The following is a 247,717-nucleotide window of genomic DNA, read 5'->3' as shown; positions in this document are numbered from 1 at the left end:
CTTGGAGAGTGGGGAGGATTGTACCAATGATTCGCTCAGCAGTCCGGACTACCCTCCGTAGTCTTCTGAGGTCAGATTTGGTAGCTGAGCTGAACCAGACAGTTATTGAAGTGCAGAGGATGGATTCAATGATGGCAGAGTAGAACTGCTTCAGTAAGTCCTGTGGCAGGTTGAACTTCCTCAGCTGGTGAAGAAAGTAAAACCTCTGCTGGGCCTTTCTGACAATGGAGTCTATGTGAATGTCCCACTTCAGGTCCTCGGAGATGGTGGTGCCCAGGAATCTGAATGACTCCACTGCAGTCACAGTGCCATTCATGATGGTGAGTGGGGGGAGAGCAGGGGGGTTTCTCCTGAAGTCCACAATCATCTCCACAGTTTTGAGCGTATTAAGCTCCAGGTTGTTAAGACTGCACCAGACAGCCAGCTCCTTAACCTCCTGTCTGTAAGCAGACTCGTCACCGTCCTGAATGAGGCCAATCAGTGTGGTGTCGTCTGCAAACTTCAGGAGCTTGACAGAGGGGTCTTTAGATGTGCAGTCGTTGGTGTAGAGGGAGAAGAGCAGTGGGGAGAGAACGCAGCCCTGAGGAGCTCCAGTGCTGATGGTACGAGTGCTGGATGTGAATTTACCAAGCTTTACTAACTGCTGTCTGTCTGTCAGGAAGCTGTTGATCCACTGGCAGACGGAGGTGGGGACGGAGAGCTGAGTTAGTTTATTTTGAAGGGTTTCCGTGATGATGGTGTTAAAAGTGGAGCTGAAGTCCACAAACAGGATCCTCACATAAGTCCCTGGTCTGTCCAGATGCTTCAGGATGAAGTGCAGTCCCATGTTGACTGCATCATCCACAGACCTGTTTGCTCTGTAGGCAAACTGCAGGGGGTCCAGTAAGGGACCAGTGATGTCCCTCAGATAAGCAAAAACCAGTCTTTAAAATGATTTCATGGCTACAGACGTTAGGGCCACAGGTCTGCAGTCATTAAGTCCAGTAATTTTGGATTTCTTTGGGACGGGGATGACGGTGGAGCGTTTGAAGCATGAGGGGACTTCACACAGCTCCAGTGATCTGTTGAAGATCTGTGTGAAGATGGGGGCCAGCTGGTCAGCACAGATTTTCAGACAGGCTGGTGTCACACCGTCTGGGCCTGGTGCTTTCCTTCTTTTGTTCTTCCTGAAGACTTGGCACACATCTTCTTCGCTGATTTGAATTGTAGGTGTGGGGGAGAGGAGGATTGCTGGAGGTGTTAATGGTTGTGTGGAGAGGTGTTCAGGGCGGGTGTAGGGTGATTTTTCAAAATGACAATAAAACTCGTTCAAGTAGTCTGCCGGGTGTTGATTCTCCAGAGTGCTGGGGGATGGTGATTTGTAACTGGTGATATCCTTCATTCCATTCCACACTGAAGCAGGATCACTGGAAGAAAATTTTTTCCTTAGCTTGTCAGAATAATTCCTCTTTGCCACTTTGATCTCCTTTTCCAGTGTGTATTTGGCCTGTTTGTACAAGACTTTATCCCCCTATCTGTAAGCATCTTCTTTGGCCTGACGGAGCTGTCTGAGTTTTGTAGTGAACCATGGTTTGTCGTTGTTGTAGATTAGATGAGTCCTGTTAGGAATGCACATATCCTCACAGAAACTGATATAAGATGTTACAGTCTCTGTGAGCTCGTCCAGATCGATGGCTGCGGCTTCAAAAACAGACCAATCAGTGAGAGAGAAACGTTATCAAGCTTTGATAACTTACCAGTCAGAAGCAGCCTTTAAAAAATAATTTCATATGAAATTGACTATTGTGTCATCTTTTGATTACTGACAAGTAGTGATTGTTTTATTATCAGTGGTGTTAACAATATTGGACTGATAATTACATATCTGTCAGTCTGACTAACCTATAATCCTGAACACTATATGTAGATTTATTTATTTTTTATATGATTTATATACATTTTATATACATACTATTAAATATACAATTTATTTATAAATATGATAGTCATGATAGTTTCCATTACCAGTTGTCATGGAAGCCTAAGTACTGTTATAAGCTCATCACTGCTTACAAAATCACAGGAAACAAGATTATCAAATCGAAAGAGATGTGCGAATGGGCAAATTTATTTTCATCTCGCTCAGCTACGCTCTTCCTTCCTCATAAACTCTTATCCTCTCAGTATAGTTTCTCTCATTTCAGTGTGTGGACGTGGTAACAGCTTGTGAGGAAGGGAGTGATTTGAAGCAGGAGGGGAATCACTGTTTCCGCTTTTTGCAGCAGTTCTCTCAGTGAGCGCACATGAGTATACATCACTCTAACCACAAACAAACAGCTGGTTTCCATAGTAACTTGCTCTTGCATCCTAGCAACCGAAATAAACACCAAGAGGTAGATATTATTGTATGATAACATAAGGTGCACTTTTGATAGAGCTCTTTCTGGTGGAATAAAATGTTGGGATTTTTTGGTTAAGGATGTTTAAATTAAGTCATTAAGTCAAGTGTTTTTTTCTTTTTAAAGAAACAAGCAAAAATTTAGTAATGATGTTTATTATCAATGTACAAAGAAAAGAACCCAAAATTAGGGTACTTTTATCTTGACAAATCTCTCTTTGACATGGGTGACATATGGCTTGCATTAAAGAACAATATAATTATTATTTTTTTAAATACTGTTAACATTTCTCTGAAAGTCTGTTTTTAAAAGTTTCTAGTCTTCTCCGGACCAGCATCCACTTGAGATACTTGTAGTGCTTGATGACGTAAAATAACAATAGTTACGCAACCAAGAGGCCGGACATGGATCAATTAGAATAGTTTAACTGGATTTTTACTGGTATCTATATTTGCACCTCTATAGTTTTCTTTAAGACATTTTATAGGAGGTAAAAGATGCTTTAATCCTTACTAGGTATATTGACTTAACTTTCAGGTTACATGCCCTCACTATAAATAGGTTACACAACTTTTTAGGTTTAACCTGTTAGGGTTTGTGAGCTAGTCTTTCCTCTCACAAGCTATTCATAGTAGCAGCACATAGGCTACTGATATTTCCTGCATGACATTCATTTTCAGCATGCAATACAACAATAATAGGCCTATATCCAGAAACTTTAATACATTTAAACTGCTATAACTTTTTTTTTATAAATTTACTTTTATAACTATTTTTTACTTCTACAATAACCTGTGATGGTTCACCTTTAAAAAGATACCAATCTTAAGTCTGTGCTCTGAAGTATTCAAGTTTTATAACAATTTTAGCCGGAAAAGGCATTTTTATGTCTATGCTCAAAAACTGTGACTTACAGTTAAAAGGCAGTTTTGTTTTCACAAACTTTGAAATTAAAAAGTTGTTAAACTCATCAAGACACTGACACTAGGAGACACTTCAGGACTTGAGAAGCTCTGAAATACAACAAAGGAATTTGCTGTTATTTGTGTGTATTTCAGTTGCTTTTGAATAGTTGCCTATGCGGGTCAAATTGACCCACGAACATCACAAATGTATAATAATTTCTGTTTGTACATTTCACAACACATCAGTGTGTTGAAACTGTGTATGTGTGTTCATGACCCTAAATGAGAAAAAGTAACAACATTTCAAGAAAAACAACATGAGTTAAATAGTATTTCAGATAGAAAAAAGAAACGATAGCTAATTTTTACCATCTTTGGCTGACAAAATATTTTTATGTATTGAAATGAGTGGGAAAAGGTAATTTTTTGCTTCATAGGATAGTGAAAAATTTAAATAACAAAATATAACTAAGAAATGTTATAATTTAGGGTCTGTAGAGTTGCCTTAGAGCATTAAAACAGGCGGGTCAAATTGACCCGGGAACAGTACGAACATAACAAAAAATGTTTTTGGACATATCAAAACACATCAGCATGTTGAAACTTTGCATGCATGTTCATGACCTTAAATGAGAAAAAGTCACAAAATTTAAAAAAACAACATAGGTTTAGTAGTATTTCAGATAGATTAAATACAGAAATAATATAAAATTTTTACCACTTTGGCTGACAAAATATTTTTTCTGTATTGAAATGAGTGGGGAAAAGCTACTTTTTTTTGCTTCATAGGATAGTAAAAAACTAAAATAACAAAATATAACAAGATATGTTATTATTTTGGGTCTGTAGAGTTGCCTTAGAACATTAAAATAGGCGGGTCAAATTGACCCGGGAACAGTAACACATTTTTTTTTGGACATGTCAAAACACATCAGCGTGTTGAAACTTAGCATGCATGTTTATGGCCCTAAATGAGGAAAAGTCACAAGATTTCAAGAAAAAAAAACATAAGTTAACTGATATTTCCAGCAACTCAAAAATGAAAATGGGCCAAATTGCCCAGGAACAGTAGCCTACATGAGGGTTAAATTGGTCAGGTCAGATTTCTTGTTATCCTATAGTATACTGGGATGGAATGTAAAAGGTAGTGATTAATTTTTTCTTTATTTTTAGTTAATTCAGTTAGCTAAGTTTAGTCAATAAAACAGTAAAAGACACTATAAATACTGAATACACTCTCTGGGTCTTTTTCTTTGGCGGTGACTGAATTCAGTAACTGTATGAATGAGAAAGTATATTCATGCTCAGAAATTCTTGTGAGGAGCATTTGAAGAAAGAGCAGAAGAAAGTGAGGGAGAGAGAGAGAGAACATATTACCTAATTTGGCATGCAATGGGCGGATTGGGGGGGTGGGTGGGGGTGGTTAAGGGTATCCCTCATAAACTTGGGTTAAAGTGTTCTAACTGATGAAAAGTCAGTTCCAAGACCGCGCCTACTTGTTTCAGACTGAGCTCGACGAAAGAAAGATAACGGGACAAGCCGGTAAGAAACAGGCAGAGGATTCATATTTTCATCTTTTTGAAAGCAGACGCGACTAGCATCTAGCACCGTTATATTTACCTTTGAATACTAACACACGTTCTTTATATAACTAGATTGTTTTAATTGCGTTCTGGATTCTGATAGCCTAGCGATACATTTTTGATCTAATTAGTTCAAACTTTCCCTATGGCATAGTGTGTATCCGACCAATCTGACAGATAAAATTAAATAAAGTGTAAAATATTTATATTATATTTGCACCCGTCACTTGTTGCGCTTGTGTAAAAATTATATATTGTGTCTGGAATAATGACGGAGACAGAAATCTAAGAATTTACTGAAGACATTTAGAACTTTTTTTTTTTTATATGCGTTCTTTTTATTATTTTAAAGTCAACTTTATACTGTATTATGGGTGCGGCACGTGGAGAGGCACGCCCACCACAGCAGCCAGGATGATGAGCCCTGTGATGTCATTTTCACGTTCTGTTTTAGCTCTTTTACTCAGTCGATCAGTTCATTTGATACAAATTGTTTACATTTCTCGCTTCCATCATACATTAAGCAAATGTTATTTTATGTTTTCCATTTAAGCTCAGTTTCTTTTTCAATTCTGGTCTTTTACATAAGACCAAAGTTAAAAAAATAAAGGGTACCTTTCTTTATTTTTAGTGCACCGGGTAAAACGGTTTCACAGAGGTTGTTTTTTTTTCTGCACAGAAAAGTGACTGCACTGTATCCAGATTAAGGGAGAAAATCGAGTTATGTCTCATGTCTCAGACATCCGCGTGACCTCCTCTATAACTCTGTCTCCAGCTTCCAACCTCATGTCATGTCCTGTTTTCTCATACATGTTTACTTGGGTCTATTTTCAGATTTTGTCCCTTGACACAGGTAACTTCTGTTGCATAAGGAGAAGATGAGTAATCGTATAGCATTGAATTCAGCAACATTTCATCTCATGTTAAATAGCTGTGAGTGGATGACAAAAGTAAGGAGTTTCCTTCCACTGTTAGTATTCTGTTTCTTTAGTAGCCTAACCAATTCTGAACGGGAATGAAAGAAGTATAAAAAGAGGAAAGCTTTGAAAGGAGGGCGTGGGGTAGATCAGCAAGTGAGGAAAGAGAGGTTTGGGGAATACAGTGTGGAAAACACCAGGCACATCCCTCTCTTTTTGCAGTTTGATGGGATGCAGCACATCTGGAATAGATCAGCAAGTTGGAAAATCTGACACTCGGCAGAGAAAGGGTGTAAGAGAGGTAGAGCAGGGAAAAAAATGGGGGAGTGAGGGATAAATGACTCACATCTATACTATTCCCGTCTGTGTTTAAAATGGCTCATCGTGAGGTGAAAGGACGCGCCTTTTCAAACCCCTTGGCTGTCTGTCCATATGTGGCTTTGAATTCATCTGCCTGGCATCTTGCTTCTTTTGCCATTTCTTTAATGTTTTTTGTCCCTATTTCCTAACCATGTTCTTTTCCATCTACTTAACCCAAAAATGTAAACACGCATGCCTCCATTGTTTACTTGAACCTCTCCAACAAGATGAAGGAGGTATGCCTGGCTGTTACAGAACTGCGTAGGAGGGCTGGGAGAGGGTCTCAATGCTCCAATTGTTAGCCTATCTGGCTCCTCCCACAGAGGTTGATGACAGATGGACTGTAGGGTTGAGTAAAGGTCTAGCTTGTGCCATATTTGTCTAAATAGCTCGAATACATTACAGAGATAATTTCACAGACTCCCAGTCTGGAATCCCGAAAGACACTCAGAGACGTTTTGTTATAGAGTACCAATTTATTCAGTATACGACCATTTTGATTTGTATGACTGTATGGCTTATTATTCTACAAGTTTTAGTTGAACATTGTGAGGAATTTTAACTACCAAAGTGACCAAAATAAAATTATTGTCATCACAGATTAACTTCTGTATATTACTCAGTAAACAACCTCATTCTGCCTTGATATTAAAGTGACCGGTTACCCAAAAATGACACATCTGTCATCATTTACTCAAACTCATTTTGTTGCAAACCTGCATAATACATGCACGCATGACTTTTATAATCTGAGGAGATTTTAAAACACTAGATGTTATAAACTTGTAAATGATTACAGAAAAAACTGGACATAAACAATCGAGGATCACACACTAGACTTTCAGTTTGTTCTGAGGACTCACATAGAAATATGTGCCAGGTTGCTAGGAGATGCACAACAAATGAAAACAATACGTGTTCTAAAATCAGCTCAAAATATCAAACGTGTTTGGTGTTCGCCAGCCGGATAGAATCATAATCTGAAGCAAAAAAAAAAAAAGAGTATGTGCCCATTATACAATTAAAAAAATAAATAGATCATATATACTGTATATATATATATATTTTTTTCTTTCTTTCTTTTTTGAATATTTTTGAGCCAATGTTAGAACATTTCAGCTAAAATTGGCACAATTTATGAAACATGTTTTGTATCCTCTGCCCTGATGGAATCAAAGTCTGAAGCTAAAAAGTCTGAAGCGTGCACTTCATACCCGATGTGATTTTCTGCAAAATCTAACAAATCTGTCTGCCCAAAATCTGCAAACTGGCTGTGACTTTTGTCAATTAGTGTCAACATGTCCAGACTACAAATCAGGGCAAAAGTTGAGTAGTATATTCCAGGTTTAATTTTTTTCCTTCATTTTGTTTTGTTGTCAATGCAAGTCAATGGGGTCCAAAACATCATTGCATGGAAAAAACACAAACACATACAGATATTTGCCAAAAAAATAATTGTGTTCCAAAGAAGAAAGTAACATACAGGTTTGCAACAACAAGAGTCTGAATAGTGACAGAATTGTCGTTTTTGGGTCAACTATTCCTTTAATATGTGAAAAATTTATGAGATGGTTGATTTATATAAGTGTAAACAATTCTTTCTTACCACTGACTGATTACCTTTTCTTCATTTACTCCTAGACAACCAAGAAGCCCCCGAATAGAAGTGGACATCTATACCTGTTACTCACAGCTGACATTAATTGCTCTGTAAATCTTCTTTTGTGAGCCCATCATGCCGGTGGTGTTGCGTTCCTCGCCTCTCCTGTGGGCCCGTGTGGCTGCCATGGTTTTTGCCTGCGTAGCGTTCAGCGTAGCTCTTTATGGAGCGAGTCTAACCCACGGCACAGGTGACTGGTGCGTGTTCTGCTGGAGTTTTAGTTTTGTTGGAACTCTTCTGATAGTCTTAGTGGAAATGTTTGGCCTGCAGACTCGCGCCCTGGTCTCATGGAAGAACTTTCCGATCACGTTCGCCTGCTACGCCTCCCTCCTCTGCCTCTCCGCCTCGATCATATTCCCCCTGTACTTCCTGAAGGGCTACGCTGGTCGCAACGAGATGATCAACTGCCGCATCGTGTCTACCGTATTTTCTTGCCTCGCCACCATCGCGTACTTAAGCGAGGTGAGTCTGAGTAAGGCTCGTCCAGGAGAAGTAGCTGGCTACATGGCCACAGCGCCAGGGCTGCTAAAGGTGTGTGAGACCTTCGTTGCCTGCATCATATTCGTCTTCATCAGCGAGCCAGTATCGTATAACCAGAATGCAGCAACCAATTGGTGCCTGGCCGTGTACTGCATCTGCTTCATCTTTTCGGCTGCCATTATTGTGATGTGTGTAGGAGAGTGCACAGGTTGCCTGCCCTTCTCCTTCGCCCGCTTCCTGTCCACATACGCCCTCCTGGCTGTGGCCTTGTATTTGTCTGCCACCATCATCTGGCCCATTTATAAGTTTGACAATAAGCATGGAGGCCAGAGCCACAGACCCAACAGCTGTGGCTCCAGTATCGGCTTGTGTCCATGGGACAAGCTGCTAGCCATCTCGGTCCTCAGCGCTCTCAACTTCATTCTTTATCTGGCTGATCTCATCTACTCAGCCAGGCTGGTGTTTGTTACTGTTTAAGGGGTTTACCGGGAATTAAAAGACAGAATAATACAAGAGGAAGGCAAAACAATTGAAGGCAGAAAGAGGGAAGTGGGTTGGAGAGTAGCGATGTTGAAATGATAGGTCATAAACTATATTCACTGTTAGCTATATTTTTGTCATGCCTGTTTAGCAATCATGTGTACAAAATGTCTTTGAAAAGTTTACACAAGTGTAAAATGTAACAAATGGACAAAATTAATTACATATGTTAAAAGGATTCAATAAAAAAGAATATTTCTATATACACTACCGCTCAAATGTTTGGAGTCAGTAAGAATTTTTAGGTTTTTAAAAGAAGTCTTAGGGTGAAAACAGTAATATTGTATCATTAAAATAACTGTTAAATAACTGTTTGCTATTTTAATATATTTTTTAAAATGTACCATTTATTTCTGTGATGGCAAAGCTGAAATTTCAGCATCTATTACTCCAGTGTCACATGATCCTTCAGAAACCATTCTAATATGCTGATTTGGTGCTCAAGAAACTATTAATTAAAAATATTCATGTTGCCTAATATTTTTGTGGAAACCATGATACTTTTTCAGGATTTATTTGAAATAGAAATCTTTTGTGACAATGTAAAAGTGTTTGCTGTCAGTTTTTATCAATGTAACACATCCTTGCAGAATAAAAGTAGTAACCATTAAAAGTATTAAAAAAGTCAAACTGCCCCCAAACATTTGAACAGTAGTATATAAAAGTATATAATTGCCTTAATTTGTTTAACATAAGTTTGACAAAAATGCTTTTTTCTGTTCTTATTATGTACGTTTCACATATTATTTTACTTTTTTTTCTTTTTTTTTTTGCACATTGTGTGTTATGTTGCTTTGCATGAAGGATTCTGGTACTAGCTACTATAACTTTGTGAGTAATTTGAGTGAATGTCAAACTTTCAATCAACACAGTAACACCCTTCAGTTCATTCAGGAAATCAGCATCATTAAAACTGTTGCACTTAATATGTGTGATATAATACTTGATATGTATCAGTACATAACACTGCTGTTTGGTGCATATAGGTCAAACCATTTATATGGTGGACTGAATAGTACAAAATTAATTCTTAAAATCTACCTTCTGTCACATAAGACATGCTGACGATGAAGGGAAATATAAATGTATATTTGGACATATCATGAAACTTTGAAGATATTGAATATATTGTTATTCTTATATACGCATTGTACTGGATTTATATTTACAGGATATTATTGCTGTATGTGTGCACATGAATTTGCCAAGTATATGCAAATTCTTTAGATGTAAAAATAATTTGCATATAAAAACCGTTACTGCTCTCTTGTACACCAGCAGTATCAGTTACACAAACACCTCACGATAAGAAAGAAAATGAAATGTTGTTTGCTGTGCTGTAAGTCTCTGGGATCTGCATGTGCCTGTCACAGACTGTTACACAGTACTCAATGCTTGAATGAGAATGTTTTCATTGTGTTATCAAAGAGCAACAGAGCATTTGTGGCACTGTGTTTCTCTCTCTGTAAGTGCCTCTGTGCTAAGAGGAGAACAGCACACACCGCAGTGTTGTGTGAATGTGTAATCTAGCTCTGAATAAAGCCATGAAAAAGAAACAAGCGTGATATCTGCGCATCTGCATTTACTATTGTATATGGTCATTCAGACTTACCATTTACTCATTCCTTGTTTAAAGTTACGCCTGTGTGAAACAATACAGACTCTCTGTCCTTGAACTATTGAATCACATTCTAGGACATTCACATACACTATATGCACTCACCCAGGGGAACATTTAATTGCTCAGAAGTCTTTCAAAGCTCAGGGGGCTTGGATGAATTGTTGAATAATGCTTCATTTCTGAGTCACCTTTGCCAAATAAGTTTCTCCTAAAATTAAATAGGAAAAATAATAATCAAACAACTGCTTATGTACAAAAAGTGTATAGAATACTACATTGACGTATCGACAATTGCTGTCTATTTTTTCGGAAATCAATCTCATAATTCTCAGTAAAAACATATGGAAGAATTTTTAAAATACAAACAGACACAAACACGGCCATGCACATCTCCAACCAACACCCAACAAATGATGTTTCAGGTTTCTAAATGAATATGGGTATTTGACCGTATCATTTAACTGAATGATTCAATGACTCACACATAAAGACCACTTATAAAGTCACTTATTTTGTTCGTGAATGAAGTAGCTACTATATTTTGAATGAACGGATTCAATGAATGAAAGATCCATAAAGACAGTGGCTGCCAAAACAGCACAACAGTAAGTGACAAAAGAAATAAGTCTGAATTTACAGTACTTGTAAAAGAGTAGGCAAAAAGTATTTGGATGACCTACTTCCGGCGTGATTATGAAGTGTGCATACGATGGACACTTTACTATACAATGAGTTCACAGGAGAGGATTTATGAATGGCAGTGACATGATGCCACTGATGCTGTAAGGTCAAGTGACAATGACAACATGGTGAATGCAGTACGTCCAGATTATATTTACCACATTACCATTGCCTCTTATCCTGCAATGACTTTACAGGCAATGTTTGCACATGAAGGCACCTCATGAAACTGATATCGGATATGCTTCTGAGGCAGCGTAACAGTTTAATGATCTACATCAAAACAGAATGAGCTTTGGTGAATATTGATAACTAAAACTGATGTATCGCTAGAAATAGGTCAGAAAAATTGGTCAGAAACACACACAAACTGACCACCAAACGCAACACTCAGACGCCATCTTTATTTTTTGCTCAACCATCACGGAATGGGATGCACAGGATTGTGGGATATCAAAGGCAGCATAGAACACATCTCTTCCATCTTTATTTGACTCTCTAACTCTAGCTAACAAAACAAAAAAACTAACTCTAGCTCTCTCTATTCTAACTCTATTCATAAAAAACAAACAAAACAAAAAAACTAACACTAGCTTTTCAAATCTTTTTGTATTCTAATTGTTTTCTAACACTAGCTTGCTCTATTCTTTTTCTATTATATCCGTTTTCTTTTTATTTATTATAATAAAAAAAAAAGCTATTTTGAATGAATCACTTCAGTGAATGATTCAACGACTCACTTAAAATGTCACATGGCACCACCCCGAGAGTCACTGAAATAAAAACATCTAGAGCAGGTGTTCTCAAACTTTTTGACTCCAAGCTCTTTTAACCAATGAATTTACATGACTTTTACAATCATTCATTATTTATAAAGATTAGGAATTTTTGAAAGTATATTTGAGTTTTGTACCCACTAATATATAGCTTTAAATAACTAGAAAAAAAGTGAATTATTTATTTTAAAAATGCCCATAGCATTTTAAGATTTCATTCTTTTACATGACTTTTCCAGGTCTAGACATCAAGGTTTTCAAGACCATAAGAATTTTGGTTCTACAAAGAAAAAAGGTTGTTGAATTAAAGTTTTGGTGTCCATCTAGTGTGGCAATTTGAGGAACCCTAATGGTGTTTCAAGTATCTTCATTTTATATAGATATTGTTTAGCTTACTTTTTATTCAGTGCAACAGACAGGTACATTTACCTATCTGTCATCTAAATAGGAAGAACTGAAGGGTGGGGCCCAGGAACATCCGTGCAAAACTGGGAACTGCTTCTCAGTGAACGAACCATTATCATTTCACACATTTTGCTACAACAGAAAACAACTAAATGGAAGGGCTGCTGGATTCAGAAGAGTTTTGCTGTTCTATTTGCCTGGATTTGCTTAAAGATCCAGTGGCCATTCCATGTGGGCACAGCTACTGCATGGAATGCATTAATGATTATTGGGGAAAAAATGATCATTTGGGGGTCTTCAGCTGTCCTCAGTGCGGACAGACGTTTAGCCCTAGGCCTGTTTTGAACAGAAATACCATATTGGCAGATATGGTGGACAAGCTGAAGAAACTGGAACTCCTGGGCAGCTCTCACATTTACGACAACTGCATGCAAGGTGATATCACCTGTGATTTCTGTACAAGTATCAAACAAAAAGCTGTGAAGAGTTGTTTGGTTTGTTTGGCATCTTACTGTCAAAACCACCTTCAAGCACACTACAAGTCTCCTGCCTTGAAGAAACACAAGTTGATCGAAGCCTCCGTGAACCTGCAGGAGAAGATCTGTCCTCATCACAACAAATATTTGGAGATGTATTGTCGAACTGATCAACAATGCATATGTCTTTTGTGTGTGATGGACGACCATAAAGGTCACGATACAGTACCAGCAGCTGTGGAAAGCACAAAGAAACAGGTAAAAAAAAACAAAAAAAACATCTTTCCTTGTTTTGCTTTGCATCATTTAAGAGGTTTTATTCAATAAGAACTTTTTCATGGTACTTAACTTCTATGGAAGATGCAGTAAATTATAGTATTCTCAGAATCCTCCAAAGTCATTTTCCACTGAGGCAAAGCACATTTTCCAAAGTGCACTCTATGAACAGCTTTCATTGTACAGAAAATTTCATGCAACAGAGTAATTGGGAAAAAATGTGAGAGAAAGGAGGCATTGAATTGATGTGATGAGGATGACGCTTGAGTTTCCAACCAAAAATAATAAAGTATCTGTAAATAAGTAACATTGTAACGCTAGAATAATATTACAAAACAGTTTCCTGCTTCACATTCAAATTTCAACCTGCGTACACAAAAGAAAGTTCAGGAGAGCTTCCTTTTTCTGAAATACGTGATAGAAATCTTTCACCATCAACCAATCAGAGAGAGGCTTGGTCTGTTCGCTTTGACTGTGTGGTCAGGTACTTTAAATAGTCTGGTAGATATCCTCATATATGAAGTGTATAAACTCATTTGTTAGTGACAAAGGTTATTCTTATGTAACTCATAAAAATAAACAGTGGAGTAGAATATAGGGCTATCCTGAGCAATGTAATGCAGTGTGTCTATTTTGTGACATTAATCACATTATATTAATTCTACACAGAATGACTGTAGTTTTATTGTGTTTCTTCACAGAAAGAACTAGGCATGACACACCAGAAATACAAGCTCAAAATCCATGCTAAAGAGAAGGACCTACTGGAGCTTAAACAGGCTGTAGATGCCCTGAAAGTAAGAAATTTCCAGAATGAACTTCTGAACTTAATGAAATGAATGAAACAAAACAAGCAACAAAAAAACAATAAAAAATAATTAACCTGAAAACCATCAATTAATGATTTATTTTGTATTAACGTATTAAATGATTAATAAATAATTAATATTATTATGATGTAATTTACTGGGGGGGTTTTTGCCCTAAAAGAGCTCTGCACAGACTGCTATGGAAAATGGTGAACAGATCTTCACTGAGTTGATGCAATCTATTGAAAGGAGGAGGTGTAAATTCAGAGATCTGATCAGAGATCAAGAGAGAGCTGCGGAGAGCATGTTACAGACACTGGAGCAAGAAATCACAGAGCTCAAACAAAGAGATCATGAGCTTGAGATGCTTATGAAGTCTGAAGATCATGTTCATGTTCTTCAGGTAAGCCTGATCCCAATGCTGACTGTGAAAAATATAGCCCAAAAATGCTCAGAATGAGTCATTTGACAAATTGTTGTCTCTCTCTTTACAGAACTGTCATTCCTTCTCTTCTGGCCTTCCTGACTCACCCTTCACAATAGCTACACTCTCAGATTTTGGCAAGGTGAACGATGCAGTATCTGCTCTAAAGAAGAAGCTTGAAGATGTCTTTAAAGGGGAATGGCTCAGGATCTATCAAGCAGGTGAAGAGAAACACCATAAGCTGATCTTTCCACCTTAGCAGTTTCTCTTTAGGTGATTTGCAGATTGTTGTGTAATTCTGCCTTTTTGTTAAATCATTTCCTTGTGATGTACACATGCTTTCCATTTTCTCTCCAGCAAGATCAATGAAGATCCTTCATTGCACAGTGCCCAAAATTAGATCAGAGTTCCTGTACCGTAAGTCAGTCTTCTGCACTAATGCAAAGTGCTATTGACTTTACAATGTTGGATTCTGTTTAAACATGGATTTCTTATTAAAAAAACAAACAATGTTGTTCCAATATCCAAAAAGAAGCGATCACAACCATGCTGATATTCAGATCAACACTGGAATTATGAATGTGATGGCTGTTGTTTTTACTGTTAAAGTTATATTAAAATAAGAAGTTAAGAAACTTTTATTTTAGACCCAGTTACTTCTGTGTTCCAAATGAACCTTTTTTTAAATGATTTGGTTGAGTGAATGATTAAATGATTCACTCATGATGACAGCATCATCAAATCAATCGATAAAGACGGTCACTTGTCAACACGTGTAACAATAACCTGCAGAAAAAGTCACAAACTGTTATATAATATTACAGTTCAAAAGTTTTTAAAAGGAGTCTCTTATTCTCACCATGCAGGACTGCATTTGTTTGATAAAAAATACAGTAAAACAGAAATATTGTGAAATATTATTACAATTTAAAGGAACTGTTGTATTTTAATACCTTTTAGAATGTAGTTTATTCCTGGGATGACAAAACAAAATTTTCAGCAGCCATTATTTGAGTCTTCAGTGTCACATGATCCGTCAGAAATTATTCTAATATTCTGATTTGATGCTCAAGAATTTTTTTTTTGATTATTACTAGTGATGAAAACAGTTACGTGCTTAATTTTTTTATGTAACAATGTCTTTACTGTCAATTTTGATCAAAATGCATCCCTGCTGAGTGCTGAATGACAGTATAAACTTCCAAAATATAATCAAAAAAATAAATCTTACTGACCCCAAAGTTTTGAATGTTAATGTAGATGTTCTTCAAGTTCTCAGCTAATATGTATTTATTTAATTATGGCTCAAGATGAATATGATACACCATGAATTTACATCCTTGATCTCTTATCCTCTATCCATTACTCAGATTCCTGCCTGCTGCAACTAAATCCTTTAACAGCCCACAGTGACCTTAGTTTGTCCAAGCGGAACAGAGAAGTGGCCGTTCGGAGCCGAGTGCAATCCTGTCCCAACCACCCGGAGCGCTTTGATTACTGGTGCCAGGTGCTGGGCACGGAGGGCCTGACAGGCTGCAGCTACTGGGAGGTGGAATGGAGTGGGATGGGAGTAAACATTGCAGTCGCATACAAAAACATTGCCAGGAAAGGGGAAAGCAGTGAAGCTCACTTTGGTCACAATGACAAATCCTGGAGTTTGTTCTGCTCAAGGAAAGGTTATGCTTTCTGGCACAGCGGGATTGTCAGTAAGATCTCAGAGCCTGGCTCGTCAAAGATAGGCATTTATCTGGATCATAGGGCCGGGACACTAGCGTTTTACAGCATTGATGACTCAATGACCCTCCTCCACAGAGTTCACACCACATTCACACAGCCGCTATACCCTGGCTTTGAGTTTTCATGCTATGATGCCTCAATCAAGTTGTGTCAGTTGGAGTAAGGGAAAAAGGGTAGGCCCATTTGGCATTGGTAATTAAAGATATAAGATATAAAATATACAATACAGTAAAGAAATAAGAATAAAGAAATACAGTAATATTTGTAAAATTATAGTGGGTTTGCACTAAGTTTTTGTTAATATTTTGAATTAGATTTTATTTTATATTATCTGCTTTTCATATTAATTTTAGCTAAAGTTTTAGTAACTTTGTTGTGTGTTTTTGTCATTTTTATTAGTTTTTGTTGTTTTTTGGTCTACATAGTTTTTACATTTTTTTTATTTCAGTTGAAGTTTTAGTACATCAAGTTAAAGTAATTGAAAATACGAAATGCATATATATATATCCACTGATAAATTGAAAATCTCAAATCATATAGTGATTTTCAACAATCCTGACACATTTATATCTTTGATAATCTTTTTCCATTTAAACTACTGTACACACAGTCAATTGCTGTTATTTCTGTCTGTGGAATGTCTCTTGAGGTTAATATTGTGTGAATGCCCTTTACACTTTCATTCTCTGTCAGCTCTTAAAAAAAATACTGTAACAATCCAAATAAAATACATTGTTTACCGTTATATTTGCCTTTAAGAGACAACCTCATTCTTCACGTCCTGGAGTCTTTCCTTTGGTATTTGATGACATCTAAAGTAGTTTGTAACAGTATGCAAGTATGCAAATAAACGGTGAGGACAAAATAAAAGAAAGAGCAACCTCTGGTGGCTAAAAGAGTTAAAACCAGGCCTTCAGAGGTAAAGCAACAATAAAACTACTAAACAAATATGTACTGTCAGAACATATTGCTCTAGTTGTTTTGTTGTTGCTTTTCCTCTGAAGGTGCAATGCAGTATCAGATGATCAGAAATAAAAACAAACTATGAGCTAAACGGTTTAAAAATGACTGTAATACATTAACTAATCATTTTTGTGGTAGAGTGCCAAAATAAGTGGACTACAGAGAAAGGCACTGATAAGAGTCTAGATGAAGGACTTTGTGAATGAACAGTTTTTTTTATAAATATTATGTGTTCATAGCATATATGTAACATACTAGTTTATCTAAGCTCACGAGGGCACTGATAGACTGCATAAATGATGTCTGGGATAACCATGTGAGACTAACTTTTTTTTTGGAACAGATCCATACATAGGCCTACCAATGTGGTTTCAAACCATGTTACACTACCAGCACCAGTTTCAGGCTTAAAATATGCTGCTATTTGGCAGTGCATCAAGATGCAGACCTGCTTATTTTGGAAACAACACAACATTCCCACAAGACATATTTTCACATAGTTCCAGAGGTGATTCAGATTAATTATACTGATTTATAACTGAGATGAAACCATTTGCTTGTAAGATACAACTTGGGGTTATTAAATCCAGATTTTTTTTAAAGGTCCGGTTCCATTGAATGCCGCCTTATATTTTTGCTAAATCTTTTGTTAATCTAAATCAAGCTCATTTTAGTCCAGCTCTCATTTGAGCAGTCCCATGTCTGAACGCTTCACACAGGCATGGCGCCAGAATTGTTTCTCTACCGGGGCTAAAGGGAGGCTTGACCAATATGTGGGGGTGCTAAGAAAATAATCCATATTCATAAAAAAAGTTTTTTTTTAAATAAAAGCAGTTATGGTTTAACAGAAGCATTACCGCGGGAAGTAGGGGTGCTATAGCCCAAAAAAAATGGGGGCTGGATGTGCAGTGTTAAAAATAAATAAACTAAAATTTTGTAACAGAAAATAAATAAAACTTTTTATTAATTTGTATATTCATTAAAATTAATAGAAAAATTAAGCCTAAGCATATAAGCAACAGTAAAACATGACTTAAGTTGTGAAAGTAGGTCGTTTCAACTTAAACTGACTTAGGAAGTCGTTTGTTGCCATGACTTTTTTAATCATATTATTACCTGTAACATGTCTGTGCCGTACCCAAATCAAGAATTAAGGACCATTAAGCCATTGCAAAGATAGAGAAAGATCGAGAGCGTCTATTTACATCAGCAGCAAGCATTCTCGCATCTGCAGCGCTTATTTTGATCTTTAACGTTAGATCTTTCCCATTCTTGGAACAAAATTAATGCTTAAGGTTGATTCAGTATTACTCTTAATGAAAATATTAATAAAATAAATACCACACACAACATCAGCAATAGCCTACTACAATGACAAAGTAGCTTATTAAACATAAAAATTGTATTAACTGAACGAATAAGACATACCCGCTTTGTAACAAATAAAAGGTTTTTGGATTTTCCCCTCAAACGTATGCTTTTGGCTCATTATTATTAATAACAACAGTAATAATGGTCACACTTTATATTAGGTGGCCTTAACTACTATGTACTTCATCAAAAAATAAGTACAATGTTGCATCAGTTGTGTCATTCAGCGTGATTCCGCCTATCCCGGCTTCACTACTGCTATCTTTGGCTTGTCCTACGACGAGCTTGGTTGCCTTTGATTAGGCTGTTCTCGCGGGACACTAAAAATAGAGCTGAAATACGGGACTGTCCCAGGAAAAACGGGACATCTTGTCACCTTATTGGGGGGGCTAAACCGGGGCTATCCAAAATTCGAACGGGTCTATTTAAACTACTTAAACACTGTGTACAAAGGACATGTTGAGTGATCCCACAAACAGATATCAAGTCAAAAATGAAGTCAGTTTCTCAGATAAAACAAGGAATGAGGAAGCATGCAGTTTTAGATTACCTGTTCATTAAATGACCAATTACCTCAATAAATGCACATATTAGTGGATCAAAACATAGAAATAATATAATGATAATTTATTTTGCATACAGATTAAAAACATTAGTTCCATTCAAATATGCAGTCAGGAAGCAGTAACAGTTACATACTTACAACTGTATGCCTGCCTTCTGTTTTACCACAGATTCACCACTTATGTAGCACAGTCTTTATTATTATTGCCATATTTTAGCAATATACCATAATTCAAATCAAAATTATACATAAAATGTTGATATGAAATTCACTATACACTGATTATGACTGGACTATTACTGAGAGGATGTTGTCATCCAGGTCGACTATCCATGTGTGACCCCATCTGAAAGGATCTTATATCCTCTCCAATGAATTCAGTCACTGTGGGAATGAGAAATTGTGGTAGAAATAATTTAATTGATGGATACAGTAAGTAAGACTCTAGTTAAAGGAATAGCTCACACAAAAAATTTAATTCTTAAGCAAATCTCACAATGAAAATCCATTTTCATAACACACATTGTAATGTTGAGATGCCTGAATACACTTGTAGCATTTAACAATTTTATTTGTTATTTCTTAGACAAAATAATTATATATATATTATTACATAATTATTTGATATTATTATACAACCAGTCAAAGGTTTGAGTCAGTAAGATTTTTTATGTTTTTGAAGAAGTCTCTCATGCGCACCAACGTTGCATTTGATCAAAAATACAGTAAAACTGTAATATACTAAATTATTATTATAATTTAAAATAACTTATTCTCTGATGAATATATATATATATATTTTATAAAAAGAAATGTAATTTTCTTTAAAAAAAATTTGAATCGATTTTAGTGTTTTATTTTTTTTATTTTGTTAGACAAACTAGTCCAGAATTTTAATATGAGCAATTTATTGGTTTTTGGCCATAACATGAAAATAATTATTGGCTTATCATTCAGAATTTTAATGTTGGTGCATCTCTAGTATGACATATACAGTCAATCATACCCACCTTCCTCTAGTGTGATATGCTGCATGGGTGTGGGGCCCGAGAAGTCCATGGGTCCCTCCAGCTTCAGATCAGGGCCTGTGTCTCTTTCAGAGGGACGCATCTGGTGCTCCCAGCTCTCATATTGGCCATACGGAGGTGGGCACAGGTCCTGATAGTGGCTAGTGTTTGACGGAGGCGAGGAGCACATCTCTTGGGGGCAAGGACAGTGTGGATATGGGGAGTGAGAGAGCGGAGGAAGGGGCGAGGTGGAGATCGGACTGCTTGCAGGGAATGGGCTCAGAGAGCAAGAGTGTGAGGGAGAAGGTGATGAGGAAAGATAGGGAGAGTCGAGCCACGGAGAGGGAGACGGGGAGGGGGAAAGAGGTTGTGAGGCTCTTGGGTACATGGGAGGAAGAAGCTCTGTGAAGCCCAGCTCCAGGCTCTCAAAGCTGGGATGCCTTTCCGTCAGGGCACCTTGACCTCCACCGTCCTCGGAAAGCTCTGGTTTGCGATAGTAGTCCTCCTGGTAGCCATGCGAGGAGTAAGAGTACTCATTGGGATATGGAGGCAGGTGGAAAGACATGCTTCTGTCATCTGTGGATAGGTCTGACCTCATGTCGACAGTGCTGCCGCTCCCCATGGGGCAAAGAGTCACCCCTTCCAGGGGCAAGATGGAGGGACGGGACAGCAGTGGATCTTCTTTAAACATGACTAGAAAATGGAAGATGCATGACTTAACATCACAGATGTACCATGACATGAAAATAATCATATTGTATACATTAAATATGAAATGTGACAAGATATATTACCTAACATAATTTGAAATAGAAATCTTGTGTAATATTATACATCTTTACTTTCACTTTTCATCAATTTAATATATCCTTAAAGAATAAAAAATAATTTATCAAAAGACACAAGAGAAAAAAAAATGGTAAAACTGCTCTTCTGTGATTATATTTGGAACATTTTATTGGAGATCAAAGCAGCATATAATGCTTGGGCTAAAAGTGCCTTTAAATTATGAAAGAGAATCTGTTCTTTATTACACACAACATGCAAAAGACATATTTTGCATTTCTTGTGAACAGCACAGATAAATACCATGTGAAGAGGGATTCTCCCACATAAAGCACAGCTAATCGCTGTCTGTGTAAGACTCACTGGGCAGATATTTAAAGCAGTGCGTGCTGCTCCTCTTCCTCTTCCCATTGGACACATACAGGCAGACAGATACTGGGCGATTCAGTGAAAGATCGTTATAGGCTGGCACTCGTACACACAGCAAATTCTGTACCATAAGAAAATACAGACATAATTAGTTCATTTATTTTCAATTTACACAGTGTAAATGAAAACAGTGAACGTTTTTATAGATACGGTTTATGGTTAATTTACATCATTGCTTTTGTCCCTGTCCACATGTGCCTCCTCCTCCCACTGGACTTTGCCATCTAGAAAAAATAAGTAATAAATACAACATACAACACTGATTCTGTGATATAATGTCAGCTCCTTCCTTTGCACTAAATTTTTCCAAAATTGTTTAATGTTTTTGAAAGAAGTCTCTTATGCTCACCAAGGCTGCATTTATTTGATAAACAAAATACAGTAAATACACACAAAACACTTTAATATTGTGAAATATTATACAATTTCTTGAAATGGCATTTTTCCACTTTAATATATTTTAAAATGTACAGTAATTTATTCACGTGATGGTAAAGGTGAATTTACTCCAGTCTTCAATGTCACATGATCCTTCAGAAATTATTCTAATATGCTGATTTTGCACTCAAGAAACATTTCTTAATATTATCAGTGTTGAAAACAGATGCACTACTTAATTTTTGTGAAAATCATAATTTTATTTTTTACAGACTCCTTGAAGAATAGAAAGTTCAAAAGAACAACGTTTCTGGTATTGTGCATTAATGTAGGCCTACTACAATACCTGATTCTCTCTCCATAAAGAAAACTCTGGAGTTGGGTAGAAAGTTGGTCCCACCTAGAAGTAGTTCCTCGCCTCCCTCTGTTGAACAGGAAGTAAGACTGATAGACTCCACTACAGGAAGCTCCTGTGCAGAGCGCTGTGCTGCAGGCAGAAATTTAAGCTTAAGTTTAAGTGAAGATCACAAGTGTATAGGATAAAAATAAAACAAATTACACATGGGAGCTGCAGTTAAACAGGCATAATTGTGATTTGCAAACACTCACAGCATTCAATGGGTAAAGAGGCCACCTGCAGGGCTAAGACTCGTCCTGGAGGGACGATGGGTGGAGACAGAGGAAGGTGTGTGCGGAACACCAAACGCACTCGAGTGTTCTTTCTCCCTACATCTGTCTCTCCTTTCCGGAGTTCAATGTCAGAGTTCCTCAGCTTTAGAATACCTGCACAGTCAATGCTGAGAGGGAGACACAGGAATTCATGTATGATCACTTACTGAAGTGTCTATGCCATACAATCAGGGCTCAGGAGTCTTACAGGGCAGTCATGTTGTTCTCTGGGTTGAGTGGGATGTCCAGAAGTTTAGTACCAGCCTGGATGCTCTCCTGACTAGCTGTGCCTACCATCTTCCCTGTTACTCTGTGTGGAGAGAAGTGTTTCTCGTGTGAAGCCACGGATGTACCAAAAACACTTTTGTTTAATACCTTGAAATGTCATGCAAGAGTTTTACCTGTGTATTTGATAAAAAGGATGAGGACGTATTGATCTGTCATCGGCAGTTCCTACAAACACCTGTAAGGAGAGCGGCTGCCTTTCAGTGTAACCCACCAGCTGGACAACAGAGAGAAAAGAGCAAAAAATGAACATCAATTCAATCAGTTAAAGAAATGATTTTACTTTAAGTAATTTCAGTGTTTTCTCATTTATCTTTTTAAACAGTGGCTGTTTCCAAATATGTGAAAGTCTGCAGAGATCATGCTTTTTCTACTGATTTATTTATTTGACTTTTTCATTTATTGTTTATTTTACTACAGAACAACAAACAATCTAAAATTCAAATTCAGAAATACAAGTAATACAGCAAATTTTGTGCTATAACTAGTAAAGATGAAGAGATGATCAATTCACGTGGCACTTGAACTGAGGCACTACAGCGATCGGTCATGACACATTAACGGGCCACAAAACGGTATTTATTGTTTGAATTTCTTACAAAATGACAAAATTTGAAAGCTGAGACTTTGTTTCATAACAAAAGTAACTTGCTCTATCTTGTCCGTTCGGCACGTTGTAAGTTTTTTCTTTGCTCCGCAATGTATTTTCCACTGTGTGAGAACATGAGAGCGCCATGGCTTGTCAGACATAGCAACAGTAACTAAAGGGGGCAGGTCTTTTTGAAGGGTCAATTATGAAGTTATAGCACCTACTGTACAGGACTGTACATTATAGCTTATGAGTGTCACCTTCACTACTGGATGGCCTCCAGGTGATGCCTTTACTGCTCCTCGACTTCCTTCAGTTTCATAATGAGCGCGATGGTGTGGTCTGGGCTGTACCTCTATGCGCAGTTCATACTGGTCAAACTGTGAAGGCAGTGGCCAGTCAAGTGGCGGCAGTGCATTAGATCTGGAGCAGGATTAAGGAAGCAGAGACAATGTAAGGTAAGAGGTCAAAGATCAATATTATTCAGATTTCTATCATAATCTAAAACTAAAATAGTTTAGTATGCAAAACAGCATGCTTCATTCCATGATTAGTGTTTCAAACTGTAGTATGCTACATTTTTATCATATAATCTCAGAATAATGCTTGTTTATTTCAGAAAATCGTGTGTGTGTATCATCTTGGAAATTTTTATAATCCATTTATATAAATACAAATACACACACACACACACACACACACACACATACAGTGAAAAAAAATAATTGATCCCCTGCTGATTTTTGTATGTTTGCCCACAGACAAAGAAATGATCAGTCTATAATTTTAATGCTAGGTTTATTTTAACAGTGAGGCCATGGTGGAGAGTTTGGAATCTGATTGATTGATTGCTTCTGTGGACAGGTTGTCTTTTATGCAGGTAACAAACTGAGATTAGGACCACTCCCTCCCGTGCTCCTAATCTCAGCTCCTTACCTGTATAAATGACACCTGGGAGACAGAAATCTTGCTTGAAATACTTATTTCTCATTAAAATGCAAATCAATTTATAACTTTTTTTAAATGCGTTTTTCTGGATTTTTTGTTTTTATTCTGTCTCTCACTGATCAAATAAACCTACCATTAAAATTATAGACTGATTTTTTCTTTGTCAGTGGGCAAACGTAGAATATCAGCAGGGGATCAAATAATTTTTGTCCCCCACTGCATGCATGCATGCATATATATATATATATATATATATATATATATATATATATATATATATATATATATATATATATATATATATATGTATGTGTGTGTGTGTGTGTGTGTGTGTGTAAAGCTTACATATATTTAAAGTTTAAATTTACTTTAATTAATTAAATATGTAATGTTATAATCTAGTCATACTGCTGAAATTTTTGCATTCTTTTGCGCATACTATTTTCATGCTGTTTTAATTGTTAGGCATTATTCAGTGCATCATTTACATTATGAAATAAGAAGTTGTGTGCAAACCTAAAGAGAGGACTGTGAGCGCTGGCCCTGGTTCTGCCCCAGCCCAGAGCAGGAGGCACAGACAGGTAGTCCATCCCTATTGTGGGGGGCTCCCTTCTCAGCTGAGAAACCTCTGGGAGGGGGCAGGGAGAGGTCTGAATGGGTGTCAGCTCTGGTTCGATGTCTCTTGATGACATCTGGATTGTGCACACCGATAAACACAACAAGATGGCAATATGACAGAATATGAATGAATTCTTCATTTAGGGATACAAACTCATTATGGGTGAAAAAGGTGACAAAGACATGCCCCATAAATAAAATAAATACATAAATAAATATATATATCTCGTTATACCATTTTCTCAATCAAAGCAAGAACAGAACCCCCAAATTTTCATATACAAATCTAGGCGTCCTGAGACTCTAAATATCACACGTTCATAGCTAGCAATACTGGATATGAGTTCGAAGAGGGCGTAACAGATTTCCAATGTCTCAGAATGACTCTACATCCAGACACCATAGGTAGACGGCACCATTGCCTTTGTTGCCGGGAGAGGCATGCATCTTCTGGTAAAATACCCAACATACAGAGAGCAGGGTTCTTGTGTAGTGTTAGGCTAAAAATTTTATTAACAAATTGTACAATCTTTTCCCACAGTTCTTTAACCTTATCACATTCATACAACATATGAACCATACCAGTATCAGTATTACACCTCTAGTACAGGTCATCATCTCTTAAGTTAAGTCTAGCCATCCTTGCTTTTTCGTGAATACCATATCTCTTAGTTATAGATTAAATACAGATTAAACATCGTTTTCTCAATCAGCATAATAACATTTACTATAAGCAACTGTAAAGTCTAACCCAAAACTTCCAACATGTACCCAATGTCTAAAGCAAAAAAAAGGTAAAGTCTAAAGCAAAAAAAAGGTAAAAGTCAAACCAACAAATAGCAAAAGAAAAACTACAAGACATAACACCCTTCCCCCTCCAACCCTTCCCAATATTAGAAGGCTGCATCCCTTTAACCCACTGCTCCCAGTATGTTGACTTACTCCTCTTGTTAACTCTGTTAACGATTAATTCTCCTGTGGATGTCTCCCGATTTAGAAATTACACATGTATAACAATGAACTTAGAAAGCATAACTGAAATGAGTAGAGGATATTCAAAAGCATAACGTTATACAGTTCAGAATACACTCACTGTCATGACTTAACCATATAGCCTTTAGCAATAGGCCAGAGGAAGATGACAAATTCCTTGAATCACAAAAATATAGCGTAAGAGTACCTCAGATATATTCTGTCCAAGTTACCAGCAAACTGCAGGCAGACCAAACTAAAACTGAAACGGCCTGAAGGACTCCCAGAACCCAAGCAGATTGACATGAACATTCCTTCAATTGGTTGCGATAATCCTTATGTGATTGTTGTCTAAAAGTTACACAACTGAAAACCTCTTGACACTTATACTACAGCAAGGGTCACTTTTCCTTCTGAGCAAGCACCTGTTTCTCATAAAAGCAATTTGCGTCGTCCAGAGAAGCTTAATTATTTTTAACTTTACAGTTGTGCAGTAAAATTCACTTAAAAATTCACTTTTCATTCATGGAAATGACAAAAAAATGTGCCAAAAAGCCTTGTGAAAAACAAATAATTCTGAGATGACAATTTCACGAAATTACCATTATATCCAGTAGATGGTAGCAGAGGATCACTCAATTGCTTAGTTGCCATTTCCTCTCCCTAGTTTTTAGGACTAGATTTTCAATTTATTATAAAATGATGACTATAACAAATTTGTGTACTGTACTGTACTAAAGTAGTATAGCAAGTACAATTAAATAATAATACATTAAATATTTTGCAGTATTTTTAGATTTAATTTAAAAACTAAAATTTTTTGCCTTAAAAAGGACTCATCAAAAAAAGTGTTTTAACTGTAGAAGCTGCTAAATATATTCGGCCAACACAGACTTGTTGCTGTTGTAGTTTTGTTACTCTGAATTTACTCTGCATCACTTAATGCACAGCTCTATTTTTGACATCGGTTTGTCAGATAGATCATTCCACCCAGGGCAGTTATCACTGTCAATCATAGCAATGACTGACGGAACAATTTAGCGGATTCACTCACGAATGTCACTCTTGAAACAGTATACATAGACGTTCGGTCCTTGACTTAGACAAACAAAACTTTCCTTCAAATTGTCAATGGATTATGTAGAGATTCTAGAGAAAAAGAGCAACTGACCGAGCTTACACGAAAACTCCTGATAAATCAATGACTAACTACACAATCAATCTCTTATTTATACCGTGTGTATGCGTTTTTGCTCTCTCTGATTATATTAGGTAGATCTGCAAGCATGTAGAACTCTGTAAACTCTGATTCTTCTGATTAACCTACAGAAAACACCTCTGACTGGCCATTGCTTTCAACAGAGATGCCTGTGGTTGGCTATAATACTCAACGCCAAAAACACTTTCTCACTGGATCTACACAAATCTCATAGGTGACCCATTTTGATCTCAAAAAGGTGAGTTTTCACCAAAAGGTAAGAAGTTTGCATCTATGTCCATTTGATTACCAAGAATGGACCATCAGTGAGTTTAACTGCCATATTTCAAAAGGATCACCTGTTCCAGAGAGGTCTTCCTAGTCTTCTGTGGGATGTTGAGCTCACAGCTCGCTGGAGCCTGAGACTGAGCCGAGGTTTCTCCCGTGTCCGGGAGGGAGGAGAGATCCTCGGAGTAGCTGCTTCTGCGGGAGGTGCTAGGGGAGCCCAGTGGGGAGTTCCTGCGCTTTTTGCCCCCAGGAGACGTAGGGCGTGAGGAGGGCGATAGGCAGAAGTGGGCAGCAGCTTCACTGAGCTCGTCTTCCTCCACCAGGAGAGAATCACAGCTGGAAGCTGGACTCAGCCATCCACGAGATGAGGAACTGGAAGCAGGGCTGGGGCTGGGACTGAGGGAACCTGCCCCTGTCATGACATCACGGTAAGAGTCCAGCAGGGGCAGGTATAGACGTTCCCTGTCCCAGCCACCCCCGCCGTCCCAGTAACTTCCCCCTGCTGGACCTGAGTCATCTTCAGGGGAGATAGTGGTGATCTGGATGCTGGGGCACTCAAGCACTCTAGACTCTGATACCTGGAACAGAAAAAGAAGAGGGTGTGATATCACTAGGTGCATTTACATGGAGCATTGCAATCGGTTTAAAAGTCCAATCCGAATGAAAATGCTCCATGTAAACACCTCAATCGGAATAAAAATGCTCAAACCAAATGAAATTGTAATCAGTTTGAGAGGGGTGGGATAAACCTTTCTACAAACCAAACAAAATTTAAATTCTGCCATATATAAACGCGCTAAACCGATTACTTTGCTGCATTCTGGAATTTGGGGACACCGACACTACAGTAGAGACTGGAAAATAGTGGAGGTAGAACTGAAAATTTTAATTATACAGTTAAAAAAAACACATTAGAATGGAGAAAGCTTGCTGTGCAATGAACTGCCATATCTGCTCTCATGACTGGAGTGGAAAACGGATCTGAAATGAAGCGCAATTTTCAGCTTGGAAACAACAGTATAGCTCAATGAAAATAAACAACTTGATTAAATTTTGACATTTATTTATTTATTACAGATTCATAATTTCCAATCTGCTTGAATTTCAGTGCTCACACCATGAATGTACGATTAAACGCTTGGAAATGTTATTTGTGATACAGCTCATTGCAATCACTCTCCGTTTTCATAAATCAACGCTCCTTTAAGTTCAGCAACTCTTGGTAAGAAATTATTTATTTGTTCTATTTAAGTACAGTAAAACTTTTTAGTATCACAATACAATTCATTTCAGAGCTGCATTACAGAGGGTCGTACTGTTATTTTATCCCTCAATGCTTTAACATTAAGAAATTATGGCTATATGATGAGTGTTGATCAACTGGCTGAGATCAAGCTATATTGTGTTTATTATTTTATCTGATAGATATATATGTGCAACATAGTTATTAGAAACTGCAATAGAGAAATCAATCTGGTTCTGTGTGTGGTACGATAGAAGATAGCTGTATAATTCCTATGAATGTGTATGTGTTCTGGCCACATGACTGAGCGCTCGAATGAACACAAGGGATTCAAATATTAGTCTGTTTATTCTAAGCGCAAGCAGCTATTAAAAATATTAACACAAAACGCAGGCGTTTTTTCCTCTGGTGATTTGTAGGCTATTTGTTGTCCTTCAGATTAGATGACGTCTCATGTAAATAGTCCACCGAATCTTTTAATCGGAATGACAAAAAAGCGTACGTTTCCTGGCTACTGTGGGCTAAAAAAGAAAATAATTGTGAAATGACTGAACTATTACAGCAGCACTGCAACACAACTAACGAATCTAAAGCATGACTGAAACATGCAGCAGTGTTTTTAAGAATTAAAAATTCTTGTCAGACAGTTCTTTTTACTGAATCAAAAAAAAGAAAAAAAGCAGCACAACCAGTGTAATCTGAATGCTGATGATATGACTCTTATGAATTTTTATTAAATCAAACATATAAATCTTACAACTACCTGTACATTTTTTATCAGTATAGTTACTGACTGGTGATTCATATGCAGTTTTAATTATTTTTCTACTATTATAGAATTTATTAATATTTTTAATTAGCTTTTATTTTTAATTCTAATTTTAGTTTAAGTTTGAATCATTCTGTTATATGCTTTTGTCATTTTCATTAGTTTCAATTTTTCTATAAAATTATTTAGCTTTTTTATTTATTTATTTATTTTTTAAGTTTAGGTACTTCCTCTAATGTTTATATTTTTTTATTTCAGCTTTATTTAAATTAATGTGAACGTAAACGTTTTAATTTTAGTTAACAATACTGTTCATTGGACAATGTGTAGTGTAATATTAGTTAAATATCAGACTTTTAGACAGAAGGTTATATAGAATTGAGAATATTAACTTGCTCACATGCCATTATGCCATTTTTTATTTTATTAATAAATATTCAAGTTTCAGATTTATTCCAGGAATACATGGCCTCTCGGCCCATAGTTACACAAAATCATAATAACATGGCAGATAATCTTTTCTTCATTCCATGGTATATATACAATGCCAATCTCCATGCATACCCCGAATCACAAACATAAATATTCATGATTACGGGATTGCATTTATGCTGTCTCTAAAACGTGAGCATCAATAAAAAAGTCACACATCTTTAGCAAGAACTGTTTTAAATGTACTCATTATTTTAATAAATAAAAAATAATAACTAAAAAACTAAATCAAGAACTAAAAGAACTGGAATTGTTCTGAGGGATCAAAAGAAAGACTGGAATTTTTTAATGATTCAACACTCTATTCGAGACCCTGTTTACTTCTGTATTTTTGAGTGAAACAAGACATTCAAAGAGAAAGGACTCTATCTTATCCTTCACAATGAGATTACAAAGACAATCATGTTTTTCTTTGGAATAATTTACAGATTTACTATATAGCCAAAAACACGTATTAAATAAAATATGGTCGTTTTGGTTTGATTTTGGTTGACTTTAAATGCTACAGGGTACTTAAATTTAATTGAACTCTAACATTTATTTGCAGCCCTATTGTGCCAAAACAAAATATGCACAACAGCTCATGGCAACCGATTCTGTTCACAATAAACATTACTGGGCAACAAAAATGAACTCCTGAAATTAAAACCAGACCTCTGGATTTATCTCACCATAATTAATCACAATGTGTAGCATGATCTTTGTATCAGGATGTTCTAGAAATCAACAATTTAAGCAAATGTGCCTCCCACCTGTATTGATCTTGCTGGCAGACTCTCATAAGTCCCAATGAACTCCCTGACTAATGCCCGTCTGGGGGGTGGGGAATGCATCCCAGCCCTGTGACCGGCTGACGGTGGGATACCCACGGGTTGGCCAGCCAGTGCGGAAGTCAAGTGGGTATCTGTGACAAAAAAAAAAAAAAAAAGATTACTGTACATGGCAAATCACAAGCTTTCCAATCTGTAAGCATATGCATATGGAATAAACAATTGCTGAAACATGAGACACCAGGCCTCTCATTGGAAAATCATAACAAACACAGGGAAGCCTTTGTGGAGACGTCATTTATTATTTCCACAAGTACACACAGACTTGTTTACCTCCGAAAACATCCACACGGTTTTCCAAATGGGGTGATTTCTGAAATCTCAATTCTCAAATCTACAATCAGCCACACCAAAACATTAGCATAGCAATGACAGTTTCCACAAAAACGCTAGGTTCTGTAGTTAATGTTTCTACAAAAACTCTAAACACATTAACAAAATTACAGTAACTTTATTAAAGGTTTATTCTTATTTGATTAACTTTTTTCATGAGGATTTTTGAGCTCATGCATTTGCTTCACATCCCTTCTTGCTCTAATACCAAATATACACATTTTAATAAAAAACATAATTCTGAATATTATCATTTTAATTACAATAATATCTGAACCCAACATATATTCATAAAACATAATTAATGTTGTTAATTATTAATTTAATTAAAACAGAAAGTTAATAAATTTCTTACAATGGGTTAATACATTTCTTAAAAAACAAAATTTGGCTGATAGAATATTCGAGATATTATAAAAGCTACTTTAAAATCAGCGTTTCACGGGAAAAGCCATGTTTGCAGTCACCGCTCTATTGTTGTGGTAAAGGAGCAAGGTATATGTTTAAAGGGCAATTCTAAAGTAGTTCAGGACCTACATATTAAGTTTGTTGATATGATAAAGGGCACAAGTAAGTAAATAATTAAGTATGGCAACACTTAAGAACATAGTAAACATCTGAAGAAGCACTTGTCATAAAAGGCAGCAAAGTGATGCAGTGTGGACAGAAACCTGAAGTGCATGTTTCTACAACTTCACACCAAAATGAAGGCGGAGGTTGGGTGTACAACAGAATGTGTGCCAGGAGGGGAAAACAGGGTAGAGAAAAGGAGGGAATATTGGAGGGAGGTATCCAAATGCATGCTCAGTAAACAGAAATTGAGGGTTCGGGTCCAGATGGCAGCTGTTAACTCTGCTCACACGCACAGATGATTAAAAACACATTGCACTGTGCTCCACACTTACCCATAAACACACGCACACTTCAGCGGATAAAACTTAGTTACATGGGCAGTGAGTCAGACTACATGAACATGTAAGCATTCTTTAGAGACATTAAAAATTGTGCCTATTTAGACATTCAAAGTCTCCTAAAATATGCACAGTGTACTGCCTATGGGCCAAAATACAAATAAGAAGGATGTCCAAGATGAGGTAAAAGTGAAATATTTTAAAAAGCAAGCTCAAAACACAAGATCAACTTCGTTGAATTCATATCAGTTTCATATATTTTTAAAAACATTTATACAAAAATCTAATAACTACAAAAATGCAAAATGGTGTAACTATCATCAGGCAAAAAATACTCAAATATTTTATTTCTACCTTGAATAAACTAGTGTCCACAACTTACTATTTTAATAATAATAATAAAAATTGACCCATGAATATAAAGATATCCTTAAGATTTCTCAGAAATCGTTCATTATTATTAAATGTGCATTATTAAATTAAAATGTGTGATTTTTAACTAAACTTAATGACCTGGATTGGATACACCATGAATGTGCTTTCTGTTTATGTTTTTTAGTCACGTGACAACAAAATGGCTTCAATTGCTGATTTGAAAGATAAGTTTTTTGTGTTAATAATATTTTAAAGCAAAATTGCTTAACTGCACACTTTAAAGAAGTATTAATAATGTGCCAAAATCTGCCAACTTAAAATTAGAAAAATATCAGAAATTAGCCTACTTTTAAACCAGAAACTTAAGTTGCTTTTTGTCTGAACCACATTTCTTTGTAATTATTTTGGAGAAGAAAAAACACGTTATTGTCACGTCGTTGACCCATTTACATTTCTTAGATACTTTTAATATATATTTATAATGTGCATATTCTGTAGGATTCTGATATAGTTAATGAAACGCTAATTATTTATCCAAAGCTACTTGTTATAAATACAGCGCCCTAAAGCAAACGGACTGACTGCTCGAGGGGACAACAGTGATCATTTATATGTTACGCTTCGCGGCTTTTAGACCCAGAACATCGGTTACCAGCCCAGACCTACGAGCACCATCCCAGTATGCATAGCTTCGCCACTCTTTCCACCTTCCCTCCGACCGCTCATACCGGCTGGCTCACGGTGCGTCTGGCCGCTGTCGGTGTCTTCTGGGCCGCAGCGGGTCTGTCGCGGCGGATCCTCCTCGAACACGAGCTTGAACTCGAACTCTCCCTCCTCCCATCCCGAGCCCGGCGCGGCCCCCATCTCTCACTCCGAGAAAAGTACGACCGAGACCGGCTACAGATATATCACTGACCCTCTCTCACGTCTCAACTTCGGCTCTGTTTAAAACTCATGGGAGTCATACAGCTTTTCCAGAATGTCACTTTGCACGATCCGCGTTCCTTCGTGCGCCTTCCTTTTATTACACTTAAGAATTAAAAGTTATCCTCAAGCTGAAGTAAGTTATCACATTTGCATGGATCATTTTCTTATCTCCGCATCGCTCTCGCAGTTTCTCAGCCTCTCATCTCTTTCTTGAACTTTTTTTCTTCCCAGTAGATTCGCTTGCGATTTCCGTGACAGTCGGTTATTATAACTTCATCTCACGAACTTCCATCGTTCACAACCGGCCATGTTCACAGCCTCAAGTCCCACATGCGTTCACGTTAAAAAAAACAAATATCCGTTGAATATACATCCATACCCTAACTCCTCCACCGCCATAGAACAAAAAAGTTATATCAAGTTCTTTTTCGTTCTTTACCCTTAATTGCCTTTGGGCGGGTTCTTCAGTACCGTTACTCTCTCCCTATTGGCTATCTGACCTGTCAATCAACAGACCCCCTCTTTCTTAGCTTTACATGCCCGCTTTTGCTGCAAAGTGTGTTGATTGGCCAGTGAGCACAACTACATATTTTAGAGTGAAGTATAACTTTATGATACCCACAAGAATCTATTCCAACACATTTTTTTAAAGCAGAAACACTTTCTCTTCTGTCCAATAGAAAATTCCCTGGACAGGCACCAGTGAAAGCCTTGTCTGGCAAACAGATTCTGAGAAAAACATATTTCATTCGTTTTCCACATGTTTAACACAGTGGCTATTTTTGTTTCAGACAAGACACTGATGCTGAAGGCTGATCCATCCGTGACGCCATAACGACAGTCATTCCCTCTCTCTCTTCCCATCATACTTTCCTCACTTTGTCCCTCCCCTTCCTTCTCCCCCAACTCTTTATCCCAGTTCTCCCTTCTTTCCCTCCCCCTGTAAGATCTGTTTCTCATTATCCTCTGTAGTCTGCACTCTGTCTGAGACGGGAGATGAAAAACTTAAATAAACATGCTCTGTCTCTGCCTCTTTCTCCTGCTCTCTGCCAATTCTCACAATAATTATCTTTTGTCTTATTTTAAAGCTCATCTCGTGTTTGATGCTTGGAAGTGTGCTTTCCATGGCATCTGTTGCTTGATAAAGTTGATTCACAAAGCCATCCGACTGGCATTTATCTGTGCTGGAATTACATTCCCATTTAATTTAGAGATGTGAATAGCCATAATTCTGGAAGAGAATAGAACACATAAAGAATATGAACCTTTTTGACATTGGATCTTATGGTCTTAAGAACAGGGCTTGATTATGAGGCGGCACATTTCATCAAGTTATAAAAATATCAGAGTTTTGCATGAGCTTCTCATCAGCAGCAATCTGTGCTGTCTTTATATACGCTAGACCAAAAGCACATTTATGGGAGAATGTTGTCATCCTGTGGACAACAAAGATAGCTAGTATGTTTAGTTCCCACACAGCCTCCAACCGCGTCACAATGACATGCAAATCTGAGTTACTTTAAACTTCATGCAAAGCAATGATTAAGCTTCTCACTTTGGTGCTCCAGTGAACCCAGTCATGAGAGTTTGGAGAAGCTTGTGTTACTCATGGGAAACAGGTCACTGAATAATGACCCAGAGGTCAGAAATAAGGAAGTGGTTTTTCTCGCTAAGTTTTCTTCTCCCTCTCTCTTCCATATATAAGTAGTTTCCCATTAGGAGCATGGTTAGAATGTGTAATATTTTTAATACTGGACACTGATAGACAATGTTTTCACAGCAATGCCATGTAAGAATTATTCTGCATTTCCCAAAGAAGTGGACAGTTTTTAAGGTATGAAGAACATTTTAACCTTATAAAGCCTACACTCATTTCTAAAGCCTCTTAGTATCATGATTAATGCTTGTTGTACACAATCTTTAACATGCCTTCTGTCGCGATTGATAGTTCATGCATTTTTAGAAAGTAAAAGGCCTTTTAGTAAAATTCTAAAAATATCCTACACGTCTTTTTGCTGTGAAATCTTTACTGATTTTTGTGAAGAAACAGTAAGAAGAACTTTTATATTGTTAGTAACATTTCATTATATATGTATCTTATTTTTCTTGTTAAAATGTGAGAATCAAATTATTCATCGAGCATATTTTGAGGAACATTTATTTGTACCTCTCAGTAATAATTGTATTGCATGTTTGGATCTTTTAGCCCCCACAAATAAAACTACAGAACTTTGATCACAAAACTAAGCGTTTAAAAATAATCTACTAAAACATATTATTGGGACATATAGAGGCCTCTGAATAAAAAGTGATTTTTTCACTTAAGCTTCATATTCATCTACATGAGCAATACAATTTTGATGTATCAAATATGACATTTAACAAAAATATGCAAAAGTAAACATTTTTAAACCATTTTTCTGACTATTATTTCATATTTCAATCTTTGCAGAGTTAATAATTTAAAGAAAATTTTTAAAGCGATGGAACATGGATGGAGCCTGTCATGAATCAGGTCCATGGACTTCCATTTGCTCGCCACCAGAGGTCACCCGCTCACCACATGGACTCTTGTACTACATTACTGTTGCACATTGCTTGTGTACCTGGATTATCTCTCTGCCTAGCCCCTTTGGATATTGTTCACCTATTGATGACCCACGCATGCTTTTGGTATACTCTTGTGTCTTGCCCTCAACATGTTTGTCTACTGATGTTTGATCCTGCCTGTGTTTTATCACATTTCTAATAAAGTCTGCAAATGCCTCACGTCTCGTCGGCTCCATTACAGGAGCCATAATGGCAATAAAAAAATATATATTTTAAGCGTGTAAAGCTGCTGAAAGTGCCATATAACACAATTTCTTGGATGAACCTGACTCTTGTGTCTGCCCTTCTATTTAAAACTCTTCTGAGAACCAAGAGAATACAAATAAATGTGGCTTCAGAAGACGTGGAATAATGAAGATGAGTGGTATGAACCAGTTTTATGATACTTTTATCCTTAATTTAAGAGCCTAACAGTACCCATACTGAAAAAAAAAAAAAGACATTCTTCAAAGTTTCTCCTGCTGTGTTCCACAGAGGAAAGAAAGTCATTGTGGAACACGATGGTGAGTAAATGAATAGAATATTCAACTATTCCTTACATAAACACAAAAAGTTGTATAGTACTCTATGATAAAGATCAGATAAGTTGGTAAGAGCAGGTAGAAGAAACGTGGGTTGGTACAGAGCTGTAGAACTACACCTCACCCCGTATTCTCCTTGCATGCTGTAGCCTGCAGGTTTGAAAAAATAACCTACTTTCATTAATGGAAAAAGACATGGAGAAATTGGTGTGTTGAAATATTAGGGAGGAGGAAGGATGGGGGTGGAGTAAATATGAACATGAACATGAATCTAGTAGTTTAGTGACAGAAAGAAGTAGTTGGACATGTATTAGTGTGCTTGATTGCTTTAGTATATGCAATTGAGATTTTCTGTGAGATCGCAGAAAAACAAGAACTTACAAAATTTTAAGAAACTATTTTCAAGTTTATCTGAGACAGTGGAAAGAAAAAGAGAGAGCAACTCAGAGACGACACAACCTAACCAGCTCCATCTGGTCACTTCAGGGGGAACACAGTTCAGCCATTCGGATCTAATCAAGTGTATTGGTGAGTTACAAGAAACACTCCTTGATTTTGTTCTCTTTCATTATTTCCCAGTTGTCTAATTTTAATAAACCCATGCTTACAGAAATGCATGACAGTCTTTCCACTTATTTCTCATAATCAGCCCATCTTTTCATCTCCCACTCTCTGTGACCACTCTCTGTTTATGCAACTGTGTCCAGTTTCTCAATTTCAAACATCTTTGAGGCTCTGAGGTTGGAATTGTGTGTAATCAGGGATGACTTTTGTGACAGCATTGCAGACTGGACAATCTTATCTTCTTGCACTATACTGATTACAATACTGTTCACTATGGTTCAGTTTGCAACTACCATACTTATATGTGTTTATTTAAATTCCTTGCTTTATTTGTGTTCTTTTAACTTGACTTTAATGTTTAATCTTTAATATGGTCTTTTTCTTGACAATTGCTGTGATAAAATAAACCGATAGGGACCAATTCTCATTATTAATTAGTTGCTTATTAGCATGCCTATTATCAACATATTGGCTGTTTATTAGCACTTATAAAGTACAAATTCTGCATGACCATATTCTAGATCCCTAATCCTACCCAATACCTAAGCTTAACAACTACATTACTAACTATTTAAAAGCAGGAGTTCAGCGAGGCAAAAGTCCTAGTTAATGGTTTGTTAATGGCGAGAAATGGACTTTAAAATAAAGTGTGAATAATCTTAATTAAATTTGAAGTAAAATTAGTTTCTTTCCAGATGAAGGTGAGTGTGAGGATGTGATCAGTGATATTACAACAGCAGTGGCATTCCTAGTAGTTGAGCTCAAGATCACTCAGCAAGTTGTAGCACGTTTTTTTTTTTTGTTTCTTTTTTGTTTTTTCACTGATGGCAGATTACTGGTGAAATATTTACATGGTTGCTGAGAGCCCATCCTCGATACTGGCTCACACTTTATTTGCCTCTGAAGGAAATATTATAAAAGGAAAGTTCACTGTAAAAATGATTTTTCAAAGTTGTCATATTGGAGCATGTTTTACAAGAAAATTATATTTCAGTCTTCATTTCAGTATTTTGACAAAATTTCATGTTTAATTTAATGTGTTACTCATCGTTTCTTTGTAATTATTTGTGATCAGTTTCCCTATTTTTTTTTTTACTATCAATTTCCCTATTTTCTCTATTTACTTTCAGTGAAAAGTTAATCCTACAGCAGTTTTTGATTCAGTATATAAAAAAATGAACAAGTGACATGACTTTCCTACTGAAAAAATTCAATGAAATTAAATAATGAATTAATTTATTTTATCCATCCATCCATCCATTCGGGGTTAGGGATATAAAAGGGATATAAAAATAATTTTTACATCAGCTTCAAATAACGTTGCTTTCTGATTCCACCAGTTTTTCTGACGCCTTCCTGATGGAATCCAATAATGGGACCAGCTCCTCTGAGAACTTGACGAGCAGTAACAGCATTGTGAGTAACAATATCTCTGTAACCTTTGGGGCCCTCATCCTCAGCATCGTCTTCCTCCTGGGTGTTCCTGGCAACCTCTTCATTATCTGGAGCATCCTGGCACGTGCCCGTAAACGCTCCATCACTACCCTGCTCATCCTCAACCTGGCTTGTGCAGATGGTTGTCTGATGTGTCTGACGATTTTCTTTATAATATACCTAGCCAAACAGAACTGGATATTTGGAACTGTCATGTGCAAGCTGCTTTTTTACTTGTGCAATACAAACATGTATGCTTCTATTATGATCATTACGCTGATGAGTCTACACAGACTAGTGGCAGTGATGTGGCCCACATACTTGACTGCCTGCACTCGTAGACGGACAGTGTTACTTGTGCTCGGGGGCCTGTGGATTGTCGTATTTCTTTTGGCACTTCCTGCTTTAATATTCAGACAAACAGTGAAGCATTACAATGGGAAGGAACGCACTGTGTGTGCAACTCATCACGATTATCAACCGCACGTGAGTGTCTTTGCTCCACTAATACTTGAGAGTAACACTACTCACCATTATTATACTTCATACCTCTCATATCATACCACAGACTTGCCCTATAATCCAGCTTTAAAAAAAAAAAAAAAAACTATTTAGGTATTTTAAAATGTATATATTTTTTTATTAACCATTTCAATTCCAATTTCCTAAATGTAATTATTATTTTTATTAATAGCATATTGTTTTATTAAAGAATATACAGTTTTATCGCTTACACTTAATATATTGGCAGCCCCAGTTTCTGTTTTTAAAAATAAATACTTAAGTAATAATTATAGCTTATATAAGGGGACTTTGAATATCGTGTTGGACAACTGGGGGCCTTTAAGTCAAAAAGGCTGAGATCCACTAATATAAACACAATTGGCACCAACTTGTGTTCAGTTATCAATTATATTGAAAACGGCCTCAGAGGACTTCATTATTAATATTATTGTACTACAAGGATGTCCAATCTCAGTCCTGGAGGGCCACTGTCCTGCAGAGTTGAAACTCTGTCCTAAACTCTGCGGGACAGTGGCCATCCAGGAGCGGGATTGGACATCCCTGCTGTGCTATAATATTCAATAGTAGGCTATTACTACAACAATATAAACCCCTTTGGGAGATCAAACTGTTTATTTCTGATAATGAACAGCTGACTGTGCTTATCCCTTACACAATTCCATAATTCAGACATAATTGTCTTTTATGAACAGGTAGTAGTTCAATACACACTTGAAACAGTGGTGGGCTTCCTGGTGCCATGTGTGATCATAGTCAGCAGTTATGCGTGTATTCTTCGCCGCCTCAGACAGACCATGTTCAAGAGAATGATACGAAGTGAGAAACTTATTCAAGCCATTATTGTGACGTTCTGCATTTTTTGGCTTCCTTACCACTGTATTAATATAGTGCAAGTAAGTCGTTTTTATTTCAATCTCTCTTTGGTAATCTTTTTCCAAATCTTCCTAAGCAAAATGTATGAATTATTGTTTGTCTTCTGACCAGGTGGCAGCAGCTCTTACATCAGACAAATCACTCAAAGAGAAGTGAGTTAAAGATTTCAAAGCATTGTCCACAGATTTCACCACAGATGTCAACAGAACCAAAGTGACCATCTTCTCTGTCTATCCCCAGACTGGATAACATCTGGCAGCCCAGCCGTGCTGTTACATCCGCTCTGGCTTTTATCAGTAGTTGTGCCAATCCTGTCCTCTACGCCTTTGCTGGACGCTCCTACATCAAAGCTGATGGCCTGGCATTCATGGCCAGACTCTTTGAAGGCACAGTCCTGGACTATGGTGCACGAAGCCGTCAGAACAGAGATGTCATCAAGCTCTAAACCTCATTGGAGTGCAGACACAAAAATTAATATTGGACAATTGGATACTTTTGCATCAGTTTTTATATTGTGACTGACACTGTAGGAAATAAACAACAGGTCAACAATTTCCTCTAAAGGGAAAGCAGCCAAAAACCTAAGTGTTTTTAAATTGGATTTAACTCCATAAATTAGCTATATGCAGCATTTTCATTTTAAATCAGCCTTCAAGTTTATAAACTGCTGACACAGAATTACCCCCATTTAAAGACTGCATTGCTGTTGTACATTCATTGGAATAACCGTGCCAAATCTGCACTTATGTTCTGTGTATATATATAAAATCTTTGCATTACCACTTGTATAAAGTTGTAAGAAGACTGTGTAAATACTTAACATACCAGTGTATACACTTACAGGACTGGAATTAAGTCATTAGCAAATGATCACAGGTATTTTTAGGGTCACACTTTTGGAAGTGCACTCATGTGCAGGAATCAAACCTGTGGGCTCTCTTGTTGGAAATGTTTTAAACAATTCAATGTGTGCATAAGGCTAATAAAGTACTTTAATCAAACGAAAGGATTTAACACCAATCTCTTTTATAGCCAATTTTAAAAGGCATTGCTAGTACACAATCTACGCCATGAATCAGCCATGTATTTTAAAATGAGAATTTATTGCAGCAGTTTCAAATTACATCACTGACAGTATATTGCTAGCATCTGTCAGAGTTCCAAGATGGACAGCAAACATGGACATACACCATACTACAAGTTACAATTATATACTCTAGTTTTCAGTAAAATAATTCGGTTTTATCTCCAGTAAAACAAAAGGTCAGTGAAGTTCATTCAAATCCATAGACGTCAGTCTGGTCACATGAAATAAATACCTAAATAAAGGAAAATGGGATTAATGCAGTACAAATACATTAAATAAGGGAAGGTGTTACTGCCTTTACAGTACAAATTAACTTGGTATCAGAATGAAACAAAGCCTACCTTATTCAACATTTCTGCTTTCAGTCACCAAGGTACCTGCAGAATATTAGTGAAGATGTTAGAACAAACATGCTAATCTGGGGGTCGTTTTCACCTCCCAGCACTTTATTAAATCAGAATGTTGTTAATAATCACTGGTTATCAGAAACACGGACTATTATGCAACTCATCACTTAAGCAAGAGACATTCGCTTGCATGAGATCTGCACTCACCTCAAATCCATAAATGCAGGTCCCTGTAAAGATTAAAGAAATATCGCATATTACAAAAAATTCCGATGGAAAAACCCTAGCTTTATTCCTTTGAAACGCACGAAGCCTACCTTATTCAGCACTTCAATGCTTTCAAAAGTTGAGGTTCCTGCAAAACATTAATGAACATGTTACAACGTTTAGAGTAAACTGGGGTCATTTTTCACCCATGAGCACTTTATTAAATCAGAGCATGTTAATAATCACTGGTTATCAGAAACACGGACTATCATGCAACTCATCACCTCGGGAGGGAGACATATGCTCGCACGAGGCACGCGAGATTTGAACTCACCTCATGTCCATAAACGCGGGTTCCTGTAAACAAACAGAAATGCTGCATATTAGAAAGAATTCCGAGTGAAACCAAAACCTCTCATCGCTGCATTCCGCAACTTTAACCAGTCAGTGCAGTAGGTTTGCAAACATGAGATTCAGGTGAAACTGCCACTACAACCAATTCGGCCACCAACAAAACTTTCACACATTAGCTTTCAGCATTCCTGTGAAATATGAATAAAAGGATGAACTTACGGAGTACAATCCAATGGGTCCATCACATCGATATGATAGAAAAGGAGGCGTTTTCCCCAAGTTATTTATATTTTACAAACAGCCAAAAAAACAAAAAACAGCAGCAGGCTAAATGCTTAACTTTACAATACATGTAGGCTAAAACGATATAAATGGGCAATTAAATTAGTGTTTAAATATTACCAAATTAAAAAAGGGCATTCAAACCCAATATTTTTGAGAGCTACACACAAATGTTCCTACTTCATTGAACGTCACCAGCAGAAAAAGGATGTTACTCTTGCAAGCAAGTATAGGTCTCTGCAGCAAAGTAATGGGAGTTACCAGATCGCAAGAGGCCGTATTTATCTCCTAATCAACCACGTGTTTCTACAGGAAAAAAGCGCTTCCGGTCGCGGCACCCCACCCCCACAAATTATTATTAACTGGATCAAAGTGAACTCATTAAATTCAGTCAGACATGACCTGACTTATGTGTGGAAAAGCTTTGATTAACTCTCATATTGTATTAACTGCCAACAGATCTAGAATGGCGCATTTAATAGGCATTATGAATGCCCAATTACAATAGTTGTCTTAAAGAGTATTATTACAAAAAGTGTATGTTAATAGAGTGTACCTGATTTATCATGTTATATTTGTAGTATTATATTACTAATTGCAACGTTTTAGCATTGATGCATTTAAACAGTCAAGCACAATAATGCTGATAGTAGTTGAAAGAAAGTAACCTGCTGCCCTTATCAACATGGCTGCGGTTGCGGTCCAGTTTGAGTCGATCACGTGGTAAACATACGACGCTCTCATTGGTTTAACCTTCGAAGGCAGAGAGATGTGGATTTCTGCAACGGACTGTACTTTTGAAGCACGATGAGAGTTGTAATAGGTATATCACTTATATCCATTTTTGCATGAAAGCGTAAGAAAATAGCTCATTTTGAGTGGTCGTGTGTCACACTGGAGCCTCTTGTGATATAAACATAGCTGTTATATTAAAATATGTAGTAAATGTATTAAAATATCCTGTCACCTTATTTGAACGCATGAGATTTTGTTCTTATAACATGGGTGGCTTTATTGATCAGTTACAGTATAAATGAGAGTTTAATTTAGCCTGAGGTGATCTGTTTCGTAAGTGCTTTAACAGCGCCTGCGCGTCTACACGTGCACGGGATGCTTGCAAACATAATAATTATGTAAAAATGGCATGATTTGATCCAAATTGCTGTACAGTATGGGAGAAGACATCTACACTCCATATTCTAGTTGCTATACTGTAAATACAGTAGGATAATTTTGTTCCCCTATACCACACTGGCTCTATTTGATTGTAACATTAATAAAGCTTTATTTCTATTTATTTTTTTACGTTTTCACTCTCATCAGGCGGAGGATCAGGGTTTGTGGGTCGTGAGCTGACACGTTTGTTGAAAAGCAAAGGTCATGAAATCACACTCATATCCAGGCAGCCTGGCCCAGGAAAAATAACATGGGTATGGTTTAACTTACATTTAAGATATGCACTAAAGTCGACTTTTAGTTAGTTAATCTATATTTAATTTTAAGTTCAAGCCGAAGGAATACCTTGATATTATTATTATTATTTAGTCGTTTAGCAGACACTTTTATCCAAAGCGACTTACAAATGAGGACAACAGAAGCAATCAATTGTAGTATTAAAACAACTAAAAACAGATCCAAAACTACAAGCTAAAACTTTATAAATACTACCTATACACATTTTAAAAATAAAGAAATTAAATAATGACAAATGCATACAACAAAATTTTAAAACTTAACATTTAAATGAAAAATAAAGCTAAAAACAATTGAAAATATTAAAGAACAAAAGGTATGAGTATAATAATGATTCTAACATAACACTAAGCCAAACACACACACAAAACTATATGTGTATACTGTATGTACAACCACACACACATACATACATATATATACATACACATTTATAAATTAAATATATATATATATATATATATATATATATATATATATCATTTCATTTCTATTTAGTTTGTTGAAGTATTAAAATAACTCAAATCAAACTAAAACTTAATAAAAGACCTATACAGACATAATAAATTCTGACATTAACTAAAATTAAAATAGATAACAAATACAAATCACAACAGTATAGTTTATCAGTAATCCTAAGAAATAACACTACCAAACACACATGCTAAAAACAACAACTTACTTACACACAGTAAGAAATGGTTATAAAAACTCAAACAGAAGTGAAACAAGTAGTAGAAAAGAGGCGATACTTATATCCTTTGAGGACTTCACACGACCGCTGCCGCGGTAAACTAAGCTTTTTTTTTATACCCATCTAACAAAATACTAATTGAACTTAGCTGGACACACTTTCCTTATTTTTTCACAACAAATGGCCAAGCAAGAGCAGACACTGACAAGATACGAGAGACAGAATGTCTACAATTTACAAGATTACAATGTTATTCAGTATTATAGCAATAATAATTAATTGCTTTGTAATGCCCAGCTCTGGAGTCATTCATGTGTAATGTTATCATACCTCTTAAAGGTAAAGTTAAATCTAAATGTTGCATTTTGGTAAGTTTGACTGAAGTTTACCTGTCCTAACAGGCTGATGTAGAGTCAGGAGGCCTCCCGCCATGTGAGGGTGCTGTCAATCTAGCAGGGGAGAATATTATGAATCCTTTAAGATGGTAAGGATTTTCTTCATAGTGACAATGTATCAAAATAATGAGTTCTTCTTTTTAATATGGTTATGTTAATATAATTTTAATGTTTTCTCTAGGTGGAATGAAAGTTACAAAAAGGATCTGGTCTCCAGCCGAGTAAACACGACCAGAGTTCTTGCCCAAGCTATTGCTGCTTCACCTACTCCACCTCATTCATGGGTGCTTGTTACAGGTGTAGGTAAATAACAGGTGTTTTATAGCAAGCTAGACATAATATTATAGATATTTTGTTTTAAATAATGAATAATAAACACATTTGTCTCCATCTATGTTCTTGTCTCCTCCATGCTGATTTGATCAGTTAAAGGAAAAAAGTCAATTATACAGAATAATGTTTTATGTCTACAGTTATTTTTAAAAATTAAATTTTTTAAGGTAGACATTTCATGCAGCTTTTCTCTGATTTTGTCAGCGTGTTATAAACCTAGTCTTCAAACCGAGTACACTGAGGAGAGTGAATGGACACCATTTGACTTCCTGTCTAGTTTGGTGAAAGAGTGGGAGGCGGCAGGGCAACTACCTGAAAACAGCGCTAAGAAAACCAGACAAGTGATCATCAGACCAGGTGAATCTTCTAAACAAATGTCTCACCAGAGTGCTAGATCTCACCTGCAATGTTACAAAATAAAATTTGTTAAAGTAGAGTAATACATTTTTTTTGTAATATTTCACAATGTTACTGTTTTTACTGTATTTTTGATCAAATAAATGCAGCCTTTGTGAGCATAAGAGACTCAAAAACAGAAATAAATCTAGCAAACCTTTGTTACAGTAGTGTAATTATGTACTTTCTTCCACTCACCCTCAGGTGCAGTGTTAGGGCGTGATGGTGGTGCCATGAAACAGATGTTGATTCCCTTCTGGCTTGGCCTGGGTGGGACGCTTGGCTCAGGACGACAGCCCTTCCCTTGGATCCATGTGTCAGACCTTGCTGGCATCATCACCCATGCCTTGGAGCCCAAAGAAGAGCCATCCACAGAGCCAGATGTATTTAATGGAGTTGCACCTGCACTGAATACCAATTTTGAATTCACTAAGGAATTGGGCAGGACTCTAAAAAGACCTACTATCTTCCCTGTGCCTGGCTTTTTCTTAGATGCCTTCCTTGGTTCTGAGAGAGCTATCATCCTCACACAAGGCCAGAAAGTGGTGCCCAAGAAAACTCTTGAATCTGGCTTTGAGTTTCAATACGCAGATCTGACCTCTGCTTTAAAAGAAATTGTTGGATATTAGTAATCAGTCAAAACAGAGAAGAGGCCTGAGGAGATTATGATCTTTTTAAACAGACAAGTGCAATATATTTCTTATAATATATCATTTTAAATTTAAATTAAGCATATAAAAAATAAAGCTTGCTTGTACTTGCTTGATTTAATGTAGATACGAAATACAGATTGTTCTCAGCTGCTTTGTCTGTCCCCCTTAATAAATAATCATATCTGTCTGTGTGCAAAATGAGCACTTCATTTGTAATTAAATGTTTATATGAAAATTATTGAGTCCAGCTGTGGTATTTGTGGTATATTCCATCATTATATAATCACAGCAGATGTTATGTGATTTTGAGTGGCTATATTTGGCTCATCAGTCTGATCCATGGGGTCATCCTCTACATGGAACATTTACATATTTTTCTTCAAACACTACTTTTAGAAGAAATGCACATCAACACATGATAAAATCTACATATGGACACAATTCACTTACACCAACTGTTTAACCAACAGCGCTCTCTCCACCCTCAATACCACGACTGAGGTGCCTTTGAGCAAGGCATAAATGGCTGCCCACTGCTCCGGGTGTGTGTTCACTGCTGTAGTTGTGCACTTTGGATGGGATAAAGGCAGAGCACGAATTCCGAGTATGGGTCACCATACTTGGCCGTATGTCACGTCACTTTCACTTTAATGTTAGATATACTCAATAAGCTTGTTAAGTCATGCATCACATTACTGACTTCTGTAAAACTATAGAAATATAAGGATAATAAAAACGTGCTAACCTCAAAATGATTTATATTTATATATAGCACAAAAGTAAAACTTGGAACTGGTAGTGGACAGTTTTACTATACAAAATCCTGCACATATAGGCCTATGAAAATGCTCAAAATACTACTGGGAGTCTGGGACATTGACTTTTCTGATGGTGTTGTATAGTATACTCCATGTAAAAGTAGTATTGAAAACTTTAAAAACTTTTATAATTATTATGCATGGAACTATTAAGACAAAGGATTTGAAATAAAACTAGCAAAGGCAAGGGTACAACTTCTCTTATTTTTAGTTTATTCCATGAGGTGTATGTATTATTTTATATCATTTTAAAAAATGCAAGAAAATTGGTTTTGCAAAGAGTCCGTTTCTGCTTGTTTCAATAGTATTTTCTTAATAAAATAGATAATTTCATTATGTAATGTTTTTATATTCCAAAATATAATTCTGAAAACATACAGCTTTCCCTTTGAATTTATATACATTATGTGTTTATTATTATTATTATTGCTGAAATCAAGAACATACAAAATATGCATGATGTATGTTTAGAATAAAAGGTTCAATGATAGGTCATGCATCAACTACCCAATCACTGCGAAGTCATTTACATAAACACTACCCTTAACATTCGGCTTGAGAATAGCGTGCAATATTTGAACTAAAAACCAAACAATTTTCTGGGAAACGAAGCTGACCTGAATTGTTTTACAAATATACGTTTTATAAATGTTTTATCTTTCGCCGCCCTATTTGCCTCACCGTCATTGTAACGAGTCGCACAGTCGCGAGGGTAAATATAGAGGCACAATTTACGTCATACTACGGAGCGGTAGGAAGCTTACTGTAGAGGTCACGTGCTGAGTGCTCGTCACTCCACCAATTACCTCGGGGAAGGTCTGAGACAAGAGCCAATAGCTGTCCTCGCAGGACATCATCTGAACAGATGAGCGAGCGCACAGAAACGTGGGTCAAGGCGTGGTGTTCTCGCACAAGACGTTGATTCCTGCGTAGTTTCAGCAGTTCAACCGATGCGATCCCCGCAGACTTGGAAACACTCGCGGCTGGCGAATGAGTTCAATGTGTGAGCTAGTACAAGGTACTAGAACCCAATTCAGACTACTCTCCCTCCGCTCTTTTGCGTTACTATCTTTAGTAAATAATATTGATATATGACAGTGATAGATATACCCGTTGCGCGTCTTTTAAACATAAAACCACATGGCATCTTGTACATTCGGCTGCCTAGTAAATACATGTTTATTCACTATGTATATGTATGTATATGTATGTATATGTATGTGACAAATAAAATTTGAATTTGAATTTTTGATATTATCAAAACCAACAACAAATTAGATACTTGATTACTGGTTACAGTCATGTATGGTCGCATGCTCATGTGGTCGTCGGCAATACAACTTCAAAATAAATCCGTCTAGAAACAAGCTCAATGCTCAGTTCGTTCCCAGATAAAAGGTCCGCGCCAGTCAGTGCACCGAAGTAGAGATCTTAAATCTTAGGTAGGTGCTGAAAAACATTTAAATCATGTGATTATTTACATTTTAATGTATATTATGTTGTAACATTTCTCTGAAGTTGTTTTGACGCTATATCCATGTTTATGGGATGATGTAGATAGAAACTCAAATGAAATGAGTCACTATGTATTCCATCACCGTGTTTATGTAATACTCAACGTTACGTAAACCATCGGTACGGGAAACGTTTCCTCTCATTTCAGCTGTTTTATGGAAAGCATGCGACGAACAAGGAGTTGCCTGGGCAAGTCTGTGGCAGATTCAGGGAGTGAAGCTACAGAGGCGAAGACAAGTATGAATTCACTTTCACTGAACATGCCAAAACAGCTCAAAGTTTCATGAGCAGCATTTAAAGTATGTTAGTCAAGCACTGAAAACTGACCACACAATTGCTTTTTCAAGTAAATATGTGTAAATCCACAGCCACACCAATTTGATCGTATTTAATCTCTAAATCACTTTGATGTGTGACACTGTTTTAGTTTTAGATGTTCATATTTCACATAATGATCACTGAATATTTTATTCTTTTTAGTTTGGCAGTGGAAGGGGGACGATGGTGACTGGGAACCGTATCCCCCAGAGGTGTGTGTCCAGCTGGATACAGCAAAGCAGGCCGGTGAAAAGACAATGTCACTGGCGAACGGACCTGGTTATGTAGTGGATCTTGTCAAAATGACTCAGTCTAATACTGTCACCAAGTATAAACGAAAAATACGCCTTCAGAAAGTGAAGTCAGGTATGTCTGTGTCTGATGTTGCATCAGTATCTGTCACAAAATCTAATAGCTGCATATTTGTTGCATTGCAGAAGATGCAAATGAAGGGAATGCTTTGAATGGCAAAAATGGAGCTGCAGATGTTGTTCAGGTTAAACAAGAGGAAGAGGAGCAACCGATTTCCAAGAAGAGACGCAAAGAAGGGAGGAGTCAGAGAGGGAACAAAGCCAAGCCCGTTGTAAAAGAGGAGAGTGAAGGTGATGCTTCTTTGCTAGATGAACTTCCTTTGACTTTTCTTTTTGTCTGATATTACCAATCCCTCCTAGTTTTCAACCCCTCTATTTCAATCACCAGATTGAGACCACGTTCCACAATCCATTCAATTCCCATTGGACAAAAATGTTCCTGTCCTACATTTGTTTAATAAATACATTGGTTGAATATCTTTCACTCTCAAATGCATCACATTACTGGAGCATCACACTGCTCCGGGTGTGTGTTCACGGTGTGTGTGTTCACTGCTGTGTGTGTTCACTGCTGTGTGTGTGCACGTTGGATGGGTTAAATGCAGAGCACGAATTCCGAGTATGGGTCACCATACTTGGCAGTATGTCACTTCACTTCATTATATTACATAAGATTGACTTTAACTGTTGTTTTGTTTTTTCCCTCGTGTTCTGAAGAAGAGGTTGTGAAGACGGTCATTATGAAAGGAAAAGCCCCGGTTGATCCGGAATGCATGGCTAAAATTGGAAAGGTAATTAACTTAAATGCATTATAGATTCATGTCAAGTGAAATTACTGTACAGTATTTTACTATTGTGTAATCACATATAAAAACTTTGAAAACATCCCTGTTCTTCTAAATATAGACTTTGCATACTTTAATGCATTCTTCTCATTAGATTTCTTTTCTTTGGTTATTCACAGGCCCACATCTACAGCGAGGGGGCTGATGTATATGATGTAATGCTGAATCAGGTAATTATTGAAGATATTACCTTACTGTTCAAAAGTTTGGGGTCGGTAAGATTTTCTTTGTGTAATCTCTTATGCTTACCAAGGTTGCATTTATTTGATCAAAAATAAAAACAGTAATATTGTGAAATATAATTTAAAAGTAATTATCTTCTGATAGCAAAACTAAATTTTGATCACATTCACGTGATCCTTCAGAAATCATTCTAATATGCTGATTTGGTGCTTAAGAAACATTTCTTATTAGTAACAATGTTGAGAACAGTTGCTTAATATTTTGTATAGAAAATAGAAAGTTCAAAAGAATAGTGTTTATTTGATATAGAAATCTGAAAATGAAACTTAAACTGTAAATTCTGATCAGTGTAATGCATCCTTGCTAAATAAAAGTCTTTCTTTCTTTGAATAAAAATGTCTTTCTTTCAAAAAAACAAAACTAAAACATATTGACCCTAAATTTAAAACAATTGACCCTAGTATTTTTATGTATAATCATTTTTATTTCTAACTGTTCTAAATTCATTTTAAATGAATTTTTATATAATTTCTGGTTTTATTGTTGTGATTTTTATTTTTTATTTTTAATGATTATTTTACTTCTTTTTATGTGAAGCACTTTGAATTACCATTGTGTATGAAATGTGCTATATAAATAAACTTGCCTTGCCTATATGAAAACAATGTGCAGCATATGACATTGTGTGATATCCCTTTCTTCTGCTTTTAACTGTTACAGACTAATCTTCAGTTCAACAACAATAAATATTACCTGATTCAGCTTCTTCAGGATGACAATGGGAAAGCCTACAGTGTTTGGATGAGGTGGGGACGGGGTATGTACTGAAACCAGGCTGGACTTTATTATCATTTACATTTACATTTAGTTATTAACAGACGCTTTTATCCAAAGCGACTTACAGATGAGGACAATGGAAGCAATCAAAATCAACAAGAGAGCAATGATATGCAAGTGCTGTCTCAGTTAGCTTAACGCAGTACACGTAGCAAGTTTTTTTTTTGTTTTCTTTAAATTAAATAAAAAGAAAACCGGTAGAATAGAAAAAGAATAGAGCAAGCTAGTGTTAGAGGCCTTTTTTGCTTTTGTTAATTGAATAATAAATAAAAAGAAAACGAATAGAATACAAAAAGATTAGAAAAGCTAGTGTTAGTTTTTTTGTTTTTTTATAGAATAGAATTAGAATAGAGAGAGCTAGAGTTTGAGGGTCAAATAAAGATGGATGAGATGTGTTTTTAGCCGATTCTTGAAGATGCTCGGATCGAGTTGGGCAGGTCATCCCACCAGGAGGGAACATTTCATTTAAAGTCTGTGAAAGTGATTTTGTGCCTCTTTGGGATGAACAATAAAGCAATGTTCACTTGCAGAACGCAAGCTTCTAGAGGGCACAGAAGTCTGAAGTAGTGTATTTAGGTAAAGGGGTGCAGAGCCAGTGCTGGTTTTGTAGGGAAATATTAATGCCTTGAATGTTATGTGAGCATATTGGTAGCCAGTGCAAATTGTTAAACAGAGGTGCATTCTTTTTGGCTAATTAAAAATGAATTTTGCCTCCACGTTCTGGATTAATCGTAAAGGTTTGATAGAACTGGCTGGAAGACCTGCCAAGAGAGTATTGCAATGGTCCAGCCTGGACAGAACAAGAGCTTGAACAAGGAGTTGTGAAGCATGTTCCCGAAAGAAAGGGCCTGATCTTGATCTTATCATGACTCATTATCATCCATGTTCTTGTTGTTTTTTTCTCTTCAGTGGGTAAAGTAGGACAGAACAGCTTGGTTAACTGTGGGGGCCATCTTGCTCAGGCCAAAGACACCTTCAAAAAGAAGTAATGTTTTTTTAAATTAGTTATTTACTTTATAAGATATAAGAAAGATTTTGCTTATAATCTGCTTGTATACAGATTCTTTGACAAGACCAAGAATGAGTGGGAGCATCGAGCAAATTTTGAGAAGGTTGCAGGAAAATATGACATGGTATTTGTAGACTACAACACTGAAGACAAGGTAAAAAGACCTCAATACCACATGATCCATTGCTCTGCATTACATTTGTTTCATTCCTCATTATAGCTATACAGGTGCATCTAAATAAATTAGAATGTCATGGAAAAGTTAATTTATTTCAGTAATTCAACTCAAATTGTGAAACTCGTGTAGTAAATAAATTCAATGCACACATACTGAAGTAGTTTAAGTCCTTGGTTGTTTTAATTGTGATGATTTAGGCTCACATTTAACAAAAACCCACCAATTCACTCATCTCAACAAATTATAATACTTCATAAGACCAATAAAAAAAAACATTTTTAGTGAAAATGAGAAGTTGGCCTTCTGGAAAGTATGTTCATTCACTGTATATGTACTCAATACTTGGTAGGGGCTCCTTTTGCTTTAATTACTGCCTCAATTCGGCGTGGCATAGAGGCAATCAGCCTGTGGCACTGCTCAGGTGGTATGGAAACCCAGGTTGCTTTGATAGCGTCCTTCAGGTCATCTGCATTGTTGGCTCTGGTGTCTCTCATCTTCCTCTTGACAATACCCCATAGATTCTCTGGGGTTCAGGTCAGGCGAGTTTGCTGGCCAATCAAGCACAGTAACACCATGGTCATTGAACCAGATTTTGGTACCTTTGGCAGTGTGGGCAGGTGCTGCTGGAAAATGAAATCAGCATCTCCATAAAGCTTGTCAGCAGAAGGAAGCATGAAGTGCTCTAAAATTTCCTGGTAGATGGCTGCATTGACTGTGGACTTTAGAAAACAAAGTGGACCAACACCAGCAGATGACATGGCAGCCCAAATCATCACTGACTTTGGAAACTTCACACTGGACTTCAAGCAACATGGATTCTGTGCCTCTCCACTCTTCCTCCAGACTCTGGGACCTTGATTTCCAAATGAAATGCAAAATTTACTTTCATCTGAAAAGAGGACTTTGGACCACTGAGCAACAGTCCAGTTCTTTTCTCCACAGCCCAGGTAAGACGCTTCTGACGATGTCGCTGGTTCAGAAGTGGCTTGGCAGCCCTTTTCCTGAAGATGTCTGAGCGTGGTGACTCTTGATGCACTGACTCCAGCTTCAGTCCACTCCTTGTGAAGCTCTCTCAAGTGTTTGAATCAGCTTTGCTTGACAGTATTCTCAAGCTTGCGGTCATCCCTGTTGCTTGTGCACCTTTTCCTACCCAAATTCTTCCTTCCAGTCAACTTTGCATTTAATATGCTTTGATACAGCACTCTGTGAACAGCCACACCTTCCAGTAATGACCTTCTGTGACTTACCCTCTTTGTGGAGGGCGTCAATGTTCGTCTTCTGGATCATTGTCAAGTCAGCAGTCTTCCCCATTATTGTGGTTTCAAAGAACAAGAGATACCCGGAATTTATACTGTAGGGATGGTCATTCATTGAAACTCAAATGTAAATATTCTGTTTTGAGATACTGATTTTTGACTTTCATGAGCTGTAAGCTCTAATCATCAAAATTAAAACAAAAAACTTTTGACATTTTTTACTTTACATGCAACGAATCTAAAATATATGAAAGTTTCACTTTTTGAAATAACTTACAAGAAAAAAATGAACTTTTTCACGACATTCTAATTTATTGAGATGCACCTGTACATAGACCTCTCATCAGGAGAAGGACAAGGCTGTGGTATCCTCTCCTCCTGAAATAAAGCCCTGCCAACTGAACAGCAAGGTCCAGTCTCTCCTAGAGCTTATATGTGACCTCAAAGCCATGGAAGAGTGTGTGCTAGAAATGAAGTTTGACATCAAAAAAGCTCCACTCGGTGAGTGTGTGTGCATTTGCGAACCAAACCGATGGAATGAATCTTGGATATTTTTAGTGACGATGAATGTATTCAAGCTAAACAACACAAACATTTTTATATGATAAAATTGCAAATGAAAACCATTAAATTATTTTATTTTTGCTAAAGGAAAACTAACAACAGAGCAAATTCGAGCCGGCTATGCCTCTTTGAAGAGGATTGAGGAGTGTTTAAAGAAAAAGAAGAGTAATAAGGAACTCTTGGATGCATGCAACCAGTTTTACACTCGTATCCCCCATGACTTTGGGTAAGTTACACTACCATTCAAAGGCTTGGGGTCAATTAAATGAAATAATTAATACTTTTATTTAGCAAGGATACATCAAGTGATCAAAAGTGACTGTAGAGACTTTATAATATTAAAAAGTTTTCAAATAAATCCTGTTCTTTTGAAGACTGGAGAAATGGCTGCTAAAACTTCAGCTTTTTCATCACAGAAATAAATGACATATTAAAGTATATAAAAATAGAAAACATTTATTTTAAATTGTCATAATATTATTGTTTTTTGATCAAATAAATGCAAACTTGTCAATCGAGAGACCTTTTTCAAAAACACACACACACAAATCTTCCTAACATTACATTTTTTTTTAACAATAGTGTTGCTAATATGGCTTAATGACTCAGATTTTATATTCACTATGTATATGTGTGTTTATGTTTGTTGTTCCTGACTGCTTGATGTTCATTCAGGTTGCGGACACCCCATATAATACGCACAGAGGATGAGCTAAAGGAGAAAATTGCTTTGCTTGAGGTGCGACATTGTAATTGCTGCTTAATATTGCTGATGTTGAATGGCTAGAATTGATTGACAGTTTGTATTTCACTGCATTTTCATAGAGTTCTGTTTATAGTCATGTTTTTTGTCTTTTAGGCTTTAAGTGACATCCAGATAGCAGTGAAAATGGTTCAGTCTATTGTTCAGAACGATGAGCATCCTTTGGACGGACAGTATCGTTCTCTACAATGTCGACTTCAGCCACTAGATTCTAACAGCAATGAATACAAGGTACAATATGGGACTTCTTTTGCTCTTTTATGGCTGAAGTACAATATAATATTAATAGTAGAATTTTGGAAGATGGATGTTAAAAACCTAACTAGTCTGTTTAAATATGCAGTTTTAGACACAAACTGTCTGTCTTTGTGAAGGTTATAGAGAAATATCTTCAGTCCACTCATGCACCCACCCACATTGACTACACAATGATCATTCTGGACGTCTTTGCTGTGGAGAGAGAAGGCGAGAAGGACAACTTCTGCTCAGATATGGAAAACAAGTAGCAAACCACCTTCCTAAGTTATTCTTTATCACTTATGTAATGCTCTATGTAAAGGAACTCCCTTAAATTCTGGTCTAGTGTGTGCCTCATCTGATTTCACGGAATTACAGCAATCGTATTTCATATGGTACAAGTTGTTTTTGTTATTGTGGATGCTAGAATGCTCCTGTGGCATGGTTCCCGTCTGTCGAACTGGGTGGGGATCCTGAGTCAGGGGCTGCGAGTGGCCCCTCCAGAGGCTCCAGTGACAGGATACATGGTGAGACGCAGAGATATACTGAATCAGACAAATAATATCAATATAATATTGGCTGCCACCATTACTAAATTCTTTGTAAAAGCAATGGACTACAGCTATTCAAACCAATATAATATTTTAACTTTTCCTCCCCCTCAAGTTTGGTAAGGGGATCTACTTTGCAGACATGTCATCTAAAAGTGCCAATTACTGCTTTGCCAATCAGAAGAACAAACAAGGACTCTTGTTGCTGAGTGAGGTTGGTTTTTTGTATCTAAACATCAAAAGATCTGCTCCCACTTCCAGAATATTTTTGTGGAAACTGATACTTTTTTCAGGATACTTTGATGAACAGAAAGTTGGATATATAGAAAAGGACAGCATTTATTTAGGGAGTATATTTGAGTAAAAACTGCTACTGTGATGTAACTCTTATTTTTAAAGATATAAATGCTAAACTGATTACAAGCTACTGATTACAGGAAAAAGTCATTTCAATATTGTGTTCACAGGTTGCCCTTGGGAATAGTAATGAACTTTTGGATGCAGATTACAGTGCTGACCAACTGCCTTCTGGGAAACATAGCTCAAAAGGCCTGGGGCAAACTGCGCCTGACCCAAACAACTATGTTGCATTGTGAGATTGCGTTTCGATTTTCTTTTTAAGTGCTGTAAGTCATAAGTGCTGTACTGAAGAATTTTTTCCTCATTCTCTCTCAGGGATGGTGTGACTGTACCCATGGGGCCCTCTGTGAAGACCGGGGTGGGCCAGAAGGGAGGTTACACCCTCCTTTATAACGAGTACATTGTTTATAACCCTGCTCAGATAAAGATGAAGTATCTCCTTCGAGTTCAGTTTAACTTTTCTTCACTGTGGTGAGGCAGTCAGGATTCTTTATATTTAGAACAGTTTTACAAGTGAAGGACCTACACTATAGTTATACAGTATGTAGCTCATGTGTTCATGAATTTAAATAGACTTAAACATATTCTGTAAACGTCTGTTGTAACTTCAATAGCTATCTGAAGTTGATGAGTGATTGCCGTTGACATAAATGGAATATTGCACTTATTAATCAAAATAAAATAAAATATTACATTTTCTACTGTAATACTGTGTTATATATGATTTGGTTTACGTTTTTCTCCAAATCTGTGAAATACAAACAACAGAATCTATTAGTTTGGTAGAATGTATATGACTTTATTACACTGAAGCATGTAAATGAATAGCAGTACATCAAAATTAATACAAGGGGGAATGAGTGTAAGATGAAAAACATGATAAATTCAATATTTACATGATGACTATAGAAATACACCTTTATAAAAAGTCATGTTTTGTGTAAGAGTATATTAATGGTCCTCATGAGTATTGAGACTATTTCTGTGTAAATCGATATTTACTATGTAAATATCACTTTCAGTTTAATTTGCATATGAATGGTTGCATGAGAACTGCATGGTTATATTATATACAGTGGATATAAGAAGTTTACACACCCCTGTTAAAATGCCAGGTTTCTGTGGTGTAAAAAATGAGACCAAGATAAATCATTTCAGAACTTTTTCCACCTTATATGTAAACTATAACTGTACAACTCAATTAAAAATAAACTGAAATCTTTTAGGAAAGGGAGAGTAAAAATAAGAAACTAAAATAATGTGATTACAGAAGTGTGCACACCCTCTTATAACTAAGGATGGCTGTGTTCAGAATTAAGAAATCGCATTCAAACTCATGTTAAATAGGAGTCAGTACACACCAGCCATCATTTAAAATGCCTCTGATTAAACCCAACTAAAGTTTAGCTCTTCTAGTAGGTATTGTGTGTTGTTTGTTTTATTTATTTATATAGCACAATTTAAACAACACAAGGTTGACCAATGTGCTGTACAGTAACAACTAATAAAAAGAGGACCATATCACAGAAAGACAAATAGGACAAAAAGAAAAAAAAAAAAAAAAAGAAATATTATAAAAAAATTTAGAGAAATATCAAAATGATATCCACATAAATGAACAGCATTTATTTGGGGGATATATGAGTAAAAAACTGCTGATAATAATTATTATAAAAGCTAGAAATTATTAAAAGCTACACATTGGAGTAGTTCGAACCAAAGCATTTGATTTAGAAAATAAGTGGATTACAGTGAAGCAAATGTCTTCAATTTGTTGCCTGTACATTTACACATCAAAATGCACCATTTAATGTGGAAAAACTGGGACTTGATCCAATTAATATAGCATCAGATGTTATCACTGTGTCTGTAGAGTTCACTTAATAGATGTTAGATTAACAAGTAAACAGATCTAGAATGTTTTTGTTTCACACAGGCTGAGGTTGGTATTATTCTCTGACTACAAGGTAATGTGTAGACATGTAACCATATCTACATTATTGTAAACACTTGGCAGTGTTCAGAAAGGTTCACATCATGTCTAAATGAGACAGAGCGGGTTTTACAAGCCTGTCTCGACCTTACTGCTGATGATCTGGACGAGCTCACAGAGACTGTAACAGCTTATATCAGTTTCTGTGAGGATATGTGCATTCCTACCAGGACTCATCTAACTTATAACAATGACAAACCGTGGTTCACTGCAAAACTCAGACAGCTCCATCAGGCCAAAGAAGATGCTTACAGGAATGGGGACAGAGTTTAATAAACAGGCCAAATACACACTGGAAAAGGAGATCAGAGTGGCAAAGAGGAATTATTCCGATAAGCTAAGGATCCAATTCTCTTCCAGTGACACGGCTTCAGTGTGGAAAGGTCTGAAAGACATCACCAATTACAAGACACCATCCCCCAGCACTGTGGAGAATCAACAACTGGCAGACGATCTGAATGAGTTCTCCTGCAGGTTTGAAAAAACACCAATCACACCTCCTGCAACCCCCCTCTCCCCCACACCTAAACTGCAGATAAGAGAAGATGACGTGTGCCAGGTCTTCAAAAAGAACAAGAGAGGGAAGGCACCAGGACCAGATGGTGTGACACCAGCCTGTCTGAAATCCTGTGCTGACCAGCTGGTCCCCATCTTCACACAGATCTTCAACAGATCACTGGAGCTGTGTGAAGTCCCCTCATGCTTCAAATGCTCCACAATAATCCCCGTCCCAAAGAAACCCAAGATAACAGGACTTAACGACTACAGACCTGTGGCTCTAACATCTGTGGCCATGAAGTCATTTGAAAAACTGGTTTTGGCTTATCTGAAGGACATCACTGGACCCTTACTGGACCCCCTGCAGTTTGCAGAGCAAACAGGTCTGTGGATGATGCAGTCAACATGGGACTGCATTACACACTGCAACACCTAGATACACCAGGGACTTATGTGAGGATCCTGATTGTGGACTTCAGCTCAGCCTTTAACACTATCATTCCAAACCTCCTCCTGCCCAAACTAACTCAGCTCTCTGTCCCCACCTCAGTCTGTCAGTGGATCAACAGCTTCCTGATAGACAGGCAGCAGTTAGTAAAGCTTGGTAAATTCTCATCCAGCACCCGCACCATCAGCACTGGAGCTCCTCAGGGCTGCGTTCTCTCCCCACTGCTCTTCTCCCTCTACTCACCAACGACTGCACATCTAAAGACCCCTCTGTCAAGCTCCTGAAGTTTGCAGATGACACCACACTGATTGGCCTCATTCAGGACGGTGACGAGTCTGCTTACAGACAGGAGGTTAAGGAGCTGGCTGTCTGGTGCAGTCTCAACAACCTGGAGCTCAACACGCTCAAAACTGTGGAGATGATTGTGGACTTCAGGAGAAACCCCCCTGCTCTCCCCCCACTCACCATCATGAACAGCACTGTAACAACAGTGGAGTCATTCAGATTCCTGGGCACCACCATCTCTCAGGACCTGAAGTGGGACATTCACATAGACTCCATTGTCAGAAAGGCCCAGCAGAGGTTGTACTTTCTTCGCCTGCTGAGGAAGTTCAACCTGCTACAGGACTTGCTGAAACAGTTCTACTCCGCCATCATTGAATCCGTCCTCTGCACTTCAATAACTGTCTGGTTCAGCTCAGCTACCAAATCTGACCTCAGAAGACTACGGAGGGTAGTCCGGACTGCTGAGCGAATCATTGGTACAATCCTCCCCACTCTCCAAGAACTGTACTTATCCAGAGTGAGCAAAAGGGCTGGCAAAATCACTCTGGACCCCTCACATCCAGCACACTCTCTCTTTGAACTGTTACTGTCTGGTCGACGTTACAGAGCTCTGAGCACCAGAACGACCAGACACAGGAACAGTTTCTTCCCTCAGGCAATCCATCTCATGAACATTTGAACTCTTAACAATAAACATGAAACACACAACACTATCATACTTTTTATTTTATTTTACACACATTCTTATTACATTTCAAATTTGCACCTAACATACCTGTACATACTGAATTGTCTATTTTGTATATTGTGTTTGTGCTATTTGGCACATTGTCCATGTTTGTATATTTGTACATTTTATTTAAATTTTTAATTTAAATGTTTTATTATCTGTGCCCTGTCCTGTTGCTGTCATTCTGTCGCACTGTGGAGCTACTGTCACTAAAACAAATTCCTCGTATGTGCAAACATACCTGGCAATAAAGCTCATTCTGAAATGTATTCCTGCAGGACTGTTTGAATGACACATGAATCCAACACCCAGAAAAAAATGTTGGTCTAGAAAAACTGGTTGAAGTACAGCTTTAAAGACGATGTAGTTTACTTTAAGGTTAATTAAAGGCATAATTCTCCCTAAAGGAATGTCATTTCAAACTTGTATGCTGTTTCTTTTTTTTAAGGTGAACTCACACAAAAAAAGACTTTTGAAGCGAAGTGTTCACGAGGCCTATTGTAGGATATAATCAAACTACACCATCTGTTTTTCAAGATCTCCATTCAAAAGTAAAGTTAATCTGCTAAAGGGCTATTTAAAGTGTGAAATGCACCTAAATAGAGACAGTTTATATGTTACTTGGACATTCTTTAATCGAGCCACAATACAATGTAACTTTGAATGGCCTTACTTCCCTTTCTTACCTTGAAATATCAGTTTCAAAATAATTCTGATGGTACACTGACTTCTAATAATTCAAATGGCTTCTCTTTCTTTCCCTCATTCCAATGTTGTTTTTTGAGCCAGCAAAAATTCAGCAAGGAAGTACTTGTAAAAATTCAAGTCTATAACTACCACAGCGAATTGCACTCGCTTAAATGTATTGGGCTTCAAAGTAACAAAAATCACAAAACTACATACTGTTGCTTTAATGAAACACTTGTCCAGGTATTACAGAATTAGTTGTTTTAATGCAGGTCTTGTCTATACAACAACGTTGTACTATGACCATACCTGTCGAGGTCCAAAAGGACAAAAACACTGAAACAATTTTATGTTGGTATATGCTGAAAATCTTATTTTCTCCTGTTCCTCTTTGTTGTCCTATTTAGAGCTTGACATACATGATCACAATGAACTGTAAGTGTCATTGAATTGAAAGTTATTGTGTTAAGATTCTTTAGAATATTTCTTTTGTGTTCACTGGAAGAAATAAACGCAGAGATTTTGAATGACACGAGGAAGGCTACACCCTCTACTACAATGAAGATTATTATTACCCTGCCCAGCCACTTCTTCTTAGTTCCATATCTTTTTAAACTTTATTATTTTGCATATTTATGTGGCATTATATTGACTCCATACCAGAGAGTCTCAATCATTTAGCCCACTATTTAAAGTAATTAACAAAGATACAGTCTGTAGTCAATTACCTAACCAATATAAAGAGTATACATTCATGTATACATTCATAAATTTATGATTTTTTTTGTCTGAGAATTTGTCTTTTGACTGTGTCTGTCAGTGTAAATTGAATATTATATTATTTTTAATAATCAAAATAATGTGCTATATTTATATGAAATATACATTTTAGTATTTATTTTTACTTGCATAGGCAATTACAATAAGATTTTGCTTAAATAAACAGAATTTGTTGATTTAAGCAGTCACATTACAGGGACATAAGTGTTAGTATTTCATGATTCACATCAGTAGGATGTTTATCACATTTATAACAATTAAGGCATTTACATTAGGCATAATATTTAAGACTTACAAAAGGTTCTTGTGATCAACAATTTGTAAGATTGCAATTTACAATATGTTTATCTGCTAAAAAAATAAAATGGAAAGCGTACATATCAAAAGTGCATCCTAAACAAATACAAACAACCAGATACAAGTACCGTGATCAGGGAACCAGTAGAGAGAGCATAGCAGTGATGCAAGAATATTTGAGCTCAGAAGGGTGAATATCAGCCAGCATGTGTGCATGTTATGCATGTGTGAATTTCATTTTTGGAGCCTCCACCCAAAATCATAAGTATGTAGAGGAATATCATAATGATATCCAGGTAAATAATTAAGGCAGCAAGACATACTCTTCAGGATTAAGGCTGTTTGTCTGCCCATCACCAGCTGACAGTCCACTGCCAGAAACTACATGGGAGAAAGAAAAACATTGGTAACAGTGAGACACAAATAAAATCATATTTTCTTAAGTGGTTAGTATTATTAAATGTTGATCATGCTTTACCAGGGCATAAAGAAGAGCTCCCAGACATCCATAGAGAATTTGCAGAACACTGGAGTAGAAAAAGATGCTGAAGAATCCAAACATGAGTAAGTCGATGGACAGTATGAGCAGAATACCATTACAAACTGTGAAGTCCAAGCGAGTCTGAAAGGATCACAGCAAAGGAAATAAGTTTAGAGGTTGCAGAGCAACTGTATAAAGTCCCGGTTATGCTTTTCTGAATTAGTCTTTCAGGGTTTTCTTTTTATCTATTGCACTGAGGTAATTCAGTGCTTTAAATTACATATAGCTAACTTTAACTTAAAATTAGCTGTAAGATTAGTGTAATTTATAGAGAAGCTGAACATACCTGGGCAGAGAAAATGATGATGCATGAGATTGAGATGACCAGAGTTGATCCTAAGCGATGATCACAGCACTTGTGTTGTGATATGAGGCTACAGTTCCCACCATGTAGGACAGACTCAGCGTGACCACAGACTGCAGGTAACACAAGGGCATGTTGAAACAGTTCTACCAAGGTATATGATTAAAGTGTTGAGTGTAATAACATTACATTTTGATTTCTGATCAAGACTTTAAAAGTACCAACTGAAACTACACAAATGCACAAACAAACCCTTACGAACAAGTAATTTGTCAAGCCATTTTTAATAAAAAAAAATGCATTATTAGAAATAATTTTACTTCACAAATGTATTTATTTCTGAGTTACAATTTAATAAATGACATAAATGCAACCTGTATAGACAAATGCACAAATAAGAGGTAGTATAGGTGTTCTGGTTTTGAGAAGGACTCATTTTTCATTCATGCAAGTTTCCTGTTACGCATGCGCCCAGTCTTGCAAACGAGCATAAGAAAGCCCTTATATAGACATGTTTAGACATATGTTATGCAAATAATATAGCTGTGGCACGCGCTCTGGATTCATTAACATTACAACGAAGATAAAAGCAAATTCAGCTGTGAATATGGCGGAAATTTTGTGAGAATTTTTCTGTGCACATAACTAGGTACAATATGAATTTATTAGTGAATGGGGTCTACTTTTCTATGATCTAATGTAAAAGCTATTCAGGACATCACAGCTCTTTGGAAAATGCTATTATGATTAGTAATCGCTTAATTTTGGAATAAATGTTAAACCACTTTAATTGACTTTTATCCCAGGCAACAACTTTCCTCTATACTTGTAGTTTCATATAATCTTTCTTACAAATCAATATTTCATGTTGATTCATTTGGCGAATAATAAGCCAGATAATATAGAATCAGCATTATAACAAAAATAAACCTCTTCACCCTGTTTATTTTTCTGATGACACCTGCTGTACATAATGCTCACATAAACTTTTATATATAGGCCACTGCACTTACAGAGGAAATACAGGCTGCATCAGTCTGTTGTGGTCATGGAGAGGAAGTAACCAAGTTACAAAATGCAATGGCTGACTTAAAAGAAGGAGATTTTTTCCTGGGTCAACCTATATATGGACCACAAAACCAGTCTTAAGTGTCAAGTTTCCAAAACGAAATGTGAAAAATTAATCTGAAATCTGAATAAATAAGCTTTCCATTGATGCATGGTTTGTTAGGATAGGACAATATTTGGCTGAGATACAACTATTTTAAATTCAGGAATCTGAGGGTGCAAAAAATCAAAATATTGAGAAAATGGCCTTTAAAGTTGTCCAAAGGAAGTTCTTAGCAATGCATATTACTAATCAAAAATGAAGTTTTGATATATTTACGGTAAGAAATTTACAAAATATCTTCATGGAACATGATCTTTACTTAATATCCTTATGATTTTTGGCATAAAATAAAAATTTCCCATACAATGTATTTTTGGGTATTGCTACAAATATACCGCAGTGACTTAAGACTGGTTTTGTGGTCCAGGGCCCCATATTATAAATGTCGTCAGGTAGTAAATTTGGGGAAATTCAGAAGGAACAAAGAGAAGGAACCGACTTGGTTAACTGAAATGCTGCCTTTCAAGGTTAGAGAGTTTCAGCCAGTTTTCAAGCTAATCCTTCATACAGAATATGAAGATGAATCAAGAAAAGCATAGGGTGCTTTTATCAGTGGTCTTGGTTTAAGAAGTATTTTACCTGTTCATTTTTCATATAGAGATTTAAAAAAATGAATTAAACAGTTGTAAATCATGCCCCAAACTTACCAGCAACAAGATGGATCATAACATTGCAAACTTTGATTTGATGAAAAAAACATTTTTGAAAATTGGCCAATAAGGCAAATAAAGCTGTGTACTAGAACTACAATCCCATGACGCATTGTGAATGACAATGAAGAAATATTAAACAATTGATTAAAAGATGTTGATTTATATATACATATATAATAGAAACAATATATTTTATGTTAATTGCAAAATATTCATATTCAAATATTTAAGTAGTTTGAGAGCATAGGGTCACTGATTATCATTTGCAGTGCTTATTGGCACATATCTGTTCTTAAAAATAAAAACTTCCCATAGACTTGCACTCTATTTATTTACTGCTTGTTCTCTTAAAAAATAATAATAAAAAAAATAAAACTTTAGCTTTTCTAATCTTTTTGTATTCTATCAGTTTCTTTTTATTTATTATCCAATAAACAAAAAAGGCCTCTAACACTAGCTTGCTCTATTCTTTTTCTGTTCTATCTGTTTTGTTTTTATTTATTATATAATTTAAAAAAACCTTGTGTACTGGGTTAAACTAACTGAGACGTGTTATAGCACTTGCTTATCATTGCTCTTTTGTTGATTTTGATTGCTTCCATTGTCCTCATCTGTAAGTCGCTTTGGATAAAAGCATCTGCTAAATAACTAAATGTAAATGTAAAGTTTTTGCTGCAATTTGCTTGTTTCAGTTCTCTGACTGGTGGAGATATCTTTGCAGAATCATGAGTAAAGCAATTTTTCATTAGGAATTCCTGTGTTGGATGGTTATTAAAAAAATAAGTCAAAATAATGTGGGCTGTTGTCTTCAACAAAAGCATATACCATATATACAACATTGAAAGTCAGTTACACTATACTATAGGGCCTAATAGAGAAAATGAATGTGATTTTTACTTGGGACCCAACTTTTGCACTCTATTTGATAGAAAAGTTCATTAATTTTTTATAAAACACAGCAAGACATGTGCCCAATACTGCAAAGATAATGTAAGAACTGAGGTACACCCAGATGTTTCTCTCAACTGCTGCCTTGACTGTGTTTGAGAAGGTGAACACACAGACGACAGTGAACGTGACGAGTAACTGAATTGTTACTACACTGAACACCTGCATGGGTAGAGAGAGATTGGAAATGACCAGCATTCAGAGCAATCATAATATTTACCATGGCATGCAAATCACAGAAATGCTCACCTTTCTGATAAACACTTTCCGAACAGTATCATCCTCAAATGATGACACAAACATCTGATATTCCTCAGGTGGAAATACAGCTATTAAAAAAGAAAAATATTATTACTGTGACAACATTCATGTCACTAGATGGTTATTTTTGTTTTATTTATTTATTTTTGTAAGTAAATGTTAGATCAGATGGATAATTGAGTGAAATCAAACACCTGCTGGGTCTGGATTCGGTTCTTCTGTTTTGCTGATGCCGGTCTCTTTCTGGCGGCAGGTTGGGTGGGATGAAGCTGACTGGTACAGGAACGGGTTGAGGGTACATGACAGGCCCCATAGGATAAGGAGGAGGCATGCATGGAGGTGGGTGCTGTTGCTGCATGGCTAGGGTCATTTTCAGGCACAGGTTTTTGGCTCTCTATATCTGTCATCCTAAACAAGATGTGGTTAGTTGAGATTGCATTGTCAGAATGTCAACAGGAAAAGATTTTTCCACTTTGGAGTGGACTTTTATGAGTCAAAGAAAAAAAACATGTAGAAATAGCATCACAGTGCACAGGAAATGATATAGGGTTTGTAATGTTTGTTTGCTATTGTGTGGTTTGTTATAGTTCTATTAGGTTAAGATAGAAATACATTGAAAATGATCCTGATATAAGATATACTGAATTTCCAGTATGTAAAAGTTTCCAGATTTTTAAGCTTAAGGGAATATAGGATAATAGTAACATTTTTACAATTTCCTTCACAACTTTGTTTACACACAATCTGTTTCCACTGGATTTTTTATTTTTTTTTACACTTTAAAAGTAAATGTATCCTTAATATTTTTAGTTTGGAAAAAGACTAGTTTTTTTTTTTAAAGTGTTGCAAGCTTTAAGGCTGCATATGCTAAGCTGCACCACTTTAACATATTTTTACTGTTCAGCTAAATCTATAGCATTACAGTTCATTTGCATTAGAAATGCTGAGTGGATTACAAATGGGCCAAATCCTCAACTGGTTGATTAAAAGTTGTTCAAAGAGACAAAGAGTGCAACATTCAGCATTAAAAGCTGGCTTTTGTTCTCATTCGTATTTCAGTTGATGTTATCACTATTTCTAAAGGGTTTACTGATTGATTATAATCAGATCAAATTTATTTTACAGATTAGTAATTAATTTTATTTTCTATTTAGATTGACTTCTGCATGCACAAAAATCATATTATTTTATAGGATTATATACATAACTAAAAAACTTACCTCGATTCTTCTTACCCTCAGTACGGTCTGGTGTGAAGTCTGAGCTCTCAGATTGTTTAATTGCTTCCCTTCTCAGTGCCCACTTTTTGAACTGGTACATTTTTATGACTCCATTAAATGACAATTAAACAAGTTGTACTCTTGTTTGACAAAAAAAAATCGGCAAATCATAAAATCTTGACTAGACAATCTTGTGTATATTTGCAAACAAAGCAACATGCTAGACTTTCTAGCACATTATTGTAAAAGTTTGTTCACTTTGACTGTTTGTCTGTGTGTACAGGGGTATGAGCATGGTTAACACGTTTCACAAATTCAACCACAAAATGCAAGTGCAACAAGAGCTGTCGAAATATAGGTTATACAGGATTTTGACACTTCACGGTAAAACCCACTTAACTCAGGCACAAGTGCTTCCTTTTGAACAGAATTCAAAATGTTTACCTTAAAACAAAATAATGTGACAGTGCATTACAAATTCGATGTAGTCGAAACAAAGGAAGTAAAGGAAACAGAACTTTCACAATCCCGGTCAAATAAGAATTGAACCTTAAAGCAGTCAATTTACGTATTATAACTAATGTTATACTGACATATTTCAATGTAATATATATGCATACACATGTAAAATGTAAGAGATTTCCATTAGCAGAGATGATCCAGAGCACAAAAGCAATCACACTTAAGCATATTTATTGTAAAAAATACATATAAAAACAATTTTTCAGACATACAAAAGATTTAGGCATAGTAACAGCATCATGGACAAACAAACGACAAAGCCATTTTGAAATGTGATACATATTTACACTTTAATAAATAAATACTCAATTGTTCTTTAGCAGAATAAAGGCAGATTGTCTGTGTTTAGGGATGTGAATATATGCAAATCATATTGACCTTAAGAACATTCCCAACTTTCATTCATATTTGACCGGCGACTGTCAAAACACAGGATCAAGCGGGTCAAGACCCTTCGCACTGAAGAATTACAGAACTTGCTATGTATTTATACTGTGTATATATAATATTTAGAGAAAAAACAAACAAACACCACCTTTGGAGTTAGCTAAGCCCCAGGTTACTATAGTAAATATGGATATTGAGGTTTGGCACCACATAAGATAAAGGGCAAAAGCTAACTTAGAGAGCTTAAAAGATTGTCAAAATACTCTGACAATACCTCCCCTCCACTCCACCGACACAAAACAAATGCAACTGTAAAAATGACTTTTGACTTCGACTAAACACGGACACACCTGGCATTTCTCATGTTTTCAATCGGAAAGAACCGTCAGAACGTCCTGTAAAGGAAACACATTGCAATACTTTCAAAGTTAACCTTTCAGCTGAGAAAAGCAAAGTCTCCATTCAGAGGTCTTACGACTCAAAATATGAATCCTCGAGCTAAGGCAAAATAGTAACAGACCAAATAACCTCTACAAGACACAGTAGAATAATGAACATGACACCCACAATCAGAAAATCCCATAAACCTCAAAACATGAAAAAGTATTTACCCTGTAGAGGGCTGTCTGAAAAAAAAAAAAAAAAAAAAAAAGACCTGTTCATCATATTTATTACATTGTCATAATTATCCATCAGCTGTTCTCAATCAACATCCTCAGGCAAAGCGTGCCCCATATGGCGTTACTGCGCCTGACATACATCTCCGCACCACAGATGGCCTCATTCAATGTAGAGGAGGCCTGGTGTAAAGAGTGTAAAGTTACTGGATTTCTCTAGGCTACTACATCTGAGATGCAGAGAGGCAACTTCACAAACCCTCCCCTTCAAGAGTAGTACATGCTGTCAGGTCAGCAGCGTCAAAATCTTCTGCATTTGAGTACACTTCACTGCAACCAATAACATCCATTAAGCTAGCTAGTGGAAGTATCGCTCTGATCTGTTAACAATATACAATTTTACAATTGAGTAAAAGCAATCAGATCAAGAGGTTAAAAGAGCCTGATGTGGTAATGAGGGGGAGTTTTGCCTCGATGGATAAAATCACTATTCGTCGTAGTCACAAAGCCCTTAGTTAAATTTCACTCTGCCTTTGAAATGTTCCTATAGTAACAAAAAGGGAAAAGGGTAAACAAAAAGATTATCCCCCAAAAATATAAAACATCATGCCTCATATTTAATTGCTGTGCAATATTTACGCATGTACAACTCTGCATTCATTCGGGATCTGTCCAACAAACTCTACAAAATCAAGTAGTTCATTCAAGTTGGCTGCACAAAACCAAAAGCTAAGCCCGGCATTAATTACAGATCGCAACGTTTCCATGGCAAGAAGAACACCATCCCTTCGGGAGATCAAGATGTCCACGCGGAGAGACGATCCATGTGTAACTTCCCTCCATTTACATGTTTGTTTTACAAAGTTCTATTCAGTTTACCAGTTTCACTCGGAGCTTTAAAGTAAAGAGTTAAGAGAGGAAAGGCAAGCGGAGCAAACCAGGTGCTGTAGAGCAGAGAAAAGCCAAGTCTCAAGAGTCACATCAGTTAGTTAAAGCCAGGCTCACTCAGGGCCAGACCAATTAAGCTGACCACAAGTGTTGATGCTTGTTATTTGTTTTTTATTCCTTTCTTTGTGTCTTTCTCTCAATCCTCTCACCAGAAAATATGCTCCTGCCAGGGGGTATTGTCTCCTAAATTGATGAAAAAGAAAAATATATGCACTTAAAATGTTAAGTGTAGAGGAATCTAAATTTATTTTTGTCAATCTGGATGTAATCATGGATGTAATGCAAATGGATCCCCTGCAGTGAATGGGTGCCGTCAGAATGAGTGTTTAAATATTTTATAAAACATCACAATCCACACTACTCCAGTGATGCTCAAAGCTGCATGTTTATATTAAACTGTTGCTTCTGACTAAAATATGAGTCATCTATCTATAATATTTTCTCCAGTAAAAAAAGTCTTGTCTGAATCAGGAGAGAAGGCGGCATATATCAAGTACCGTTTACCGTCTTACAAACCCACGTTTTGCTTCACAAGACTGGAGCAGAGTGGAATAATTGTGGATTAATGTGATGTTTTAATCAGCTGTTTCAACTCTCATTCTGACGGCACCCATTCACTGCAGAGGATCCACTGGTGAGCAAATGATGTAATGCTAAATTTCTCTAAATCTGTTCTGAAGAAACAAACTCATTTACATGTGGCCGAGAGAGCTCAACGTGCTGCAAACAGAAAAACACCTGCAAATTAAGAAAACAACTTTGCCAATTTGACAACACAAGCGGGGCAAATGCTCACAACACAACCAAACAAAGAAACGCGCTGCAAATACAATTCTTTATTTGGTTGTCTTGTGAGCATTTTCAGTGCGTTTCTTTATTTGTTTGTGTTGTGAGCATTTGCAGCACCTGCTGTCAAATTGATGAGGATGTTTTCTTGATTTGCTGGTGCTTTTTCTATTTGCATGTGTTTTCTGAAGTTGCACCGCGTTGAGCTCTCTTGGCCACCGTACATATGGCCTGAAGATGAGAATTTTTTTCTAACCCTAAGATGAGAATGAAATTTTCATTTTTCTGTGAACTATTCCTTTAAAGGTTGAAACATTGTTCAAAATATCTTCTTTTCAGCAGAATAAAGTCATACAGGTTTGGAACAATATAAAGGTGAATGACATGACATTTTAATATATTTTAACAAAGAAAACTACTTGAAGGAGAGTAGCAACTCACCTGAGTCAAAGTGTCATTGCACGCGAACACATGAATCAATCAAAAGGATGCTCAGGGCAGCACGGCTTCACTTTGCTCCATGTGTCAATGCAGCTATTTAAAGAAATATCAGCCATTACAGACTATTTGAAAGCATTTGTAGCAAATCTTGAAGTTTTTTTTTGTGGATGGTTATGGTTACCTCTTATGGTAGACACACAGGCAGGCCAGTCGAGCGATGGTTTCCCCCTGTAGCAGGTCTTCGAGACAGATTGAACACTCTCCACTGTCCTTAGCTAGCACATCAGCTATTGGACAAGATATGACAGAATTAATATTTAACATATTAGCAGATGAAACGAAAAAACAACAATAAAAACAAATGAGGTGCTTACTGTTATAAGGGAGAGGTGGAGAAGTCAGACAACTTAAAAGATGGTCCTCGATTCGCCCTCCAGGGAATGGCTTGGTGCAGAAGGGACAACGAATAGCTGGAAAGGAGGGGGAAACTATTAAGCAAGTAGTCTAGCATTGTAAAACGGAGATGCAGAAAGGGATTTGTGATATGCAGGCCAGTCACAGTAATAGACGGGTGAGTATGCGCCCTCTGGCTGGACTACAACCAACTGACCAATATAGTGTAAAACAAACAGAGATCATCAAGTAAACTGGGTTGACCTTTGGTCTTTCGGTTTCAATCCATCATGGTTCATCCTGTCAGGAATGTTTGAAATGTCTATAAACCCCAAAGCCTAACTACAACGCAAGCTCATTAGTATCATGCACAATCATTAATATTTTCTAAATCACCTTCCCATGTTTTATTTGCTTTAAAACAATGTACTGAAAATTCACTCACATACCAGTCAGACTGGGTTTTTTGCCCATTTTATTATGAATATAAACTTTGATAAGTGGCACCTTACAATAAGGTCCCATTAGTTAAAGCATTAAAGTGTACAAGACCATATAGGATTATTTGGTTTATACTTACTACATTATACATATATATACATATGTAAATTATTCATTTCTGGCTATTACTCATTGTGAACAGTGCAGGTTTAAATGACAGAACTGGAGCTGAACAGGGTGTAACGTCTGAAATGACACCTGAGGGACAGGAACGATGAGTCTTTCCACTTACCACCGTGGCGGTTGTTGACCCTGTAGAGGCCGATCCACGCCTCAGACACTGGCCGGGCGTGAGTGCCCCTCACCCGGGCGGACCTGGCTGTGACGCCGCCGGCGGAAGAATGGCGACCAACGGGCAAACGCTCCGAGAAAGTGCGTTGCGGTGCTCGGCCTATTTCCTCCGCGCTCACAGGGCCTCCCGGACTGCCATCCTCTTCGCGTTTCTCCTCGGCCCCGTTCTCGTCCGTCGGCGAGGCCTGGCTGCTCAGAGACGGGGACATAAGGCTGTCGGCGGGGCTGCCGTCGCTGCTCGCCTGCTGCCCGGTGTCCGAGTCGCTGCCCTCTTCCGACCGGCTGTGGTTCGTCTCTGAATCATGGTCGAAGCTGGCGGAGAACTCCACCATGAGGCTAGTGGGCCTGGTGCTTCGGATTCGTCGACAGGACTCTCTCTTGATACCATCTTTATCGAAAGCTGTCGCGGCAGCCTCCTCGTGTAAACGGCTAGATCTCGTTCCCATGTTCAACCGCGCTCCCTAAAACCGACCGATCGATGACTGATCAGCGAACCCGATTGCTTCCGTCACAAAGCCCTTAGGCCATATGACCATATGTCACATTTATTTAAAAGTCGTAAAGATAGCACTGAGATGTGTTTTAATTTCTCTTTCATTTATGACAACAGCCTACCGCAGTTATGTCCCGTGGTCCCCGTTCAACGCACCATACCGGAAGTTCGCCTCTTTCCTTCTTCGTTCTTTCAACCGACCATGTGACGTCACGCCCTAAATTAACTTTTTATCCAATCATAGAGCAAACAAATGAATGTTTGAAAAGTATGTGATTTTGTTTCGTAAAGATTCATTTTATGTTGGGTATCATCAGTTCAATAATTAAAAAAATTAGTAGTACATACAGTCATGGCCAAAAATATCGGCACCCTTGGTAAATATGATCAAAGGCTGTAAAAATTAATCTGCATTGTTCTTTTGATCTTTTATTAAAAAAAATCACAAAAATCTAACCTTTCATTCGAAAATAAGAATTTAAAATGGGGGGAAATATCATTATGAAATACATGTTTTTCTCTAATACACATTGGCCACAATTAACGGCACCCTTTTATTCAATACTTTTTGAAACCTCCATTTGTCAGTTTAACAGCTCTAAAGTTTCTCCTGTAATACCTGATGAGGTTAGAGAACACCTGACAAGAGATCAGAGACCATTCCTTCATCCAGAATCACTCTGTAAGTTATGACTATAACTACGGATCTATAAGACCGAGTGATGACCGTCTCTTGTAGCTCGGGATGAACTGAGGCCTTCCAGGCAAGAGGAAGTGCTTCGTTCACCCGGATGTTTTATAGTGAACCAACCACTCAGGGTCAGCCATCTGACTTTGTTTACATTAAGTCTCGGAAAGGTAACAGAATGGCGATATTCAAGAGGAGCACACAACATCCAGGGGGCGTGGTGGGATCCAGATCCAATTCCTCCCACCTTACGTTTACCTAAACCTACCAATCTCCATCCCACCTAATCTCCACCCCTAAACCTACCAATCTCCATCCCTAAACCTACCAATCTCCATCCCACCTAATCTCCACCCCTAAACCTACCAATCTCCATCCCTAAACCTACCAATCTCCATCCCACCTAATCTCCACCCCTAAACCTACCAATCTCCATCCCTAAACCTACCAATCTCCATCCCACCTAATCTCCACCCCTAAACCTACCAATCTCCATCCCTAAACCTACCAATCTCCATCCCACCTAATCTCCATCCCTAAACCTACCAATCTCCACCCCTAAACCTACCAATCTCCATCCCACCTAATCTCCACCCCTAAACCTACCAATCTCCATCCCTAAACCTACCAATCTCCATCCCACCTAATCTCCACCCCTAAACCTACCAATCTCCATCCCTAAACCTACCAATCTCCATCCCACCTAATCTCCACCCCTAAACCTACCAATCTCCATCCCTAAACCTACCAATCTCCATCCCACCTAATCTCCACCCCTAAACCTACCAATCTCCATCCCTAAACCTACCAATCTCCATCCCACCTAATCTCCACCCCTAAACCTACCAATCTCCATCCCTAAACCTACCAATCTCCATCCCACCTAATCTCCATCCCTAAACCTACCAATCTCCATCCCACCTAATCTCCACCCCTAAACCTACCAATCTCCACCCCTAAACCTACCAATCTCCACCCCCTAGATGTGGATCCAACCACGCCCCCTGGATCTTGTGGACTGCAACGAGCCTACTTGGAATTCAAGGTAAGACCCTGGTGACGGTCATCATTCGGTCTCATAGATCCATAGTTAATGTCATAATTTACGAAAGATGGATCTCAAAATCATACAGTCATTGTTGGAAAGGGTTCAAATACACAAAAATGCTGGAAAACCAAAGAATTTGTTGGACCTGAAGGATTTTAACTGTTCAGGACAAACAAGGGACTCATGAACAACTATCACTAAACAACAACAACAAAAACAGCTTTGGATCGTTCAGATTACAACACAGTATTAAGAATCAAGCGTATGTAAACTTTTGAACGGGGTCATTTTTATATTATTTTCTCTTGTGGACTACATGCAAACATCTTATATGTGAAATATCTTATTCAGGTCAGTACTAAATAAACAATAACATGCATTTTGTATGATCCCTCTTTTTGCAGATTCTGAATGGTGTATGTAAAGTTTTGACTTCAACTGTATATATATATATATATATATATATATATATATATATGTATTGATAGAGTAAATGTAAAGTTTTGTATTTGTTCTTTATTCATTTATGTTTTTTGTGATGCACTGGCAATGAAAACGTCACTATACTATCAGTTCTTTATTCAAAGTGACAAAAAACTAAACAGTTTTTTTATTACCTATTATTATTAATTTTCAAATTGGGAGACAACAGTGAACACTTCAAATACATTTATCAAATTTATGCTGATTAGTTGCATATCACTGCATTTATAATTTGTTTAAAATGCTTTTTTCTGGATTTTTTTTGTTTTTGTTGTTATTTGGTCTCTCACTGTTCAAATAAACCTAATTATAGACAACTTAAAAGTGAAAAAAAAAAGAAAAAAAGTTGAGCCAATTTAAAGGCAACCAGATTCAGCAGATGTTTGAGAACTTTTTTTTTTTTAGTGTAGTTCATAATTTTATAAATAATCACAAACATATTTTATTCCTTTTTAAACTATAGCCTAATTATATTGAAATTACAGAATCCACCACTGAGACATTTGTCTCAAAGAATATGACCAAATCTAAAATAAAACAATAAACAGTTAATATAGCTATACAGAAAGTTATTGTTTGTGATGTTTTGTCTTCTCACTTATTTGCAGATTAATCTGAAGCTTTTCTGAGTCAGCGATGCAAGTCCAAACAATACAACGGTCATGTTTGCTTTTATTGCATCATTAGGTTCCATCTTGCCTCAAACTGTGCAAAATTCACATGCCCCATAAAATCATCAGCCATAGATATCTATGATGTCGGCAGCTCAAAAGATGCTCTTATTGTTTTGTGTTGGGGTGTCACTGGCACATGATTTCATTACACCAGAACAGTTGAAGAACATTGAGGAAAGGCTGAGAGCCACCGAGGAAACATTGAAAGAACTGGAGAGAGACAATGAAGGTAAATATCTCGCAATAATAGTTGTATGAGTTCTCAGCTACATGCATCTTATGTAATTTTTGTTTCACCTTTACAAGATTGATTGATTACATTGATTGATCTGTTAAAACATTTCCATCCAATACACTATATGACACAATTCTGCAATGTTCATTCTGAATAGCTCTAAGGATTTTTACAAAAGCATCAAGTGATAAACTTGAATCTATCCAGGCAGAAAATAAAGGTAAATTAAAATAATAATTCTATAGTGTTATATTTAAAACCAACTGCAAAGATGACAAAAACAAAACAAGTCCAATTACCTTTTCACAGCCAAAAAGGTTGCCTTTTCAGCTGGACTTTTTGCATCTGGATCACAACAATTTGGACCCTTTGGTACACAGAAAATTTTGGTGTACCAAAAAATCTTCACTAACACTGGAAATGCATATGACCCCAACACTGGTAACCTGTACCATTCATATTTCTATATGATGTTAATTGTACATTGTGACTATGGATATTCAAGTAATAAAAGGCATTTCTTTACAGTTACTAAATTCATATGTTTATGTATCTCACAGGTAAATTCACAGCACCAGTGAATGGAGTCTATTTCTTCAGATTTTATGCTCATGCTCACCCTTTTAACCAAATGGCAGTCAGTCTCCATAAAAATGATCAGATCCAATGCTCTGTATTTTCTCCGAGGCCTGAGACCAATGCTAATGGCAGCAATGGTGTTGTTCTCTCACTGCAGAAAGGTGATGAAGTGTACACACAGCTGTGGGAGAACAGCTGGGTTTTTGACGATGAAAACAGCTATACCAGTTTCAACGGTTTTCTGCTTTTCCCCTCGTGAGTGTCCACAGAATCCAGAACTGGATGTGACAAAAAGATTTTTATGCTACTAGTGTTGTAATAATAATATTTGTGTGAAATTTGCCTCAAAGGAAGAGAACATTGTATGATCCTCAACTATTCTTGAATTTATAACATGATAGATAAACATGAATTTCAAATGAATGTATCAGTATACAGTACTTTTTTCAGTATGCAATACATTTTTAACAACCACAAAAACTGTACATGTAATGACCAGTCAGCGTGTCATTACTTTTGTATTGGTTGCACTTCAGTAATATAATAATTTGCCTAAAAATGAAATGCCATCCAAGATGTACAATAGAGGAGTTTGTTTTATTATTAAAACAGATTTGAAGAAATTTAGCATTACATCACTTGCTCACCAATGGATCCTCTGCAGTGAATGGGTGCCGTCAGAATGAGAGTCCAAACAGCTGATAAAAATATCAAGTAATCCACATGATTCCAGTCAATGAATAAATGTTTTTTAACTTTAAACTGAATTTTTATGATAGCAAACTAGAAGAATGGTTTTATGAGGCAAATCCACTCTCTCTCTCTCTTTTTTTTTTTTAAAGATTTCCTTTATTCCTTCTTCATTCAAACATCAGAGCAGTAACAATTCATAATCTACTTCACAGTTCACACACCACATGCCACTCTGAATTACAGTTAATGTCATTCCACACACCACTATTGTAAATAATTGTACAGTCTTCTACTCCATTATGATCATTCGGCTCTTTTTTCTTCCAGTTGGTGAAAGTTAATGGTTGGCCACTCATATCCACAAAATGCCCTTCTTTCTTTCTGTCTGTTGCACCAACATATACGTAAGTAGACTCAAGGGCAGCTTGCATTGAAGTTAGCACTTTATTCTCATCTTCACTTCTTGGCAGGACAATTTCAGCCCCAGCATCAGAGCAGATCTTCTGAGCCTTTTCAAAATTTCCCACCAGCCCATCAGACACGTAATATTTCTTGCCCACTTTCCTGAACATGCGAAATCCTAGGACTAAACATTTATTTTTATTTTTTAAAAAGCATTATCTTAAATATATATAAATATTCTTACACATATAAACAAAACATGCATAGTGATTGTCATTGATTGTATATGTAGGAGAATTCTACCTTTCTCAACTACAGTGAGTCTGTCTGTTAGGTATTTGACATCTGATTGAAGCTGTGTAACTAATGTACTTTGAACAGCAGTGCCTGTAAAAGCATAGCAGAGTGAAAATCACAAGCATCAGAAGAAAATACCAAGAAGTTTATTTTTCTTGAACCTTATATAACTACTGTATAAACTTACGATATGTTTAAAAGACAATACTTAATCACAGTTTCGATCGTTTGACTTTTTCATTTTAGACAACTTGCTTGAATGAATCATTTTTTTAATTATAAAAGTTTAAAATTAATGTTTTTTTCTGTTTAATAATTACATGTCATTCGGGGGAGTTGTGGCCTAATGGATAGAGAGTTGGACTTGTAATGCAAAGGTTGCAGGTTCGAATCTCAGGTCTGGCAGGGATTGTAGGTGGGGGGAGTAAATAACCAACACTCTCTCCACCCTCAATACCCCAAATGAGGTGAGACCCTTGAGCAAGGCACCGAACCCCTTGATCAAGGGTCTCACCTCTTGGCTGCCCACTGCTCCGGGTGTATGTTCACTACTGTGTGTAAACTTGGATGGGTTAAATGCAGAGCGCAAATTCTGAGTATGGGTCACCATACTTGGCCACACACCACTTTCCCTATACAGTAATTCAGTTTAATATACAATAATTCACTGTGCTTTAATTTTACCTGGTGGACCTGGATTTCCTTTGTGTCCTTGAGGGCCAGGTGGTCCTATTTTCCCTGGGGGTCCCTGTGCACCAACTCCTGCAGAGTGATGATTAAATCTCATTTCTCTGATCTGCAGTCAGCATTATGTTCTACCACTACATCAAAGTTTATGATTTAACACACCAACAACTAAAAGCACAAACCTGGATCTCCTTTTTCTCCTTTTGGTCCAAGAAACCCGTCTCTTCCGTCTCTGCCAGGGCTGCCGTTGTGTCCAGGTGTGCCCGGCACCCCAGCATAAACTGGACAACTACTTTGAGCTGCAGCTAGCAGCATGAACTCCATTAGGAGCAGCGCAGCACAGATTTGATGCTTTAACAGCGCCATCTGCTGTTCACTGTGGAAACAAGCAGGATTTCTGTTGCCGCAGTGTTGCTTTCAGACGAATCCAGAGAATTAGCACCCTCGAGTCCAAAGCAAAATATTTTTTATCGTTTATAAAATTATTTTCACTTTTTAACAATATTTTTCACTTCGTAAAAATTTAATTTCTCTCTGATTATGACGATATTTAATAAAAACGAGGTTTGATAGTAATATATTGAGTTCAAACAAGTTCACAGCAGAAAGTAAAAGGAAGGTAAACAACAAGTTTAACGTTTTTTTTCTCACATTTTCAGCTATAAATTGAATATTAAAAGTCATTCTGCCCAACAGTGGTCTCAAATCAAAATAAAATATAAAATATTATGAAATTCTAAAATCCTGAAACTGGACAACAAAACAAACTACTGGCATGTAGGCCTACTACACTCTTTTGTATCCTGCTTTAAAAAAATCCTTACCAGAAGCATATGAATCTTACCGACAGATCCGGCCTGGCGATCAGCACTAAAAGAGAACACGACTCCACAAAACCCTTCACCAAATTTCAGTGACGTGGTTACCCAGAGTTCAATGACAAAACAAAGAGAAACAAATACTGCATCGTTTTACTAGTTTTTGTATATGCCAGTCACATATGTTGCCCTGTAATTTATATGCATTGTTTTTACACTGAAAAATGCATACTTTCATGACCTAATAATAATTGAGGTCAATCAACTTATTACAGATGAAAGGTTACTTTTTCTGATAGGTGCTCAGTGTTTGTCTAATGCAAATGCACTGTTTGAACAACTGAAAGAACGCCAGGACATCAAATGTTTGAGATCCTGAGAGAAACTTGTCTTACTAACCCGTTTAGCTATCTGTTATAGAAAAAACACTTTTGGACATACTGTAAGTTCTAGGGCTCAGTTCCTCTACCTGACTGCTTACATTTGTGGTCATGGTTCATTATTATGTATTTTATCAGTATTTCAAATTGGTTTTGATCCTAAAGTGACACCTCTTGTAGTTTCCATTAACTTTAACATTAAATTAATAATACGATTAAGTAACTGAGAAATCACAATATCAATATTATCACTTATTATCTTGATTTGTGCAAAATATAGGCTATATGAACCCTATTTAAATATACACTCCATAAAAATATGGTCTGTACTGATTTTTTGATGATGTTTTCCTTGTATTGTCAATTACACTTTGTATTGGGTTGTGTTGTATGGGTTAAAGGAAACACCTGTAAACTTAACAGAAAGGTAGAAAATTATCAACACATTTTCCATTTGTCCAATTTTTCTTTCTTATAGTGTAATGGTGATTTGATGAATCAAAATATATCTGTCCAAACACAAATTTGATGCATTTTATACAAAACAACAAGATCCTGTTTGTATAAATGTTAATGATTGATTTTCTTAGGATAACTAGGAGTGAAGTTGTGGCTTTGCTTATGCAGAAGGCAAAGGCTAAAGTTATGATTGTAGCTAAACCATAACATTTTACATTTAAGTATGAAACTAAATAATTACTTTAAATGTTCTCAGAGATTTATTCAATTTGTAGTTCACACACCACGTGCCACTCTGAGTCACACTTAACGTCGTTCCATTCACCATCTGTGAAGATGGCAACACAGTCCTCATTTCCACGATAATCATTAGGTTAATTTTTCTTCCATTTGGTAAAAGTTAGAGGTTGATTGTGCATATCTACAAATGTCCCCTCTATCTGTTTGTCTGTTGTTCCAATCATTATATAAGCAGATCCAAGGACAGCATGCAATGACATTAACAAGTTATTTTCCTCTTCATTTGTTGGCAGGGCAATTCTTCCTTCTGCATTTGTGCAGAACTTCAATCCATCATTGTAATTTGATGCCAGCGCATCAGACACATAGTATTTTCCTACAATATTCCTAAATATGCGAAACCTGGAAGCTTCATATAAAGGTGAAATATTGTTTAAAGAATATGTTAACAGCAATGTACTAAACAAATATTTTTCCAAAACAATAAACTCTGAGGCAGTTACTTGCTTAGAAGTAACATACCTTTCTCTATTCCACTGAGTCTATCTGTTAGATGTTTGATATCTAATTGAAGTTTTGTAATTAAATTATTGTCAGCAGCAGTGCCTGTGAAAAAAATAACAAAACAGTGAAATTACGTTGTTATGAAAATTTTATGAGTTTATGCAGTTTATATACACACATATATATATATATATAATAAAAATATATAAAATATAATATAATAATATAATGTATATATATATATATATATATATTATTTTATATTATATATTATATTTATATATTTTTATTATATATATGTGTGTGTGTGTGTGTGTGTGTGTGAGTGAGTGTGTGAGTTCATTTGCAAAAACAGATAACTCCATTTTTAACAATTCTCAAAAATCATGTTTTTTCATTGTGCATTCCAATTAATCGCAATTAAACTGCAGTTGGGTTATTTTGACTAGGTTAAAAAATAACTTTAAATAACAGCTAACTAACACAATAAAAACATGATAACATAATAAAAAAAACATGAGTTTAAACTCAAATAAAAACTCTTCATATATATATATATATATATATATATATATATATATATATGTATGTATTATTATTATTATTGTAGTACAATGCATTTCAAATTTCAGTAACAACAATATGGTATTTTTTTTATACCATATTGGAAAAAGGAAAGGAAAGGAAAGGAAAGGAAAGGAAAGGAAAGGAAAGGAAAGGAAAGGAAAGGAAAGGAAAGGAAAGGAAAGGAAAGGAAAGTACGTGACGTGTGGTCAAGTATGGTGTCCCATACAGTCCCCCACTAGCATAAATTATGCAGTCGAGATTCCCACATTTGGGGAATTCGCAAGGGATCAGCACGGCCGGAGTGTAATGGCTGAGCCTCGCTCTGGGCGAACCACCTTCTTGGTCATAGTGTCTCCCCTGCCCGGTAAGTATTTTATGTTAAAATGTATTTATTTTACCTTGTGGACCTGGACTTCCTTTCTGTCCTTTAGGGCCAACAGCACCTGCTGGCCCTGTTGGCCCTGCTGGCCCTATTTTACCTGGGGGTCCCTGTGCACCAACTCCTGCAGAGTAAGATCTCATTTTAGCATTAGAACATGACACAACAAAACAACAAATAAGAAAGCACAAACCTGGATCTCCTTTTTCCCCTTTTGGTCCAGGAAACCCGTCTCTTCCGTCTCTGCCAGGGCTGCCGTTGTGTCCAGGTGTGCCCGGCACCCCAGCATAAACTGGACAACTACTTTGAGCTGCAGCTAGCAGCATGAACTCCATTAGGAGCAGCGCAGCACAGATTTGATGCTTTAACAGCGCCATCTTCTATTCACTGTGGAAACTACAAGAGTTCTGTAGCTACAATGCTAAATACGTTTCAGATCTGTCTATGGGTCTTTATTTATGTTCTCTTGATTTATAGGCCTATGCGATTTGTGATGAAAAAATGTTTTTGGTTGCTGATAGGTGCCCCGTGTTTGTCTAATGCAAATTCACTATGTTTGAACAGTTAAAAAACGTCAGGACCTGAAACCTTGAGCTCCGGAGAGAAACATTTACCCAGTAACCTATTTAATACCATCTGTAGATTTCCATTCATTGTATAACCAGCCTAGACACTTTCAGCTGGTGTACTTTGCAGTAAACCATATGCATATTTGTTACATTAATTTGTGTATGTTGTGATTTTGTATCTTATCAGTTTTTCAGTGTAATTAACTGTCATTACTCCAAAAAATTAATTACTTACTCGATACTAGTTACTCCTTTCAAAAGTAATATGTGACCTAGGACCACAAAACCAGTCATAAGTAACACGGGTATATTTGTAGCAATATAGCAATATATTGTAGCAATATATTGATTCTTCTTTTATGCCAAAAATTTGTAGGATATTAAGTTAAGATCATGTTCCATGAAGATATTTCATGTTCCATGAATTTCCTACCATAAATATATAAAAACGTAATTTTTGATTAGTAATATTCATTGCTAAGAACTTCATTTGGACTACTTTAAAGGCGATGTTTTTCAATATTTTGTTTTTGTTTTGTACCCTCAGATTCCAGATATTCAAATAATTGTATCTCAGCCAAATATTGTCCTATCCTAACAAACCATACATCAGTGGAAAGCTTATTTATCGATGTATAAATCTCAATTTAAAAAAATGTACCCTTGTGACTGGTTGTGTGGTCCAGGGTCACATATTATTACTTTACTTATTACTTTCTGGGAACAGTAATTAGTTACTCTACTAGTTACATTCCTTTTTTCACTCCCCACATAAATTGTAATTGCATATCATCCCCATAAAATTCTTCTAAAATGTTACCAACAATATATTTCTGCCTCATCATTTGACCATAATCCACATTGGATTGCAGTCAGAAGTTATTACAAACACTCAGTGGTGATTGATAGTTACATTTGACTAAAACTGCTGCATTAATCTCATTAACTGTCATGTGTAGCTTTATTTATATAGGCATAAGAGGGATGTGGGTGGGCAAGCCATGTAATGCCAGAGTAAAGAAATGCCTTACTCTTACACATCAGTGTTCAAATCATCAATGTAATGGCAATATGGCTTTTCCATATTACAAGCTTGCCTGCTGCACTGGTGACTTCATGTGGTGATGGCGCAGTGGATAAGACACATGCCTTTGGTGTGAGAGACCCGGGTTTGAATCCACTGTGAGACACCAATGTGTCCCTGAGCTAGACACTTAACCCCTAGTTGCTCCAGAGGCGTGTGACCTCTGACATATATAGCAATTGTAAGTCGCTTTGGATAAAAGCGTCAGCTAAATGAATAAATGTAAATGTAGTGAAAATTCTGAAAATATATCTAGGAATTATTGGATTGTTGGACTTCAGATCAGTAGGGGTTGAGGCATCAAAAGTATAAGTAACAAGCTGTTTTATGGATGATAACTGTAATATTATTACTGAAATCTTATTAGTTAAACTACTAGTTACTGCAAAAGTAATATATTACTGTAACTACAGTGTAAGGGAACTGTTGTGTGTCTGTCATGTGTTCCTGCCTCTTGTGCCCATATTTGGTTTGTTTCCTGTCCTTGTCATGTCATCAGTAGTTTATTCGGTTCCAGGTGTGTTTGAGTTAATTTACCTGTGTATTTATAGTCCTGTCTGTGTTGTGCCATTTTGTCTGGTCTACTCCCCGGTGTTCCTGTTGATGTCTGTGTCTTACCCTGCCTTGTCTTGCCCTGCCTTGATGTCAGTAAAGTGTGTTATTTGAGTTTATATCCTCGTCTGCGTGTTCCTGGTTCCTCCCTCGTGTGTGCACCGTGACAGAAGACCAGACCAGTACAGTAAGCGTCGTCCCTTCACCGCGTTTTGTTTTGTCCAGTTTTTCCAGTGTTTTGTTTGTTCCTGTGTTTTTTGTTTTACCCGCCGTTTGCGGGAGCCAAGCCCGCCGGATCGCCGCTGAGTCATGCCCGCCGGATCGCCGCTGACTCAATGCCCGCCGGATCGCCGCTGACTCCAGCTCGCCGTGCGCGGGGTATCATGCCGCCGTCCGCGGCTCAAGGACCCCGCCGTTCGCGGGAGATCACGCCGCCGTTCGCGGGAGATCACGCCGCCGTTCGCGGCTCACCGACCCCGCTGTTCGCGGGAGATCACGCCGCCGTTCGCGGCTCACCTTGGCCACTGTTTCGCGGGGAAAGCCAACCCGCCGTCCGAGGTCACTCGGCCCGACACCGGTTGGGGCTGCCTCCAGCCCACCGGTCCCTGCCGTTGGGATGGTCAGCCGGCCGGCTGCCACCGTTGTGGTAGTGGCAGCCGGCTGCCGCCGTATTGACCAGTGACCGAGGACTTTTTAACTTGTGTCTAGCCCCGGAGGGCTCCTGATACCCCCAACATCCCCAGGGAAATTTTTGGGGGGGGTAGTAGGGTTCCGGCTGTAGGGGCCGGGCCGAGAGGGGTCCGAGGCCAAGGCTCCGTAGACCATCTGCCTTGGCCTTCAGTGCTCCCTGCACCGCCATGGTCACCTGAGCCCCTGGCTCCACCATGGCCTCCTGGGCTCTCCTGGGTCTCCGCTGGTCTCGTCCAGCTCCGCTGTGTCTCCGCTGGTCTCGTCCAGCTCCGCTGTGTCTCCGCTGGTCTCGTCCAGCTCTCCTGTGTCTCCACTGGTCTCGTCCAGCTCTCAGTTTGTCTGTTCCGCTCTGGAGGTCCCTGTCCTGTGTTCCGGTCCGTGTCTGTCCTGAGAGGCCTCCAGAGCGCCCACCCCCCCCCTCCTCCCTGATGGAACTGTCGGGACGAGCCTTTCGGGAGGGGGGAGTAATGTAAGGGAACTGTTGTGTGTCTGTCATGTGTTCCTGCCTCTTGTGCCCATATTTGGTTTGTTTCCTGTCCTTGTCATGTCATCAGTAGTTTATTCGGTTCCAGGTGTGTTTGAGTTAATTTACCTGTGTATTTATAGTCCTGTCTGTGTTGTGCCATTTTGTCTGGTCTACTCGTTACTCCCCGGTGTTCCTGTTGATGTCTGTGTCTTACCCTGCCTTGTCTTGCCCTGCCTTGATGTCAGTAAAGTGTGTTATTTGAGTTTATATCCTCGTCTGCGTGTTCCTGGTTCCTCCCTCGTGTGTGCACCGTGACATACAGTAGTTTATACGAAACAAAAACAACATCCAATGCTTGTCAAAATGTTAATGATTTATTTTGTAAGGAGAGTTGCGAGTGAAGTTATGGGTTTGTTTATTCCATTCAGAAGTCAAAGGATATCAACATAAACATTAGAAAGAAACAAATATGATAAAATCGCTGTCCTATAATTTCATTAGTTTCAGTTTATCATTTCATGTAAAGTTCTGCTATGTGAGACTTGCAATGAAATTAAAGGAGAAACTCTTTGATCCATAAGAATGCATTTATTAATTTCTTTAAAAAAACATTTATAGCAAGTATTTGTGTAAATTTTATGCACTGTAATATCATTTTTTTGAAGTATATATTTGACAGTGTGATTTATACTGTGTATTCTGCGTGTGCTGTTAATAGCATGTTATTGTTGCAGATATGTATACATCTTAATATTGTATACACATTATCTGATTTCTATTTCACATATGATGGGATGTAGACCATTACAACCAACATCATCCCAAAGGCCAGTGTCTATTATAGTTCCACAGTCTTGTAGTCCCTTATAGTCATCAGGCTGACCGGGATGCCAGTTGGTAAAAGTCAGTTGCTTCCCCTCAGTGTCCACAAACCGTCCCTCTGTTTCTCTGTCGGTAGTTCTAATAAATGGCTTCTTACTACCAACACCACTGGATACTGATACTTTCAATAATGCCTGATTTTCATTAGCAGTTCTTGGCAAAACTATTGTTCCACCAACGTCCTTACAGTACTGCAATCCTGTGTCAAAAGTTGCCTCAACACCATCAGTGATGTAGTATTTCTGTCCCACTTTTCTGAATGTATTAAAACTCACAACCTTTTCAATCATGGCAATCTTGGCATTAAGTTGCTTCATCTCAGATTTTAGGGAGTCAGATATTCTTTCATGTCCTGGAGAGCCTGAAAATAGAATAATTGCACTTTGAAATTAGGTACATGTCTACATGAATGAACATAAATTATTGAAAATAAATTATTTACATGACAAGCAGAAAAAGCAATGTTTTCACATTCTCTGAATCTCCCACATGAGGGATTGTGAAACAGCTAAATGACTTATAATAACTTATTATTATAATAACTTAAAATGTTTAATACCTTGTGGACCTGAAGGTCCCCTTTGCCCCTTTTCTCCAGGTGGTCCCGCTTTACCTGGTGGTCCCTGAACACTCACTCCTATAAGGTAGGAGCAAAATAAGGTAGGAATGAAATAATCCACTACCTCAGACTCCCTCACTTTAATTTCACTGTCTCATATACACAGACCTGGCTCTCCCTTCTCTCCTTTGGGTCCGATTGCTCCATCTTTACCATCTCTCCCAGGCAGACCATTGTGTCCAGGAGTGCCAGGAACTCCACCATATGCAGGACAGTTCAGGTTCTGAGGTTCAGCTCCATCCAACATCTGCAGTGCAAACTGAAGGAGCAGAAAAGCCTTGAGGAACAGCTTTAACAGCGCCATCTGTGGTGTAAAAAGGAAAACGTATTTTCCACAATCTGTAAATGACATTTTTTTTAGCTAGATACTGTAACTAATAGCTATCTCAATACTTCCCTAATTAATTAATCACAGTACGCCACGGAAGACAGTGAAATGTTATGTTTAAATATGCATATTGTGCATTATCTAATTAAAAAAGCACTGATCCGCATACATTTTCAGAACAGAAATCTGAACATCTTTTTTTTTTCACTTCATAAATCAGAAAATACTGCCAGCAGTCATCATGATTTAGGAAATCATGCTGTATGGAAAAATCCCCATGGTTTAGGAATAAATCAGGAGAATATGATAAACAAATCTTTTAAACCCAACTTCATTAGTCTCATGAGAATATAATGGAAAGTATTTGTTATGCTCCAGAATTGTGCAACTGCAAACAGAGTAAACAGGAAATACTTACTTAGGCAGACAGACACAAGGTCCAGACAAAGTCTTTTCATTAGCAAAACAAGTTTGTAATTCTTGATTGCACTCAAAATAAAGGTTCTTTATTCGCATCAATGGTTCTATGAAGAACCTTGAACATCCATGGAACCTTTCAAAAGCAGAAAAGTTTCTTTATAGTCAAAAAAGGTTATTTAGATTTTTTAAATGTTGTTCAAAATGGTTCTTTTAGGAACTGTTCACGGAAAGGTTCTTTTGGGAACCAAAAATGGTTCTTCTATAGCATCACTGCAAAAACACCTTTATTTTTAAGAGTGTGTAATTAACTTGTATAATTATGCAATGCACAACAACTTTGAGTTGTATTGATATGATTATTAAATTTTCTCATGTGGTCCATCTGGATACACGTTAAATAGCAATGTGTGTTATTGACATCCATTTCATACGTCTCTTTACTGAATAAGTTCAAGCTACTTTTGTGGTTCATTCTTAGATTTACTGTAACTATTCTCAGCTCTTTTTGAATAATATTCAAATCCTTACCAGTTCAATGGAGGAGTCCAAGTGATGCAATTTCTGTTGCCCAACAAGTCCACAAGACTAAAATCACACAACTGACTGAAGAAAGGAGGGTCTTCTTGCTTTAAATCTTAGGGGCTTGTTGTTGTGAATTTCCTTTTCTGAAAAAGAGCTCTTTCTCTCAGATATACTTCCCACACAATGTACACATGTGCAGTGGGCTTTTCAGGCTCAGAAAGCATAATGCCCGAAGACGCCTCCTTGGTAAATGGTTTACAATTATAATATGTGACCCTGGACCACAAAACCAATCATAAATTGCATGGGTATATTTGTAGCAATAGCCAACAATATGTTGTATGGATTAAATTATAGATTTTTCTTTTATGTCAAAAATCATTAGGATAAATATCATGTTCCATGAAGATATTTAGTAAATTTCCTACCGAAAAAATATCAAAACTTAATTTTTGTTTAGTAATATGCATTGATCAGAGCTTCATTTAGACAACTTTAAAGGCGATTTTCTCAATATTTAGATTTTTTTGCACCCTCAGATTCCAGATTTTCAAATAGTTGTATCTCAACCAAATATTGTCCATTCCTAACAAACCATATCAATGGAAAGCTTATTTATTCAGCTTTCAGAATATTTCCCAATTTCCCGACTGGTTTTGTGGTACATGGTCACATTTTGTTAAAGGGACCTAAATACTGGAATATTTCATTATATTTATCATTTGGTTCAAGTATGGTAAGTTCAGCTAAATGCCTTGTCCATCTCACATTAAACTGTTATGTAAAATGTAAAAATATAAGCATCACGCAAGTTTTGAAATATGTAACATGACTCCATCCATAATTGGGTCACAAGATTTATTTTTCCAGTTTTCCTTCAAAACTAAAAGTGCTCATATGAGTGAAGAAAGAATGTTCTTTTTCTAAGTATGGCACGCCCTCTCCACCAATCCTTATGCGTCTGTATTCGGTTCATTACAGTAGTGACATACACATGAGAGGTGAGGAAGTGATCTAGTTTTTCACCAGTGATTGCAGTCGGCAGCCCTCCGAATTTCTTCATTTTACATTAATACCTGGCCACAAAGCATTAAATGTGAGTTATTTTCTTTATTTTATTTAGTCACACCACTGAATGAACCATGTAGCACGTAATAATCCAAATAAAGTGCATGCGTTTATTTACAGCAGTGTTGCTTGGAGATTTTCATGTCAATAATCACAATAGTCAGTGTGTCTGTTATGTTTGAGCACATTTATGACCATTAAGAAATGAGGGAGTGCTGATGAAGCTGCCTTGTATGTATGTGGCAATATAGAACAGACATTGCGAAGACAAAGAAGACTGTTCTTCATTGATTATCAGCTAAGACAGAGGACTTTGTCCCACACTCACTGTCACTTGGTGAGCTCCGATCGACCGTAAGTGTCCTATAAAGTGAACTTTACAACTCATTCAGAAATCTAAAGAGCAATTCCGTTCCAAATGGAGCGTACGTGTTTAATTCCAAGGGGCACTGCAAACGGCGAGGGATAAGGTACATGACTTCGCAGGCAGTTGAGAGAAGGAAATATACCATTAAGATCAGTACTTAAAGAAGCTGGAATTAAACAGTGGAGGCAGCTTGTTGCATTTTCCAGGTGTGTCTACAATACATTTGTTGTTTGCAGTCCTAGTTATTTTTGAGTATTGTACTGAATGTCACCTTTGAACAAAAAATCTCACAGGATTGACAGGTTATGGTGTGGAGTGTTGGAATATAGTATTATTATTATTAGTTGTAGTAGTAGTAGTGTCATCATAATTATCACACATGTAGCTATTACATGCTGTAGATATTGTTTTTTTGAGCTTGTATGATCTTGTTGAACTCAAAAAGATAAAGAGGCCTTAAAAAGTGTGACCAGGATATAGTAGCATTTTATCTTGAAACAATAAATGTATGTTGCCGTTTTGCTTTCTGACAGGTGGTTTCAAGAAGGTTTCTTATTGAAATCTAATTAGCAGGAAAATTTGTGGGACGTATTTTGTGCCCTGTCTCAAGAATCAGTTTGGTGCTGTACTTGCAGTGTCTATAATATAAACCATAATTTCCTGTTCTGTGTTTCTCCTTTCTTCATCCAGGCAGACATGAAGACTCCGGCTCCCCTTCAGACTGATCTGAAGGTGAACACAGATGCCAGACTACAGCAAAACTATAGCAGTCCAAGTCTGGAAAACCGCTTTCTGGTTCAAGCGCCCTCAGTATTGTTTCAGCATCAGTACACATCTCCATCCTGGGCCAAGCAGACCTCCATCTCTTCATCATGTCCAGCACTCCAGCCAACCAGCCTGTCCTCCACGATGGCCACCTCCTCTCTTCTGTCATCCACAACGAGCTCACTATTCTCTTCCTCCTCTCTGCTGCGCACTAAGAATACCCTCCTAATGAAGCCTTTACTTCATCCTCCAGTCTCATCCTCTCTAACCTCCTCCTATTCCCATAATCCTTTACTCTCTTACTCCAAAATGTCAACTCCCACTGCCGCCCCACCTGTCTGCTCCTATCTGTCACCTTCAATGGAGAATAAAGTGGGCTCAAATGAAAAGAGAGAAGTTGAAGACATGCTTTTCTCATCTGAAGGGCTGCTGGGATCTAATGAGGAGCCTAGACAGGTATAGAGTGATTTTGTCTTTGGCTTTGTAAAACTGTATGTAAATTAATGTAGCATCGTTTTAATTCCGCCTCCACAAATACTTTTTTTGTATAAAAAAAATGACATTACTTACAATTACTTACAAATACCTTGCAAGGACTGGTATTTTCTTTGGGATATGCAAATGTAGTTAACTATATCTTAACAGGATGCCAGACATGAAATCATTGAGGAGGATGACCAGATGCCTGTTCTGAATATGGATTTAGATGGAGAGGGGGAGCAGACTGTAGCTCCTCATGAGGAGTTTGGGGTTCTTGAAGCAAACGAGGATGAGCATCTTGTGGAATTGAGGGACAGAAAGGTGAGTCGAGTGAGCACAGTTTTAGGGCTTGTGTGAACCTAAATAATGGTTAATAATGCGCTAGCCCTATTTATTTATTTTTAGTTTTGTTTATATGCATTCTTTGGTGATTCTTTGTAGACAGTCGGCACACACGTGCATGTTAAATCCAGTCTTTTATTTTCCCTTTATGCCCTATATCATAAAGGTGTGGATAATTCAGATTGTTTGGAATTTTCACAGTAAAATTTGGGTAGCCTTAATTAACATGAATTGATTAATGAATGAGCTTTATATATAATATTTTACAGTATAATATTTGAAATCAGTCAACATTTCTTATGTGACAGTTCTTTTGTTTGTCTTTCAGAACAACCTGCTGAATATGGTGTGCTGCTCCCTTGTCAATAAGAGCTGTACCCCGGGCCAGAAGGACTGGGATAAGAAGACAAGTGTGTGGGCCATTATTAAGGTTCTGGCCACAGAGATTACCACAGAAGACCCTGAGTTTCTGCTAAAGGTTGGTGTTTTTTTGCCTGTGTGAGTATGTGGGGGGTTATGTTAGGGCTGTGCAATTAATCGAATTTCGATTTCGATTTCGATTTCGGGTCTCAACGATCACAAAAATGGTGTAATCGAAAAAAAAACGATTATTCACTTTTTTTTTTTTAAGTTATTTTGACCTGCGTTCTGACGCGCGCGCGCCCATCCGCACTTTCGCCCTTCCAGAAGCCCGAACTCTCTCACTCTATACTGTCAGCGAAGAAGTTGCGTATGTGGTATCTGATCGCATTTAAAAATCAGCGCGAGTGAAGATGGCAGAAAAAGAGCAGACAGAGACACTGGATGCTGAGGAAGACCCACTGAAGTGGTGGAAGGAATCTCAGAGAATCTTCCCACGTCTTTCCAACCTGGCAAGGAAATATCTTTGTATTCCAGCCACAAGTTCTTCATCAGAGCGAGTCTTTAGCACTAGGGGAAATATTGTCTCCTGCTTGCGTTCATCACTGAAACCAGATCATGTGAATAGGCTGGTGTTTCTGGCTAAAAACCTTTAAGGTTTAGATCTGTAACCCTATCAGCATTTTGGCCATGTTGAAACATGTTTACATAGGCTAAAGTTAAAGTTAAACATATTTGCTGTTAGTTCTGAGCGATAGTGTGCCAGCCTTAAAATATTCTTGGACTGAGTTACTGACCGGAATTTTATTGTTAATTATGTTTAAAATGTAGAATGTTGTAAAATGTTGTTTTGCATTTTTCAGTTTGTTAAGGCACATACGTGAGCAAATTTATTTTGGACTAATTTATTTATTATTTTATTTACTATTTATATTTTATTTATTACTTGTTTTCAAAAGATTGTGGAAGTGCACTACATTGTTGATCTTGTTTGCCTTTATCTGTTTTATCTGTCTTAATCTGTTTTAAGGAGAATTCACTGTTCTGTTCAATAAATGCAACATATTTCCAAAGTCAATGAGTAATCGTGTAAAATAATCGTGATTTCAATCATGACCAAAATAATCGTGATTATGATTTTTTCCATAATCGAGCAGCCCTAGGTTATGTTGTCAGGTGTTAAAAGGGTTATGAACTGAGAAATCAAAATTCCCTTGATCTTTTGATATATAGTCATGGACAAAAATATTTGCACCCTTGGTAAATATGATCAAAGAAGGCTGTGAAAATTAATCTGCATTGTTAATCCTTTTGATCTTTTATAAAAAAAAATCACAAAAATCTAACCTTTCATTCGATAATAAGAATTTAAAATTAGGGAAATATCATTACGAAATAAATGTTTTTCTCAAATACATGTTGGACACAATTAATGGCACCCCTAGTCTTATGAGTAAAATATCTCTGAAGTATATTCTCATTCATATTCACAATTTTGAGCACTCCAGGGTAATTATGAACATGAAATTATCCAGCCATGGCTTCCTGTTTCACAGAAATATAAATAGTAGGGAAAACAAAGCCCAAATTCCCTTAATCATCCATCACAATGAGAAAAACCAAATAATATATTTCTGATGTGCAGCTAAAGATAATTGAGCTTCACAAATTAGTGAAGTGGCTTTAAGAAAAGAGCTAGAGCAGTGAAAATTCCCATTTCCACCGTCAGGGCAATAATTAAGAATTTCCAATCAACATAAAATGTTACGAAACTAGGGAAGAGGACGTGTGTCTATATCGTCCTAATGCATGGTGAGAAGGAGAGTTTGAGTGGCTAAAGACTCTCCTAGGACCACAGCTGGAGAATTGCAGAAAATAGTTGAGTCTCGGGGTCTGAAAACCTTAAAAAACATTGTCAAACAGCACCTACATCACCACATGTTGTTTGGGAGGGTTTCAAGAAAAATTCTCCTAGCTCATCCAAAAACAAACTCCAGCATATTCAGTTATCAGACACGATTGGAACTTCAAATGGGACTGGCATCTATGGTCAGATGAAACAAAAAAAAAAAGAGCTTTTTAGCAAACACTCAAGATGGGTTTGGTGAACACAGGGATAAAAAGTACCCCATGTGTACAATGAAATATATATATTTCTATATTTCTGCTAGAGGTCCTGGACATCTTGGCGTCATGGATTCTATCAAGTACCAACAGATACAAAATCAATAAGTGTCTGACTCTGTTAGAAATCTTATAATGGGCCATGTTTGGATCTTCCGACCGTACAATAATCCTAACACAAACCTCAAAAACAACACAAAAATGGGTCACTGAGCACAAAACCAAGCTTCTGCTGGCCATTCCAGTCCTCTGACCTGAACCCTGTAGAAAATGAGTGAGGTGAACTGAAGAGAAGAAGCAACGTTATGGAGCTGGGAATCTAAAGGGTCTTGAGTGATTGTGGATGAAGGAATGGTCTCTGATCTCTAGTCAGGTGTTCTCTAAACTCATCAGGCATTATAGGAGAAAATTTAGAGCTGTTAAACTGGCAAATGGAGGTTTCAAAAAGTATTGAATAAAAGGGTGCCGTTAATTGTGTCCAATGTGTATTAGAGAAAAAACATTTATTTCATAATGATATTTCCCCACCATTTTACATTTTTATTATTTGTATGATTTTGGTGAACTTTTTAAATAAGATCAAAAGGATTAACAATGCAGATTAATTTTCACAGCGTTCTTTGATCATATTTACCAAGGGTACCGATATTTTTGGCCATGACTGTATAAGAGGTCATTGTGCTATAAAAACATCCTATATGTTTCAGAACTCAAAACTTCCCTGTTAGTCTAAAAACAGCTTTTATTGAAGCCAATCTGCCAAAATGACAGGTTGTAGAATGTAACACATCATGGCGTAATAGTTTGGCTAAACATCGCCTGTTAATAGTGTGGCTAAAGATGAAAGTTTGCTTCGACATCACAGCCTGTTTAGCCCCACCCACTGATTCGCACACATAGTATGTCAGTTTCTGAAAAAGATAAATTTTTGAGTTCAGAAACTTTGAAACATAAAAACAGGATGTTTTTATAGTACAATGACCTCTTATATGTCATGAACTGAATTTCTCAGTTCATGACCCGTTAACATATAGTTTTGCATATTTGCATTGGTTTTAGGTTGCGGTCTATACTAGGCAGGAACTAAACATTCGTATCACAGCCAACTTCCTGCTGGCACTGGCGGCCCATCTGCCTGGTTCTAAGCCACACTTGAGAAGGTACTTTTGTGCTGCTGTACAGCTGCCATCTGATTGGCTGGAGGTGACAAGAATCTATAGCATGGTAAGTGTTAATATTAAATATCATTACTGCCTTTAAGAAATGATCACTATATTTTTACTCATGGTAGATGTTTAAATAAGGATTTTATTTTGCTCCTACTGTATTATTCTTGTTTTTTCATGGCTTTTTAAATGTTTTTGTGCAGTGTTTCAGTAAATCTTTACCCTCCTGCCTGAAAAAAGCTCTAACGGATAAATTTAAGCAGTTCACTGAATATCAGCTGGCCAAATACAATACACGGAAGCATCGCTGCAAACACAACAAGAAACGAAAAAAAGGAGAGGTAATATGTCAAAAACACTTAGTAATTAATATTATAGATCAGAATATATATAGTGGGCTGCATAAGTCTGAGACCACAGAACACTCTTCTTTAAAAACTGTTGTTTTAATTTAATTGTAATATTAATATAAGACTAAAATTCTTAATTTCTGGTTATTTCAAGACATTTTGAATCCCATATTTTCAGTGTCGCACTCATCCTACCAACATACAATAAAGAACACATTATCTCTTTCTAGTTTTTTTTTTTTGTCTTTAAAATTGCCACATCACTTTAAAAATGCTGTTTTCTTCCCCTCTTCTTTCAGAAAATCTCTGCTGCACAGTGGAAAAAGTGGGGTGATCTTGTCAGAGTTGACGACTCCATTCTTAAAAAATATGTGAGTTTTGCCGAGTTTAGTTTGATCTGTTTGATATTACATAACATTACAAATTACTATTGCATATAATGTCAGTACTGAACATCTTATGATACAGTTCTGAATGTTATGATACAGTTGGAGAACCAGAATCGTACTGCAAAGGATAAAAAACAGAGTGAATTCAGCCTCAAGAAAATGATAAAACGGCTTCACATCAAAGAATCTGCAGAACATGTTATGGCCATTCTGGGAAAGAAGTTAGTCCTACAAGCTGGCATATAATTTTTTTGTCAAACAGTTTAACTTCCAGCCATGAGTGAGTATGTTTGCTGTCTGTCTTTGCATGCAGATACCCGAGTGATCTGAAGGCCTTCTCTCGCAGTGGTCTTAGTGGGGTTTGGGAGCGAGAGAGAGCTGGAAAGCGGATGAAACTTAAGCAGCCCAACACGTGGGAATGCAAACTAAGTCAGGAGGGAAACAAAGCTGCCACCTGGGAGAAACTCATTGGTGTGAATGAAGGACATGCACTGGGTTCAAAATTGTCTTAATTCTTGAACATCTACTCAAACTTAAGTAAATGTTTTTTTGTAATTGCAGATGGAAAGTCTCTTCCTTTTATGGCAATGCTGAGGAACCTGAGGAACATGATCTCTGTGGGCATCAGTGAGAAACATCATACTAAGATCCTCAACAGACTGACCTCAAAGGTGAGCATCTTTCAAATCAGTATTTTGCACACTGAAACTTATGTAACTTGATGAAGTAATTTACAGGTTTATGGTGTTTAATCTTACAGAATGCTGTAATCCAGAGCAGGCAGTTTCCTTTCCGTTTCCTGTCTGCATATAAAGTCATTTTAGAGCTCAGTAAATTTGGTAAGTTTATATATGAAGGATGTACCTGGATCAACATGTTTGTCAACCAGTCAGATTTTAGGGTTAGGTTTTTTAGGCTGATGTTGGGGTTTCAACAACAGTTTCAAACTATAATTTTCCTTGATTTTGCTTTGCAAAATCATATTGACAGTTTGGCTATATGTGATGAAATGTAAAGCATACACTACCATTCAAAGGTCTGGAGTGAGTGTTTTTAGTTTTGTTTTATAAGAAATTCATCCTTTTTTTTAGCAAGGCTGTACAGTGAGGGCAAAAAATTATTTGATCTGCTGCTGATTTTGTACGTTTGTCCACTGACAGAAATGATCAGTCTATAATTTTAATGGTAGGTTTATTTGAACAGTGCGAGACAGAATAACAACAAAAAAATCTAGAAAAAAGCATTTTAAAAAACGTTATAAATTAATTTGCATTTTAATGAGTGAAATAAGTATTTGACCCCTTCACAAAACATGACTTAGTACTTGTTGGCAAAACCCTTGTTGGCAATCACAGAGGTCAGGCAATCACAGATGTTTCTTGTAGTTGGCCACCAGGTTTGCACACATCTCAGGAGGAATTTTGTCCCACTCCTCTTGCAGATCCTCTCCAAGTCAGTAAGGTTTTGAGGCTGACGTTTGGCAACTCGAACCTTCAGTTCCCTCCACAGATTTTCTATTGGATTAAGGTCTGGAGACCGGCTAGGCCACTCCAGGACCTTAATGTGCTTCTTCTTGGTGTACATGGCCCCATCCATCGTCCCTTTGATGCGGTGCAGTTGTCGTGTCCCCTTAGCAGAAAAACACCTCCAAAAGCATAATGTTTCCACCTCCATGTTTGACGGTGGGATGGTGTTCTTGGGGTCATAGGCAGCATTCCTCCTCCTCCAAACATGGCGATTTGAGTTGATGCCAAAGTGCTGGATTTTGGTCTCATCTGACCACAACACTTTCACCCAGTTCTCCTCTGAATCATTGGCAAACTTCAGACGGGCCTGTACATGTACTTTCTTGAGCAGGGAGACCTTGCGGGCACTGCAGGATTTCAGTCCTTCACGGCGTAGTGTGTTACCAATTGTTTTCTTGGTGACTATGGTCCCAGCTGCCTTGAGATCATTGACAAGATCCTCCCGTGTAGTTCTGGGCTGATTCCTCACAGTTCTCATGATCATTGATACTCCATGAGGTGATATCTTGCATGGAGCCCTAGACCGAGGGAGAGAAAAATCGCATTTGAGAAAAATCGCACTGTTGTCACCTTCTCACCAAGCTGATTGGCGATGTAGCCCATTCCAGCCTTATGTAGGTCTACAATCTTGTCCCTGACATTCTTGGACAGGTCTTTGGTCTTGTCCATGGTGGAGAGTTTGGAATCTGATTGATTGATTGCTTCTGTGGACAGGTGTCTTTTATACAGGTAACAAACTGAGATTAGGACCACTTCCTTTAAGAGAGTGCTCCTAATCTCAGCTCCTTACCTGTATAAAAGACACCTGGGAGCCAGAAATCATGCTGATTGAAAGGGGATCAAATGCTTATTTCACTCATTAAAATGCAAATCAATTTATAACTTTTTTGAAATGTGTTTTTCTGGATTTTTTGTTGTTATTCTGTCTCTCACTGTTCAAATAAACCTACCATTAAATTTATAAACTGATCATTTCTTTGTCAGTGGGCAAACGTACAAAATCAGCAGGGGATCAAATAATTTTTTCCCTCACTGTATATGTTTATAATGTTGCAAAGATCTTTATAATGTTACAAAATATTTCTAATTCCAATAAATGCTGTTTTTAACACACTATTCATCAAAAAAATCCTGACAAAATCGGTTTCCACAATTTTTTTACAGTAGATTTGATCAAATGCAGCTTTGCAAATAAATGCAGCTTTGTTCAGCATCTTTCTCTCAAAAACTTCTTACAGACCCCAGACCTTTGTACATCATTGTACAAATAATTTAGTCCTCATGAAAGACTTTTTGGGATTTTTAGGGTTTTAATCTACAAAACTTTGGATCTCACTGGATGTCGATGAATCTATTAATCTAATTCAATAGAAGTGCGCCTGAGTAAGTTTGAGTGACATGTTCTCCCTTTTCAGCTGGTGGGCCTGTGGTCAAGGTGCCAAGCTCCAGGGAGATCCTGCAAGGTATTCTGAAGAAATTGCCAAAGACCAAACGATATCGACAATACAACTGGGAAACAACAGCGCGCAAGAGACTGAGGATCACAATGAGAGTTCCCTTCGTCTACCGCTTATTCAATATCAAACGCAGTCTCCTGAAAAAAGCAAAGTGTGTATTGCTGAATATCTAGTTTAATAATAAAGAAAACCTTTAAATAGTATGATCATTTTAGATCAAAATATACTACTATAATAAATAATTTTGGTTCATTTTACCCCTGCATTGACATGTTTTTTTTGTGATGTAATTTGTCAGTCAGAGGCTGTACACTCAGGAGCTTCTGAACAAGTACTGCTGTGCTTTGGAGAAAGCTGTGCAGATCTCCTGCAAGTACAACATCCCGCCTCTCCCTGGACGCACTCTTATGATGTATAATGCTGACATCGCAGAGGATCGGGACTGGAGTGGCGCTGATGATGTCTGCTTGCCCCCTGAAAGCACTGAAGACATTGACGAGACTAAACTCTCAGCATCGGTCAGATTTGTGCATCTTATTGTTTCAGTTATTAGCACAGTGCAGTTGTACTTTTATGAATTTTTCAGAGTGACTGTGGATTTATATTTTGTTACATTTTTATATAAGTGATTACATTTAATTTGTTATAAATGTAGGCTTCAAGTATAAATGAAACACATTGTGAACTATATGTTCTGCAGGTACAGGAAGCTGCAATGCTTTTGTGCCTGATGATTAAATACTGTAGTGAAGATTCCCAAGTCATGCTGTTTTGTGACTATGACCTCCAGGAGGTCAAGATGAAGTCTGATGTCCTTTTGGATAATGTGAGACAAGCAATGAAGCAAGTGGAGGTAACCACTTTCCTTTTGTTGTGAATATACACTTATAAATCAAATAGACTTCCATTTTTCATAGCCCTTTTTTCCATTTTTTTCTGTTTAAAATAATATATGTACAATAAAATAAAACACTTAAAAATAAAACGATAAAATAGCGAATAAAATGAAATGATAAAAAATTTATAATAAAACACTATTATTAGTGTTTTAATCTAAATGCAAAAAGGGTGGAAATAACCATGCACAGTTACAAATCCAATAATGTACTATAATGCCGTTTGATGTTCTTCAAAATTTGTTTATTTTTGGATGGGGTTACAGCTTTTTGTGTTTTATCCTCTCTGTCTCTGTCCCTCTTTCTCTTAGGAATTGAATGACTATCATGTACAGTCTGAATGCATATCTTCCACAACATTCTTCACCAAGCTAACGGAGGAGAAGATAAAGGTGTGAGCCCTTTTTGTACTTATGTACTTTTGTACCTTTTAGATGTTTTGTCCCAGAATGCATTAAAATTAATCTGCACATGACATGTCTGTTAAAATGTCTCCCCCACAGCTGGATCGTATAGTTGTGTTTGAAAATAACAGAAATTTAATGGTGGATATCAATAACTATCGGCAAGATACCAACCGTGATGCTGTTGTGATAGATGTGCTGCTCGGAAAAATGTATGTTTTGTGAAACTTGTTCTCTATTTGCCAAAATTTAAATTTTAAATTTTTTCATGAAAATGTGTGCTGCTTGGAGTAGAAATATGATCAAAATTGCTGATTGCTGTAGTTGCAAATAAATCATTTATTGTTTGTTTTGAACAGGTCTCCAATGGATACTTTGAAATACAAACTGAACTCCAACACTGTAAAGCTTTGGGGGTTTAGCGAGCAGATCCTGAGGTAAGATCATTAGCTGAAACTTTAGCTGTTGTACTCAGTATACGTTCTTTCTTGTCAAATACCTTATGAGGCTTTTCTTGTGAAAAGACATTAGCATTGGATCTACCAATTATTCACAATGTTCACTAACATTCAAAAAGTTGGGGTTGGTAAATTTTTTAAAATGTTTTCCAAAAAACATTTTATGCTCACAAAGCCAGCATTTATTTGCTCAAAAAGAGTCAAAACATTAACATTGTGAAATATTATCGCAATTTAAATTAACTTGTTAAAATGTAGCTTATTTCCACAATGACAAAGCTGAAGTCAGTGTCACATGATCCTCCAGAAATCATTCTAATATGCTGATCTGGTGCTCAAGAAAAATTTAATCATATTATTATCAATGATGAAAACAGTGATGCATAATATTTTTGTGGAAACTGTTTTTTTTTCAGGATTCCTTTATGAATAGAAAATTCAAAATAACAGCATTTGTTTGAAATAGAAATGAAATGGTTGGAGTTTCAGATGTTCATTTAGATTTGTTCTGTGGTTGTAGGTTTGTCTCAGAGAGAGGCTCCTCGAGGATGCTGCAGCATGTGGAGCACATGGACAGAGTCTATAACATCCCGCCACCACAGGGGTGCAAAACTGAACCTAAGAGAGCTGCTGATGTCATCTCACTCCCGGCAACACCAAAGTTCAGGTATGACCATAAAAAAATCTGTAAGTTACTTGTATTAAAGTGTTCATCATTCTCTTTATGTTGGGTGGTTGTGGTCCAGCATATATTCCAGGGGAGACCAGACAGGTCATCAGTACATTGAAAATTAAAGGCTAAATAAAACCTGTCTTCATTAATTCTCTTTTCTCTCTTTTCATAGATGGAAGGGTGTGCGAGTGTTCATCTCTTCTACGTTCAGGGACATGCATGCTGAGAGGGATGTTCTTGTGCGTAGCGTGTTTCCCGAGCTCAGGAGACGAGCCGCTCCACACTACCTCTACCTGCAGGAAGTGGAGCTGCGCTGGGGCGTCACCGAGGAGGAGTCTAACCGTGCTGTGGAGCTCTGTCTGTCGGAGGTCTGCCGCAGTCAGCTGCTGCTCGGGATTCTGGGAGAGAGATACGGCTTTGTGCCGCCCCGCCCCACCCTACCTGTGCTTCCTCAATACGGCTGGGTAATTACATTTATTTGTCTGATAGATGCTTTATTAAAAGTGTGATACAATTGAATTATTATTAATCACATACAGTCTTGCTGCATAACAAGTTTAATGTTAACCAGAGTTAATGTTGACCAGAAAGGTGCAAGTTAAATAAGAGAAGCAAATAAAAAAATAAAAAGACATTAATGCAAGAATGCATTAAATTGATCAAAAGTGACAGTAAATATATTTATAACGTATAACTTTCTTTTTTTTTACTTTCGACACATAGATTCTTGAAATAAAAGATCATGGTTTCCACAAAAATATTAGGCAGCTTTCAACATTTCCAAAATTGAGTATAATAAGAAGTGTTTCTTGATATCCTGTTGATCCGTGTCCTATAGTTTCATGAATTGTTTTCATGCTTCACTCTGCCAGCTCAACTCTGAACTTGATGGGTTATCCATCACTGAAATGGAGATTCGACAGTTTCAAGCTCTGTATCCAGACTCTGCCCAGAGCCGCATGTTCTTCTACTTCAGATCGCCTCGTCTCGCCAGGTACACATTTATTTATTATTTATCTGCTGACTGGATTAATTTTGTAGTTGACAGACGGTAGCCTAGGAATTAAATCATGCAAAACACAATATCAACTGCAAGCTGATGTTTCTGAGGCTCTGTGATTTACAGTAGATACAGTATATCACATCATCTACATTTCATGTGTTTGTTTAGTTCGGTGCCAGTGGCATGGAGGACAGACTTTGTGGCAGAATCCAAAGAAGCTGAAGCTAAAATTAACAGCTTGAAAACATGGATCCAGAACAATGACTTCAAAGTGACAGAAAAGTGAGTTCAGTACATTTGTTTTGCCAGCACAGTGAGTGTTTATGTATTTATTTTTGCACTGCTTAATATTCTCAGTTATCCCTGTGAATGGGGTGGGGTGGTGGATGGAAAGCCCTATCTGAAAGGCCTGGAGGACTTTGGGAGGGCAGCGCTGGAGGATATCTGGGAAGCCATACAGCAGCTCTTTGTGGAGGTCAGACTATGATCAAAACACATGAAAAGAACGGTTTTCATATGTTCCACTTTTTGGGGGCCACTCAGTAATCGTTTGAAACATCAATAAATCAGTTAAAAAATAAATAATTTCAACACTGAATAAGGATGATGTGGATAAGTAAATATGAATCTGTCAGCATCTTAAATATCTGACAGACAGCATATAAGGTCCCACCTTCTGGCCCAATTGGAAAATCATACGTAGGGCAGTAGATAATAGAAAAGGCAATTATGCAATTACTAATTACTTCATAATTGCATAATCTATTTGATTATCAATGTTTGTAAAATTTTGTTGAATATTTTGTCTATTCATATCAATCTATTTAACAATGTTTGCACATGTTTGATTAAACCTTTTCTCGACATATATCCCTATACACCCCCACCTTTTTTTAACATTTATTATTAATTAGTGGAGTTTCCTCCTCACCAAAATTCCTTTTCTTGTTTTGTAGGAGACAGATGAAGATGTGGCCTCAGAGATTAAGGAACAGGAAGTGCATCAGGATGCTCAACAGCAGCAGTTTCATGGCAGGGCAAAGCTTATTTCTATGGCTACAGAAAAAGTTCAAGAATGTCATCTAAAAGGAGGAATTCTGATGGTTGAGGGAAATCCTGGAGAGGGCAAAACTGTGTTCATGGTAAATGTACATTGTTCTTCATGTATTAATGTTCCTGAACACTGACGTTAATCTGAATATCTCCGTGTCTTCTGTTTTATTAAGGCTGCCCTGGCCCAGGCACTCAAAACCTCTGTCAAAAACAGAAAAGCCCCTTTGTGTGATGTCATATCCTATTCCACGGATGCTAGTCAGTCAGCTTGCAGTGTTGAGCAGCTTCTTCGCTGTATTGTTCAATGGCTGAGGAAAAGAAAAGACGATGTGGAGTTGCCTCCAAACACATCTTATAAGTAAGGAAAGATCTGATCATATAACATGGGTTGTCATTTCAGAAAACTCGTTTCATAATTATTGTCTTGTTACACTACAGAGACTTGTTGTCTGAGGTCCACTTGAACTTGAATGAGTTTAATAAAAAGAAGCCACTGGCATTGTTTGTTGATGGGGCGGACCGTATCCATGACGGTCGAGGTCAAAGGGTGTCAGAATGGATCCCACAGCACATCCCTAAAGTAAAAAAGAGGAACATGCATGCACAAAAACACACACACACTTACTATAAACAAGTGTTAGAGTTAAAATGATCGAAACTTTCTCATCAACCTGTCACTGTGTTCATTGTCCTCTCAGGGTGTCTGTTTGGTCCTGAGTGTTACTTCAGAATCATCCCTACAAAACACTATTAGCAAAAGGAAAGGTGCTGTGTCATTTCCACTGGGGCAGTTATCTTTACCTGACAAGAAGGAGATTGTGCAGAAGCAGCTTGTTGAGTTTGGAAAGAAACTGAGCGATTCTGCTTTCAATAACCAGGTGAACTTCCCTTTTGCTGTAGGAGTAATATAAGAAAAATCTGAGTCCTCTTTTTGCATATCTAATAAATGCATTGTTGTTTCCCCTGTAGCTTCAGACACTGCTGATGAAGAAAGGCTCTGTGAGTCCACTCTACCTCCGTTTGGCCTGTGAGGAGCTTAAGAATTATGCCTCTTTCGAGAAGGTAATTGATTAAGAATACAGTTTTAAAATTTTATTAGTGATACACCTAAAGTTATTTTGCTAAAGAAATGTGAAGTTGAACATAATATTGATGATGAAATTGGTCTTTTAGATGAAGGACAGCCTCCGGTCTCTTCCTCAGTCTCTTGGTGAGCTGGTGCAGCATAGTCTGCTGAGGCTGCAGAATCAATATGGCAGAGCAGGACTGGGCTGGGCATTAGCTACACTTGCCATCAGCTCCACCGGTAAACAACATCAAGCTCTTCAAGAACTAATTTAATTTGATGCTGTATTACAATGTTTTGTTAATTCTTTAAACTTGGCTCTACAGGGGTCCAGGGTTGGCCTGTCCAATGAAATTATCTAACCCTTCTCTCTTAAAGGGGGTACCATGATACAGTGATTTAATATCAAATAGTAATACTAATATAGCACTGAACAATTAATATATCAATGTTATTATATGGTAAATCATCCAAAAAGCATGATTCAGGGTCATACTACCGGACTTGTTATGCTTATTTTTATTATAAAGAACTGTGGCCTAATGTATGCCTTAAGGTGCAGTCATATTGGTAAAATTTCAAATGCAAAAAGGCCCATTGTCTGTTGTCAATAATGTAGCAATGTATGAAGCACAGCTCACACAGAAGTCACTTTCAAACCAAGCAACTTTGTTAATCAAAGCAGCAAATTCACAAGAGTCATGATCAACTTTATCCCGATGTAAAATCTGTGTCTGGAAATCTTTTGCCTTCATGTGAAATCCCCTAATGCATAAATTCAAATTGAAATGACTGAATTTTGAAAATTTGCCAACTAAGAGTAAATGTGACTGTACCTTCAGAAATGTCATTAATAGACCTGGGAAGATTTTAGAGATTCTATCAAATATGAAACATCAAGCTAAAGCTTTAACTTAAAATGTATTAAATATTAAGATCTTAATGTTTTCAGAAGTTTAATTGCATATTGTTTTTTGGTAAATAAATGAATTATTAATAATGAAATATTAAGAAATCATGACACAAAATCCAAAAGCTTAAACAAATTTATTTGCTGATTTGTTTTCATTTATTTTATTTTTTATTTGTTTTGAATCGCGTATCAAAATAATATTTTTTTTTGTATGGAGCATAACATTTAATTAATTTATTTATTTTAAATTTAATGTATTGAAAATAAATATTTCTCAAATCACTAATCTGTTTCTTTCACAGGACTGTGGGAGAGTTCTCTTTACACTGTACTGAACATGTGCAATGACTTAAACTCCAGAGGTGGGCCGGTGACATGGCAGGAAATTCTCCATATAGCGAGGCATCCAGAGAGCCGTGTTCCCATGGCAGTATTCTCTCAGCTGGCACGAAATTTACACAGGTAAAGCCCAGTGAAATATATAGACATAGAACTACTGTTTTTGACCAGGAATAATTTGTTTGGTAATTCTTCAAATGCAGTCTAATTGGACCGTCCCATGCTCAGGGCTCAGATGACCTCCTGATTTTGACCCATCCAGAGGTGAAGTCAGCATTTGAACATCTGTATCTGTCTACTGAGGAGAGTAGAATCAGAAGTCATCTGATAATTGCAGGTAAAACAAGACACATGTAAATCATGATGCATTTTATGTGTTTTATTCACTACTGTGTAAAGGTTTTGGGTTCCGTAAGGGTGTTTTTTTAAGAAGGAAAGTAGTACTTTTATGCAACAAGGATTCATTATATTAAGACTTATATATAATACTTATATCTTTTACATTTTCTATTTATCAAAGAATCCTGTTTCTTGAGCACCAAATCAGTATATTTGTTTTTGAAGGGATCATGTGACACTAAAGACTGAAGTAATGGCTGCTAAAAAAATCGGCTTAAAAAAAATCGGGGGTAATTTTCACTTTATTATGATGGGACAGATCAGAGTTGACAGGGAGCAAAGTGGGAGAGAGAGAGAGGGGGCAGGATCAGGAAAGGTCCTCGAATCGGGATTCAAACTCTGGGTGCCCGTAGCGCAACAACGCTAAATGTCAGCGCACTGCCTACAATGCTATCAGCGCCGACCGAATAAAATACATTTGGAAATTGAAAACATGTTTTTAAAATCATAATATTTTAATCATAAAAGTATTTTTACTGTATTTTTTATCAAATAAATACAGCTTTGGTGAGCATAAGCACAAATTTACAGACTCTGAACTTTTGAAAGGTAATGTATGTTTTTATATATTTATTTCTATACAATTTTTTCCCAGCTCACCTTTGGGTGCAGTCAAATCCTCAGGGGAAGGACACATTCCTTCACTCTGATGCTGATATTCTGTCTCAACTCCCTGAACATCTGGTCAGTGTCCTCCTGCTCTCTTCTTTGATCTTTGAGCTTCAGTGAGCAATGTGATGTTACAAAACTCATAGAAATGTCTATTCTCTCTCTGTGCTCAGATGGGCAGTAATCAGTGGGAGCCTTTGTGTTTTCTGCTGTCCAGTTACTACTTCCTCTATGCTAATGTGCGGCATCGACTTCTTCATCAACTTCTGGAGACCTACATTTTGTTTGGTAAGAGCGCCTTAATGCTTCTGATTTTTAGCAGTAGTACATTTCTTCATAGATTATAGGTTATCATATTGATTGTTTTTTCTTTTATCTATTTAGGCCAAAAATATGAGACCCATCAGCTGAAATCCAAAAGATCTACAGGTGTTTTACTTTCATATTAACCAAAACCAAAACCCAACTGTAGTGACTCGAAAAAGGACTTAAAGTAGATTCATGATCATGATGTGTCCTTAATGATTGGAAATGTGTACTGAAATTACAAAATATAATTTTTGTGGTAAACCTATACCAAATTTGTGTTTTTTGTGGTAAACCTATAATTGTGGTAAACCTATACCAAATTTGTGTTTTTTGTGGTAAACCTATAATTGTGGTAAACCTATACCAAATTTGTGTTTTTATTTTTGTTTTTTTTTCAGATAACATGAAGGATTTTGAGGACTGTCTCAGTTTTCTGAAGCGTCACAGCCTTCTCTTCTCCCAGTGGCCTGCTCTCTTTGTACAAACAGCTCTTAATGAACCTCGTGACAGCTCTGCCCATTTGTGGGCAGAAAGCATGATGAGAAATGGAGGAGTGCATGCTGTAAAATGGCTAAACTGCACAGATGCAGCACAAAAAGAAGTCAGGTACTAATATTGGACTTAATTTATTCTCATATTCCAAGTTTAAGTTATTAAAGTTTATTTTAAAGTCATTTAAGCTTTTAAACTTTAACATGGTAAGTGTCACAGATTTGCTTATGTAAAATTTTTATTATACATCTTTTTTATTTTTAAAAAACCTAAAGAAAAACTTAACATTTTGTTTGTCTAAGTTAAATTTTGAATTAGAATAAGAATTAATTTAATATTGTGGTTTCAGAATTCCTGGACACTGTTATGTGCAAAGGTTATCTAGAATTTTTAAATATGATTTAATTTTTTTTTTTCTGCTTAGTGAGCTGGTCTCTACCTTCCACTCCGAGCCGAGTTGTGTGGTGGTGAGTCCTGATGGAAAACTTATAGCAGTGGGTACTGGAGAGGGAACAATTCACTTCTTGCATGCAGAGACTGGGCAGGTAACAGTTAAGCATAAAAACTGAAATTTGATATGATTTTCAGCATATTTAAGATGGACATAACAATTTGCTTTTTTTAGGAAGTGAAGATATTGATGAGCAGTGGTGATGGCATCTCCAGATGCATCTTCCTTGGGGAGGAGCTTCTGGCAACAACCTCGTTTGATGGGCAGGTCGAGGTGTGGGATGTTGCGAATGGTTGCAGGTAATTTTTTTCTGACTCAAATGCATGAAATATGAATGAAATATGACTAACCTGTGAAAAATCTTCCATCACTTTAAGAACTTCCCACATGAATGCCCACTCCAACAAGATCACAGGATGTGATGTCAGTCCAGACAGAAAACTCTTTGCTACTGTCTCACTAGACTTAAACTTGAAGGTAAAATAAGAAGATAAAAAATCTGTTTAATTCTGAACTTCATGTAGTGTTGTGGTGTTTTGAAGTATTCATCATTTATGTGGCTGTACTCAGGTGTGGTCAGCGCAGAAGAGCACAGAAGTGGCCTCTCTCATGAATCCCTCCCCCCTGAACTGTGTGAACTTTGACCTTGAGGGTCAGCTCGTGGCAGTGGGATGCTGGGACGGAGCCGTTCGTTTGTGGAACTGGCTTGAACAGAAAAACGTTACGGTGAGGAATGACTTCAAGACATATTTTTATGCCTTATATACTAAAACTTATATCTTCTATTTAGACTCTGTTAGGTCATCAGAGTTCGGTGCGGAGTCTGTCTTTCTCTCCCTGGTCGTCCATGTTGTGCTCAGGCTGTCTGTCAGGAGAAGTGCGGCTCTGGTCAGTGACAGGAGCTGCTTGTGTGGGCAGTTATCATGCTCACCGCGGCTCCACGCAGTCACTAAACTTCCTGCAGGGAGGAAACCTCTTGCTGAGCGCTGGACATGACAGTGTGGTGAGGAATATGATCTGATAATCTTCAGTTGTTAGATTTTGTTACAGTGATTCACTCTGCTGTGCATCCAAATTTTTGTTGCCTAGGTTCATGTGTGGTCTGGTGGTCTTGGGAAAACTGTCACTGTATTGGGAGAAGAAAAGGTACTTTCACGTTCTTAAATTAGAATTGCTTCTTATTTTAGTATTTTTACTGCTTATACTATTTATGAATATTAAAGGATTAGTTCACCCAAAAATGAAAATTAGCCCATGTTTTACTCACCCCCAAAGCATCCTAGGTGTATATGACTTTCTTCTTTCAGACGAATCCAATCGGGGTTATATTAAAAATTATCCTGGCTCTTCCAAGCTTTAGAATGGGAATAGTGGAAGGGTTGGGAGAGCCCCAAACATGGGGACTGGATTTATAGTGTCCAGCATGTCCATGATGGGGTGAAGAGACATTTGTGAACCGTCAGGGAATCATGCGTCACCACTCCACCTTCCATAGTGACCTTGAAACTTTTAACTACCAATTGCCCTCTTAATGCATAAAATCTGAACTCCTTGTATCAAGTCCTTTAACAGCTTTACTATATATAGCTTATCACTTAAGACAGGCCCAGATAACCGCATTTTAGCTGACTTTGAATGAGAGAGAGAACTCTGAGGGATTCAGGACTGGTAGCAATACATTTTCATTAACTTTTAACGTAATTTCATCGTACTGTTACTTTACACTAGTCCAGCTTAAAACTTGTCAGAAATTACATGCATTTCTTTATCTTTGTCTTTTTACTTTATATTTGCAATTCAAAAGTTTCTTAACGTTAGTTCTTTTGCAGTCTTTGTCAGTACATTTACATCAACTTGTACTTAGCCATTTGCCTAGTTCTGGCCATGGCTTTGGAATTTCAACAATGGTTTTAAATCTGTCAGGGGTTATCTGACCCAGAGATGTTACTTCGGGTCGTGCTAACTGTGCTTTCTTCAAATTAACTTTGAAACCCCGTTTATGTTACTTGTTTACAACAATGTCAGCTCATATGCAACAATTTTTCACTGGAAATTGGCATTTAGCTATGATACTGAGTGGCTATATTTTTGCAATTCTACAGTAAAATTACTCTTTTACCCAGACATCAGTAAATATAGAAATTACAAATTTCCACTCAGAATATGTCTCTGTTATTTTTACTTCTTAAACCAGAGTCATGGTGGCAGCCAGCATGAGATAAAAACAACTGCTTCATTGCATTCAAACGCAATTTTATCTTCTGAAGCAAAACATAAGCTTCTAAGCTTTTCCAAAATGCTACTGCCAATTTGTGTGCCTACAGTCTTTTCACCAACCTAGAATTCTGTTCAGTATGCCTTGTCAGGGCTTTCAACAATTATATAGGAATTAGTACAGATTTATGATATCATTCATTGTCATTTATTTCTATGCACAAAGAATCAGATTAAATCATCACTCAGTTACTTCTGGGATTATTTTTAACAAATAGCCACTTTACACATCTGAAAATAGGCACATTTAGAATTTTTTATATCTCTGGTTCTTTCCTTGTTTGCAGCCAATCAAGTTTTTGTTTTTACTTTCCAATCAGAATCACAGCCCATATATCATTACGAGAATATCATTAAAGCTGCAGTCCGTAACTTGTGTGTGTCAGTAAGCAACTCATTAATATAGAATGTTAAGGCTCTAAAGCACACCAGTATAGGTGTGTGAATTATAGGAGCTAAACGAAGTATGATGATGTGTAACGTATGTGAAGGGGTATAAAATAGAATTGGGATTGGGCCTAAATTCTGCACTGAATTTAGCCTGAACCAAACAGACTTTTTGTAAATAATTTCTGCCTTTTGTTGGTCTTTGTAAACTTGTACACGTTTGTGTGATATTTAGGCCGGTTCATTTAACTGTTATTTAGTGTGAAATTTAGGAGCTTAAATCAAAATGCTTCAAATATTAAATCACACAAAATTTATTTTTGTAAATATTGATAAATGTGCAAGAAAAAATGTCATGTAAATAGATAACAAAACAGTCTGTGCAACTGACAGCCCCAGTAATATTATATGCAATTTCTTTTTAACAAACTTATTTGAAAATCTCCCACATTTGTATTATTTTCATATAGATCGTGACTGGTATTTTCACATAAACCAACTATAGCACTCCTTAAACACAAAGACAACTTTGATTTGTTTCATTTTTGCAGAACCAATGCTTATGTTCTTGAAAACATCAACACTACAGGTACATCTCAAAAAATTTGAATATCAAGAAAAAGGTCAATATTTTTTGTCACTCATTTCAGAAAGTTATATTATATAGATTCATTACACATAGAGTGAAATATTTCAAGCCTTTATTTCTTAAAATTTTGATGATTATGGTTTACAGATAATGAAACTCAGTGAAATTCAGTGTCTCAGAAAATTTTTATATTACATAAGATCAAGAAATGTCAGGCTTCTGAAAAGTATGTTCATTTCTATGCACTCAATACTTGGTTGGGCCTCCTTTTTTATGAATTACTGCATCAATGCGGCGTGGCATGGAGGCAATCAGCCTGTGGCACTGCTGAGGTGGTATGGAAGCCCAGGTTGCTTTGATAGCGGCCTTCAGGTCATCTGCATTGTTGGGTCTGGTGTCTCTCATCTTCCTCTTGACAATACCCCATAGATTCTCTGGGGTTCAGGTCAGGCGAGTTTGCTGGCCAATCAAGCACAGTAACGCCATGGTCAATGAACCAGCTTTTGGTACCTTTGGCAGTGTGGGCAGGTGCTGCTGGAAAAGGAAATCAGCATCTCCATAAAGCTTGTCAGCAAAAGGAAGCATGAAGTGCTCTAAAATTTCCTGGTAGATGGCTGCGTTGACTGTGGACTTCAGAAAACACAGTGGACCAACACCAGCAGATGACATGGCAGCCCAAATCATCATTGACTTTGGAAACTTCACACTGGACTTCAAGCAACATGGATTCTGTGCCTCTCCACTCTTCCTCCAGACTCTGGGACCTTGATTTCCAAATGAAATGCAAAATTTACATTCATCTGAAAAGAGGACTTTGGACCACTGAGCAACAGTCCAGTTCTTTTTCTCCATAGACCAGGTAAGACGCTTCTGACGTTGTCTCTGCTTCAGAAGTGGCTTGGCCCTTTTCCTGAAGACGTCTGAGCGTGGTGACTCTTGATGCACTGACTCCAGCTTCAGTCCACTCCTTGTGAAGCTCTCCCAAGTGTTCGAATCAGCTTTGCTTGACAGTATTCTCAAGCTTGCAGTCATCCCTGTTGCTTGTGCACCATTTCCTACCCAATTTCTTCCTTCCAGTCAACTTTGCATTTAATATGCTTTGATACAGCACTCTGTGAACAGCCACACCTTCCAGTAATGACCTTCTGTCACTTACCCTCTTTGTGGAGGGCGTCAATGTTCGTCTTCTGGATCATTGCCAAGTCAGCAGTCTTCTCCATTATTGTGGTTTTAAAGAACAAGAGATACTCGGAATTTATACTGTAGGGATGGTCATTCATTGAAACTCAAATGTAAATATTCTAATATTTTGAGATACTGATTTTTGACTTTCATGAGCATTAGAGCAATCATCAAAATTAAAACAAAAAAAAACTTTTGAAATGTTTTACTTTACATGTAATAAATCTAAAATATATGAAAGTTTCACTTTTTGAAATAAAAGGAACTTTTTCATGATATTCTAATTTGTTGAGATGTACCTGTATTCTATTTAATCCTTGCAAACACTCATATTTCTTTCAGGAGATCAATTTTAGTTGAGCACCTTTAAAAATTATGTTAATTAATCATCATTTGTAGACACCAACACTGCAACAAAAAAAATGCGCCAGACATAGAAATGACGATGAAGATGATGCTCTGTGTGTGGCTGTAGCCGGTGGATACGCTGCTGTGGGTTACCATGGAGATGGTATCAAAATGTTCAATTTGAAATCAGGTAAGTAAACATTTGCATCCATTTAAAACGCTTTACAACTCCATAATTATAGAGAAGGGGTAGAACTCATCCCAAATTCTTTGTGCTGTAGGAGAAAAGGTTTGGTCCAGTGAGGACCTCCCGGTGTCCATGCTCTGCCTCATGTGGATGGAGGCCAAAGGAACAGAGCTGTTGCTGTCGGGGGGCATGGACCACCGTCTCAGGGTCTGGGAAAGGCAAGGAGAAAATCCAGAAAACCTTGTGTTGATAGGATCTTTTGGTGTGCAGAAGGGACCTATTTTCGCCCTGGCTCACAACTCCACCTGCGTGGCTTCTGCGTCTGGTCAGTGTACACAAAATATTTAGGATTTTTAGCAGTCCACAATGGATATTTAGCTTTTACAAACTCATTTCAGCCTATTTTTTATCTTTAGATTACCTCTGCCATCATCTTTTAATAATTTTTTTTTTATATCTGCTAAATGCACATCTAAAAAAATTAGAATATCGTGAAAAAGTTTAAAAAAAATTTTTATTGCAACTTTTTTTCAATAAGTGAAACGTTCATATATTCTAGATTCATTACAGGTAAAGTAAAACATAATATAATTTTGATGATTACAGCTTACAGCTCATGAGTCAAAAATCCAGTATCTCAAAATATTAGAATATTTATATTTGAGCTTCATTAAATGACTATCCCTACAGTATAAATTCCAGGTATCTCTTGTTTTTTGAAACCACAATAATGGGGAAGACTTGGCAATGGTCCAGAAGACAATCATTGACACCCTCCACAAAGAGGGTAAGTCACAGAGGGTCATTACTGAAAGGTGTGGCTGTTTACAGAGTGCTGTATCAAAGCATATTAAAAGCAAAGTTGACTGGAAGGAAAAAGTTGGGTAGGAAAAGGTGCACAAGCAACAGGGATCACCACGCTCAGACGTCTTCAGAAAAAGTGCTATCAATCCACTTCTGAAACGGAAACATCGTCAGAAGCATCTTACCTGGGCTGTGGAGAAAAGAACTGGACTGTTGCTCAGTGGTCCAAAGTCCTCTTTTCAGATAAAAGTAAATTTTGCATTTCATTGGAAATCAATGTCTGGAGTCTGGAGGAAGACTGGAGAGGCACAGAATCCAAGCTGCTTGAAGTCCAGTATGAAGTTTCCACAGTCAGTGATGATTTGAGGTGCCGTGACGTCTGCTGGTGTTGGTCCATTGTGTTTTATCAAGTCCAAAGTCAATGCAGCCGTCTACCAGGAGATTTTGGAGCACTTTATGCTTTCATCTGCTGACAAGCTTTATGGAGATGCTGATTTCCTTTTCCAGCAGGACTTTAGCACCTGTCCACACTGCCAAAACCACTTCCAAGTGGTTTGCTGACCATGATATTACTGTGCTTGATTGGCCAGCCAACATGCCTGACCTGAATCCCATATGGAATCTATGGGATATTTTCAAGAGAAAGATGAGAAACAGTCGATCCAACAATCCAGACGAGCTGAAGGCTCAATAGTTCCTCAGCAGAGCCTCAGGCTGATCGCTTCCATGCCATTCCTCACTGATGCTGGAGTTTGTGTTAAAGGAGCCCCGACCACGTATTGAGTGCATAAATGAACATACTTTTAAAGAACTTGAACTTTTCTGTTTGGCGAATCCTTTTTTTGATTGATCTTAGGACATATTCTAATATTTTGAGATACTGGATTTTTGACTTTCATGAGCTTTAAGCTCTAATCTCTAATCATCAAAATTAAATAAAAAAAAAAACTTTTGAAATGTTTTACTTTACATGTAATGAATCTAGAATATATGAAAGTTTCACTTTTTGAAATGTTACAATAAAAAATTTACTTTTTCACGATATTAAATTTTTTTTTAGATGCACCTGGGTATATATAAAACTTTTTTTTTTTTAATTTTTTAATTTTTTAATTTTTTAATTTTTTTTTAATTTTTTTTTTAGATGACTTCACTATTGCTCTGTGGTTGAAGGATATGTTGACTTCTAAGCCCTGGATTGACCCAAAGGTGATGTGTATTCTGAGAGGTCACAATGGAGGGGTCACATGCCTTGCTTTCAGTCCTGATGGGAAAGAGTTGCTGTCAGGAGGGAAAGATCAGGTACTTGCTCCACTGCCTATTTATTACTGGAAGAATTGGAAGAAAATACACAATTTATGTCACATTTATGTAATTTTGTCACAATCTTTTCCAATAGGCTTTGATGATATGGAAGCTAAATGCTTCCCATCCAGTTCTTTCCCAATCCGTTTCCAATTGCCATGGAGACTGGATTACAGGATGTGCCTGGACATCATCTGCTGTGGTGAGAAAGACATTTACAAAGTGCTCTTTAGTTCATTTCCTCAACATCTGACTCTGTGTCTCTAACCGAATACAAAACTTCTCTCACACCTCAGCTCAGCTGCTCCAGTGACTGTAAGCTGCGGATGTGGGATATCCAGACAGGACGTTTGCTGAGAGAGATCCTCTCTAGTTCATCTTTGAGCACATTGTGCTGTTGGGTAAGACAGTTGTGCCATGTTGCAAAGACATACAGAAGTGTAACTGTTTATATTTATGTAATTTGAATGTCTTTAGGAGGATCATGTAATGGCAGGCTCTACAGATGGACTGCTGATGGTTTGGAAGTGGGAATCAGGGGTAGAAATCACCAGGATCCAGGCCCACAAGTCACGTCTCCATCACTGCACTGTTATCTCTCAGCCAGGTACAGTGACTAATACACTCGTGCACACAAATAGCTGTTTGATATCGAAATATAGATATGTATCTTGCTCACACAGTAAAAAAAAAAACATCACAGCAAATAAATTTACACACAGGTCTGGAAATAAATTTAAAACCAGAAGACTTACTGGTAGCCTCAGCATCAGAAGATGGAACTGTTAAACTCTGGCATCCACTGCAGGTAACAACTTAATGTTTTGCATTAATAATAGATTTTTTAATTACTAAAACAATATTGAAGATTTTTAATTAATCCCTGAAGATTTATTCTAGGTATGCATAATATATCTATATACCATAATATATATATATATATATATATATATATATATACCATATTGGTCATTAGTTGATATTTATGGAAGCTTGTTTCAGTCATCAGATAAAAAAAATAAAAAAGGTAATTGCAACTTTTTATCTCATAATTTCCTTGCAAGTTAAAAGTCTTATATTTTGCTGTTTTTTTTATAATTTGGAAAAATCTGTATTGTGAGATAAGGTTGCAATTACCTTCCATAGAAAGGCTTCCATAGATATTCAGTATTTAATCATTTTAAATAATTTCCCCTATTTTTTGTACATCCAGATGATCTTTGCAGTCATTAAATGTTCACTATAAAAAACACTAGGACATAATAACACTGATAAATGTAATCTTTAGGAAATTTCAACAGGAATATCTATTTTCATTCTGTACATTATATTGTTGTGATGCCTACATTTTTCTTCTATAATTTAAAAGTGTTTTATTTTTGTTTATTTAGACAATATATAGAATTTTAATATCTGCCATTTGTTGTTACTGGCCATAAAATGAAAATAATTCTCATTTTATTAGTTTGGCCCAGAATTTTAATACCAGTGCATTCCTAATTTATTCTTAAAAATTGTTTTCATAGATACAGCATCACAACACCCTTCACGGTCACAGTGCAGAAATCCAGTCTTTAGTGTGCAAAGAGGACGGACTGCCGGAGTTCCTCACTGTCTCAGTGGATTGTTCCCTCAGGTCATGGAGTGTCACCACAGCAATGGGTACGACAGAATAGTCAAAAAAGCAGAATTTAAACTAGGGATGCATCGATCCGATACTCAGGATCGGTATCGGCTCCGATACTGGAATTTCTGCCGGATCGGACGAGACCGATCTAAATCCGATATTGTGAGTATATTATTCGGTGTTATTGTTAAGCCCCACGAAAGCACAAAAACATTAGAAAGCACCATAAAGTCAAAGTGTTCTGAAGCCGTTCCATATTTTAATGTGAGGTACAGATGAACATTTAAGTCATTAAATTCAAGTTCACGTAAATTCTTCTCTCCGCTGCTTCTGTCTGTCATCCTCTGTTCAGCATTCAAACTGTGCCGCGTTCGGTTAGTCAAGACAGTCAAACTCTCTCCTAGAGCGCTCAATAACTGAGAGTTAAAACTGTTAAACGAAAAGTATCAATAAACTATGCACAGATTTAATAAGCTATGCACCAATATCTCTTTCCTTTGTGCTTTGAACTTCTCTATGTGGAGCTGTGCGCTGAGACTCCGTGCTATTCAAGCGCATCATTCTGCGCACGGGAAGCCATAAGCGCTTTGTGCCGCTCTCTATTGGAGCTTTTCCTATTATAATGCTTTTGCGCAATGAAAAATTATTTATAGCGTTTCTTGTTCTGTCCTATCAAGGTTATTAATAATCTAATGTATAGCACAGTAATGGAGGCAGCAACATTTATGATATATATGACAGATGGGACTCTATCATATGTCACTGCCTTCATTGTGCTATACATTTTAAAGAAATGTCTTTTAATTTTGTAGTTTATATTTATAAATAAATACATTTACTTGTTTTCATTAATGTATTTTGCAACAATACAAAGAGCAATGTGTAACATTTTACCAGATATAGTCCTTCGCATATTTACTTTTATTTGTTCCCCACTAAATTATGTTATCACTAAATGTTTCGATTTTATAAAATTGTGCACTCATGATTTTTCTAGAATAAATTTTGCTGCTAAATTATCCACTAACCTAATTTATAATAATATTTTTGTCATAGATTATGAATGGGCCTGTTTACACCTGGTCATTTCATGCGTTTTTGCTGATCGGATATCTATCTGATTTGTTAAAACGTTTCAATTTACACATGGCCACAAAGTCACAAAACGGATATAAATTCGATCTTCAATTCCTGCGCTATATTTAAATGTAACGAAATTCACTTCAACGAAATCAAAAGATAAGCGCTGCGTTTTATTAATTATCAGCGCATTTCAAGATCAAAGACCGCAATAGGAGAGCACGTGGCATCAGCACTGGAAAGATAAGTTTGTCTTATACTTTTAATGAAGAGTAGGCCTATTGTGTTGATCGTCTGCGTCTGACTTTCAGTTTCATTGGCGGCAATTTGCGTGTCTTCTGAAGACATATCGACGGCAATGTGTGTTGCATTAGCGCGTCATCTGACTATAATGTCATATAGCCTATAACACGGTTTCACACGTTTATTTTTATTTTTTACATTTTGGGACAAGTAAAATTAACATGTGGTTTCAACAACCAGATGCGTTTACACATGTCCAGTTTCGTCTGGAATGCGGCCCAGACCACCTCCTGAAGTGGTTTGAGCGATCAGATTTATATTACAAATCGCATGAAGTGACCAGGTGTAAACAGCCCCTATACATTAAATGAAATGAAGTTGTCTAATAGATTGTCTTTAACACAAAAAAGAGTGACACAGAAGTATAGAAATTCATTACATTGATAAAAAAAAAAAAAACTGCTGGTATCGGATCGGAATTGGACGATACTCAGAATTTTCTGGATCGGATCTGAAAAAATGGTATCGTTGCATCCCTAATTTAAACTGATGCAAAAATCTGTGGCAACATTTATTTTTTGTGAAATTACGGCAGTGCATCCAAAGTAAAGCATTTGTTTGGTATTAATAACTTTTTTGAAATACATTCATCCACAGAAACCCCTCGCTGCCAGAAGGGCAGTGTCAGAGCTTTGTGCTTCCTGGATAGTGATGATCTCATGGTGTGTGGTTATGACACAGGCAGATTAGAGATATGGCATCAGAATTCAATGGTTTACTGGAAGAAGGTAATCATGGGTTGGGAACTAACTTTAATATTTGTTGATCAGTTAGTAAAAATACAGTGTGAGTGCTCTTTACCCTCTTTAATCTGGAAATGTCAGAGTGAACGGCTCTGTGTGTGTTGTTTGAAGGTCAGTGATGGCAGCTTATGTGCAGTCACTGGGATGCCGGACGATGAGCTGGCGGTGAGTTGCAGCGACTGCTCTGTATGTATCTGGAAGCTGCAGCGGGACTCCAAGAAGTGCATTATGGGGTAATGACTTTTAACCCTTTTCACTTTCATACTTCAGTTCTGAAAACTTGTTACTTAAATTCACTTTACATTTCGCTCACATTAAAAATTATTGATTTTTTTTATTTTTATTGTTTTATTTTACATTTATTTAAAAAAAATATTATCGGTTATTATTTTATTTTGTTCCAGGCTTGATAAGGTGTCTTCATACAAAGTGGAGTCTCCTTTGAGCTTTTTGTTTTACTGCGGCAATCTGTTTGGAGTATATATGGATGGAACAGTCACTGATGTGCTCTCTACTAAAGCCAGGACCAAAGTAGCTTATAAGTAAGTAATCAACAATTTTTTTTATAAAAGCTGTCCTGCAATCCTCTGTTAAGCATTTTTCCATGCAAGGTGGCACAAAGTGAATAATAACATTCCTTTACTGGGTCATAAAAAGTAAATGTACAGTATGTGTGTTTCATTGTAGCTGGTTAAGAAGGGTATGTCCTCTCGGCATGATGGCGAATGATAGCAAGAGCTTTTGGCTGTTGGGTCAGAAACAGGGTATTCTGTACGTTGGCCTCATTGTAAGTTCATCATCTGTCAATATCGTGTATATATTGGCATTGTTAAAACTGTTATAATAATCTGAAATGATCTGTCTTTTAGTTGTCTCTGAATCTGAGTGGGCCAGACTTCTACTTACCCTTTTGTGATGATGCGATAAGTAAGAAGCCAAAGGACTTAGAGGAGTTAGAGCAGGAAATAGATGAGGAGCAGCAGGAGAAGCTGAGTGAGGAACAGCGGAGGGAGATGCAAACAGCAATCCAGAGGGCGTCTCAGATCAGCACCTGGATCACAGCTGCAGCAATGCAGAACGGTACACCTGTTTTATTATACTGAATTAAAGAATTTTGTCAGGATGCATAAAAATCATGAAAAGTGTCACTTTTTTCCCCTATGAAATTTTTTTTATGTTTATTTTACTTTCCACAAAACAGATGAACGCAAAACAAGAACCTACTACAACAAAAACAAAGCAGAACTGCTGCTACCTTCTGTTACAAAGTGGAGAGACCTTGGGAAATAAGCTGTGTGTTTTCATTATAGATAAATACATTCTATTTAAGGTTTTGAATTGTATCAGATTGTGCCTTGCATTAACTGATCAAGCATGTATGCTCCCAAGGCATTCTTCCCAGTTTTCTGAGTCAATCTCTAAACCCAGTTCTGTTTCCCAGGCCTGTTTGACCACGGCTGTGTTTGTGGCATCTTGCTTTAATAAAATATTGTAAACATATTACACTGCACCCCGATGTAAAGGATTTAACTTATTAATTTCTTCAAGTGCATCATGCTGATTCATCACACTAAAATTTGGCAACTATTTCTTTACAAATTCCCTAACTTGTAAGTACCTAAAGAAACTGGACCTACTGATATTAAAGGCTCTTTTAATTGTTCAAATGAGTCAAATTTCCCATCTATATAAAGATCTTTTATGTTTTGAATGCCATCTTTTTCCCACTGTGTAAAGCCCAGGTCAAACAGCCATGGAGGAAAATCATGGTTATGGCATGTAGGGCTATCTGGATCAGGATCTTTTATATAAGTCTTAATTTGCTTCCAACTTTTTAGAAGTTTTTTTTATGTCAAAATGATTATCATATAGAGCTGCATCAATTTTATTTGAACTATTGGAAAGAGCAATAAGAGATGTCTTGTTACAAAATGCTCGTTCCATCTTTAACCAGAAAGGATCTTCATGTTCCATAAGGGAAAAATATGAAAAAATTAGTAACCCATTAATAATATTTAAACAGTGGTAGGTTAAACCCTCCATCTTTTTTTAACTTTACATAAATGTTTCTTGGATATCCACACACTCTTGTATTCCCACAAATAAGGGACTATCACATAAAAACATAAAATGTCCAAAACAGAGAATAAAGTGTCCAAAATAAATGGGGGATCTGGTGGCATCGTCATGCTGGGGAATCGTGAAGGAAGGCCTTTTCTTTTGTGTTGCGTATAGGGCTGGACTTGATTTTATCCATCGGCATTTGATTGGATTGTTGGATCGTTGTCGTTTGTTAATTTCATGGGTGACAGGTTGCTGGAAGGGATTGAAAGTCCCCTGACAGTTTGACAAGCTTATTGCCTAGCCTTTGTTTTTTTTTATTAAAAATTACGACTGCACGCAAATTTTTAAGAAATAATATGCACAGATAAATAACACCGCCCTGCACCAAGAATTATGACAAGTGACAGAAGAAAATGCAAACATGACACAGATGATTTCTGCTACGCCTGTGGGTGCTTTATAACATCCAAACAACAACAAAAAATTAAAGCTTATTTATAAACTGTAGTACATATTTTTCCACTTCTTTTGTACTTTGTAAGTTAAATTATACATTTTAAACATTTCTTCTTGACATGAATACTTTTAACATTTGACTTTTTATTTCAAGTGCATTAAAGCGGATATTATAATTTGAAAACATTTCAAAAACCTTATTTTGTGAAAAAACTGTACTTGATGGAAAGTTTTTTTTTATATATATATTTTTAAACTCTGCATCAAATAAGGCAATGTTATGCCTTTTTTTGTAAATTAGAAGAATACAAGGCTGTGTAATGAAAAAGAGAATTGTCTATTTTGAGTGAGTGGTGGCTTTAAAGTTATCAAAAAAAACAACAACAATAATCTATTAACCTCTAGTGATCATTATGTGAACTGTTTGACTGATAAACACATTGCAATTTGGTTGTTTTTAAGTCATTTTAAGTTGTTTTTTTTCTACAGACTTTTTTGTGTGTGGTGATTGTAAAGGGAACATGTGGTTCAATCAGCCTCCTAATGTGTCAACCTGGACTCAAAGAAGACCGGCAAGTATCCTTATATTCTATCATAGATATAATGATCACGTGTCAATCATGCAGTCATGCGTTTCTGATGAATTGTTTGTTTGACTGGTCTGTAGGCACACACAGACAAAGTGAGTGTACTGCGGCTTACAGAGAGCCTCATCATCTCAGCGTCTCATGACAGAACCGTCAAACTGTGGGACCGATGCACTAAGAAACAGGTATTTTTATTCTTGCTTTTATGCACGGTGTGTGTACCAGTGTTTATTCCATTTGCTTTCTGTTTCCCAGCATTTTCTATATTTCACAGGTGGGCATGTTTGTGTGTGGAGGTCCTGTCAAGGTGCTGGAGGTGAATCCATGTAACCCCAAGGAATTTGTTTGCGGTGATACGCAGGGTCAGCTGTACTTCCTGTGTTGGAAAGGTTGATTTTCTGAACATCATTCAAAGGACACAGTGACTTGTTTCATGTTGTTATTCGTACATTCGTAATCTTTAATCTTTTTTTCCATCGGTTGTCATGTTGTATTCTGCACATTTTCATTTTATTTTACACGCATGAAGCATTTTGCACTAATGATACTATTGTCTTAAACTAAGCCATGATATGAAGAATATTTGTGTTGATTTTATTATAGAAATTTGACAGCCACTTGATTGTGGGTTGAGTTATATTAAGTAAATAGATTTTTTTAAGAATTGCAAGTTTTTTTTTTTTTTGCAAGTTCACATTGGGAAAAGCAGATGTCCACTGAATGTGCTGTGATGGTGTTCTCCATTGTCAAAAATCCATTGTCCAGGATAGAGATTTACCTTCACTTTATCCCCTTCTTCTAGCAGCAGAGAGACTCCATTTGAAGAGCTGATAAAACCACTTGCTTGGTGTCCATGTGTAGAAATGATATGCTGGTCATTTTTAAACATGCCTGCGGTAACGGCTCTCTCTAGACTTCCAACGGCCTTGGAGAAGACCCTAAAAACATACGCTCCCGTCACAGGTGCTGTAAAGATTCCTGTATCGGACAGTGGTTAATTAGATACATTCAACTGAGAGTGTTATAGAAAATCCCAGAGATAAATTCACACTATATGAATTGATTCACCTGTGTTTGTATCATAGGCATTTCCAGTATTAAGGAAGATGTATTTGTAAATCAGAGTGTGTAAACCATTATCAAATGGTCCAACGTTTTGTGGTCCAAAAGAAGTCAACAGAGATGCCGAGAAAGCCACTTTAGGAGCTAAAACAGAAACACAAAAATTTGATTATAAATGATCTCATGTTTACATTATCATTCAAAAGTTTGGGGTTGGTAAGATTTGTTTATGTTTTCAAAAGAAGTCTATTTAAGCTGCATTGACTGAAAAAGCAAATAAACAAAATGTATTCTTGTAATTGCAAAGCTAAATTTTCAACAGCCATTACTACAGTCTTCATTCTGTCTTCTGTCACGAAATCATTCTAATAGTGCTCAAGAAATATTTTTATTTTTATAATTTTTTTCAGGATTTTTGGTGATTTAGACATTTCAAAAGAACAGCATTTATATGGAATAGTAACATTTTGTAACATTATAATGTCTTTACTGTCATATTTGATAAGTTTAATGCATCCATGCTGAATAAAAGTATTCATTACTATACCAAGTGTAATTTAAGCTCTGTACAAACAAAGTACCGTAGAGCTATAAAGTTCACAAATCACAAAATCACAAATTCAACATCATTAATAAATGAACCCTTTAACTTGATGAAAAATATTTACAGTTGTAACAGCCTTAATTTTTAAAGTGACTACAAATTTGAATGTTACCTTGATTCAGCTTCATTTGTTCATCCATTTTTATCTTTGTGTCAGCTGTTGTTTCATGCAAAGTCTTCAGTTCTTTTGCTTGTTCTAAAATAATAATTAAACAAATGTTTAGTGCATATGGACAGTAAATGTAAGCTGAAGAAATATAGATTCACCTTCTTAACCTTGTTTTCCAAGTAGTGATATCACAGTATGCTATTTAACTTTATTTTATGTTTCAGTAGAACAATATGTAAGGAATAATTGACGACGGGCCGTTGAATTATTAGAAAAATAATGCACACCCGAGGTGGTGATGCGGCCACGACGCGAAGCGGAGTGGCCGTTACACCTCGGGTGTGCATTATTTTTCTAATAATTCAACGGTCCGGAGTCAATTATTCCGCTTATACTACGGTTGCCACACCTCAAGACATCGATCAGATTATATATTTCAAGGGATTCGTCCGGTTTTTCTACTTAAATCGCTATTGTGAGTAGGATTATTTCTTCCGCATCTCATCCAACGACTCTTTTGCTAGTTCCAAAACGTCATTTTAAAGCTGGCAATGGAGGCTTGAGCCGTTGATAGCAGACTAATGCAGTTAATAATGAAGTTATTAGAAAGAGAGCGAGAGAGACAGAGACACAGAGAAAGAGAAACAGAGAGAGAGAGAGAGCTTGTATGAATTAGGCTACCTCTGTGTGTCCCTCAACAGTGTTCTGAAGCACCGTCTCTAAACTGTAAGTCTGCTTTAAGATGCAGCGCTGTTATTACCTCGCTAGTGAGAAATGTCATGTGTAGCCTTTAAGTTGCTACACTAGGCTAACTGATAAAATCGTCAGGGCAGCGCTGACAACGATGCGAAGTGATATGGAACTGTAATGCGGTCAAGAAAGCTGCCTGGAACTACGTTCGCCGTGCGTTTCCCTGAAAATAATTGCACAGCCAATCAGATTCAAGCATTCAACGGCCCCGTAGTATAAGGTGTTATAAATATGTTTAGAAATATACAAATTATTGCAATTAATTTCAAACTGGCACTGTCGTGTACTGTATGTATAGGAGATTTGGCATGTTACCTTCATTCTCTGTTTTTAGTCGTTCCATTTCATTCTCCATAGATTTCATCCTTTTTTCCATGGCTGTTATTTTTCCTAGTTCTTCAAGGATATTTATGTTTGGTGAAAATACTTCATCTGCCAGTATAGCCCCCACATTGAGCATTACAAGTGTTACAAGAATCAACATTATTGCGCTGTAGTACTGTACTGAATCAACTGAAGTCTTGTTATTTATAGTCTTAAAAAGACAGAACAACATCTTGCGTAATTACTTAAACTGTCCAGTAGACTTTGGACTACAGAACCAATGCTTTTTTTAGTGTGTTTAGTGTGTGGACAGAAGGATTTCACAATAATGTGCCTTTTCCCCCATCATTTTACCTAATTAATCTTTTCTTCTATTTCTTAATAAAGCTTTCACTCTATTTCTAATCAAAGTCTTTTTATTCGAGTTGTATTCAGATCAATGACACCAGAGCACAATCTAGGGCCTTGTAACATTGTTAAAAACTTGCTACAAACCAAAAGTATGAATTTTTACAGTGTAAAAGAAGTTCTTATCGATACATATAGTCTAAATGAATCCATTCTTTTAAATAGGCCTGTTTTGATTTCCAAAAGCTTTAGTAAAATATCTTGTGTATATACAGTCATGTGAAAAGTTAAGACACCCTATTGAATTCCATGGTTTTCTGTATCAGGACATACATATATATATATATATATATATATATATATATATAGGTGATGTAAACATTCCAGAATCAGACAAAGGTGATATTAATAACACAAATGAAAAGGCAAGGATTTCTGATTCCTGTGTGTGCACTCTGGAAACCTTACAAGCTAGAGGGAAATAATGTGCATTGAACATTTGTATGATTACAGATTACAGAATATTTGTATGATTACTGAACTTTGGGGAAGTTTTGATCACATGGGGAAAAGCAGATGCCCACTAAAGGTGCTGTGATGGTAATAGTTGTCAAAAAGCCAAAAATCGTGATAGAGATTCACACATACTTCCATCTCCCTTTTCCAGCAGCATTGAAACTCCATTTGAAGAGCCGATAAAGCCACTGTCTTGCCGTGCATATGTTGAAATTTCATGCTGTCCGTTCTTGAAAAGCCCTGCAGAAACCCCTTTACCTTGACTTCCACAGGCCTTTGAGAAAACCCTGAATGCATACACTCCCTTCATGGGTGCTTTAAAAATTCCTGTATCAGACACAAATGGCTTAAGTCAACTAAACTCTCCCTTTAACCTCAAGGGATTATAAAAAGTAAAAAAAAAGAGTACGGGTCACCATACGTGGCAGTATGTCACTTCATTCTTGCTTCTTAGAAAATAAAATCATATAGGCCAATCTATCTATCTATCTATCTATCTATCTATCTATCTATCTATCTATCTATCTATCTATCTATCTATCTATCTATCTATCTATCTATCTATCTATCTATCTATCTATCTATCTATCTATCTATCGTTCATTCTGAACTTTATATTTGTTAGGCTTTGTGGTAGCTTGTGGTTTTGCCGTGGTATCGAAAGTGACATTGAGAATTGTCAAATTTAATTGGAATCTTAAATATTGGTGTCATATAAGCTTATTTATTAGAATACAACATAACATGGATCAAAAACAATGATAACAGCAACTTATTATTATTTTATTTATTTTTTGTGGAAGGGCCAGTGAAAATATTGGCAGGTTAAGTAATAATTTGAAGCACTGATCCGACCTAGCCATCTTTAGCGTTGAGCCCTGCTCTTGATATACAAATATGCTGGTGAGTAAACCTTGTGTGTTTTTGCTGTTCACATGGGGAAAAAACAGATGTCGGCTATAGGTGCTGTGATGGTGTTCATTGTCCAATTCCTTTGCTTGTGCTAAAATAATAATAACCCTTAATAGATAAGCATTAATTAATTTACAAAAACATTTCTGATCAGATGTAAGCTTTGACATTTTTTATTGGCTCTTTTTAAATGTAGGCCAAAAATGTGAGATTTGACAATGACAAAAATGTAACCAACATTGGACGTTAAATAAATGTAACCAACATTGGACGTTCTGAGGGAAACAGCGTGAAAACTTGCGCGTTAGTTCATATTCCACATCTGCTTCACTGTGGATATAGTTCGCATAATCATCAGTAAAGTGTTCTGAGATCTGAGTTCTTGTATCACTGTATTAGTTATATCACTCAGGAGCGTTACGCGTCATCGGGGAATGCTGGAGTGTGACGGGGAACCCCAGTATTACAGCACAGTCACACAAGCATGATACAAAGTTACAGAAACTAAGCAACCGAAATAAAGAATTAAAAATAATCAAAACTTCTACTTAGAGCTTGCTCCATTTCTGCAAATCAGTTTTTGTGAATGAATGGCCTTCATCAACAGCCGCTTGCACCACCTGCTGGTGAGCGGCTGACATCAGCTGGAGATCATGCATCGGTGCTCTACTGCTATTCCTGCGGGTCCCGGATGTGCAACGCCGAATTTTAACCACTGAATTTGTGGCAGCGAATTCGGAAAGTGAAATAAAATAACCGAAATTTGCCTGTCGAATATTATACATTGCATTTTTAAACAGACTGAATATTTTGGAAGTGAATTCTGTAAGGTGAATATGAATTATTGAATTTTTAATTATGAAAATGTGTGTGTCACGGTGTACACACGAGGGAGGAACAAGGAACACGTCGGAACTCAAAATAATAGTCTTTACTTATGACATCAAGGCAGGGCAAGACAAGGCAGGGCCAGACAAACACAGACATCAAACACCAGGGAGTGATGAGTAGACCAGACGAAATGGCACAACACAGACAGGACTATAAATACACAGGTAAATTAACGAACACGGCTGGACACGAATTAACTACTGATTACATCAGACAAGGACAGGAAACAAACCAAATATGGGCATAGAAACACAGGGAGCACGTGGAAACACAAGACACACACAACAGAGGACTGACAGTGTGTGAAATATTTAGAATTGAAATATTCACAGTTTAAATAAACACCTATGTTCAATTTCAGGACCTAAAAATGCAAGCCCTGGAAATACAAGGCATTAAAATGCAAGCACTGTTAATTGCAATGCATCTTTTTTTTCGATTTGTGGAATTCAGCATGCTTTATTTTTCAAAAACTATTGGCATTATTCTGCTTCCATAACATTACTTCATTCTTGCTTCTGAATTCCTTCACTTCATCATTCAGAGAATTGAACTTTTCCTCCATGGTTGTAATCTTTTTAAGTTCATTAAAGATATCTAATGTAGGTGACATAAAATCCTGTGCCTGTGTGCTCAACACAGACAATAATAAAACTATAATTTTCAGCTTCATTGTTGCTGCTCTGTGATTAGAATATAGACTGTGTTCACATTCTTGTAGCTTCACAAAACCCTAACAACATCTGAGAGACTTTGGACTTTTAATTAAGTTGCACAGATTAATTGTTCACATCAAGTCTAGCAATGTGCACTAACAAAGTAAATAGAGCCGATTTTTGTTTCATGGGGACTTTAAGGTTACCTTCCTGTAAACCAAGATTTTTATTTTTATTTATTTTTTTGTCATTTGGAGTTTGGTAGGCATGAGACATTTTGTGAATTTGCTATGCTTGTTACAACAAATTAACACAATAAAACCATACTGGAATACATTCAGACAAATGGTCAGATTTTGTGGACAATAATATTTTTCCATATCGGGTTGTCATAAAAAACATATCATAGGCTAAATATGAATAGAATTTTAGTTGGAAAAAATTCAAAAATTGTATCATGTCTGCCAAACTCTTTTAATGATAAAGCACACATGTTTATTCATGATTGGTGTCTTATATATTTATGATGTTCATTATTAAGACAATGTTTAATGGCTAGGTTACATTGAGAAAATTTAGTAGTGATCAAGGAAAATACACATACACACACGTTGTGTTTGTAGCTCCGTTTTTTTATTGAATCTTTACCTTACTTTCACTCTCTGTTGTTTAAAGTGATAATATATAACTTCATTCCCACCATATTTCTGGTATTATCTATCAAACTAATGTAACTAATTTGATCGTTCGCTTTTTCCATTCGCGTTTCTATTCGCGCCTATTATTGTTTTCTTTTTTCTCGCTCCGTTTTCATTTCTCTCTCGCTCCGTTTTTCACGAGTTCATCAAACAACAGTGGCAAGTGGTAAGTTAAGTTGGTATCATTCATCAGTCACGGTGAGTAATGGCTTCTTCTCCTGCTATTGTTGTTTGCACTTCATGTCATAGTAGTATCATAGTACTGAGACTGCTCTCATTAGAGTTACAAATGACCTGCTTCTATCATCTGATCGTGGTTGTAGCTCTTTATTAGTTCTACTGGATCTTAGCGCTGCATTCTACACTATGGACCACAACATTATTTTAAATAGACTAGAACACTTTGTTGTCAATAGTGGAAGTGCATTAACATGGTTCAAATCTGAACGCCATCAGTTCGTAGCAGTGAATGAAGAGGTATCATATCTATCACAAGTGCAGTACGGAGTACCTCAAGGCTCAGTACTAGGGCCGTTACTTTTCACGCTTTACATGTTACCCTTGGGAGATATTATCAGGAGACATGGTGTTAGTTTTCACTGTTATGCTGATGATACTCAGCTCTATATTTTTTTTGCGGCCCAGTGAAACACACCAAATTGAGAAACTAATGGATTGCATAGTCGATATAAAAAACTGGATGATGAGTAACTTCTTACTGCTAAATTCTGAAAAAACAGAGGTGTTAATTATCAGACCTAAAAACCCCACGTGTAATAACCTCGAACACTATCTAACACTTGACGGCATGCTCTGTCAATTCTTCTTCATCAGTTAGGAACCTAGGTGTGCTGTTTGATAGCAATCTTTCATTTGAAAGCCATGTTTCTAGCGTCTGTAAAACTGCGTTTTTCCATCTCAAAAACATAATCTAAATTGCGACCTATGCTCTCAACGTCAAATGCAGAAATACTAATTCATGCGTTTATGACCTCAAGGTTAGACTATTATAATGCTTTATTGGGTGGTTGTTCTGCACGCTTGATCAACAAATTAGAGTTGGTCCAAAATGCAGCAGCTAGAGTCCTTACTAGAACCAGGAAGTACGACCATATTAGCCTGGTTCTGTCAACACTGCATGGGCTCCCCATCAAACATCGTATAGATTTTAAAATCTTGTTAATTACTTATAAAGCCCTGAATGGCTTAGCTCCTCAGTACCTGAGCGAGCTCTTATCACATTATTGTCCTCCACGTCTGCTCCGTTCTCAAAACTCTGGCCATTTGATAATACCTATAAAATCAAAATCGACTGCGGGCGGCAGATCCTTTTCCTATTTAGCACCCAAACTCTGGAACAATCTACCTAATATTGTTCAGGAGGCAGACACACTCTGTCAGTTTAAATCCAGGAGATGATGTATGTGGCCCTGATCGTCGGCGGAGGCCGGACACCTGGATGAGCCCCGGGGACATATCCCCAGTCACCGTAGCCACCCGATCCGGTCCGTATCCAGCCCAGATGGTCACTGCAGTCACCAGATCCAGTCCGTATTCAGATCAGATGGTGGATCAGCACCCAGAGACAACCTCTACAGCCCTGAATGTCAGCGGAGACCAGGACACCGAGATGAGCGCCAGAGACAGATCCCCAGTGAGGACCCTGCCACTTAGACAGCCATCGGGAAAGACCACTGGAACCAGTTGAGCCCTTACAATCTGATTTTGCTGCAGTTGGAATTGAACTGCTGGTTCGTTTGGCCAGAGGTGAACTGGCCCCCCGACTGAGCCTGGTTTCTCCCAAGGTTTTCTTCTCCATTCTGTCACCGATGGAGTTTTGGTTCCTTGCCGCTGTCGCCTCTGGCTTGCTTAGTTGCGGACACTTAATTTCCAGCGATATCGTCGAGTAATTCAATAATGAAATGCCTTTAACTGAAAATCTGTTTTTTAATCTTTTCATTTTACATTATTGACACACCATTTTCCTTTTTTGATATTTTGCAGTTGCTTTGACACAATTTACATTGTTAAAAGCGCTATATAAATAAAGGTGACATGACTTTCCATGTTTTATGGGGGCATTCCATAGGCGTAATCGTTTTTCTGCTGTAAACTGTATTTTCTATTGCCCTACACCAACCCTACACATAAACCTACCCCTTACAGGAATCTTTACTTTTTTAGATTTTCAAAAAACTTCATTCTGTATTATTTATAAGCTTGTTTCCTCATGGGGAGCTAAAAATGTCCGAACAAGGTCAAAATTTACTGGTATTATCCTAGTGGGGACATTTGGTCCCCATAACGTGATAAATACCAGGTACATACACACACACACACATACACTCACAGACACAAACACACACGTTTGTTTTTGTGAATTGTGGGGACATTCAGGCGTAATGGTTTTTATACTGTATAAACTGTATAAAACCCTACACCTAAACCTAACCCTTACAGGAAACTTTGTGCATTTTTACTTTCTCAAAAAAAGCATTTTGAAAAATGGGGACATGGGGTAATGTCTTCATAAATCACCTTCTGCTTGTAATACCTATGTCATATCCAGGTCATTATACAAATGTATGTCCTCATGTGTCACACACACACACACACACACACACACACAGTGAAGGATGCCTGACTAGCACCACCTGCCTTTCGCCCATGGATATACAGACACAACAAACAAGAAGAGTCTGTCCTCGCTGCAGCCTGTAGCACAATGACGTACTGGATCAGATCCAATACGTAGTGGATGTTTTACGCGCATGCGCAAAGTGGGGCTGTCATTAATGCTAGTATTAAATATAAATTAAACTGTAATTACGAGATGTATATGTGTTTTACAGCCTTACACAAAATATAGTATACTGTGATTTTAAACCTGTAGTGCAGGCTATATACAAGGATGGAGTAGTTTTGAAAGAACGAGTTTATTTTTTATTAGTTTGATTCGTTTTGGGAATACAAATCTACTAATTACAATGTTGTTTCTTTATGAAAAATGGCTTCTTTTGTCTTCTTTTTTTCCATAATCGTTTTATAGTTCTGTCAATAATTCGTTCATAAATCAAATATTATGTTTCGTTCTCACTCTCTGTGCTATAGACCTACGTGACAGAGTATAAAAGTTATAGGCCTATAAAATATGCGGACATCATTTTTTATACCATATAAAAATAAAAAGAAGAAAAAAAAATCCTGTCAGTCGGGGATCCGTTAGCCAATAGACCCGATATATGCTACCGGGTTTTTACAGCCAATCCTATGTCCTACAAATAAATACACACACGGTCGTGGACAAGGTAACAAAGCTGACCATTTCTGTTGTTTTGTATTATTGTTTTGTTATTCATATGCAAGTTAAATCCCTGGAGATAGATCTAATGGCTAAAGACATACCATCCATTCCGTTACGAGAGCTCTCTCTCTCTCTCTCTCTCTCTCTCTCTCTCTCTATGAAGGCTTTTTGTTTAGTGTTTTGTGTTGTATCATCAGACGATGTGTGAAAAGCAACTAATAAAACATTTATGTTACCAGACTGAGGCGTTATTAGCGAGGTAAAGTCTTGTTATAAATGTAATGGTTTTTAAAAAATTATTATTAGCCTATTGAAAATGTATGTAATAGCTATATAAACAAAATGGATCTGCATTAATTTAATATCCCCTATGAAATTGAAATAAACATGATAACAATTCTCAGAAATCATGTTTCTTCATTGTGCATTACAATTAATCTCAATCAAACTGCAGTTGGGTTATTTTGACAAAAAAAAAAAAAAAAAAAAAAAAAAAACAGCTAATTAACAACAAAACAATAAAAATTTTACATAATTAAAAACGTGAGTTTTGAAAAACGGAAAAAAAGTTGAGGTATTTTTGCAAATAAACTCTGCATATCATGTTACAGTGCTTGTATCATTCTAATAATGGATACAGCACTGATGTGGGCATCCTGGCCATAACATATGAAATAAAAAAAATAAAAAAACAAACGTTGAAGTCGCCAGTAAAGACAAAAACATCGTGGATGAATTTAGACATTAAAGTTTTTACATTGTAATGTAATGTAGGTCATCGCCTATTGTAATGTAGATAAAAAAAACCTTAATTGCTACATGTACTGTTAGAATTCACTTAGACTAAGTCGCTTTGGATAAAAGCATCTGCAAAATGATTAAATGTAAATAAAAATATGAATTTATTCGTGACCTATACAGCGCATGCGCGTAAAACATCCACTACGTATTGGATCTGATCCAGTACGTCATCGTGCTACAGGCTGCAGCGAGGACCTCTTGAACAAGAAAGGGCGGAGGGCGGAGTTAAATAACATTTCGCTACTTTGACTTAACACTGCAAGACAACAGTTAGACAAGTACTGCACTTCAATAGAAAATACCATGGAAACAGTTTACAGTTCACGGTTTTCTTTCATTTCATAGACAGACCGCAGCTTTACTTGTCGCCCTACTCCATATTTTTTTCTCAGCGAAGTGTGCGGTGTGCGGTAAGCCTTGTTGCTCCAACTTTTAACGACTGCATTTTTTGTGGTGTTTATTTTAACAAATTGTACATACTTTAATATGTAAGGTGGGAATTAAAGCACTGTCATATTCAGGAAACGACCGGGAGAGACATGGATGCGTATATTTGTTAGAAATCCCGTGATTTGTCTTGACTGTTGGTTTTTTTGTTGACAAAAGTGCCTGAGGCACTTGTCTAACTGTCGAACTAACTAACTAAATAATTAACAGCCTACATTTACACTAATTACACTAACATTTAATTTCTCAAATTCCCTTGCTGTCACCCCCATGTTTGTCCTTAATATCTATGTTTTGCCTATGTAATTCAGAATTCAGATTTATAATCTAATCTTGATTTATATAGAATAATTTCTGAATAATCATGTAACACTGAGGACTGGAGTGATGGCCTCTAAAAATTCAGCTTTGCCATGACAGTAACAAATTACATTTATTTTTTTAAATTATAAAAATGTTTCCCAATATTTCTGTTTTCACTGTATTTTTGTCCAATAAATGCTGCCTTGGTGAGCATGATAGAGTCTTATAATGGCTGAAGTTGCTGATCTGGGGTCTGTTCTGCCCTGCAGCATGTAATGTTGATTCATGAATGTCATTTTTCAACAAAAAGCCTTTTCTTTCTCTGTCTCAGGATGACCTCTCAGTTCAAAGCGAACCTTCATCATGTGATGATGTTCGGTCTGACCGCAACATCAATGAGAGTGTTTAATATTCCTGTTTTTGCTCATCTGACTCTCAGTCCTTTCTTAATCATTTACTAGGACATTCTAATAATGGACACAGAACTTTCTAAAACTGATGAAAACTGTGGCGATCACTCCACTACTGAAGTAAGTCTTACCTTATCTGCCTTTTACTGTATGTCTATACTCTGTCCCTCTCACTTTAACTTACTGACACTGACACGTATTGCATACTCACGTGTTTCCACGTGTTTTGTGTGTTAGTTAAAACTTACTTAATGTTCTACATACTTGATTTTTTTTGTAATTTCAATAGTTCTGGTAGGTGATAAAACATGTTGTAATAGGAAGATATCTGCTTCCCCAGCAGGGCATGGAAAAAATGCATCAGTCCTTGGAGCCCTGTGAGAAACCTGAGGATAAACAGTCAAAATCTATTCAGGTGGGCATACACTGTTTTTTTTAAAGATGCAATTCAGTTTTGTAAATTATTTACCGGCTAAATACATATATTACAGCTCAGATTTATTATACACATCTTTGGATGGCTCGTAGGACTGCCTTTAATCCAGTCAATCTCAAAAGACATGGGCATTTTAATCAAATGCTTATTGTCAAAAATACACTTTTCTCTTTTATATCAAGGATACAGGTTTTGGTTTAGATGAGCTGGTTAATGTTGAGAGCCAACCAACATATGAGCACGTAAATAAGCAGTTTCATCTCTGTGCTGGTTTATAATGTAAAGAAAATATAACTGCTGTTGTTTTTGCTTTTTATTTGATTCTTTTTTTAATATTTTATAATAAAAAATTACAATATTATTATATTTATTTGGAAATAATTATTATTATTTTTTGTAGATGTATTTCTTGTGACATTCCTGTGTTGTTTGTTTATTAAAAAAGCTTAAGACTTTACCACTTCGATTAGGTTTACACGTACAGACATTACCCCTAAACATGAAAACATGTTATAACAGATTGGTGAAGTTGCTGCTGTTCATTTAGGAATCTTGTGCAAGTCTAGCTTGGTATGGATGCTGTTATTTGAGAATACCTTTGGGCTTTTTCAGCAATGCTTTTTGGTTTTTATTGGCTTAGCCTAAATAGCAATAACCAAAGATAAAAGGCAAGTAGCTACATGCACATCAGAATGCTGGGTGGAATATGACTCAAACTATTGTATAAGATCATCTAGCAGAGTTTTAATAAAGTAGTTCAATAACAAAGCAAATTGTGAGACTACAATTTAAATACTTGTCTGAAACATGCAGCACATTGTGCTGTTTTGTCTGGCAAACATGAAGGGTTAACTAAAGTTTTTTTAATGGCACTTCTGTTAGTTTATCATTTTGTATTGTGTCATCATTTACATTCTGTATTTTCTTTGTCTTTTGTTCATCAATACAAATTATAGGCCAGAAAAACACTTTTAAAGTAATTTCTGAATCGTAGGGTTATATGCATTCTACTCATTGTTACAGGACACTAGCAATGAGATCCTGGAAAAGAAGCCTGACAAAGTGGCTGAGACACCTGGAGAAGAGGAAAATCCAAAAGTAAGCACCCATCTTACCATTTGGAGTAAATACTGATGGCCTTACCATTGCATGTTTCTGATGAACCAAAACAGGTTATCTGGACTTCATCCCAGTTGAAAAGCTTTAAACTATATGACATTTTCACAGCAAAAAGGACAAAAGAAGAAACCCAGAAATCCATTTATGCCCCAGGTTGCAACAAAGGTAAAAAAAAAAAAATTGTGTTTACTTTTCACTATGCTCACAGTTGTTAGTTAATGAAACCATTTGCTGTTATTTCAGAACAAAACAACGCAGAAGAAGAATGGAAACCAAAATGGAGACAGTGGCAGTGACCTTGCAGAGGTGCTGTAATGTCCTAGCAGTTCTTTTAATCAATAACTCTTGTGACACTGAAAACAAGACTCAACCAGACAAAGAATGAGAACTGAGAGATGTGGTATGCTAAATATAAAAATCCACTAAATATAAAAATCCTTAATAAACAGTTTTACGCTGCTGGTCAGGTGACAGTAAATGAGGCATGCATTAGCCATGCAAATGAGCCTTGCATTAACAAACAGTTGCACAAAAGAGTGGAATTCTATATGTCTGCAAACATTAATAAGAAAAGTTGTGTCTCTAAAGGAAGCATTCTGTGCTTCTATTATTTTGCGTCTTGATTAAAAAACAAACAATTACCGTTTTCTTTTTTTACTTAAGCAAAACAAGAAAAAAAATCAGCTTGCAACACCAAATAGTGATTTTTGCAACCTATTACAAAATCCAAAACCACACAAACACACTACCTTCCTACTTGACTCACAACGTCTGCAATTTATATTGGTTTCTGCATTGGGATTTTCCCTTCAAGTTCCCTTTTACACATTATTGTCCAATCTACTTTCTGTTGCCCCCCCAGTCTAAAGGCCCCAAGAAGTCCCTCATGGAATGGCTGGATGAGTTCCGTTTAAGTGAAACTCAGAGAGAAGATGAGGAGGTTGGTTCTATATATACAGATCCTTGCCTTTGTTTTCTAAAAAGACAGTTTTAGTCATCCTAAATGTGTCTTTCACAGGATCTTGATGGCCTCATGGATTGGTGGAACACTGTGGAACGTGAGTTTTCCTACCCCCTTTGTCCACTTTCAGAAACACTTAACCCCCATACTTATTAGTTTAATCTAATTAAAACCAATTCATTCTTAGATCGTTCATCTCATGATCTGAACTTGATGTTCTTAGCTATTTTCCTCCCATTTTGTTTTTTCCCATTCAGAATGGGAGGACATGCCCAAAAGTGACAACATGACAGAGAAAGAGGAAGCCAAGTAAGTCCCAATTCATTCTGTGTGCATGTGACATGACAAAGTGAATTTGACATGACTAATTGTCTTTTACTCAGGGCTTTTGCTGTAACAGCTGAAAAGGTGCAAAAGGGCATACGTGTGTTTAACAAACTTTTCTCAGAACGGGCAGAAGGACTGTGGCAGCACGTGATCGACCTGCATGCCATTGCTGATGGCCTAGACCGCTTCAACAAGAAAACCAAGATTGCCCAGATTACTGGTGGCTCCACCAGTGCTGTGGGAGGTGTTGCTACCATAACTGGCCTCATCTTAGCACCTTTCACAATGGGAACATCTCTGATCGTCACTGCGGTTGGTCTGGGTGTTGCCATGGCAGGTGGTCTTACCTCTGCATCTGCTGGGATATCCAGTACCGTCAACAACTCTTTGGATCGCAAGAAGGTTGAGCGAATTGTGGAAGACTACCAGGCGAAGATGGCTGATCTTAACAAATGCATGAAGTTTATCAAGCAAGGCATCACAAACCTACGCAAGTTCAACCTGAATAAGATGAAGAAGCATGCATATAATCGAGATTTCCCTTGTTTTGACAATATCTATGAGGACGGCGCCATGGCGGGCAAAGCTATTCTCACCAGTGCCAATGAGATTATGCGTGTGATGCAGATAGCCAATGTGGCCGGAACCACTGCGGCACGTGCTGTACAAATCGCTAGTATATCCACAGGTGTTCTGACAGGGCTTTTTGTTGGGATGGACATCTATTTTGTGGCCAAGGACTCCCATGAGCTGAAAAATGGTGCTAAGTCAGAATTTGCTGCTAAGATTAGAGAGGTGGCAGATCAGCTGCATGAGGGTTTGATGGAACTTAACATAATCCGAGATGAGTTGCGGTTTACCGCTACTATAAAAGAAGACAAACCATCTTAACAAGCTCTGTAAACACTCCTCTGAGTTTATAATTACTTTCACACTAGATGATATATATAAAAATGATATGGTTCTATAACTATACTGACTTTCCTTATTACACAGCAAACGAATTTCAGGATCTTATTTTGTTTTTATGACTTTATATCCACTGCTTGTTAGGGTATATTTACTGCTTTAATAAGGATAAGAATATTAACTTACATATGGTCTCTATGGTCCTGAACACATGGTTATCCCACCATAGTGAGTGAATAGAGGGGGTTATTTTGTATTTTGTGTGTGTGTGTGTGTGTGTGTGTGTGTAAAACAATAGTTCATTATTTATTACATTGAATTACTTGCAAATTTACCATTTCCCAATATGTATCTGTCACTGATGCGTCTTTCAACATTAAGGTCAACATTTTTGATGGCTGAAAATGATGTTAAAAACCAATTTAATATATTTTCACACTGTGAATATTGCAGTAGATTGTGCTTATTTCATTTTGTATTTATTCTCCAATACTTTTTATGGGTTTTCTAAAAAGTTTTCAAGGCATTTGCAACGTGACCTTTATGTAACAAAAAAAGGTTTTGTTATAATTATGTTATAAAATTTGTTATAATAAAACTCAATACCTGGGCCATAAGTGTCTATTAAGCCCCTACTTGTTACTTGTTTAGTGGAAGTGAAGAGAAATGATTGACACCCTGCTCACCCCGCTGTGCTCTTTACGCAACACAGACTAACCGGGCGGAGCTTGACAAAGTTTTGACAGTCCGTTTCTCTGTTGCTGTACGCATGGGAACCTAAGGTAGGCAAAGCAGTACGGTGAAATATCGTCACGTTTGGCAATTCTGTATGTTTATTAAACTATTAACTTTCGGTAAGAGTCTTATGGTTTGGCTCACCCGCGCAACGTGTCATTCCAGAACAAACGCGTTCTCGGAGACTAGAAAAATCCACAAGAACGACAGAACGAGCTGAGAGCTCGAAAAAGAATTCTACATTGTTTGAAAATAAAAGAAGAAAAAGTGAGCAAACCAAAGCGCTAACATTGCCTTCTATAATGTGCAACACGAACACCTCTGCTAAAATCTCAGAAAAAGTAGTCTGCGGTTTCATGATTCTTTAGCGAACGTTTAATGAAGCGTCTGGAACGCGAGGCGTCGACGCGTATGATACTGTTTGCAGTTGTTTGTTATGAATGGAGATGTCGGTGTCTGGCGCTCCTCGGGATTATATTACAGTGCAGTGTTACCTGTGTAACGCTTCATAATAATAGTTCACATTATTTTGTTTACCATGATACATTGTTTGACACAGTTTCCTTATGTTAGAAATGGAGAAGTGCAACTGTGATTCCAGAGGGACAAATGAAGCAGGAAGCTCAACACTCCCCTAAATGAGGTAACGTGGTTGAATGAGCCAAGGATACAGTCATGTGATCATAAAATATGACTGTTTGCCATTTCCAGGGTGTCATACATCACACTGCTAAAATAATTGATGGATTTTTACCATTTAAGCACAAACATTAAAACAAAAAATAAAGAGGGGAATAAGCAGATTCCAGTCTCAAAATACAAGTCAACCTAATATATAGACTTCTATTACCCTTATTTTTATTTTATCCGGCTGCGGGATAGGTCTAATAATATTGACAAGTTGATTATGAATGTCTGTTGCATTTCAGGAACCTGAAAATTATGTTTCCAGTACCTGTTTAATTATGACATGAAAAGGCAAGGTAAGTTAATTTGCATAATACATTTAATACAGTGTCTAATAAAGAGAGAGAGAAAAAAAAAACACATTTTACTATAAATGAAGAACATGAAGATTATGTAAAATATTGAATAAGAAAGTTTGATTTGAAAATCTATTCAAACAAATAAAACAGAAAGAAAAATAAGCATAAAAAGGTACAGCATTTAGTATTTTATTAAGCATTTATTATGTATATTAACTTTATTATGGAAATTATTTGAACTGTAGTTAGATATCTAAAAGGAAGTTATGAACTATTTAATGAACCACTGAAACATGTCTGGAGATGATTGCCCATTTCTTTATAATCTGTGAAAGAAGTTGGTAGTGATAATTAATGTTACTCTCTGTGGGCCTGGTCTGACAGAATAACATCCATGGACATGAGTTTCGAATAGAAGAGTCCACCCCAGAGAATGACCAGCTAGGGAATGACATAGAGCAAGAAAATCAAAGCGAGAGAAAACTCTTTTTATAGGTTTATGTGTAAATGTAAGATATTGATTGTATGTTAGGAAAAAAGGCACAATATTTTAGAATGATTCTAAATAGTATGAGAATGTTGTAAAGATTAGCTAATTAGATTGGCTTTTCAGAAAATACAAAAAATATTTTTTAATATTTAAAAAATGAACTGCATTAATGGATTTGTAAGTAGAATTGATTTAATGGAGAAGGTTCCTCCATAGGTGTGAAAGTTGACAGACAGTGACAATAATTTCGAGGAAAACAGCAGATCATTCAAGTGAGCAATATCATATGTCATTGTGTAACTCACTTCAATGTGCAAATGATTTTTAGCAACCACATATATGACTGTCCTCCCAATTTGTGTTTTGTTGTGTGTTTTTTCCTCTGCTTGTGCTGTAGGAAAAAGCAGATTCAATGTCCAGGCGTTCAGACGTAGTTGAGCACTCATCTGAGGCGAGACAGTACATGTTTAAGGGTGTAGGAACAGGAAGCTTTCACACTAACGTAATAAGTTTGATGTAACCAGACTCTCTCCTAATATCAGGGCTTTCATTTGCAATGGTTAGTTGACTATTTTTTTTCTCTAGGATGAGAATGGTGAACTCACGGGGAATAACGATGGTCTGTTGGAGAACAGCAAAATGAAGGTTAATGTGTAAAGTTAATGTATGTTTTGTCTTAATGCACTTCAAAGTTAAAGTTATGGTTTGATTTCTCAGAATACTGTTCTGAATCTGCATTGATTGTGCTTTACAATAAATAACATTTTGGAATATATGCAGACTGCAAGGAAGAATCTGATTTAGTAATGTGTAGAAGCTGTACAGTAAATATAGCAGTGGCATGTTTCTGAGAATAATCATTAACATCTTTTCCCAGAAGCTAAGTGAGAGTGAGCTGGCGGCTCTTAATGATCAACCATCAGGCAACGATAACCCAAAGGTCTGTCATCTAATTATAAGCTTGACTTTTATCATAAATGGTGTATGTTCATATCTGATTCATAGTTTTCACTTTTTATGATGATTGATGAAAATGTTTATAGAATGCAAATTTCCTTCATTTATCAGGGGAGAGCTGCCGTTTTCAGCCGGTTGTTTAAAAGAACTAAAAAGTGGAAAAGTCTCCCTGCACAAGAGGTAAAACATTAAAATAACCAATTTAAGCCAATATTTTTATTCATGACAGACAATTGAAGCTATTTCATATAGTCATATATAATCAGTTATTAGTGTTTAAATGACCTGAACATCAACAGCACTGAGGTATCAGAATATTGCTAACATCCATTTTCATCCATTGTGTCTTACATGCATGCTTTGCAGATTAAAAAAAATGACTTACCACAATTGTGCTTGGCGCATTACATCACACAGTTAGTGTCAGGCCATTAAACTGTACCATCTTTTACCACACTAGGGGGAGGCAAAAGACTTTTAAAACCCTCAGGAGAGGAATCTCATGGTCAAATGAGATGCCTGTAGAGTTGCACATACATTTTAAGCTAATGATAATGATCTGATATGAAAGATAATGCAAACTTATCAGAGATTTCTTTCTGTTTGGCTCAGGATGGCTTCACTGCCACCACTGACAGTCTGTCTAGCCAACACAGCATTAAGGTTTGTTGTGATTACAGTACACCTAACATCACATGACATAACATCTTAGGCTGAATATCCAGTGTGAATCACATAGTTTGTAATGACACAATAGGTTTGGATTTAAAAATAAGTGTTTAGTGCTCGAAGGACACCGCAACGGCTGTGTCCACAAAAACATACAGAAAACTGTATAAAATGTATTGCTATAATTGTGGTAAAGTTTTTTTTTTTTTTTTACAGTTCAGTCAGGAAAATCATGCTTTGATGTTGCGCATTACACAGAATAATGCAACCTGCAATTTTGAAGCTTGTCTTTGGTTTAGCTCACAAATACTGTATGTCTGATGTTACCTTCCTCTTTCTTTCTTAACAGGAAGAGCTATCATTACAACATGGAGAACTCTCAGCTGGCAATCACAACCAAACACAAAACAATAACGCAATGGTGTGACAAAACTGCAGCCTTGCATGCAATCATTTTTTTTGTCTGAAAAGATTACATTTTGCAAAACTGTCTAATTTTTTATATAATTCTTGTAGCTTTTGCATAATGTGCTGGTCCTCTGTCTCTTTACAGGAAGAACCAGCATTGAAAAATTATGATTTTTCAGGCAGTGACAGTCTTGTAAGTCACAATGGCAGTAGGTTCAGTAACACCAATCACATTGGCCACATATAATGAATTCAAAGGCACACAAAATGTCATTCTAACACGGATTCATTTCATTAGGAGGGAAATTCCCTATTTAATTTTCTCAAAACATTTCCTAGAGGAACTGAAGATACATCTGAAGAGGTATATTGCTACAACAAAAAATAATGAACATATGACTGTCTATTTTATTTATCTGTAGGATTTGTAGATGTTTTTGTATTGCCACTCCTGCCTTCCTGTTGATAATGCACAATAGTTACAGGCTTTCTTGTTGTAGGACAGCCCACCATTACACATTAAACTGCTGGCCTGTAATGACAATCTATTATATCTCTCCAACAACAATTTAAAGGTGCTTATTACAACCTTTTATTTATATTATAAACAGTTGGATATATGTATATTATTGTAATTGCTTAGTCACAATCACTGTCCCTTTTGTGCAGGATAACTCAGGGAAGCTAAGTGGCACTTTCCGCAGTCCCCCAAAACCAGCGTTACGTTTTCCTGCTGAAACAGTAAAGCATCTTCCTCTACTTATTACTGTATTTAGATTTTATACCATTTTTAATCAAATTAAAATGTCAGTTTATCCGATATGTAGGATCCACTAAATGAGCACAGTGAATTTACAGACTGGGATTATAACTTCTTGGACACTGGCATTGAAAAGGTACTTAACCAAATTGGTAAAGATTTTAAGTTGCCTGGAAAGTAGATGATGTTATGAAAAAAATGCTGAACTGTTTCCTCTGTTCCTCTATTTGATAGAAATCTGTACCCAGAAAACTCTCTAGCAGTAATAACAAGGTAATCCTCTCACACTTTTTATACAGAGGAGCACTTGTTTTCTCTTCTGTAGGTCAAAAAAGTGGTATACAAGCAGGAATAGTGTAGTAAGTTGAAATCCATAATTCTGCTTGCCACAAACAGTAGTGGAATTGGACTTTTTGTTTGCACTTGAAATTATTTACAGTGTCAGTTCACATATTCTGCAGTAACTCATGTACTGTTGACATTTTTTCAGGTTGTGTCATTTAGAGTGAAGAGAACTCTACCTAGAATGTCCACATTTTCATCCAGTACGCAGGTAGTGTTAACACTTTTGTAAAATATATTTGATATTTTACATCAAAACAACTGCCATACTCTAAAATCTATATAGTATTCAGATCAAGAAGATATGATTGAGGAGCCAATGGAAATGCAGCAACTGGGGACAGATGAGGTGAGTTATTGTTGCAGTGAGTATGTGAATGAGTGTACATTATGGACATTGGAGTTTACTGCTCTGGCCACATTTGCAGTCCTTGACTTATTTGACATATTAATTATACTCCTTATATGCTGGTGTATCAATATCACATCATGCCATCACATAATAATTAATTTCTTATTCTCTGAATGTTACAGGACTGTACTTTTGAAATCCTGCCACTGGAGATGGCTGCCTACCCAACAGATTTGAATTCTTTAGAGACAGATGAGGTATCTTATTATTATTGTTTCGTTATTATGCAATAATGTTAATTAAGATATCTATTTGATCCTTTTATTGCTCTCTATTCACAGGATGATGACCTGATGGACTGGTGGAAAACCGTTGAGGGTGAGTTGGCTCAAGTTGCTTGATTACCTATTATGGATATGCAAAACTGTTTTCAGAATGTTTTCAGAAATGACTAGTCTCCTACAAGACCAGCCTGCTAATCTGTCTTAAGGAAGTCCTTGTATAATTAGACTTATACAGTATAAGAAAAATATAGACAAACTACTACTTGACCTCACTAATCTAAGTCGACTAAAATTAATCAGTTGGACGATTGGTCAAACTTTGTCTCTCGTCCCTGTTAATATATCTAGTTTAGATCACTTTAAGCAACTTTATATGACTTACTGACTTTTGACAGGTTGGAGTGAATGGAATGAAACAGCACATTTTCAGGAGGACAATGAGGAGCTGTGAGTAAATGTGTATTTTATTTGAAATCTTTGTCTAATTGCCTCCACTGATCTTTTTTTTAAAATGTTTTGTCAGGGCTGTTGAGGCTGCTGCAGACCGTGTGTTCATGGCCGCCCGTCTCTTTGTCAGTCTGTTCAACCAGCGTGGAGCATCTCTGCAACGTCATATTTTGGAGTTGCTTGCTTTGGCGGACACTGCTGACAGGTTTCATAAGAAGACTGTGAGTGCAGCTGTTGGAGGGGGTGTAGCTAGTGTGGCAGGGGGCATAGCCACCATTACCGGCCTCATCCTGGCACCTTTCACCTTTGGCACTTCCACTATCGTCACTGCAGTGGGTATCAGTGTGGCAACAGCTGGAAGCATCACGTCAGCCACAGCTAACATCACAGATGCGGTTCAATCCAAGATGGATCGGAAGAGGGTGGAGAAGATGATCCAAGGCTATCAGAATGAGATCAATGACATCAGAGATTGTCTGGAGTTCATGCAGGTATGTTTAGCATTCCAAATGTCCTCTGCCTGTATGCCAGTCTATCAGTCTCTCTGTATGTTGATCTATCAGTCCATCTGTTTGTCTGTTTTTCTGTCTGTCTGATTGATGTGATTTTTCTTTTTGTGTATGTAGGAAGGAATTAATACCCTACAGGAATGGGATTTTAAGGGGTACTCTGAGAGTGTGGTCAACACGAGTCTTAGCCGTAGCATAAAGCATGTGATGAAGGAAGGTGGACGAGCAGGTAAAGCCCTTATGATAAACACAGATAGGCTTATCAGCACTGTGAAAGTTCTAGGTGTTGCTGGAGGTGCTGCCAAAGCCGCCAAGGCCATCAGTGTCACCACCGGGGTCATGTCCACTCTCTTCCTCGCCCTGGATGTCTTCTTCCTTGCCAAAGATTCCAATGAACTTCGCAAAGGTGCCAAGACCAAATTTGCCTCCAAGCTCCGAGAAGTCTGCAAAGAGCTTCAGCATGGCCTACTAGAACTAAACAAAGTGAAGACTCAGCTTCAAAAGACCATGGATGGAATTGAAGTGGAAGAATATGAGGAAGAGGAGGAGGATGAAGACCATTGTGAGTCAGATCCTGTTAAACTGGCTCTACTTGAGCAAGAAATCGATCAGTTGGAGGAGAAACTTGACCAGAAAACTATGCAGCAGCAAATGAACCGAAGCAAGAGAGGAGATGCTGAGAAAGAGATCCCAAAAAAAGAAGTAAAATGAGGAGTCAAAGAGACAAGTGAATGATAAAGAGTCTTGTCACTGAGCCAACATATGGAAACAACAAAAGCACTAAATTTAAAGATTTGAAAAGAAAAATAAATAAATAAAGCAGTTGATTTGAAAGGATATAGAAAATAGAAGAATTTACACAGATTTAATGGGGCTGAAAACAGATTATAAGAGGAATTGAACATTTCTGTATTAATGGGACAGAAAGAAAAGAAGCTTATAAACACTCATGTGTGATTTAGGAAAATCAAAGTGACAGATGATATAGTAAGAAGTAAGAGAAAAACAATTAGATGCAAGTATGCAGAGGAAAAATTCCAAATAATTTTTTAGGGTTGTGGGTTTAAAACAAACTAAACTTTGATATATCAATATAGTTCACTCTTGTAAGAAATGTAAATAAATGAATTAATGAGAAAGTGTGTGAAAAAGCAGACCACTGTAAAAATGTGAAGGGCTTACAGTATAAGGATTGAGTCAGAAACTTTACCCTCAACCTACCTATAGTCTATAATTAAGATTTTCACAATTGGCTAGTGTGGTTTACAACACAAACATCTGTTTGTTTCAGTTCCTGCTGCATTATATTTGTGGCTTTACGTTAATCAAATTGTTCTTGTGGAGAAAGAAAAAACAAAAACAAGGAATCCACTTTAAACCAGTATTGACAAAGTGCACTACTAATTATCATTTGTAGGTAAAAAGGCATTCAGTAAATCTAGATTAATTTTATTTATGAGTGCAGGAACTTTAAATGAGCAATTGTTGGAGCTGACCTAGTGGGTAGGTCATGTGTTCCAACACATGAATCTTGGAGGTATGTGCAGATGACACAAATTTGGATTATAATCCTATTTCGTCCTCTTTGCCATAATTTTTTATACTGGGCTTCATGCATCAAACATGTAATGTTTTGTTATTTTCTGTATTATTTATTTTTTGTACATATATATTTTATTATAAAAAGCATTTTGTTTTTTGTTAGTCCATTAATAGGTATTTATGGATTTATGCAATGCATAAAAGTTGTTTTTGTATTTATTTTGTAATAAATAGCCTAACCCTTCTCTTATAAAACAGCAAATTATTCAATCCAAAATGAATGTTTATTGGCAAACATGTTGAAGATTAGCTGCCTGTCGAGGGATGTTTCCTCTCAAGTTTATTCAGCATCCTCCCCCGAACTCGAGATAAGCATCTATCTACTATCAACAACAAAATCTCCTCCTTCCATTCATGGCATCCAAAAACAGTGTTGAGCTTTTTTTTTTGTTGTTGCTAACATTGAAGGCTCCTTGAAGGGCCTCTGATAAAATCCACCTGCAGCAGAGCCAGGAGTCACAGCTAGAGGTGTGATTGAGGACTCTTCTGCAGCCTCAAATGACAAACGGGACACTCTATACAGTGTTATGAACTTTTAATGCATGCAAACTTTGCGCTTTACATCAATTGTTGCATGTGTGGCAAGGCCTCGTGTTTTCTGCTTGTGTGTACATTGGCCTGAAAGAAAGGGAGAGGGTGCCCTCTGCTGTTGAATAAATGTTTGGTATTTTGGGTATTTATAGTTTATAGCTATTAAGGTGTTTATAGTTGTTTTTTGTTTTGGGGAACTATTAAAGTATGACAACATAATCTCCTCTCACAAGATAAACATTTGCATGTCCTACACATCAGCAATAATCAAAAATAAGTAAATGTGCATTCATTAAATGATCAAATGAAGCAACTCTTTAATGTGCTTCATTAGATGGGACAGCAACAAACTAGCTATAAAGCTATAAATACCTAAACATTTTGGGTTATAAATAATCAAGTACTTTTTTACTCTTCACTTTGTGTTTAATGCTTTGCCTGCATTAATGTTCTGCTTAAAAACCTTATTTTAGATCACAAGTTTAAATAAATACTACTACAACCTACAAGCAATATGTATTTCCAGTATCCATTAAACATGTTTGATGGTAAGAAGCAAACAAATGTTATGCAATGCTCTTTACTTTATATAACCATGGACTCACTGCCCCTAGGACATACAATTCAGCTCAGGATATACAGTTCTTGCTATTGAAGCATATAATTTAGACTGAGTCACAAGGAGAAAAAAGAAACAAGTGTGGGTTAGAGCACTCAAGCACACGCACAGCAAAAGAAGTACAGGGCAATACAGGAGAAGATAACTGTCCAACAGTAAAATGTGTCATAATTTATATAAAACATACAGAATAATAACATATGTATTCAGTTATTGCATTGCCAGTGACTATTCGAAAACGATCAAATGCAGATGACATTTTCATCACGTCTCAATGCAATTACAGACATCATTTGTCCCATTAACTGTGAGATAATCATGAGTGTTTATAGACTGCTCTCATTTTTATGAGCTATTCTGAGATATCTGTAGAGACCGCTTTAATTATAGGGGAAGGAGAAAGAGAAAGACACTTAAAATAGATCAAATGGTACACTTTCCATGATAATCATCTTCATTTGACTCACCAAATATTCAAGGATCTCGATGCACGCCTGTAACTGGCAATAAAGTAAACATTAAAGGCATTATGCTCATTTCAGTGAGTATGACATGACTTAAAAAGGTTCTCGGCCTTGTGCTAAATTCAACCAACCGGTAAAATACAGTAAATTGAGCAAAAATGTCATACTTTGCCTGTTTCACTTGTATTTCAATACCATTTGCGTGCACAGGGATAAACTAGAAAATCACAAGCTATTTCATTTTATACACTGTCTTGATTAAATACCTGTCCAAAATGTAGAAATATGAAAGATATTTCTATTGCTAATTCTTCTGTTAATGTCAGGTTATAATATTTTTTCTCTAATCGAATAATCATCATTTGGTCTGCTTTTGATATAAAGAAATTTCGGTAACACCTTTACAATTATGCGTTAACTAACAATAACAGCGAGCAGTTCCTTTGTTACTATATTTATTACTCTTTGTTAATGCTTTGAATGAACAAGAACAAGAGATTAATAAATGTGTTAGAAGTAATTAATTGTTATTCCGTGTTATTGTAGTTAACTAATGTGTTAGAGAGATTGCTTTATTTTTTCAAACACTCATTTTTGAAAGAAAAAAAACAAACAATTAAGAGCTACCTCTAAGAATACATTTACAACTAATCTACTTCATATCTATGCTAATTCACACCAGCATGTTTTACTGTGTTGCAGTGCAACATTTGGTCATGCCCTTTGAATTCTTACATTTATATCAATTACATTTTGCATCAATGATATACTAAATATACTGTATTAAATGATAGATGTGTGTTGCGCATGTCAATAACACGTTCATACAGACAATAATGTCTGCAGGAGAGCAGAGAAAGTATGGAGACAAATCTAGACAAATACAACGAGAACAAAATCTGCAATGTCTTTTAAAGTGAAAATCCTTCTCTATTTATGTTCTAAACTCTAATCAACCCAGCATGTTGATGCCACAGGGCTATCATTTGTTTTCCAAACCCCTAATTTCCCAACCACACTTGACTTTTCCCTTTTCTCTGTCTCTTCCTTATTAAATCTCTTTCCATTTGAATATTGCGGAAGGTGTTTTTGTCCTCTGCACTGATCCTTTCATTCATTCTTCCCTTTTCTACTTCTTTTTCTTCTGGAAGCGTCTGAACTGATTCTGTATTGCCAAAGCTGCCTTTTCCGTCTCTGGCGCATCCAGATCAATGTCAATCTCTTCTTCGGGTTCTTGCGTAGGGTTCTTCCCCGCTTTGTCCGCCGGTTTCTCCTGGGGGGCTGAGGGGCACATGACATAGAAACACTGCCGATGTAGATGACATAAAAGGATATCTTACATTTTTGAAGGCAGTGTGTCCTAATTCGTGTTAAATCCTGTTACATAAATTGTTTATACATCTTCATACCACAGAACTGTAAAATATGCAACCATTCTAATATCTCTTAGCAAAACATATTTTCATAGTTAAAACTGAAGTGTCTATTTGTTTGGATGTTAAGATATTTTCTTGTATCTTATATTAATATGCAGGGATGTGCTGCATGAATTATGTATTTTTGAGGGCCGAAAACTGTAAATGAGTTAGAACTCAATCACTTCCGGTTCCATATTAGTCAATGAGTTTTTTTAATGGATTATTGGTTAAATGACTAAAAAAAGGCCTGTGGTTAAAACAAGATATTTTCACTTTTTTCCTACAACATTATTTTTTAAAGCTTTAATTGTCTTGAAAAGAAGGAAACAGATATAATGCATCATGCCGACAGGTCATACTAGATCAAAACCAGCTGAATCATTCTTCAAAATAGCTTCTTATTAGATCAAATATCCCTTTAAGTTATTATGAGCTCATTTAATTAGCTGATGCAGTTTGCAATGTCAGGGCTTTGGTGAGATGAAAGGGGAAGGCAGCTGAATATACCCTGACCTTATGGGAATAACCAACCTTCACTAGATATGCAATAAAGAACAGTCTCCTGAGTAAATGCATGCTTCAGTTCTCATGGGTATGCATGTGCGATTTTTTGTTAATAGGATGGGGAGAGAGAACTGAACTGATCTTTTATGATAAAAATTGTAAAAATGGATAACAATCAGACTGAACTGGTAGACATCTGTTTTGTGGTAGGCTACACTTGTACAAATATAAACCTGGCCTTATGTAACTGTACAGTTCTGGTGGAGAACAAAACATGGGGGAGTTTTCAAGAAATCAATTATGAAAAATCAAACATGGTGTAATGAAACGCATAAACGCACCTTTTTTATCTGTGGTGGGCCCCTGAGTGTTGGGAGGATCAGATGAACTGTTCTGCAGGAAAGAGACGGCAACATTCAGGTTTATCGTTGTGTGAAAGTATTCATACATGCAATATAAACAAAACAACATTTGTGAATTTTTATGTGGTCTGCCATTAAATTAAAAGCTGATATGGGCTTTATGAGTCGTGTGTTAGGACAGTGAGTGATAAAGACCCCTTAATCCCCATCGGTTTAATCCTCCTTTTTCAATTCTGTGTGCAATCTGGAACAGTGGCACTCAGCCCTGGAGAGGATTGCCATAACATGCAAGCTTAGTGTGCGTATGAGCTTGTATATTTTATATAATTTTTTTAATTAATTTATCCTTGATCACATTTTTAGTTGAAGGTTCATGAGGTTCACAAATATCATGTTTATCAGTGTGATTGATAGGTTAAATAAAAGTGCATTTGTATTTTTGTTGAAGATAGAATTCATCACCATCCTGCCTTTTCAATGTGCACAGCTTGAATAAACTCCTTGAGGCCAAAATGCATTCAGTATATCTGTGACCTTGCTTCTTCAATTACGAGAACAAATTAGCCTTGCGATGATGCCCTAGATTTGAGTTATTCATATAGACACTGACATCCAAAATGTGTCAATTTAATTAATGTATTTCTTGCATCACATAATTTAATGTAATATTTATTTGAATGTAATATTTGCTTTTAGCAGTTGATATACTGCAAATACTTACATATTATCTGTAGAGCACTTTAAATGTCATTAAGAGAGAACGAAATAGAACATTGCCTAAACACACACACATATCCACTCTCTTGCTGCAAGGGACTCTTTCAAATGCAAATCTCTGCAGCCCTCCTCTATAATCCCTTTTTTTTTTTTTTTGACTAAAAGAACCTCTTCACATTACCCTAACTCTGAACTTGTCTCATCTTCCTCTCTCTAGTAGGTTTTAAAGCATACAACACCACACTCGCTGAGCTGTCCGATAAAATCCCTTTGAGTGTAAAAACATGACAACTTTTGTCTCAAGAGATTTTGTTTTCTTTGTATATGCCATTCTGTTGTTTATTTTCTGTCTTATAATTTGCCAAAAGTTGTCACGGAATGACCCTTGGACAAAGGAATAAAGGTAAAACAGGTGAGTTTATTGTCAGCAACAGGTGCGGGTGCAGATTAATGGTGAGGGTCCTGAGTGATGTAAGGTTTCTTGACTTGAATGAGCTTGTAACCGTGGTTCTTGGTTCGCAGGAGATCGTGGGATGGAGATGGAAGTAAGCACACACCTCGGTTGATGAGTATGGGGATGATCCACAATGTGATGGAGACTAGAGAGGACGTTGGAGCTAGGAGCAGAAGGTAACTCTGGAGAAGACACAATAGGTAAGTAAACAAGGTAGGTATCTCAATGTATCGGTAGGATATCATGGAGAGAGTCCACTATGTCTGAACGAGATCGGACATCGAGTGAAGTGAGGTGTGTGCTTTTAAATGCTGACTGATGAGGGGGTTGATGGCTTGCAGGTGTGTGTGGTTAATACTCTGGTGATTGGGTGAGTGAGCCTGACCGATCTGTGACAGTACCCCCCCCCCCCTTCACGGCCCGCTTCTGAGGGCCGAGGACCCCGACATCGTGGTGGCCCTTCTTCCTGGATTAACGGGAGAGGGGGTTCCACTGTCGGGCCAGGCTCTGTGGAAACAGAAACAGGAGGGTGATATGGTTTGAGAAGTGAGACATGGAAGGAAGGATGAATCCTGTAATGTGAGGGGAGTTGGAGTTGATATCTGACGGGGTTGATCTGCTTCGTGATGTTAAAGGGACCAACATATCTGGGACTAAGTTTCTTACAGGGCAGGCGCATCCTGATGTCCAGGGTGGACAGCTAGACCTTCTGACCCGCCTGGTAAGTGGGAGTTGTGGCCCTACGAAGGTCGTTGCAGCTGATGGTGTGCTGCGTCCCAGACCCTCTCGCTCTCTCGGAACCAGTAATCGACAGATGATACCTCAGACGGTTCCCCTGACCAGGGGAACAGGGGAGGCTGGTAACCGAGAACGCACCGGAAGGGAGTGAGTACAGTGGATGGTTGACGCAGCGAGTTCTGTGCGTACTCGGCCTAGGAACTGGTTCCAAGAGTCCTGTTGGCCATGGCAGAAGGTTCTCAGGAACTTCCTGAATTTTCCTTTCCATCTGCCCGTTAGACTGAGGAGGATATCCCGATGAGAGACTTATGGTCACACCTAGGAGAAGAAGGCCTTCCAGACTCTGGATATAAACTGTGGGCCGCAGTCTGAAACAATGTCTTCTGGAATTCCATAGTATCTGAAGACATGATTAAACAATCTCAGCGGTCTCCATGGCAGTGGGCAGGCCCTTGAGTGGAAGAAGTCCACAGGACTTTGAGAATCGATCAATGACTACAAGGATACATGTGTTACCGTTGAAGTTCTGGTGGTGGATGAGGAGACACCACCCCTCACAATGTAGAGCGCTTTGAGTGCTTAGAGAAGCAGAAAAGCGCTATATAAATGTAATGAATTATTATTATTATTATCTGAGGCTGGCAGATCCATGATGAAATCAACTCCTAGGTGTGACCTGGGGCGATTGAGGACGGGCAGCGGAAGGAGATTGCCGGATGGAAGATGGCACGGACTCTTGGAGATGGCACAGTCGGAACAGCCCTGGATGAACCTTCTCACATCCCTAGCCATATTAGGTCACCAGAAGCGGTCCTTTAGCAGCGAGAGGGTGCCGTTGGCCCCTGGGTGGCCAGTGCCCAGCGATGTGTGAGTGGAGTGGATCAGAGGGGTGCGTTGTGCTCTGGAGACATACTGCAACCCCTGTGGACAGCCCGGCGGAGTGGCTGTGGAGGCAGAAGCTGGACTGGAGGTCCATTGGAGGGGGTTGATGAAGATTTTATTGGGAATGATGGTATCTGGTTCCTCACTGACCTCTTCAGGAGCATGCAGACGAGACAGCTCATCCGCTTTAACATTCTTAGGTCCTGGACGGAAGGAGATGGTAAAGTTGAATCGGGTGAAGAATAGCGCCCATCTAGGCTGACGCGGGTTAAGTCGTTTGGCATCTCGCAAGTATTGGAGATTCTTATGGTCAGTGAGTACGATGAATGGGTGTTGAGCACCCTCCAGCCAATGCCTCCACTCCTCTAGGGCTAACTTAATAGCCAGGAGTTCTCTGTTGCCGATGTCATAATGTCTCTCCGCCGGGCTGAGCTTGCGGGAGAAGAAGGTGCATGGATGGAGTTTGGCTGGAGTCCCCTGCTGCTGAGGAAGCACCGCTCCTACCCCAGTGGTGGAGGCATCAACCTCAACTATGAAGGACTTGTTGGGGTCTGGATGGGCAAGGAGCGGTGCACTGGTGAAGGCTCTCTTGAGGGTTTCAAAGGCTTCTGTGGCTGTTGATGACCAGGACAGAGATTTGGGCTTGCCTCTCAACAGACTGGTGAGTGGGTTGGTTATGGAGCTGTAGTTATGGATGAATCTTCGGTAGAAGTCGGAGAATCCCAGGAATCGTTGAAGTTCCTTGATGGTAGTTGGAACTGGCCAATTCCTGATGGCCTCTACCTTCCCCTAGTCCATCTGGATGCCACTGTGATCGATGATGCATCCAAGGAACTGCACTGAGGATTGGTGGAAGGAACATCTCTCGGCCTTTAGGAAGAGATTGTAATCTCTCAGGCGTTGCAAGACCTCCGCAACGTGGTGGCGATGTTCGGCCATGCTCCGGGAGTATATAAGGATATCATCAATGTAGACGAGGACGAATCGATGGAGATACTCCCGGAGAACCTCATGCATGAAGTTCTGGAATACGGAGGGGGCGTTTACTAATCCATATGGCATAACAAGGTACTCGTAGTGGCCAGTAGGGGTGATGAAGGCGGTCTTCCACTTGCCCCCCTCACGTATCCGGATGAGGTTATACGCACTGCGGAGGTCTAACTTGGTGAAAACAGCGGCTCCACGGAGATGTTCTAATGCCGCTGGGACGAGGGGAAGTGGGTACCGGAATTTCACCATAACCTTGTTGATTTCCCGGTAATCTATGCAAGGCCTCAAACCTCCGCCCTTCTTAGCCACGAAGAAGAAACTCGAAGCAGCAGGGGACGTGGACGGGCGAATGTAGCCTTGTTGCAGAGCCTCCTCAATGTATTCCTCCATGGCCTTCTGTTCAGGGAGGGATAATGGATATATCTTCCCTCTGGGCACTGACTCACCTTGAAGCAGATCAATGGCACAGTCCCATGGCCGGTGCGGGGGTTACTGGGAGGCCCTCTTCGGGCAGAACACATCCTTGAAGGGGGCATAAGGGGTAGGAATTTCCACTGACTGTTTGTCGACGGGGCTCTCTATGGATGTGGAATTGACTGGGAGTGTAATCGATCGTGGAGACGTGGGTTGAGGTGCATATGGAAAACAGTCAGGGAAGCAGTTACTTCCCCACTTCAGGACATTACCAGTTTTCCAGGAGATGATGGGATCGTGTTGCACAAACCAGGGGCGCCCTAAGATCACATCAGCGGTGGAATCCTCCAGAACCAGCAGATGTAACGTCTCCTCGTGTAACTGTCCTACACGCAAGTGAAAAGATCCCACGCAGTGACCTGTCTTCGGCTGAGTGGTTTGCCAGTCACTGATTGAACTTGGTAGATGGTTTTGGTGGAGGTGGTCGAGAGACTGAGTTGGCGTTAGAGATTCCCGGAGATGAAATTACCGGCTGACCCGGAGTCGAGGAGGACTTGTACTGAAAGGGAGACACTGGAAGCAGTAAGGTTCACAATAGCGGTGAGGGGCTGCATATTTAATATATCAGGCTTAATGACACTCACCATAGGTTTTGGTGGACAAATTAGGCATGTAGCAATCCCATGCCCACAGGAGCCGCAATATAGACATAAACCTAGGGTCAGCCGTCTCTGCCACTCTCAATAGGACAGTCGAGAGTTATCAATTTGCATGGGTTCCTGACCTGGTTCTGGAGGGCTGATGGAGTCTGGCCGGCGAAGGAGTGGAGTGTAGGAAGATTGCTGCTGTTCTTCAAAGCAAGATTGCATGCGATTGGCACATCGGATGGATAGCTGTATGAACCTTTCCAGACCACAAGCGTCATCATAGGCTGCGAGTTGGAGCCGCAACCTTGGTTCGAGGCCTTGACGGTAAGTAGTGAGGAGCGAGCGCTCATTCCAGCCGCTGGCCGCTGGCCGCTGCAAGGGTTATGAATTTCAGAGCATAATCATTAACAGGAAGGGAGCCTTGGCGGAGATGATAAAGTTGTTCACTGACCGTGGTATCACTTGCCGGTCTGCCAAAGACTTCTCTGAAATGAGCAACAAAACTGTCGAAGGAAAGGGTTACAGTACCAACTTGTGCCCATATGGTTTCGGCCCATTGGAGCGATCTTCTGTCACGGAATGATCCTCGGACAAAGGAATAAAGGTAAAACAGGTGAGTTTATTGTCAGCAAAAGGTGCGGGTACAGATGACTGGTGAGTGTCCTGAGTGATGTAAGGTTTCTTGACTTGAATGAGCTTGTAGCCGTGGTTCTTGGTTCGCAGGAGATCGTGGGACGGAGATGGAAGTAAGCACACTCCTCGGATGATGAATATGGAGATGATCCACAATGCGATGGAAACTGGAGAGGACGTTGGAGCTAGGAGCAGAAGGTAACTCTGGAGAAGACACAACAGGTAAGTAAACAATGTAGGTATCTCAATGTATCGGTAGGATATCATGGAGAGAGTCCACTATGTCTGAACGAGATTGGACATCGAGTGAAGTGAGGTGTGTGCTTATAAATGCTGACTGATGAAGGAGTTGATGGCTTGCAGGTGCGTGTAGTTAATACTCTGGTGAAGGAGTGCGGGTGAGTGAGCCTGACCGATCTGTGACAAAAGTAGGTTATATAAGTATTATGGAGGTAAAACTTTTCACACTTCTGGCTTTCACACTTAAAAGACATGATGATGATGAGGGGGGAAAAGATCCCATCCAACCAGCTGGCTCCCAGTGTGTTGGCTATTACTTTTTCTCTGCTACATTACCTCAGCCAGCTCTTTATTTTCACTTTCACACATCAGTGATACACACAAGCCTCACGGCACAATCTCCATCTGCCAATTAGCCAGGCTCATATCAGCAAGGTCAAGCTCCCCTGAGCCACTTATTAATTGCCAATTAATGGGACACGCAAAAGAATCTAAAGCACCACACTTTCATTTTAAACCAGGGAAATCAAAGATTTTATATTTTCTCATATAAGTAAAAAGCACTGTAAAATGTAAAATTTGTCAAATTTATAAAGAGTAGATGGTACATAGTTGTAAACCCACCTCTAATTTCTTTTTAGTAATGATGAAAACCACAACCCTTTTATATTTCTCATCTTTACTGAAGAGAAATTAGAGGTGGCTTGACAGCTAAGCAATTTGATCTTTTATTGAATCCTTTTATGCCTCAACAAAGAATATATTTACCTTGAACGTAGTGCAATGTTTATACTTTTGTTATAAATTTTAAATTAATCTGCTTTATCAGATTTAAAATAACAAATGAACACTCACCTCACTCATAGTTCTAAGAGAAGTCGAATGTCGTTTTGGGTTCGCGGGATAACTTTGAAACACAAAATACATTCAGTCGATATTTCCGGGGGGGTTTTTGTCCAAGTGCTTTAAAATTATGTCAGAACAACTGAACCGAGAATATTATGCAGAGAACATCTCCATCTCTCATCCCGAAAAACACGCCCCTGCTCTCTCTCTCTCTCTCTCTCTCTCTCTCTCTCTCTCTCTCTCTGGTCAGTGTACTAGAATAATAATAAATTTGAATGTTTTTATTAATGAAATGTTGAAATGTTTTTTCAATATTCTTGATTATGAGCCCTAATTAATTTAAAAATATATATTATTTTGAAAATACAATGAAATATGATCAGATTTTGGGCAACATTTTTATCTGTAAAAACAGGTTATGTTGAAGTTGAAGCTATAACAATTTTCTTTAATTATAATCATAATAAATATTATGAAAACTTTGTTGTTGTTATTATTATTAATATTTATATTTATACTGTTATTAATATTAATAATTATTATCATTATCACCACCATAATTATTAATTGAATAATTTATTTGCATTCTTGATTATTATCATTATTTCATCAAAATAGTTTTTCAGATATGGTCAGCCATTGAGTCATACTTTTACTGGTATAAATAGGCTGTTTTTTATTACTGATGGTGAATATGCAATTGGTATAATAATTATAGCCTAATAATAATAATAATCTGTAATTGTTTTCGAATTATTATTATTATTATTAACGTAAATGGCATTCATAATCAATACTGGGAACAAAAAAATAATCTTAGTGTGTGTGTGTATGTGTATTTTTTAAAGTGAACATAACGTATTTACATTTATCAATGTGTAGTGTAATATTAAGCGCCGCTTTGTTTGTGGATCTAGTCCTACTTCCGGAGAACGAGCGTCTTGCCGGAAAAAGAAAGAGAGAAAAAAGGAAAGAGAAAGGGGAAAAAACAGAAGTGCTAACTAAGCAGATCAGCCAAAACATAAACACTGCGGGCACGACCAAAAACGTGACCTAAAACTGCGGCTTTTTTTTGGATCACCAGTGCGTGAGTGTGTTGAGGGCACTTCTCACTAATGTGTCGAGCTTTTGTTTGCGCTTGACTCGAAGGTGAAGGAAGGGAAATCTGCGCAGAGGATTAACAAGTGCGGAGACTTTGGGCCTACAGTAGAGGTAATACCACCGCTCGCTAGTTAGCTCTCCATTTTCTCGCAACGACCAATGTTTACATGTTGTCAGCTCGAGTCAGCACTCGTAACATATTCGTGCACAACACATTATACCATTTTTCCTCGTCGGGACGTTTTTGTAATCTTATGAATATATCTCTTTGTTCGAACTGTAGAACTACTTGCCTGCCAACATCCGTGTGCGCTTTGCAAAACTAGTCAGCAGCTTTTCTATTTTTGACCAGGGTAATGCTACAAAAGCAATTGCTAAGATTAGTTAGCACACTAGCTAGCCGCAACCAGTTTACTGCGCACTGTCAAGTTCTTATGTGGCATTAACATTAATGCACCAACACTTACAAGCTGCTATCTTAAGGGTCGTCTGCAGTTGGACTCAATTGTTACTGTACAAGGTAATGTCATGGGTATTGCGATTAGAGGCAGGTGTTTACTAGCTATTTACTGTAGAAGCAGGCTTATTTTGCCACCTTTAGCTGATATCATCTGATCTGGGGTCAGCACCTGTCAAAATGGCAGTAATGTCTTTTTATGTTCATCAGTTTGAAGACATGCGTTTTGATCAGACCTCTAGGAATCATTGGCAATGAAATGCCATCGTTAAGTGATCTGTCAAGCATTCTTTAACAGTACCCTCAAATACATTTTTTGTCTTGAAAATAAATAATGTTATCTAGTGAATATCCAGTGTGTGATTGATTGTAGCAAGCCATTTTCTCTTTTAGTTTTATAGGGTCTCTTCTGTCAGAAGAGACAGTCAGACAGTATGTGCGATACAGATGGTAAATCCAGTGTTCCAAATGGTAAGTAAATTATGAAGTAAGTAAAAGTTCACCCAAAACTGAAAATTGTTCAAAAAAATTAAATATTTTTAACAATAGTCCACGCAATTTATTCTCATTTTTACTTGTCTTCTGAATTCATATGATCTTTTTCTGAGCATTAGACCAACACTAAGTCACTAACTGCAGCACTGCAGCATTATTATTAACGTCTCATTTTGTGCTTCATGTAAAAATACAATAAAATAGGGTCAATGCGAGAGTGAATAAAGTCTTGGATGAAATGCTCGTAATCTGATTTATTCAAATGATGGTAAAAATAGCATAAAAAAATATTTTTATGGGCCTGATTTACCAGGTGGTTCTGATGATCCAGAACCTGGCGAAGGAAGAGAGGAGGCAGACACATCTGCAGCGCCAGAGGCCCAGACCAGTCCTGATTCAGGTATGATTCATCAGTATGAACACAAATATAGTCCTAAATGTCATATTCAGTGCTGTTCATATGTTTGTGGTCAGTAAGATTTTTGTTTATGCTTTTGAAAGACATCTCTTGTGTTCACTAAGGCTGTAATTTATTGGATTAGTAACATAGTAAAATATTGTTATGATTTAAAATAACTATTTTTTTAAGTGTAATTTATTCCTGTGATGGCAAACCTAAATTTCCAGTCTTCAGTGTCACACTTTCTTTCAGCAATCATCAAATATTTTAATTTGGTGATTAATTTTTTTATTTTTTATTATCAACGTTGAAAACGGTTGTGCTTCTTAATAGTTTTGTGGAAATCAACAGTATTTATTTGAAATAGAATACTTTAGTAATATTTTAAGTGTCTTTACAGTTACCTTTGAACATTTTAGTGCATCCAACACACCTTAAAATCATGAACTGTATTTGTTATGGAATCTTAGATAATGTTGGAATCACCTTGACAGCAGGATATGTAAATAAGCAGTGCTCCACTAATTTTTCAAGTTTTCTCTTGACAGCAAATTTGAGTTCAGTCCTAGAGGGAAGTGAGGATGGTCAGGACAGGGCGTTGGCAAACTCTGAGCAGAAGCAGGGAGAAGAGGAGGACACTGACAGCATGGATGGCAGTGGTCTGTACTCTCTCACTGAAGAAGGAGAAAGAGAGAGTGAGGGAGGAGGGCAGAGAGAGAGGGGAAAAGATGAAAGTAAGAGATCCGCCAGGAAGAGGAATCGACCCAGTGGTGGAGCCACACGCCACTCTTCCAGTTCAGATGATGACGATGAAGAAGAAGAGGAGGAGGAGGAAGAGGATGCTGAGGAAGAAGATGAGCAAGCCATGGAAGCTTGGCTGGGAGCAGACCTGCGTGACCTGAGTCGCCCTTCGTGGTGCGCGGTCCCGTCGCTGCGTGCTCGAGAGATCGGCCGTGTTTCGCATCAGTTTGTGAGGAGGGTGTGTGGAGCGCGAGGTCTAGTGCAGAGGCTGGAGCTGCAGGGTCGTCTAGAGAGACACACGGGCTGCGTGAACACCCTCCACTTTAACCCTACTGGCACCCGCCTGGCTTCCGGCAGCGATGACCTCCGCGTGGTGATCTGGGACTGGGCTCGCAGAAGGGCGGAGCTGGAGTTTGACAGTGGACATAAGAGCAATGTCTTTCAGGTGAACAAGTGCAGTTCAGCTGACTGCAATTGTCTGAAGCTGTGAAATCTATGCATTTCGATTAAAAAAAGTGGCATATTGCTATGCCGCTTTGAATTTAAGGTCACTAATGGCAAACATTATCTTGTTAGAAAATAATTACACATTTTTCAAAAACAGTTCCTTTAACCTCTACTGTTACACTGCTGTTCAAAGTTTTGGGGTCAGTAAGTTTTTAATGTTTTTGAAAGACGTCCCTTATGCTCAACAAAGCTGTATTTATTGGGGAATATAATTACAAACAAGAACTATTTCTTTGTTTTCTATTTTTTTATATATATCCTTTGATTGGAAAGCTGAATTTTCAGTAGTCATTACGCCAGTCATCAGTGTCATAATTCCTCAGAAATCTTTCTAATATGCTGATTTGGTGCTCATGAAACATTTCTTATTATTAGTGTTTAAAACAATTGTGCTGCTTAATATTTGTGCAGAAACTGTAATTTTTCAGGATTCCTTTCTGTTCAAAAGAACAGTATTTATTTAAAATAATTTTTTTAACAATGGAAAAGTCTCTACTGTCACTTTTGAGCAATTTAATGCATCCTAACTGAAAAGTTAGTAATTTCCATATAAATGGCACTGATCCCAAAATTTTGAACAGTGGTGTACTTTAGAAGTGTTTAGAATGTGATTGTTATTAAAATAACCACCAGAAAACCACATCAGTGGTTTAGCCGTTGACTTGTTTGGGATTTTCTTTCTTTTTTCATTGGATTGTTATTGTTGGACACAAACCTCTTTTTTGTGTGGATCCACTAAAGGTGTTATATCTTAGTTTCAGAGGTCCAGAAGAAGATTTTAAAATGTATAAATGTAAATCAATGCATCCTCTTTATTATTTATTATTCTGTCCCCAGGCAAAGTTCCTCCCACACAGTGGTGACTCCACTTTGGCCATGTGTGCCCGAGATGGACAGATCAGAGTGGCTGAGCTTTCTGCCACACAACGTTGCAAGAACACCAAAAGAGTGGCTCAGCACAAAGGTGCCGCTCATAAGGTATGTTGAACCATAAAAGTTTTGTTTAAAGTGGTCATCGGATGCAAAATTCACTTTTCAAGTTGTTTGAACATAAATGTGTGTTGGAAGTGTGTGTACATATCCATCCTATAATGACAAAAATCTACCCAGTGGTTTTAAAAAAAAATCCATATTTTAAAATCCCCTTTCTCAAATCAGGCTGTTCTGAGGTTCCTGTCAGAATGACGTAGTTCTGTACAGACCACTCCCATGAGAGTTGATTGACACGGCCGTCTTACCTTAGACCTGCCCTGAGAGAGCTGAGAGTTGTCGGCCATTGTGTCAGCTCCGGTGCAGGGGAAGACAAGATGTTTCCGATTAAGCGATTGAAGGGTTTAGTTGTTGGATGTAATAATGAATATAGCAGTCATCATTTACTCCGGACATCTGAGACGCTGAAGGCAGAGGATTAACGTTACTTTCGCTTTGAAGTGAATGCGCCCCCCGATCTACCTAAATCTATGTTTGCGCGAATCATTCGTGATCCAGCTTTATCTACAGAAGAAGTGAGTATAAGGGTTTTTTATGAATCTTTGCAAATCGCCTTTCCTAATAATGTGCTAGTTAACCAGTTTCGTGGCTGAAGTTTAGTATGCTCCGTATATATATATATATATATATATATATATATATATATATATATATATATATATATATATATATATATATATATACGCCTAGATGCCTCATTATCGACTGTTTCTATGGGCCGAGATATGCAAGCCATTCGCCATTTTTGGAACGGTCTGCGAATCTTTGAGTGCTTTGACTGTGTGTTATACAGCAAGTTATACTCTTGTATATCTTTGAATATTCATTGATTATTATGGTGATTGCGAGATGGCTGACGCATCAACATATCTGGAGCGTTCGAATAGGGAATCTACACATATCTATGGTCTGCTCGTCACTCCACGGAAGAGAGGGGCGGAGTCAGCAAAGCTCACTAGGATTTAAAGAAACATGTACTAGATCAGCGTGCTGAAGACAGCTGATTTTGACAGGTTTAAAAAGGTGTTATTTACACTACCATTGAGAATTTTTAACCAAAGTATGTTATAGACTTTTCATTAAGACCCTAAAGAATCATATCAACTTGTGTAAAATGGGCATCCGATGACCCCTTTAATTGTATATTTAACAGAAATAATTTATGACAGACCGATTATTGAAAATGAATGATAACAACATGGTGTTTCAAGTTGTGGCCATTATTCTGGTGTGTATATTAATTTTCAAAAATTAATTGTTCTCAACTTGCTGTTTCCATGGTTACCTCAAACCAAACAGGTTTGAAATCTGACTAGTTGGAGCTTTACAGTCACATACGTTCATTAATCAATAGCTTGGAAAATCTGTCACCCAATCAGAATCAAGCATTCAATCATGTTGTGGTGAAAAAACAAAGAACCTTTTTTTTATATAATATCAAAACTGATATGTTTTATTGGCTTATTGCAAGATCTAAAAAGAGTCACATGGGAATGCTTGTGATTAAATGCTTTTTTTTCCTGTCAGCTTGCACTGGAGCCAGACTCTCCCTGCTCGTTCCTCTCCGCTGGTGAAGATGCAGTAGTGTTCGGCATTGACCTGCGTTTAGACAGACCTGCCAAGTGAGTGCACAGTCATGTCACAAACAGCCCTAAGATTGCCGAAGGAAAAGAAGCACTTCAGCAGAGTGACAAGTGAACAGGGCAGGATTAGATATCCTACAAAGAATTGTGTCAGCAACTAGATGAGTCAGTGGTACTTTTAACAATTTGATATACAAATTTTTTTTTTATTAATGTGGCAATCGCTGCTAATTGCTTGCTTTATGGAAAAAAAAACGTAATTATTATACCTCAGAGAAGTAATGCTATAAAACTGTAGCATTTAATAACAAGATAAACCCAACAGTTCAAGGTTTGGGGTCAGGAAGATATTTTTAAAGAAATGAGTACCTGTATTCAGGAAAGATTTATTATATTGATAAAAATGTAAAGACATTGATAATGTTACAAAATATTTCTGTTTCAAATAAATGCTGTTCTATACTGAATCCTTAATCCTGAAAAGGTGTATTACAGTTTCCTTAGAAATATTAAACAGCACAACTGTTTCAAACAGTGATATTAATAAGAAATGTATCTTTAGCATCAAATGAGTTCTGAAGGATCATGTGACACTAAAGACTGGAGTAATGGCTGCTGAAAATTCAACTTTGCCAGCACTGAATGAAATTACATTTTAAATCATATTCATATAGAAAACAGTTGTTTTAAATTGTAATATTTCACAATGTTACTGTTTTTACTCTATTTGTGATCAAATAATTGCAGCCTTTGTGAGACTTCTTTAAAATATTTTTTAAAAAATGTTCAGAGCATTAGTAGACCCACTTTATTTGGGCTAAATTGGATCTACTTACCGATAAAATATTTTGTGATCTCTTTTCATGGTTACTGCTGTATAAAAACAGCTCATACTTAGGTAATTGAAATCCTAGAATCAGCCCTAATTGTCATAATGTTTTTTAGACATATTTTTATCCTGCATCTTAAAAGTGAATGTGTTTGATATTCTATCCAGATCCCCTCTTCTTCTGATATTTTCTTTTCTATACTGCAAAAATAAAAGTGGTCAAAAGGCCAACAATAGAAGAACGTCTGCTGTAGAAAGAAACAGAAAATGGTTTGTCACATTAGAGAAATTATATTTTGACAATCAGATTCTTCCTCATTAGATCCCAAAAACATTACTGGCATGTCTTTACACTCAAACTTATAAAAATGTTATTTAATTCTTCAAGGTAAGATTTCAGTTAGAGCAGATGGGACACATTTCATTCTTTTGTTCTATGTGAAGCATATTATGTTGACCAGTCTTTTTCTATTTCTTTCTTTTTTTAATCTCTCAGCAAACTGGTGGTGGTGAAGGAGGGTGAAAAGAAGGTGGGGCTGTACACCATTTTCGTGAATCCAGCCAACACCCACCACTTTGCTGTGGGTGGTAGAGACCAGTATGTCAGGTGAGACAAACATCATCACTGATATGTCACCTCCTTTACACAGAAGTCATGCTATTGTCTTTATCACAAGCTGCTCCTGATACAGCTGTCAAACTTACAGTTGTTTCTCCAACGGCACCATGACTGGGCAACTGTTGTCCTGCATCACTCACTGTTTCTCTCTCTTCCTCTCTTTATATGATAGGATCTATGACCAGAGAAAAATAAATGAACATGATAATAATGGTGTGCTGAAGAAGTTTTGTCCCTCTCACTTGGTGTCCAGCGAGTCCAAAACAAATATTACCTGTTTAGTGTACAGCCATGACGGCACAGGTAATACGTATACTTAAAACTCTCAGAAAGTGACTCTTGTATGGTTGCATGCTTTACATACAGTGTGTCATTGTTGAACTGTCCTTCAGAACTGCTGGCAAGTTACAATGATGAGGACATTTACCTTTTTGACTCCAGCCACAGTGATGGAGCAGATTACCGCATGAGATACAAGGGTCACCGCAACAATGCTACAGGTACTTTCTATTGGATTTCATTACAGTATAGTGCTTGCATCACAAGTTACACGCATGTTATAACCAATACAAACTCAAAATACAGTTTTTGTCAAATCTAGTTCTTAATCATCACCCCTTTTTTCTTATTCCATCTGCTATTGGAAAATCCTCCTCCAGTGAAGGGAGTTAACTTTTATGGTCCCTGTAGTGAGTTTGTTGTCAGTGGCAGTGACTGTGGACACATCTACTTGTGGGATAAGAACTCTGCTCGTGTGGTTCAGTTTATGGAGGGAGACCGGGGAGGAGTGGTAAGACACTGTCACTTCACTAAACTGAACAAGACCATTGAACTTCTGGTTTGTGTTAAGGTGATCTCTCTTTCTGTGTTAAGGTGAACTGTCTGGAGCCACATCCTCATCTCCCAGGTTTAGCCACCAGTGGTTTGGACCATGATGTGAAGCTGTGGGCCCCCACTGCTGAGAATCCCACAACACTAAAGGGACTTAAAGAGGTATACTTTATACATATTGTGTCACACTGTACACATACTGTGCTATGAAAGATATGTTATCCTACAGTGCATCTCGCATTAAATTTAGTGGATCTCATTTGTGTCAGATTTAGTCTCTCTTGCTCACCAAGGCTGCATTTATTTGATCAAAAATACAGTAAAATGGTACTATGAAATATTACTACTATCTTTCTATTTTAATATATTTCAAAGTGTAATTTATTCCTCTGATGGCAAAGCTGAATTTTTAGCATATTTTCAAGATTCAAAAAGTAATTGCTTAATGTGTGTGTTGTGACCCTTTTAATCTGATACCATTGAAAACCTAAAAATATTTTAAATGATCATTTCTGGGTCTGAAAATGTTATGGAAATTGACAATAATTAAATTATATAATGCTTTGATTTATTATATATATATTATTTTAATGAAAGAAATAAACTAGTACTTTTTATTCAGTAAGGATGCATTAAATTGATTGAAAATAGCAGTAAATAGTTTTCCATTTTTACAAAAGATTTCAATTTCAAATAAAAGCAGTTCTTTTGACCTTTTAATGAAAGAATCCTTTTAATGAAAGAATCCTTTAAAATTTTAATATTTCACAGTATTACATTTTTACTGCATTTTTGGTTAATTAATGTAGCCTTGGTGAGAAGAAATATCTTTCAAAAACAAAAATGGATCCAAACTTTGACTGCAAACTATATATTTTTTAAAAGCAATAAAACAAATGTTTTCTATTTTTTCATGACTATTTTAGGTAATGAAGAAGAACAAGCGAGAACGTGATGAAGACGGTGTTCGTCATGGTGACCAGTATGATACACAGCTCCTCTGGTTCCTAATGAGACACATGAGAAACCGAAGACCTCAGCGGGTGAGAACTTGCATTTCTAGGATAATTTTCATTACCAATATTGTCCAGTCCATTTCTATGTATTAAAGATACAGTGCCTTCTACTTTGTGTAAAGTAACATGCTGCTACCTAAAACTGAAATCCCTCAAATGGTAGCGTTTTTTTTCCCTCCTACACTTAGCCTACTTTTGATGCTTTTTCAAACTATAAATAGAATAACCTCATAATGCCTCTTCAATCTATTGGTTTACTTGACACAAAAGAACCTAACCTCATCCTACATGATCTGATCTCTTCATAGCCATTAAAAGAAAACTATACACTGATAGCTTCTCAATGATTTGCCCCTTGTAGGCCCGGCGAGGGGAGGGAGGAGAGGGCGACACAGACGAATCCTGGAGCTCGCCAGATTCCTCTGATGAAGAAGAGGGAGGGCCAGACCATGTGCAGTGCATGTCATCCTGAGCCACACACCTACACACACACACACATGCTCTTTGCCATATATTTAAGCACATACATACTAGTAACACACTGGTACACAAATAGACACTGAAAGGCCAGCAACAAACACACACACAGCTTTATATATACATACACACAGTATGAGGGAGAGGGAAATGACTGAAATCTGGCTTTTTGCTCCACACACACAAAAGACATCTCTAGGGGAAGAACTGATACTGAGATTCGTATTTTTGATATATTTGCAACCACACGCAGTTAACCACTCCGATTTTACATGAACATGAACATGGACACAGGCACATTTCATTCCCAGTTTTACAGCGCATCACAAGAAAGAATACAGCTGGTGATCGAGAAATATCACCTCTACAGTTTTGCTGCCTTGGTTTATCAACAACCATGAATTTTAGAAGCAGCGTTTTGCTGCAGCAGTCGTGAGGCGCAGAAGAGGAAATTTGTCATCTGTGCTGTAGTAAACAGTCCCACTTGAAGCTTTTCTTTCCCAGCGATGTGTTCGCAGCATGACGGGACCGTACGGACACTCAAAGCCGGTCCTTCTGCAGATTACTGAGAGGATGAGTGTTACTTGTTCTAAAAACCAGCACCATCTTTTACTGGCCTCATCAGTTTTCTCCAGTGATCTGAACTGCTTATGTCTACATGTAAGACTGAGCTGACGTTTGTTATTTTTGGACTGCAATCTTTGTTCATCGCAGAGATAGACTGTCATGGGCCGTCTGGCCGTCCAATCCTGTCTTGTCTTTGATCTCTTCTCCTGTGTGTGTGTGTGTTGGTTTGCTGAAGCCAGGCACAGCAAATTTTCTTGAGGTCAATCATGCTCTCTTAGATCTGACTGAAGACACAGAAGATGAGCCAGAGCTGCTTAATCTGGTTTCAGAGCTGGCTGTTTTGCGCCGTTCTCTCGCTCCCATGCTACTGAGTGCACTTTAATCAGGGATCTGCTTCGAGTTTTGAATCTCTAAGATGAGTGTGCGCTTAGGGGGCATGCAATGCTTGGATTAAATGTTAATTTTGCTAATTTAGTTTTTTTTTTGCCCTGCAATTCCCCCAATTTACTGTGGACTTTTAAATTGAATAGAGATTTGACACCAGCTGTTTGGTTTTTCGATTTGCACTTAGGTGGAGATACTGGATGGAGTTCTTGAAAAAATTCCTAATTGCTAAAAATGTAACTCTCCACGGACTACCGTCGTCTTCTCCGCCCTGTCCCGTAAAAATTGAGAGCAAAGACGATGATGTGCTCGGAGCCAGTGATTTGTTGAATACATGTTTCTTCCTTTGTCTTTTGTTTGAATACTCATCCTCGAGATCTTTGCCTAACTATATGGCGAGGATCAAATGTAGCAGGATGTCCCGTGTTTGCCAGAGAAAGGCTAAGCCCTCACAACCCATTTTTTCATAAAAATGGTGTCTGTTCTTTTGTCAGTATTTGAATTCAGCTGGTTAAGAGCAAACATGGATGGACTGTGACCTGTTGCATGTGGAAAAGAATGATTCATTTCAGAAGGATGGGTCAGTGGCAGGGGAGGGATAGCACTTGTGGGGTACGCAGGGAGGGGTAAGGAGCTTGAATTACTTTGCCCCTTTTTTCCTTCTTCTTTTGTGAGGGGAATAAAGTATCAACTTTTCTCTTTTTGTATGAGAAGAATAACTTAAATGACTATATGTATATACAAATATATAAAGATATATATATATATATATATATAAATATTAAAAACCTGTAAAAATCATCTTCAACCCTTCCTCTTTCAAAGGGTGTCTAAATTGAATTGGTATTTGATGCGCAGAGGTTTATATTGTATAAGACAAAATACTTTTAAATGAATGGAAACATTGGATTTTTTTTCTTTCTTTCTTTTTTGGATTACAACCCTAATTGTCACTGAAATTAAAAGCATTAGTTTCTGTTAATGTTCATTTTCTCATTCTCACTTGTCTGCTCAAAGTGTCCTATCACTGGCATGTTTGTTTTTTTTGATCGGAGTTATCCCACGCTGCCTAATATTGTGTTCTTTCAGTTCAGTTCAGACAACATGTACGAATTGTGCAGTAAAAAAAGAGAAAAGTCTGTTCTTCTGTTTCTGACCACGTGCCTTATTATTTCAAGTGCCTTTATTTACTGTAAAACAGGAGGAATTTATTTTCTGTGTTATTTAATTAGTTTTATGGATGGTAACACAGATACTTTTATTCTCTTTTACTAGTTGTGCATAATTTATTTCTATTATATATTTTATTTCCACAAACCCAAAATTGCCTAATACGGGGACGTCATGTACAGTCATGACATTTAATTATTCAGCATAAAACCATGTGATATAAATCTATAAAAAGACTTTACAATAAGCTCACATTAACTTTAACATCAGTTAATGATTAGCTACACAATCACAATGAACAATGTATTTTATAGAATTAATGTTAGTTAAAAAAATACAAAATGTTCATTGTTCATTCATGTGAGATTACAGTTTCTAATGTTGAGAGAAATTTTGTTTTAAAATATATAATTCATTTACTAATAAATGCTGTAGAAGTTGATTGATTATGGTAACTAATTTAGCTGACTTGTAAATTGTGAATAATATTATTTCTCTGGTATTAGGCTAATACTAGTCAATGTTATTATTTGGAATGAAGCTCCTTCTAAGAGCATAAAAATTAAATTAAACTACAGAAAGAAACTTTCTTGCCGCCTTTGAACAGTTGTTCAAGAATTTAACAAAATTTAAGTTTGTGGAGCAGTTTTTATTTTAAAAACAAAATACAAGAACGACTGCAAATCTTACTTGCTATATCTGTTTGCATGAAGATCAATCTTATAAAAGACAATTGAAATGAAATTAAATAATGAATTCTAGTAATTTGCATAAGTTGTTTAAATCCTCCTGTCCCATTTGGTTTTCAGGCAAATTCATAGTGTGTTGATTTTTATGTCCATAATTTCGAGGAGTACAAAGAGAGGAAAAGGGTTCACGGGACTACTGGTCCCTCATGTTTAGGTCATATACTTTTAATAATACTTAGTTTCAATGCAGCTTCACAGAAATGTTTGTCCCAGTGGTTCAATCATTCAGCTTACAAGAAATACTTTTAGAGACTTCAATATCTCTACTTCCCCAGTGACCAAGCCAAAACCTGTATAAAAACCTGTAACTTATACGATGTTTAGGTATTAGAGAGAAAAATCAGCTGGGGAGACCTTCCCTCTGGCAACAAATTATTGTTCATATGATAGTAATATATGTCGTTATGATACCATTGACAGTCATAGTAGGCTACATATACAAAAATAAATGAAATAAAACAAAGTCCATGACCACCAATTTTAATGCATGCCTGTATGTGTGATGGGCGCGCGATGCCACCCGAAAAGTCATGATTCTTTCAAAATATAAGCTTTTATTCGCTTGTCAGTTGTCATTAATTAAACAGAAAACTTAATAGTCTTCGTTTTTATTTCAAAAGCACTAGGCAGGTCAGCGTTACGTGGTTTACACGAGAAGGGCTTATTACAAAAATAAAACTGATGACTTTTAACTTGAAAAATGTGTGGCCAGCTCTTATGTCGTCGCAGATTGACTATCGTTACTTGCGGCGAATTCACAGCTGTTACCTTTTTGCAGACAGTGAAAGAATATTGATCCTTCCCAAATAACGCATTTTAAATATTCGGTGAGTAGTTTTTGTATTATTTTTTTCTTCAGCAATAATCTTTTGCTTATTTTTCGTGCATTTACGGAAAGATCCATTAAACCGCTGCGCTTTGAGTGTCTAGGCCGAGCAGCGCTCTATGCAGTGTGGTCTGTCCTCTTTGTCTGCTACGAGGATTTTCACATTTCACGAATCTCTGCACGTGTGTCTGGTTTTGTTGAGTCGCGATGCCTTGCATCAGTGATTTCTATGAAAAGAAACCAAACCACGTTGTTGCGGGTTAAATACGAACATTCGCATTCTATTGTATTGTTTGTTGGGATATGGCGACCACAAGCACAGAAACCCAAACAGCACTGCAGCTCTCTCTCTGGTCGCGCTGGGGATTTTTAGGTCAAAGTTAAAGATTTAATGATATTGTATCATAGTTAGAGTCTGTTGCATCAGTTTTTTGAACGATGAAGCCAAATGTTTTACAAAAAAAATTAACACCCAGTACAAGACCACTCTGTATACTAATAGTAGCCTTTAAGTATGTTTTCTAAACATTTCGCTTTAAGATATCTGAGATTAAAAATGTTAAAATCTTCCTTTGAATTCCATTGATAGAGTGTGTACTGTATCCTAAGACTGGAAAGCAGCTGCATATTGCCATCAATTCAGTTTGTAGCATCCAATGAGTTGCTGGTGCACATCAATTTGAAAACAGAAGTGCATTGATTAAAACCAAACTAACCATGTCCAATTTTAATGCTCTTTGTTGTTATCTCAATTTTAAGTCAATTGACGCAGCTGCACGTTACCACCGTGGGAAGCTGTTGGAGGTGCTGCTCGCTGGTTGAGTGCTGGTCTTGTCATTTTGGCTGAGAACAATCTTCACTTCGGCCTGCTCACATTGACAAACAGACAACTGCCCTGCACTGACGCCATGGAGTGAGTCACAGGCATCAACACTTTCTTTCCATGTCAAATATTGTGTGATTTCTGAATATAAATGATCTAGGAATAGTATTGCTTTCCCTTTGGAAATATACTAATGTGTCTTCCTTCTTATTCCTGCCCTAGTCGTTCTCCCAGCACTAGTCAGCTGATGACCGGCAATGTCACAAATAAGACAGACCCACGGTCCCTGAACTCAAGAGTCTTCATCGGGAACCTGAACACTATGCTGGTTACCAAGGCAGATGTTGAAGCCATTTTTAGCAAATACGGCAAGATTGTTGGCTGCTCTGTGCACAAGGGCTTCGCCTTCGTCCAGTACGTCAACGAGAGGAATGCACGGGCGGCTGTAGCAGGAGAGGACGGCCGGATGATTGTTGGACAAGTGCTTGGTGAGGACATTAAAAAGAATCTTAGTCCATCTTATATTTTCCCTCTTAATTGAGCAATCAACTTGTCTTTGCATCAGATATTAATTTGGCAGGAGAGCCCAAACCTCACAGGTCAACAACGACAAAGCGATCGGCCGGAGATATGTACAGGTAAGGAAAACATTTCTTCGTTTGTATTTTCACCCATTTTATTGTTTTATTTAAATTAGCATTTTTTTTTTTTTTTTTTTTTGTCAATCTCTAATAATTTTCTTAAATCTCTGCAGCAGTAGTTCTTCTTTCGAGCTTGATTATGATTTCCAGAGAGATTACTATGACAGGTAAGATCTGCACAAACACTGTGTCAGTGTGGATTTATAAATGTGTGCTGACTTTTTGATCTGTTTGTGTTGTGCAGAATGTATTCATACCCTTCCCGTGTGCCCCCTCCACCACCACCTCCTCTCTCACGGGCTGTGATCCCTTCCAAACGTCCGCGGGTCAGTGTGAGTGGGGGAACCAGCCGCCGCACCAAGTCCAGCTTTTCCACTTCATCCAAGAGCAGCCAGCGGATGTCTTCTCGAACCTGTTAGTGCCTTTATTTCTTTTCCCTCACTATAGGGATTCATGTTAATTTGTCAGGGACAAATACATTAAAAATAAACATTGATTGATTTTTTTTTTTTTTTTTTTTTTTTCTTTTTTTTTCTGCGTTGTCATTATTAGCCTTTTTCTCATTTTAAATTTTTGACCTTGGTTGGCTTGTCAGTTTGTACATGCATTCAGGTTTTCTTTTTTTTTCTTTCAGTGAAAGCAGATGACCTTCAAACTATTAAGAGAGAGCTTGCTCAAATCAAACACAAGGTTGACTATCTTCTGGAGAGTCTGGACAGGATGGAGAAAGACCACAACAAGAAATCTGGTAACATTCTTCATGATTTCCCCCAAAGTTTTTGTTGAAGGGTCACCAGACAATGTCAAAATGGGCCCAGGCAATCAGTATTCCAAAATTTTTTATAAATTATTAGGGCTGTCAGTTTAACATGTTATGAAAAAATAACATGATTAAAATATTTTAACGCAGTTAATGCACTGGCCTTGCCCCCAGACCTGTACGTCATCTTACATTTCATACAGTTGACCGCTATGATCAAAGACTATAGAAAGAGACTTTGATATGATGCAGGGCAACAACTCCATAAATGCATTTATGCCCTATAATTCAAGATATTTGGGCAAAAATGCTCCTGTATGAGTTTTTGTCTCATATTTATATCATATGACAAGTGATATCATGCGAGCACAATCCCACAAGTGCAATTTGTCCCAAGTGTGATTTTACAGAGTTCAGTAAATAAGAAGTTAATATTGTCATATTTTAAACACAATATTGTCTGTTTTTGATCTGTTTTGTCAATAAAAATATTAGCTATAAAGCCACAGCAGAACTGTTGTGCTGCATCGAGCAACACAGCGGTGATTATGAATGAATCCGCGTTTTGAACGAATCAGGAGAACCAATGATTCAAAAGCCGATTCATAAAGTGAGCCATTTACTGAATTCTTGAATGAATCAGCCATTCGAATGAATGACTCTTAAGGTATTTTGAAGTCTGTTGGTAACACATCTGTTTTGGTTACCAATGATTTCTGTTGCATGAAAGAAAAAAAACTGAGATGTTTCTCAAATGATCATCTTTTATGTTCTATAGTTTATGCCGTTGTAGCCTAAACGTGTAATACATTTTATGTTGAATCAAATGAAATATTTCTTTTTAAAGTAGTTATTTGTAATGTCTACTTTCTCATTTAACACACAATAGCTTTAAATAATCTTTTGGGGGTATGTTCACAGCCAAATGTAGTTTACGGTTAATTAGATTAATTAGGCGCTTAAGTAGATGATAAAAATTTAATCGACTGACAGCCCTATAAATGACTTAAAACACCATTATGCCAAAACTTATATATAAAATTTATTCCTGTGATGAAAAAGCTGACTTATATATGATGATAGGGCTTCATCCTTCAGAAATCATTCATGCTGATGTGGTGCTTAAAGTTATAGCTCAAGACAATTATATATAATTATTATTACCGATTTTTATATTTGTTTATACATGTTTTTTTTTTCCTAGAGGGGAAGAGTGTGAAAGCAGAAGCGGGTGAGGCTCTTCAGCATTCCAGCAAGAAAGACAGAGAGAGGGAAGAGCAAGAGATGAATGATTCTGAGGAGGAGAGAGATTTGTTGGAAGAGGAGGAGGAGGAAGAGGTATGTGTAAAAAAAAAAAAAAAAAATCCAAGTGCTAAGTGATGGTGGTTGTGTTGTAATTGGTGCTGGATACTGCACAGACACACTTAACAAGTTTTTTTTTTTATGGTCTTCTCAGGTTAAAAGCCAGGGAGGAGAGAATGAAGAAGAGGGAGAGGATGAAGAGGGTGAACATGAAGAAGGGGAAGATGATGGTGACAGCGTTAATGGTGATGACTCGTAGGATGTTTTAAACACCGCGGATACGACGCGCACTCATAATTCAGCCCTTTCGGTTCTTTTGAAAAGTTGAAGCCAGTCTTTGAAAGATTTGTCTGTTATGATGTAGATTCCTGCACTCTTATAATGACTGACACTCTGTTTAGCTGATGTCAGTTTATTTTTAATGTTAGTATGACATCTTTTCAGGCTTTTGAAGTGTCCCTCAATCTCGCTGAAGACAAACATGTTTTCTGGCACAACAGAAACCATTACATTCTCCAGTTATTCTTAATCATTCTGACTTGAGGTTTTTCTTTTTAACTAGCAGAATATGTCCATTATATGTTCTCAGAAACTGGCCGGATCCCTGTTTGCCGTGTGTCTTATGGGATTTTTTTTTTCTGTGAACAAAGATAAAATTAGTATTTTAAAAGGGGGAAACTTGAGTGGCTCCTCTATTACAGAGAGCCGAGAAGCTTCCAGGAAACACCTATGTTTGTATTTACCTGTCTCTTTTATATTACCCTGTTTCAGAATAATTCTACAGGAAGATTTCAATAAAATATTAAATTAAATTTAAAAAAAAATTCCCAGTTTTGCAAACATCTTATGCAGGCTTTAAAACTGGCAAATTGTGACAATGTCGGGTTTTTATTTATTTATCTTTTTTTTTTAAGATTGAGGACAGATTTTTTTTTTTTAGTTTAGTATTTAATTGAATTCTTTTTCATATCACCAATAACAAGAATTTGGCGTACTATTTTACCATGTCACTGCACACAATGAGCTTTAAATGTCTGATTTTCACTGTTTATTATGAATGCTGCTTTGCTGGTGTATAACCACATGGGGCTAAGAATGAAAGTGAAGCCTAATTCAGTGGCATATTGGTTTAATTAAATGGTCAGCATTTGATATGCTAGAAATATAATTTGTGCTTGCATAAAAAGGCATTAATGTTTGCCTACAAAACCAGAATTGGCTCTGCACCCCTTTACCTAAATTCATTACTTCAGACTTCTGTGCCCTCTAGAAGCTTGCGTTCTGCAAGTGAACATTGTTTTATTGTTCATCCCAAAGAGGCACAAAATCAGTTTCACAGACTTTTAAATGAAATGTTCCCTCCTGGTGGAATGACCTGCCCAACTCAATCCGAGCAGCTGAGTCCTTAGCCATCTTCAAGAATCGGCTAAAAACGCATCTCTTCCATCTTTATTTGACCCTCAAACTCTAGCTTGCTCTATTCTTTTTCTATTCTATCGGTCTATTTATTTATATAAATTAAAAAAAAGAATTTGCTACGTGTACTGCGTTATGCTAACTGAGACTTGTTAGCTCTTTTGTTGATTTGATTGCTTCCATCGTCCTCATTTGTAAGTCGCTTTGGATGAAAGCGTCTGCTAAATGTAAATATGGAAAGTGCTACTCTCATTCTTAGAAAAATCATATGTGCGTATAGACTTTAACATATAACAAAAAAAAAAGAGATCCTTTTCTTCATGCCTTTTATTTACCAAGATGTAGTTTACTTAAGAACAATTAAGTTGCATTACAATAAATGTGTCAAATTGCATCCTGCACTGGATATGACATAAAATTCAGACATTCACAAGGGGAAAATCAGAAAACCACCGAAACTGGTGTAACTTGCTGGATCATCATAAACCCAGGTGTTTGCCCAAAGTTGTGTAGAAATTTGATCACCAATCTCCAGTGTGAGAACAACACCATTGCTGGCATTACCATTGGCGACAGGCTTCCAAGTATACAGAGAGCACTGGGTTGCACCATTCTTCAAGAGACTGACTGCCATTGTGTTTCCACCATGAGAATGACCGTAAAATCTGAAGTAATAGGCTCCTTTGATTGGTGCTGTGAAAATGCCTGCAATGCACATGTACAAAGTAGGGGAGGATATGTATTCATTCCGAACCGTCATGGCACAGACATCTCGGTTCGGTTCTAGAGGCCTTACAATGAATACAGGCAATTTATCCCCAATCCAGAAGGAGGTGCCTGCAGTAATGCAACGCTATTTGATAACCGCCAGCAGAAGAACAGCGAATGCCATGAGTTGCGCACTTGAAAACAAAGCCTACTAGACAGTGACCATGTGCTGATTCTGAACGCGTCTAAACAAAGGAGTCTATTTTAAAGGCTTGTGCACTCAACTGTTTGCGATGTAATGTATCTGAATACTAAACTATTAATTATTATGTAAATTATAGGCTTTGTACTTCAGCTGCATTCCATCGGTGACACAGAGGCGGGCACGCTGATGTTTGGTGAACTGTATTTTAAGTACCAACTTCGCTGTCAAGTTAGCAATACTGGACGAGATCACTTCAACTGTTTCCAGCAGAATAAACTTTAAACACTTATTGTCTTATTAATAATGCATCACTGTATAAAGGTCTGCTTTTATGTGTGTACACTCGCAATGAAAACAAAACTTATATATATATATAACATAATGAAATAATATTTAGTATTTTCACATCTAGGTGGAAGAAATTGTCATTTGTAGTACTGTCTGTTCAAAATAAATTAAAAGAAACCGAGCATAGTAGATTTTTTTTTTTTCCAGTTCTACCGAAATCGTATCGATCCGTGTCCCCCGAACCGAGGTACGTACCGAACCGTGACATCTGTGTACCGTTTCACCCCTGGTACAAAGTAGCCACAGAGAATAATATGTGAACATGATTCTGCATTTGTCATGATATTCTCTTTACAGAACTTACCAGTATTTGAGTCATAGGCACCTCCAAAATTACTAAAGACTTTTTTGTAGACCAGAGTGTTCGCAGTGTTAGTGGGCCCAGTGTATTTTGCTCCAGATTCCAGAAGTCCAGCTGAAAAGGCAACCTTTTTGGCTGTGAATAAGCGAACAGACCAGTGTGAAATATATAATATAATGAAATACGTAATTTAAATCATTTAAATATAAATGGGAACAAAGTATGCCTTTTACTTACCTTCATTCTCTTTTTGGAAAGACTCGAGCTTACTTTGTGAATCATCAATTTTGGTTTTCAAAGCTGTTCGGAATATACATTGATATGATGTTACTAATAATGAAGTAATTAGTAACAAATAATTTAAACAGACATAAGTTGTAATGTCTTTAAAATAGTTCATGAATTGTAAAGTTTTTTTTTTTTCCATAATGATAAAAAAATTGCAACTGTTCACCTTCCACCTTAATTTCATTCTCACTCAATACTTTGGCCAGTGTTTCTTCTAATTTTTGTATCCTTTCATCCATGTTTTTCAGTTTCTCGAGCTCAGCAATGATGTTCACACTTGGTGAAAATACATCTTCTGCAAGTAAACTCCCAGCACAGAGCAGCAGTAGCATTTGTAACACCGCCATCGTCAGTTATTTTTCAGATACACAAATTACTCCTGTGATTATTCCACAATTTAGCTTCGAATTGCAAACGCTGTTACAAATGCTTTGAAACCTTGTATTAAGGTTACATACGTTTGTCAACATTTGTACTTTACACTGATGTTGTAAGGTTTTGTTTATTTTAGTAATCCATTAGGACAAGTCAGATGTAGTATTGAGTGCACTGAAAGTACATTTTCATGCGTTAATGGATTATCATCTATATATTACATTAATATAAAAACATTTAATTCTATGACACATTTTTGTTACTTGTAAGCAGGTAAATAGAAAACCCAGAGTGGAGCTGTTAGAAAGCACTTTGAATGGGATGAAAAAAAAGAGAGGTACTTTGACTTGTTTTGCAACTATTTTCGATGACGCAGAAGAAATGTTGTCTGAAACCTAAGTTAGTCTAAATTAATTACTTGTTTAACTGAGCTGTTGTAAACACGTGAAGTCAAACATGTAAATGGTGCTGTACTGATAAATTTCGCCAGAGCTGTGATTGCCTGTGGCTCCTGCTGAAACTACAGCGCCACTTCATTTTAACATGATATCTTGTAAATATTTGTCAGCTAAAAATATCTGTAATGTTTTATAATGAATAATAATAATAGACATGCAGTACATACATCAGACTGTCACTGTCTTAAAAAAAATTCACACACCCTGATTTCGCTTCGTCGTTTATATCCACCTTTTTCTTGCCGGAAAAAATCTGATTTGCAGACAGTGCTCTTAGCGTATGTTTTGTTGAGCTGTATTGACAGCAACCTCTGAATATAAATGAAAGGCTGTTGTTAACTAACTTTAGTTTTAAAAGAATGGTCAAAAAATGAATTAGCCTCAATGTCTCAATGAGAGTTGTCAAAATACTGGTCTGCATTCTGGTGGATAATTAATTAATTAATTAATCAGTTTTGCCAAAGCCAAGTCAGAGAGAGAGAGACAGAGAGCTACAATGTGAAATACTCACGACGAATATACATTCTTCTTACCACTAGATGGTGCCATAATGAAAAAATGAATAAGGATTAGTTTACTATCCATTACCCAGGTGGTCAAAAAATAGATCTTAAATGTTATCACGGTGATATAATAACATCTCTCCATTTTAATTTTCACATGGTTTACATATTGCTTTGCATATATTTATTATCCAAAGCCATTTTCATGTAACAGACATGTAAACCGTTGAAAATGTTTTGCATTGTATATAATTGACCCTTTTTGCATCTAGAAGTGAAAGATGTCATAGTTGGGTAAACTTGTATAGCAATGAATGGAAGCTAACAAATATATTTTTATGTTCCCATTTGCTCCAATAGTATATATGTGTAAATATCCAATCGGTTTATGATTGAGTTCTCATCCTACATTTTTTTCCTCATTGCATTTCATCAGGGTGACATCAGAGACATGAAATAGGTTGCAAACAGGGTTTCATTTTGACTCCAAGTGTTCTGATGTCACATCAAACACCATCACCATTAAATTAAGTATTATGCTAAATGGGCTGATACTTTGCACAGTCAACACCGGATATGCAGTGACATCCAAGCACTCTCCTTTTACTTACGACCCCCTTTTCATCACATCATCTCTCTCTCAAATGCTCTGCTTTGCCTCATCATTAACCACCAGCTGACTAAATAGGCATTAACTCCACAGGTCACTAAATAAAAAGGCCTGAAGGGAAGAGAACATGTAAGATCATGTTACATATTTTTATTAATAACTCCCTCTCGTCTTTCAATTTGTAAAGTAATCTTGAGCTATTTAGCTAACACGCGCATGCATATAATCTTGTACATACATGTACTGTAGTGCCCTCACAGAGTTTAGACATGTAGGCCGTAAAAAAAAAAAAAATCTCAGTGCTGATAAACACACTGAGCATGAATGTGGTCGGGCACGTATCATATGCACCATTCTGGGTCAGACAGAAGTGCAAGCCAGAATTGATTGCCCAAAAAGAAAACTGACATCTGTGAAATCCAAGGAGGTGCGCCAGCCTCCATGTCGTCCTGGAGTGACCTAGTGCCACATTCTCGCACCAAGGATGAGCCAAGTGTAGCAAATAAGACACCCCCACCCTCTCCACCCGTCCGTCTCCATGCTACATCTTGTATTTTTAGCCAAGATCTGAGCTGTGTAATACTTAATATGGCAGAGAATGTCTTCCTGTGTGCCTTAAGATCCCTTCCCTTTCCATCTCATACCTTTAATAAATTTCATTCCTCACAATCTTTCATTCATGCTTCATTTTTTGGTTGTCCCATACACAAACTTTCTGTTGTTTCCTTAAAGGTCATACTAAAAACTTCTCTATTGTTAACTCTACTTTGCCTTGTTCCAATCTCTAGTCTGGCTCACTCCATGAAGAATCGTGTCTCTTTCTTTTTTAGCAGCTCTCTCTCTCTCTTTCTCTCTCATGCACTCACATAATCCCACCCCCTAAAATGCTCTTGACCCTGTTACTCGTCTCTTTTACCCGTGTGTAGGGGTTTCATACAGGGGGCCTCAGGACTTGGTCTTGTCTGTTCTGGGTGGCGGGGATCACAGGTCCTTTCTAATTTAATTTTATGATTTAATTAGTCAATTTGTTTTAAATTTATTGGAACTACATATTACCCTTCTTAAGTATTGAATCATGAAGTGGAACCTAGTGTTCCTTGGGCTCCTTCTGACCTTCGGGCAGCTGTCATGGGGGCAGAAAGGTATGGACATCCCTGAGTACGATGGAAAGGACCGCGTTCACGACCTAAATGCCAAGAATTACAAGTCTGTGATGAAGAAATATGACGTGATGGTGGTGTACTACCATGAGCACGTAGGATCCAGCAAAGTCGCCCAGAAACAGTTTCAGATTGAGGAGCTGGCCCTTGAGGTGGGTTTGACCCAGAAATCGGTCAAAGGGGATGGAGTTGTAGGTAGCACCTGGAACCACTGTAACTATGAACATCCTTTACCAAAAGACATCTGTGAAAGGTGGAGTGTCATTTAGAGTAGATTATCATATTTGCTGTTGTTTTAGTTAAATATGACTTATATGCACCCTTGAAATATGCTTGCTACTGATATCACTTATTTACATAAAGTGTGGCTAACAAGTTTATTTAAAGTCTTAATTCTAGACATATTACTTGTGAGTTTTACACATTGTGTAGTGTTTTAATAAGAGCAGAACATATTTGCACATAAATTCTTGTGAATCAATGTCAAAACCATTTTTATGTTAACTAAAACTGTTTAAAAAAAGTTATTGTTAATTGAAACAAAGCGGAAATTAAATGAAAATGTATCTTTAAAAACTTAAATACCAATCAATAGTTAATAGGTTTAACTTGAAGTCCTAAAATTACTAAAGCTAAAACTTAAAAAAAAAAAATAATAATAATAATTATTAAATCTAATAAAAATGACATGCATAAAACAAAATTATATAAAAAAAATAACCCAAAAATATAAAAGCCATTTTTAAAAGATCAATAAATACTATAATAATATACAAATAATACTAAAACAACACTGGTTGTGTCTTAATTTAGATTTAGTTTTCTACATCTGAAAAAAATAGCCAGTCATAGATTAGATATATAGCAGGTTATAAATATAAATGTTACATTTAATCAGAATGCAAAACTATATATTTAGCTAATAGTCAAATGTGTTGCCCCTTGAGAAATGTCAATCAAAGACTCATGAAGCCAGTAGAAAAGTTCATCTTTACAGGAATTTGTGTGCGCCTATTTATAGCATGTAGTATCTTACTTCCGGCACTTTATAGTTCTGCTCTTATGGTTCATGGAAAGTTACATTTATAGTAAACAGAGCTGCATGGCACTTAAATTTGACAAAAAATATTGTAATTTGCATTGATGTATCTATTTGGTGGTTGAAACAGTAATTGACTTAGTATTAGCCATAGTTTTGGATTGCTTAACACCGATTGAGGACAATTACAAATTAATTGAATTAATGATATACGTCAGATGCTTTGCTCTGTATCAGAAGGAAAAGTACTCCACCAGAGCCAGGGGAATGTGGGGCCTGTTACACCAGCCATGAGAACACCCTGGACTATGGCATCTATGTTCAGAACAGTGCTGATGCACCACACAGTATATTTGCACCCTGAGCATAAACCTGGATGGGTCATTTTTCAAAAGAATTTGTTTTTCTGGATTTAACTAATTTTCTCTTGGGTTTGTCAACAGGCCCACATGCAAATACCAAAACTACTGTTAAAAAGAATATGTAACGTACTGCAAAGTAGCATTTTGAAGCATCAGTACTGATTTTTTGTAACAGTACAGTATGTACAGCCTGAACTACAGGGCCAGGGGCCAAATCATGAGTAACACTGTATTAGTTTGCATAAGAACACAGATATTAGCCAGCTCTTGACAACAGTGTTGTTATTGTTAACTAAAACAACAACCAAAAAATACTTATTTTAAAAAAGAAAAGCTGTAATAAAAGATAATACACATATTAGATGCTTTTTGTAGAACTGCTCAGCTGAACTGAACTCATTTCAAAATTGATACCCTTCACACTGTTATTGATCTGAACTGAACCAACACTGAACTGACTTGAGCTAACTAACACGATTGTCTATTAGAGCTGCTTTACAGCAAAATCTGAATTGACTCTATAATTGTTTCCAAAATTGGTACTGCTATTTTCCTGTTTATCTCTATATAAAGTGGCTTTGAATCAATCTGTACTGTATAAGGTGCTATATAAATAAAGGTGACTTGACTTGAACAAACTCAAATCATCTTATATGACAATTAGATATATTACCCTGGCGACTAACTGAAATAAAGTAAGCACTGAAATGACTAAAACTGAAACTGAAATCAAAATAAAGCTAAATAGAAATATTTTCAAAAATCAAAAACTAAATGAAAATATAAAAATAAAAGCTAATTCAATTAATAAATACTATATAAATAATACTAAAATAACACAAAGAGTATCAAAAATTCACATCACTTTAATTTTAAATCAACCTTTCATATAAACATTCCAGTTGTAATGTGGATAATGCCACAAGCAATCCCAATCACCCATTACATTAGCATCTTCCTTTACACTCTCAGCAGGCAGAACTCACCCCATGTGGCCAAAAGGTTACACCATCATTTAGCCATGCTGTGACCTCCTGCATTCAATAGTGGCCTGTTGTTATTAAGGACTTTGTGTGTGGGCTACAGTGCAATCCTAAAGAAACAACAGATAATGCTATATTGTGTTTGTTGTGTGGGATTATCTAATTTGAGTAACAATATGTCTAAATCTTTGATGTCAGTTATAAAATAAGTGGCATACTGACTGATTTGTGTTGGACATTGTGTTAATGGGAGAAGTGCCAGAACATCCAATCGGTCGATCTTTTAGTTTAGTGGATTATTATTAGGCTATAATTTTTGTTGTTGTTAAAATAAATAAACAATGACAATTTATTAATAATAAATTATCATTATTTGTATTATTATTGTTTTTTGTAATTCATGTGGTTAATGTGTTGAGGATTAATATTTGACCCTCATACTGGTCTAACAAGTTTGTTTAACAGTTTTGTTAACATTATTCAATATAATTTATCAACCATGCATTATGCATAACCTTTTTATTGATAGGCCTATATTAAGAGGGTAATGGGTTCTGTAAATTTTTTTTGTTTTTTTTGTTTTGGCCCAATAGCTGTGGGTTTTTGCGTAAGTGGCTTTGCTCCCCAATACACAGCAGTCCAGCACTGATGTAATGTTACGGGAGTTATAATAACTTATAACAGCTTGTGTGCTGTGTGGAATGCAGGAGGTTCTAGCATGAAATCCGCAGTGTCGGCTGAGAGGACTGAGTGTTGGGCACAGTACTGTACCTGTCAGCGGATCCCAGGAACTTGAACGTCACCACCACCTTGCCAAAATAGTCCTGGTTGGTCTCTGCAGCAGCGCTAATTATAGTCAGCTCTGCTGTCATAGCTGTTTGTGTGGTACAGGCCACTGTGATGCTCCATAACAGAAGATCTGCTTTCTGCCCTTATAGAAACACGTTCATTTACACCAAACAGCGCAGGGTGTTCTGGTTAAATTTACTTTACAAATGTTGGTTAATAATGTGTTGACTTATAAACATTCCTTAGGCCTCTGAGAAACCTAGTTATAGATATGATAGTGTTCTCAGTTCTGTTGTTGGGAAGCCATATTTAGATTTGTTGGCCATATTTAGATCACATCTCTGAATTGTTGAATGTATGCTGAATTGAAAAGATATGAAGGTATGACTGAAAGAGATGGGGAGATGCAAAGAGGAAAAAGAAGGGTGCATTACACCGTGGCTGTGTATTGGATTAAATGTCTCCTCCTCCTCCCTCTATCCTGATTCTGATTTGTCATAAGCAAACTCTATCTAGATTCGTTGGAAAAATCCTCTCTTGTTGACTCATGGCTTTTTGTGGGTCACCTTATATAGCTGTGGTCGATTTGGCCTTAAGCCTTTAGCTGAGTTTAGCCTAAGATTTTATTAACAGACATACATCCCTCTCCTTTTAAAACTAGTGTGTTGCACTAATGCATAGGACTAAACAAATAGGAAAACCTGTGAAAAAATAATGTGAAACATTATCCTTTTATAAGGCATACTAATAAGACTTTTATATCTAAAATATTGATGCTAATTTTACAAACAATCCGGAGAGAACAGCACCTTAAAACAATTCAATAGAACACTCAGATAAATAATCAAAATTAATTTAACCAATTTCTAAGCTATATGAGATTCAACTTGATTTTTCAAGTCAGTTCAATACAATTTAAGTTTAAATGACTTGTACAGGTAGTTTGATTATACATCCACAAAGTTAAAATGATCTCATTTACTCACCCACATTTTGGTCCAAACCTGAATTAATATTTTTGTGCAACAGAAAAAGGATAAAACATTTTGTTGTCTTTTTCTGTGCAATTACTGTGAATGAGAACGAAAGGTTTCAAGTTGCACCATAAAAATATCAGAAACATCCATACAATTCATGCACTAAATTCCAAGTTTCAGACTATAAATGTAATTCATTATTTAAAAAGTTCTCCTTGGCATGTTAATTAGAGAAATAGCTTCGATTCTTCAATCATTATTTTCTGCCAGACATTTACAATGATCCGATCTGACGGATACATTTTGATTCATTTATTGACTTGATTTGGTCATAGCAGTTAATGCATAGATACCTCTGAAGATGTAAAATAAGGTGCATTACATAAGCTATCTGGCATAATGAATCGGTCGCAGTCTTCAGCAGCATCTGAAATGTTACTCATTCCAAGATGGCGGACGTGTTGACATATGTTAACCAGTCAAATGAAAAAGAGGGATCTATGTATAGATATCTATGCGTTAATAGCTCACTTGAGGAGAAAATTATCAGTGAATAATGACTTAAAATTCTGTCTGTTTTTCATACAAAGCTGTCACATGACATCAAAAGACTTTTGTGTTGTGAGCAAGTTACTGACAATTTTAATTTGACAATTAATTTTCTCAAAGTGAGATATGTGTGAGTATGTATAGGAATTGGTTCCTCGCAGTGGTTGGAGAAATGGTTGGTTGCACCTGTCACCACGCCAGCACCCTGTTACTCCAGCTCAGCAGGCACATGTAGCGCTGTGTTTGGTGGAAGCAGCTGTCCATCATACGGATCAAGTTTCACACCGATTTAGAAAGTGCAGGGGCAGCGGTCTTGATGACGGCTTTTATGGATGTAAGACTGTGGACTAAACTAGCCACAGTTCTTACAGCATAGCCTGAAATATCTGTGCAGGCAGAAAACAAATTTGCTGTCCTCATCCAACACGCTGTGTTTGTACTCAGTTACCAAAGTTGAGAATGAACACATAATGGTTGTGCTGATAACACAAACCCGAATGAGCTTAAAACAAGAAGTTACTTTACCTTAGTGTTTCCAAATGAACAGGTACTGCCCTCTTAACAGTTATATCATGTGAACTGGGTATCTGTTAGGGCACCACTAAGATGCATTTAAACATTTAAACTAAATCACACATGCTGTTTAAAGGAGCTGTAGGACATTACTTTTTGTTTTATTATATTTCTTTGTTACACAGCTTGCTGCACAAGTCCTGGAGGATCTTGACGATGAGGACATCGGAGTTGGCCTACTCGATGAGAAGACGGACAAAGCTGTTGCCAAGAAATTAGGTATGTCCATTCAAGAAACACTCAAATATTACCAGAACTGTAATGTGATGTGATCTACTCCATGTAAATGGAATATTTGTAAAATCTTTTACAAAAAAATAATCTTTTACGCAAAAAAAACAACAACTAAAATATACATTTTTATTTATACAAAACCTTAACCAAAAATGTTGATGTTTATGTAAAAAGCTTCATTTTATGTTTAATCTAATCAGTGGAAGATACTGTTGGTGTGTTTTGGGTTGTCTACTCTGTAAAATAGTCCATGTCTGTCACTGTAGGTTAGTGGAAGAAATATTATGACATAGGTCAAAGGTAATTTTTTTGACAATTCATTGAAGTTTAATTGAATCTGATTGTGTGTTTTCTGGTGAATAGTTTTTCCTGTTTCAGGCTTTATTTCATGCTTTATTTATTCCTCTGGTACAGATTACTTGTTAAATTTTAGGATATCAGCAGAAAAACAACCATGACCTCTGGTGGACATTTCCCACATGGTTCTCACAGGTGTATTTCCATTTTTGTGCTTTTCAGGTCTGGATGAGGTTGACAGTATCTACATCTTCATTGACGACGAGGTCATTGAGTATGATGGAGAGCTTGCTGCGGACACACTGGTGGAGTTCCTCTATGATGTACGTGAAAAATTATTTATACCTGGTGCTTATTATAGACTGTTTGGTCTGAAATAATTCCTCAGTTTTTTGTTTTCTTTCACATTTTTTCTTTTCCCTCGACTTGTTCTCCTTCTTGCACATGCATGCTTTGTCCTCAGTGTATATCTTCTTGTCATTTCTCCCCTTCCTAATCAACTTTTTTCCCAGGTCATTGAGGATCCAATTGAGATCATTGACAATGTACGTGAGTTGAAAGGTTTCCATAATATTGAGGAGGACATCAAGCTGGTGGGCTTCTTCAAGGGTGAAAAATCTGAGCGTACGTATCCAAATGGGCCATGCAATGGGCTTTTTTCCAATTTAAACTGTTTGAGAAGTTCACCTGTGGTCTTGTGATTTTTAGACTACCATGAATATGAAGACGCAGCAGAGGAGTTTCATCCACACATCAAGTTCTTTGCCACCTTTAGTCCAAAGGTAACTAGTGTAAATGTAATTTACTGAACACTATGTACTAATAAAAATCTAATTGGACCAATTGGATTAATTGGACTTTCTGGTGATATTTAGGTTTTATACCTTATCCTATCTTCTCTGGATCTTTTTTATTTATGCTAAAAGGTAAAATGGCAGTAGTTTTACTCTGGCAGCAGAGTTTTAATAAACAAATTAACTTTTTGCTTTCGGCTACTTTTCTAAAACACTGATGTAATAATATTGTATGGGTGTTCATAGTGCGTAAAGGGAATCGTAGCTCCATAATCAGCTGTAGTGTGTAACAATATTTAAACTGCATTCAAATTAAAAGTATGTCTGCATGAGTAGTTTTTAAAGCAACACCTTTATTTTTATGCATGTAAATTTACCCTTAAAAAAACAGAAATTGACAGTTTCTCTATTGATCGAGACTATGCAACCTCTGTTTGCAGGTTGCTAAGAGTCTAGGCTTGAAGTTGAATGAAGTGGATTTCTACGAGCCCTTCATGGATGAACCCGTCGTCATCCCCGGTAAACCCTACAGTGAGAAAGAACTTGTTGAATTCATTGAGGACAATGACAGGTGTGTTGACTGATGTGAAAAGTGCTTTAAACTGAGAAATAAAATCATTAGTGAACATTATTGAAAATGTCTCCACAGGCCGACACTGAGGAAAATGCAGCCATACAACATGTATGAGATCTGGGTAAGCTGATGCTGTCTCAGTCAAACAACAGTTTTTTTTTTCGGTGCTTGCAAGGCAACACTTTGATACTGCTGAAACATTCTGTTTCTCTTCTTTTTTTTTTGACAGTTTGCTACAATAAATTCAGCTTGAACCACTTCACATACAGAATCGTTTCAAAGTTTGTTTTGTTGATAATTTCACTCTGCCATTGAGATGAATGGGAATGCTAATGGATAGCTCTCTCCAGGTATTACAGACCTCCTTGATTTAACCGTCTATAATTTAATGCCAAGGGTATATAATGAAAAGTATGGTGATGTAAATGTACATTGACTTTTTTAAAGCTACACTATGTAACTATTTGACCTTCCAAATTATGTCTTTACTTTATCCAAATACACTTGTTAAACCTACAATACTGATTTACATTGTCCGGTTGGGACAGATTTCACAGGAAAATGGCATACATACATCATTAGCCTGTGGGCAGAAACAAACAAAAAACACATTATTTATTTGTCCATCCGCTCTGAGGAGATGTGCTTTATCAGGGTTATTATAGTTAATTAAAACTAAAATGAAAACATTTAAACAAAAACTACTAAACTGACAAGAACACACAAACAAAATTACTAAAACTTAAATTATAAAAATAAAAAAATCAAACTATTAAAGTATCTCAACAATACAAAAATAGCTCTTTCCTGTATCTCTGTGTAGATCGGCGTGTCAAAACACAACAAACCAAATTCTTCAGTAAGACGAATTTAGCTTTATTGTTTCACCACTAAAGGGACAATTTACAAAGTGTAGCTTTGAAAATAAAAGTATTTAAAAAAACTGTAGATTTACCAAGGTAATTATTGCAGAAACACGTCACAATAGTCTGTGAAAAGGGTCCATATCTCTCAGAAAACACTTTTCTTATGCTGCCTTGCAAGCACTGTGATTTCCTTCAGGACTTAAACATTCAGTATATAAGATTATCTGTTAGAAACTGTTGCTAGACTCAATGAAACTAATGTACAGTAAATTATATTCTAAATTAATAAAGGATCAAAGACATCGCAAAGGTTTTCCAAGATGTGATCTCATAATTTGTAGTAGTAACTGAGCACAAGATCTTTCCCTTCATGTACTGTAACCATCATTTTCTGACAGGAGGATGCTCTTGATGGCGAGCATATAATTGCTTTTGCTGAAGAGGGTGACCCAGGTATGAGATCTTTTTATTAAGCTGCTTATATTGATCTCGGCCTCTGTCATTTTGAAACATGACACTTGAACGTCTGGTGTTTTCTTGGGGTTCTTTCAGATGGCTTTGAATTCCTTGAAATCGTGAAGGAGGTGGCAGAGGATAACACAGACAATCCCAACCTGAGCATCGTCTGGATCGACCCCGATGACTTCCCTCTGGTAACCCCATGGCTTATTGTGTGAAGAAATGTGGAATGTATAATCCTTGCTGTGAAATTAGATACCAGTACATAAGCATTAATGAGAATTTCTCTGTGACCTGCAGCTTGTCCCCTATTGGGAGAAGACCTTCGACATTGACCTGTCCTCACCTCAGATTGGTGTAGTGGAGGTCGATGATGTAAGTTTCTCACGGTAGGATTTATTTGCTGTGTGTTGTGTCTTTCGCGACTGAGCTGGTGTGTCTTCTGCAGGCTGAGAGTATCTGGTTTGATATGGATGATGACGATGACATGCCAACAGTTGATGAGCTGGAGGATTGGCTGGAGGATGTGCTAGAGAACAAAATCGATCCTGATGACGACGATGACGATGATGACGACGATGACGACGATGACGACGACGACGATGATGACGACGACGACGACGATGATGACGACGACGACGACGACGATGATGATGATGATGACGACGACGACGACGATGATGATGACGACGACGACGATGATGATGATGATGACGACGACGATGATGACGACGACGATGACGACGACGATGATGATGACGACGATGACGACGACGATGATTAAATTCTTACCATTTTACATGTATTATCCAAACTAAAGTCTGTTTAATTGCAACTGTCTGAATCATCAACGTGATAAAAATTCCTTCGTTATTTTTTGTCGGATATCATGAAGTTAAAAATGTCATCATTTAGCTGTGACCTTCCACGCATATCTAGGAATGCGCTCTTCATTCTTTTTCCCATTGACCCAATGTTTTATTCAAAGACCACGCTCTCTCTTAAACTTTCAGATATTCACTTCCAAATGTTGACATCACTTCTAAAACCAAAATCATTAGCAAAAGATGTATTCCTTTCAGTTTGTTGCCACCCATTTCTTTCGTTCATAAGGACATATTGTAATTGGCAGTTAAATAACCACTAATACATTTGGAAAAGGACTTGACTTTCAAGCATAAAAATGTAACCAAAAATGTAAGATAGTCAGAGGGAGCAGTAAGATTATTTTAAGTGTACATCCATCTGTTAAATTTGTTGTTATTGTCTCAATGTTTATTTGTACTAATATGTGGATGGATTGTTTGTCCCACTGTGATAGGACCTAAAGGTGCTAAGCAGGCTTTTCCTCAAGGTCATTTGTCATACCTTCTTTCTTTGTTAAGACAGGATGTGACCTTATGTGACATTAGACAGAGAGGGGATTGTCCAGCCTTCCTTCTGTGTCTAAAAGTGCAGTAAATCACACGTTTTCTACTGAAAAAGAAACATGAATATTTTATTTTATTTTTTAATAAAGACAACTTGGTTTAACTCTTAAGTCTTAAAATAAAAACAGATTGGAATAAAGTGTTGTGAATCACAGTTTTTTATGAGACATTACAAAAAAGTCTGAGACTATTGATCTGCTGCTTGTAGGTTATTGTTGTCTTTAGAATCAAATACAGAATTGACAAATCCAGAAAATGGCACTGGATTTCTTTTCTATTTTACCATGTAATGTCACGCAGAGGATAGCCTACAGATATTCATATAGTCCTAGCAGATGATACCTTTGGTGCAAAAAATGTTTTGCCTAGTCATATCTTTTGTGGACACAAAGGGTTTGCTGTCTCACATAGATATCGCAAATGACTCTGTGATGTGTTTTCTTATTTTTGCCTCATTATTCTGACTTTATTTGTTTTGCTCCAAACTTTCCACAAGGGTATAACAAATTATTTATTGATATTTGTTCATTCATTCATTACTTTTTCAACAAATGGTCAGTAAAGGAAGTTACCTTTTGGAGGTCAAACAAATTTTTATATTAGCTGTATTATTTTGTATTAATTTTCTATGGGGTTGCAGTTTTTACTGCAAAAGTTTGACATGAAATGAAAACACCCTATTTTCTTAATGATCATGTTATAGATTTTTTTTCTTTGGTATTGTGAGGTTTAATCAAAATGTTTTGATCTTCCAGTGAAAACAACTTCTCCTGGGCCTCTCCAATCATGTAGTCCGCTTAAACTCTATTTTTAAGTGAACGCCCACATCTAAAAAGCCAATTAATAACCGATGAATTTAATATTTATTTCTTTTACGATTTGAATGTAGGCTGTTACAATATGGAAGGAAATATCCAAAAAGCTTTACCATGACTTAAAAATCCATGATTTTGCCATTTTGTTTATAAACATCAATGTAAAAATAGAATAAAATATGCAATTATAAATAAGTAATTTTTTAAAACTTAAATGTCAACACTTATGCAGTACAAACAAGACTAGGTTTTGGATTACATTTCTGTAAAGACACAAACTTTAAACAATGGATATTCTAGAATAAATTACAAAATTTTGCGATCAACATTCCTGAAGCGCGTCTGGATTTGGCGCCACCACTGTGTACGTGTATACGTCATTGTGGAATGTCATCAGACACGCCCATTACTTCCATTTTAGCCATGTGGCTATGACCACAAACGACCGCACAACCGATCCGTTTGTTTACGCATTGTAACTAATATTGTGCATGTTCAGACCGCAACCAAAATGTCCGAGTCCGTGTCCAGGTTTCAAGCCGAGGTGGCGGCCGTTATGGAGGTGTTACTGAAGGTGGCTGTCGTGGAGATAACGAAAGTTTTCGAAGGACGCGCATTGGATTGCTATGGCTGCACGGTCGATAGAGAAGCTCAGATCAAGGAAAATCTAGTGTGTGTCCCTGACATCAGGGCTCATATGCAAAGTGCATTGACTAATCTCTCTGACAAGATGGTTTGTAGTGTCGGTGTGCAAGTAGGAGAGACACTGCTGCCCCACCATCAGGGTATGTTTATCGGCGTAAACAACAGCCACTTCTCTAGCTGTGCGTGTAGCTTGGTTTACTTCCACATTAGTTGAATTCAACAGGAGTAGACCGGAAGTAGAGTCGTATGTGTCAAGCCGTTGAATGAATAATTCTTTAAAATGAACTAGTGTCTATTTTATGTTACTGGTTATTATTGTTATAGTGGCTGGTATAGTTTTCTTTTCCTAGTTACTGTTTATTAGTTAATACTTTCATCTTCTTTTGTTATTAGTCTCTATTCCAGTGGTATTTAGTTACTATTTATTAGACTAGAAATACTATTTTGAAATACTATTTATTTCATTACTTGTTATTCTTTAGACCAAATATTACACCTACTGAACTGATATTTTCAGTAACATTTCTGCATAGTAATATTCTAAATGTCAGTGCAACCCTGCAATGAAGGGAGTAAATGCGTATTGATTTCTTATAGTGTGTTCATTCAAGCCAGTTTTTCTAACTGTATCTATTAAATTAGTAATATCTATCTATATTAGGACTATATGTGATTTGCTGATTAACTGAATGACACGAGTAAATGAATGAAACTAAGTCACTGTTGGAATAAGTACTCCTGTCACATAGTTACTTACTGAAACTGAAAATGCTTTATTCATTGTTTGATTGCTTGAAGATAACAAGTAACAAAAAAAGTACTGTTTAGTTTTAAGGTTAAAATCGTTTGCCATATTTTTTAATAGTAGTTGCAACAGTCTGTTGACTGATATTTCAAGGTTAAAGTCCATCTTTGCAGTAGTTTATATTGTGTGGACCATTGCTTAGTTTTCATGCAAAAAAATAGTAATTTGTGCATGTGACTTTTCTTAAAACGATTAATAACTAATCATCATAAGACTTTTTATATATATAATCAAAGTGTTTTTGCAAAACAAAGTTCATAAACCTGTTTGTTTTTAATCACTTGGCCATGTAAACCTGAGCTGATTCTCAGTTTCAGGCACCTTTCAAATTCAAAAGTTCAAATGATTTTTGAAAGGACAGTGTGCTCTTAAACCCCTAAATAGTGTGCTTTAAGAAAGCCAGCAGCACTGTAATTGACACAGACCTGGTTTTTCATGTTTCTGAATTGTAATATATTGTATTCTTTGCCACCCCCAAACCCCATTCAGATCATTGCATGCCCACTGAGAGAGACAAGATCTGTCTGCAGGAATCCAGTGGAGAGGAGGGGCTTTCTCCCTCTGAAGCTCTCTGCAAGGAGTCTCCAGAAGCTGTAGATTTGCAATGCATGGTTGACCTTCCATGCTCTATCTTCAAAGAAACTGTAGGTGGCGCTGATTTTGAACTTTATCTTATAAGGTTCAAATTAAATGTTCAACTTTGATTAAATAATATTCATTACAGATTTTAGATTTCAAACCTGAAATTTAAATTAATTTATCAATTTATTATTATTTTTTTCACAAAACAATTGCATGTTCATAGTTTTCTGGTGTCATTTATTAGTTATTTGACATGCAATTAAATGGGTAAAATATTAGATCTTTTTTGGACTGGACTAAAGTTGACTCAAACCTCTTTTTAGGTTTGAGTCTCAGTCCAAACATTCACATTTGTAATTATTATTGCTATTATTATTATTATTGTAGCTAATTCTAAAAATGAATACAGAAACAGTACTGTTATTAATGACAAGGGTGCTGTAAAACAAAGTTGTATTTTAAAATAAAATAATTAGTTTTAAACTACAATTTTCAGGACTAATATTTATGTCTTAAATTCTTCCATTTCAAACATTCAAACCATCAGGTTATTTCATATTTTATATTCTCATGCTTTTATTTTGGCAAAATACTGGTGAAATGCTTTAAAATTCTTTCGACAAAAATGTTGGGAATTACATTGTATGTAAATAAAGTAAATCTAGCACACGTTGCATTCCCAGATATACATTAAACTTACAGAACATGCAGAGATCGAGATCACTGCATTTAATTTGAACCGAGACTCTGAAAACACTTGATTATGATTTGCCTGTGCTTTACTCTGAAACAAGCAGCACGTAAGACCATACAGTTATATAATTTTTGTTTTATATTGAATACAATTTATTAAAAGCTTTTCATAATCTCATGAACCTCCTGCAGTTCATTCACAAAACCCCATTTGGGAACAGTGACATACTGATTAATATAAATGTAAATGCAAAAGAAAATATTGCAATATTTTGTAGTATGTTCATTTTGTAATTTCTGCTTCTTTTGCCTTACTGACCAAGTCGTGTGTATTTACTGTTTTAGGGGATTGGTAGAGGAGACTTAATTCATGAAGTCCCATGGACAGAAGACTTAAAGACACCAGAGACAATTCAGGAAAATGGTATGAAGAAACCAGGCTTGCTTGATTCATAATCATTTATATTTAAAAGTGGTTTACTGTACAAAGCTAACCAACTATACTAAACTACATGAGTTAAATGCATAAATTGTATGCATACATTTCTTTGTAATAGATTCAGAAGTACACCCTTTGATGCTACAGTAATTTAATGTTTTATTTATAAAAAAATACAAAAAAATTAATACATTTTTGTGAGACAAAATATTTCACCCCCCCTTTTTTCTTTTTAGGTCTTCAGGGACTTGAAGAATCCTCTTCACACTCTGTAGTCGATCCAGAGTCTCATCCGTTCAGCTCTGTTTTAGGTATCATTCCCAGTGCAGACCTTTCCACTGACACTATGAGCCAGTGGGACCTTGGTCTTATGGAAGTCAGTTCTTTGCCGTCTGTTGAAAAGTCACCTCTCACAGAACCTTCGCAGTCCAGCAAAACCTCAGCGGAGGCCACTGAACTCAGCCAGGCATCAGATAATAGTGCTGTGAATGCCAAGAAGGTGCGTCTCCAGCTAAGCCAAACACCGTTCGATTGCAAACTGTTACGGCCTTGCTCTGTGCAGCTTGTGAATCTCCTGATGCTGTCAAGTGCACAAAGGCCAAATGGTTACAAGAGAAAATGCTTCTCTACACCCAAAGACTTGCAAACCCATCAGCGTGGCCATACGGGACGTCGGCTGTGCTGCTTTAAAGAGTGCGGGAATGGCATTTGGCGCCTGCAGGGTGTTCTCACACATGGACATGCTTATGCCTGCAAGATCTGCAGCAAGAAGTTCAAACGCAAGAAGATCCTGAAGCGGCACGAGCGATTTCATACAGGCGAAAAGCCGTATTCGTGCAGGAGGTGTAAAAAGACATTTGCCCTAAGGAAAAGCTTGCGAAGACACGAGCGCTTCCACACTGGAGAGAGACCTCACGTCTGCTCACACTGCAGGAAAGGCTTCCGTCTCAAAAACAATTTGAAGGCTCATCTGCGCTTTCACACGGGTGAAAAGCCCTTCATTTGCAATCTGTGCTCGAAGGGTTTTAGGATCCACAAGAACCTTGAGAAACACAGGCTCACTCACACGGCGCCAGTTAGCTTTCAAACTCTTCAATAACTGATAAACGTTGTGTGTGACCTAAACCAAACACCATATTTCTACCTCACATCAGAACCACTGTATCCAGATGGTAAATATAGCACACAATGGCCCTATTTTGTGTTCAGTTTTTCTCCGTTATGTCATGTTGCAAATGTTTTTGGACAGTTTTCTTCTATTGTAGTCTTTGCCCCCGACTGCATCTGTACTAATACTATACAAACTTTTTATTCTTCATTAGGTTCTTGCCACTAAGTGTAAAGTTAACACATCCAGGGCATAAGAGGGCGCAGTCATGCTGTCCAATTCAAGTATGACTGATTCTTGTTTGATGTAAATACTAAAATAGTAGATCTAGGATGCTTTTAAACTTTATTTTTCAAATAATTATTTTATCTTTTGTCTTAACTCTTAACAACCTAAACCTTTTAACCCATTCAAGTGGGTTAATGTGTGGATGAACACTGGAGATGATTGGATGCTGCAGGATTCACAGGGCTTTATATGTCCTTGTAATCATTTTTGAAGCGATTTGTACTTTACAGAGATTTTTAAAACTTCACTTTCTTAGCACGCTTTGTTCACTTTAAGCTGATTTAAAAAAAGCTAAAGAAAAAAAAAAAAAAGCTGTAACACTACTGCTTGCATTTTTCATTTTTTGTCTTTTAGATGTACTTTCTTACAATTAATGTGATATCTTTGTTTGGACCAAGCAAACATTTTTCTTTAAATCTTACAATTTAGATTTTTTTTTTTTTTACCAGCTATGTCAATCACTTGTTTTTAGTTTGATATATAAAACAAACAAACATACATGTAGTAACTTAGATTTGTGAGTTTGTAGCTAACAAAAGAAATGGTTTCACTATACTTTTTTATATTCCTCATAGCCATTGACAAGCATAAATAGTTTCTTTTTGAATAAACTATAACCTTGTCTTCATTTACTGGGCTGTTTTTTTTTTTTTATGTATGAAAGACAAAACCATATATAATTTCTTGCTATTGAGTAATACAACTTGACTCATTAACTAGAGCGGTATGGACAGTGATCTCAATTGAGAAATTTTACTAAAGAAAAATTGTTCCATAAGTGATAGAACTGCATTTAAGGAGAAAATCTTTGAAGGAACAAATATGCTTTTTCATCCATCATTCAAAGTAACCTTGCCCTTGAACTGATCATCTAGATGAGGGTTCGTAAATGGCGATTCATGAAGAATATTGATGAAATGCTAATAATTAAATCCTTTTATAAATGTATAAAACAAAATTTAAAATAACCAAAATAAAATACAAAAGGAAATATTTTGTTACTTGCATTTTGTTTAATGGTCATGTAACCATTAACTGGCATGAGTGAACTATGGCTATGTGAACGTTAAATTATTAAAATATAAACTTGTTAGTTCAAAGGGAAGAAAAAGTTTGAGAGCACTTTCTTATCCGTGAGCACCCTAATATTGGCTTCTATACAATATTTTATCTGTTTTGAATAGTCATCAGTAGACGAAGATACTTTTTATAGTGCACTAAATTCCATTTCAAAGTTGTCTGTTAGCAATAACTTCATAAATTTAAACCATTTTGGCTGCCTTTTAATACTTGAATAATTTCTGTAACACAATCTAAAAAAAAAGTCAGCAAATCCCCATAACAATGGCAAAAATATTTGACATGAGAGCACTTCTGAACACTGATCTAAGATACTGTCAATACAACATGAGAAAATTAAACAAAAATAATAGAATTTCTGAATGATTGTATTACTTGAGATTCACTAACACTCAAATTTTTCATCATAATCAAAACTACTATATTTGAAAATAATACAAAGGTTTGGATTTTGTCCCACTTTAAGCAAATCACAAGACACACACAAAAAAAAAAAAAATCACTGGACCAAAACTAAGTGGAAAAAATATGGTCCAAATAAAGTATAATCACATAGGTCCTTTTCTGACAATTTCAATGCGGAAAGAAAACAAAAGTTGGGGTTTGCAGTAGTACCTCCAACAGTTGTAACAAACATTTTCAACAGTGATTTTTCCACAGCTTTTTTTCATGCCTTAGCTATTTACAACAAAAACACTACAACTTCACTCATAAATCCAGTAAAATTCTGTTGTGTTCAGTGACAAAAAGACACATCCAGGCATGTTAAGACCCAGAAACATGAGGATTCTCATTTATTTGACGGTGGCTGAGTTCTGGCTCTTGATTGAACACCAGGCCATGAAAATATCCCTGTTAAGAGAGTAAATAGTGAAATTAGCAAGGTAATCTGACCATAACAAAAAGGGAGAATTTTTTTTAACAAGCACATGCATACAAAAAACAAACCTGCAGTGTGTTGCCACACATTCATTGCTGCAATACTCTTTATCCCAGTCTCGACTCTCCACGGCAGGGTTTGTGCATCCAGCACGGACACAGAGATTCGTAGGAGGAGCTGAAGAGGAGGCCTCAGGAGCAACACTTACCTCCATCTCTATCTGAAAGAGAAGGGATAAAACTTCTCTGAAGAACTCTTTTCCTGTATGGCTGTTAGTAATAAATTATAGTAGCTCTTAATAGTAAAGAATAGTCACCCAAAAATAAAAACTCAGCTGCCATTGTATTTTTAGTTCAAACAGAAGAAGTTTGTATGAAGTGGGAACTGAAACTGTTAGGTGCCACTGTTCTTTAAAATATCTTCTATTTTGTTCCAAAGAAAAAAAAAAGTCATACAGTGGTGTGATACAGGGGTCACACAGGGCTAACTTCCTGACTAAGTACCATAGTGTGAAGCATCGTTGAAGAAACTAACCAACTACTCGGGTCTGTTTCCTGAAACTGTAGTAAAATGGTTGTTTAAACCATGTTGGTTGAACAATAAAGGATTGTCATTAACAACATCATGCACAGGTGGTGGAACCACATAAGATTGCGACGCTGTATGCAAATGTTCTTTTGAACTATGGTTTCAGGACACAGAAACCATAGTTGGGTAACAACACTTTCGGAAAAAGCTTTGAAATAACATGACAATTTTCATTTTTAGGTCAACTATCCTTTTAATTAAGGGAAAAACAAACCTCTTCGGGCTCCTCTGTCACAGCCTCATCCGTCCCAGTGACCAACTCCTCTCTGGGCTCTTCAACTTGCACCTCAACAGGGGCAGGATGTGCTGAGGCTGAGATGGTGGTTGAGGCAATAACAGGATTTACACTTGTAGCTGTAGTAACAATAATTGGTGTGGAAAGGTCGGAGTGTAAAGAAGCGGGCACAATCTTTATCTGAAGAGGTGGAGGTGGTGTAGCCGTGACAGCTACAGAACCTCCTGTTCCTCCACGAGGCTTGGCCTGAAGCGGAGGTGGGGCTTGTGTTTGTACCATCTGCTGCAGACGTGGTGGCGGAGGGGTGCCCTGCATCTGCTGCAGAGGTGGAGGCTGTCGTCCGGCAGCAGCCGGCTGCACGGCTCGCAATCCAGCCGGAATCACCGTCACCATGGACGTGGGGATCTGGTGGATCTGAGATCCTCCCTGCAGCAACTGTTTGGAGATGATGATTTTTGTGACAGTGGGGGTCGGATTGGGGGAAGGGGGCAGGGGCTGGCCAATGGCCAGGGGTAGAGAGCCCGTGCGGGAACGGGTGGTGACTTGAGGCCCGTCGAGGATGATATTGGAGGCGCAGATGTTGGTGATGGTGTTCTGCTCAGGGATGGGAGTCAGTCGTGGACGGCCAGGGGCAGCAGGAGCAGTAGTGACGGGTGCGGGACAGGGGACAGAGGGAGGAGTTGAAGGAGCACTATCCTCCACCTCAGTGGATGACTGATGAGAAACAAAGAAAAGAAAGAAATAAGACTGGCAATCAAAAACTCACAGAGGACGAACCAGAAATAATTCCTCACTTTTGAGAGTTGATTTGCTCTGTAGGCTGCTAACACTTTCAAATACTCTTTCTTGGCTGCCTCCGTTTTCCTTTTGTAAACCTGAAATATACATAACACAAAATTACCCAAAATGCATTTAATTATGGGAATCATACATTTTCAGATTCTTTCTTTCAAAAAAAACCTTCTGAAATAACGTTAATCAAAAAAAAAAAAAAAAGGAAAATAATTCTGGCAAACAGTGAGTTTACACAGAATTTTTAATGACTTTGCAGTCTTATTAGACAACTGCATTTCAATAATTGGCCTTAAGTATAAATTAGCCAATGGTGTCAGTTTGGGGCAGGAGAATCAGTCTAAGCAATGGATGACAGTGTAAGATTTATTTGAAATAATCAACTTTTGTAACATTATAAGTGTAGTTACTGTCACTTTTAATTAATGTAATGCATCCTTCATTAAAAAAAAATCTTGACAGAAACTATTTCTTTAAAAAAATACTGGCTCCACTTGAGTGGTTGTGTATGTTAAATGGATTGCATTTTCTGCCAAAAAACTATACTCCACCTGTTTTTGCTCCTCTCCAAGGCTGTCCCACATGGACGCCACAATCTTTGACACCTCACCGAATGTGGCATTGGGGTTCTGGCCTTTAATGGCTGCCTGGGTGTCTCTGAAGAACAAAGCATAAGCTGACACTGGCTTCTGTGGTTCATTAGGATCTTTCTTCTTTTTTCCTTTTTTGCCTCCGAGTGTTGCTCCTGTGTCCACTGCAGTCAGAGGCACCATGGCCGGCTTACCACCCACCCTCCTCACCACAGCTGGAGGAGCGGAGGAGAGCTGGCTGGAACCCGTCAAGTTGGGGATGTGAGAAATGATCGCCGGAGAGGCTGAGGATGGGTCCACCAGCATAGTTTTCTAAAACACAAATGAGGAGAGGTTACAAGATGGAACAAAGAAAGAAAATGTGCCACCAATCAAGCCCATGACTGAAAGACTCACTTGTCTAAAATCCTCCATGTCTTCATCCTGCAACGAGCCAGCAGGAGATGGTGTGGTTGACAGCGGTTGGTCAGGAGACTTTGACACACTGGCTCCACCACCAAGGCTGAGCCCTAACTGAGCACTCAGATCTGAATGGTCTATGGTGGTAAGCTGGCTGTGTGCTAAGAGACTGTGGTTCATGTCGTTTATTGGAACGTCAATAGTCATGGAAGAGGAACTGTTGAAATGGGAGCCAACTGAATGCCCAAGTTCCTTAAAAAAAAAAGATAAAGTCTACACTTTACTCCAGATCGGCAGCATTTCAAATGCCAAAACTTATACACTAAAAGCATGAACATAAATTATCACTGACAGAAAAAGAAAAGCTTACCACACCCAGAGTTGAGCTCAGTAGTGTACTTCCCCCCGGCTGGTTAATCACACCCATACTCAGGTGCTCTATGCCCTGAGATGATGTATTCATGAAAGCAGAAGCAAAAGAGGGATCATTCCCCCCAACCACAGGATTACTGGCAAGACTATTTCCAACTCCAGAAGCACTTGAGGTCTCAGCTTGTTCAGCCAGCTCTCCGAAATGGGCTTCCACATCCTCTATGGTGAGCGCAGAATCTGGATCCAAGGAGATCGGTGGGATTTCAAACTCTTCATCACCCAGACAGGGTGTATGGAATGTTTTCTAAAATGAATACAGTTAATATAAACTGGCATTTAATAAATACATAAGTGAATATAAAAATGTATTACGTCAATATAATTTTTTTATATTACATATTATATTCAGATTGATATATAGAGAGAGAGTTCTGAATATAGAACTCAGAATTCTAGAATATGGAACAGTTACTTGAGGTTTGTGTAGCACTACCTCAGATGACCAATGATGACCAGGTCCACTGATGGTCAGGTATGAATCATTTCCACCAGAGAACTAATAAACAGAGGTTAAAATGTGTATTAATTGCATGCACACGGATAGATCAAAGATACACTAAATGACTGCAATAATAAACAATGTATAGTTCATTAAACTGAAGATATTTTTCTACACAAAGGTGCCAAATTTACCTTGTTCACTGGATCATATCCATTGTAAGACGAGTTATCCATGAACTCGGAATCAACATGTTGACCAGTCCCGTCTGAGAGATCCGAGTAAAAATTCAAATCCATGAGGATAATTCGAAGATCTCCTGATATCAGAGGAGCGGCTGAGCTTGTAACAATCCAAGAGCAACAAATAACAAAAATTCGATAGGCCAAATCATCTAAGAAAAAAAATGCTATTCACCAAAAGGAAAGAACCAAGAAACGCAGCACCATGTTCTCGGTATTGTCCAGCCTATGGTATGTGTTGCTCGATTGAATAATGCCAATTAACCTCATCAGGCGACCCAACACGCGGCGCAAGTATAACCAGATTTGTTTATAGATATATATATAGATAAACGTTAGCTAAGAGTGGTAGATAAAGGCTTACCAATTCACCCAGCCAGCCAGCAGCAGCTAACGTTAACTGGCTAAATGGTGCTAATCACAGAGTGAAACCCTACATGAGGTTTCATTCATAATCACAGGCCTCGCTGAGAAAGACTTCTGGTATTTCCTATGTGTAATATCCAAAGCCTTATTAAATTGCACTATATACTATATAATCTTAATACATAATCAAATTTATTGAACAAAGTTTGCTTAAGAGTTGCACTAACAGACAGTTGCTGAAAGTGGTAAAAATGGACCGATTCGATCGATACTCTGCTACGTTTGTCTGTTTGCATTCACAAGTCCGATTAATCGCACTCCGCTCAGGCCAAAAAGGAAACAATTTTTTGCTGAAAATATTTAATGTAGCTCAAACGTTGTTTATAACTGGTAAAACACCATAAATGTATTATTTTTCTTCATTATGTATTTACTATTCAGTAGCCACAACAAATTATTTTCTACGCTGCTGTTACAATGTCACATGACAGCTGGTACTTTTATCAGCCATGGTAAAGGTGCACCAATCACGGTCATTTAGGATTACTGGATAAGGAATCTTATTTAATCATTTTTAAGAGATTGAAGCAGCGTTGTTCCATTTTTACAAAAAGAGCCAATACTCGCAAATCTTTACCAAAAGACAAAATTGTCCTGTGATTTGAATCCATCTCTAAAGAGATTCCTGTAATCTGTGGCCCCAAGTGCCCCCTAGAGGGCATAAATCTTTTTTTTGGCCTATTCCTAATGTGTATTACAATCCATTTGAGTCCCCTTTATATACCTCCACACTCATATCTTTTAAATTTTGACATCATTACAATTCCTTTTACATTTTGAAGTGAATACAGGGCTTGAGCTTTCCATTTTTGCCATGTCCCTAGGTGCTATGCATTATTCTTCTCCAAAAATGCTTTAAAAGCAGCATTTTTGTCTTGTGAATGTTTAATGAATAACGTTTTTAATGAATTTCAAGTCTCTTCTATGTTCTAATTTTCACTTATTCCGTCTTGTGCAACATCCCTCTGGGATATTTTTTGATGGGTAAAACAACAGCAAACATTACTTTATAATATTTAGCATCTCTTTAAAACAGGGCTGTCAAAGTCAGTTCCTGGAGGGCCACAGCCCTGCAGTTTAGATGCAAACCTAATTAAACACACCTGATCCAGCTAATCAAGTCATTAAGGCTTATTTGAAAACTACATGGTATGCGGGTTGGAACACCCCTGCTTTAAAACAACCCATCCTGATCAAATTTGAAAAATGTCTAAAATGACTCGTGTCAGCCAGTCCCTCAGTGGTTTGCATCTTTTATAAAAATACTTAAAAAAATTGCAATAAGCATTTACTTCCAGATACAGAAAAGGCACCACACAACAGCAACCTATTTGTCTCATACTGAATACCGATTGTTAACTCTGGCAGATAACCGTGACAAAATAATCAAACGTGACTTACCTCCAGCACTGTAGGGTCAAGGGCCTGGTTTCACAGACAGGGCTTAGTCTAAACCAGGATTAGACCATAGTTCAATTAGGAGACTTTTTTTTTTTTTTAAATCAAAGGCATTGATATATTTTAAGATCGGTCAGTGAAAGATTATTTCAGCCGAAACGGCTCAGATTTACATATTAGTCTGGGAATAGGCTTAAGCCTTGTCTGTGAAACCGGGGGAAGAAGCATTAACCCTGCTTCACATACTGAATAGCCGAGATTTTTTATTTTCTATTGGGTCTTGCAATGTCTTAAATCAACCTTAAACTATTCTAAATTGGTGATTTAATGTCTTATGCATGCGTCAGCTAAATTAATCAAAACACAATGGTTGAAGACTTTGATATTTTATGATACCTCATCCAAGTATGAAATATGAAAGAGAAAAGGAACTTGCTCTTCTACTCAGCATGTATTCCAAGAAGTCAATAAAAAGGGCCTTGAGTAGTCATTCACAAAAATATCAACACGTGATGAAAATAATTCAACAGACATCAGTTTCCACTGTAGACTGCTATTCATATTTATATCACAGAGACAGTTGGAGTCAGTTATTGAAACGGGAATAAACGCATAATTTTTGCATCATTGCAGGCATAGGACCAACTCTACTTTGTACAATACAGCCATCATCTAACATTGTTTCAGTAACTAACCCTAAACCCCAAATCCTACCCCCCCCCCCCCCCCCCAAAAAAAAAAAAACCACACACAAAAAAATGATATACATCCAACAAAAACTCAATGTTCTTCACCAGTCCGAGGCACAACGATGGCTCAGCTCAGTGCATGACTATGGATCCTCCAGCACACTGTTAAACAGTTTAGCCAGAGGGGTGCGAGACGAACCGCTCCTCTCCCAGCCAATAAAGGATGAAAGGGGCTTATGTGGGTATGTGAGACATGAAATTGATTCATTTCATCCATCTGGAATTAAGATTTTGCACAATGTGCTGAATGAGTGAATGAGGTGTAAAGAAAAAAGGCGCCTATATCTTTCCTACACAAAACGGTCAAGTACAAATCCAACCCAAGAAAAAAAAAAAAAATCTGTTACTCCATATTTTAAGCAATAACATCAATAATAATTATAAAAATAATGAAGGCAGAATATAATAAAATAAAAGACTGTCATGATCTCGGTTTACTACATCTAACGTGAGATTTGGTCAATCCTCGGAGCTCGAGGAAGAGTCTGAATTCTTCGGTGCCATGATGACATCATCCAAAATGGCCTCTCTGTCTGAGCTATCATAGCCACCTTGTGACAAACTGTCGCCTCCGTCCATATCTAGAGCGCTCGGCTCCATCTTCACATCGTAGGCTGGAGTAAGGAAGTGGTGAGATGATGTGAGGTGACTGCCATCTTCCAGGTCCTCGTCGTCCATCATGTATGCGCCGTCGGAAACTAACGTCTCGCCTTCGCCGCCTCCCAGGAGAGGGTCATCAGTCTGGATCGAAGGGGTGGAGAGGTAATGTCGATTCTTTTTGGGGATTGAAGCGTGGGGACTCAACAGTCTGTGGAATAAACTCTCAGGCAAGAAGCCCTGAGATTGAAGAGAAGGATCAGATAAAATTCCAGAAAAATAACCACTGACTACGATTGACCTAAAATACACAATACAACCACGGTAGATTAAGATGATCAACAAACACAATGATCTAACATGAGACACTAACCGAGTTGCGAACAGTCTCAGACCATTCTGGTGCTACAACTTGGTCAGGATTCTCCTCCAGATGCTCTCTCAGGTCCTGTAGTAAAGGCCCGTATATTCCACCAAACTGAAAAGAGTATAAAACAGTGTAACTCCAACTACACTCAACTTCGAAATATATCAAGAACACTAACTGTCCCATGTAGAACAGTGTAAGTTGAAAGAAGTCTCCTATACTCAGCAAATCAATTACTTGATAAAAAAAAAAAAAAAAAAGTACTTTTTAAGCAGACATTAGGGCCTTTCGCACTGCTTTAGTTCCAGAAATAAAAGTACAGTACTGGGACGATTTTGCGCAAACTATTTCCCAGTACCATTTAAAGGGTTGCATTCGCACCGACGGTGGGTACTAAGAAATGACGTAAACCGGTCAACAGCGACGTCATTTGTACGTGGCGTTCAACAAATGTAAACAAAGAACAACAACGTTAATAACAGGAGGATGGAGGATGCTGTGATTGGAGCTATGTTTTTGTTGTGTCTCGCGGGTTTCACAATAATGGACATGGAATTTCGACGTATACGTCAAGCGATTGAAAGAACGGAAAGGAGGACTAAGAATCTCCAACGACAATTTGCAGTGTTACATTTCATTGAGGCTGATAGAAGCACAAAACGGCGTAGACAAAGTCTTCAGGTAAATGCCGTTTATAAATGCTCTCAGTATGATACAATGTTTACACACTATATGTTTACACGGTGTTTTAAATCATGGCGGGTGAGGGCGTTTTCGTACGCGTTTAGCCAATCAGCGTACACTTACGTCACGGATAGTTCCTAGAACTGTTTTAGACCCTACTCTGAAGTAAGAGCTAATTTAGTTCCTCCAAACAGAGTTCCTGGAACTAAAACCATTCCTAGTTCCCACGGTGCGAACACGCCAAAAAGTGGGTAGTTCCACAATTAGTTTGGGTACCATGAAAAGGTTCCTGCGGTGCGAAAAGCCCTATTACTTCGGTCTTCAGTGTCACATCAGCCTTCAGAAATCATTCTGATAAGCTGGTTTGGTGCTAAATAAACATTTCTTATTACCAATGTTGAAAACTTATGCTTTATAGTCTAAACAGGGGGAAGTTGTTAATTATGGAAGAATTGCCAAATGTCTTCCCTCACCTTCTTGCCTGTCCTTAGGTCTATGACCTTCACTCTCTCACTGCCGGTAAGTGCTGCTCCTTTCTCTACCTTCTTCCTCCTCCTCTTCTTTTTGGTCCGGTTCACCAGTAACTGCAACAAAGATAGAAACATTTTTAGCTGTGTCAGTCCAAGAAGAACTCAGAAAAGAGAGTTTAACCTATGTTTTGCACACACTTCTAACATGTCTCCCTCCACTTCATAATCTGGGTTTTCTTTGAGCCAGTTAGGAAGGTCCCTTCTGCGGGGAGCATGGAGAACCCCTTCGGCATCTACAAGCTAAATGTCAGAAAACAACTTTATATAGCTGGAAATACTTATGCATCAATGTAAACTGAAAGGATACTTCTGGGCAAATTTATAAAACTGCATTTCTGTACCTCGTGGTCCTTTCTCTTTTTGCGTGCACTCCCTTCACCGTTTGGCATGAGAGCCTGCTTAGAAAAAGTCAACTTCAGCCCCTCCTCCTAAAGAAAATGAAACGAATGCAAAAATGAAACGAAGCAGAAATTTAAGAGACAGTTGAGGTTCATAAATGTCTGAACTCCACCTGACCTTTAGGAGTTTTACTGTGAATTCTGATTCTTGGCCTTCAAGAGCTTCTGCAGACAGGGCACTGTTGCTTTTGCGTGCCACTCGGGGGTAACTGAGGTCATTCTCTTCAGGTGTAGTATTGAGCTGTATGTCAGAGACGTAGCGTCGACCTGACGGCCAGTGCCCCATTACAACCAGCGAGCAGAGGTTGTCTATTCGGTTTATCAACACACGGTCTTTGGGCCAATCAACTCTCAGAGGGTCAGTGAGGGACTCGGGTGGGGCGCCTTCTTGAGATGGTGTGAGTGAGAGGATGCTGTTTTCTTCATTGCCATCGCACATCTTAAGAGCTGCTGCTAAGAGATCAGAATCATTCTAGTAACAAATCACATTCAAGTTAAATCAATCAACAATTACAGTTGGCCAAAGAACAAAAGTAAAAACATTATGCTCAGAAAGATCAGAATGACAAAGAAAACAAAAAACAGCTCATTCGGTTTTATGTTCTATGGAAGACAAAGTCGTACAGGTTTGACTTTTTTGAAAATTTGGAATTTTGGGTGAACTTATCCTTTAAACTCAAGTAACAAATTATGTGACTTAGAAAGTTTGATTAAATTTTGTCAATCAGTTGACAACTCAATGAATCATAAAATGGATTCAAAAATCTGATTCAGCAAATTGAGTCACTCAATGTTAAAAGTCCCTATGTGGCACTTTTCAAATACTTTCACATTAAGATTATTTATACGGAAATTGTGCTATTTTTCTTTAGGATTCGTTAAAACAATAAATTTGAAAGAAAAATATTTTGTAACATTATAAAAGTCTGACACTTTTGATCGACTGAATGTATCCTTACTGAATAAAAGTATTAATTTCCCTGAATAAATAAAAAAATATTGCTGTTTATTACCATGTATTGTTATTCTGGTATCAATAAAAAGAAATTAGCATAATTTTTTTCTGGTGTCTATAAATAATAATTTGCACAAAAAAGCCTTTTTTACTGTATTTTACTTGAATTAAACCGAGTTTAACTGGCAACAATGATTTGGCTGGATTCAAGAAAAGTTATTTCAGAGCAAATAGATGTAACAAATTTTGAGTTGCATATTGAACATCATAAAGCTAAAACAATAAGAAATAATATTTGAAGCCATACATAATTTAAATGCAACATTGTCTCCTCACCTTGTTCTCTCTCACCATCACTGTCTCCGCTATCATCTGAGCTGCCAGAATGACGGGAGGAGGAAGACGAACCCGAGTCTGAATCAGAATCAGAGTCCGAAGGCCCTTCACCTCTCTCTCTTCCCTCTTTTCTCTCACTGGGCCCATTGTTTTTGCTCTTCTTCCAGCTCCATCCAGCCGGAAGTCCAACTTTCCCCTCAGAATGGGTGAGGAGCATGGCAGGAGAGTCTGACGGACAGAGGGCCTCCACCCCCAGCAGCCGAGATTCATCATCTAGGCTCTCCTCTTTGATACTGGTTGGATCCTGTGACTGACTTAACATGTGAATCTGCAAAGCAGCTTGGGCTTGCTGGTTCTGGAGGTAGTCGAGGCGGGCCTGACTGAATGAGTACTGTGGGTCAGAGAAGACTGAGATTTCAGTGCGGCTGACGCCATGTCTAGCAGCAGCTAAGAGCAGCTCGTGGTCATGCTGTGGGATGCTCCACCAGTTGGGAAGGTCAGAGGAGAGTGGTGCCAGACTGAGGCGTTCCTCCAATGAGGGGTGGGGAAGAACGCGCTCACGTAGCCGACACAGCAAGCTGACTCTGTAGAGTGTGCGCGAGGCTCGTTCTTCTGTGATGGGGGCCAGAGACTGGGACAAATCTTGAGATTCTAAAAGAGAAAGAAGGGATAACAGTACACAATGTGTTATATAAAGCTATAGAGAATTATATTTTTTATGTTTATTTCCGTTTGAGTAATTTTAGTACTTACAACTTATTTCATTTAGCTTCCAAGGCAACATTTCTTATTTAATGAGGCAGCTTCAAGTTTAAGGTTTTAATCTAATATTTATATTTTATCTAATATTTATATTTCAACTACTGAAAATTATTTTTACAAAATTTAAAACAATAATCTAAACCAATTTCCAAGCAGGTTCTTATTCGAGATCCAGTTTCACTTAAAAAAAAAAAACAAAGTCATATTATACGAGTAGATAAATATAAAACACTGCTTTGAATCGACTTCCAGTAAAAGTACATATACATACATATATATATATATATATATATATATATTTTTTTTTTTTTTAAGTATAATGTACCTTCTCCATGTGCTGGCCGAAGGTGACACACTTTCCGACACATGGACATAAAGCATTTGAAGTACCGCGTCAAGCTCTCGTCGGTTTTCTTATCAAGGCGAGCAAAAGAACGGAAGTGATTCCAGTCCATATGATACTCGTCTCCTTCTGGAGCATCAGCTTCTTTCTTTATCCTTTCGACTCCAAAGGTTGATACCACCCTGTAAAAATCACACTCCTCCCTACGAGTCCACCTGAAACAGAGAAGCTTATGAGAACGCTGGACATCGAGACTGAAGAGGAAGCTTTTGTAACAGTTTACTAAAGGAACATACCTTTGTTGTCGTTCTTGTCGGGCTATCTCTTTGAGCTTTGTGGCTTGTTCACAGCGTCTACGTCTACGGTCGCCCTTCACTGCTGCCTCTATCTTAAGCTGCTCTCGTCTGTAACTGCGTTGGTAGGCTGTGATAAGACGGCGTAGTCTGGCTGTGAGCGACGAGCTTGTTGGCCAGTAACACAAATCTGACGATCCCGAAGATGGCCCCTCAACCAGCACAGGGGCAGAGCAATCCTCCACACAAATCTCTCCATCTGCATTCACCGAATCAGCCTGAAGAGCACATTATCCATATTTTCTATTAAATTTAAACTCTTAACACCACAAGATAAGCGTGCCAGAATTACTTTAAAGGTTACAGAAAAAAAAAAGAAAAAAAAAAAAGATTCAAAAGACGTTTACCTCTTCATATACCTCCTTGGTGTGTCTTGTCGCAGGTTTAAATTCTGGATCTTCTGAGTACTTGTCATAGTCCCCTCTAACACACAATAAGAACATAAGTTAACAAGAAAAATACAAGTCAACCACATAAGATAGCAGATTATAATGCAGATGTTAGAGATCAGGACTGCGGTTCCCAAAAAGCATCGTAAGCCTAAGTAGATCATAGAAACCATTATCATCAATGATCTCTGTGATCAATTTTGCTCACAATGCTTTTGAGAAACAAAGCCCAGGTCTGTTTGAAACTCACCCCTCCCCAAGCTCTGGGTCTGCTGCTTGCTGCTCCGCATTAATGTCCTGCTCATTTGGACGACCACATCGCTCAACAAAACACAAGCAGGGGTCAGCACGCATAGTGGTGTACATCTCATATCCTGAAATGGCAAGATACAGATGGAAAAACATCAAGGATCTGTAAACATATAAATTTTAGTCTGTGGGGCATATCAGAATGTCTTTTAACTTTTGAATCTAGGTCAAATCTAAGACCGAACGACCTGAAGTTCGTCTTATATAATGGGACACCCTTGAAGATGACATGACCTTAATAAAGCCTCCACATACCGTGCTTATAGACACCAATAAGCAAGCATCGGTCAGCTTCTGCGTCCCACCATCCAGACGGAACATCCTGCTGCTCCATTTCAGGTAACCAGATATCAATATCCCTGCAAGGAAACACACTAGTGTCAGTGAAGGAATTTAAAAGAGTTTTCAATTTAAACCTGATCAATGCAATACATCAAAGAAACCCTAATATATGTAAGATTTAATGATATTGGTGACACGACCAGTCGTTAATGACACTTACATTTACGCACTTAGCGTATGCTTTCATCCAAAGTCATAACTTTATCTACAGCAATGAAATTAGATGATATCTATACCTTGCATCAGCTCCTCTCAATACAGAATCAGCATGTTCTCCAATGACCTCCTGCTTCAGGTAATACAGCATACGTACTCTCAGCAACACTCTAAAAAGGGGACAGTGAAATTAAGACACTTAAGCTAATATTTTGTAATTAAATAGTGTCCCTGATGGTTCTAACATACTTGTTGCACTGGTGTTTGAGGTGTTTTCGGTAACTGTCATCAAGCAGAAGACTGTCAGGATTATACTTTCGGATCCACTCAACTTTCTGCACATCAAAAGAGCTCTGAGCCTTGACTCGTTTCCCCTTCCTGCCACGAGGGACAGGGATGGACAGACCTAAAGGAAAGGAGAGCACCATTATGAGCATTATTTAGCATGAAGCTAATGCTCTATTTCACAACCTACATAGGATGTTGCTTTATAAAGCCACCCCAATAAAGAGTCTAGACTAGTCTTTTCTTTCAGTCATATTGAGGGACATTTGTTTTGTGTGGATATATTCATACATTGTTTACACGTAATTTTTCCATGATGAATAAGCAGAAGGTAATGACTGATTTCTCAACCAATTTGAAAGTTAGAAATGCAACAATCATACAGGAATATCAGAGATGGTGGAAAGGTGGTTGGATAATATTGACCATGAAAAACTGAAGACCTCCTAAGGGTCCTTTGCTGGAAGAATCAAAGGTGTATTAATAAAAAAACTGATTATAATGAGAGAAAGTCATACCAGAGTGATTAAGCAGAGCCTGTGGTTCTCGTCCATTCTCTGGAGGGGTGATTAGCTCCCAGATGAAGCTTTTGATGTTCTCATCTCCACGGTAATGTATCAGACAGAAAACCAGGATGACACGGCAGATGGTTTCCACGTCACGTTCACTGAGACGTCGCTTACAGCGAGCATGAGACAGGATATCCCGCCAACGGCCCCACCTGTACAGACAAAGTCATGTTGAAATTTTAAAAGTATGAAATCATAACCCACAGAATGATTTCACACACATGAGATGAAGAAACAAATTAAAACCAGCACAACTAAAATCGATCAGGAAGAAACAAGGCCACAAACCCATAAACAAGTAGGTGTTTTTCCACTCTGAAGCAGTCTGTGCGCCCATAACCACCACCAGAATGCCGGTCTGAGCGTCGAGAGGCCCGAGATTGTCGGGAATTATGGGGTGGGTAGTCATCATCGCTGTCCAAATCAGACAGATCCCCACCCTCTCCACGCAGACTGGAATACTGGCGCGTTTGCTTTCTTACTCTCGGTGTGTCAATCACAAGAGTATTCTGTAAAGAGTTTGCATGAAAGAAAACATGAGATTAACGAATGAAAGGATAGACTTGCAGAAAATAAAGAATACAGTAACCATTTTCCAAATGCAACACTGTACCTTCCTGTTGAGAGAGTCCATGTCTAAGTCAGCTTTCTTGGCCCACTTTTGCCAGAACTCGGGATCATCCAGAGCAATATCTGTGCGGTTCTCAGACGCCACAAAGCTGGCCTTGGAAAAGGTGGATCCTTTGCCTTCACTCTCTATAGTGATAGTAGTTGCTCTTCTCTGAAGTATCTGATCGATGTCCTCCTCACAGAAACGGCTGCCCTCGTCGTTCTCATCCATAATGGCTGCATAAGCACCTTTACGAAGCAAATCCTCTATTTCCTTCTTTGAGAACTGCTGAATCTGAGGAAAGTTAATAGCATACCAGAGAGTGATGATCTATCACAAAGTGACTTCTGTGTTGAACTTGAATTTAAAGTAATAATTCAACAAAACACACGTTTCATTTTGGGTAAACTATCACTTCAACACAGCAATAGGATTTCCTTCATTCTTACCCCGTTCACACTGCTGTCCTTATTTCCGCTCATGCTTTGCAAAACAGCTCGATCAAGTCCCAGTTTAAGACTCGCTTTGTCCAACATCTCCCTCTCATAGGAGTTTCTGGTAATGAGACGATAAACCTTCACCGCTTTAGATTGACCAATACGATGACAACGTGCCTGAGCCTGTGGAAGAGAAGACAAATGATGAAACTGAACACCTGTATCATCTTTAATGCATTGAAATAACTATGAAAAAAAATGCAGTGTGAGATCCTCACTTGAAGATCATTCTGTGGGTTCCAGTCCGAGTCGAAAATGACACAAGTGTCAGCAGCAGTCAGATTAATCCCCAAACCTCCAGCCCGGGTACAAAGCAGGAAGACAAACCGGTCTGAATCAGGTTTACTAAAGCGATCAATGGCCGCTTGTCGCAGGTTTCCTCTGACCCGCCCGTCAATGCGCTCATACAGGTATCTAATCAGAGAGAACACCTAATTTTAGATCCATCTAACAAACCAGATGGCAGAATTAAAATTCTTTGGCTGCAGTTGCCTTATAAAATCACACATTTCCATTTCAGTTTACACTTCGAACGCAATACCTCTTGTGTATGAGGTAGTCCTCAAGAATGTCAAGGCATCGCACCATCTGTGAGAAGATGAGCACCTTGTGCCCGCCAGCCTTAAGGCGAGGAAGCAGCTTATCCAGCAAGACCAGTTTCCCTGCAGAGCGCACCAGAGCCTGGAGATGAAAGTCTGGAGCCAGAGGATCATACACCTGCCTCAGCTCAGCCACTATCTTCTCCTCAGCACCTGCACAGAGAGACAAAATGCAGAAAGTGGACAACAAAAAAGTTATATCTGTATAGTTGTATGTACATATGTATATCTGCATAGTTGTATGTACATATGTTTAAACTGTATTTATCTGTATTTGAACGTCTACTGTCAGTGTCTTAAATGCTAACTGTATGCACCAAGGGTCTGAGAGTAACACAATTTCAATTCTCTGTATGTATGTACCGTACATGTGGAAGAATCGACAATAAAGCAGACTTGACTTGACAAAGATTAAAAATAATTAAAAAAAACTAACTCCAATTTCAGAGAAGTTGGGATGTTCTGTAAAATGAAATTAAATCAAGAATCTGTGATTTGTTCATTCTCTTTAACTTATATTCTTTGTACTTTTGTCAATTAAATATTTCCAAAGTTTTCACTGACCAAATTAAATGTATTTTGTAAATACAAAAACATTTTGATTTTGGCTGCAACACACTCCAAAAAAGTTGAAAAGGTTATAGAATATCCAAATTAAACTGTTTTGAAACAATTCACAGTAAGCAGTTGAATTGGTAATAGATGAGGATATCATGCTTGGGTATAAAAGGAGCATCTCAGTCTTTGCACGCAAAGCTCTATCATGGCTCATCACTTTGTGCCAAATTTCATGAGAGAAGTGTCAAACAAGTCAAAAATCTAATTTCTCAATGCAAAAATGTGCATAACCTTTGAGCCCTCAGACGGCATTGCATAAGAAACAGTCATGCTAAATATGTTAAAGTTAAAAAATATGTTGATAGTTAAAAGGGGGTTTGGTAAGTCGTGTTAAATATAGCCACATGGGATCAGGAGTACTTCAGAAAACTGCTGTCACTTAACAGTCTGCCGCTGTATCAATAAATGCAACTGAATCTCTGTTACTTCAGGAGAAAGCTGTACATCAATTCTATGCAGTGATGTCGTGGGGTTTTCTGGGCCAGAGCTCTTCTCAGATAGTCAAAAAGACAGTGGAAATGTGTGCTATGCTCAGATGAGTCCACATTTCAACCCGTTTCTGGAAAAAAAGGACATGGAGTTTTCAGTCCCAAAGACCAAAGGGACCTTCCAGACTTTCATCAGTGACAGATCCAAAAGCAAACGTCTGTCATGGTGTGGGGGTGCATCAGTGCAAATGGCATGGGTGACTGGGATACGTGCGAAGGTACCATTGACATGGAGGCATATATTGGAATTGTGCAGAGACATATACTGCAATCAAGTCCATGGTTATTAGATCAAGACAATGCCAGCTCTCATTCTGCATGTGCTACAACAGCGTGGTTTTGTAGACTCAGAGTGAATGTGCTAGACTGGCCTGCCTGCAGTCCAGATCTGACTCCTATTGAAAATGTATGACCAATTATGAAAATGAGAATCAGACAATGACAATCAGACTGCTGAGCATCTGAAGCCTTGTTTCAAGCGAGACTGGACAAAAATTTTGCTTGCAAAACTTTAACAATTAGTCACCTCAATTCCCAAACAATGAAACGTTGTAATTAAAAGGAAAGTTGATGTGACACAGTGTTAAACGTGCCTCTGTCCAAACTTTTTTGGACTGTGTTGCAGCCATCAAAATCAAAATTTGTTCACATTTACGAAATACATTTAAGTTGGTCTGTGAAAACTTTGGAAAAATTTATCTTTGTACTTTTGTCAATTAAATAAAAGTTAAAGAGAATTAACTAAATCACAGATTCTTGATTTTTATTGCATTTTACAAAATCTTCTCTGGAATTGGGGTTGTAGGATGGGAAACCATAAGCAACAGTAAAGTAAAGTAAAGTAAAGTAAAGTCGTGACGTATTGTCAAGTATGGTGACCCATACTCGAAATTGGTGCTCTGCGTTTAACCCATCCAAGTGCACACACACAGTGAACAAATGCACACACACACACACACACACACACCGTGAACACACACCCGGAGCAGTGGGCAGCCATGCTGCAGCGCCCGGGGAGCAATTGGGGGTTCGGTGCCTTGCTCAAGGGCACCTCAGTCGTGGTATTGAGGGTGGAGAGAGCGCTGGACATTCCCTCCCCCCACCTACAATTCCTGCCGGCCGGGGGCTCGAACTCGCAACCTTTCGATTACGAGTCCGACTCTCTAACCATTAGGCCACGACTTCCCCTACAAAGGGGAAGGGGGAAAGGGACGTTCTCTGCATTTAACCCATCCAGGTACACCTGGAGCAGCGGGCAGCCATCAATGCGGCGCCCGGGGAGCAGTTGAGGGGTTCGGTGCCTTGCTCAAGGGTCTCACCTCAGTCGTGGTTGCCGGACCTGAGACTCGAACCCACGACCTTCGGGTTACAAGTCCAACTCTCTATCCATTAGGCCACGACTGCCCCCTGTATTTGTGCCCCCTGTATTTGTGCGCGCTACAGGACCAAAGTGGTCCTGGTTTGAAGTAAAACTTGTTATGCTCAGCAACGTGTAAAAAAAAGATTGCAAGGCTAAAATTACAAACAAGAGACACTACAAGGGAACAGCCATAAATTCAGTACCTGTAATGAGGTAAGGGTGGTTGCAGCACTTTCGAAGTTCCATCATTGTGTTGAGGAGATTGGGTACATTGCTGTTGTGTGTGGCTCCCATGCTGAGGAAGCTGAAGTTACGTTCTAGAATAGCACGGTAATACTTCTTCTGTACATCAGTCAACTCCACCTGGGGACCACAGAAAATGATGCACTCAGCAACTTACAAAAACAAAGAGAGTAATCATCAAAAAACAGTCCTTATGCTAGAAACGGTTCATACCTCAATAATGGTCTCTTGTTTTGGGGCAAGGTTTTTTTCTACATCTTCTTTCAGTCTTCGCAGCATCATGGGCTTTAGAATTGACTGCAGTTTCTGGACCTGATAATCAAAGACAGTGACTGTGTTGGAAACAGCTGAGGCTCTTAACAGAGATGATGTTATTAGCCAAAATGTTTCAAAATGTTTCCTACCTGCTCCTCTGTTTTAAGATCTCCAAACTCACGCAAAAACTCTATCTCCGAGGGGAACTGGGCCGGCTCCAGAAAGTGCAGCAAACTGAACAGCTCCTCTACTGTGTTTTGAAGTGGAGTGCCTGTTAACAACACTTTATGCTCCTGAAAACAGAAAAAAGAAAGTACTGTCAATTAATGAATCACAATTGTTTATTGTAATTAACATATTAATACATTCAGTTTCTCTTGAGGAAAGCAAAAAATAGAAATATGAATCACTTACAGGGTCAAGCATCTTGAGGCTGTCAAGTAGTTTGCAGTTTCTGTTCTTCAACCGGTGAGCTTCATCAATAACTACACAGCGCCAAGAAATCTCCCTCAGCTCTGGGCAATCTGATAGAATCATCTCAAAGGTTGTGATCAGAGCTTCAAATTTATAGGCCCCTGGTATCAAGTGTCCCTAAAGAAGACAAAAAAAAAAAAAGAGGGCAAGGGAGAGAGGAAGTCAGAATGGGGCGATCAAAATATACTACTAGAATAAACAACTTCCTACTTTTTTTTTACTTTAGTATTTAGTTTTTGTAATTGTATTATATTTTTTATATTTCCATGTAGCTTTTTTATTTCAGTTTTTGTAATTTAAGTATTTCAGCTTAAATGAAAGTTAGGAATTCTGCCTTAGCAACTAATTGAAATAACTATTTTTCTAATGTTTATATACTCTTTAATTTCTGATTTATTTAAATTACAGTTTTAGATAAAAATAACAGCACTGCTGTTTATTAGCAATCAAACTGATGAGACCACACACAGCTATACCAACCTTCTCATCTTTGCTGTACATTTCATACTGCTGGATCATCTGTCTACTGGCCAGACTGCCATGGTAAACAATAGCATTCATATCTGTCCAGGTGGAAAACTCTCTCTCCCAGTTTGTGATAGTGGATAGAGGGGCAATGATAAGGGACGGCCCCTGGACCCCTGCAGCAAACATCTCTGACAGCAGGGCTATGGACTGAATGGTCTTCCCCAGACCCATTTCATCTGCCAGGATGCAGTTTTGCCTGTGTGGGAAGTCATGAATACAGAAGAGAGTTTGTAAGAAATTAATCTTTTTTTTTTCCAATTAGTCAGCGGAGACCAGGACAACTAGATGAGCCCCAGAGACAGATCCCCAGTGAAGACCTTGTCTCCTAGACGGCCATCGGGACAAGACCACGGGAACCAGATGAGTCCTCTGCACAATCTGACTTTGCTGTAGCATGGAACAACCTGCTGTTTCGTCTGGCCAGATGAGAACTGGCCCCCTGACTGAGCCTGGTTCCTCCCATGTTTTTTTTTTTCCTCCATTCTCTCACAAATGGAGTTTTGGTTCCTTGCCGCTGTCGTAAACTGTCCAGTGATATCGTCGACACACATACCACTTAAACTGAACTGAGCTGGACGATGACAATGAATTTAATGATGTTAACTATTGTCCTTGTGCATTATTGACACACCATTTTCCTATTTGATACTGTAAAGCTGCTTTGACAAACTGTATTATTAAAAGCGCTATATAAATAAAAGGTGACTTCACTTGAGGAAAAAAAAAAATATAAACAAACAAATAATACAAACTTGTAGCCTACTGTTTTGTCAATCCATTTAACCTCAGTACTGAAATAACTATTATTGACCCTGTGAAATTGCTTGAACAAATGTGAGACAACCCTTGATTGTACCATGGACAAAATAAATTAAGACCATTTATCGGCACCATTTCCTCCTACGCCTGCAGTCCTGCCAGAATCAGACAGTAATAAAGAAGAAATGAGCCTGCATTTGTTATTTGAATAAGGTCATAACAATTCAAACAAATATCCCAGGGTGACTGTTCTGATAAGGATGCCCACGATCATCATCAGGAGGCTGCTGATGTGTCTACAGGCTGCTGATTATTTACTTATGGTTTTGTATCACTGAGCTACTGTAGCACTGGATTAGTGGCAGGTGGTATTTATAATTGAGGGGGAGGGAACAATCTCATTCTAGTGCACATTTTTTAAGCACCCCTGAGCAGGGAATGAATCATTCATATTCTTAGTTCAATTTCCTGGAAGAGAAAGCATATTTATAAAAAAAAGAAAAAAAAAAAAAGCATATACAGTTGGGCAAAAAAGTATTTAGTCAGCCACCAATTGTGCAAGTTCTCCCACTTAAAAAGATGAGAGAGGCCTGTAATTTTCATCATAGGTACACTTCAACTATGAGACAGAATGGGGGGAAAGAATCCAGGAAATCACATTGTAGGATTTTTAATGAATTAATTAGTAAATTCCTCAGTAAAATAAGTATTTGGTCACCTACAAAGCAGCAAGATTTCTGGCTCTCACAGACCTGTAACAACTTCTTTAAGAGGCTCCTCTGTCCTCCACTCGTTACCTGTATTAATGGCACCTGTTTGAACTCGTTATCAGTATAAAAGACACCTGTCCACAACCTCAAACAGTCACACTCCAAACTCCACTATGGCCAAGACCAAAGAGCTGTCGAAGGACACCAGAAACAAAATTGTAGACCTGCACCAGGCTGGGAAGACTGAATCTGCAATAGGCAAGCAGCTTGGTGTGAAGAAATCAACTGTGGGAGCAAATATTAGAAAATGGAAGACATACAAGACCACTGATAATCTCCCTCGATCTGGGGCTCCACGCAAGATCTCACCCCAGAACCACACGGGGGGACCTAGTGAATGACCTGCAGAGAGCTGGGACCAAAGTAACAAAGGCTACCATCAGTAACACACTACGCCGCCAGGGACTCAAATCCTGCAGTGCCAGACGTGTCCCCCTGCTTAAGCCAGTACATGTCCGGGCCCGTCTGAAGTTTGCTAGAGAGCATTTGGATGATCCAGAAGAGGATTGGGAGAATGTCATATGGTCAGATGAAACCAAAATAGAACTTTTTGGTAAAAACTCAACTCGTCGTGTTTGGAGAAAGAATGCTTGTATCCAAAGAACACCATACCTACTGTGAAGCATGGGGGTGGAAACATCATGCTTTGGGGCTGTTTTTCTGCAAAGGGACCAGGACGACTGATCAGTGTAAAGGAAAGAATGAATGGGGCCATGTATCGTGAGATTTTGAGTGAAAACCTCCTTCCATCAGCAAGGGCATTGAAGATGAAATGTGGCTGGGTCTTTCAGCATGACAATGATCCCAAACACACCGCCCGGGCAACGAAGGAGTGGCTTCGTAAGAAGCATTTCAAGGTCCTGGAGTGGCCTAGCCAGTCTCCAGATCTCAACCCCATAGAAAATCTTTGGAGGGAGTTGAAAGTCCGTGTTGCCCAGCGACAGCCCCAAAACATCACTGTAGAGGAGATCTGCATGGAGGGCCAAAATACCAGCAACAGTGTGTGAAAACCTTGTGAAGACTTACAGAAAATGTTTGACCTCTGTCATTGCCAACAAAGGGTATATAACAAAGTATTGAGATGAACTTTTGTTATTGACCAAATACTTTTCCACCATAATTTGCAAATAAATTCTTTAAAAATCAGACAATGTGATTTCCTGGATTCTTTCCCCCAATTCTGTCTCTCATATTTGAAGTGTACCCATGATGAAAATTACAGGCCTCTCTCATCTTTTTAAGTGGGAGAACTTGCACAATTGGTGGCTGACTAAATACTTTTTTGCCCAACTGTATCCGTTTATTTTGTCGACTAGGAGTACACAAGCCTAAAGATGCCTCAAAGCTAAAGCACATGGACTAAAAAGCACAAAAATAAAAGTTCAAGGGGTCTTTTAACATTTGCCAATGTGGAAAGGTCTTGTGGACGTCTTTAAAATCCCTTTTATATTTATGAGCTTCAAATTTCATTTTAGTGTTTGTTCTTAGTGTATTAGCAGGGTGTTCACCTGTTGTACCAGTTGAAGAGCAGCCAGTTGACTCCTTCCAGCTGGTACTCTCGGAGCTGGTTCCCATTCTTATACTCTCTGGACTCATCAAGCTTCTTCCAGGCACTTGCAGCAGGTCGAGGCTGATGGAAGAGCATGTCTTGTTAATATTTAACCACTGTCTCGCCTATTTCTTAATGAAAACTAAAGAATACAGACAGGGTAAAAATGCTCTGGTGACTAGGCACTGAGAGGAGAGAGGAAGAGGCAGATAAAACACAGTATGCAGTGGATGAGCATGGCAGTATCTCACAGTTCTCTTGAGTCGGGCCGGGCGGCTTTCAATCTTCCTGAATTCTTCCACTTTTGCTTCATCAACATCCTCCTTCAGCTCCCAAGTAGCATCTTCATAGGGCAGAGAGCACCACTTCACTAGGTAGTACACTACTGGCTGTAAGAGGAAAAACAACACTCAGAACCAGTGTTTTGGCAGGGTGCCGTTTGAATTAAATAAGACTCGGTACCAAGAAATGCTACAAAAAAAAACAAAAAAAAAAATATCTTGCTAAAATCACTTTGTCCATGCTGGCTATGCACAGTAGATCAGTGCAGTCTGACACAAGAGCAAATGACTCTTTTTAGCAAATTAGTCAAATAGACTCACAAATGCATGTAATATCAGTTTAATACACACTCTTATTTGACAGCTGAAAATTTGTCTGTGGTCGATGAATTCTTACCTCCCCATTGTCTTTATCGACACTATGTGACTCATCCAAAATACGATCAACCTCCACATAGTCTGGATTGAAAGATTCCTCATCCTATAGCACAGGGAAGCATTCTAGATATGATTACAAATCCTCAAGAACAAAATTAGTGAGATTTGCTAAAGCCACATGACTTACACTGCCAAGCAAAACATGGCATGTTTGCCTAATTTCAAATTTATAGGGGCTGTTTCGCAATTCCAAGAACGCAAAGAACAGTCTTGTGTTCTCGTGGAGACCAGTCTTGCCAGGCTACCTTGAAAAAACGAACTCGGAAGGACGCGAGAACACAGAACGCATCCCTATGAGAATTGAGATGCACTGTGATCTTGCTGCTCAACTGACAGTCCCAGCAGGTTATAAGGAGAGAGACAGCAGCACGCAATGCACAATATCACCACAAAACAAATGCCATAACGCTTAAAACATTTATTTTATTATAGACAATATTTTCATATAATTTTATAGCTTTTTACTGCATGTATGTGTGAAAATGATTAGGCTATAATGTTACATTCTTTTTAATATGCCAATAAAAAGTATGACGGGCTTTCTCACTTCATTAAAATTATGCAAAACAAAACGACAAATGTTTACTTTCACGAGCCGTCATGTATTTGTGCGCTTGCAGTGGGAATCTCTTAATCAAGAACGAGAAGTTTAAAGCTTACAGGCTTCCGTACGAAGCATCGTCTGAGATCTCTAACGGTTCGATTCTCTCAAGTCTGCATTTGATGCATCCTCGATTTCGAGAACACATCCGGGCACTTTCATGCGTCCTCTGTACTTGCATTCTTGAGTACTGGAATTGAACTCCGACGGTTAACAATGACGCAGAGCGAGAACACAAGGACGCAAGATCGCATATTAAGAAACGGCCAGGGTCTTACCTCCTGGAATAGGTTCCTCATCTGTGCCTGTTTTGTCTTGAATCTCTTCAGTTTCTGATGGATTCTCTTATCTCTTTCCAGCTGCTCAAGACTGGCCCATTCACAGTGCATGTACGAGCTAGAAACACATAATAAATGAACATTCTCAAGAAATATTATATATATTTTTTTAAATTACTGATGAATCAATCGTTTATAAACTTAAAGTCTTCTTAATTAAAGTTTGTCAGATTAAAAAATAAATAAATCTAAAACTAAATCTGTTCTATTTTCACAAAGAAGGTCTGCGAAAACAAGTGATGACTTACTAGTTTTTATATTTGACAAAAAATTCCTCCACATTGGTATACTGCCCTGGAGACACCTGCATCAGGACAAGGAAATGCCATGAAGGTTTAGTCAGAACAGACTAGCGCAAGATTTCACAAGTTAATGATAGTAATGATAAGTATAGTATGAACATATACTTGCCTCCTTTTTGGTCAACCGCATAGACAATATTTTATCCACAATAGCAGCATCCTCCTCACTTGGGTTCTCCTGAAACAAATTAGAAACATGCCCACACATATCAATATTATTTTATTACTGGTGGAACTGTCTCAACTGTAAACAGCTAAACGTCTGACAAAACCAGTAATAAAAAAACAAAAAAAAAAAAAACAAAAGCACCACAAACGTCCGACCCGCTATGACTAGACTGCTGACGTACCACAAAAAACTGCATGCTTTGAAGACCATCCCCATCCAGTTCCTGCTGGAGTTCTGCTCCCATAGACTGCAGATGCCCTGCACTAGACACAGGAGTTGTGGTTACGTCAACATCCGCATCCATTTCATCTTCGTCATCAGTGATTTTAATGTCCAAATCCTCTGTGTACTTCTTCCGCTTCACCTGACGGTTAGAACGTCGCTTCTGTTGGGAGAACAGGATCACAGTAGAGTCAATGAATCAGGTTTACGGCATGTACACTGCCAACATATGCAATACTTTAATGGCTGCTATGAATCACTAACTGAGTGACCGATTTTAGATCAGGAACAAGTAAATGCGTGAGCACGTAATACCTGTGACATTTCCTCCTCCAGTGTGCGAGGTGAAACAGGTGGGCTTAGATCTATATCTGAATGGTCAGAGGATGCATTTCTTTTTCTTTTCTTACCACCCACTGGAGTGATGGTGCTATGGAAAGAGAATACAGTGTGAGAACAAAAACAGGCAGAGGCAAATACATAAATGAGTCAAGCTCATCCAAAGAGGATAAGGAATCAGAACTTACTTGAGCTTAGTCTTGCATTTACTTTTACTGCCTCCGCCTCCAGAAACCACTCCTGGAGTCTTCGCCTTGGATTTCTTGTCTCCTCCAGCCACCACTTTCCCTCCTCCTGCACTTGGGCTTTTCTTCTTGCTGCCTCCACTACCACTACCACTACCACCACCTACTCCTTTCTTTTTGGCTCCTCCAGCTCCTGTGGCACCTTCTAGATCTGCAGAGGTATGTCCGGCAGGCAGTTCATCCTGGTTGAGCACACGGGGGATGTTCCTTTCACCCCTGGCTTTGGCCCGTGCAATGGCCTCAGCAACAATGCGATTTGCTTTCTCCTGTTTGCACAGGGTCTCCACTCTTCGCACGGGCTCCTGGACCTTCGCCAAACGCACACCGGAAGACGCAGCTGTAGTGGTGGTGACAGACGCAGAGCCGGCAGCCGAGGTACTGATAACTTTAACCACAGATACGGCCCCACCAGCACTGGAAGCAGTGCTTGACTGCAGAAAAAGTGACAGTTTATTCAGAGAACTGTACTTTGTCACTGTGTAAACACAATGTTTGGGATCAGAGAATCAGTTATTTTGGAATATTGGAACCAAATAACATTTGGTTGAGACTGAGTTACATAAAGCTTAAAACTAACTGTAACACTTAAAGGGATAGTTCACCCAAAAATGAAAATTTTATGTTCATCTGCTTACCCCCAGGGCATCCAAGACGCCCTGGGGGTAAGCCGGCTGTTGAGATCGCGCTTGGGACAGTAAAAAATGATATAAATACTGATCAGTTTCTTGCACAGACGGGTCGTTTCTTGTCTTAAGACCTCAATGTATCGTCACGAGCCGCAGGGTTTAATTTGGTTTTGTCTGTGTATGTTTTTTTTGACTCTCAAAGCCGTGGGTCCTATTGACTGACAGACTGCAACGGTTTGAGTTAAAAACCTTCGTTTGTGTTCTACTGTAGAAAAAGTCACCTACATCTTGGATGCCCTTGGGGGTAAGCAGATAAACATCAAATTTAAATTTTTGGGTGAACTATCCCTTTAAACTAGTCTAGTTACTGGATGGTTGTTCATGTGGCAAAGCAATTTCACAACACATTTTTGTTTGTTTAGTATTTTTTAAAGATCTTAATTTACACAATTAAGGAAAGTTATTTGATTCAAATTACACTGCAAAATGTAATTAAATAACTGGCCATTATTATTATTAAAAATATTTTTTTAAGTATGAGTAAATGTACCTTTAGCAACAACTGTTTAGATTTAGTTACTCATTAATTTTCTCATAATTTGGCAATGAAATGCATTTTCTTTTACCAAACGTTTTGTCCTTTTAGGTACTAAAAGGATCATTAATGGACCCATTTAGAAATCAGAATCATCGTAAGGAATTAAACCAGACAAATTGTATTAAAAAGAGTATAAATATTATAAAACATCTTTAAATAACTTTAAAACAATACTTCATATTCTTCAGATTCCAAGTGAACAGTGAAGTGTACAGAAATAATACAATGCAATGCATTACTTTATGGCTCAGTGTACACCAATGAACATCACAGAGACATTAAACAGATGTATCGTCCTACCTGTGGCTGCAGCAGTAGTTTAAGAGGCACTGCTAGTCTTTGTCCTCCTTGGCCTTGAGAAATCTGCACCACCTGAGGGCTGCCACCAGCATTAGCTGCCCCAGAAATCAACTGAAACTGTTGCACACAGTGAAAAAGCTTCCCGTCACCACCAAGTTAAAAGAAAAAGCATGTCTTCCAACACACGACCTGTCCTTTCACTCACCTTGGCTCCCTGTTGGTTGGGCTGCTGTTGAACTTGCAGCTGAATGGTGAGCACTTTCGGCTGTGCACCCGTTTGACCCGTCCTGGCTTGGGCGAGAGCTGCCAGCTGGCCTCCATGCAGGACAAACTTCCCTGGCAGAGAGCCCAACACCAGCCTGGGCTGCTGGCCCTGCTGACCGACCCCTGCAGTTCCCCCTACTGTCAATGTCCCGGCCTGGGCCGCTCCACCTTGCGAGGGCTGCTGTAGCACCAGAGTGATCCTCTTTGGTTCCCCCTGAATAAAGATAAAAGGGCTATTCATTTTCATATTTTGTTATTATCTTAATTGTAGTTAAAGTTTTAGTAATTTTGTTGGGTGTTCATTTTTATTCTTTTTAGGTCCATATCATTTTTATAAATTAAGTGTTAGTTATTTTAGTACTTTAGAATTGCTGCCTAGGAAATAAGCTGAAATGTTTACATAAAATGTATAACACATTCATATAATTTATAAAAAAACAATTATATAATGTATATAAAATATTTTTTATTTAAATTCAATATTTTATTCAGGTTAGGGTTGGACGATATATCGAACGAGATCATCATGCGCATCTCGTCAGTAAAAGCCGGTTCCGTGTTTAGCAGTAAATCTCCACCTGCTTTCAAATGGAGCGGCATTTAATACACAGAGCCGGAGTTCACTGACAAGCTACACAATATCACGTTCATCATGCTCATTACTAGCCCTAATTCAGGTTAACCGTTATTTTATTTCAAGTAACCAAACTGTTGTTTTCTGGTTTTTGTTTTAATTAAAGATAATAAACCTGGCAGAGACTGACCTGCTGTGACACTGCTGAAAGTGTGACACCTTGAGGTCGTACGGCCGCTGCTGTCGTTCCAGGGGATGTAGTAGTCGGTGCTTGGTCCTGTGTTTGTAATGCCACCTGCATCTGAGGCTGCACCTGGACCTGCGCCTGTGCTGGCTGTGACGATGACTGCAGCTGCGTCTGCGCAGTCATCTGCACCTGGACCGGCTGTGTCTGAACCTGCGATTGAGTCTGAGGCACCGAGGTCAGTAAAACCTGCTTCATCGGGCCATTTGGAGTCTGAACCAGCCTTTGAACTCCAGTGCCTACTTTGACCTGTCCCTGCCCAGGAGATGTCGCATTTAACATCGTTCCCCCGGAAACAACCGCCATCCCTGGCCTAAGCGGGGTCCCTGTCAGGACTCTAGCAAGGGTGACTTTCCCTGGAGAGCCTGTGGCTCCTGTGACACCCTGTAGCACTTGAGTCTGACCCTGAGGGCCTTTGAGAATTACAATTTTTGGGGCCGACTGCCCTGCTGCCTGTTGCGTAACAGCGATTTGCTGGGTGGTGACTTGAGCCCCTGACACAGGTACTCCAAGAGGGGAGCTCAGCAGGACCGTTGCTGCCCCACTGCTATTACTGGCCACCGAGAGAGAGGGCTGAACAGAAATTGAAGCCGGGGCAACAGAAACCTCATGGGACATCTGGGTGGGCTGCTGTGTTTGAAGGGTCTGCAGTGGGACGGAGACAGGTGCTGCGAGGTGTGTTGGGATTAGAGCTGGATCTGTGACAACATCACTGAGCACAGGGACACAAGAATCCGGTGTAGGGTCCATAGGTGGGTCCACATGGCCCAGTGCCAACTTCAGCGCCTCCTCGACTGGGTCTGAGGACCCCTGGGAGAATGCATCCTCCGGTAGGGAATCCAAATTGAACAGTGGTGTGTCATCAAAGAGTTCCATAATGGGGTCTGCCATATTGTCAAAGATTTTGTGAAAAAAAAGAAAAAAATGTGTGATATCCAGTGTCGGTACAAAAACATCCAATAAGTCTGAAAAGATTTTGCAATTATGCTGTTGAAGGAAAAAAGAGAGAGAGAGAGAGAGAAGAACTGTAAACATATTCAAGTATTTCTTACCATTAATTAATGAAGTAATAACATTAAGGACAGTTACTGGATTTCATTTATGCAGCAACAGTTTATCAAACAATTGGCCTTGAATGAATAAATAAAATCAATGGATGCTGTTTACGGTAAATGCCTGTCAAAAAATGTAAATGAAATGGTAAAATAATTTATTATCATACTAAATACAACATACAAACGCATGCATAAAGTAAATAAAATCATAATTATACAGTATATACTAATTAGACAAGCATCTGTATATATCTATATCACAGTTGTTATACAAAATATATAAAATAAAAAAAAAAATATATATATATATATATATACACACACAAAATTCTACAAGCACCTTCATCAAGTTAAAGATACCCTACATCACTATCAAGTTCACAACTATCACAGCTAGTATGTATTCTCCAGTGTATTAAAGTCTCCTGTTTCACAGGTAAACTTACCTGAAATGAATTATTAGGGAGTGGGGAACAGGAAAAGAGAGTCCACCGGTTCACCCTTCTTTACTCTCTCTCTTCCTACTCTCTGGAGTTACTTTTTGATTCTCTGGTTGAAGTGAACTTTAAGGGATCCATTAATAAATGTGTGCACTGATGCCCTGGAAAAGCAAGAAAACACATTAATTTACATTATTTAAATCATTTATAATATATAGTTGCTACATCTTACTGAATGGCAGTGCCATCACTTCACATAGCACCACGTCTGACTGAACTTGTATGTCACTTGGCGAATACCATAGCGTTGTTTTTAAAAGTCAAAGAGCGCAAATTTGTATTACCAGTAATATCATATTCTTTATAGTCCATCTAAAATCATAGGATTTGTGTTTAGCTAACCGAAATCAACAGTGCCTTCCTTGCCATCAATGTGGAACAACAGTCCTAAAGCAGACACTCGGCAAACCCCATCAATGTTCACAATGGCGATTCCTATTGCTATAAATGCTAAATATGTGCTCGATCATTTGGTTTTGCTCTGACGGCCGATTTAAGCTATATCAGTGATCCTCCATCTTTCATAATACATCTCACAGTCTCTCGTTCGGACTCTCAATCTCTCTCATCAACAAACCGGACCAAACCAAAGGCAACGTGCTACAAAAACCATAGCCCGACTACGAACAGACATGGACAAGGCCGCAAAGCTGTTTCGACTTGGCCAGGGCGTATTTTCTACTAAAATATGCCCTAATAACACTGCCATCCACTGCCCCAACTTTCCCCGCAATAATTTCGGGGTGCTAAATTTACCTTTGCATCGACACACATGGCTTTCTCCGTCTCACAACACTGTACGATTACAGGAAACGGCCAGCGTAGAGCAGGAACTAACTTCTTGCCAGCGCTAGGTCGAACGCGCAGCCCTCGATCTCATCTGCTGTCCGCTGATTGGTCCATCCTCAGGGGGGGCTGTCAAAAGGCAAAGCTTCCATTGGTGGAACAAGTTGTCTATCATTGCTGTGTGCGGAATTACAGGGCGGGAGACATTAATGGGTATCGGTCGCACGGGTAGTTAGGTTGAAGCAGCACTAAATGCGGCCTACTTGTTATCACAGGGTTCGAGATGCTCGCTTCTTAGAATTTAAACGGAGATGGATTCAGTTCTTTATTATGACTATTTAAGGGAAAATAAAATATTATAATTTTGCGTTTACGAAATAATTTTTCCATAGCTTTACGCAATTTTTGCAAATGTCCAAATAAAGCTTGTGATGCTAAATGAAACATTGATGCTCGTATTTTATAGTACAAATTGTCATAGGTGGATACAAAGGTATTTTTGAATTAATCTGACGGATTTATTGCTGTTTAATAGAGAGGTCTATCAATTTTGCTATGTTAAAACATATTGAAAATAAAAGTATAATTTAAATGCCACCACATAAAACGTGTATGTGATGTTAAAACACCTTAAATAATATTCCCATTATTATTAGTTGTTGATATTAAAACAAAAAATGTACATAATAACATTGCCTATATTAATCATTATTAATTTTCCATTGTGGACTGGATCACACATCGTTGAACAAATTAATGATCAATTCTTTTGCATGATTAAAACACAAACAACAGGCTTGAATGAATTATGTTAAAAAAAACTTTCAATAATAGTCTAATTATTTATTCTGGCGATTCAAATTAACTTAATTTCAAAAATGTGTGTATTAACAGATATGGTACATTTTTATAATATATATTATTAATTTTTAATAAATTTATTATACATTTTTAAATATATGCATTATTCACATTATATTGGCACTTGATACTGGATTATATGTGTAAGGACAAATGAATGATAAATAACTTACATCCACATAACTTATTTAACATTATTATTTTTTAAATATCACAAACAGCAGGCTTTGACTTAGAGTTGCATGCTGTGGTCTTTCATACAAAATTAAATGCTCACAGACAGGTTAGAAATATAAATGAATACTATGTTAACATCAGTGATTCTTTCTTTTCTTGCTGTTTCCTTTTCTCTCTCCTTATCTCTTTCCTGCTCTCTTTCCTTGTTCTGTGTATATGTGTGAATAAGTGTGTCTTTAAACCAATGCAGCGTAACTTATTGACTGTGACAGCCCACCCTGCATGGTCCATAGGAGTCCAGTGTACACTTGCACGCCTCCCTGCCAAAAACTCCATCTGCCTTTGCTCGACCGGTGCCACTGTAGTTCGTATCCGTTATCCATTATGCCTATATACTGCTATCTGTGATGATTCCTGGTTAACCGTGCCAGCACTGATGCTGAGAGCTATATTTACAAACAGCTGTTTTTAGAGGTAAAACACCTCATTCAGAGAAGTACACAGGATGAGGACAAGTCGTATTTAATTTCAGAACAAGAAGGAATTTAGATTTTTATTCAAGGGGTTTGATATAATGAGATTTATTTTTTAGAAAGCTTTATAATATACACACACAGCTCCATAAGCAGGCAAACATAAAAGAAACAGAAATCTCACATCAAGTCGATAAGCTATATTTGAATTAAAAGTGATTTCAGAAATTGAATTTTGTTTAAAAAACCTCTGAAATACATAATTTCAAATACTGTATATTATTATTATTATTTTCCCCAATGCCTTTTTTCAGTTTAACCATAAACATTAGCATATTATCTGAAATACATGACAAAAAAAGACGATTAAACTCATTTTAGTGACTTTTTAATTTTCAAATCACTTTTTTTTTCAAATCTTGTTCTCAATAATATTTAATTATATTTTTAAATAAAATATAAATTATAATATTTAAAATCTCATTTTCTCTGCTCTGTCACTTTTAGGTTTAATATTAAGAACAAATATGACCTTTTCTGTGACTTCCATTTTCTTAAAATAAAAATCCCCAGAGAGCATGTCACCCTATCTCCTCCTCATCTCCCAGCTGTTCACACAATCGTCCTTTATAAAGGAAAGACCAGGAAGCCTGAAAAAGTAGAGTACTTCCAGCCTCCCATTAGGTTGCCCTTTTCTAGCTTGAGGTAAGCCTTGTCTCCTCTTTCCATGATCACAAGCCCAGCATTTGTGGCTGCTTCTCGTGTCACATCCTGGTCTCCAGCAAAGGCTGAGATCATCGGCCATCCGTTCAGCATCAAACTCACCTGTGAATAGGAAAATAAGTTTTCACAGCAATGCCATAGAAGAGCCATTTTTGGTTCCCCAAAGAACCTTTCAGTGAACAATTCTTAAAATAACAGTTTCTTCAAAGAGTGAAACTTTTTTCCATTATGAATAACCTTTTGTGCAATAGAATAAGGTTCCATGGATGTTACAGTTCTTCATGGAACCATAGCTGCAATAAAGAACCTCTATTTTTAAGAGCGCAAGAAAACAATATGTAGTATGCACCTGTATGGTTTGCCTGTTGTATGCCTTCACCACATGGAAATTGAAGCTGTACACCCCTCGTCTCGGAGCAAGGAAGATACTGCTCTCTTGGTCAAAATGACCACCAACGTTCACCAAGATCTGACAAAAACTGACCGATTAAACAGAGCAAATCTACATACAAATATTTTAATGTGTAAAGATTGCTTACCTGGTCAAAATAGATTATCATGGTGCGATTGCTCATGTCTGTGGGCTCATGGTTGGTTTGTCTTGTGGCAGAGAAGGCCACACGGCCGGTACCTGAACGCACAGACATCCCCAGCGCATTACCAGCTGGTTCTGAAGAGGGTGTGGAGTCACAGACCACCAGGCATTTACCTTCCAGTACTATGGGCTCCGTGTCATTTTGTCCTCTGACCACCAGAGGGCCAATTAGCAGAAGTGTAGCTAGTATTAGCATTGGCAACCCAGAGACAGGCAGCATTGTCTTATTATTTCAGCTTGTGATATTTCAGATGAAATTAGGTGCAAATGTTCCCTAAAATTTGATCGAGTAGGTCGTCTTCTGGAAACCGAGGGAAAAAAAGTGAAGGATCCTCAAAAACTGTGAAGTTGTGAGCTATTGTAAAAGTTATAGGTCTTTAAATCCTTGGTTTTGTCTTTCACCCTCACTTACTCTTTCTCTGTCTCTCTCGCGCTATTTTGTCGTCACCCTCCTGTCTGTCACAGTTTCCCAAAGAAGAGCTACTTCTGTGCTTGTTAAATTGCCTGTAGGGGACCAAAGGCAAGGACACTTAGAGGTTTCTCATCATCCTGAAAAAAATCCATCATCATAGCCAACCTGTGAGAAGACAAAGAGAGAGGGAGAGGATAAGAGGAGCTGTGCAAGCCAACAGGTATGCTTGTGTGGGGGAGGAGGAAGAGGAGCAGTGAAGGATGAAGATCATGAGGTAACACTTTGGATCCCTTTCAGCTGAGGGGAGCAGCATCCAGGAGAGAGTGAGAAAAAGAGAGAGAAAAAAGAACAACTCCACTGAGAGACCATCTGTCTTTAACACGCTCTCACTTCCCTCCTGACGTTCCACAACATGCAGGACCTCTCTCCCCTACGCAGATCCTCTAGCTCTCTCCTTTGCTGGTGCTTATTGGCTGAACCTCCTCTCTCTCCTCAGTGCCTTGGCACGCTAAAACGGCTACAATATGCAAAGTCCTGAAACCCAAGAATGTACATCTCGGAATTTGAAGATAAAGTATGTCTAAATCAGGTCTTAAGTGGCACAACTCACCACATTAATTTACTATTCAAGGCATGTTTATAGTCTTTATGAAGCAATGACATTTACAAAGGTCAGCTTTCTTTGCGTCTGGTCTTTAATGAAACCTCAGTGTTTGTGCGCTTTTGAAGAACTCAGTGCTGTCCTTGAATGCTATCCACTCCTTTTACAAGGCAGCTTTATTTTCTTCACAAAACTTCACTCTCCCCAAATTTTAATGCATTAATTATAAACATTTTATAATAACTTTAGGTTATTTAAAATCTTTTTACAGTACTAACCTAACTCCAAAAAAAAATATATATATAAATAAAAAATAAATCTTAATTTCATTTCATTTTGCTTTGTTTCCATGTAAAAATATCTAAATATCCTTTATTATTATTATAGTTTATATAGACTTTCTTTAACAAAATATATAATAATTTTTCTTACCTTATTATTTTTATAAAAGCATAAATCTAATGTAAAAAAAAAAAAACAGATGAATTTACAAGAAAACAAGACAAAAATACCTTTTTTGTGTAATAAACTATTTTTTTTACTAAAGCTTCTTTCCTCTGAAGTAACATAAGATGAAATGAAGTTCTTAAGCTTTTGTAGTAAGAAGTAGCAGCAAAATTACCTGATTTAGTGGGCTGCCCCTCGGTTTCCCAGGTGTAATGATGCGAAGTGCCAAAGCTTCTGTAGAGAAACACTGAATCTGACAGCTTACAGATCTTCCTGTACTCATCCTGTCTCTCAAGACCCTCCCCTTCCCACCCACTCCACCGGCTTCACCTCTCTCTCTCTCCCTCTCTCTCACTTTCTCTAATAATCCATGTAATCTTTCTTTGATGCAAACAGCATGGCCAATCTGGCATTTGTAGCTGTAAATGATAGCCAACAGTCAGTAGAAAGCATATAGAAGAAAACAGGAACCATAACATGACCCAGTGTTCCACAAAACATGACTGATCCACAAGGATCATAAGTATAAGGACACAAAGGATAATATAATGAAAAAGAAAATTTTCAGATTTCTCAAATACACTAAATACTTTTTATTTTTGAAAATCACAATAAATAAAACCAATAAATTAAAGAAGAGTGAACTGTGCTTATATTTTGTCAAATTTCATCTGTCCATTTGTTATCCAACCACTTATCCTCTGTCGCTGACGTGCTGGAACCTATGCCAGCATCTTGGGCTAAAGGTGGGAAAACCCTGAACGAATGGCCAGTCCATTAAAGGGCTATTTTTAAAATTGTGTGCATATTTTAAAAACAAAGTAATGGCTGCACTGCTTTAGTAAGGATACCCGAACCTACAGTAGATGTTGAAGGAAGGGCTGCCAACAGTGAAGTCTATAATAACAGAAGAAAGCTTCATCTCAATGGTTGTTAATCAGCTGGTGCAGGACAACTTGACAGTACATGATTTATTTATTTATTTTATATATATATATATATATGAAAGTGAAGGGAAAGTGACGTGACATACTGCCAAGTATGGTGACCCATACTCGGAATTCGTGCTCTGCATTTAACCCATCCAACGTGCACACACACAGCAGTGAATACACACACACCGTGATCACACACCCGTAGCAGTGGGCAGCCAATGCTGCGGCGTCCTTGCTCAAGAGCACCTCAGTCGTGGTATTGAGGGTGGAGAGAGCGCTGGACATTCACTCCCCCCACCTACAATCCCTGCCAGCCCGAGACTCGAACCTGCAACCTTTGAATTACAAGTCTGACTCTCTAACCATTAGGCCACAACTTCCCTATATAGATATAATTCTTATTATTATATATATATTATAAATTTTTTTGCTCACGAAAACACAGAACGTTTTGAGCCACATGAACTGTACATAACAGCTGACATTGCTCATTGGCTGATCCCAATCCCTTCACTATGGTGTCTTTCCTGAGAAAAGCTGCTGACATGGAAAATATTAAATATTTTAAATGCATTTTAAGAGCCTTCAAAAAAAGGGCACTGGCAATATATCCACCAAACTAAAAGGAAATATTTGAAATTTATATTTTGCTAATTTTGATTATCGGTTATTGGGGAAAGATGCATTGGATCTCAGTTCCCCTTAAAATTACAGTGAAAGCATTAAGATGAAATACCTAGTAATAAAGATTTGACACTGATTATTAAAAAAATTAAATGCTAAAATTTCTAAAAATGCTAAAAAAAAAACATGCTAAAAAATCTTTGACCATGTACATATTTGGAGCATTTGTTGATTCTTGAGAACTAAAGTCCATTTTTTCAGCCTGAGCATCATATATCCCTCAAGAAACATATAACTCTTTATGAAATAAAATTTTCAATAGCACTGTCAATTCCTGTCTTCACCCAAATCCGAGATGTAAATGTCGTCATATTTTCTTGAGGATGGTCACCCTGCTGTTCAGCTCTGGTTTGTAGAGGCCAAAGCCTAGGCATATGGGCTGGGTGAATCTGGTGCTGAAATTGTGCAGAGGGATCAGGGTGGATGACGAACCTACTTCTGAAAAGGTGATGGAGCCAGAATCATAGTCCAGAGTGACTGCCAAATGGTTGCCAAACATTTTTGCAGAGAGGTGGGTTTTCTTTCGGTTGTGCCAGGCAGCAAGTTTCCTGTCATGCTGCTGTGTCAGGCTCCAGGATATCTGAGTAAGATAGATAACAGAAAATCATAATGCATAGGACATAATGGATTAAGCCTCTGATATGATATAAATAGAATAATAAACAAATTCAGTTTTTATATAATTTGATTTAAGATTCTCAGTTTTCTGAGAAATGTTCAGAGAAACCCTGTGCAAAAAATATATATGTCACCCCGAGCCACAAAACCAGTCATAAGGGTCAATTTTTTGAAATTGAGATTTATACATCATCTAAAAGCTGAAAAAATAAGCTTTCCATTGATGTATTTTTGGCTGAGATACAACTATTTGAAAATCTGGAATCTGAGGATGCACAAAAGTTAAATATTGATAAAATCACCTTTAAAGTTGTCCAAATGATGTCCTTAGCAATGTATTTTACTAATCAAAAATTAAGTTTTGATATATTCACAGTAGGAAATTTACAAAATATCTTCATGGAACATCATCTTTACTTAATATCCTAATGAATTTTGGCATAAAAGAAAAATCGATCATTTTGACCCATACAATGTATTGTTGGCTATTGCTACAAATATACCCTCACTACTTATGACGCACTACTCCAGGGTCACGTATTTTAATAATTAAATACTACTACTACTAGTAGTACTACTACCAATATTTATTATTAAAATTTGGTTAAATTTGACGATTATCATGTCATTCTGCTTTCTAAATACTTAATAAAAAAATAAAATTAATCACTTTTTTATTCTATCGTCACACACACAAACGACACCACATCAACGTAATAAAAAGAATAAATAAAAATATAATAATAAAAAAAATAAACATTTTTATGATTGTATTTTTCACATTTATATTCTGTTTTTCACAGTATATATGGGTCTTTATGTATAAAAAATATATGGGTGTATTTATATTTTAAGAATTTGGTCACAGAGGATAAGATCATCGTATTTGGCATCAAAAAGTGTATATTAGGGTCACAATCTACCTTGTTGCAGCCAAAGGCTGTGCCTTCTTTTGATTTTCTCCCAATGCTGTGGTAGGCCACTGCTATATCCCAGAAACCCTCCACCTCCAGCTCCCAGTAATGCGTTCCTGAAGAAAATATCTGGCAGGAGACCACCTGAGACCAGTGGTCAAAGCGGTCAGGATGCTCAGGGACAGACAAGCGGTTTTTGACCCTCATCGCTGTCCGTAAGTCTTCAGAGATGTTTAGGAGAGGATGGGCTGAGTTTTTGTCCATGGTTAATGGGCTGCTTACTTAATAACAAAGAAAAACAGCCATTAGAAATGTAGCCACTAGATGGCACTATTAAACCAGGCAAATGACAACTGAAAATATTGATTCTTAGGTTAGCTCACTTAGCTGAGAATCAATAATAAGAATTATATTACTTAAAAAATCTAAATGTGGGATCAGGGCCCATCACGGACTGTATTAATATTAATAGCCCTACTTACAGAGATCTCTCTTGAGTTCAATTAGGCAGCGCAGGGTCTCAGCTATGAATTCTCTATATTTATTTTCCACATTCTCTAAAACACGTTTCATATCCATGCTGGGCTGAGGTGGTGTGAATAGAGGTGAGCTGAGATCTGCCATCATCCTACAAAGAAGAATAGAGCAACTAATACAGTAAAAGATTCACACACACTTACGTCCTAACATACAACAAATGACAAGATTTTGCTATGACACTCACTAAAACAATCACGGTTTATCTAAAGACTTACTGTGAATCCTCTGTTTGGAATACCTGTGAAAAGTTAGGATTTGAATCTCTTTAATCTAAACGACATCTGAATTTAAACACACAATGTTAAAAATACATAGGTCTACATTTGATAAGACTTAATATGCCATATTTTACTAGAATATATTTATTTAAATGGAATGTATTTATAGAATATATTATTTAACTAAAATTATAAAATAATAACTAATAAAATATCAGCTTTTTATCAGAATATGGTGAATGAGGTTCGATATGCTTTTAATCTAGAAAATTTTACATCCTCATACCCAGATAAGCAGGAAGGGGTCGCTCTCATCCAGCAGTGAGCCAAAGAAGCGGTGGATGCTCTCAGCTTGGTTCAGATCTTCTCTTACTCTGCTGCACTCTTCCTGCACCCTCACCAAGGCCTGCTGTCTCTCCTGCTCTGTGATTTTAATCACGGCTGACACCAGTCGGCCCACCTGAGCCTGCAGGGCTGAACCCATCTGTAACACCTGGGAGACATCACTCACAGAGGAGTCCTCCTTAAATACACACACACACACATAATATGTAATGCATGCATGTTGTGTTACGTTATGAGAACCAGTCCTTATATTTCAGGTTGGGAATATTTAGTTTGAAAGAATATGAGATTCCAAAGAGGCTTAAACTTACTATGATGCTGCGACAAGCTTTCTGATGTTCTTGAAGCATCTTTTCAACTTGCTTTACTTTCCCTTCTGCTTTCTCAAACCGGCTCTGTAATTTGACCTATACACATTACAGAAGAGTTATTTCCTGTGAATGTACGAGACTTCTGCTATACCGAAAAACAATAAAAGTTTATTTGCGATGTCATTATCAATAATAAATCCCACAACAGGATTTTTTCATAAACAACAGTATAATAGATCTAATGACTTACTTTATATTCCTTCTCCACTTTTCTCACCCCTTTGACTTGGTGTTGAGCATGCTGTCCTTCCAGAATGCAGCCCGGACAGACATACTCCCTATCATCCATGCAGTAATACCAGAATACTTCCTGATGGGCAGGGCACCTGCGGCGGGATACGTCCATCAGTGGCTCCACCAACAGGTGAGTGCTGTAAGCAGGACGCTGCAGATGTAGCTGTAGATGCTGCTCACACAGAGAGATCTCACATCGCAGGCAGGTCTTCACTGCAGCTTGGGCCTCATTACCCTCGTCTTCTGGACAACAGTCACATACCACCACACTCTGCTCCTCCAGGCACTGTGGGCATACAAATCTTCGCTTGCCACAGCTGGTACTCTGGCTCCAGGCCTCTTGCGCACAGGCCAGGCAAAAGCTGTGGCCACAGGGAAAGGGTTGCGATCGACCAAAAAGGTCACGACACATGGGACATGTGTGCTCTTCCTCCATGGAGCCCACAACAGCTGCAAATTTATTTTAAAAATGTTAACAAATTTTAATATTTTACCAAAATGTTTGCATATCCCAACCAGCCCAACACAGCTACACTGACTCAATCAATAAGTTTGGAATGGTTATATTTATTTATTTTTTAATATTTTTTTTATACAATTTTGTTGATGTCAGCTGTTAAAAAAAGCTTCTAAATCCATTTACTCCCAGTGTATATATTATGCATGACACAAAATACAACAAAAAACTGTGCACTTACTGAAAGGTAATGACTGGTCACTCATAAGAAGTCAAATGCTACACGGATTAATACAGACCTATTTGGCTCAAACTAAGCTCTACTATTTAGTTAATCTGTCTCCTAATCAACTATTTTTAGAAAGCTGTTCCATTTGACTACTGGATAAATGAGGTAATCTCCCACGAGTCTCTATTTAAGTCATTACATTTTTATATAAAAGGTGAAGTTAATATGCTATAAATCAGTCTTTTTTTAGGCTGATTCTTCCAAAAAGTGTAAACACTGGCTCTGTGACATTATTAGAATTAGCAGTTTTTTGAAGTATCTGACCACCCACCCTTACATTAACCCATCCAATTGGAATGAGACTGTTTGATTGGCAATGGGAGATGAGAGGAGCGTTTGGGAAACTGTTTCTGTCATTACTTTTGCAATTCTGTTTGGCAACACTGATCGCACAGAAATGACACTTAAATTTATATCAAATTTGGCCCTGTAGGTTTTCCTTGCAAGCAATAACAGACCCAGGCAACTGGGAAAACAAGAGATCAACTTCTCAGTGGCTTCTTGATCTGAATGAATGTAGTTGGTAACAATTACATGGCTGGCGTTGGAATGCATAAAGCATTCAAAAACAAAAAAGGCTTACCTTTTTTGTCCTGCAGCCTTGTGTGAAGGATGATTTCATAAAGAAACACAACCCAAATGTACACATAAGAGTGTGTGTGTGCGTGTGGGGCAGCTGGCTTACCCTGCAATGTCTTCTTAATCAGACAGCGTGACCTCTCAACACAGAGAACGGCTAAGCCATCACATGACCTGTTCTTTACAGAAGCAATTATGAGGTGAGTGGAAGAAAGAAATGGAAGCAAATTAATTTCAACTAGTAACTGTTTAAACAACACTGATTGCTATGTAAAATAAATCAAGATATAATATTCTGATATATATTAGATATTATGGTTACAAAACACAATAAAACTAACATCCATTGTCTTTTTATTTTGTTACTCCAAGTTAAGTGTTCTTTTCATTTTAATACATAGTTAAATTAGAAAAAACCAAAGGTGAAAAAAATGCTTGTGACTCAAACTTGCTTGTCTAAAAACCCTTGCAAAGCAATCACAGGAGTGGCACTAAGTGTACTTTTCGTTAGGAAGCTGATCATCAAGTGCAGCGACACATTTAGTACAAGCGCAAAAACAGACAGAAAATGCTTGAAGATTCATTATTTTTAATCGTTTAAAATAGAGACACCAGAGAAAGACTGAGAACTAAGAAACAGAACATTGGGAGTGAGAAAAAAGGAGAGACAGAAGATATTGAAGCAAACCTCAAGACCTTCAAACTGACAGTCTGTGACGCAGGAGAGAAATCTGATCGTCCTGACAGTAAGTGTTTCTCATGTTGTACATATATGCTTAAAAGTTTGGCACAAACCTATTTAATACACTTTTGAACAGTTGATCATCTAACACAAAAGTCTTCAAAATATCTTCTCTTATATCTTAAATGTGAAGAATTTAACAATTTATATACAAAGCCACTATGTATACATTATTGTTCAGAGGATGAAAAAATGTATAAACACCACTAGGGTTGTACATTAATTTATTCCTAAGAAGCACAAATCAATATAATAAGGCCAAAACCTTTTACTTAATACAAATGCGAGAGATCTCATTGTGGTTACAGTGAAAGTAAAACCTAGAAGTTTCCATCAAGTTTCAAAGCAACAACTTTACACTTGTCTTTAATCTCTCATATGAGACCCTGCGGCCTCATAGGAGGACATTATATTTTAGTGAATTTCTCTGAGTCTATACATGTCACAGTTTTAAGTCTGGATGTCCTGTACAGAGCACATACAGGGCTTTTCAGAGATACCAAATGATTGGACGTTTCACCATGACCACTCTCTCTCCTTGGTCTTCAAAAATGTCTGAAATTAATTTAGTGATATAAGTAACATATAACAAAATAAGCAATATTTTTATTTGTCCATATACAGTATAGTTTTTATAAATTGAGGTACTTAATTCCAATTTCTTTATATATTCTATATCCTTGTAATAAGGATAGATATTTGTTTAATTATCACAGTACGGAATGATTATGCTGTTTCAGCTCACTTTTGATCTTTTTTCAACACTTTTTGACCAAAGATGAGGTTTTGCAAACAAACAAACAAACATACAATCCCTCGTACATGGGGAAAGGGCAAATGAGAGTTGATTGATGAAACCATCAGGAAACCAGAGAATGAAGCTATGAAAAGAGTCAGTTAACCATAAATGTGGAAAAACTGTTTCATGGGATAGAGAGATTGGTAGCAGAGCATGAAGGACAGTTCGTTAAAATTGACAGCAAACTATTTGAAGATATGGAGGAAAAGACAAGAAATGTGAAGAAACAAGCAGAGGAGAGAGAGATTCAAGTAAAAACAAAGATGACAACCTTGAAAGAATGTCTAACAGGTATAGTGCATAAAAAAATGCTCAACAGAAATTTACAATTTTCATTTCTTTATTTTCTTAAATATGTGGGTATATAGTATTTATAGAGTTGTAACTTTTAGTTTTAGTTACTTTTTCTTATTTGTAAGTCGCTTTGGACAAAAGCGTCTGCTAAATGACAAAAGTACGTAAAAGTAGTAAAACATATGGATTAGAGTGGTGCAGGGATAACATCAGAACCCTGAATACTTATTTGCTGCAGGTTCCTTCAAGGTTTTTCCAATGGGGTTTTGTGACTGGGTTTTTTAATTTATGAGTAAAATAAAGCCTGTGGTAAACGTAACTTGATGATAATTTCACATTTTGTTGACAGTGACATCCTAAAGTGTCTTAGTAACTTAGAAACATACATTTTAAATATAACTTCTTCAATATAATACTTCAAAAGTTTTTTTGTTTTAATTTTGATGATTAGAGCTTACAGCTAATGAAAGTCAAAAATCAGTATCTCAAAATATTTGAATATTTACATTTGAGTTTCAATAAATGTCCATCCATACAGTATAAATTCTGGGTATCTCTTGTTCTTTGAAACCACAATAATGGAGAAGTCTTTTAAGAGAGCACTTATCCGGGGAAATTCTATGAATCAACTTAAATGCAATTTCTCTCATTTTGTTAGTAATTAAATATTTGTGAGGTAATGACCAAACTTTCTTCCAGGGAATATCACTTACTAAATCATTTCAATAAGAGATTACATAAGGCACAGAAACAAAACTCTCATTTTCTTATTGTTTTTTACTTGGATGACGAAAGGCACTGTTGTCCAACAAATGTTTTACAAAGATCCACAGAATGACATGAGATTGGAAAAGAAAGACCTCTAAAAAGCATGAACTCATGTGGCACTGCATCAGCAACAATGGCAAACTCTTTCAGACTAACAGGAATCCCACGCTTAGCTAAAAACTCAGAGTAATTACAGACTGAACCATTTTGATTGAAAAGTTGAGACAAAAATAATAAAATTTTTAAACCAATTTTCAAAAAAGAAAAAAAAAAAGATTTATGTTTATACAGTAGACTCTTGTTCTAAATTCATTCTGATAGCAGTATTCATGTGTGTGAGCCTCGTCAATACACACGTGATAATTACAGGTTCTTTCACTGTAAGAACTAAACGTTCCAGGAAGCACCTTTTGGGGTTCTTCACTTTGCCACACCGGCGGAACCCTCTGTAGAGCCTTTAGGCAACCTTTAAAAAGGGGTGGTTCTTCCTGGAGGAACTCTTTTATTAAGAATAATCAGGATCAGGAACCATTGGTGCTTTGAGGCACCATTTCCCAATTTCTGTAATATTTGTATAGAATATTAATATAAATTAAAATTTATAGAAATTTCAAATACATAATTACCTTAAATAGTCAATACACATCACAATCCAATTCATGGAAACACCAGTGTTAATATTGTTATAAATAAAAATATAAAACATTTACACCTTGACACAACCATAAACAAATAAATGTGACTCAAATATCTCAGAACTTTCAAACAATCATACCTCAAAAATAGAACAATTCTAATTAGCTAATTTAATTCTAATTTAATGGACACTGCAGTCAACGATAACATATTTTCTTGTTCTAAATGGAGGTCACAGACTGGGAAAATTCACACAGGATATTTTAAGAAATTGATAAGCCTCAAGACAGCTATAGGTAGCTTGATGATCTCCTCCTGAATACCCAACAAATACAGCAGACAAATAGTACACTTTGCTGTACGTTAAACAGCTTTTCTGTATAATGTTGAATAGAACAAAGGCACTTACAGTATAAGGTGAACTCATGTTGGTAGGTTCGTCAGCAAGTAGCTCCTCACCATCAGGAAAATCTGCAGTGCTGCTCTCACCAAATGGGTCTCCGTTACCACAGTTAGTGTAAGATTCTGTGTAGTTTGTTGAAAAAGGAGGGATTTACATAAAATTTAATAACAAAATATTGACATTTATTCATTTAGCACATGGTTTTATTCAGAGTATCTTAAAAATGAGGAACATCGCAGGCAATATTTTGTTATATTAGTGCACCGATTAATGGTTGTGGACTAGTTAAATGCACAATATCTATTACAACAACACAGTGTATGTATGTATGTATGTGTGTGTGTGTGTGTGTGTGTGTATACACAGGTGCATCTAAAAAAATTAGAATATCGTGAAAAAGTTCATTTTTTTCTTATTTCAAAAAGTTAAATTTTCTTTTATTTCTTATATTCTAGATTCATTACATGTAAAGTAATACATTAAAAAAAAATTTAATCTTGATGATTACAGCTTACAGCTCATGAAAGTAAAAAAATCCAGTATCTCAAAATATTAGAATATTTACATTTGAGTTTCAATAAATGTCCAACCATACAGCATAAATTCCGGGTGTCTGCAGCAACCCACATTAAAGCCTGAACAAATATTGGGGAGTTGTCGAACACTGTTCAATTGGCGCTGTAATGATTTGTTTTGCTAGAGACAATAAGATCGATGATTTGAATAGGAATAGCTTTAACTGCAGCAATCCAATACTGGATTTTGGACTTGAGCTGTAAGCTCTAATCATCAAAAATAAAAAAAAAATAAAAAAAACTTTTGAAATGTTTTACTTTACATGTAATGAATCCAGAATATATGAAAGTTTCACTTTTTGAAATGTTACAAAAAAACACTTTTACGATATCCTAATTTTTATATTTTAAATATATGTAACAGTTGAGTCATTGCAAAAATACTGAAAGAGTGCAACATCTTATCAAACATAACAGATGTGTACCTAATAAAGTGACCGGTGAGTGTAAGCTTCAGTTACCATGAAAAGTTTATTTGGTTTTAACTTGCAATAACCCAATTAAATACCCTTTCAAAAGGTAGCCTACTAATACGTACCATTATATGCAGGGTACAAAGGTACCTTCTGAAAAGACAGTGACAGGTTTTGTACCTGAGAGTGAAAGATAAATATTATGTAATTATCAAAGTGTTCAGTGTTTATGTATGTGGAATGGTTGTATTATCATGACGCACATAAGTTACTTGCAACTATGGAATCAAAAGAACATGAACCACAAAAATGTTGTTTGGTCAGAACAACCTTTGCAATAAAATGTATTTTGAATGGTAACACTGATAAAAACAGCAGCAGCAATGTGAACAGATTCCACTGCAAACTACTTCAGAGCAACAGATTTACAGGTGTCATGGGAATTTTAGAACAAATAACCTTCATTAAAAAGTCACCAGACTTTTAAAATGAATTACTTTAAATTAAATATTAATATTCATCCTATATCAATATATTAAATTCATCTTTTTTTATTCCCAGGAAGTACAAATAAGTATTATGATTTGTGAGGCTACATTTTTTTACTGTATAATGCAAGAGATCTGATTGCGGTTACAGTGAAATTAAAACCTAGGAGGTTTCAACAAATTTACAATGGGATACATATAGGAGGATAAGATAATTAATGTTTCTTGTAACCTTGTAATATTGTCAAATTTAAGTAGTAATGTCATCTGACTTTTCACCTTCCAAACTCAAAATAACAAAGCAGGGCAAACTAGACCATTAAATGTGTGCATTATGTCATGTCAGAGGCTTTCAAAAGTAATTGCTTACTACAAAAATAAAATAAAAAATAAAATAAATTATATATATATATATATATATATATATATATATATATATATATATATATATATATATAAAAACTGCCCCTTTTAGACTTGCACTCTATTCATTAACTAACTGCTTGTTTTCTTAAAACAGTAGCTTTCTCTATTCTTTTTTTAATTCTATCTATTTCTTTTTTTATTTATTATACAATTAACAAAAGCAAAAAAGGCCTCAAGCACTAGCTTGCTCTGTTCTTTTTCTGTTCTATCCGTTTTCTTTTTCTTTTTAATTATTATAAACTTGCATATCATTGCTCTTTTGTTGATTTTGATTGCTTCCATTGTCCTCATTTGTAAGTCGTTTTGGGTAAAAGCATCTGCTAAATGACTGAAGGTAAATGTAATGTTATTTAAATAGAAGAACCACATGCACTATCAGACTACACAGTCTCTACACATTTTTTTAAATGTAATCTGTTAAAATATGCATGTACTTTCATTTGCAGACTTTGCAGCTTTTTCAGAGATAAAGGCCATTATAATAGGCAGTAAATCAGACTTTAAATGCACTGCAGCTAATACTATCCTTGGTCATATTGACTGGAAAGTGGGCAAAGAGATAGTCCAGAGTGAGATGAAACAGAGGACAAATCAAAACAGGTCTGTCACTTTGGTAATGACACCAGGATGGTGGAAGAGCTTCACACTGGCAGAGAGTGCAAAGTATATCCAGATGGAGATTGTGCACAGTTTAGAACTGTGTCCTGCTCCACATGCCTTCCTTCTAGTTATCAATCTACATGAATCATTCACAAACATGCATCTAAACAGTGTTCTGGAACACATGGAGATTCTTGGTGAGCAGATCTGGAACCACACCATTGTTCTGCTCATGTATGTCAACACAGATCAAAGAGATGCAGATTGCAAGCAGCTAATTGAGAGAGCAGGGACAGATCTTGATATTCTAATACAAAAGTGTGGAAACAGAGTTCATGTTTTCAATTATACTGACAGCAGGGGGATAAATGTACAAAAACTATGTCATGCGATAGAGAGACTGGTAGCTGAGTATGAAGGACATTGCTTTAAAATTGACAGCAAGCTTTTTGAGGAAATGGAGGAAAGGAGAAGAGCAGTAAAGAAACAAGCAGAAGAGAAATTCAAGTAAAAACAAAGATGCAAGCCTTGAAACAACATCTAGCATATAGTCTTGTTGGGTAGCAGAAATGTTGGGAAGACTTCAGTGATGAACACCATCCTGAACATTAAACAAGAGGTCATCAGGACTAAAAAGTGTGTGATGAGAGAAGGAGAGGTTGACAAGAGAAAAGTAATTTTAATTGACACACCTGGATGGTGGCCGTACTCGTCTGTAAAGGAGACACCAGAGTCAGTCAAGCAGGAGATCATGTCAAGTGTTAGTATGTGTTCACCAGGACCTCATGCAGTTTTGCTGGTTCTGCAGTCTGGTGTCACCTTCAGTGAGGCATATTTAAGTTCTGTCAAGGAACACATGGAGCTCCTGGGTCGAAATGTCTGGAGTCACTGTATAGTAGTATTCAGCAGAGGCGACTGGATGGGGACTCACACTATTGAAGAACACATTGAGAGTGAAGGAGAAGCTCTGCAGTGGCTGATCAATAAATGTGGAAACAGGTACCATATTCTTAACAACATGGAGCAGGATGATAGGGAACAGGTCAGAGAGTTGATGGAGAAAGGAGAGATGATGGCCAGAGGAAACACAGAGCTCCTGACACCTGTGGAAGAGAGTGACAGTGGTAACTGGTCAGTGCAAGACAAGTTAGAGAAAGGAAGCATTCATCTGGATCCACCTGATAGTAAGTAGCCTGACAAACTCCCTGCTGAACAATGATTTTTTTGTCTGTTTCTAAAACAACTAAACTAGCAGCAAATCTTAAACTGTACTCACTGTAAAAAAATAAATAAATATTATAACTGAACATTTTATATGTTTCTATAGTAATGATCTATCAAGTATTCTCTCTAACCCTTTTAAGGTTTTGCAATAAAAACATGCTATACTCAGTTTTCATAATAATCAAATTTCTTTATGTAGTGGGCAACAACGACAAGACAATGCAATGGCTTGAAAATCCAGCTAATGTGTTCAACTATAGAAGCTCATCAGAATCTTCAGAGGATACTTCAGAGGATGTCACACAAAGTTAATGGCACTGATGGCTTGCAGAGGTAAATAATCAATAATAACCCAGATTTTGGTTTATTTCTTGTTTCATTAGTATGCACTCATTTAACATACTCATATGTACAGCTAAGTAATGAAAGCAGTTTAAACTTTTAAATTTAATTCTGTAATTTTCTTTATTTATACCATCAGCTCAACATCATGACAGATCTGCTTATGTGTTGTAATAACCAGACACCTCCCTTGCACAAAACTGCATTATTGATTGATAGCTTGTGTGTGAGTTTGTATTTGCTTTAATGCTGGACATTTATATATTTTTCTCTTATCATTCGTTTTCAAACTAATCCAGGAAACAAAGAAAATGTTAATGCTAGATTTCATTTGCAAAATTGACAAATGTGTTTACATCCTAACTGTAATCCATAATTGTTCAGATGGTAAATGAAGATTAGTTTCACATCTGTGCCATACATCTGTGATCTGAAACAATAAACACTATCTGTGTCTGTTCTTTTCCCATTACATTTGATTCTGATGCCTTATGTATCAGTAGTAATCAAACACATTTTTGCTACTAATAAAAACATACATTTAAAACAACATTTTAAGCTATTATTTCATTTTAAGTTGGCAAAAAGTCAATTCAATTTTTTTTGTATAGCATTTTTCACAAAACATTGTTAAAGTATATTACACTACCAGATGGAAAACAAGTTGTCTAAAGGCTTTCCTATATGATAGTTTTATCTTTCTACTTGCAAACATTGTTCTGCTGTTTTATTTTAAAAGAGCCACACCCTCCAACACCCTGAAATACGGGCTATCTTCTTCAGATGAAACAATCTCCTCACCTGAATATATGGCATTCCTTTGTGATGTGAACATCTTTGTATGAGGAATCCTTGCCAGGCCTGAAATAATGTAGGCTATCAGTTTTGGGTTTATGAATAAAATAAGGGTTGTGGTTAACAAAAAAAGTTTAATTTCCTATCTTTTATACTTTGTTCTACACCATAATTTGCATATATATGATTATGTGAAAGACAATGTTTTCTAAACACAGGTTTCTAACCAGTTGTTATCTATGGACTACAACTGTAGTCCAAGTCATCAAACACACAAACTCACATCCTTGTGGTAGTTGTAGTCCTTATTTAGCAACTTGTTAGCAACATAGCCACTCACTGTTTTAGTAGGATGCTACTGTAAACCGAACAGCTCTCTTACTGTAACTCTGTAGCAATTAACTTCAAGTTTATAGCTAAAAGATGCGACAAAAACCCAGAAATGTATGGATACTCGAGGAAATGGCATTTTTCTTGTAAGAATAAAATAATTTTCTATTAAAAAAAGTCAAATGACGTCATCTAAAAAGAAAACGATGCATAAAGGCCTCTCTCTTTAGGCAGTTAAAGACAAACATGACTCGTTAATTACTCTGCAGAGACAGTCCGGATTGGACCGACAGACTCACAGACAGACATCCGTCGATGCTGCAGCGTTAGTGTGCTCAACAAAGGCTCAGGCCGGGGAGAGGGCCATTTTACCAAATACAAAGGAAGCAGAGCAGCGAGGGAGGGGAGGACTGTGGGAATGATAGGAATAGCGAAATATCTCTTTACGAAATCGCAAAGTGCCATCAAACCAAACACTGAATAATGGGTGAGAAGTGACCAGTCACGACTTTAACAGAATATACAGTGTAACGACAGTAGAGCAAATAAATAATTTAGATGTCGAGCTGCCTGCTGTTAAAGCCGACTGCGCATCACGGTGGCACAATGCCGGAACAGCAATGATATTACGACCCAGACACTGTACGACATAATCTATCCTAATCTTGAAAACAGCCGTGAAAGATTATCGTCTGCTGGTAAGTTTTTATATCATTTACAATCAGTACACTCAAAATATCAGAGACGTCCAAGTATTTCATGTGGTCATAAGAAATATGAATCATAATTGGTTATGATGATCATAGAGCGCGCCGGAGGACGCAACAGGTCGCGCGTACAGTAGAGCTGTAGTTCCGCGTGCATTTGGCTGACGTAATTGTGACATTTGTACAATAATTTTACGAGGTGTGTTATAGCATATATTGACATGCAAGCTAACACTTTGTTGTGTTTTGGCATGAATATAATTTTAATAAAAACGAGTTTTTCAGGAGTTGAATATTGTGTGGTCATCTTACGTTTTGACACAAATGATACAGGCGCATAATATGTCATATGTTAGGAATGTGTGCGTAACCAAATGCTGTGAAAGCCAAAAATGATTAAAAATAACAATAAAATAATTAAATAAAAGAAAGAAAGAAAGAAACGTGTGCACATTAAATATATAATTCTGTTGGGTGCAAGGATGTATAGTAAAATTTAATTATAGTTAATTAAAAAAAAAACATTACAGATTACGCTACTGAAAACAGGACACATCAGTATTACAGACAGTCAAAATGTAGACTGTTTCAAAATCTATTACTGTATTAGGCATTAACTGTATTAATATAGTGATGCCACTGAAATAAGAACCTCTGCAAGCCATTTTAAGTTCTAATCAAGTTAATGCTGGCCTGTTGAATGCATGACTTTAAAGTCAGAATATGGCATTATAAAACAAATATACAATATGGTAACTATAGTATGAATACATGTGGTTCCCTGATAGATTCTTTGCAGTAAGCTATAAAAAACATAAAAATTATATGAAATAAAAAATGTCTATCAGTGTTTACCAAATTGTACTTTATACTTTATCTCAGCCCTTCGTGCTCTTACCTGGTGTCTAATTATTCAATACTACTGAGACTTAAAAAAGGGTCAGGGGAACGCCTTAAAACTTAGGGGTGTAAGGGAAAGGAGGGGTATATGCATGAGTAGGTGGTGTTCTGCGTTATTTGAATGCAAATGCAGAGAGAACAAGCCGAGACTGTGTTTGAGAGAGAAACGGAGGAAAAGGAGGTGGAGAGTTGTCTTTGGATTTTAGTTAGACACTGAATAGACACAGATTTAGTTTGCCAAGTTCACTTTTGAGACATTGCTTGCTCATGTATGCACTTGGCATTTGGCCTTGTAGCTCTTTATATAAATGAAACATGGATTTTTGATTGTGTCTCAGAACTGATGCAGTGAGATTTAATGTAATTTTGCTCAAAGAGAAAGATTTTCAATCTGT

General features: G+C 37.4%; 24 protein-coding genes, 1 long non-coding RNA gene and 1 pseudogene across 40 annotated transcripts; 13 read left to right on the top strand and 13 right to left on the bottom strand.

Annotated features, from left to right (window-relative positions):
• Positions 1 to 4,729: 4,729 nt before the first annotated feature.
• On the top strand, positions 4,730 to 10,370 carry LOC306881859 (myeloid-associated differentiation marker homolog). Its single transcript, XM_079436195.1, has 2 exons — positions 4,730 to 4,825; positions 7,785 to 10,370. Exon 2 carries the CDS (start codon positions 7,879 to 7,881, stop codon positions 8,758 to 8,760), a length of 882 nt encoding a protein of 293 aa, XP_079292321.1. The 5' UTR covers positions 4,730 to 4,825; positions 7,785 to 7,878; the 3' UTR covers positions 8,761 to 10,370.
• A 2,013-nt stretch (positions 10,371 to 12,383) lies between these two features.
• LOC306881844 (E3 ubiquitin/ISG15 ligase TRIM25-like) lies at positions 12,384 to 16,772 on the top strand. The gene is made up of 6 exons (XM_079436170.1): positions 12,384 to 13,040; positions 13,760 to 13,855; positions 14,049 to 14,270; positions 14,362 to 14,512; positions 14,649 to 14,708; positions 15,662 to 16,772. Exons 1-6 carry the CDS (start codon positions 12,459 to 12,461, stop codon positions 16,189 to 16,191), a joined length of 1,641 nt encoding a protein of 546 aa, XP_079292296.1. The 5' UTR covers positions 12,384 to 12,458; the 3' UTR covers positions 16,192 to 16,772.
• Positions 16,773 to 18,969: 2,197 nt separating this feature from the next.
• Positions 18,970 to 33,417, bottom strand: nfatc4 (nuclear factor of activated T cells 4). The gene is made up of 13 exons (XM_079436159.1): positions 32,776 to 33,417; positions 30,351 to 30,502; positions 27,166 to 27,672; positions 24,535 to 24,710; positions 23,331 to 23,493; positions 22,598 to 22,698; positions 22,405 to 22,506; positions 22,137 to 22,324; positions 21,874 to 22,014; positions 21,318 to 21,373; positions 21,084 to 21,210; positions 19,938 to 20,627; positions 18,970 to 19,311 (listed from the first exon to the last, which is right to left on the bottom strand). Exons 1-13 carry the CDS (start codon positions 32,909 to 32,911, stop codon positions 19,241 to 19,243), a joined length of 2,610 nt encoding a protein of 869 aa, XP_079292285.1. The 5' UTR covers positions 32,912 to 33,417; the 3' UTR covers positions 18,970 to 19,240.
• A 2,961-nt stretch (positions 33,418 to 36,378) lies between these two features.
• On the top strand, positions 36,379 to 40,513 carry LOC306881856 (leukotriene B4 receptor 1-like). Its single transcript, XM_079436192.1, has 5 exons — positions 36,379 to 36,633; positions 38,010 to 38,589; positions 39,321 to 39,521; positions 39,613 to 39,653; positions 39,742 to 40,513. The coding sequence occupies exons 2-5, from the start codon at positions 38,029 to 38,031 to the stop codon at positions 39,944 to 39,946; spliced, it is 1,008 nt and encodes a 335-aa protein (XP_079292318.1). The 5' UTR covers positions 36,379 to 36,633; positions 38,010 to 38,028; the 3' UTR covers positions 39,947 to 40,513.
• Positions 40,514 to 40,591: 78 nt separating this feature from the next.
• Positions 40,592 to 42,078, bottom strand: LOC306881877. Its single transcript, XR_013785178.1, has 6 exons — positions 41,716 to 42,078; positions 41,477 to 41,499; positions 41,253 to 41,290; positions 41,143 to 41,165; positions 40,930 to 40,965; positions 40,592 to 40,820 (listed from the first exon to the last, which is right to left on the bottom strand). It is a non-coding gene; the product is annotated as an uncharacterized lncRNA (long non-coding RNA).
• Positions 42,079 to 42,523: 445 nt separating this feature from the next.
• Positions 42,524 to 45,959, top strand: LOC306881858 (epimerase family protein SDR39U1-like). The gene is made up of 6 exons (XM_079436194.1): positions 42,524 to 42,601; positions 43,102 to 43,208; positions 44,347 to 44,429; positions 44,522 to 44,643; positions 44,878 to 45,030; positions 45,274 to 45,959. The coding sequence occupies exons 1-6, from the start codon at positions 42,586 to 42,588 to the stop codon at positions 45,696 to 45,698; spliced, it is 906 nt and encodes a 301-aa protein (XP_079292320.1). The 5' UTR covers positions 42,524 to 42,585; the 3' UTR covers positions 45,699 to 45,959.
• Positions 45,960 to 47,401: 1,442 nt separating this feature from the next.
• On the top strand, positions 47,402 to 56,172 carry LOC306881839 (poly [ADP-ribose] polymerase 2-like). Of its 3 annotated transcripts, none has more exons than XM_079436164.1 (18): positions 47,402 to 47,558; positions 48,204 to 48,292; positions 48,536 to 48,739; positions 48,811 to 48,975; positions 49,402 to 49,475; positions 49,649 to 49,699; positions 50,433 to 50,529; positions 51,459 to 51,534; positions 51,610 to 51,712; positions 53,328 to 53,493; positions 53,644 to 53,782; positions 54,232 to 54,295; positions 54,416 to 54,550; positions 54,694 to 54,821; positions 54,984 to 55,083; positions 55,223 to 55,321; positions 55,575 to 55,699; positions 55,783 to 56,172. In XM_079436164.1, the coding sequence occupies exons 2-18, from the start codon at positions 48,211 to 48,213 to the stop codon at positions 55,940 to 55,942; spliced, it is 1,968 nt and encodes a 655-aa protein (XP_079292290.1). In that variant the 5' UTR covers positions 47,402 to 47,558; positions 48,204 to 48,210; the 3' UTR covers positions 55,943 to 56,172. The 3 variants fall into 3 exon arrangements, with proteins under 3 accessions (XP_079292290.1, XP_079292289.1, XP_079292288.1); XM_079436163.1 differs by having other exon boundaries at positions 47,404 to 47,982; XM_079436162.1 differs by having other exon boundaries at positions 47,449 to 47,982; positions 49,405 to 49,475.
• Positions 56,173 to 61,382: 5,210 nt separating this feature from the next.
• On the bottom strand, positions 61,383 to 65,433 carry LOC306880977 (protein lifeguard 1-like; annotated as a pseudogene). Its single transcript has 6 exons — positions 65,258 to 65,433; positions 65,052 to 65,131; positions 64,812 to 64,964; positions 62,013 to 62,176; positions 61,664 to 61,807; positions 61,383 to 61,566 (listed from the first exon to the last, which is right to left on the bottom strand). The product of its transcript is annotated as a protein lifeguard 1-like (transcript).
• Positions 65,434 to 66,462: 1,029 nt separating this feature from the next.
• Positions 66,463 to 71,864, bottom strand: LOC306881863 (uncharacterized protein). The gene is made up of 5 exons (XM_079436199.1): positions 71,111 to 71,864; positions 70,359 to 70,454; positions 70,166 to 70,271; positions 69,985 to 70,077; positions 66,463 to 68,940 (listed from the first exon to the last, which is right to left on the bottom strand). Exons 1-4 carry the CDS (start codon positions 71,613 to 71,615, stop codon positions 70,020 to 70,022), a joined length of 765 nt encoding a protein of 254 aa, XP_079292325.1. The 5' UTR covers positions 71,616 to 71,864; the 3' UTR covers positions 66,463 to 68,940; positions 69,985 to 70,019.
• Positions 71,865 to 74,577: 2,713 nt separating this feature from the next.
• Positions 74,578 to 75,772, top strand: cbln13 (cerebellin 13). Its single transcript, XM_079436204.1, has 4 exons — positions 74,578 to 74,784; positions 74,948 to 75,010; positions 75,100 to 75,231; positions 75,351 to 75,772. The coding sequence occupies exons 1-4, from the start codon at positions 74,634 to 74,636 to the stop codon at positions 75,626 to 75,628; spliced, it is 624 nt and encodes a 207-aa protein (XP_079292330.1). The 5' UTR covers positions 74,578 to 74,633; the 3' UTR covers positions 75,629 to 75,772.
• Positions 75,773 to 76,122: 350 nt separating this feature from the next.
• Positions 76,123 to 81,230, bottom strand: hbl4 (hexose-binding lectin 4). Its single transcript, XM_079434771.1, has 7 exons — positions 80,989 to 81,230; positions 80,815 to 80,919; positions 78,293 to 78,318; positions 77,631 to 77,862; positions 77,446 to 77,523; positions 76,768 to 76,851; positions 76,123 to 76,648 (listed from the first exon to the last, which is right to left on the bottom strand). Exons 1-7 carry the CDS (start codon positions 81,170 to 81,172, stop codon positions 76,269 to 76,271), a joined length of 1,089 nt encoding a protein of 362 aa, XP_079290897.1. The 5' UTR covers positions 81,173 to 81,230; the 3' UTR covers positions 76,123 to 76,268.
• Positions 81,231 to 84,509: 3,279 nt separating this feature from the next.
• Positions 84,510 to 87,170, bottom strand: LOC306881864 (mannose-binding protein A-like). The gene is made up of 4 exons (XM_079436200.1): positions 86,934 to 87,170; positions 85,766 to 85,961; positions 85,598 to 85,675; positions 84,510 to 85,399 (listed from the first exon to the last, which is right to left on the bottom strand). Exons 2-4 carry the CDS (start codon positions 85,959 to 85,961, stop codon positions 84,921 to 84,923), a joined length of 753 nt encoding a protein of 250 aa, XP_079292326.1. The 5' UTR covers positions 86,934 to 87,170; the 3' UTR covers positions 84,510 to 84,920.
• A 739-nt stretch (positions 87,171 to 87,909) lies between these two features.
• On the top strand, positions 87,910 to 120,770 carry LOC306881876 (telomerase protein component 1-like). The gene is made up of 56 exons (XM_079436213.1): positions 87,910 to 88,023; positions 89,053 to 89,583; positions 89,773 to 89,928; positions 90,278 to 90,427; positions 93,493 to 93,657; positions 93,803 to 93,940; positions 94,249 to 94,320; positions 94,438 to 94,559; positions 94,652 to 94,809; positions 94,900 to 95,009; positions 95,099 to 95,177; positions 97,280 to 97,472; positions 97,620 to 97,839; positions 98,022 to 98,174; positions 98,529 to 98,609; positions 98,721 to 98,833; positions 98,981 to 99,058; positions 99,600 to 99,746; positions 99,925 to 100,216; positions 100,625 to 100,746; positions 100,924 to 101,037; positions 101,113 to 101,230; positions 101,712 to 101,897; positions 101,982 to 102,166; positions 102,247 to 102,388; positions 102,507 to 102,686; positions 102,778 to 102,870; positions 102,982 to 103,114; positions 104,090 to 104,249; positions 104,330 to 104,463; positions 105,121 to 105,209; positions 105,308 to 105,422; positions 105,519 to 105,563; positions 105,842 to 106,049; positions 106,360 to 106,480; positions 106,561 to 106,685; positions 106,764 to 106,863; positions 106,957 to 107,112; positions 107,177 to 107,389; positions 107,476 to 107,532; positions 111,218 to 111,356; positions 111,448 to 111,678; positions 113,302 to 113,459; positions 113,557 to 113,664; positions 113,759 to 113,863; positions 113,940 to 114,069; positions 114,185 to 114,270; positions 114,989 to 115,124; positions 117,070 to 117,200; positions 117,327 to 117,448; positions 117,620 to 117,757; positions 117,903 to 118,002; positions 118,085 to 118,295; positions 120,225 to 120,307; positions 120,403 to 120,507; positions 120,597 to 120,770. The coding sequence occupies exons 2-56, from the start codon at positions 89,059 to 89,061 to the stop codon at positions 120,714 to 120,716; spliced, it is 7,851 nt and encodes a 2,616-aa protein (XP_079292339.1). The 5' UTR covers positions 87,910 to 88,023; positions 89,053 to 89,058; the 3' UTR covers positions 120,717 to 120,770.
• Positions 120,771 to 121,013: 243 nt separating this feature from the next.
• LOC306881865 (cerebellin-2) lies at positions 121,014 to 123,400 on the bottom strand (the record flags this gene model as incomplete). Its single annotated transcript, XM_079436201.1, has 4 exons — positions 123,163 to 123,400; positions 122,101 to 122,184; positions 121,391 to 121,528; positions 121,014 to 121,300 (listed from the first exon to the last, which is right to left on the bottom strand). The coding sequence occupies exons 1-4, from the start codon at positions 123,329 to 123,331 to the stop codon at positions 121,014 to 121,016; spliced, it is 678 nt and encodes a 225-aa protein (XP_079292327.1). The 5' UTR covers positions 123,332 to 123,400.
• Positions 123,401 to 131,436: 8,036 nt separating this feature from the next.
• LOC306881710 (apolipoprotein L6-like) lies at positions 131,437 to 136,834 on the top strand. 2 transcript variants are annotated; one of them, XM_079435935.1, is made up of 10 exons: positions 131,437 to 131,707; positions 132,509 to 132,577; positions 132,798 to 132,872; positions 133,917 to 133,991; positions 134,121 to 134,177; positions 134,256 to 134,318; positions 134,875 to 134,952; positions 135,031 to 135,070; positions 135,231 to 135,282; positions 135,357 to 136,834. In XM_079435935.1, exons 2-10 carry the CDS (start codon positions 132,521 to 132,523, stop codon positions 136,189 to 136,191), a joined length of 1,332 nt encoding a protein of 443 aa, XP_079292061.1. In that variant the 5' UTR covers positions 131,437 to 131,707; positions 132,509 to 132,520; the 3' UTR covers positions 136,192 to 136,834. The 2 variants fall into 2 exon arrangements, with proteins under 2 accessions (XP_079292061.1, XP_079292062.1); XM_079435936.1 differs by having other exon boundaries at positions 131,611 to 131,700.
• An 83-nt stretch (positions 136,835 to 136,917) lies between these two features.
• On the top strand, positions 136,918 to 145,838 carry apold1a (apolipoprotein L domain containing 1a). Of its 7 annotated transcripts, none has more exons than XM_079435928.1 (23): positions 136,918 to 136,991; positions 137,518 to 137,587; positions 137,874 to 137,927; positions 138,637 to 138,692; positions 138,818 to 138,922; positions 139,006 to 139,065; positions 139,298 to 139,360; positions 139,489 to 139,557; positions 139,990 to 140,040; positions 140,396 to 140,467; positions 140,600 to 140,647; positions 140,753 to 140,818; positions 140,955 to 141,029; positions 141,124 to 141,195; positions 141,282 to 141,350; positions 141,449 to 141,487; positions 141,705 to 141,767; positions 141,843 to 141,905; positions 142,091 to 142,165; positions 142,250 to 142,286; positions 142,588 to 142,639; positions 142,716 to 143,130; positions 143,266 to 145,838. In XM_079435928.1, the coding sequence occupies exons 5-23, from the start codon at positions 138,833 to 138,835 to the stop codon at positions 143,857 to 143,859; spliced, it is 2,073 nt and encodes a 690-aa protein (XP_079292054.1). In that variant the 5' UTR covers positions 136,918 to 136,991; positions 137,518 to 137,587; positions 137,874 to 137,927; positions 138,637 to 138,692; positions 138,818 to 138,832; the 3' UTR covers positions 143,860 to 145,838. The 7 variants fall into 7 exon arrangements, with proteins under 7 accessions (XP_079292054.1, XP_079292055.1, XP_079292052.1 ...); XM_079435927.1 differs by lacking the exon at positions 138,637 to 138,692 and adding an exon at positions 137,110 to 137,211 and having other exon boundaries at positions 136,967 to 136,991; XM_079435929.1 differs by lacking the exon at positions 138,637 to 138,692 and having other exon boundaries at positions 139,301 to 139,360.
• LOC306881709 (uncharacterized protein) lies at positions 145,270 to 155,408 on the bottom strand. The gene is made up of 3 exons (XM_079435934.1): positions 155,219 to 155,408; positions 148,628 to 148,679; positions 145,270 to 147,645 (listed from the first exon to the last, which is right to left on the bottom strand). The coding sequence occupies exons 1-3, from the start codon at positions 155,288 to 155,290 to the stop codon at positions 147,494 to 147,496; spliced, it is 276 nt and encodes a 91-aa protein (XP_079292060.1). The 5' UTR covers positions 155,291 to 155,408; the 3' UTR covers positions 145,270 to 147,493.
• Positions 155,409 to 156,155: 747 nt separating this feature from the next.
• LOC306881700 (DDB1- and CUL4-associated factor 8-like) lies at positions 156,156 to 165,439 on the top strand. Its single transcript, XM_079435919.1, has 13 exons — positions 156,156 to 156,421; positions 157,161 to 157,238; positions 157,576 to 157,662; positions 158,211 to 158,848; positions 159,748 to 159,888; positions 161,428 to 161,522; positions 162,809 to 162,919; positions 163,104 to 163,234; positions 163,324 to 163,431; positions 163,591 to 163,721; positions 163,805 to 163,924; positions 164,689 to 164,805; positions 165,140 to 165,439. Exons 2-13 carry the CDS (start codon positions 157,202 to 157,204, stop codon positions 165,248 to 165,250), a joined length of 1,827 nt encoding a protein of 608 aa, XP_079292045.1. The 5' UTR covers positions 156,156 to 156,421; positions 157,161 to 157,201; the 3' UTR covers positions 165,251 to 165,439.
• A 1,860-nt stretch (positions 165,440 to 167,299) lies between these two features.
• On the top strand, positions 167,300 to 242,620 carry LOC306881703 (heterogeneous nuclear ribonucleoprotein C-like). Of its 2 annotated transcripts, none has more exons than XR_013785163.1 (9): positions 167,300 to 169,864; positions 169,997 to 170,262; positions 170,340 to 170,412; positions 170,529 to 170,582; positions 170,660 to 170,829; positions 171,050 to 171,163; positions 172,380 to 172,513; positions 172,632 to 174,016; positions 242,519 to 242,620. XR_013785163.1 is itself a non-coding variant. In XM_079435922.1 (9 exons), the coding sequence occupies exons 2-9, from the start codon at positions 169,860 to 169,862 to the stop codon at positions 172,734 to 172,736; spliced, it is 921 nt and encodes a 306-aa protein (XP_079292048.1). In that variant the 5' UTR covers positions 168,832 to 168,952; positions 169,711 to 169,859; the 3' UTR covers positions 172,737 to 174,170. The 2 variants fall into 2 exon arrangements, 1 of the variants encoding a protein (XP_079292048.1); XM_079435922.1 differs by lacking the exon at positions 242,519 to 242,620 and having other exon boundaries at positions 168,832 to 168,952; positions 169,711 to 169,864; positions 172,632 to 174,170.
• Positions 174,202 to 176,200, bottom strand: LOC306881705 (complement C1q-like protein 4). The gene is made up of 4 exons (XM_079435924.1): positions 175,910 to 176,200; positions 175,693 to 175,755; positions 175,459 to 175,590; positions 174,202 to 174,598 (listed from the first exon to the last, which is right to left on the bottom strand). The coding sequence occupies exons 1-4, from the start codon at positions 176,088 to 176,090 to the stop codon at positions 174,321 to 174,323; spliced, it is 654 nt and encodes a 217-aa protein (XP_079292050.1). The 5' UTR covers positions 176,091 to 176,200; the 3' UTR covers positions 174,202 to 174,320.
• Positions 178,588 to 189,025, top strand: LOC306881702 (calsequestrin-1-like). The gene is made up of 11 exons (XM_079435921.1): positions 178,588 to 179,001; positions 184,247 to 184,340; positions 184,875 to 184,975; positions 185,165 to 185,276; positions 185,361 to 185,434; positions 185,887 to 186,017; positions 186,096 to 186,141; positions 187,285 to 187,339; positions 187,439 to 187,539; positions 187,646 to 187,720; positions 187,794 to 189,025. Exons 1-11 carry the CDS (start codon positions 178,765 to 178,767, stop codon positions 188,127 to 188,129), a joined length of 1,362 nt encoding a protein of 453 aa, XP_079292047.1. The 5' UTR covers positions 178,588 to 178,764; the 3' UTR covers positions 188,130 to 189,025.
• On the top strand, positions 189,994 to 194,777 carry LOC306881701 (uncharacterized protein). Its single transcript, XM_079435920.1, has 4 exons — positions 189,994 to 190,375; positions 191,530 to 191,684; positions 192,661 to 192,739; positions 192,991 to 194,777. Exons 1-4 carry the CDS (start codon positions 190,102 to 190,104, stop codon positions 193,851 to 193,853), a joined length of 1,371 nt encoding a protein of 456 aa, XP_079292046.1. The 5' UTR covers positions 189,994 to 190,101; the 3' UTR covers positions 193,854 to 194,777.
• On the bottom strand, positions 194,889 to 200,498 carry LOC306881698 (TOX high mobility group box family member 4-B-like). Of its 2 annotated transcripts, none has more exons than XM_079435916.1 (9): positions 199,780 to 200,498; positions 199,559 to 199,642; positions 199,085 to 199,390; positions 198,712 to 198,966; positions 198,277 to 198,627; positions 197,728 to 197,808; positions 196,913 to 197,647; positions 196,179 to 196,330; positions 194,889 to 196,082 (listed from the first exon to the last, which is right to left on the bottom strand). In XM_079435916.1, exons 1-9 carry the CDS (start codon positions 199,882 to 199,884, stop codon positions 196,025 to 196,027), a joined length of 2,127 nt encoding a protein of 708 aa, XP_079292042.1. In that variant the 5' UTR covers positions 199,885 to 200,498; the 3' UTR covers positions 194,889 to 196,024. The 2 variants fall into 2 exon arrangements, with proteins under 2 accessions (XP_079292042.1, XP_079292043.1); XM_079435917.1 differs by having other exon boundaries at positions 199,580 to 199,642; positions 199,780 to 200,495.
• LOC306881695 (chromodomain-helicase-DNA-binding protein 8-like) lies at positions 202,020 to 226,499 on the bottom strand. 4 transcript variants are annotated; one of them, XM_079435912.1, is made up of 39 exons: positions 226,378 to 226,499; positions 225,568 to 225,722; positions 224,013 to 225,053; positions 223,190 to 223,462; positions 222,985 to 223,101; positions 221,404 to 221,891; positions 221,192 to 221,306; positions 220,836 to 221,039; positions 220,595 to 220,663; positions 220,432 to 220,487; positions 220,124 to 220,241; positions 219,204 to 219,287; positions 218,777 to 218,914; positions 218,485 to 218,606; positions 215,400 to 215,643; positions 214,860 to 215,036; positions 214,595 to 214,738; positions 214,404 to 214,502; positions 214,151 to 214,310; positions 211,424 to 211,634; positions 211,101 to 211,296; positions 210,835 to 211,005; positions 210,389 to 210,679; positions 210,064 to 210,284; positions 209,725 to 209,927; positions 209,171 to 209,327; positions 209,002 to 209,091; positions 208,679 to 208,782; positions 208,365 to 208,488; positions 208,073 to 208,148; positions 207,669 to 207,943; positions 207,355 to 207,587; positions 206,268 to 206,918; positions 205,095 to 205,429; positions 204,920 to 205,006; positions 204,717 to 204,818; positions 204,522 to 204,632; positions 203,371 to 203,475; positions 202,020 to 203,237 (listed from the first exon to the last, which is right to left on the bottom strand). In XM_079435912.1, exons 3-39 carry the CDS (start codon positions 224,955 to 224,957, stop codon positions 202,860 to 202,862), a joined length of 7,674 nt encoding a protein of 2,557 aa, XP_079292038.1. In that variant the 5' UTR covers positions 224,958 to 225,053; positions 225,568 to 225,722; positions 226,378 to 226,499; the 3' UTR covers positions 202,020 to 202,859. The 4 variants fall into 4 exon arrangements, with proteins under 4 accessions (XP_079292038.1, XP_079292039.1, XP_079292036.1 ...); XM_079435913.1 differs by having other exon boundaries at positions 205,095 to 205,426; XM_079435910.1 differs by having other exon boundaries at positions 207,355 to 207,943.
• On the bottom strand, positions 228,546 to 229,456 carry LOC306880975 (cerebellin-1-like; the record flags this gene model as incomplete). The annotated part of the gene is made up of 3 exons (XM_079434770.1): positions 228,546 to 228,743; positions 228,991 to 229,110; positions 229,181 to 229,456. 3 exons carry the CDS (start codon positions 229,454 to 229,456, stop codon positions 228,546 to 228,548), a joined length of 594 nt encoding a protein of 197 aa, XP_079290896.1.
• On the bottom strand, positions 232,623 to 242,901 carry LOC306880974 (tripartite motif-containing protein 16-like; the record flags this gene model as incomplete). The annotated part of the gene is made up of 8 exons (XM_079434769.1): positions 232,623 to 232,895; positions 233,857 to 234,128; positions 234,330 to 234,475; positions 234,603 to 234,625; positions 234,892 to 235,128; positions 235,262 to 235,357; positions 235,512 to 236,005; positions 242,859 to 242,901. The coding sequence occupies 8 exons, from the start codon at positions 242,899 to 242,901 to the stop codon at positions 232,623 to 232,625; spliced, it is 1,584 nt and encodes a 527-aa protein (XP_079290895.1).
• Positions 242,902 to 247,717: the final 4,816 nt, after the last annotated feature.

Source organism: Barbus barbus, assembly GCF_936440315.1.
Source record: "Barbus barbus genome assembly, chromosome: 15".
Lineage (NCBI taxonomy): Eukaryota > Metazoa > Chordata > Actinopteri > Cypriniformes > Cyprinidae > Barbus > Barbus barbus.
This window is presented reverse-complemented; position numbering and strand designations above follow the sequence as displayed.

Coding starts and splice junctions, on each gene's coding strand:
- LOC306881859 (XM_079436195.1), top strand. CDS start 7,879: ATGCCGGTGGTGTTGCGTTCCTCGCCTCTCCTGTGGGCCCGTGTGGCT.
- LOC306881844 (XM_079436170.1), top strand. CDS start 12,459: ATGGAAGGGCTGCTGGATTCAGAAGAGTTTTGCTGTTCTATTTGCCTG. Junction 14,271..14,361: donor ATCATGTTCATGTTCTTCAG/GTAAGCCTGATC, acceptor CTCTCTTTACAG/AACTGTCATTCCTTCTCTTC. Junction 14,709..15,661: donor TAGATCAGAGTTCCTGTACC/GTAAGTCAGTCT, acceptor TCCATTACTCAG/ATTCCTGCCTGCTGCAACTA.
- nfatc4 (XM_079436159.1), bottom strand. CDS start 32,911: ATGGGGGCCGCGCCGGGCTCGGGATGGGAGGAGGGAGAGTTCGAGTTC. Junction 30,503..32,775: donor GACGCACCGTGAGCCAGCCG/GTATGAGCGGTC, acceptor TTTTTGTCACAG/ATACCCACTTGACTTCCGCA. Junction 19,312..19,937: donor GCATATCACACTAGAGGAAG/GTGGGTATGATT, acceptor TCATTCCCACAG/TGACTGAATTCATTGGAGAG.
- LOC306881856 (XM_079436192.1), top strand. CDS start 38,029: ATGGAATCCAATAATGGGACCAGCTCCTCTGAGAACTTGACGAGCAGT. Junction 39,522..39,612: donor ACTGTATTAATATAGTGCAA/GTAAGTCGTTTT, acceptor TCTTCTGACCAG/GTGGCAGCAGCTCTTACATC. Junction 39,654..39,741: donor GACAAATCACTCAAAGAGAA/GTGAGTTAAAGA, acceptor GTCTATCCCCAG/ACTGGATAACATCTGGCAGC.
- LOC306881858 (XM_079436194.1), top strand. Junction 44,644..44,877: donor GGTGCTTGTTACAGGTGTAG/GTAAATAACAGG, acceptor TGATTTTGTCAG/CGTGTTATAAACCTAGTCTT. Junction 45,031..45,273: donor ACAAGTGATCATCAGACCAG/GTGAATCTTCTA, acceptor ACTCACCCTCAG/GTGCAGTGTTAGGGCGTGAT.
- LOC306881839 (XM_079436164.1), top strand. CDS start 48,211: ATGGAAAGCATGCGACGAACAAGGAGTTGCCTGGGCAAGTCTGTGGCA. Junction 48,293..48,535: donor AGCTACAGAGGCGAAGACAA/GTATGAATTCAC, acceptor TATTCTTTTTAG/TTTGGCAGTGGAAGGGGGAC. Junction 55,322..55,574: donor GACTCTTGTTGCTGAGTGAG/GTTGGTTTTTTG, acceptor TTGTGTTCACAG/GTTGCCCTTGGGAATAGTAA.
- LOC306881863 (XM_079436199.1), bottom strand. CDS start 71,615: ATGGGAACGAGATCTAGCCGTTTACACGAGGAGGCTGCCGCGACAGCT. Junction 70,455..71,110: donor GGTCAACAACCGCCACGGTG/GTAAGTGGAAAG, acceptor CCTCCTTTCCAG/CTATTCGTTGTCCCTTCTGC. Junction 70,078..70,165: donor CTGTGTGTCTACCATAAGAG/GTAACCATAACC, acceptor TTCTTTAAATAG/CTGCATTGACACATGGAGCA.
- cbln13 (XM_079436204.1), top strand. CDS start 74,634: ATGATGTCGGCAGCTCAAAAGATGCTCTTATTGTTTTGTGTTGGGGTG. Junction 74,785..74,947: donor ACTGGAGAGAGACAATGAAG/GTAAATATCTCG, acceptor CATTCTGAATAG/CTCTAAGGATTTTTACAAAA. Junction 75,011..75,099: donor TATCCAGGCAGAAAATAAAG/GTAAATTAAAAT, acceptor ACCTTTTCACAG/CCAAAAAGGTTGCCTTTTCA.
- hbl4 (XM_079434771.1), bottom strand. CDS start 81,172: ATGGCGCTGTTAAAGCATCAAATCTGTGCTGCGCTGCTCCTAATGGAG. Junction 77,524..77,630: donor AGGAGAAAAAGGAGATCCAG/GTTTGTGCTTTT, acceptor ATCACTCTGCAG/GAGTTGGTGCACAGGGACCC. Junction 76,649..76,767: donor ACTCACTGTAGTTGAGAAAG/GTAGAATTCTCC, acceptor ATAAATGTTTAG/TCCTAGGATTTCGCATGTTC.
- LOC306881864 (XM_079436200.1), bottom strand. CDS start 85,961: ATGGCGCTGTTAAAGCTGTTCCTCAAGGCTTTTCTGCTCCTTCAGTTT. Junction 85,676..85,765: donor AGGAGAGAAGGGAGAGCCAG/GTCTGTGTATAT, acceptor CCTACCTTATAG/GAGTGAGTGTTCAGGGACCA. Junction 85,400..85,597: donor GGGACCTTCAGGTCCACAAG/GTATTAAACATT, acceptor TTCTATTTTCAG/GCTCTCCAGGACATGAAAGA.
- LOC306881876 (XM_079436213.1), top strand. CDS start 89,059: ATGAAGACTCCGGCTCCCCTTCAGACTGATCTGAAGGTGAACACAGAT. Junction 89,584..89,772: donor CTAATGAGGAGCCTAGACAG/GTATAGAGTGAT, acceptor ATATCTTAACAG/GATGCCAGACATGAAATCAT. Junction 117,449..117,619: donor TCCAAGAAGTGCATTATGGG/GTAATGACTTTT, acceptor ATTTTGTTCCAG/GCTTGATAAGGTGTCTTCAT.
- LOC306881710 (XM_079435935.1), top strand. CDS start 132,521: ATGGACACAGAACTTTCTAAAACTGATGAAAACTGTGGCGATCACTCC. Junction 134,178..134,255: donor TGCCCCAGGTTGCAACAAAG/GTAAAAAAAAAA, acceptor CTGTTATTTCAG/AACAAAACAACGCAGAAGAA. Junction 135,283..135,356: donor ACAGAGAAAGAGGAAGCCAA/GTAAGTCCCAAT, acceptor TCTTTTACTCAG/GGCTTTTGCTGTAACAGCTG.
- apold1a (XM_079435926.1), top strand. CDS start 138,833: ATGTCCAGGCGTTCAGACGTAGTTGAGCACTCATCTGAGGCGAGACAG. Junction 142,166..142,249: donor ATTCTTTAGAGACAGATGAG/GTATCTTATTAT, acceptor CTCTATTCACAG/GATGATGACCTGATGGACTG. Junction 143,131..143,265: donor ATTGTCTGGAGTTCATGCAG/GTATGTTTAGCA, acceptor TTGTGTATGTAG/GAAGGAATTAATACCCTACA.
- LOC306881709 (XM_079435934.1), bottom strand. CDS start 155,290: ATGTATTTTGTGTTTCAAAGTTATCCCGCGAACCCAAAACGACATTCG. Junction 148,680..155,218: donor CTCTTAGAACTATGAGTGAG/GTGAGTGTTCAT, acceptor TCTTTCCTGCAG/AACAGTTCATCTGATCCTCC. Junction 147,646..148,627: donor GCCCACCACAGATAAAAAAG/GTGCGTTTATGC, acceptor TGTGCCCCTCAG/CCCCCCAGGAGAAACCGGCG.
- LOC306881700 (XM_079435919.1), top strand. CDS start 157,202: ATGTGCGATACAGATGGTAAATCCAGTGTTCCAAATG. Junction 161,523..162,808: donor CGTTTAGACAGACCTGCCAA/GTGAGTGCACAG, acceptor TTAATCTCTCAG/CAAACTGGTGGTGGTGAAGG. Junction 162,920..163,103: donor GGTAGAGACCAGTATGTCAG/GTGAGACAAACA, acceptor TTTATATGATAG/GATCTATGACCAGAGAAAAA.
- LOC306881703 (XM_079435922.1), top strand. Junction 170,413..170,528: donor TCGGCCGGAGATATGTACAG/GTAAGGAAAACA, acceptor AAATCTCTGCAG/CAGTAGTTCTTCTTTCGAGC. Junction 170,583..170,659: donor CAGAGAGATTACTATGACAG/GTAAGATCTGCA, acceptor TGTGTTGTGCAG/AATGTATTCATACCCTTCCC.
- LOC306881705 (XM_079435924.1), bottom strand. CDS start 176,090: ATGGCGGTGTTACAAATGCTACTGCTGCTCTGTGCTGGGAGTTTACTT. Junction 175,591..175,692: donor TTTCCAAAAAGAGAATGAAG/GTAAGTAAAAGG, acceptor GCTTATTCACAG/CCAAAAAGGTTGCCTTTTCA. Junction 174,599..175,458: donor TGCCTATGACTCAAATACTG/GTAAGTTCTGTA, acceptor TGTGCATTGCAG/GCATTTTCACAGCACCAATC.
- LOC306881702 (XM_079435921.1), top strand. CDS start 178,765: ATGAAGTGGAACCTAGTGTTCCTTGGGCTCCTTCTGACCTTCGGGCAG. Junction 184,976..185,164: donor TGGTGGAGTTCCTCTATGAT/GTACGTGAAAAA, acceptor CTTTTTTCCCAG/GTCATTGAGGATCCAATTGA. Junction 186,018..186,095: donor TTCATTGAGGACAATGACAG/GTGTGTTGACTG, acceptor ATGTCTCCACAG/GCCGACACTGAGGAAAATGC.
- LOC306881701 (XM_079435920.1), top strand. CDS start 190,102: ATGTCCGAGTCCGTGTCCAGGTTTCAAGCCGAGGTGGCGGCCGTTATG. Junction 190,376..191,529: donor ACTGCTGCCCCACCATCAGG/GTATGTTTATCG, acceptor AACCCCATTCAG/ATCATTGCATGCCCACTGAG. Junction 191,685..192,660: donor GCTCTATCTTCAAAGAAACT/GTAGGTGGCGCT, acceptor TTACTGTTTTAG/GGGATTGGTAGAGGAGACTT.
- LOC306881698 (XM_079435916.1), bottom strand. CDS start 199,884: ATGGATTTGAATTTTTACTCGGATCTCTCAGACGGGACTGGTCAACAT. Junction 197,809..198,276: donor TTGGAGAGGAGCAAAAACAG/GTGGAGTATAGT, acceptor TGTATATTTCAG/GTTTACAAAAGGAAAACGGA. Junction 196,331..196,912: donor TGACAGAGGAGCCCGAAGAG/GTTTGTTTTTCC, acceptor CTTCTCTTTCAG/ATAGAGATGGAGGTAAGTGT.
- LOC306881695 (XM_079435910.1), bottom strand. CDS start 224,957: ATGGCAGACCCCATTATGGAACTCTTTGATGACACACCACTGTTCAAT. Junction 215,037..215,399: donor TGTACAGCAAAGATGAGAAG/GTTGGTATAGCT, acceptor TGTCTTCTTTAG/GGACACTTGATACCAGGGGC. Junction 214,739..214,859: donor GCCTCAAGATGCTTGACCCT/GTAAGTGATTCA, acceptor TTCTGTTTTCAG/GAGCATAAAGTGTTGTTAAC.